Source organism: Python bivittatus, unplaced genomic scaffold (genome assembly GCF_059951505.1).
Source record: "Python bivittatus isolate LINGU-HERP-01145 unplaced genomic scaffold, Pbiv_v1 ctg000020_np1212, whole genome shotgun sequence".
NCBI lineage: Eukaryota > Metazoa > Chordata > Lepidosauria > Squamata > Pythonidae > Python > Python bivittatus.
In genome coordinates this window covers 3,211,134-3,494,143 of record NW_028277030.1, presented here as the reverse complement: position 1 = coordinate 3,494,143, position 283,010 = coordinate 3,211,134, and the positions used below count along the sequence as shown (strand labels likewise).

Sequence of the window (283,010 nt, the reverse complement as noted above, 5' to 3'; positions counted from 1 at the left end):
AGTGCCCAGCAGATAATGGCCATGAATGCCTATACCAGTATGCTATTGAAACATTCATTTGTTTTATCTTAGAACAACAATTTCCTAAGTAGAAATAGTAAGTATGTCTGTTTGACATATATTTATTTGAGGCTGTAACTGAGACAAAGAGGGTATCCTTTTCTAGCTTGGATTCCTTTGGAGAGTCTGGAAGAGAGCTGGAAACATTTCCATCTCCAAGACCTCCTTGAGCTGCTCTGGTGTCATGCAAGGGTGACTGCAAGCTGACTAAAAATCTGAATGGGATCTAGCACAACAATGTTCCTGCCTGCACTTCTTGAAGAAGAGCAAGCGAGCATGTAGCATTTGCACAGCCAGCCAGTCTGCAAAGAGCCTTTCTGCAGAAGAGTGATAAAACCAGTGGAAAGTAATCTTTTTTGCTGTTATCCATGCTCAACAAATCCATAATCCTTCATATAGTGATAAGATCCAAGTTTTGGTATATGATTCAGAAGTCATTCATATCTCTAAACCATATTGATCTTTGTACAGTAATACCACATCCAAACATGGATATTAAACCAAAATAAGGCAGTACTGTAGTACGAAAAGCCCATATCCTATGGATAAATGTCCCCATGCCCATTTTATACTTCCAGCATAATAAAGTAAATTGCCAATCCTTTTCACAGGATTCCCTTGGATGTCCAGTAAACATAATTAAAAAAATTTTGTTGAATAGTCTCATCTTAAAATTGTAAGAAATAGTCTTTCAGACCCTTAACTATTTATTTCTTAATACAGAATATCCCAGCTCTTTATTCCAGAATTCTTGGATATAACTAATATCCACCTTAACAATACTTGTTAAATAATTGTTTATTTAAAAATACTATAGACTTAGAATAATGTAAAACATATTCCAATAATGGTAATAATTTGGATTTTAGATGCTGCAAATGTTTCTGAACCAAGTAGTGATCTTAGCAATTAGGATAGGAATAGGAAGTCAAACTATGCACCAAATGCTCTGCAGAAAACTCCATCTTAAATAATTTTTGGAACATTAAAGACATGGGACAAGCCTTGGTTCTAAAGAAAGACTAATCCACAGAGCTGGGGAAGCACAGGACCTCCTGTCTCCCATTCTCCTCACTTCATGGAAGTGGAATAGAACCAAGAATGTCTCCCAGGAAGAACATACTGGATGGGCCAATTCAGGTAGTAAATCTAATGCAATTATGCTGGTTACTACATTATGCAAAAAAATGTCTGTTTATTAATTAAGCAATAGAACAGTCAACAGACAAGATCACTACTTTGCTTATGAGTGATCCAAAGTTGTGACTTCATCACTCTGCTATAGCAGTCAGAAGGGATCCATACTGAACAACATATAAACTCCTGACCAACCACATTTTAATTCAACCTGTGAGCTACAAGCCAAAGTGAAGCAGCCTAGGAGGAAAGCAATACAGAGAAGGCAAAACTAAATACCTGATCTGGATTCAGCAGCAACAATAACAACAATAAATTCCTGGACACAAATACTGATTCTAAAGTATTCTGTGTTGTGGGTTTTTAATTTTCTTTGCTACTTGTGGTTTATTGTAAATTCCTATAAATCAGCCTTGAATTGAAATACTGGTCTCAGAGGATATACAGATTTGCAAATAACAAGCTTATAATAAAGCGTTTCACTCCCACAATGCTTCTTTTGTCAGAATTCAAATTGTTATTAATAAGTCAATGTAGTTTAAACCGTTATCTTGCTTTTTTCCTTTGGAGAGTTGACGTTTTATCAAAACAGACTGATAAATACTGTTCATGCACGTTCAGATCATGTTAAACCTCTTCAGGGTTCCAGTGAGAAATTGCCTATCCTTCATGAAATTTTAATATCCACTTTTCTGGTAGAAAGTGGCTTTCCAGTTCTGATCCTCGAATCCCACTGCCATCCTCTGTGATTCCTACTTCTACAAGGAAACCGCCCAGGAGTTTAATAGCAGTATTAGATTACAGTTTCATTCAAGATGCAATTTTTTCAGAGTGTCAAGATTCAGGATGAATGAATCCATGCAGATTGAATATAAGCTGCCAGCCAGTGGAACAGGCTGCCACCTGAGGAAGTGCTGAGTGCTGCAGGTCTTCAGATAGAAGGCTTTGATCATCTACTAAAGAGATTCTGCTGGATCCTGCACTGAGCACAGAATGGAATTAGATGACCTCTAAGATGCCTTCCCACCAGGTCTTGGTGATTCCACCTCAGCTCCACTTCTTGAAACCTTGTTTCATTTGATCTCTCCCTTTAGAACTTCAGAGATAGAATACATGCTGAAGAAAGAGGGCGGGGATGAACATAAATCAATCAATAAAACAATCTTGTCTCTCAAATTTCAGGTCTGAATGGAACAATACAAGAATATTCCCTCTTTACCAGACAGAGAACCAGCAGCATTTGCAGGGAGTGGGAATGATGACAGTGGTAATTATGCAGTCCAAGTCCTGCCCCTTTGTACATACATGTGTGAATGATGCACGTACAAAAGGGGCAGAGGTTCAATCACACAATCACAACCACTATCAATACAGCTTCTGATTGGCTGCAGTAAAATTGTTAGCTACACTGATACAGGGAAATATATTTTCAAAGCACACATTCACATATAATGTATGATTTAAGATCAGTCATTTTTCTCATGTTAAGACACTTGGATGCCTAGTATAAGTGTCCTCTTCCAATGCTACTCCAGAATGCAGACTCTCCATCCTCATGTTAGTCAGAAGAAAGCTCTAGTTTACACTAAAGAGATATGAACCATGTTAGGCTTTTACAGAAATAGGAATCATTCCTCAAGGAATATGCCAATCTAATTTAGCAAGCTGGGTTATACTGTAGGTGACCTTGTACTTAGCACATAATATACTTCCTCTCCTGTCTATCATGGGATTTAGTAATTTCGTTTTTGAAAAGGTCAGCTTTGAACTTTAGCCTATTAATCAAAATGAAGGCAATTCATTGTTGGCTAAATGGTTGTTTCAGTTTAGTCTTAACTTGAGGGCACATAGTTCATCCCTTTAAGCTGGTTAAACATGTCAGTAATAGAAACAATACTAGGCTATTGCTGGCAGATTCACATGATCAGATGAAGAGAATGACAGATGTGTAAAAATCTGTGAAGAGATAAAGTAGAACCATTCCATTTACAGATCACTTCTAAACAAGTCCCTCCATTAGCTTGCTGGGCATTGATAAACCCAGTGATTTAAAGTCTTTGATACAGAACAGTATATTTTGTAGCAAAGAATTTAAAATGTACTGAAATAATAAAGAGTCCTGTATCACATTTAAGACTAACGCACTGATTATTACCTGTGCTGTCATGGAATAAAGACCATTCAATTTGAAGTATGGGATTTTGAGAGAGGAGGCTTATAAATGTACATCATTGATGTCACAGTGGGAGGAAGAGTATTGACAAGAGAGAAGAAAAACTCTAAGAATTGCTTAGTGATAGTGATAATGCCCATTATTATCACTTAGTGATGGAAAATATCCATCACTAAGCACAACCTAAGTTCTTACCTTTTGAAGTAAAAACAGCACAAGGCAACCAAAGCTCTATAAATCTAATGTTATACATGTGTGGCCCAGCGCTATTTCATTTTGTAGAGGGGGTGCTTTGAAATGGTAAAGGAAGGTGTTCCGTCTCAATACTGTCAGTCAAAGGTGTTGAGGCAAGCTCCAATACAAAAACCAGGAATGGGACACTGCTTTGTGGAGTCACATTAAATGACACCTTATCCAAGTCTCAATCAGTGGGGCATTCTGTTGAAGCTTTGCAACATGTGGGTACAAAATACTGTGAAGGAATGAGAACAAAGCTCTATTTCAGTTTCCAATCGGTTGGGAATTAGATGATAGCCTTTGTACGAAAACCCTGACAAATAACTGCTTTAAGCTAGTTTCCCTGAATGTCAAGAGTTTTGGCAGACAATATTTTGCAGCAGAAGCAAATAAGCCAAAGGAGTTGCAATTCTATTTAAATCTAATTTACATTTTAAAGTTTTAAAAATAATGAAGGATAGGCATGAAAGGTTTATTTTTGTGAAAGGGAAAACAGATACCAGCTGCTTCAATATATTCTCCAATTCAGGGTCAGGTAAAATTTCTTAGGGAGTTAAGCAAAAGTATTAATTATAGAAACACTTGCTGAAAAATTATGCAAGCTTAAAGTTTAAGTGATACATAGGAGATATGAATCCACACTCAAATGACTTTACATATCATTTCAATAAGTATTTGTCCTACTTGAAAATAGGCTGTATATAGATTTCTAAACCTCTACTAACTCAAATTTAGCAAGCAGCAAATACTCCTATATGTATAACAAACTACCTGCCAGTAATCTTTGAGCTAAAGTTAAATAAGTTGACTTTCTTTATCTAGTTTTGGTGATTTAATCCTACATTAATTTTCAAACAATCAGCAAAATAAAGTTTCTCTCAATCTTTACGTAATTTTTAAAAAGAAAATATCAGCAAGGGAAGCATCTTTAAGGACAAGGTCAGAGGTTTATGGAAGTAGTAATTAGAGGAGGATACATAAATCAGATGAGCATAATTAGGGATTCCTATTTCTTAAGGAAATAAGATCTAGAAATGAAAAAAAAGTGAAATATAGTGAAATAGGCTATCAAAATGTCAAAACAATAAGAAAAGAAGTGGACATTTTAGAGACTAATAAAATATCAGCTTAACTTTTATTTTGAAAGCAAAATATTATGGATTTGACAACAAGGAATCAAAATTGTTAGCAAATAGGCTGAAAAAAGCAAAAGAAACAAAAGATACATTAAATCCGTACAAAATTCTAAAGGCCAAATTATTACTAGTATAGCTAGTATTAATGCTGTATTTATGAAATTTGGGGGGCTGGGGAAGAGTTATATACCTCAAACAATTTGACATTAGAAGGGGTTAATAGTTACTCAGCTAAACTGAAATTGCCAAAACTGTTAACAGAATATTCCCAATTTTTAGATGTACGTTTCATCAAAACAGAAATAATTGAAGTTTTTATGAAAAATTATCCAGTACAAATGGGGTCTCTAGAGAATTCTATAAAGGATATAAAGACATTTTAATGCAGAATTCTTATCAGTGTGTAATCTGTTGCAACCGGGGGGAAGATCTTCTGACACAGAATCATAGAATCATAGGGTTGGAAGGGACCTTGGAGGTCTTCTAAGTCCAACCCCATCCTGGCAAAGTTCTAAGACTGCAGTTCTTCTCAAGCCAAAGAAGAATTCAGAAGAGGTTGCTTCTTATAGACTTATTTCAGTATTTAATGTAAATGCGAAATTATATAATAAGTTACTAGCTAGTCATGTCAAATTAATTATAGGTAAAAATATACATTTATATCAGTCTGGATTTATTTCAAAAGAAACATAGCTAGCTCTGTCAAAAAATTAAAATTAAAAATAATATATGTATTTAAAAATAGTTCAGTTTCCCCATCTATACATTCTCTTGATATATTGAAATAGTGTATGCAAGAACTATTTCTGGAAAAGATTTGCAAAAAAAATTTTGGAAAATGATAAATCAGAAATATAAACCCGCATGAGCACAAAAAATAATTATGATTTTTTGGGGCAATTTTTACTTTTAAGAGAAACTGATCAGGGATATCCCCTATCTCCCCTTCTGTTTAATTATAGTAATGTTAGAGTTACAGATGATTAGCCACATCCAAGGGAGAAGTGTTTATTACATTTATTTGCATTGACATACTGTAGTCCCTGCTTTTTCAAAACCAGTCCATTCAGCTAGGTATATTTTTAAAAGGGCTTGAAATGTTTGCTATAATATAAAGCCTATCAAATAATTAAAAGAAAAGCTCAATTAATTTGCATCTATACACCTCAAAATACAAAAAGTAATATCTAGCACTTTAAAAATACCTCTAATTCAGAAATCTTTAAATATCTAGGTGTAAATTTATAACAGAAACTTTAAAAGTTATTTAACAGAAGAGAAGATATGTAGCTCAGGTTGAACTGTGGAGTCCTTGGTGCTCTCTGACAATCAAGTTGAAAATAATGCCTTAATCAAGGAACTACCAAGGAGAAAACCACACCCCCATCAACACTGGCAGGGCAAGGTATTATATATAAACAGGGAGCAAACCCCACACTCACATCACTGATGATGTTACCTAGTTGGGTAATGAAATGTCTGCAAGCAAACAACCAAGAACTCCAAAGTTATTTAAGATTAACTATGGCACAGTACTAAAAAAAAACAAGGATATGATATGTTGCAATAAAAATTCCTTTAGAACAAATTGCATCATTTAAAATGATGGCTCTTCCTAATTTGACCTTTTTATTCCAGAAGCTCCCAGGAGATATGTTGGCAGGTAAAAATGGAAGCATTTTGTTTTACAGGTAGTGGTTGATTAATGACAGCAATTGGGACCAGAATTTCCATCACTAAGCAACATGGTCATAAAGCACAATGTCACATGACAATGCTGCTTGGCAATGGAAATTCTGGCACTTCTGGTTGCCGTTGCTAAGCAAATCACCACAGGTCATTAAGCAAGGACATCATACGGTCACCATTTGCAACCTCCTGTTGGCTTCCCCACTGACTTTGCTTGGAGGAAGCCAGCAAAGGAGGTCACAAATGGCGATCAGGTGACCAGAGGATGCTGCAACATTATAATTGGAACCAGGCACCAAGCACCCAGATCACAATCACGTGACTGCGGGGATGCTGTGACCAAAGTAAATACGAAAACTGGTCATAACTGCCAGTTGTTCAGCACCATTGTAAGTTTGAATGGTCATTGAACAAGTGGTTGTTAATCGAGGACCACCTGTAATTCATCAAAATAAAGAATTAATAGAAATATTTTATGTATACTTCAGAATATAGAAGGATGAGGGATAACATATTTGAAACTATATTATAATGTAGCATAACTATAGTATATTCCATTTATTCTAGAAGATTCGATGAAACAGTGGATGCAAATATTCATCTATACAGAATAAGGGACTTTTATAAACATTTGGTAGCTGTCCAATTTTAAGTAATTAATGATTAATTATTTTGCCCAAATCAAACATATAATTTCAAAAAATACTTGTTGGAAATAGATATAGGTAACCCTAAACTAGGTTTGAAATAGGTTTGGGAGTCAGATTAGGCAAGGAAGTAGATGATGCCTAAATCTGACAACCCTTCTGCAGGTCTGGGGAATTTGCTTCAAGTAGGAATTTTGTTCTAAGATCCTACATTGCTAGCATATAAACCCTACAAGTAGCTTACATGTAACATGTAGCTTCTTTATGAGGTACTGGAGGGTTTATAATCAAAAAGGGACTTTCTTCCATCTTTGGTGGGAATGCAGTATAAAATTTTGGAAGCTGGTATTTAATGAAATACTTTAACTGCAATAACCAAACACAAGATTGAATGCTTATCAGATTTAGACTTATTACAAACGTTTGATGAAGTTACAAAGCAAGGACACTATTGTTTACTTGTCTTTAACAATAAAGCCGATCGTTGCCTACAAATGGAAATATCTGGATAATGTTTCACTTGAAGTGAAGCAGGTATTTCACCTGATAAGATTTGCTTGATTGCCTTGCTTGAGATCTCCAATAAAATTCACCTTTAAAAAAAACAAAACAAAACAAAACAAAACAAAATGGGAAGTTGTCATTTTATCAGGATTGGCAAGATTTTATCAGTTTTATAAACGACAAAATGAATACCCATCAGGACTAAGGAAAATTTATCTGACCACATATAGAATTGTTTAATGTGGAAACTATTGTGTAGGATACGTTGCATTGTAAAGAAACATCATCATCATCATCGCCACCAATTTAAGAAACGCTGGTCTGGGAGTTGCTCTCTGTCTGAATCCTTGAAGCCACTTGCCATAGTGAGGGTGGATGATGGAGCTTTGAGAAGGTCAGGGTGGAGGGGATTGCTGTCCCAATCTCCTAAGCCCCATATCTATTGGGCTGCTATGTAAAATCTCCTCCACCACCCTCACATCACATTGTGCTCTTGCCCAAACCCTGCCTTTCCCCTCGCTGCTCAGCTCTGTTTCTCTGGTAGGAACTTTTGATGACAATTTCAAAATGGAAAAGTTTCCAGTTGCCAAAACAAATGTTGCAGTCTTGTTTCCAAGGTCAATCTGCATGTACTGTCCTGAAAAATTAACTGTGTCCTTTAGCACAGTGTTTCTTAAACATTTTAAGAATAAACATCAAATGATTTGTTTGTTTTCATGGAAGAACACTTAATGCCATTTCTTTTTATAAAAGGTGGGCAGATGGGGAAAACAAAGAGAGAAAGAGAGGGAATGTAAATCTGATTTAATAAGACTCTTTATTTTCCCTGCATTTAAAACATCAATTATAAAACTTAATGGAATGTAAGTACTTCCATACAAGGGCATATTTCATCTCTGTCTGAAATGAGATTTGTTAAAGAAAGCCTTAAATTGGCACAATATTCATCATCTTTCAATATATGATCTTGGTTATAATGAATGCTGAAAATCTATTTTTACAAGGATATCCTGAATGAAAAGATAGTAGGACCCACAAAAACCTTTTTTAATTTAAAACCTCTTATTCTCTGTGAACTCCAATAAAAAATCTGCTAGTGAGGTCTTGTCTTGTCTTTTCTTTTTCACATTGTTCTTGGGGGAATACTGGTTTCTTAAAATATGTTCTATGGTACACAAGTATTTTCAAAGTATGAAAGTGACTGGTAACATTATGAAGTGGTGCAGCCTTGTACTAAAAAAAAGTCCTCAAGGAAGAAAATTGTGATTTTAAAAAGCCTCAGGGAACAAAAATGTGATTAAAATGTTTTGAAATGGATTTTGAACCAGCAACCCTTTGCATACTAGGCAAAACATTTAGATTAGGGCAATTCATCTAAGTTGGGGGCAAGGGTGTTGTTTTTTCCTCTACAAAGTAGCCAGCATACTGCAGGAGTTAGCCTGTAAAGAAGGAAAGTGCTCCAGCCAAACAAACAAGGACACTCAAAGCAACATAAGAAGAAAAGAATACAGGTAGTCCTTGCTTACTGACTACTCATTTAGCGACTGTTCAAAGTTACGATGGCACTGAAAAAGGAGACTTATGACCGGTTCTTGAAGTTGCGTCCATCATAGTGTCCCCGTGGTTACATGATCGCGATTTGGGTGCTTGGTAACCGGCATGCATTTACAACCGTTGCAGCATCCTGAGGTCATGTGATTGCTGTTTGCGACCTTCACAGCTGGCTTCTGACAAGGAAAGTCAATGGGGAAGCTGGCAGGAAGCCTCAAGTTGTGGTCATATGACATCATGCTTAACAACCTGCGGTGATTCACCTAACCACCACAGTTTGAACTGACGTCGTAAGTCAGCACAGTCACGTGACATTTCCACACCACTTAGCAATGTTGTTGCCAGTCCCAGTTGTGGTTGGTAAGTGAGAACTACCTGTACTTTCAAACTGCAGCAGAAAAAACTGCCCAGAGATCAAATTTGTAATGGAAGGTAAGTGAGTGAAGGCCTACATCATCCATTTCTGCCTGCACAGAATGTTTGCCATTGCGTTCAGACAATGGAGCAAACAGGCAATGTGGATAAACCATACGACAGAAACAAGGGGCTGGACACCCCTGTCAGCAATGGACAGGCTCCTGGCAGCTGGGTGCAATGTGTTCCTGGGCTTGGTTTATATTAGAGGTTCAAAGACTCTCTGGTGCCTGTATGAAACCTCAAGGTGTGCATTTTCCTTTCCATCCCCCAGCAAGATGCAAGATATGACCTTCAGCGCTAGCCAGGAGATCTGTATTGTTTATAAAATGGATAGCAGAGAAGAGATGGATGAGGAACACTGACCTGTCAGACTCCTCAAACAATTCACAGAATAGGCCAGTTCAGGGAGAGAAAATGGTCATCTGGCAGAATATAACACTACCTCTCTGTACAATAATCTTCTACAGCTCTGCTACAGTCCCCAACCCAGTAAGGACAATATGGTAATTAGCTTAGGATTTCTCCTTATTTTCTCCTTATCTTCCTCCATGTTTGCTCTTTTTCAGTGGCAATTGCTCTTAGTATCATACTGACACACTAAACACATGAAATTAAAAGGCTCAGAATTTCTACAGTAAGTCAGGACAACTTCAAGTCCATATGACTTGTCCTGAAATTTGATTTTTTATTAAAATCAGAGATCAGCAGATGCAAAATGATGGCTCAGGGGACACGTTCAATTATCTACTCGTTCCCATGAGGTGGAATGATCTGCATATACAAGTACAGATGTACATCTGAATTACTACAGAGTAAGTCAGAGATTCTAACACTATAATTTAGACATAAAAATGTAACTATTAATAAATTGAAATGATCTGATCTACTGTAATTATCCAGAAATGTACTCCTTATCTCTGATCTATTCTAAATCACTCCTAGGTGTACCTGTTTTCCCAGTTCAGATACATTTTTTTTCAACTTATATATAACAATATGTGATTTAATTACATATGAGCTTATAATCTAAATCAGACAATGAAAAAGCAGCAACCAAAAAGGAGCAGAGATAAGGATATAGGCAGATAACGACAAGTGGCTGGTCTCAAAGTTCCAGGATTCCTCACTGTCAGAAGGAAGTGAAAGGTATCTCAGAAAACCTGACCAACAGATAGCTTGGTGTCCCTCAAAGTCATCACTGAAAATTCTGAATCTGTGCCACAACAGTAATAATTGACTTTATATGTAAAAAGCTCCACCAACTAGTCATGTCAGACTTCCAATTGGGATTGCTGTCCCATCAATGATGAGGGAGGAAAGGAACAATAGCAATCATTCTTTGTGTTGTGGGAAGCAATGGTAGTTTCTTTGGCTACTGATCATCATTTAACAAGATAGTCCAGAGAGTAGCATCAATGACTAGGATCCTCTAACTGCCCACAAAAATGCTAAGCAAGCATGGCTCCTAGCACTGCTGTCTTGCCTATTGCAGCAGTTGAATCCTTAGTGTGGCAGAAATTGGGCATATGAGTGGCTGGGCAGATGGAAGAAAGAAAAGGGCTTGAGCTTCTCCAAAGGAGGCCCAGATCATCTCAGAGGAATCCTAGGTAAAGGAGATGGATAATGACTGCTGCTTCGCGATCCAGAGACTCCTGCTGGTGTTGTTACAGGTGCTTCCAGGTTTGGCTTATGGTCACTCAGTCACACACTCACAGCCTGTTGAGGCATGCAGATCTTGTAAGCCCCCCTGGCTTTCTACCTGGGTTTTACAGATAGGTGTGGCCGGGAAGTAATTCGGGACACACACAAATCACTTCCAACTGAACACTGAGGCACAACAGGTTCTTTGGAATACAAGGAGACCCAGTGAATTTAAAGGAACAGCAACACTTTACTGGTTACAATGTACATTTGCTCTTTCTCTCTCTCTCACACACACTCAAACACACTTACCCATGTCCTTCTCAACTAGGCTGCAAGGCACTAGCTAGAGGGATGGAAGCTGCCAAGTCTGAATCCAAAGATGACTCACAGAGTGGACAGGCTTCAGGAACCCCTTTTATCCCTAAAAGTCCTTGCTTTGTTCACAAGACTGGCAGCTACTCTTGCCTTGTTAATTTACAAGTCTAGTAGCTGTTGATGGGATGGGGAAGGTCCATGTTCTCAGGCCCAACTTCCTTTGTCTAGTTCAGGTGACATTTTTTTCCCCTTTCTATCCTTAACCACTTGTTTCCTTCTTATCTATCTCCCTGGAAAAAAAATTAGACAAGATTCCTGGCTTTTTGTCCTCTTTATTTACATGCCTGCTTCATCTATGGTTATGGCAACTTCATCCTAGTCTCACAGAGTTCCCAAACCTGGACAGCTGCTCAACGGTTCTAACTTCAGCCACTGTCCTTACATGGGCCCTAGTTATTCAGCCTAAAAGACTTGTTAATCTACAAGTCTTTTAGGCTGTGATCTACAATGCTCTACAAGTACAATGTTCTACAAGACAAGTAATCTACAAGTCTTTTACAATGTGATCCATAACACTGTACAGGATCCTGAAAGGGATCTTCAGCTGGCTGGGGAATTCTGAGAGTTGAAGTCTACGCATCTTAAAGTCACCAAGGTTGAGAAACATTGACATAGAGCCTTTAGGAGATGCTCATGTCCCTGGTGTGAGATCATCCTGCACCCTCCAGAGCTTAACTCTTGTCTTTCCCATTCCCCATATGTCCCCCCATCATAGAACTCTAATTTTGTCATATAAAGTCTTACATGGCTTGGCAGCAGAGTAGGAGCGGGATTCCCTATCCCAATCAATGCCAATCCATCTGAGGAGATCATCCCAAAAGATGCTGTTTGTAGTGCCTCATTTTCATGAAGTGAGGGGGCTGAGGGTAGAAAACATTGTTTTTTTTAATGTATGGTGCCTATTCTTAGGAACAGCCTCCCTCTAGAAGTTAAACTGACCTCCTTAGTAATGGCCTTCCAGAAGCTGGCAAAGGCTGAACTATCCAGAGGGCATTTGGGATGTGATGCTTCACCATCATTTGTTCTTTATTCTTTTTTTTTTTTAAAGTTACTATTCATTTTGTGGTTTTGAGTTGTTCTAGACTGTGTTATATGGGCTGTTGAGTAAATGTTTAACTGTGTATTAATTTTTTGCCCTTTCTTATTATGGAGGTTTTATTATCATTGGTTTTGTTTTTCTTACAGTGGATGTTTTGTGCTGTATTATTTTGTTGTAATCCTCCAGGCGGACCCCCCTGAAAGCGATGAAGATGGAGGCAGTTCACTAGGGAGGCAGCGGTGTTTTTCACAGCACCCTTTTATTCTCCCTACCTCCACTCAGAAAGAAGTTATTCTTGGCTGTTAATTACCACGAATCTGGCAAAAGAGCCATTTCCTCTGGCAGCTGTTCTTGAGTGGCAAACCCAGATTATTATAAATCTTCAGATTTACACCCTTCTCCAAGCACGCTGCAGTCTGGCATGACCAAGGAAAGCCGCCTGCACTGAACTTTCAGGTTTTAATTCAACTTTCTTCCTCTTATTACATTTACTTATTTCTTCTTTATTTCAAACTGTTTCTCTTTGAATCTCTATTGGGACTTTTCTGACTGGGATTTATGACTCTATTTTTCTACTTTTGGAGGACAGCTTAATAAAGTAGCATTCCTAGGATCCTTGTGGTGTCTTTTTCCTGACCTGGCCTACCTCAAAGGGATGACCAAAATACAATTTGAAAAAAACAGTTATAAAAATTAAAAGTTCTCCCTTGTAGATTTCTCCTACTTGTTCTTCTGCAGAAGTTCAGTAACAATCAGAGTAAAATGCTTCAGCAAAGTTGTTAAGTAGGGCTATCTGATCTGCATTGCAAAACTCCAGATAATGACTAGAGGGCAGCAAAGGAATGCAGAATACTTGATACTGCCTCCAGCAGTCATCCACATTTTTGCTGTTCAAATTTGATAGTCTTAGACCGAAGCTATTACATAAAGAAACCTTGTGTGGAGCACTAACACTCTTGACATTTGATTGCATCCTTCTTCCTTTTTCCAAAGTGCCTCTGCTCCTTGAACCTGGACCTCAGCTTGACGTAAAGCAATTAAACAAATGAAGCTTTTCGTGCCATATTAACTCTCTTTCTTTTTTGGAAATACCCCCTCTATCAAGGAGACCCCCTTAGTATCCCAGAGGCACGGATCTCCTCTAAGGAGACACAGGTTGCCTCTGCATTCTTAGGTTAGCAGCTCCCTGTCCCAAACTTCCAGCAGCCCTACTGCACTCTGTGAGTGGGAGAAAAGCGTAGAGAGTTCTGACTTGGGGCTTGATTTAGAAATGGCAGCCTTGTCTCCTGTTCCAGTTTTGTCCCAGAGGGCCTTTCCCAGTGGCCAGAACCCCAGTGAGAAGAAAGGAAGCTTCAGGGCCAAACATACATACCCAGAGTTGTATTTTTTTAAATGAAAGAACCATAGATAGATAGATAGATAGATAGATAGATAGATAGATAGATAGAGAGAGAGATAGAGAGATAGAGAGATAGATAAATAGAGAGAGAGAGAGAGAGAGAGAGAGAGAGATGATGCATGGATGGATGGATGGATGGATGGATGGATGGATGGATGGATGGATGGATGATAGGTGTGATATATCATTAGATAAAAATACTTTGAAGTCTTTTAAAATCAACCTTTACATTTTTTTCCCAACCAATCTGCAGTAGATGAAACATGCCGCTGCCAAAGTAGTTTGGCAAGGAGAAGAAAACAGATCTAAAAAGGATCATTAAGATACAGGCGCTCAATGTACTCTTCTCAAACTGCATATTTCCTGTTTTAATAGGATGGATGATATTCATGCACAAAAAGCACTCAGCCAATTCCATTACTGCAACCTCTTGTCAAATCCTTCAGGAGAATCTGAAGGAACAGCTACTTATCCAGGACAATTTGAGAGAACAATCTGAGAGCTTTAAAAATAAAATTGACCTGGATACTAGAAGTATTTCCATTAATGCTGTTAATAAATAGCATATTCAGGTTGTTATATACATTTATACTTTCCTCCTCTTCCCAATTTTTATTTCTGAATTGCTTTTCTGTACATTTAGTACATGAACACGTGTTTCTAAGTTCAGTTTTCTGTGTTCATAGATATCAACATTCTAGATATATAAAATCAGTGGATCTAGACAATCTGGAAAACTCTGAGAAGCCTTCAACCTTTTCTTCTAATCCTCAGTCACATTTCTTTTTATCTTCTGCCCATCAGCACTCTTTGGCCATTGGCCTAAAACAAGGATACATAATTATATCATTTTAGCTATTGTAAATGATATACATCACTGACTGACCAAAATATTGATTGGACATGAATGAGTTCTATTAAATATTGTTCCAGATGCATTGGTGTATGATTATGACCGTTGTGATATCAGTGAAGGACATTGGTCAGAAAAACAGTACATTGCAACAGTTTGAGGAGAGCATGTTCAACTAGTCAGAAGATAATTGGTTTTGTTCCCTCCACATATGATGGAAACTGGAAAGTTGACCTTCAACTGACAAAGAAGGACAGGCTGCAAATTGAGGCCAAGCTGCAATCTTATAGCAGAACATCTGGCCCTCCACTTTGCCCATGACAGGGTGACATGATCTAAAAGAAGCTCCCACAGGGGAATTCCACTCTCAGCCTGTTCTAACGAATGGAAAGAAAAATGAGGACACCATCAACAATAAACTAAAACAATCCAAAATGAACTGCAAAAAGATCTAAATCACAAGTGGCTGTTGAACTATTCTTTCAAAAGAAATTGGAAATGAAGGAGAAGGAATTCATAACCATAACCATTCATAGTTTTGTCTTTGAAGAATGGTATTTCTGTATCTTGTAAGTTTGGGAGACCTACGGTCAGGCTTCTTTGACAACTGATTTTAGGTGCACTTTTTATGGGGTTTTGCTAATGGAATTATCCATGACTAAGAATACACTTCTGCCTAATTATAAAAACTCAGCTAAACTAGTTTAAATGCATTAGACACCTTTCAAACACACTTTTCAAAATGTATTTATTTGGATTTGTCTGATTTTTGTTTTTATACAAAACACATATTAAAAAAGTAGCTAACCTTTTTGTTTAAAAAGTAAGCACATCTGAAGTCCATAACACTATACTGAAAGATAAAAAAATATGAGTTGAACATGTCCCTGTGTAAAACAGAGGCAAAGAGCTGATATGAAAGACCTCCATCCACATAGAAAATAAATTATGAAGACAGATTATTTCAAAGAGGATGCATCAAATTACTCCAGTATGCTGTATAAACGAATAAATGAATTTGTGTTTGTAGATTTTATTTAAAAAAAGATTGGCTCTTAAATGGTTTCTATTCTTTTTTCAGGAATGTAATTTAGCTACAATTACCACCCCTCCCCCTCCAAAAATGCATGTGCAAGGAATACAGAAAAACACAACGTTCCAGACAGGAGTATTTATCAATAAAAAGAACTCCTAAAACTTCAGGAGGAACTTTTGGAAATAGAAACTCTTTTAATTAAGTCCTATAATTAATCTCTCTCTCTCTCTCTCTCTCTCTCTCTCTCTCTCTCTCTCTCTTTCTCCATGCACCTGTGATTCTGTCCTTCTGTTGAAACAGGCTGGTTTTGTATGCGGTTCTATTCCTCTGAACTGTTTGCATTCCCGAGAGAGATCTATCAGGCAAGCCCTCCCAGAACATGACAGATTGCTATTAGATGAAGAAGAAGGTTAATAAAATAGAAATCCAGGTTACGGGCAGTGTTTTAGCCTTAGGCATTTTACAGGTTTTGGGGATGGAAATACCAAAGGAGTCAGAAGCAGCTCACCATTTACAACCAGATGGCCACATTAAGGGATTTGTTCCCATCCTTCAGCCAGCAGAAAATATGCTAGCCTGAACTGTATTGCCCTCACTGCTGATCCCTATTTTGCTACAAGGATGAGGCCAGTGTGTGGTGCTTTCTTTATAGATTCAATGAGAGACGAGTTAAGGAAAACAGTTGGTGGATTCCCCTTTGTTCCTCCCATCATGCATTGCCTACAGGTGGGAAAAACAGCTACCAGTCACTCTCATTCGTGGGTGGGGTAAGCTAGACATTTTTTGGTTCAGATGCATATAGCGATACAAAGAATGTTAAAGATTAATATCCAACTGAAGCAGAACTCTTCTTGCTGGGACTAATGGACAAACAACTAGAAAATACTTATAGAAGACTGTTTTTGTATGTGGTACCTGCAGTAAGATTATTATATGCACAAAAGTGAAAGACTCTGAAATACTCACAATGGAGGAATGGTTGGTGAAGATGACAGAATTTGCAGAGATGGAAAAACTGACTTGTTTGATTAGAGAAAAGACAATAACTACATTTGGAAACCCTTTATGAACTTTTGGCTGAAAATGGAAAAAATGAACTTGTGATTTATGGGTTTGATGATTAGAAAGCGTAGAATATGGAAAGAAGGGAGCCACAATGTAACCTTAGAGAGAGAGGATAAAATATAAATGCATTTATAACTGCTGTAAAGAAGATCAGAAGCCACTTTGCAACTTTCTTTTTCTCTTTCTTTTCTGTCTCTCGTCTTTTATTACTTTCTTATTTACTTATTGCTTTTCGTTTACTTTTTTTCTTTTACTTTCCTTTTTCTTTAAATTTGTATTGTTTTTATTCTGTAAAAAATCTCTTCAATAAAAATTAATTTTAAAAAATTAATGGACAAATGTAGGTGGGTGCTTAGAATGGTGGATTTAACCATCCATTGCCTGACTAATGAATCATAGGTGTAGAGATGCTCTGCACCTGTGACTATCAGGCTATTTCTGAAAGGAAGTCTAGTACAGGTAGTCCTCGCTTAACAATCATTAGTTTAATGACAGTTCAAAGTTACTATTGCCTCAGAAAAAGTGCTTTACAACCTGTACTCGCACTTAGGATTGTCGCAAACCATTGGACCACCCCCTGTGGTCATGTGATCACAAATTGCAACTTTTTTTACAATGGTCATTAAGTGAATCACCACAGTCGTTAAGCAAATCACATGGTCATGAAGCGAATTCCAGCAAAAAATGTCCATTGGCGAAGCTGGATTCATTTAATAAACACATGATCCGCTTAACAACCATAATAATTTGCTTAATGACCATTGTAAAAATGGTCATAAACTTGGGTCCGGTCACATGGTGACTCACTTAACAATTACCTGGCTTAACAATCAATTTTCTGGTGCCTATTGTGGTTGTTAAGCAAGGACTACCAGTAAAATATCCAGGAGGCTAAGGAGGGAGGATTACCTCTATTCCCCAAACAGGTGCAGAGCAAATTCAAAGAGTTTGGTGTTCTTGCTTTTTCAAGTTTCTTGAGGGACACAACAACAAGCCATCAATCTCCAATTGTTCTCTATTTTTTAACATATGGAGGATGGCTGGTGGCAAGCCCAACTGGGTGGACTGGTATCCACTGGGTAAGATAATTTCATTGAACTTTGTACTTCTGCATTTGCTAACTTATGAAGAGGACTTGCCCTTTGACCACTTATCCAGTCAGTTGAGATCTAAATGGAGCAAGGGATTTTAACATTAATACCATTAGTATCTTGGGGCATTGCACTGAGTTTGGCAACCTATGTTGCCAGCTGAGGTCAGTAATTCCAGCAAGTGCTATCCCTCAACATCCTTGGGCACCAATTCTTATATGGGATCTGTGTGGGTCGGAGGCATTGCTGTTGGAAAGCCATCTCCCAACAGCACTTACAAGTAACTATGAAAATGAATATTTCAGTTTCTTTGGTTAGGCCTCTGCAAGGGGTCCAGCACAAGTACACAATGTGCTCTTTAGATTCTGTACAGGCAGTACAAAACTTCACTACTAATATCCAATTGCGCTATCCTTAGATGCCAGCTCATTGTTGTCCTCTATTTCAGGGTACCTTGAGATTATGCTGGCAATAATTGTAGGTGCTAAAGCCACCAGACTGCCCAGTTCTGAGGTGATCTTGCAGATCCAGGACTCCACTGGCATTCATCCTGCTCTCCAGTTAAACATTATAAAATAGGTCTTGGGCAGGGGCACACCAGGCTTTTGCTTTGCTATGGGGGGCTGTTCTTGCGTGGCAAAGAATGAATCTCAAAGTTGTGTGGAACTGCTGATCACACTCCTAACTTTTCTTCCCTTTCCAGCTTCCTAGATTTTTCTCTCATTACCATTCATTTAAGACATGACCTACTGAAGCATGCTGTTGAGATCGATGGGCATCTTCACCTCAAAAATTGGGCCTCTCTCATTTCGTAACAGCATGTGTGTGCTTAGGATAAGTTCCAGTGCCTCACTAATCACTCTCATGAACACAGAGGGCACCCACATCAAGGTAGCAGATGACCAAGAGTCCTTTTTTTTTTTTTAACTTAACCTGAAGCTTCTGAGGACCAGATGATTGAAGAAATCCTGCCCTAAGCAGGCCAGATGGAGGGAAAATGTGTTCAATGTTTGTTGCTCTGGTACCTGTTGGGTTGCATCAGTTCTGCCAGCCAAGTACATTGACCTAAAGCAGCATTGCATAGAAGGAGAGGCTACATCAAGGGTCCCCAAACTCTTCAGCTCATTAACCCTTTTATGAATTCTCAGATTGTTCATTGACCCCCAAACATTTATTATATGAAAATAATTTAATAAAAATAATTTAATAAATACTATTTTAATAGTACTACAAATAACAACAACCACCACAACAATAATGGATAGTCCCATTGACTCTTGGGGGTCAATATTGACCACTTTGGAGAACCCTGGGCTACATTTACCATGCTTCAAACACAGCTGTGGCATCCATATCTCCACAATCTGCACATACTCATAATTTGTGTCTTCATAGAGTGGCATGTTAAGGAAGGGAGTTAGTTTTTCCTCCCCTAATGTCTCTTCCCTGACCATCTTTTTGGAATCACAGACATCCATTAATTTCATGGATGGTAGATATCCACCTGCCTATCAACCAACACCCTTGAGAACCCCCTAGGAGCAATGTGGCAACAGCACACCACAAGTCATGGTAAAACAAGGTCTCAACATATCCACCAGCATTCTCCTGCTACTTACAGTATGTGCTAAATATTTTGGAGATGCATCCTCTACTCACTGCACCAGTATACATGCAAGAACGTCTTCCTTGGCTCAGTGTAGGGTGCCACGAGGAATGTACAGCCCACTGAGAATCATGAACTCATTTGTTTCAAGTAGAGGTCAAAGGCACACATAATCTGAGACAGCCTTTAAACTGTGCAACATGGAAATAATGGAAGAAGGCAGGGGGATTGGTAGGTTTGCCAACAGTGGGTCCATCAGTCCCAACCACCCCATGCAGCAATGCAGAACCACCCTGGAGGCCCTCTGGAAGAACTCAGAGTGTCTGTCCTCTGGAACACTAAGCCTAAACCTCTTTCATTTGTATTTGTTGCATTTGTAACTCCATTTAGTATGTACGAAAGGGGCAAAAAAAGTAGTAGGGGGGGATAGCCACTCAATTCTGGAGTTGCCCCTTCAGCCCTGTTACATAAAAATAGCCAGGAAGAACATTCCCAGGTTTTTCCAGGCAGAAGGAGAATGCATAACAGTTCCTCACAACAAACACAATAGAAAATGCAGAAGTAAAAAAGCAGGGAAGGAGAGGAACAAAAATTAAGCCCTCTGAGGATCTCTGGCTTGACAGGACATGACAGGAGTGGCAGAGATTAAAAAAAAAAAATAATAAGCAGGCCACCAGTTGAGGAAGCAGAAGGACTTGAGGTAAAGCTTTAGTCAAATATTGACATAACAGTAGAATCTTATATCTTTAATCTGGCAAGATAATATTTTGAGCATCCTTCTAAGTATGCCTGCTGCAAAACTTACAGAGATAATGATTAAGTTTTCAACCACATTGAGAGCTTTAAGAATTAAATTGTCATCCATCAAGACAGCTACTCTGAGCACACAAAGACTGCACAGGTGTGCTCTGGTCTCTGCTATCTGTAAGTGCTGGAATATGGGGTGGAAGGAACTAGACAGCAGGAACTAACAAATAATTCAATAATAGATATGGACTCCAAATGAAATCACTACAGGTAGTCTTGGGATGGAGCTTCACACTTTGCCTGCCTTGTGAGAGCAGTGCACTGTCACCTGGAGGTGCAGAACACAAGGCTGAGCTCCACGGAGAAATGGTGGGAAGAGACAGTGGTCCCAAGGAACAATTTCCTGTAGCCATGACTGGCCAGGTTCTTCCCATCCTCTCCTTCTCCACAGTTCCATGCTATTTGATGGCTTTATATCTATTTGAATAAGTGGGTTGCTGGATAGAGAAGTACATCTTACCTCATAAAGCAGCAGCACATCCATCCTCACCAGTCCATGTCCAAGCAGTAGGGCACATACAGACCATCCTGTCCATAGGTACAGCTGCCTTTGGCACTAAACAGTAACTGACTCCCCCTACCTCCAACTTAGTGCCAGATCATCCAATATGCTGTACAATCCCCACATGCTGAAGATGTTACCTGGCTGGGTAACGAAACGTTTGCAAGAAAACAGCCAAGCTCAGAGAACCCCAAGGACTCCACAGTCTTAGAAACCTTACACCAAGCAATCCACACTTTACTATAAGCCAGTACAGTGTGTCTCTGGTATATCTCTTGGACTTCTGAATCCTTGAATGACCTTTACAAAAGCAGCCTAAAATTCTGGGCTGTGATGAGCAAGATATGATGATGCAGTGACCTCAGAAAAACACACCTTTATATCCAAATCTCAAACCAGAGAGTCTGAAAGTGTCTAGATATTGTTTGCTCCTGTGCATGTCCTTGGATTGTCTCATGGAATCTCCTTAAGAACTTCATCTGCTTTAGTGGGCTCGGGGATTTGTTGCCATGTACGATGGCTCACTGGATTGCTCTGTCTATGCCATTCACATGAATTTCAGGTTCACTGCCCTCTTTCATACTCAGCATTCAACCTGTGAGATATAAAGGTAGAGCATCTGCTGTTACTAAATCTTTGCCAGGTATAAAACTGAGATCAAAGTCATGCTGTTGAAATGCCAGTATTTCTAATTTTTCAGATTTTTCCAGTCCCTGGATAGTTCTTTGCAGATTTGCTACAACTATTGTTTTGATATTATACAGAGTGACTCTTCATTTCAAAGTGAGCTCAGAGCCATCCAGTGTGCCTATTGGTTCTCAGTATATGACTTTGTATGTGATTACTGGATATAGGGCTGGGTTAGGTTTCAATCTATTGGGGTCACTTTTAGCTTTTAAACTGACTTGCACCCCCCTTTTTTTTTTGGTATAAGTTTGTTTCTTACAAGGAATGGGGATTCTATTACTGGGTATTGTCTCAACCCAACCTTGCTTCTGTTATTTCACCCTGTCTTGATGGTTAAGTCAATGAAGAAATAATCTTTAGATTCATAGTCCTTTGACACTTCTGTTTAAATGCCTTGAATTGTTTTTGTAGTTGTGCACATTTTAGCCATGTGGTTATACTTTCCATGTTTGTGACATTTCTATCCGTATGCTGGACATTGTTTATAGATATGTTGCATACCACATTCGTTGCATTGTTTGCATACAATTTTTCCTGTTTCCAAGTTTTGTTTTTTTCTTTCCTACTGCTTTTTTCTTTGTTGGAGCCAAATACATGTTTCTGGTTAACATAACTCTGTATCACAGATAATGGCCAATACTGGGCTGGGTCGCATATCTTTCAACTATGAGTGAATGACTTCTGTTGCTTTGCATTTATCAGTAGCATTTTCTGGGGACAAATTCACCTGTCTAAATAAATGTTCTTGCACTGTCTCATTTTTCAGTTCCACACAATTTGATCTTTGATCAAAGATTTGGTCAACATACCCTCTCACAAGACTTTCTCTTTAGTTTCATATTTGTTTCAAACACTTCAATTAATCTCCCTTTGTATGCATAATCTGAAGGCAATTCTTACCTATTATATATTCATGGCATACTGTTGTTCAGTTGTTAAGTTGTGTCCGACTCTTCGTGACCCCATGAACCATATCGCGCCAAGCCTTCCTGTCCTTCACTGCCTCCCTGAGTTTGTTCAGTTTCATGCTCATTGCTTCGATGATGCTATCTAACCATCTTATCCTCTGCCGTCCCCTTCTCCTTTTGCCTGCAATCTTTCCCAGCATCAGGGTCTTTTCCAAAGACTCCTCTCTTCGCATTAGGTGACCAAAGTATCTGAGGTTGAGCTTCATTACAGAAGGCCTTAAATTTCTTCAATAGGGCTTTAAAGGTATTTCTTTCACGGGTGACCATGAATTAAGTCATGTCTGTATTTTACACATTAAGAGCATCTGCTCCGGCCACTATTAGGAAGATTAGTATTTTCTATTTGTCCTCTTTTTTTATGGTAGCCATTTTTTCTCAAGTATAACAGAAGTCTTTCTTGAAAGCATCACCCTTGGCTTTCCACATTGCCAATCAACTTCATCTATGGTGGTAGCCTCAAAACATCCTTTTTTTCCTTAAAAAAATGAAGCTGTCAGTACTCAGCTAAAACCACGTTACTATTCTCTAATGGCTGCTCAGTAATGCTGCAATTGGCCTTCTAGTTTTGTCATGACTCTCTATGGCTCTATGGTGAGCAGTAGTAATACTTACATTTTTTCTTCTTAACAAGCTAGCAGAAGGTTGTGGGTGTTTTTTGCTCAGCCTGAGTCTTTAGAATGCCACAACTGCTAGGCAGGAATTCAGCTTCACTTCTGATACCATGTATTGTCCATTTTTCAGAAGGCACATGAACATGCATATACACATGAACACACATGTACACATATGTATACATGAATGAGCGTGCATGTTTGTGTGGGTCATTTAGGGTGCAACTTATATATATGTGGGTTCAAAGTGGTAGCAGAACTGTAGCAGCTGGACTTCAATCATAGAGAAAGCATTGTACGCTCAAAGAAAATTGTCCTGTCCACAGGAATGTCTTTGTGGCTGTGGGAAGATTAGCATGTACAATGCTGCTTCTATTAACAAATACCAGCATACCATAGACAACCTCAAGGAGCAACTGGAATAAACCATGACCCCAGAGCATACAAATATACTGACAATCACCATCAAGACCACATCCCTAAGACAAACTGAGAAAAGAAAAACAAAACTGCAAACCAAACCCCAGAAACAAAGAGATATCTGAACCAGAATGGGTAATCAACAAGTCCAGCTGACCACTATCCACTGCAGAACACAATATCCTCCAGAAAGGCCTTAACTATAACATGGGCAATGCCAATCAACTAGATTTCTACGCAGCCCTAGAAGCAGCATTCAGAACAACAGGACTTAATACAGAGACCCAAGAAAACATAAGGCAGACAATTATACCACAGATCAGAAGAACACGATATCAACACCAACTCAAAGCAGAGGACAGAGCAGCCCTCAAAAGCCTAAGGAAGGACCAAACCATCATCATCCTCTCAGCAGACAAAGACTGAACCACAGTTATTATGGATAAATCACAATACTTACAAAAAGCCAAAAAGTTATTAGAGGACAAAGAAAACTACATCCCAGTTAACACCAACCCAATACAGAAACTAGACAGCCTAATCAAGAGAACCCTTAACAAACTAACCAAGAAAGATAATATCACAAAAGAAGAACAGTGGCAGATGAAAAGCAGGGGACCCATCCTCCCACGTTTCTATGGACAACCAAAAATACACAAGCCTGACATACCTCTCCGACCAATTGTATCTTTACCAGGGACTCCAACATACAACACAGTGAAAGAACTGACAAAAAAGCTTGGACATCTCACAGAGAAGAGTGAATATTCTATCAACTCCTCACTACAGTGCCTCCAGAAAATCAAAGATGTACACATAGATGAAGATGAAATTATGGTCTCATTTGATGTCACAGCACTCTTTACGTCCATAAACCCAGAACTAGTGAAAGAATCCATATTAGCTGTACTACACAACACACCCAACCTAACCAAATACACCAAGATCGAAATACCCAGAATCATGGACCTCATCAACCTCTGCCTCACTACTTATTTTCAGTTTCATGGACAAATATACCAACAAATCAGAGGCACACCCATGGGATCACCACTCTCAGGACTCATAGTAGAGATTGTAATGCAACATCTAGAAACTATAGTACTTCCACTCATACAACCAAAAGTATGGATCCAGTGTGTAGATTACACCTTTATTATAATAAAAAAGGAACAACTAGAGAAGACACATGAAACTATCAGCAACATCTTCAAAGGAATGAAATTCACAAGGGAAGAAGAAAACAACACACTACCCTTCCTGGATATCCTCATCAGCAGAGGAAACAACAGCAAATTAGAAACCCAAGTCTATCGGAAGACAACCCACACCAACCAAGTACTCCATCGCCAGAGTAACAGCCCAACCTCCCACAAGAGGAGCTGTGTACAAACATTATTCAAATGAGCGCAAACGCACTGCAGCAACCCAGAACAGCAGGAAAAAGAAAGAGACCACCTATACAACATCTTCCAACAAAATGGATATCCACGCAACTTTATCAAAAAGTGCCTGACCACTCAACCTACTACAACACAACCAACACAAGCTATGAAAAGGATAACACTGCCATACGTCAGAAACGTCTCAGAAACTACCAACAGACTATTACAACCACATGGCATCTCTATAGCACACAAACTGACTAAAGCCCTCCAAAACATCTTAAGCAAACCAAAAGACCCAGTAGCCCAAGAAGAAAAAACAGGACTCATCTACAACATACAGTGTAAGGACTGCAACAACCACTGTGCAGGACAGACAGGCAGAAGGCTTGCAGAGTGCATCCATGAACACCAACTAGCAGTCAGAAGACACAATGAAAACTCCTTAATCTCACAACACATGGACAGACTTAACCATAGTTTCAACTGGGAAACTGTTAGCATCCTAGACCAAGCCAAATCCAAAAACACTAGGGAATTCCCAGAAGCTTGGTACTCAGGAAAGGTAGCCATCAACAGGCACATAGAGATAAACAACATCTACACACTATTCAAAAGAGACAATAAAAAGGAAACAAAAGACCAGAACATCTCCTCACCAGCAATCATCACCCAGATAAGCAGAGATTAACACCAAGATTATCACCAGACATACAATCAGCAGTAAACAATACCCTAATCAAGGAACCACCAGAGGGAAAAAATAAAACAAAACAAAACCCCACCCCCACCAACACTGGCAGGGCATGCCACTGTATATAAACAGAGAGTGAACCCCACTCCATTCTAGCACTGAAGATGTTACCTAGCTGGGTAACGAAACGTTTGCAAGAAAACAGCCAAGCTCAGAGAACCCCAAGGGCTCCACAGTTCAACCCTGAGCTACACATATTCGCTTCTATTGGTAGGTTTCTAAAATACATCATCATGCTTTACCAGAAGGACTTTTTAGACATGAGAATTTTCCTTTCATCCCATGAAAAGGATATAGTGTTGTTCACCCTACTTCAACAGTGTTGAACAAAAGACTCAAAAAAAGCACACCCACAATTCTTATCACAATGATAGGGCTATGCCTCTTTGTTCATTCTTATCAAAAGAAAGTACCAGAGTAAAGTGTTCAGAATACAGGGGACTTCAAGTCAAACTGATATTGCAAAGCTCACTTGAAGACACCTTCTTCCAGTTTCATCTGAAAGTGAAGACCCAAAACAGTTTAAAAGATTATCAGCAGAAAAATCAAAACAACCGTACCAACTGAGGGTGATGAAGGATATCCAAATGCTATTACACCAGTTCCATGGAACAAACATGTAACCAAGAAGCTGAACAAACTAATTAAACAGTACTGAACATTGCACGAATAAGATATTTTATTAGGAAAGGAAGGCTGTGTGGAAGTTGGTATTTTTTAACAGTTGAGCCTTCCTATGTTATGGGCAGTAATGGTAAGTTCCTTGCAATATAGGTAAGCTCTTTTTTGTTCCAAGTCAGAACTGAATCCAAGCTAATCTTTATAAACCACTTTATCCAGTTGCCATGACTCAACCTCCAGATAATTCCACCTGGATGACTGAGAATCTTCATCAACACTTTATTTCTTGTGTCATCACCTCCTCATATATGAACACCACAGGTCAGTACTGAAGCATACTCATGGCTGAATGGTCCTATGAGGGAGATTCCTTGCATAAAGTTAACTATTGAAATTGCATTTATTTTAAGCTCATTAAATATATTTATATTCTAGGGTTTTTTCCCCTGTCATGGAACTCACAGTGTCCAACCACCAGGTACTGACCAGTTCCAGTTCTGTTGAATTTAAGCAAGGTAGTAGTAACATCCACATTTTCACCACAACCTGGGCTTTTCAAAAGAAAATTAAAGAGAGGAGAAATTCACATCAGGAGCCTGGTGTGGTGAGAAGAGTGGCTTTATTTTATTATTGTTATTTTTTACCTTATTGCGGTCAAATCCATATCAAGTCCAATTATTGCTATTAGTGCTGAAGAATTAGAGTTTAATGTATTGTCGAAGGCTTTAAATTAGAGTTTAATTTGGTACTTTTTTTTCTTAAAGACACCTTTTTCACAAACACAATGGAAAAAGCTTGAGGGTTTGTTTTTCAAAAGTTGGTTGTGAGAAAAAAATATCAGTCTATTAACATTTCATGTAAGATTTCCATAAAGAAAGCAAATATGACACATGATGCTGCCAGTTGAAATGAGGTTGACTTTTTAATAAGTGCATTTTATGTGAAAAGACTCACTGACATAATCATTATGTATTTTTGTGCCTTGACTTTTCACACTTGGTAATTTTGAAAACTAAAATAACTGTACATAGGCATTTCTTGTTTTGCAATAGCTAATACTATGAACAGGAGGCTATTTTTTTAAGCAAAACATTTCTATTTTAGTATACAGATTAACAGGAAAAGGTTTCTCTGTCATCTTATATAGATAAAGTAGACATTCTAACATAAAATAGAGTTCATTTGAAGGGTAAGCCAATCAATGGTGGAGCTCCAGATCTTTTCATCATTACGGCAGATAGTGCAGAAGATAACAGCAACATTCTGGGCTCTAATTATCAAGTTTGTACATATGGCAGCCACAAGGTGAAGACACTCTTATGCATCCTTCCCTCCTCCCACCCCACAACCTTGTAGGCAACTATGCACTTGGAGTTTTATACCATCAGCAGCCACTCTTGCTTCTCACCTTCCCTGCAAATGAATTGAGCTAGTTATCTAGTCATTTGCATAAAAGGGAAGGAAATACCCTTCCATAACAAAGAAAAATGTTGAGGGTGGGGAGAAAATGCACTTTGCCAAAGACTTAGCTGCCTGAGGAGTCCTTTGCAAGAAAACTTTCCCCATCAGGTGTTTTAGGGCAGCCCAGCATTTTCTTTTTTCTTTTTTAATAATAATTTTATTACACATTACAATTACAACAATAAAAACTAATACAAATTAAAAGAAACATAAAAGAATAAAAAGTAAAAATAGAAAGTGCAGAAAAGGAAGAGAAAGAGAAAGAAAAAATAAGAATATAGTAAAGAAAAAGAAAAGAAATATATAAAGAAGTGACTTCTTTCTTCATCACAAGTTTAAGCAATTTTAGTAACTTATCACCTTCTCTTAAAATACAGCAAATGATCTCTTCTTCCCATATCCCATCTCTTATCTATAAACAAATCTATAAAGCTTCATCATGTCAGTCCTGATGTCAGCAAAAGTCCATTAAGGGTTACCAGAGATAACATATCTATTTTAACCTTGATCAAATAAGCCAACTTTATATTCCTTCTTTTTACTTCTAATAATCTTGATGTTTAGTCCCATCAATAATGACATAGAACTTGATTTCATTTTTTCTTTGTCCCTTCTCACAAAATTCTTCAAAACTTTAACAAGCCTCTTTTGTAACTCCAATATAGGAAAATTATCCAGGTCACTCTCTTGATTTGTTATTTGTATATCCCTTTTAATTATTAAGACTTTAGCTGGTTTCTTTTGTACGTCCAGTGTAACATCTTTTTCCATGTCATTCTTGTAGCCTGCCATTTTTTAGTCCACTTTCAAATCAGTTTTGATCTTGTCAGGTAAAACTTGTTTCTCTTCCATAACATCTTTTAAACACAGTCTATCTATAGAGGCAGAAACTATTAAAGTTAACTTCTAGGTCCATTGTTTAAAAATATCCTTCAATATGTCCAATGTTAAAATATTTTGCTTCATTCTGTAATTGTAAGTTAAGTGTGAGTGTTCTTCTTTAATTATAATCTTTAGTTCCCTCTAGTGTCCAATTTTTGAAGTCTTATCTTATTATTTTTAAAACAAAACAAAACAAAACAAAACAAAAACATTTTCCCATGGGAAGGATTCTTTATAATTAATTCCAAAATCTTATTTCAAATTTATCTGGACCCTTAGTCTGTTTGTAACTTTCCAAAATCCAAGTTTTAATCATCCTTTTGCTATTTATTCCAAAAAAAAAATTTTTTTTAAAGTTCTTAAACTTGTAGTTAAAACTTCTTTTGCTATGGATTGAAGGAAACTCACCCAGTGCTATAAAACCTGTCAATGCAAAGGTTCCTAATAGCTAAAAAGCAGTTAGTGAGCAATTTCTGAAAGTGATTAGAAAAGGTAGTATGTGAACTCAGTGTCTTTTTTGAAGGCACCGCCTGTGGTTTGAGCAAGATGGCTATTCCCTCATCTCTCAGATCCCTAAATCTGCCAGAGACCGCTGTCCTGTGGACTTTTCATGAGGAGCAACTGTCTGGAGCACTTGTGGGCAATCTCAAGTCCTCTCCTTGTCTGGAGAAGAGTTACCAGGAGCCAGTCTACTTGCCGGCTCTTCATTCCACAGCAGTTGTTGGCTCCACTTTTTGTGCAGTCATCTTCAGTCCCCCATTTCTTCCCTGGAAGTTGGCAGCCCAGCATTTTCTATCCTATGGACATGAATGAAGTCACTCTATTCACTTGCATGGAGGCTAATGATTGTATTTCTATGTTTCTCTCTCTCTGTGTTCTGTATAGGCACAGCCACCACCACCTCCGTTCCCTGACTCTCTAAGCAATCTGGAATCATATTCACTTCTCAAACACTTCCCAAACTGCTCATCCTGCTATAGCAAAATTCCCCTCATCCCTCCTCCCCCTTTCTTTTACTATAGGGAAGTATTAAGTTAATTGCTTGCACTCTTCCATCCACATCCTAACCTCATGTTTGTGCATATGTTTCAATGTATACAAACATATCCTAACTGTTCCTATGTGGGGAAACAGAAAAGTCACTATATCACCTTTCCCCATGAAAGATCTGAAGCCCTGGAGATTGAGTGACGCAGAAGCCTGCAAATGGAAACATGGATCACCATGAGCTCCACAGAGCTGTAGCATTTTTCAGGAAGCCTAGCTTTATTTTGCTCTCAAACACAGCCAATGTCACGGAACCACAGAGATGCCAAGTTGCTTTCCAACTGGCATAGTCTCCCTGTGTGGAAGTGCCATATGTGTGCTTTCTCCCTGGCTGTCTTCATTCGGTGTGTTTATTCCTTCTTGTCTCTTCTTCTCTGTGTATTCTCCAAATGAGTGTCTGGACACATAGCAATGGTGCTCTCAAATAGTGATGCTTCATTTAATCTAATGAGTTGTATTAGTAGACTTCTGCCACACTAGATAATTCAGTTGCTTTGGATAATTTCTTGCCAATGGGAACAGGATTCTTTTCAGAGAGGAAAGAGAAATCTCTCTATCCTCTGGATATGGATGATGCTCATCTGATTTATTTCAGGCAAGCCATTGCAGAGTAAGTGTAAGGACATAATGCTGCTATGTTTAATAAGGAACTTTCATCTGAAACTAAGTTGATATAAAGACATTCACTAAAGGAAAGCTTTCCACCCTCTTCCTGCCTCCATGAAGCAGGAGCCATGGAGCCACAGCCTTTCTCAAAAGTCTGTCTGGAGGAGTCTGGGAGTCTCTCTCCATGATATGAGATGGGGAAGAGGGATGTCAGGAAAGACGTGAATCATTCCATCTGGAGCTTGAATCCAAAAAGAAAATAATTTAAGAAAACTCATAGAAGGAACACCATCCCGTCTTCTGCCCTTCCCAAGAGCCCCCTGTGGTATGATATTCAGAAAGGCCTGAAAACGCATGAGTTTTCTTAAATTAACATCTGAGTCTATATGATGTTAATGAGAACAAGAAACACTACTCTTAATCTAAAACAAGATTTCAATTCTCAAATAACATTTAGGAACTAGAATACCAATTAATACTACTGGTTAGGTCAAAACTTTGTCAATTTAAAACCCATTCTAGAATGAATGAGACTTTTTGATGAGAGCAAACCATGCTGTAACTTTTAATCATAAACGCTTATTTATAAGTGACCAGCTGATGGCTCTGTGGGCCATGTGCAACTACTTGGGTTGTGGACCAGTCACTCCCCACCCACTACCACTTTAGCTTCTGGGCATACACCCTGTTCCTTCTTTTTAATGTTCTTCTGAGCTATAGAACCACCGCTTGTTGTGACACTCCTCGTAATGCCAGACTTCTACATCAGACCTCAGGATTTAAATAAAAGATTGCAGAAATTCAAACTGTTATATATTCAGTATAGCAGTGCTGATTTCATCAAGAATGAGCATACAACTCTTGCACCAGTTACTTTACTGAGGTGAAAAGAGAAAAGAATGTTTTTCTTATTTAGAGAGAGAGAGAGTAATTATGGCTGACTAGATGTTGCTGAACTACAACTCCCAGTAGTCTCAAAGAGTATGACCAATGATGAGGGATGCTGGGAGTTCATGCTGGGCAACATCTAGAGGGCCATAGTTTCCCCATCTGGAGAAAATCTAAGAAATTACTTTTATTTTTTAAATTCTCAGTTGACTATCATGAGCATAACTAGACATAGGAATTCTTCCTATAGCTCAGACTTTGGGCTGAGATGGCATGGACTGTGTTTGAGAATGACCTGTGGTATGATCGGGATGGGGATGGTGCATCCATGCGAGCCTTCCTTGTTTCTTGGCAGCCTTCGAGAACACTTATCATAATACCCTTCTTGACCAGCTCAGGGAGTGGGAGCAGGAAGCACCATGTTGCAATGGTTAGTCCTCCTTCCTGCAGAGCCAGTTCCAATCAATGTCGATGGGATGCCTCAGGACTTAATTTTCTCTTCGCTCCAGTTTATTATCTACATGAGACTACTGGATAAGGTCAGCACAGGATTAAGTGTCATCAGTCCTCGTTGCCCAAGCGATGCCATCGAAGTTTTGACCTGGTATCTGGAGGCTGTGGGGGGTCTTGAGGGTGAGCAACAAGCTCAGGCTCAACCCTAGCAAGACCAAGTAGCTGTGGATTTTGAGGCCTCCTAGGTCTGGAGATTTTCCATCTCTAGTTCTGGACAGGGTAGCTGTTGCTGGAACTCTGAATGATCTGATCTGAAAATGCAGACTCTTAAAACAGCTGCTTGTATTATTGAGGGTGTATTTTTTGTACTAGTTAGCAAATGTGAAGACCTCATTAATAAGGAGTTTTCTTTAGGGAATTGGCAGACTTCCAGGGTTGGCAGACTTTTGACTTTGAAGGCATCTGGGTTTACTAATTGCTGGTTGTTCCCTCCTGGCCTTTCTATGCTCACTGTTCTCAGCCACTTTTTCCAGCTTAGCCCTGCCAAACTTAAGGGATTCAGGAGCATTTCTGTAAGAGAGATCTCAGGGGCTGACTCTCGGGCTGGAAAAGACAAAGGAGTATCTCAAAACATTAGTCAAAATAAGCTGCTGGAAAGTTTAGTTTTCATTCTGATTGAGCAATTACAATCTTCCTTCTGCAAGACCTAACTTGGACAACCCCTACAAAGGTTGCCAGGTTTCTTGTAATAGCTATTAATTGAGACCCTCAGTGATACCCTCTTCTTGCTATTAATTGTTTCAGGGGTTTGTTTTGTTTTCGTCCTGTATTTTAAATTTTATATTTGTGTTTTATTGTTGTTCCTGTATTTTCAATTCTGTATTTGTGTTTTATTGGTCTGAGACTGCAAATAAATAAATTAAATTCAGACTAAGCTGGTAGATATTTCAAGGTCAGTCTTATCTGGAAAAAGAACGGTTAGCCCTTCAATCCTGGATTTTGGGATAAAGAGGTTCACATGGCTTTCAGAGACCCTGCCTTATGGGAGTTCCTAATAAATAAGGGCTAGAGTTTTGGCTATTCGATTTCCAGATTCTATATTTTACTCTCTTACCTCCTTGACAATAAATCCAACCAATGAGACTCATCATAGATCTTTCTTTCTGGATTTTACTCTGTTGTTGCGGGGGGGGGGGGGGAGGGTGACAGTCACTGTGAGTGATGCAGATCAACAACCAGCAGGCCAAGTGATCTGTTTTTCTTGAGCAAGGGCAGGCAAAGGTAACAAACTCTAAGAGAATATAGATCTTTTGACCTCACCTATTTTTCAGGAGAGTAAGTGGTGGATATTCCCATGAAATAGATGATAATACTGGCAGCTTGAACACCCAACCCTGCCCCAATGGGTAGAGTTCAGGGGAGTGATCGATGGGGCTGAGGAGAAACGATAGCAGGGACCAGCACATTGCTACTTGAAACTACCCTGTGGTATGTGGTGTAAAGAGTAGGGTGTAAGGACAGCACTTATTGCATCGATATCCTTTCCTCCTAGCTCAAGGATGAGATGAAAGCACTTCAACATGGCTGTGAGGAACAGTTTGTACTACTATGTGTATAACTATAGCTGAAAAATGTGGGGATATTTGTAGCACCAGTACAGAGACCTTCTTCAGGTTGCATTCCATGTGAATCACAGAGTTGGAAAGTGCCAGGCCATGAAGTCCAACTTCCTGCTCAGTACAGGAATTCAAAATAAAGTTTATTCAAATTTTCTGATGGTAATCAATCAACGCAAGGGCAACTCTTGTAATAATGATTGTCTAACTTAGTCATCAGTCTTACGATAAAGCAAAGCAGAAAGGCATCTTTTCTTTTCTTTTCTTTTGCGATTCTGCTCTATTTTTCTTCTTTTCATTCTGCTTAATCCTGGCCATGTAACATATCTACTTCAGGAACCAAACCACATTAAGCACAGACACAATTAAATAGTTATTTTCTGCAGCATGCAGTCCTTCAAAGCTAAACCTTTCTGTGAAGAAACATAAATAGAGCAGAGATGACCAAATTGTAAGTTCCCAGATGTTGATAAATAAGAAATATTGTACCTTGTATCTTGTGCTTAATTGTTTTAAGCTCTCAGAAACTGGCAAAACATCAGTTAGGCATTACAAGTTCTTCCTAGTGGTTTCTTGCTGGTATTTTTTTTTTTTTAAAGATAAGAAACTGCAGAAAAATGCACATCTGAAATACAGAATCTTTTATTTTAATTTCTTGCTACCACAATAGATTTTAGTAACAGATGAGTTGTATTACACTGAAGCCTCATTGTAATGGATTGCGGGGGGGATGCTATTCATAGATGTCTGTTGAATTGCAGGGATTTACATTATTTGTAAATGAAAATTGAGGTTCCATTGTAATTTGATCTGCAGAAAGTTCATAGCAGATTTATAGCCTTGACAGAGGTCTGCACATCAGGTGGTCCACAAGCTAAATGTAGCTCACCACCTTTGTACAGAATCTCAACATCAGGTAAAATTTTGTTTAATAAATAAATACAGTTAAGCAATTTCAAGTATTCCAGAAATTGTCTAACTTTGGAACATCCAGATTGGGCCCACTTCAGGGTCAAATTAATTCTGCAATCCCATACCAAGGTTGAATCATTCCAGAACAAAATGTTTTGCATACTTGTCCTTTTGAGGAGTTATAAAATGCTTTCTCTTGCCACTGAGAAACTTTAACCAGCCCACACACTTCTCTGATTTAAGACTGCCATTGCTGCATCCTAAGGAAACAAGTTCTGTTATTTTTTCCCACTTTTTAAAACTAAAAATATTTATAAATTAGTTTCTGCTAATTAGGGTGGGGAGATAGCAGGCTCAAAGCAATATACCTTACAAACAATCACGACAGTATAAAGGCAAAACCCCCCCTAACTGGAATATAGTGTGTTTAAATCAATGCCAGTGGCCTCCAAAATGGGTATTAGATAATAGTCTGGTCACCATATTTTCCCTACCTGAATTTTCATATAGTTTTGAACAACAGACCCACATCAAGAACATTACATAAATCCAGACTGTGAGTAATTAAAACATAGCTCACAATGGCCAGATGACTGTTTTCCAGGAACAGTCATTGCTGGAGCAACTTGGACTGGGGCTAAAGCACTTCTGGCTAAAAGAGCTTTCTAGCCATCCAGGACCAGTGCTTGGGCCAAGAATACTCACCAGCTGAACCAGCTGCTTTAGGCCGATGGCAAACTATCTGGAACCGGGTATCTGTATCTCCAATCTCACAAAAGGACAGATAAATCTATCAGTTGCATTTTGTTTCCCTTTCTGACCCTCTGATGAAGAAATGTGCAAATTCCTGTAAGTTCTTCTTGCTGCCTTTCTACAAACTGAAGCCAGAGTGTGGAGAGAGCTAAGATGGACTTTTGCTTCCCATGTTGCTATGAAGGATGAGGAGCCTTTCAAGAAAAAAAGAGGTGCCAGCCTTTACTGAGCACCACAAACATGGCTGCATGCACAGGGAACCAGAGTTGCCTTTAAGCACTAAGTATGCAAAGCTTTCTGCCTGTATGAATTAACCTGCCAGTTTCAATTTCTCCCACATTCATCACATGTTATTTCCATCCCATTTAGTGCCACATTTAAGAATTTTAGTAAACTCTTCTTTTAAAAATCCCATCAATCCCCATTGACAGCAGAGCATTCCCTGAACCTCCATTCGCTTGATATCTCAATACATCCACAGACTCCTTGGCATCTATTACAAAACATGCCCAGAAAAGATATGCTTGTTTTAAGGAACTGCAGCCAGGTTGCTACATTTGTTCCCCTCGAGCACTTCACAATGCCTTGCTTTCCTTCACAACCAAAATGCTACATAGCCTTACTGGTTCTCACCAGCAGAAAACAGAGATCCAACCTCTGAATGTAAGATGGTTTCCCCTGGCAGCTTTATGTAAACGTTAAAAGCACAGTGGACAATACAGAGCTCTGGGGGGTCCCTTAAGGCAAGCGGTAGTTCTTCCTCGCTAGTCTCGGTCAATACAGCTCAAGCCAAGAAGGCCTGGACCCGCTACAAGGTGGCATTCCCCAATCCACAGCAGCCAAATGCTATTGAAGGAGCCAGGCAGGCCCAGTGCAGCCAAGAAGGATACGTTCCCTCGGCCAGTTTCGGCTGGTGGTCATCCGTTAAGGTCGTTGCTGATCCAGCATCAAGGCTGAACCCTTACTGAAATGGTTGAATTTTTCCTCTCCCTCCAAGAAAATCTAGAACTGCACTGCTACTACATGCTCTGGGCAGTAATTCTGGAGTCATTGGGAGTTGGGTGGCATACAAATTTAATAATAAAAGGAATATATACATGTTAAGGGATTCACTGGACCCAGTGAAGGCTTCTTTAGCAAAGTCTTACCGTCTACCTTTTTAGGGAAGCTGGAACACAACTTTGCTCAAAAGAAAAAGCTGTAATCTTCACCACCTAACTGGCCAGGTCACTTCTGGCAGTTCTTATCAACCAAAATAGGCATGAGTTGTTACAGACAAGTGATCTTACTCCTCCATGTCCCCAAACAGAACAAGTAGAACTCAGCAGAACTGAACAATCGGTGGTTTATTACCCAAGCAATGTTTTCCTCAGTATGGAGTTCAAATTGTACAGGAACAAAGCAAAGTGTTTTTGCAAATTCATTCCAAACCATTTGGGCGGGCTTTGCCTTAGAATCTCGGATGCAGAACAAACCAACCAAAAGCGGAGTATATCACGCATGCATGGCTGATACTAACTTTACAGATATACCTGCCATGGCATATAACATGTGTTAAAATGAGGCTTAACCTAGCGTTGATCAAGGTCATTCAAATCTTTCTCCATCGTCACCGTAGCTACTATGTCTTTCACATCTTTTATACAATGGCATTACTACTGCCTGTTTACTACTGCCTATACAATCTTTAAACGTATAAAAAAAAATCCAACACCCCTAAAAATAATAAATAAAACAACCCATAAAACAAACCAAAGAAAGTATCAGAATTGTATCAAAAAAGATAATATACAAAAAATGCAATGTACAATGTCTGCCAAATTCAAATCTTCAGTCACAACATACCTGCATCTTGCACTTGATGGAACAAGGTTTTGGCTTCTCTTTGATTCCATCCAGTGGTCACCCAGATCTTTACAGCCCAGATATGTAGTCGTAAGATAGATGAAAGAGCACCAACAGGAGATAGATAAATAATAGACACTTTAAGCGTACTTTTTCTAAAAGTGTATTTTCAAAATGTAGAGTTTTGTCTTCAAACTTCAGATAAGCAAATCCAAAAGATTTGAACCCAGATAGCTACCAATTAATGCAGCAAACAAATTAATTTCAATTCAGAGGGAAAAATGGCCTGGCCTTTTTGAAATCAGTTCTTCTAATTTCTATAGGACTTACACATGCTTTCTTTCATCAGGCCTCTCTGTTATTAGTAGCAGGTTTTAATATATGTTTTTCTCTGCTTATTTGGTGCTAATAATAACAACAGCTTAAACACACAAAAGAAGCAGGAGTGATTTGACAAACTAAAAGAAGGTCATGATGAAGAAAATGCAGCTAGACAACTGGAGCTTGCTGAACGAAGCTGACAATCAGCATTACTGGTCAATTTACTGAAGCCTTGCTATCTGGATATTGTTAGTCACCATCAAACAAAGCCATGGCAAAAATGTTCTGTCAGCACGCAGCATGACTTCATCCCCAAATCCACATACTTGTCATTGTCACCGAATGCTATTTGCATGTTTAAGGCCAGAAAATGAGTTCAGAAAAGTTGGGGGAGGGGGAGACAGAGAGACTGTACTTCAGCGAAAGTCAGAACTGCATTAATGGTGATCTGAAAGTAATAAGCGCTACTCAGAATTTCACCAGTCAAGATGGATAATTTCAGGAACGCATTTGAATAATGTATAAGTAGTTTTAAGTCAGTGGTGTGTTGGAGCTGGCTCGTACTGGCTTGCAAGAGCCAATTGTTAAGTTTTCTGGAATTTTGAGAGCCACCTGAAAGCAGAGCGGAGCTACAAGGTCTAGTGTGCTGATCAGCTGACCGGCACCTAGAAGTGTGGCAACAGCAATGGAACCAGCAGAGCCAGTTGTTAAACATTTACCAATACACCACTGTTAGAACTGGAAGTTATCAATACAGGTAGTCCTTGCTTAACAACCACAATAGGTACCAGAAAACTTGTTGTTAAGTGGGGTGGTAACTGAGCAAAGCATCACATGACTGCACCCAATTTTATGGCATTTTTTGCAGCAGTCGTTAAGCAAATCACTGCGCTCATTAAGCAAATCACATGGTCATTAAGCAATTGATTTTGCTTGCTGGAAGCTGGCTGGGAAGGTCACAAATGGCAATCATGTGACTGCGGGACGCTGCAACCATTGTAAGTGTGAGCTGGTTGCCAAGCACCCAGATTGTGATCATGTGACCGTGGGGGTATTGGAACAGTCATAAGTGTGAGGACCAGTTGTAAGTAGCTTTTTACTACTGTCGTAACTTTGAATGGTCACTAAACAAATGTCATTAAGTGAGAACTATCTGTACTTGTAATCAGTGATATCATCAAAATAAACAATTAAAACCCATATGGTACAGATGCTACGAGGTCACCAACCCTACCAGATATGATGTGTTACCTAATCCCATCAGGAAAGGCTGCTTGCCAGCCTTAAAATTAATGTTTAACATAACCCTCCACTTAATTATATTGACCTCTGGTAACTCTAGGGCTTGGTTGTACTGAAAACTTATATTTTGAAACAAACCTGATTTTGGCCAGTTTTGAAATAAAGCATGCCCTAACAAAATTTAAATTTGTTGAGTTTTTAAAATCAGCACCTTGAATGCAGGAAGAATAGGAACTTTCTAAATTACTTTTTTGCCTTTTCTGAAAGTTGAAGGCATATATTTTTGCAAAGTGTAACTGGAAACACAGACACATGCACACCCCTCCAGCCAGCACTGAAAAAATGAACATAGCAAACAAACCTCACTCTGAATCTTTCTGAAAGAAAACAAAAGCTAGTTTAAAAAAAACCTTTACCATTACTTTTTTGCCTTTTCTGAAAGTTGAAGGCAGATATTTTTGTAAAGTGTAACTAGAAACACACATATACGCACACCCCTCCAGCCAGCACAAAAGGTAGCTTAAAAAAAAACCAAAACTTTAATCTTCAGTGGGCAAAAGATCCGCAGGCCTGTAACTGAGCAGGGACATACCTGCCCAATGAATGCAGACATGCAGAAAGCATGTCATGCAAAAAGAGGTTTGTTATATGTCTCGGTGTACTGAAATAATTACTCCAGGCAAGCCCACAGCATATTTTGCAAAGTTTTGACTTAGTAAAGGGGTGTTGGTGACATATGCTGGAATACCAGGGTAGAGGCTGCTTTTGACTTTGACCTGTATGTTTTGGAAAGATTAAGGTCTATAATTTTGAAGATGGTGACTTCAGTACCAAAGAGGAGTTTAAAGATTCTACCAACCATGTTACATCACTGGAGACACCCTCCAGCACCCACAGCAATTCAAGGTCATGTTTCTCAGGACTTGCCAAAATCTAAACTCCATGGAAAGAATGACCACTGCTTACAAACTGCAATGAAATGTGTTGTTGGAGTTTTGATGAAGAAGGTTATTTCTTCAAGCCAATCTGGTTAAGCTGATGAGGAACAAAGGAGCAGAGAGGCAGTAATATGTAATACTTGCTGGGCAGCCTGTGAAATGGTGAATAGTCTCCCTTTAGATCACTGCAAAAGACCCCTGGCAGATTAGTGGTTGTTTTTTACTACTCGTTCCATAAATACCAGTGAATGGACATCACTGTACTGTAAAGTGTTGGATATTTTGCAGTCTCCAAATTAACACTGCCTAGAAAGCAAACAGTCTGAAGGAGGCCATGTTCATATTACTGTGATGACTCCTGCAGTCACAAATCTTCTGAGGATTTTTCTGACCTGAAGTGTGTAATAATTCCATTCTATCAGAGAGGCCGTACTATTTCCACTGAGATCTGGAGTCCTATAATTTAAGGAAAGGGTGTCCTCCTTGTGACTGTCGCTGTGATTTATGGGATACAGACTGGCCAGAAAGGTATGCATATTGTAAAATGGTGTGTCATCATTTCAGAGATTTGAGTTCATTTAAAGTAGCTAGATGATCTCTGATTACTTCCACACCAGCCCTGAATTATAAGTCCCTCTTTACATCATTTTATGTATTTGTCTCTGACTAAAGGCAACTTGAGAGCCTGTTTGGTGTAGTGATTAGGGCACCAGGCTAGAAACCAGGAGATGATGTCTTAGGCCCAAAGCCAGCTGGGTGACCTTGAGCCAGTCCCTCTCTCTCAGCCATAGGAAGGAGGCAAGGGCAAGCCACTTCCGAAAAACCTTGCCAAGAAAACTGCAGGGACTAATCCAGACAGTCACCAGAAGTCAACACGGACTCAAAGGCGTCAGAAAAAGAGGCAACTCAGTTTATGGAAGAAGAAAACTTTGACAGAATAAGATGTGAATAGATCTACTCTCTGTCTCTCAAATAGACAGATAGAAGGGTTCCAGTTTCTCCTTTCTGTCATGTTAATGCTTCAACCAACTACCCCCTTTCTTAACCTCACAAGGAACCCCATTCTATGCCACCATCATTGCATTGCATTGGGGATCACTGGGGGAGAGGGGAAGCCTTTTCACCAGTACTTCTAATCAAGTTCTCTACTCTTACCCAGGTATTTTGAAAAGTCTTCTTTTGGATTCATAAATTCTCATGACATTTATGAATCTAAAAGAAGATTTATAAATGTCATGGAAATTTATGAATCTAAAAGTGGGGGAAGTCCATGCTTACAAAGCCATATGCAATCTGTGACGGAAAGGAAAAATTGGTAGGTGTACTTGGGGACACTTGGGGAGGCAGTGCTGCTTACCATTGTGTGACAATATCCATAGTGTCCCTTACAACTGCACAAAGTTCTTGGCAAGGATTCCCTTTCTTTAATCAGGGTGGCCTTTCCTGGTCCCAGGGATAAATGAAGAGCTTGAATCTTTGCCTATGCAGGTTTCTAAGAAACGTGCTAAGAACTGAGAATATGATGTGGATGATTTCCCACCATGCTGGAAAGCGTGCCCTGCTGAAAGATCGACAGTGTACACTTTTCATGCTCTTGAAGAGAATATCCTTGGTCACAAGGCAAAACTTTGCCATACTCGTCCCATGGCAATTCTTCCTAAGCCAAATGGAAGAGTGGCGTCCCTATATGATGCCTGTGTGGCAAGCCACCACCGTCACCGTGACTCTATCCCCCGCCAGGACCCCCTGGCTAGCATTTTGCTTTGTCTCTGAAGCGGCAACCAGAGCTGATTTACAGCCTCCAAGAGGTTACTTCATGGCCTCTTAAAGTTAGCTGCCCACTGCTTGTCATCCCAATATCAGCTCAGCCCAGCATCATGCACAGCCGGGATGAACCCACTACTGATATTGCCATGGGACTATCTTCCTCCCTTCCTTTTGGCTGTACTCTCAGGTGTCAGAATCCTCGCCAACTTTTATTAAGAAATATTATTCATGCCATAGCCTGCTTGCTCTTTATGTGCTTTGTACTTGCTGCGGTTCTGCCGTGGGGGAAGGGAAATGGGTGGAAGGCGGTTAGAGGCAGATGGGCTCTTATCACAAGGACTGGAATGCTCAAGGCCGTACCAGTGGGAGAATACGAGGAGGCTAAGAAGGCAGGGGGGTGAAGGAGGGAAAAAGGGTGAAAACAACTTTTGGCTCACACAGGCTCAGTCTTAGCAATGCTTTGGAACTGTACACTTGTTCTCAATAAATGAACTTTCTTTTGAATCATTACTGGTTGCAAGGAAAGTTACTGGAGTTGGGAGTAGTAAGTGGCAGATCATTACATCAGGTATGAAAAAAGAGGGCAAGGTGTTTTCTTCACATCCCCTGCTGGTCAGAAGAGATGCCAGAGATGTATTTGCAAGGTAGGAAAAGAGACTGGATCCCAGGGTTTCCTTTTCTTTCTTTCTGTTTTTCTTTGTTGCATTTTGTTTGCAAGTAGTTTTTGTGGCCGTTTTTCTTCTTTCATTTTTTTCAAGGCATTTCCATAATGATACACAAATTGATGCTGCTGTTCCAAATAGCCATTTGGAGATATCCAGAAGTTCTGACATTTTTATTGCAGACAGTCAGCAGATCATACATCTGAGAGTTGATAACTGTCTTTGAAGCAACTTGGTCGTTTTCTGCCCTAGAGCCTCTCGGGGGGTTTATAAATAAAGCATATTTTATTCCTGCACTAAGTTACATTCACACAATTACGCAATTTCTTTAGAAATCTTAGAAACAAGAAGAAAAAAAACCCCTGTAAATCTTTTATACACAGCAAACCCATGACCACCGAATCCAACATTTAAAAACTCGAAGAAAATACCGATCGCTTATCTCGCTACAAGAAGGAACATTGTCAGAACCTTGATATATGTATTCTAGAGCTGGGCTATTGATTATCTTTATTAATGTGTTGATCAGGAGTTGTGACACTTTAAAATCCATCATGGGACAATGGCTATTAGTGCCTCCTGATTCCAGGAGCACCAGAACAAGCATGGTGTGCTGCCAGCTGAAATAGCATCTACCTACATTTCTACCTACATTTCTAAATAGGATGCACACACAGAGCAACTGTTGGGCTTGACACCTAGGAACCCTTGCATGGAGATGAAGTACATCACTTCTCAACAGGCAGCCTTGTTTGTCGTAGGATGCTTCCACACTTTTATGCCTCTTCATAATATGCTCTGGCTGTGCCTACCTTTTTATCCAATTTATTTTCTTTAGCCTTGGCAAATTCAGATTGAACTTTATTCATGCAATTTAAAGGTTCTCTCTCTCTCCCCCTCTCCCTCTCTCCCTCATGCATTTTCGTCCAACTTTCAATTTCATCTTCTTACAGTTCCTGTTCTCACTGCAGCAATCATTACATTTATTTTATTATTTTTTCCTTCTTTCAAAATTCTTGTCTGTCTGTTGACAATCCAGAGGCAATTATCAATTTGATTGCATTGTGGAAGAGAGAAAGAAACATTTATTTCCCAAAACACACAATAAACTACAATAACTTCTACAAATGACCTTGAGGAAAGGGCAGGGAAATAAGTTAGGGTAGAGGGACTTTCACAGAAAAGTAAATAGAAAAATGTGTAGATTGTATTCTTGTGTTTCTTCTTCTCTTCTGATTATTTGACAGAGAAGGAGGATAAAATGCATTATGAAAGCAACCCTAAAAGGTCTCCCTTGCTAACAACAGAAGAAAGTCCAGAAATGTCATTACTATATGCTTGATGTTCCTCCCAATAAGTCATTGCTAGCTGAAAGGAAAGGGGAGGAGAGATGGTGCCATTTAATTGTATGCTGCCTTATAAGGAAAAATATTAAAGGTTTCACGTTACAATATAAACTCAATAGCAATATGCATTGGATGCAGCAGAATCCTGACTCGTTGTATCTACGTAGTACTCCACTCCCCTATTATGGAGCTATAGTTTCGTTCATTAATGGATGCTTAAAACTATTTACCTCATTGTTTCCAGCAGTTTGTATAAGCAACATGGCTAAGGGCAAGACTAAGAGGTTTACCAAGAGTTGCTATTCTGCAGGAGGAGAGGTCAGTTTTTTCAAGGCTAAGTGCAACACTTGGCTTTTGTGTGGTCTCCCGTGAGGGTTGCACTTCAAAAAGGAAGGGACAGAACTAAATTTGATTTCATTTAATTTCATTGACATTTCAATTTAATGAAAATTATATTCAGCTATTACAAAGATAAAACATCTGAAATAGCTTTCCCCTTTTGTCATGTTAAAAATTACAATTTCATAACAACTTCTAGAGTTCTCTGGGGGATTAATCTAAGCCTTTCTAAAAGTTGGATACAGCTCCGGGGCCTCCAAATGGACATGTCTTTTCTACACAATCTTTTATATGAACAATCAGATTAAATTCCACTCTGCTTCAGGGGAATTATATAACTTGGTGTTGATTTCTGCCTGGTAAGTGAAGGGATGGCTATGGGATGTCAAACAGCTTTGGAGATTAATTAACCTCTTTGTGGATACATCTGAAAAGCATATTTCTATCTTAATCCATTTTTTGGAGATGTTTTCAGCAGTTGGAAGTGATAGAAATATGACATTTTCATTATTTCAAGATGATGAACATCAGAGATTTACATATGTAGGTTAGTCCTGGATATCTAAATATGTAGTTTGGCACACATCAAGCCACATCAATTTTTTTATGTGATCATAAAATGAGATTGATGTCAGGTTAAGCCCAAGAAACTCCACAAGACAGTACTGGAACAGCTCAGGTACTTTATTAGCTCGCATCTGCTAGACAGCATCTCGCCAGACTAACTCTAAACTCCCCAAGCCAGCAACTAAACACTACAAATTCCTTAGGGTGGTGCCAGTCTCATCCTCTTCGCTTTCCCATGCTCAAGCTGTGGGCTGGGGAGATGCTTCTGTCCTTGAACCTTCTCATCCCAATCCATCACACATGATCATGTGACCGCAGGGGCGCTGCGACAGTTGTAAGTGTGAGGATCAGCTGTAAGTAACTTTTTTCAGCCCTGTCATAATTTTGGATGGTCACTAAATGAATGGTTGTTAAGTGAGGACTACCTGTATTTTGCAGATTATAGTAGTATGAATTGAATCTGTGCAGCTTATTCTCCATGTAAGAAAATGTATGCTAGTAAAACAGGTCTCAAGAAGCAACTGGATGAGCAATTAAATAATGTCAGGAGGGAAGGAACCTATTGATACATTTAAAAAATAAGTTCCAGATGTAATAGGTGGAAGGACCTTCAGATATTGTTGAACTATAACTTCCAGCAGCCCATCATGGTAAATTGTGAAGGTGTTAGAAATAATACACCAGTTGATATTAATCAAAATGGAATCCACACAAATTTGGTGTGTTGCAGGTGCCAGTCATTAATCACATTATTTTATGCAGGAGTTGAATCAAATGAATGTTGGAAACTAAAAGTTCTTCCCTGTCATTTACTACTGCTGTTGTATACTGATCAGAGTGAGAGTGCTCCCTCATGACTTTGAATCTGACAGGTAACCTAAGTCTGGATTGTGCTTTTTCTAGCACAACAATTGCAAAATGGATTCAATATGCCTTTTACTAGAAAAGACTTTGTATCCCCTCTTCAGAAAAATGGCTAACCAAATTGTGGGAATATGCTTTGATGTCTAACATAACTTCAGATTTTAAAATGTAAATCTGATGTAGAACTGAATTCTATTCGGAAACCATTTTTATTGTAATTTTAAATATGGAACTGTGCTACATCCAAAATCTGGGTTTTAGAATTTGTATCTCAGTTTGACATCAAATTTCCAGTATTGTCTAGTACTGTTTATCACCTAGTCTCTTTTTTTCTTTTATCTATTCTTTTTTATCCTTTTAAATTTGTACCTGCATTTGTATTATCTATTTCCTATATTCTTTTAAAATAACAACAACAGTAAATTGCTAAATGGTAGAAGTTGTAACAAGAGAAATGCCTGAAGTCTATCAAAGTCATTTGGCACTGTTCACACTTAAGCACTGTGGACTGTTGTCCTTCTAACTATAAGAGGACAGTGCTTACCTCTTTGCTATAAGCCTTGCAGCCAACAGTTTCTTTTTGTTTTGTATAAACATATTCTGAGATCACTTTTGACTTAGATGGTCAAAGACCAAAGACCACAATGGTCTTCTCAGGACAAATTAATTTACATTGACAAAATGTAAGCTGTGCCACACCAACATCATTTCCACCTGCAAATCAAACCTGCATTTCCCCCCACCCTGCCTTCACCTTCTGGAGACTGAGGATGTATTTAGCATGGCCTTCTCTAGATGCTTGTGTGTCTGAAACCGGAATCTGAAGAAAATCTCTTCAGCCAATTATTGCTCAGCCCAAGCTGAGAATGCAGGCAGTTGTTTGTTCTGTCTCTGAAACATTTGCTGATCTCAGAGTTCACTGGCCTCCCTCAGTTTCTTGTGTTTCATGAAATAACAAGAGCCGTCTCTCCCAACTAAACATGTAACACACTCTGGGTACTTGTCCCCATGTATTTGTGTGCATTTGTCTAGCTGTTTTCATAAGCATTCCTTCTAATAGGTTGCTAAAGGGCGGATGGTAGAAAATGTTTCTCTACCTGATTAGTTACTGTGGTTGAACTACACATTCAAAAGAGAAGCTTGACAAACAACTTAGCATGAGTGAAGCTTCTCAAAGCATTAAAACAGTCACATTTTTTGAGCAGGCTCAAGCAGCTGCTTCTAAGGTTGTCACTGGCTATCTGCACATGTGTCAATGAGCAGCAGCTTCACTGGTGGTTCCACCAGAAATGTTGTCTGCACACGCACATACCACTAGGGAGAGCTTCGAAGCTGCCACATAAACCTTCCAGGGGAAACGCCTGTTTTAATGTTTTGAGGAAGAGTGTTTTGTTCATGCAAGTGCTCTTTGCAAACCTCATCTTCCAAATGGTTTGCACAGCCCTACTAATTACCAAAAGAGCCTCAAAAGCATTCCTTTCACCATGGCGTCAAACCAGCAAGCCCTCTGAAATGTGTTAAAACAAAAGATGAGCTACAGCAGTGATCTTCCATGTGAACAAAGCTCCATTTTAGTAGGGCTACCAAACTCCAGACAATCATTAGATGACAGGAAAGAGATAAAACTCTGATTCTTTGCTGCCATGTAGTGGTTGTGTAGACTTTGCAGTCCAGATCAGGTAGCCTTAATAGTCTGGCTTCTCTCCAGGCTGAGTTGAGAGGAAATGCCCATAAACAAACATGCTTCAATGCACATGTGCTATGGATTTAGGGGTCTGCAGGCTGGCTGGCATCTCAAAGCTACTGCTTTCTTCCAGTGAGAATCAGAAAGTGGGATTTAGATTAAGAGGTTTTCTTCCTCCCCCTCTGTCTGACATGGCTGTAAATCCTGACTGCCTCAAAGGCTAAAGAGAGCTGGAAGCAGCAAGGTGAAGCTGACAAGAAAGTGTAAGATCCTTTGCTCACCTGTGTCATTTTACATTGGCTCACATTTCTGTGTCTCATGTTGGTTATTTGTTTTGCTGATTAATGATGGCTAACACTTATAATCTAGCCTCCTATAACTTTATTCAGCTGTCATATTTCTCAGGTATTCACTTTGTTGTGATTATCACAGTGAAAGTGCTTTATTCAATGTTACTTCAGTGTTAAGCTTGCACTAACACTACACACTCCAAAACTGCTTGGGTAAACCTTGTGAAAAGGGGAAAATGGAGCCATTTGTTTAAAAGGATAGTCCCAAGCAAGGGGGCATCTCCTGCCCTACCTTATCAAAACTCCAAATTGGGGGGGGTGATCTCTCAATTCCAGAATTGATGGCAGCCATATAACTACCTGCCCCAGGTGGAACATTTTTTCTAGGAGAAAGTTAGACTCAGAGAGAGACTGGAGCTCTTTATAACTCACCTAGAGGGGGTGAAAATGGAAGGGATTTGGTGTTACATCTTCATGACCAACACTCTACTGCAGGATTCTATTCAACTCTGAACTAAGGAATGCTGCAAAATAAATTTTCTAGGAGTGACCAAAAACCATGTCTTCGCTATATGCAATGTGTTACGGCTACTTTGCTGTCAGGAATGTGTACAGCTTCAGCCAGGGCCCAGTAAAATCATCATGTGTTAGGGCTCACTGCCTACCTACATCAGGCCCAAGGTTCATTTGGGTCAAGCATTCCTTTTGCAAACAGCAACCAGCCAAATGATTACAAAGTCCTTGCTTGTGCACCTCCTGAGATCCATGAGGCCTCAACTTAGTCATCAACCAGCGAGCAGCTGACTGGGGAGCTAATTGTAGGCATATGTAAGGGGAACCATAGGCCACAATAAAGAGCAAGTAATTGAAAGTCATAAATAGTAAAGGGAGAAATACAGCATAGCAATACAATAAAGGGCATTCTTAAGCATATATTTCTCTCTTCCACCAGAAAAATAAACTATGATAAGCAGTTCCAAGATTGAGTGCAAAACAGCATTTCTAAGTGTAATCTGACCTATACAACAAGATAGAAGTACTCTCCGGAGTTTAGAAGCACAGCCCTTACTAAGTAATCAGCTTTATCAACCAAGAAATAAAACGACTGTTGCTTTGTACGGTGCATATATATTTAGCTTTCACTGAGCTGCAAGATCTAGTTCCTCTTTCTTCCTGGGGCCTCCAGGCAGGCACCATCTCAAGACATTTCTACATAAGAATCCTGCATCAGTTTCAAAGCAACTCTCTGCCTTTGTAATCTCAGAAGGTCCGCTGACTGATGTTTGGTTCAACTGCAGTTTATTTGAAGTCACATTCAAAATTATTTCTTTGAAAGGTTCCAGCTCCATATTGCTGTGGATAGTCTTGTTTCCCCATCTGCAGGAACTTACCATAGGAATCACTCAGATTTTTTTTGCATATGCCCATATACAACATGTATTGAAGACACAGATGAGAAGAGGGCACACTATTTACTTTATTTTCCTTTTACTTAAGTATACCTACCTCAATTCCTGTTTCTCCTCAGTATCCTGAGGCAAGACAATAATTCTTTGTTCTCACTGTTGTGAGGTCAGTGGAAGAGAAGGCAATCACAGATTTTCTTCAAACTGGATTTGAAAGATTGGGGGACAGAAATCACGGTGAATAAGGCAGTGTATTCCTTTTCCCTCTTCTCTGTTCAATAGAGTTATTCAGACATTATTTTCGCTTTTTATGTTTGCAAGTAACTTCCATTTTGAAGTTGCCAAATCTCTTGGAAACAGAGCCAAAATAGCAGTTCTCTAAGCTGGGCAGATAAACTGCCCAGATTGTCCAACCCTCTGATCCCTTTTCCTCTCATATTCACTATATACTAAGGGCGCTTCTTGGAATCAAAATTGAATTAGGCTTCTACCATGATTCAGTAACCATGATCCAAAGGGGGAAAAATGTACAAAACCAGGCTTCCTTGTGGGGAGAAAAAAACTAACATTTTACTCCAAAGTCTGAACTGTGAAAGCTGTGAAAGACAAGTCCAAACTCACTGAAGCCTATAATGTATGATGCGTTTGCACATCTGATCTTACTTGACCTGTCTTAAAGAAATATTCAGCAGAACGGCTACAGCAGAAATTACAAAACAGAACTGGAACACTCTGTGTTTATGAGACTAGGACTCTATTTAGATCAAAGGCTCTTAGATAAAGCCTTGCATTTCAAACACCTTTTCACACACATACACATTTTGCATGTATACATATCTAGAAAAGAATTTTCATATGATTTGGGACCTCCTTTGGTGACACATTCCTAAGAGTACAGCAGGGATGTTGCTGGGCTCTGTGTAAGGGCATAGGCTGCCTGTCTGAAAGGGTCCCCCCAAAAGAGGGCAATGTAGTCCTGTATGGAGCCTAATGTACCTTCTCTGCTAGCAAGAAGCAACAGCTGCTATATTAAAAGTGTCAGAGAGCAACAACGTGCAGACCCCAAACTGATTCTTTTCTCTTACTACCATGAGTTGGAATTGGTTTGGCACCATTCAAATTCAAGAAATAAATAAATGCTAAGCCCTATTTCATTGCAGAATGTTTCATTTAGACTTGTTTCAAAAGTATATAACACAACTATTTCAAGCAGCTGTTAGTAAAATTGACATTTTTTATCCTGTTAGGGTGACCCCCCATCACAAATAGTTTTTTTCCCCACAGTTCCACAAGAAAAGCTCCTCCTCAACTAAGTCAGCCTTAAGTTTTGATTGCTAGTATACTAAAGGTTTTGCTGAACTCATCTTATTTTCATTCTATTTATACACACATTGATTTAAATTAGTTTTGCTAGTTATTCCAGTACAATTTATGCTTTCTTCACTCTGTAAGCAGAGGAAGGAGAACAAAATGAACCTAAAAGTCACTAGGTTCTTGACTGAGTAAGTTTGATAATATAAATTGCTTGCCATTCAGCAAAAGAACATTCTCAGTTTTTTAATCAAGTTTGCACCAAACACCAAGACTCCAATTATCCTGGCCCTTTTTCATTCCAGTTTTTCTTTCACAGAAGAAACAAGCTCCATGCTGAAATCTGTCTTCCAATTTCCTTTTCTTGCTTGCTAACAAGTCTTTCTTCCTTTCCTTTCCTTTCCTTTCCTTTCCTTTCTCTGTTTCCCCTTTCAGATGCTTAAGATTTATTGTAAAGAAGTTTTTCAGGTAATTTTATAGTTGTGAGATAGCCAGCAATATTGTACATGTCCTTGTCTCTTTCAGCGTCATCACTCTCCACTGCTCTGTGGTTTCCCCAGCTGCCCACGCTTCCGGATCTTAAAAAGCCCATTGGAGGAGTTGCCTCCTGATGTCATCCTCTGGGTTTTCATTAAGGAGCAGGAAACCAGAGAGGCTGCAGATCATCAAGGAAATGATTCTACTGGCTGCTCACTCACAACCCTCAGCCACTTTGTAATAAAGATGTTCCACATCCCATCTGCAAGAAGGTCATGATATTCTTGTTCTCCTTTGATTTTTCTTAATAATGATTCTCACATTCAATGAGAATGGCTGATAAAAATGAAGAAGGAACAACAATTAACGTGCCTCTTCAGTTAAACCTTACTGCACAGACTTTGTGTTTTGAAACAGTGCTATAAGCTGATTTAATTGCAGACCTAAAAATAGCTTGCCAGCTGTTGCTGCTGCCGCCAACCCTTGTTTTCAGCCCATTCCCTCATGAAGTAGCATGTGCTGAGAAAGGTACCAAGGCAAAAAGCAGAAGTATAGAAACATTCGTTTCACTTCTCATTTGTACCCTTAGAGTATGTTTCCTACAACCTGAGAAAACATTTCAGGTATGAGGTTGAACTATTTAGCATCTACATCGCTCACCCTCCTGATTGACCCTGGCTTTTACAATTCGAGGCTCTAAATAAATTAATCCTTACTGTGCACTTTCTTCTTAATGTTATTTGCTCTCACTGGTATTTCAGTGGACAGAACCTTCCATCATTTCCCCCCAGGTCTATCTGAGATGAATGAAAACAATCCTCTCTTGTAGAATAGACAGCTTGCCAGCTGGCCATCAGTTCACTGGGTTGTTATAGAAGTCCTCAGCTCTTTGACTCCAGATTGCAAGGAGCAATGGAGATTAAGATATGACTGCATGGGAAGGGTGTCTTTGTAGACACCCGGAATGTAGTTTTCTTTAGGAAGCACTCTCAGCCTTGCTCCCATCCATCCACCTGCAACAGGACAATAATCAATTGATAAAACTCAATATAGACATATATTGAGAAGGCACAGACAGGGCATACTTTAAGTGGAAGAAGAGATACTTAACTTGTGGGTATGTATCTTCCACATACATACCCACAGCTTCACTGCCCATGGAAAGTAGGTTTATGAAGGACACTCTGCAACCGTTGATCCAATTCAGTTGCCCTTGTTGAATTTACAACCAGAAGAACAGGCCATCAAAGCGTAAACCTCACGAAGCCCCTGGATATTCCCAATCTACCTGGCTCTTCAAAGGCAAGCAGCGGATGGGTCTCTTTAGAGCTGATGACTGCGGTTTCCTGTTTGAGGAGTGGCATCATAGAAGGATGACACTGACAAGCCCTGTAATAAATCTCATATTATGGCTATCCTTTCTAGGCACAGCACTTGTGACAATTTCAGAAAATTAGCTTCCTTCCACAGTTGCTGCATTTTACCTTTTCCATGAGACTGCTGGCTCATGTACAGGACTATCGGACCTACTACCCCAAGGCTTGCCATCCTGTTGAAATATTGTTACACAAATTTAACAGGGGTGACAAAAAAGTGACAAGGATCATTTATCTCTTGGTTCACCATGGTTGAAATAGCCTAGTTCCTCTCAATGATGTTGGTGAAGGGGAAAATAAGCTTCCGTTGGAAGGAAGAGAATCAGAGGCACATTTAAATGCAGAAAGCATTTTCCCACTTACACGGCTGTCAGAGATGGGGCAGCAGTCAGCCTTTCTGCAGGATTAACTGATGGTGGAGTCTTCAGCCTTGCTGTGCTAAAGGGAGAAAGAAGAAAAAGCAAACGAAGGGCTGGACGTTCCTGGCTTGCACTTTGTATTCCCCCGCCCCCAATTAATCAGGGTATGATAGATGGCTTATCATGATGACCAGTTTAACTGTTAGGTTAGATGGCTTTAAGATATCAGTAGCTGTATAAATATCACCTCGTTAGGACAGCCAGGCTATAATAGACAATTGAGGTGCTCCTGTGGTGCTTTTTTCCCCTTTAATCACATAGAAATACCAGAATTTGAGGAAGAACAATACCCAATTTATTCCTGATTATATAAGCAAAATCCATAGAGAACATGTGTTCATGTGCACCCACAAGGAGACTGCTGTAATGAATCTAGGGCAAGTCCACTTCAAGAGGCCCAGATATAGAATGGGTTCAAGAAAAGCGAGCTGACCTGTTGTTCCAGGTAATGAGCAGAAGTCTGGGAAAATCAAATGCCCTGGAGCTATTCAGATGGACAAGTCTGCCAGGTGAGCTTTTATAAGTGAGAAGGACGGCCTCCATTTTGCCTTTGTCTTTGGCATCTTATCCTCTAAGGCTGTGTGAAAACAGGGAAGGGAAACAGGGCTGAATTTAAGGAACAGGACCAATGAAGCTAACTGGAATACAGCGTGTTCTTATGGACTGAAATGTGGTCTCTGTGAATTTGGTTGAGGGTTAAGAGAGAGGAAGAGATCCTGAAGCTGACGGAATCCTTAATCCATCAATTGAAAGTGACTAAGCTCAGTCAGGAAACAAGTTTGCTTTCCCTTTTCTTTTCAGTTTTCTTTGAGTTCTCCAGGGGTGTTCTGCAGGGGGTGATCAAAAAGGACAAGATGGCAGCCATGATAGTGCCATCAAAGCTCTGACCATTTTTAAATATAATGTGCAATGCACATAGAATACAGGTAGAGCTTCAATCACTGTAGCCACCATTTTGACTTTTTTTAACCAAACCTGTTGGACATCCCTGGAGGTATCTAATTTTGTTATATATAATAATGATTTAGCATTCTTAACAAATCAGTGGTGCCCATTTTGGGAAAGGGATCCAGCATGTGGCATACACCTTCCTGCTGAGTGAGGCTAATGAAAGAATGGGGTTGCCACTTGCCACCTGTCTGGGAAATTAATGGCAGGGGATTCTCCGGAGTAAAGTGGCTAGTGACGGCCTGTCCCCAGCAGCTGCTAGGAGGGTACCACAAGGCTGAGGCAGGAGAGTTTGGAGACCCTTCATGGAAAGCAGTGGAGACTCAAGCCATCCCATCTCAAGTCTCATTGCTAAGAAGAATGCGTGAGAGGTGAACAGAAAATAGAAACAAGGTAGAAGGGCAGCCATAGTATCTTGGGATTCTGGTGTTTAACAAGGAATGAAAAAAGTTGACCTACTGGTATATATGCTCAGAACAACTCAGTTTTATGGGAAAAGAACTGGAAGGAAATCATACATGCTGATGTCAAAGGCAGCACTATAAATCATCTCTAAAAGAGGAGACCCATGGAGCATCTGTATTTATGCAGATACCCACATCTGAATCTTTTCTTATAACAGATCATGCTTGTTAAAAAAAAAAACAGACAAAAGAGAGAAAACAAAAAAAGTGACAGATTGATGTCTAAAAGATGATGTCATTTTAATGTTCCATGAAACTGTTGCAATGAGGTACACACATTGAATATTAAAAATTGTACCTTGGGAGTAAGCATGGAAAGGATTATACAGTTCTGAAATTTGTTGCCTTTTTTCTAACGTCAGTCAGGAGACCACATCTGGATTTCCAGGGAAAAGACAGGCAAATATCACAATTCTGTTTAATCTAACTAAGAGGGCAAATTTGTAGCAAGTAAATTACAGAAGGAATAGCTGAGTTGTAGAATTGAAATGACTTTGAATATTCTGGTACTTTTCCTAATACAAATTAAAGACTTTAGATTATTAGGACAAACAGTGTTGAAGAGCAGCAAGTTGAGTCTTCAGTTTCATTTACTGTAAGATTTTAGAGTGAAGGAAAGAAGATTTGCACATACTTAAGAGAGCTGCAGCGTGAATTAATTAACTGCACTCAGAGTGGCTTACAGATTGATACACAAACAAAGCATTCAAAAGATGCAATAATAAAACCACTAGGATTCTCCTGAGATGTTTGTCTTTTCAGGAGTGGGCCAGGCTTCCTCCTTGACTTTGCCTCAGGGCAAACAGAACTTTAAATAGTTCCTGTGGTGATGGGAAAGATTTATTGATACTAACATGGCATAGAGTTACTTTCCCCAACCTGGTGCCCATCAGATATAATTGGACTAAAATTTTCAGCATTCCCAAGTTACCAGTGACACTACAGCATGATATTTAAAACAGACTGAGAAAATGAGCAGCAGAGGTTATCTGTTTATTGGGCATTATGACAGGCCATCATCCTTGGGCCTGGTTTATTTAGTATCAGGGCTCAGACTAGGAGAATGGGAAGCATACCAAGAACCCGATCTAGAACTCTAGTAATTTTTGCAAAGCCAGCAATAGACCCCCTACTATCCTGCCCTTGACCCAACAGACCTTGACCTACATCAGACCCCTCCTCTACCTAGTCCTCAAGAATGCCATCATCTGAAGGTGGAAAGTCAGAAAACAGGGGTTTAGTTTCTAGGTTTTTTATAAGGGAAGGCAGCAATCAGGCAAGAGATAAGGCTTTTATGACTCCAAAGTAGTTTAACAATTATACACAAAATAGACAGGAAGATTACAGAGTAAAGACAGTGAATTCATATTCGTGTGCCTTTTAAACCTTGTTTCTCTCCATTCCCAAGGCTTTGTGCCTTTCCTATCTTATTCTAACTTTATTTCCTATAGTTAAACTTCAGTTTCTAACCTTGAAACTGTATCATTCTCTATACATGTCAGCATCTTTCTCTGCCTGAGTCTTCACTTCAGCTCTCCTGTTATCAGTCCTCCTTGACTATCTCTAGTTATTGCTTTCTTGATTCTTTTATTGTTAACACTTAAACTTTTATTATTTTTACTATCACCTCTCCCTTTCCTCCCTCTTTTCCCAGAATCACTTGCTTTGCTTTTTACATGCTTTTACATGTCTGGTTCTGAGGTCAGTTGCTCTCAATAGTTCAGCAGTTGCTCATCTCCTGTTGATGCCATGCCATTCCTCTCTCTCAGATGAACCTTTCTCCCATCAGCCTCTGTGGGACCCTCCTCTGGGGAATGGGGCAAATGTTTTGGCTGGTCCACTCTTCTTGTTCAAGCCCTTGTAGATTTTACTCTGCTGCTTTCTGTCTCCTCCTTTCTTTGATGCTGGCAGCCATCACCACTCTTAATGGGCTCTGCATAACAAAGGGTAGAGGACACACCACACTGCCTCACCCCTGCCCCCATCTTCTATCTCAGGTCAGCCTTGCATGGAATGTCTTAAGCTTTTGGTCTGCTGGATTGCTGACAGCTTCTCTACTCCTATCTTGTCTTCCCACAGCAATTTCCCTCCTCATCTCATCTCATCTCATCTCATCTCATCTCATCTCATCTCATCTCATCTCATCTCATCTCATCTCAATCTTCTTTCTCTTTGGAATATCTTCTGAGACTTGAGGAACTTATTTTCTATGGGCTTTGTGACTTCTTGTCATCTTCTCTTTTTCTTTTTCTCCTTTTCTCCTTTTCTTTTTCCTCTCCAGCCATCGCCATCAACCCATTCTAACAAAGAGCAACCCCTTCTCTAATTAAACCATTCTCCTCTACTAGCAGCTCTCAAATGTCCCTATTAAATACTTCTCACTCCATCCCCCCTCTTCCTAAAAGGCACTTGTCTATATGACATACAGGACATGCACCTCTGGTGGCAGATAGATAGGTGCTAATCACCTTGGTTACAGGCAGGCAGAGATTGTCTTTTCACAATGAAAAACAGGTGAATCAGATAGAGCAACTCAGGATAATCTGATTAGAGAAACCAGGTTTGATCAAGACCAGTTGTACTTGGGGCAGAATCAGAGACTTTGGGGATTTAAGGAGTATGTTGGGAATGGCAGAGCCGTTACTACAAAATGCATCTATGACTCAGAATGACAAAATCCTTACCAACAGGATATCCCTTTGACTTTGACTTTGACTTTGAACACTGTTTCCTGGGCATTTTGTTCTGAATTGGGACTGAATTTACAGCTAGGTAGCCACCATTCATGAGGCCAAAACATGAGGGCACTTCCACATCACCACCATCCCACTTCCCAGTCCCTCTGCGATAGGCAGAAAATGCCATTAGCCAATCAGTGCTTGCTCCGGGTGACCAGCCAGAACATACAAGGAAGGCCATTCCATCACCTCCAGCAACTGTCAGTTCTGAAGTAGCAAAATTACCCTCACTCCATGAGCAAGGGAAATAAAATAAACTGCCAGCACCCCCTTCCCACCCAGATTGTGTGCCTTTCTAGGCTCGTTTAAAACAAAAACAAAATCAGAACGGTTGCTCTGATTACCTGGATTCCTTTATCTATGTGGAGTCCTCTGGCAGCTGGCAATGCCATGCACACTCCCCATGCCATTTTGAAAGAGTTGTGTGAAAAGGCCACAACTGATGCAAGCATGGTAAGAAAGGTGAAAGGTCACCCTTGCCACTTTTCAAAATCAGCCATTTGAAGAACACATGAACTTGTACCTGTATTAATGGCTGTTTTTGAAGTTGACTGTTCTATCCATAGTGAAAAGTTTCATTTCAGTAAAGCTGAAATGAAAATGCAGCTTGTGTTGCCCCAACTGGAGTAAGCTCTCTTTAGCACCATAATCATGATGCTGCCAAAGAAGAACATCTTGAGTGATAAATTATTTAAAGTCAGTCTGGTGCCATTAGCAGAATTTGAGTCCAAGTATTGAATATTGCCTCATGGAAGGATTGTTTTTTTCAACTCTCATTATAAAACAGGGCTGAAAAATTAAAATGGGAAAGTGGCATAGTTCCCTATAAAGTAATAATCTGTGCCTCTGTAACTTCTATAACAATAAGTAAAAAGCACAGAAAATAAAATGTTGCCTGGAATTGCATCAACCTGCCACTGCATTTAATGAGTAAAGGCACATGAACCCTGCCAGGAAAAAAAAAAGATAAATGATCTTCTTATCTAACATATCTAAATGCGCACATAAGCTCCAGTTGGCATAGCTTAAAGCTGGTTTAAACTGCCAGTTTTTCTCTTTTGCCCAAACTCTAGAAAATCCCCAAAGCTAACCAGTATTATTTAGAATTCTAAAAGCCACTCATTGGTTTAAAAAGTACCTGGCCATCTGAATCTTTCTCCATTCCATTTTTCCTCATCTGCATTCACTGACAATTCTGTTCAGAAGATTATAATTGGCAGCTGCCACTATAATTATTATTAATGAGCTTGACAGAACAAAAACTAATGATCACCATACATTACAGGGTGTAAGAAGTAATATATGATAAACTCGTAGAAGTACAGGACTGTTTTTAAAAAGAAATGAGGAGGGGGGAAACCATGAAAAAGCAAAAGCAAAATAAAAATAGCAAGTTTCTGGTAGAATAACACATCAGAACCTTTAATAAGAAGCCAGTGCTGTCTAGGGCATGCTGCCAGTTTTTCAGCTGTAAATGGTGATTAAAATCCTGCATTGCATAGCTGGAATGACTGTCCATCATTTCTAAGCTCTTTCCTGTGCCCCTCCTGCTCTTCTGTCATAACCTAAGCTGAATCAAGTTTTTTTTTTTTTTAATGAATTGATCATAAAGGGGGTAGGTCACAAGCAGCTCATTTCCTTAGGATTTCTGTCCCTAATACCTGCCAACTTCCAGATTTTTCCATGCTCTGGTCAGGAGGCATTTTCCTCTGTTTTGCTCTTTCAGCTGGTAATACTATTTCAGTGTTATGAAATTCTTGCATTCAAGTTTTGGTTCTTCAAGTGATGCTTAACTACATATTAAGCCACAATTGATACATAATGGCTTTACGGATAACACCATGGTAATTTCACTGAATTTCCAGGAGGTATATTTAGGAACCCACAATGTGTGGCTCCTACGTTATCTTTTATTTATATTACTTTCTTAGGTTAAGGAGGTTCTAAGTTTATGGGGAAATGCCGTATGCTTCCATGCTAGGAACAGGGAATAATTTTGTTTGCTTGTAGTTCATTGTGAACCTATCCAATTCTCATTTCCCAAAGCCAGACAGAGTTAATGTTTCAACTTCTAATTGTGCGATGAGATACTGTTCTCAACTTGAAAGTGCATGTACAAACATGAATATGAAAGAGAATACATCCCAAAATAACTGTGTTAGTGAAAATAACGTAAAATAATTGAGGGGAACTGTATACAAATAGGCATATGAGTATAAATTGAGGGGAACATTATACAAATATGCATATATTAGGAAACATGTACATGAAAATGCATTCAGATTTTTTAAAAGACATTCAGGATGGACCAAACTGGAAAAATAAGAAACTGAGAAAAAAACACAACTGTGATTTTTTTTTATTTTTTATTTTGGTTAAATAAAAGACTGAGTATCAAACTCAGAATTCTACAAGATGAAAAAAAAAGATTGTACTGGGAGGACATGTTAGCTTATACTAGGCAACTAGTTGCTTTTATGCTGGTCTATGACCATAATGAAGATTTGATTTGACTAGCTGCTTGATCTGGATCTCAGATTGAATTATATCACCATATGGTTGAATTACTTCTATGGAAGGAGCAGAATTTCCAGAAAGTCTGCATAACTATCTCTGTTGTGATACAATAGAAGTGTTAAGTACACAAGATATCATCTGAACTTAAATAGTTTATTAAAAGTATGGAACAATGTAAAAGAAGAATAAGCCCAGGTTATCCTCTCTTGCTTCAATATTAAATATCTACTTTCATGAAGGTGAATATGCAAAAAAAATATCATCAGAGTTAATAATTTGAACAGATTACAAGGTATAACTTTTTCTTTAAAAAACGGATAAAAAACATTTTCCTTGAATGGTCAGAAATTTGTTTCAATATCTTCAAATAAGCAATATAGTTCAAAAGATACTACAAAAACAAGATGGAATATTTACAGATTTGAGTGAATTTGAAATGCATATAACACGAAAGTCAGAACATCTGTGAAGACTTATATATAAGTTGTTCACTGAAATAAGATTCAGAAACTGAACAAATCATAGACTACATTTTAAACAGATGCAAAATTTAAACAGGATAATTGATATGCAATGATGGGGTTATCAATGGAAGGTAAATATTAAGCTTACTGTGAACATAACACTTGGAGAAAACTGATAAAATATATTCAAACAACTGTTGAAAATGCTTTGTTTTGCATTTTATTTGAATTTACTCTCTATATTTTTATTCAAACCGTATGTTTTAGTGTGCTTTATCTTAAACTGTCCAGAGAACTTTGGCTATTGGGTGGTTTAAAATAATAAATAATACATAACAGTCTGGTTGGATTGTCCTTCCATATCTGATAGCAATGTCACATAGCTCAGCAATTTTGGAAGATGATTTGTCATAGGATAATACACATTTTAAATACTGACTTTCCTTTTCTGCCAGTTGTTTTTCTGCTAAGCATTGCTAAACCTTATATTCCTACAAAATATGCTGAGTGTATTCACTTTTCCCCTAAATCTTAAACCAGTTCATTTGGGCCAATCGGTAAATGACTGGCTGGGGTGTAATGTTTCTCTATTCCTTCTAACTTCCAAAAGGTAGAAACATATTTTATTGATGGTGAATCTTTTCCAGCCAGTCATGAGCAATCACAGACATGTTCATTCCACTTTCTGAAACAACCATCCAAAGAAATGACAAATGGATCCATCCAATCTCAACAAGAAACCCCTGGGTGGCTGGCTTAGCTGAGGTCCTCATCTCCATGTTGGGTGAAGCAGAAAGCTCAGCCAGACAAGACTACTAATCTCCTCTCCTCCATGTGTTTGTGACATGACTTTTTCTAAAGTGTAGATTGGCTCGAAACCCAGCTCTGTTCTTGACTAGACTATTTGGGTGGGTGGCTTGACCATTCCTTATCTTGTTTGACACACAAGCTTATCTCAACCAGACATTGTTCAACAGGAGGGAGCTGCAGGACTGGAGAGGAAGGGCAGCAAAGGACCCTGCAGACTCAGTGAAGCCAACAGGGAAAACAGAAGATGGAGTATAATCCCTTCTCTCCCATCCTAACCATATCCCCATCCTTAGACTACAGCTGCAATCTAACCTGGTTGGGAGAAGCCAGAGTTATTGCATTACTCGCCAGGAGTTGATACTCAGTGCCCTGGGGGTTCACCCGAGTCTCAAAAGGAAGCAGGCAGTCCTCAGAGTGTATCCTGTCAGCGAGGAACCTTTCACAAGTCAGTGAACAGGCAAATTGATCCTGCTGCCCTTGTCGAGCTGGAACTGCAGAAGAGAGCAGGATAAAAATCAGCCTGCCTATGCCTAATCTGAGCGTGTTGAGGGAAGCATCCAGCTCCCTTGTCATGTCTTTGATAATTCCAGAGGAACAAGGAAAAGGGGATCTGCTTAGCACGGCATCAGTAAATCAGGCAACTGTGTGGCAAGCTTCTAAATCCCCACATTTAGAACTTCAGGTGGCAAATGTGCTTGAAGCTGCAGAATACCCAGTTTCTTGCAGACTGCATCAGGTTTAGCCAAAATCTGGTCCAATCAGTCTGCTTCGGAGAGAGAGAAGCTGAAAACCGGATTATATCCAAAGCAAACACAACTGAATTAATCATTTCATGAAACTTCGTAAGTGACTAGGCACTTTGGAGAGCTGCCTAAAGGCAAACAAGGTTATCAGCAAAAAAAAGGTGAAACGTCTCTAGTTATTACATTAGATTTTAATCCTATTTTCTCCAGTTTTGTTACTAGTTGTGTAATGTACTAAAAGGAGATGCTTCACTAAGTGTGTTAATAGAAGTCCAGGTGTGTAAGTCTCCTAACTTCACATCATGCTAAGCCATAGTTTGTGCACCCGTGGTTTGCTGAATAAGCTACAATTGGCTGAGTACATACAACACATTAAGCCACCCATCCTCCTTCAAAAAAATACATTATACCTTAACGTGTTATATAAACCTAGCCCTAGTGTGTACAAGCAGTCCACTGCTAATAAAGTGTACATTTTGTATTTTTATTCATTTTATAGCTGAATCCTCCCTCCCCTAAAACTCAGATAACCCATGTTTGCTGGAAGCTGTTGATAACAGAATTCAGTCCGCAGCCACTGCAAAAAAAGGCTTGTTTTGTAGAAGAGAGACGAGGCAGAGACAGCACCAGTGAGGCAGGGAGGGAGAGAAAGAATGAAGCCTCCCTTAGATGCTGAGAGTCCAGACTCCTTGGAGGTGGAAGAGTTACTGGCCCAGGAAGCTGATGAATGAGTCCATTCCCAGATTGATTAAGGGTCTGCAGACTGTTGTATAAACAGTCAGTTTGGGTGTAACCTTCCCTGTTATCGATGAAGAGACCTGCCTCCTCACTTGATTATACTGTAGGAAGATTGTTAGGAAGGAAATCAGAAAATCCCTGACCCCAGGAACAGATTGGCTCGAAATGGAAAATGATTCAGTCGCTGGAGTTCTAGTAACCCAAACCCTTTCAACTCCATCAATCCTGCTAAAGAGAATTCTGTAAGAATCTTGCCTGGAAAAGAATCACTTTCACAACTAGGGAGTTGCCAGAGAGCCTCACACTTAATTTCTCTCGCAGCCCTAGTAGCTTTTCCAGAGAAGGTGCCACCCCTAATGTCCTCCATACCTCTGGTAATGGTAGTAAAGGTTAGCAAAGAAGAGATCACGCCTAGTGAGAGATCAGGTCATACAGATAGCAGGTCCCTTCTGCAAGCTGTGTTGTGAGTCAGGGGAAACAAGTAGAGCATGATGTCACCCTAGGTTTGCTTTTGCACTTGAGATGGCAGCACATGCCGATCCTAATAGGACTAATAGTGAGGACAGGCAGTAAGGGGTGAGGGCAAAATTGGCACAGCAGAGCAAACAGAGTGTGGAAAATCCTCCACCAAGAACTAGAAGCTTAGGCAAATTGCTCTGGAGGACACTCACTTTGTTTTTGTTTTTTTAATATAATTTTTATTGAAGAAATTTTTTACAAGATAAAAGCAATACAAGTATTAGAAAAGAAACAAAGAAAATAAAGAAGAATAGTGAATAAGTAAGAAAGAAAATAGAAAAAGAAAAAGAAGTGGATTCTGACCTTTTTGACAGTGGTTATAAATGCAGTTATATTTTACCCTCTCTCGCTAAGGTTACATCATAATTTCCCTCTTCCATAAGCAACCCTTTCTAATTGTCAAACCCGTAAATCACAAGTTCATCTTTTTCTTTTTTCAGCAAAAAGCCCATAAAGGGTTTCCAGTCACTATTAAATATAATAGTTGATCTTTTTCTAAGCAAACAAGTTAATTTTGCAATCTCTGCTAGTTCCATCATCTTCACCAACCCTTCCTTCATTGTTGGTATATCAGAGTCTTTCCATTTTTGTGCATATAATAGTCTCCTTAGCTGTCTGTCCAAGGAGGACACTCACTTTGTGAGTGGGTAGCTATATAAATGAATGAATGAAATAGGTGGTTTAAGTAAATGGTTCCAAGAAAATTCTCATTTCCCTACCATTTCAGTAAGATGTTGTTATTAAATGGGCAGCTTTTCAGCCTGGTTGGATCCATTGGGCCCAGAGGCAATTGATATTGCTTGTCTTCCCTTACAGGTAGTCCTCGACTTATGACCATGATTGGGACTGGAACTTCCATCACTAAGCAATGTGGTCATTAAGTGAGTTGCACCAGATTTTAAGACTTTTTTGCCACATTCACTAAGCAAATCACTATGGTTGTTAAGCAAATCATGCGATCATTAAGCAAATCTGGCTTCTCCCATGCACTTTGCTTGTCAGAAGCCTCTGGGAAGGTTGCAAATGGTGATCACATGACCCTGGGACGCTGCAACCATCATAAATACATGCCAGTTGCCAAGCACCTGAATTTTGATCACATGACTGCAGGGACACTACAACAGTCTGTGCTGGCTTGGCCAGGGATCAGATTACAGCAGCTGCAAGGCCAGAAGCTGCTGAGATTTGGCATCCAAAGAGCGTAGTCCAAATACAAGCCATGGGTCATGAATGCAGAGATCATAAAGTCGGAGTCCAGTCTAAGGGTCAAGAAGCCAAGGTGTCAGATTCACAGTGTCAGCAGTTCAGCTCAGGAATGTATGAGTTTGCATCCACAACCAGCTCTCTGTCTTCCTCGTGTTTATTTTCAGCTGGCAGACTGTCAGATGCATCCTGGAAAGACTCAGAGTCCTGTGTCAGATGTCTGCGTGCCATAAGCCTAGCACTATGTCGCCTTTTCTTTAACTCAGCCCTCAGCCGATGCCTGCATCTTCCCACAGGTGATTCTGGAGAGCTGAGGGCTTGAGTAGATTCAGCTGGATGCTGGCTGAGAGCTGGGGATGAGCTGCGGGGCTGAAGTGCTTTTGTTGCCACTTCTTCCTCAGCCTCCTGAGAGTCCAACAGGGACAGCTCATCTGCTGACTCCTCACTGGAGTCCTGAGGAAGGGACTGACTCAGGACATAGTCTTAAGTGTGAGGACCAGTCATAAGTCACTTTTTTAGCACCGTCATAACTTCAAACAGTCGTTAAACAAATGGTCTTAAGTCGAGGACTACCTATATTACACACTGCCAGTACAAACTACTGGCGGTAGGACAGTAGTATCCTTCTTGAACCAGGCAGCCAGGGAGAAAATACTGATATTGCCATAAAAGTAAGAGCCCCTGATATTATATCAGCATCAAGAATGGAGTGAACATTGACCTCTGCCTCACAGTTTGCTTATATCCAGGCTCAGAGATGGTGAGGATTTTTTGTTCATCATACACAAAAGACAAATGTTGTTAGATCAGACCTAAATTCAATTTAATCCAACACCCAACCAAATGCATTAAAGAAGTTGAGTCAGTTAGCCCTCTTCTTACAATTATGAACAATGTTTTCTCCCGGAGGATCATGGATAGGAGAAAGGCACAGCTCAGGTATGGGGAGCCTCTGGCTCTCCAGAGTTGAACTACAGTTCCCAGTGCCTCTAACCATTGGCCATTCTGGCTGGAGCTGCTGGGAACCATAGTACAGAAACCTGTGGAGGGCCACAGAATTGTGCAAGCAAATGGCTCAAGATGAGCTGCATCAGTTTGATCCTCTGCCTTGTGGGGACAGAGGTCTCATAAATGAATGTCTCTTCCGTTAACCCTTTTTGGTTTATATTTGCATTACAGCAAAATAACAATATTAAAGATTCAAAGCTGTGGTACTTCTTTATATACAGTATCTGTTCTTCAACAGGAGACATTTAATTCTTCTATTTCCAAACCCTGATCGCAGAGCTCTTGTGTTAAGGTCTTCTGTATCACAGATTGCTGAGAGTCACAGAGCTTCTCCAGCCAATGGGCAATATAGTTTTTATGCATATTCATTTGTTACACAATAAACATTTTGGCCAAGTATTTGGTCCATTACTCTAGCAATAAAGAATAAATACTTCCCAATATGCATGCAAACTTAGCAGCAAAAGCAAGTTATCACAAGATGAAGTCATTGAGATTTCATTTAGAAGTTTTATATATGAACCACATTATGAATAAAGGAATATGATTCAATAAATATCCAAGAAGAAAACGTAAAATCCCTTGTATGCCATGTACAATTTCTTGAAGTTTCTTGCAATGTATTGGTTTTGGTGAAACTTAGCAGATCTTTTTTTTTTTTACTTCTCACATGTATTACTTAATTAATGTTTTCATTAATCCAATTCTGTGGGATATTATTATGCATTTTGACATTTAATATACCATATGCTTTGAAGGGAGATGAGACATATTTTTGTGCCTAGCTAATGTTCTTTTACCGCCACTGCTAGTGATGCTTTTGCCATCACCAGCACATCCCTCCAATTAAAATTCTACAAGCATCTGTTGTTTACTCAGAACAAACAGATCTGGATTGTAGTCTTCTGGTTTTGACCTTCAGATGTCACTTTTTTCTATAACTTGCTTCATGTACTACCAACTCACTGAAGCAAACACTTCTGTAGAGCTATTTTGCTGCATGATATTTATTTATTTATTTATTTATTTATTTATTTATTTATTTATTTATTTATTTATTTATTTATTTAGCCTTTGAGTCAGTCTTGACTCCTGATCACAAGTCCCTGCAGTTTTCTTGGCAAGGTTTTTCAGAAGTGGTTTGCCATTGCCTGCTTCCTAGGGCTGAGGGAGAGTGACTGGCCCAAGGTCACCCAGCTGGTTTTGTGTCTAAGGCAGGACTAGAACTCATGGTCTCCCAGTTTGTAGCCTGATGCCTTAACCCATTATATCAGACTGGCTCTTACATTCATATTGCTTGGTATTAATACAGTACCAGTACAAATATAGGTATTCTGTATCACTTTCTGGATAGCTCTTTTGGTGTCTCTCAAGAATCATTCTAGCTATTAAGGTGGTGAAAAAAATCAGAGCTGGAATGAATGCAAAGGCCAGCACTTATTTGACTCTCCTGTCGGCATAACAGTAAAACAGTTCTTTACAAGTTCGCCCATGTTACATTTCTACAGTGGGCTGTTTTCTCCTGTAATTTCCTTAATATGTTACTGAAAATAACCTGCGCAATTGTATGCCTCTATGCAAAACACCTGCAAAATTTCAAAGGTATACCTGCAGGGGCTAGGAAAATAATGACGTAATTCAACTGAAAGGGTTGATACCACTGAAAATTCAACAAAGGGCTGATGACTGTGAACAAGCTAAAATTAAATTCCGGCAATACAGAGCTGTTTTGGCCAGCAGAATACCATATTCAGGGGATTGTGGGTCAGTCTGTTGCACTCCCCTGGAAAAGCAGGTAAGCATTCTGGGAGCCCTCCTTGATCTTCAGTTACCTCTGGATTCCTATGAGATGACTGGCAAAGAGCGTTTCTGCACAATTACATGCATTAGCTGTGACTGTTCTTCACTAATAAAATGCATCATAATTAGAATATGGCAATCTCCTCCAAGAGCTTATCCACTGCACTGGGTTGCCCCACCACCAAAGTGGGCCAGCAACCATTTCTGGAGAGCAAAAACAGACATTGCCCTATATTCACACACACACACACACACACAGACCTTTGATTGTAACCTTTGGGCATGTTTTCCTTTCAAAGTAATGTTTTCCTCCTTTGTCTGGTTTACCTGTTGTCCTTTACTTTCTTCCACTTTGATTGACTACTTCCCAAAGGCAGGAATACCCCTTGCCTCTTTCCCAGCTTTTCTGTTATATCAGGCCCTTCTCGCTGGCATAATGGCTCTAATATTTGGCTGACACGTAGAATGTCCATGGTTTGTAAGCTGATAAGGGCCTGCTTGTTTTTTAATTACTATTGTTCTTTCCCTGGTTACTTGCTTTTCTGTCAGGGAAATGGTGCACTGGGAAACTAAATAAACCACTTGTCTATTATGGACAGAATAAACGAATGAATGAATGAATGAATGAATGAATGAATGAATGAATGAAATGAAATGAATGAATGATCTTCATTGCAGTTACCAAGCAGTACAGTACAGTACAGTACGTGGAATTTGACATCCGGACAACATAAATGGATTCTCCGTGCCCTTACAGTCGCTGAAAGACTGATATTGCAGCATTGGAAAGGCCCCATTTAGTTAACAGACTGAAGACCTGATTGCACTTGCCTCTTATGAGCAGACTGCCTAAATTTTAAAACTTTGGTACATTAAAATATTTAAAGTTAAAGCCTATTGATTAATGAGACTTTTTATTGAATTCTTTCTTTAGATGACAAGATCTTAAGATCTTAGATCACTAAGAGGCTTCCATGAATACAGTATAACAAAGGTCCAAAATATTTATCTAACTATGCTGCTTAAGGGACCTGTAAACAGAAACTTGCAAGGTAATTTCTGCATCTTTATTTTTAAATAAATGTTTTATATAAATACCATCTAGTACATTCAGAATACTTTGCATCAAGGAGACTAGCAAAGTTCTATGAGCATCCCTATAGAGGTGACTGTATAAAAAACATGGGACAGTGTTTTTCTAATGCTCTTTCCTCACAGGACAAAGTATTTCATTATGCTGAATCTTTTTATATCTGCCCTCAAGAATTGCTGATGGGAGAATATCAAAGCAAGCCAGGGTGGAAACTCTGTGATACCTGGGAGAGTGAGTTGACTGAGATATGGGGTGGTTTGGAAAGTATACCCCAAATGACTAGCTACCACACTTGCAGAAATTCTGCTCTGACCTTCCTGCCTTCCTATATCTATTAGTCTCTATTTCAGAATATCTCTGACATTATTATATCCTATTCCCAAAATCATTTGGGTGGAGACCCTACCTTGTATCAATTTCTGCTCTACCCTAACTTTCCAAGACCAGTATCAACCAGGCCAAGCTTTGTAGTAGGAAATTTGTCCTTATATTTGTGTATATCTTCAGCAAAGCCCTAGTATCAATTCTGGGCAAGCTTGCCTCCAGGCAGAGTGCTGCATTGGGTATACAGGTAGTCCTTGCTTAGCGACTGCCTCGTTTAGTGATTGTTTGCAGTTATGACAGTGATGAAAAAGTAACTTTATGACCAATCCTCACAATTACAACCTTTGCATGTCTGTAAAGCAAAGGAAAGGTGAAGTAAGATGATAAGCCCAGTTGTAGTTTCACTTAGCAACCACCTCGCTTAACAAACAAGTTGCCAGTTCCAACTGTGGTTGTTAAACAAGGACTACCTGGATAGCATGCTACCTGGAAGACTTTGCTTTAAACATAACTTGAATATGTGGATTCAAGCAGATATTTCTGACTTCCTAGCTTTAACGCCACTCTGTGAAGAAGTTAGGTTAGACTTTTAGCCACAAAGAGCTTAATGGCAGCTGGAGTGTATTGTGCCTCTCCTCTGTATGGTGATAGAATGACAGAATAGCTGTACTGCTTCTTTGAGTGGTGTACAAGAAGTAAGTCTTCAGATTCCCATATGAAATAAAAATCACGCTGAGGCAGATTAAAGCAGGCTATCTGGTCAAATTTCTCGCCATTGGCAATCTAGTTCAGACATCTGCATCTTTTTGAGCACGCTATAATCTTTGTTTGTTGCATTTCAATTGTACATGGTGATCCATATAGAAGAGGGAAGGAATGAAAGTCCTCTTCAGTCCTGTCAGTGCAGGGATAAAATAACTGCATTAACTGCATACAGTAGCACTATGATCAGTCTACCTGCCATATTTGATGAATGATGTTCTGCTTTTGTCAGACAATCTGTGATAGAATTTATATAAAAGATGAATAATAAGGGGGCCTTGCTTGACACCTTTTCTGGTAGGACAGGCTCAGAGAATTGCTGGGCTGCCTTACATTTTAGCTGAAGCTTAGTGTTTTCATGCATATTATAAGCTTTGTAGAAAGAGAGCCCATTTAGTCTTATTAGCATTAAACTACAGCCCATACTGGACAATGACACCGTACTTTCTCAGGCAATGGGTGGCAGACCCATACTTGCATGTAGACAACCACCAAACCTGAAGCAGATTCTCACAAGCAACAAGAAACAACAGGACAATGATGCTAACATGGGTATCAGACCCTATAACAAACTTAGATATCTACTATCCCCCAACAACACCATCACCAATATACCAACAGCACCAATAAGTACACCAGATTAGAGACACCTTCACCCCCTCTTCCTCTAATGTGATATGTGCCATCATCTGTCAGCAACTGAGATGGCATTGATTGCACTCTTGGATGACCTCTGGCGGGAGTGGCATGGGGGCAGTGCTTCCATCCTTGCTCTTCTTGACCTCTCGGCGGCCTTCAATATCATTGCTCACAGTATCCTTCTGGACCAGCTTCGGGAGTTGGGGGTGGGCAGCACTGTGTTGTGCTGGTTCTCCTCCTTCCTCCGGGTTCAGTTCCAGTTGGTATTGGTAGTAGGGGAGAGGTCCAGTCCATGGTCCCTACTGTGTGGGGTGCCACAGGGCTCAGTTCTCTCACCCCCCTTATTTAACATCTACATGAGGCCGCTGGGTGAGGTGATCTGACAGTTCAGGGTGAGGTATCATCAGTATGCTGATGATACCCAGCTTTATATCTCCTCCCTGGGCTGAGTGATGCCGTGGATGTCCTATCTCAGTGCCTGGAGGCTGTAAGGGGCTGGATGGGGCACAATGGGCTCCGGCTCAACCCAAGCAAGACTGAGTGGCTTTGGGTGTTTGGGCCTCCCAGTACCAAGGTTTTTCCATCTTTGGTTCTGGATGGGGTGGCACTGCCCCAGATGGACTCAGTGCGCAGTCTAGGGGTCCTCTTGGACTCACAGCTCCTGCTGGAAGAACAGGTGGCAGTCGTGGCTAAGAGGGCCTTTGCACACCTTTGGGTTGTTTGCCAGTTGCACCCATTCCTGGACCGGGAGGCTCTACTCACTGTCACTCATGCCCTCTTGACCTCCTGTTTGGACTATTGCAATGCGCTCTACATGGGGCTGCCCTTGAAGAGTATTCAGAAGCTTCAGCTGGTACAGAATGCAGCTGCCTGGGTTGTAAATAGTGTTGGCTACTCAGCACATGTAACACCACTGCTTTGGGAGCTGCACTGGTTGCTGGTGTGTTTCTGGCTGCAATTCAAGGTGCTGCTTGTCACCTTTAAAGCCCATGGCTTGGGACTGGGCCACCCCAGGGACTGTCTTTTCCCAGTTGTTTCTACCCGTCCAATCTGGTCCGGTAGGATGAGCATGCTCTGGGTCCCGTCAGCCAAGGAATGTCGGGTGGCAGAGACCAGGAGACGTGCCTTTTCCACTGTGGCACCTGCCCTCTGGAACATCCTCCCTCCTGAGATTAAGATGGCCCCGACCCTTTTGGTTTTTCGAAAGGCCTTGAAGACCTGGCTTTGTGCCCGGGCCTGGGGCCCCAATTGTGTGAAGGGCCCCGTTTCATGGTTGTGCTGATTCCAATGGTTTTTTAAGATCTCTTGGCTATATTTATATTTATATTTAATTTTCTGTATTGTTTTAAGTGTTTGATTGTTTTTATTATTGTCAGCTGCCCAGAAGCACTGGTCTGAGATGGGCAGCTGTATAAATTGAATAAATGAATAAATGAATAAAAATGCCCCTCTGGTTTCTATCCTAACAAATGGGATAAACTTTGCACAAAAGAATTAATGGACACAAGCGTGACATCAGAACTCAAGGGTAAAGTAATATCAGAGCATTTTAACTTCCCAGGATGCTCTGTGGTAGACCTCAAAGTGAGTGTTTTGGACACACAGGGCTTTAACAGCACCACTGAGCAAGAAATGGCTGAACAAATACATCAAAAGGTTTCAGGCAATCTCATAAGGTCTCAACAAACACAATGGGTTTTTAACACTTTTTTTTTTTTTAATCTGCGCTCAGTCGTTACCGACTCTGCAGTGACTGCTTGGACGAGTCCTTGCAGTTTTCAAGGCAATTGTTTCAGAAGTGGTTTGCCAGAGCCTCCTTCCTAGGGCAGAGCCCAGCTGGCGAGCGCAGGAGGCGGGGTTTCCGTTGCTTCGCTCCCTTTTTGGGCAAGCACGGTTTTTTGTGCTTACCGGCAACTGCTCCCGACTCCTTTTTGCAAGGTGCCGCCAGCATTTTTCCTCCCACCGGAGTGAGAGTCCCCATTTATCTACTCACGTGAGTTTTCGAACTGTTGGGTTGGAACTGGGGGTTGGAACTGGGGAGGAAACAGGAGCTCACCCTGCTAACGCGAAGGCTGGACTCGAACCGCTGAAGCGTCGACCATTTCTGGCCGGCAACTTTCAGCGTCCTTAAGCCGCTGCACCACCGCATCCCCATTTTTAACACATTACAACTGTTAATTGATAAAGTACTTGTAATCTGCTTCACAGGTAACTTGCATTGGCATAACCATCTTGTCTTCCCCTCCCTTATCCCAACCCCAACTCATCTCAATTTAAATCCTATATCAGTCTAGCCACTCTGTGCACCTACTGAAGTGATCTGCAGGTCATGAAAGCTTAAGCCTGTAAATAAATTAGAAGTACCTAAGTTGGAAAAGGTGCTCTTACAATTTTGATTTTTCCCCCCCATGCATATTATAAGTGAGGGTAAGCAGTCATTTATCAATTTATGTTATCTTTGAGCTTTTCCCATAGTTTATTTCTGGAGAGACTATCAAAGGCCTGCTTAAATGTTAATAAATGTGGCATACAGGACAGATCTTGGTTTTGCTATGAATATATCCACTAAGAGATTCAATACTAGTCCCTGCTCTGTTGTACTTCTGCTTATCTGAAGCCTGCCTGTTCACCAAACATTTTCTCCATCCACCCAATCTGTGAGTCTCAAGTATAAATATTTTGCATGTAGCTTGCTTACAATACTTGCTAAACTAATTGGGCAATTTTTTTGAGCAAAATCTTTCCTTCCATTCTTAAACACTGGTGTTACTACGGCCAAAACATCAAACATTGGGGACTCTAGTTGTTTCATCGATGGAGATTAATAGTGAGGCCAGGATTGGCACCCTCATTCCAGATAGTTTTTATCAACTTTTTAATGTTACCTTTCCAATGTCAACTGATTGATTTAGCAACTCTGAGACCAAGACCTGTGGTCAGCACAGGAGAAGTCCCAAATCCTTCTCAGAGGTGGAAGTTTTATCAGTCTTCTCAGCATAGCTAAACATTCTCAGCTCATGGAAAAAGTCCTCCCACCTTTTTATAGGAATATGAGAATCCAAGTGTGCGAGATCTGAGTGTCAAAAAGTGGTTACCAGTCACTGCTGGTACCTCTTAGTTATTATAGCATCCTACTTTTTGATGCAATTAGCCACTTACAAGAGCATTTGTACTATAATACAAGTTGAATGGGCACTTGCAAGAGGTTCACCTAGTAAGAATGGTAAGTACCTACAGATCTATTTTAGCCTCGACACAGTCCTGATCAAACCAGGGATTTTTGTTAGGGAAAAACTGCTTATTTCTTCCTTTTCTCAAATTACCAAACAAGCTTTGAAGAGCCTCATAATATGTCATTGTGTTTGCCCTGATTGTTTATCTATGATAAGTGATGAGTTCTTCTGAAGTCAAACTTTCCCTCACAGAGGTGTTATTTTTCATGATCCTCATGCTTGGACATAAAGGCAGAATATAAATCAAATAAATAAAAAAATCTTCATTGTCATCCTCTTCAGAATACATACATACATACATACATACATACATACATACATACATACATAAATAGCTTTTGTTTTCTGCTCAATTGACACCAGAGCCACAAAAAGTGCTACAAAAGGGCAGGAAAGTTTATTGGCAGAGCAGAAGGACCTGAATATTCAGCATTTTCCAAATAAGCAACCAATACATTTTGCCCAAAGTCCAGCAAAGCTCCACAACCCCTTTTTATTTTCTTGCTTCTTAGCACTGAATATTCCTTCCCCAGCAAACTGTACTTTGAAGGTTTTGTGATTAGAAGTGCCTTCCTCTAAAGTAGCCATAGGATTGCACAATTAATGGCATAACTGCAGCATCATTTACTCAGATGTGTATCTCCCTGTGCTCAGTGGGACTAATTCCCAAAGTTGTACCTGCTTGAAGACTGGCACAAAGCTCTGGAAAAGTTATTGACAGTTACTATGGCAACAACATTTGTATAATCAACAAATAAATGCATTCTCTGTAATGAAATCAGATATCATTTTCTGGCAGCAAAAGCTAACCCGAAAAGGATTCAAAAGAAAGTAGTCATTTTCTTTCACATAAATGCAACAGCTGTATTTTAATTGTGCTTTAATTGCTTTTCAGTAATTCAAATAGATGCATCATTAGCTGTATGACAGATGGAATGTGAATTTTAAACTATCTCAAAATCAAATTATCTAGATATGTGAAGATAAATTGCTTGTAAGGACAAGGAAGTTATATTTCACATGGTCACCCATAAATAAGACAGAAGTTGCTATGACCTTTGGTCAGTCTTGAGGCCTGCAAAGTGCCAGTCTTTCCTCCCACTCCAAAAAATCATGACTCCATAGCCTCTGAATCTATTCATCTGAAATGTTGCATGTTTCTTGCCTAGGGATATGACTATGATGTATGCCATTTCCACATAAATTTACCTCCCCAAAACAGAGGAAGGGAAGGGAAAATTAATTATACCCCTCACACACACACATCCAAAACCACTACTGCATGTTAGTCAAACTCAACAACTTTAAGATGCGTGGACTTCAACTCCCAGAATTCCTCAGCTGGCTGGGGAATTCTGGGAGTTAAGGTCCACACATCTTGAAGCTGCTGAGTTTGATAAATGCTGCAGTAGTGCTATGTTTCTGAAAATGTGTGGTCTTGTTAGCTATGGCCATCTGTCTGCTAATCAAACCAATGGGAATTGCAATAGTTTAGAATGTTGGCTGTAGCCTCCTGAGAAATGTCAGCCTCACCTACAGCTTTTCATCTCCTTGTCCTAGGTTTATAAAGGAAGGAGGAGGAAGGGCCCTCTCCACCTTCTCCTGATCCCATATCTCTCAGGCATTGTAGCTCCCATTGCCAACCTTCCCTCCACAGTCATTCAGTGGTGCTGGATGCTCTGAGCAGCCTGGGAAAGGCCAGCTTCTTCTATTGCAGCTGGGCTGAAAAGCAGGAGATAGATCAGGATTTAGTCCCGACGGGGACCCATGAGAACACATATTGGCCAGCCAATGAAAATATAAACTATCATAGCATTTAATCTCTTGCATTCTGGGCAGTAATCTCAAGGTCATTTGGCTACATACACTGAGGGACTGCAGAAATTAATCCTGCATCAACATCTATTTTGCAATGGATGACAGAAATCAATTGAGGGTTAATTCACTGCATATGAGTGATGAAGTGCATTTGAGAAAAAACCAGGAGCAGCAACAATGCCTACAGAAAGGCAATTGTTATAATTCATCTTCCCTCCAATGAAGCAAATTATATTAGAGGTGTTTTCCAGTAGTGGCCAAAGCAGGAGTGACTGCACCAAAATGTTACGCTAAACTGACAAGTGTCACCTTTATCATTCTTTCCTATCCAGCAAAGATGCCTCATTAGCCATCCAAGGACAGAAGGGAGCAGAGAAGGCAGGTGTGCTCCTTCCTTGGACCTGTCTGCCACATACAGAAAGCCAAGCAGGGCTGAGGCTAGGCTTAGGAGTTCCCATACACATGTGTGTCTGTGTGACTGTTCTGAGAACAGCCTTGCTGCGTGCCCACCTCCTGTTCACACATAAAAGTGGACGTGCAGCCCTGGAGAACACCGACCACAAGCCAAAAGGGGATTTGGCACAGAATTAAATTGTAGTTATAATACTATAGATACGTCCATAAAGAAACTTTGCTTGCCAGATGTGAAATAAGATGCATCTGAGGAGCAAATTACATTGCAGTTCTCTATAATGAGTGCTCAATGACATTAAACCATCCAAGTCCATAAATGGGATCCCTTCCTCCCATTTTGAGGAAATAAAATCAGTTTATTTCAAAAACAGAAAATCTGACTTTTTAAAATTATATTATATACTTGATAATCCCAAATATAACATCTGAAAATGTGAATGAGAGTTTGTTATTCATAGCACACAGGATAGGTTTGAGGGAAAATATGAACATCACGTAAAAGAGAAGGGTATCATCAATACAAAATATTAGGGTGTGTTTTTTTTTTTAAAAGCATATTCCAGGTGCAGATATGTGTTTATTACAAATTGCAAGTGAACACTGGTGATGACCAGGAGACAGAACATAATTCCTGTTTTAAACATTAAGCCACCATGCCTATACATCTGGCAGCCAAACAAAATGAAATCTTGAACTACCATTAGGTGCATAGTGTTGGCAAAAATGTTCAGACATACGAAAGATAGATAGATAGATAGATAGATAGATAGATAGATAGATAGATAGATAGATAGATAGATAATCATGATTTGGAATCACCTACAGATTTTGACTAATGACTTAACTTTCTTTTGTCCTGGAATGAATTCATTTTATAAGGATCTGAAAAGAGCAATAGGAACCAGAATAATAAGTCACCCTAAGATAATTAAAGGAAGAAGTTGCCTGCATATCTTTATTAATTAAATTTCTGTAAATTCCTCAGGAATTGAAGCAAGTTTTTGCATATCCAATTAAGAGCTGTAGCCCGTCCAGTAAATACATCCAAGGATGAATTTTTAGATCCCTAGGTAAGGAAAATACATACTTAACAAGTGTCAGGTTCGGTCAGCACGAGGTTTCAGGGAAGCACGGGGCTGCAGGGAAGCTCGCAACCAGACCACGCGGAATCCACCGGCGGTAGCTAGCGGGGAAAAGAGGAACCGAAAGCGCCGCTAATTAACGAGCCACCTGCGGCCAGCTAAACAGGAAAACCGCAGCGGAAGCTTTTAATTACGAACTGATAACGGCGCGAGCAAGCAAGGAACGGGGCCGCAGGGCAGCGAAACAAGATCGCAACGCAGCACAGAACCCGCGGGTCTGCACGTAGCAGGGAGGGGCCAACCCAGCCGGAGGGGGACTGGCAATCAAGGACAATGGACTCTGACCGACCCTGCCATCATGAACGATCAGGGGGGACATTGGGGGGCCTAATTGCCCACAGCCGCAACGCGATCACGAGGCGGGAAAAAGCGCGGGAAGGGGGGAATATAACAAGTGATGCAATTGTACCAAGCCAGTCCTGGCTTTGCTTGTGACTACTACGTTATGCATGAGTAAACCTTCTTTGTGAACCACACGTGTCACGAGAGTTTCTCTGTCGAACGGGGCAAATCTCACATAAAGCCAGGACTCACCGTCAGCGCTACCCGGTACCACCGAGGAGCGTTTTCTTTCTCAATACAGGCATGACCAGCGACGAGGAATCCGTGGGTCAGCTGGAGCGCGAGGGATCCAGGCTCGCGGAAGGGCGGTCGGAGCCGCCCGGGAGCGACGGGGCAGCGGCCAGGGCCGGGCGCACTCCATCCGAGCGGTGGTCGATGGGCGTGAATCAAGGACCAGACGATTCGGGCGTTACGATGACCCGGGGTTCGGGGTTCCGGGACCGTGAGTGGAGCGAGAAATTCGCCCGACTAGAGGAGAGAGTCGAGCGACGCCTAGACGCCGTGGAGGCGATGCTCCAGACCCTACTGCAGAGAGTGAGGCCACCGAGCGGCGCAGTGCCCGACGGAGCGGGAAGGCGCCCCACCACGGCCCGAAGTCAAAACCCCGCGTGCGAACGGGAAAAGGACCGGTGACCGACCGCGGAAGGGGGCAGTGGCGGCGGTGACCGAGAAAGGACGCGGGGGGTGGTCGACCCCGGAGACAGCATCCTCCGGAGAGGACTCGGAGCCGGCGGGAAACGAGGCGCGCTCGCACTGAACGGCGTCCCAGTGCGAGCAGGGGAGTCGAGGCGCGCGGACCCAATAGGAGACGAGGACTGCCCACCGTTCCGGGTGAGGATACACGTCCGGGGGGTGAGATCCGGAGGGGAGGCGCAGCTACGGGCGCTACTGGACTCGGGCTGCACCCACTGCTTGATGCACCCAGCGGTGGTCTCGGGGCTCGGGCTACAGCTGAGGCGCCTCCGGGAGCCCATTTCATTCAGCCAGTTAGATGGCACGCTGGCAGGGGGGGGACCAGCTCAGTATTACACCGAGCCGGTCCAGATGACGATCGGGAGTCACCGGGAAGAACTGAGGTTCGTGGTGGTCCCGGTGGCCGACTACGCGGTGGTACTCGGCTTGGCGTGGCTGCGGCGGCGGAACCCACGAGTCGACTGGACGGCGGAGGCAGTGCGGTTCGGGGTCGACAGACCGGCGAGGGGCGAGAGCAGAGGGGACCGAGCCGTGGAGACGGAGGCAGCCGCAACCACCGGCGGACAAGCGGAGGGTCCGGGACACCGGGAGACGGGGCGAGAGCAGATGGGGCCCGAGACCCGGGCGGCGACAGCAACAGCAGCAGCAGCAGCAGCAGCGCCGGGACCCCGGAGACCCGCCACGATCCCGAGGCGAGGGGAGGCAGCGGCGACTGGCGAGGCAACCGCAAAGCGAGGGGCCGGACCCGGGGAACCCCCGACGGGCGGCGGAATCCCGAGGCAGTATCGAGACCTGGCGGCAGCGTTCGGGGAGAAGGAGTCTGACCAGCTCCCACCACACCGGCCCAGTGATTGCGCCATCGAGCTAGAGCCAGGAGCGACCCTGCCTAAGCCAAAAATGTACTCCCTGTCGAGGAGGGAGATGGGAGCCCTGCGCGAGTTCATAGACAAGAACCTAGCACGGGGATTCATCCAACCCGCGAAGTCACCATTAGCGGCCCCGGTGTTATTCCGGGAGAAGAAGGACGGCTCGCTCCGTATGTGCGTAGACTACCGGGGGCTGAACGCAATCAGCACGGAGTACAAATACCCCCTCCCCTGATGAAGGACTTGATGTCGCATCTGTCGAAGGGGAGGGTGTTCACAAAACTGGACTTGCGCGAAGCCTACTTCAGAGTTAGGATCCGCGCAAAAGATGAGTGGAAGACGGCGTTCAACACCCCGCTCGGAAGCTACCAGTTTTCCGTGATGCCGTTCGGATTAAAAGGGGCCCCGGGGGTATTTATGCAGCTAATTAATGAGGTGCTGCACGACCTACTCTACCGGGGCGTCCTGGTCTACCTGGACGACATCCTCATCTACACCGAGACCCTGGCGGAGCACGTGAGCCTGGTGCGCACGGTGCTCCAGAGACTGCTGAAGGCACAGCTGTACGCAAAGCTCTCGAAATGCGAGTTCCATCGAGAGCAACTAGACTACCTCGGCTACCGAATATCCAGCCGGGGAATTGAGATGGACCCGGCGAAAGTAAGGGATGTCCTGGGCTGGGAAGCGCCGCGAACCCGGAGGCAACTCCAAAGCTTCCTAGGGTTTGCGAACTTCTATCGTCAGTTCATCCCGAACTTCGCCCAAATCGCCCTTCCCCTAACCGACCTGCTAAAAACCAAGGGCACTGGGAAAACCCCCAAGCCCAGCATGGCACTCGCGTGGACTGCAGAATGCCAGGGGGCGTTTGAGGAACTAAAACAGCGGTTCACCGCGGAGCCGATCCTGCGCCATCCCGACCCAGACCGGCGGTTTATAATCCAAGTGGATGCATCAGACGTGGCAACGGGAGCAGTCCTGCTCCAACCCAGCCCGGAGGGGCCATCCACCCGTGCGCCTACGCCTCCCGCAAATTCACCGAGACGGAGAGGAGGTGGATGGTGTGGGAGAAAGAGGCGTACGCGGTCAAGTGGGCGCTGGCCACGTGGAGGCATCTACTGGAGGGGGCAACTGAACCGTTCGAGGTGTGGACGGACCATAAGAACCTCGAGGCCCTGAAGACCCCGCGTAAGCTATCCCCCAAACAGGCACGGTGGTCCCAATACTTCGGGAGGTTCAGGTTCACACTGAAACACATCCCCGGGAAGCGCAACTTCTTAGCGGATGGACTGTCTCGCATGCCCCAACACGCCAGCCTACGGGAGGAGATCGTGGACTCCGTCATCCCCGCCAGCAGGCTGGCTGCAAAGGCGGTGACCCGAAGCCAGACCAAGGGGGAGCGACGGGACGCGGCGTCTGAAGTAAGGCAAGGGTTCGCGGAGGCAGCGGAGCGGGACGGTTGGCTCAAGCAGAACCGAGAGGCGCTAACCGGCCAAGAGGGGTTGTGGTGGCACGAAGGAAAGCTGTACGTGCCCGAGGGTTGCCGACGGGAGGTCATGGAGAGAGCCCACGACAGCCGGAGCGCGGGGCATTACGGCTTCGTAAAGACACTCCACTTAATCCGGCGGCAGTTTTGGTGGCCCACGCTCCGGAAGGACGTGGAGGCGTACTCGGGGGTTGCCCGGTGTGCGCAACGGCGAAAGGAGCCAAAGGCAAACCTAGAGGCCTACTCCAGCCGGTAGCGGAACCCGACGGCCCTTGGCAAGAGGTCGCCATGGACTTCATAGTGGAGCTCCCGGAGAGTAAGGGGAAGACCGCCATTTGGGTGGTCACGGACTTATTCTCCAAACAAGCGCACTTTGTAGCGTGCCGGCGAGTCCCCACGGCCGAGGGGCTGGCGAAACTGTTCGTGCAACATGTCTACCGACTCCACGGCGCACCTCGACGTATCGTCAGCGATCGGGGCGGCAACTTCATCGCGCGGTTCTGGCGGGAGTTCCTGAAGCGGGTGGGGACGAAACAAGCCCTATCCTCCGCGGCGCACCCGCAGACGGACGGAGCCACGGAACGCCTGAACGGGGGCTCGAACAGTACCTGCGCTGCTACGTGGGGCACCAACAGGACGATTGGGCGGAGCTACTACCATTCGCGGAGGTGGCATACAACAACGCCGTCCACAAGAGCACCGGGTTCTCTCCGTTCAAAGTAGCCACCGGGAGAGAATTCGTCCCCATGCCGGAGCTGCCTCAGCCGGAATCCCAGATCAACTCCCTGGACGCCTGGTTCGCCCAAATCGACGAGACCCGGCGAGCGGCGCACGCGGCATTGCAAAGAGCCAAAGCCGACTACAAGAAGCACGCGGACCGCAAGAGGCTCCCCGAGGAAAAGTGGAAAGTGGGGGACCAGGTGTATCTGTCAACCAAAAACCTAAAGACGCACCAGGCATCGAAAAAACTCAGCCCGAGGTTTGTGGGGCCGTTCCCCATTTCGGAGATCATCAATCCGGTGACCGTCAGGCTGACGCTCCCGAAAAGCCTCGGGAAGATCCACCCGGTGTTCCATTGCAGCCTGCTAAAGTTGCACCAGCCGGGGAACGCCTGGCACAAGGCGGAGGGAGTACCACCACCCATCATGGTCGGGGGGGAGCAGCATTTCGAAATCAACCGGATACTGGACGCCCGGAGGCACAAGGGGCAGACCCAGCTCCTAGTGCAATGGAAACATTTCCCCAAGTCCCACAGCGAATGGGTGAGTAAAGCCCACATAAGGGCGCCGGACCTAGTGCGGGACTTTTACAGTAAATACCCCGGGAAGCCGAAATAGGACCGAGGGGGGGAGTTGTCGTCAGGGGGGCGGCATGTCAGGTTCGGTCAGCACGAGGTTTCAGGGAAGCACGGGGCTGCAGGGAAGCTCGCAACCAGACCACGCGGAATCCACCGGCGGTAGCTAGCGGGGAAAAGAGGAACCGAAAGCGCCGCTAATTAACGAGCCACCTGCGGCCAGCTAAACAGGAAAACCGCAGCGGAAGCTTTTAATTACGAACTGATAACGGCGCGAGCAAGCAAGGAACGGGGCCGCAGGGCAGCGAAACAAGATCGCAACGCAGCACAGAACCCGCGGGTCTGCACGTAGCAGGGAGGGGCCAACCCAGCCGGAGGGGGACTGGCAATCAAGGACAATGGACTCTGACCGACCCTGCCATCATGAACGATCAGGGGGGACATTGGGGGGCCTAATTGCCCACAGCCGCAACGCGATCACGAGGCGGGAAAAAGCGCGGGAAGGGGGGAATATAACAAGTGATGCAATTGTACCAAGCCAGTCCTGGCTTTGCTTGTGACTACTACGTTACGCATGAGTAAACCTTCTTTGTGAACCACACGTGTCACGAGAGTTTCTCTGTCGAACGGGGCAAATCTCACAACAAGAACTTCCATAGCTGCCCAGGTTTCCAAAGTTCATAACTAAGGATGAGTCACTGAAGTAATCTCAAAAAGTCATTTTTGCCTGAAGCTTCTCTTCTTATATTAGAAAAACTGTTACAGCAATCAAGATTCCCAAGTGTTCCTATGCAGGACATACCTATAGTCTTTTTTGTCCCAAACCATCCTAGATTTACCTTGGGTTAAGCTAAAGTATTGAAGTTAGAATTGTCTAGAAGAATATTCTTCTTGAATCTAGGCATTCAATGTCTTCATGTTAACCAGTTTTTAAATCCTTGTCCAGATTTTCTAGGGAAACTTCCAACTGATGTTTGTGATATCAGCTGCATCCATGTGTATGTAGGAAAAGAGGCAAAATGGCAGATACAGTGTTATGACACAACCCTACCCCTCTTGTACATGCACTGATGTTGAACACACACACAAAGGATGGGGCTTGTATCACAATGCCGCATCTGCCATTTTGCCTTTTTTAACCCACCACTACCACTGAATTTATTACCTTGATTTTCCACCAGTTCATCTTTTCACTACTTCATTGCTTCACTGCTAAGCAGAAAATCCCCATGGGTTCTAGTACAAAGGGGTAGGGATCGTTGCATTACAAATTTTGACATTTGCTCTGTTTCTGCTCCCCACTCCATTTGAAGGCCCCCAAGGCTCTCTAATTCCAGGCATTTGATTCCCCTGACCAGATTTACATGAAGATGGGGGAAAGGCAGAGCTTGAAATAAATGGCATTCTTGGCAGTACTGTAAACTTATAGAAATTCAGTTTTGTTTCTTAGGAGCAGAAAACTTTGTATTATTACTATTATTATTATTATTATTATTATTATTATTATTATTATTATGAGTAATAATAGTATATGCAAACAATATATTTATTCTGAGTGATTTCCATTTGAATAAGTCAGCTCATCTTAAAATTTTGATTTACTTCCATTGAACCATAAAGGTGAGTCATCTCTCTCATACATGGTCACCTTACCGACAATTACTGTGAACAGGTTTATCAGATAATATCAAAGTAGACTAGCAATTTTCCACATGTTCATATATGAAAACTTCTAATAAAGGCACTTGACCTTGAAAACAAGGTCACATCAAAATTTATAGAACCAGGACGGATGAAAACTCTTACTGACAGCAAGTCTGCCTCAATATACACTTGATATGTCACGTGAGTTAAGAAGAAAAATAATTAATAGTAAGTGTAGGAAATAAGTAAATACTAAAGACCATGGTAAAAGTTCCGTAATTTTTTTAATGAAATCAACTAGTATAAGACCTGTTACTAACAGCATGACAAACTTCCCCATGTTCCTTGGCATCATCCTTTTACCATGAGCTCCCAGTATGACACCCAGGGGGCACTTTTATTTCCTCCATGCTTAGTTCCCCCTTGCTCAATTCCTTCCCAGTCTACACTGTTTGCACATATACTGTCTCTCTATTATCCAGCCATAGATATACTGGGCTCACTAAGGTATAACAATGGAGCAGTGGGGGTGGCAGCCCGTTTGAGCCCCTCACTGGTGGTATTGGGACACGGGCAGGGGAACCAAAGGAAGGCAGCCAGGCTAGAGAAACTAAGAAAAACTAAGGAGAAGAATGTAGACCAGAAGGTCACAAAGAAGGGTAATGCAAGCACACAAGCAGGAAACATTTCATATACCTAAAGAGAGAAGAGAAAACAGAAAGGATCAAGGCAAAAAATAATAATAATAATAAGTAAACACAAAGGCGAGTTATGCCCCCATAATTGGCTAGGAAAGCAACACTTTCTTGAATTCTGCCAGTTAAAAGAAATGATAAACAAACCCAGTAAAAACCAGCCATGAATGTGCTGGAGCTATTCAGTGCACTGCACTGAGCATCACATAACCAGCTGTCTGCCTAGACAGATGTTACAGGATACAGCAAACCCTTGACCATCAGGGAATGAAGTGGTGCACTTGAAGCCAAAACTCTTGACTCGAACCACTGAAAGAGGTCGAGAAATTGTTAGAGGAATCATTCAGCAATGTAATAATGACAGACAACTTCTTTGAACTAGGGACATTCCAGGCCAGGCAGAATTGCACCTGGAATGAAGTGAATATCTCTTTAGTGTTGTTAACTTCAAAAGGGATTCAGCAACTATTTAAGCCATTTTTATGACATCTGATGAAGCCCCTGGGGTTTACTTATGATGCTAGTTCCTCTATTTCTTTGAGCAATATCATCATAAGAATATGTCATTCTTCCTAATATTCCTCATCAGAGTCTAAGAATGAGATTCATTTATTTATTTTATAAAATATCTGTCCTGAATTTCCTTGATAAACTGCTGCAAAGTGGTAATACGTAGTTTTTTGGAAAGTGTCTTCTAACCTTTCTTATAGGAACTGTATTATATCCTTTTCCTTTGTCAATGCTTTTAATTAACAGTGTCAAAAAACAGCCAATTTGTTATTTCTGTATTATCATGCCAGGAGAGTAGCTTACAGCAGAGAAACTTTCACTATGCAACCCTCTAAAATGATAAAGTAATTTGTGCAATCCCCCCTCACTTGCTATGAATAAAATTAATACTTACATTGGAGTTAGGATTGGGCAAAAAATAAATACGCTATTTTCAATAGTTAAATTTTAATCTATATATAAACAATACTGGAATGTAGCCTATTATTATCACTGTTATTATGAAATGCAAATCAAGGTTGGGAGAAGCATGAAAAGTTTGAGTTTATTTTATTTTATTTTGTCTGTAATTACAATTTGAGTAGGAGGATTTGAGGAGATGGTGAAGTTTGGGTAGTCCCAATTCATCATCCAAACTGAAGATTATAAACTTTGGTAGCATTTCTAATGCTCTCCCTCAACCCCAAAGAACAGATCAGTAATCACTGTTTTAACCTATGTTTCTTATTGGGACAGGGGTAAAATATTTAAACATATAAAGCTCTAGTGAGGTAAAATAATCCAGGAATGGTGGGTATGACAGAGTGAAATGGTACCATATAGTTTGGCCCTCCACTCCAAAAGTTAGAATTTTTATTTATTTTTATTTATTAAATTTTTCAACTGCCCATCTCCCCCCAATGGGGGAACTCTGGGCAATTTCCTGTGAAGTTGGTGCCAATGTTGAAATATTCGGAGAAATCTGAGGCATCCACTTAATTCATATTTCCAGTGACAAACATACCATAGTCCATAAAGCAGAGACAAAGAAAAACAAGCAAATGTGATATTTTGAATTTAGTTTAAATTATTGATAGAATTGTAGAGTTTGGAAGGGACCATTTAGGCCACTGAATCCAACCCCATGCTCAGTGCAGGAATTCAAAGTAAAGCTGTCCAGTCTCTGCTTGAACACATCCAATGAACCCACTATCTTTCTTGGGGATTCTACTGTCAAAGTGCTCTTATAGTTAGGAAGTTTTCCTAACATCCCTTCAGAGTCTGCTTTCCTGTAACTGAAATCCATGTTTCTGTGTCCTGTACTCTGGAACAAGAGAGAACAGATTTGGATCTTCTATGCAATATCCTTTTGGGTATTTAAAGAGTACTATCATACCCTGTCTTGGTCATCTTTTTTTCAAGGTTAAACATATCAAGCTCATTTTTGGGTCCTGTCTCTGAACCTGTTCTAATTTCTCTCAATTCTTATTTAAACATGGTGCCCAATGCTGGACACATATAGTCTGATCAGTGCAGAACAGAGTGGAGCACTTCCTATGGTTTAGAAACTATACTTCTGTTGATGCATCCTCAAATTGGACTTGCCTCCTTTATAGCTGCTGACTCCTATTTCACAAGTACTAGCAAGTCAGATATCTCTGTCCCATATCTTGATTTTATTTCAAGGACATAAGGGCTTTGGATAGATCTGAATAGTAGGACCTCACAAGAGAGTGCTCAATTACTTCTAAAGGGGCCCCATCCTTCTCCCCATAACCTGAAAGCGTGGGTTGGACTCATCACTGGCCAGAACTGGGATAATGGGATACACTGCCCCAGTAAGAACACAAGAGGAGAGGATTTTGCTGTTCTCTGTTGTCCTCGGCAGAGGTGCCTTCCTGAAATTTGGGTGGTGCTCTGGCCCTACTCCTGAAGGCCAGCCTATGTCTTGTATTTGGAAGCTTGCACATTTAGCAGGCAACTGTTGCTTATATGTAGCATTGAGCTTGGCTAGGCCATGGTTAACCTTGCCCCAGTAACCTGTGGCATCTCTAGCCTGCCAGTCCTCATCCTTGGACAGTCAAATCTGACCATTTAGGTCATAGAATGCCTTGAGAAGGAGCTCCCAATAGCAAACAATAAATTAGGCCATTATATCTGGGGTCTGTAATAAGTCTCTGACCAGATCATGTGGGGGCAAAGCAGGATTTGCTTCTATTAAATGCAAATTTTCCAACTTAAACATACACATATAATCTGCGATTCCCACAGTGCCCTAATTTTTTTAAAGCTCACGATCCATTTGTCATTAACTAAATATTTTTATCATTCAAGAAAGGCAAAAAACGTCAAGGCAATAAAATAAACTAAATCAGGCACCCATCTGGCGCTTTGAAACTCAACTTCTTTCATATATCCACTCACCTACAGTATATAATAGAGATGAGGCAGCAATACATCAAGTTCATTATAAACTCAGTGGGAACCTCACTTTGACCTCTCCAATGAAGAATTTGTTATAAAAAACGTGTATTAGAATGTTATTCCCTAGCACTGCTGACATTTCCCGCTGCAACTTGCAGTTTCCAACAATCCTTACAGGTCATTAAGAGTTTTGCACATTTAACTTTGGGAGTAAAGGAGCTTCAGCAGCATTTTGTTGCTGCGGCTCATTCCTTTGAAGAAGTGCTGCTGTTTGGTTTCCTGAGTGGGAATTCAAACCAGAACAAAGGGTAAAAGGTTACATGGGTATATGAACACAAAGGCATACCTATTTTCTCATACACCAGTGGAGCCCATTCAGAAGTATTGGTTTTGAGAAATGATGCTTCTTGGTGTAACTTTAACCACAAGAACAAAGTCCCAAACACTAGAGGCAAAACTTGCAGCAAAGGAAAGAAATATGGCAGACGAGCAGAGCTTTCAGCAATGTGGGTGTGTGGAAGGACTATGAAAGCTGAGATAGGACAGCATTTCTTGGAATATTGTGATAGAATTGCACATCCTCACTGTCACATCTTTACTGTCATCTGTAAAAACTTGGAAGATATCATTTAATAATGCTGCAGCACAAACATTGTTAGTTTTGAATGTCAACTACAGGACTTTGCAGCAATACGTAATCAAAATACTTGTTCACTCACTGTTTTAAAATTTTTTTATCAGACTGAAAAAGATAAGATGGCTTGAGAGGGTGCCAGATGTCTTGCCTTCCCAGAGTTGGCAGGCTTATCAACCCCAGACCATTGCCTCCTGGGATGCTGGTGACTTGAATAATCTAGCACTGGTATTTTGAAGCAACATAATCATACTGCCTTGCCTTCTAAATAGCCAAGAATATGAATGATCAAGCAGTTTGGGAAAGGGACGATGGAGAATGTATCTTATCTGCTGCAGAAGTGATTCATATATGCCAGATGGCGAAGCTCCTTATAAGGAGAATTGATGTTTGGAGGAGAATGCACAAGCAAATAGGCCAACTAAATTAATCTCAACTAAGCTGCAAGTAAGCTAGCAGTTGTACTTTCTTCCAAGTGTTTCATCTGTACTTGGTGTTGTATTAGCCAATTAAAGCCATTTAAATGCTTTGTAAGCGTTCCTTCTCATATTCATTCTGTTCTTCGTGTCTTCTGGGAAGATGTGAGATATTCATCCACACATCCTCTCACTGTTGCTTAAAGGTATCGCACTAACTTTCTTTAAGGTCATGCCTTCTTCCCAACCCAGCCCATAGCTGAGGCCAGCTAACTTCATATTGAACTAATCAAATGCTTAAGTGCTGTTTTCCATCTTCTCCTGATCCAAGCCTTGCAATATGTAGGATTTGGGGCCCTTTAGTGGCAACATGGTGATGATGTGGCAGGGCTGGTACCTACTCAGTTCTGATTGGCGATTTTTGGCTTCCTCAGGCACCTCAAGTTACTAGAGTCACTTTTGACTTGGTCAGCAGGAGTGACCAGGCATTGGTCACCTCTTCATGTAATGCCTAATTAGTGCTTATGCCAGTTTTGTAGTTCTATAGATCTAGCATCTTGTGCAAGACTGATAAACATGGGGAAAAATGCCACGCGTGAGACAATTGGCACAGAAACATGATGCTGGCTGAAAAAGGGAATCCACCCAACAGCACCTGTCAACAGGTCTTCCTGCTCAGCTTTTTTCAGACAGAAAGAGGCAGCAAGAGAGAAAGTGAGAGACGTATGAGTGAGAGAAAGACAAGTGAGAAAGACAGTAAGTGTGTCTGGGGAGGGGGGCAGACAGCAAAACCAAACAGGGGGACTTTTGCAGTTTTCTAACCAAAGTGAAGTTGGGGTGTGTGTGTGTGCAGGGACAGGCTGCTCATTTGCAAAAATGAAAAAAAAATGCTTCATTTTTCTGGATTTGAAGTTTTGGGGACTGAGAGAGGGAATGCCAAATCCCATACGAAGAAAAATGAAGAGCCCAGAGAGCGACAGAGTCATTTTTGCTCCTGCTTAATCCTTTCTACTTTCGGCCCTCATCCAAACCAAGATACCATTTCCTTCCAGTCATTCCTTTCCAGGCCTTTTCCTTAGAAAGAAAGGTTTCCTTCCGGTCAGTTTTCTTGGCAACAGTGCAAAAGGGTTTTGCCCTTTCCTTAATTGCTCCTTAATGTTTTTCCTTCCAGTCCATATATTCACAGCAAGGTCTGTCTGAACTTTCCTCTCAAAATCAAGTTTCATTTATTAGTGCAATTGCTTGTTACCCTAATCTCTATTATGTTGGAGTGCCTGACTAGAACAAATACGCATAATATTCTCTGCAAGTTTTAAGCCCAGTTCTGCGGGCTATATTTTATTGTGAATCAAGTTCTGTGCCAACTGTTCTTTTATTATTAATGTATGTGTGGCAGAGGTTTCATATTATTATAAACTTCACTGCTTTGTCTGATTGCGTTCTTTGTGGTGGGTGACCAAGTCAAAACTACAGGGGATCCTGATAACCCCAAAGATTGGCTCTTTAAGGCTTTGCTGAACACACACAATGAAGATGTTACAACAGTAAGAACCCTGAGAAAAGGTGTTTAACTTTTCTTCTGAAAACTATCAATAAACTCTTCCGTCATCTAAATCTTAACCACATGTTGAAATAAATGAACTAAACTTCCTTTTATTTCTTCATTTATTCATTCATTCATTTAGTGCACAGAAACAACCACATAAAACAGCTACATAGTACATAGAAACAACTACATGTCTGTAATTATTCAAAAGGTGGTTATGACTATTGGGCAAGAATTTCTAGCAGGTATATTCACAGATACATCTTACGACTTACGACACACAAAATCAGGGGTTTTGGACAAATCTTGCCTTCCATCCTCCAGTTAAGAAATAGTCAGTTTTCTGACCTGTCCACCTGCAAGTAAAGATTGCATCAAACTTGGGCTAGGCTTCCAGGTCTCCAGGTTCTTCACTTCCATCTTTTCTCTCTCTAATTCTTGCTGTTTCTCTTTTATGTGGAAAGGCACGCTGGAGGGAGAGATGGGAAAGGAAAATCAAGCAGAGTAGTTGCAGCCCAATAATCACAAGCTTAGCAGAATATGTAGATTCAGAACTGAAGCAAACTAGATGTCTCTACATCAGCTTCAGTTAAATACATGAGTTAAATATATTTGTTCAGGGCAACATATGTGAATGACAAAGATGTGAAAAAAATCATGCACTCACCATACCTTAAAGAGAATGCATAAACACTGTGCCCATAAAGATTGATATGTGCCCATTACATTACATAGGTCCACAGTAAGCACATGAGGTTGGAGTGTCTAAAAGAGCCTATGCGCTAGTTTTATTGAAAATTTTATATTGTATTTATACAGATGGTTGCTTTCTGTTCTTTTTGTTTCTATCTCAACTGCCAATTGTCTACTTATTTTGCTTTTTTTCTGTTTTTTTAATTGCTGTTAGTTTCCTAGACTCACTTGTTTGCGATGGGCAGCCATATGGATGGAATAAATTTTAAAAAATAAATAAATCTCCCAGTCAGTTCAGCTAATCTCCCAAAGCCACATTTCAGCTTGACTTTGTATTGGCTCAAGGCAGGCTTTCTAAGAGATGCAGCTAGTGGGCAACTGTACAGCTGTTGTCTAACTTTTTGCAACACCCCTGTCCCTGAATCACAGAGCAGGGAGGCTGTGTCTGCAGTTCTCTTCCAATCCATTGGGGGGCTAAAAGAAGAGAGGGGAAGGGTCATGTCTTGAGGAAGATCCCCTTTGCATTGCTATTAAACTACAGTAAAAGGGCAAGGGGGTGGAAGAAGGCCACATTTGCTAGCACAAGAACAATCACCTACAGGTTGTCCTAGCTTAATGACTATTCATTTAGTGACCGTTTGAAGTTTCAACGAACGAAGGGACTTGCGACCAGTCCTTGAACTTATGACTGTTGCAGCGCTCCCACAGTCACGTGATCAAAATTTGGGTGCTTGGCAACCGGCATGTATTTACGACAATTGCAGTATCTTGGGGTCACATGATCACTATTTATGACCTTCCCAGGCAGTTTCCGACAAGCAAAGTCAATGGGGGAAGCTGGATTCACTTAACGATTGTGTGGTTTGCTTAACGACCATGGTGATTTGCTTAACAACTGCTGCAAAAAAGTCATAAAATCAGGCACAACTCACTTAATGACCACCCTGCTTAACGACAAATGTTCCCATCCCTATTGTGGTTGTTAAGCAAGGACTACCTGTATTACTCTCTCTAATGTGTGGGGAGGAGGGCTAACTTTAGGTAGATACTTAGAATGGCAGGTGACAGGCACTAAGGAGGGATGAGGGGTGATGACCCTACTTGACATAACCCCTCTTCTATGCTTGTTACCTATCAGGCTATTTCTGAAAGCTCTGTAAACTTGTGTTTACTATAAACAGGTTATTGGACTCTTGGTAGCAAGTGCAGAGGAGATGAAGAAGGAGTGACTGATAACAAGCAAACTCCATGCATGACTGCTACAGTACTGCAAGGGAATGGCAATGCATGGAGTGAGTAACACCCAGTCTGATTCTGACCTTGTGATTGGCAGCAACCAGAAAACACACACTACAGCGGTCTTCCAGAACTGCAAAATAGTGATCAGCCCGCTTATAAAAATCATCATCATCGCTGCAGCTAGAATGGATTGGGCAAAAATACCCCTGGCCCAGGGGTATTTTCAGAGTATGGTCAAAAAAGTCATGATGGACAGTTTGGTCTAGTGGTGAAGGCACCAGGCTAGAAACCAGGAGGCTGTGAATTCTAGTCCTACCTCAGGCATGAAAGCCAGCTGGGTGACTTTGGGCCAGTCACTCTCTCTCAACACAACCTACCTCATAGTAAGATAGGAGGAGGGAGTATGAGGCATGTTCGCTGCCTTGAGTTATATATTTAAAAAGGTGGGATAAAAATCTAATAGTAATAATAATGGCAGTCACATCAGTGCAGTTGAAGCTCCGCCTGTCTTTTATGCATATTGCAGGAAATGTGTAATGCACCCAGTGGTTACAATACTAACAACACACAGCTGCAGAGCCAGGCTCTCTTTCTTGAGTGAGCTCAACCTTCTGTGTAACTGTCAGCCTTCCCAGGTAGACCAGACAGGAAACACGACCAGAGGAGTTAATTCTACTTTGTTGTAAGACTACATTAACAGAATCTTGCAAGTCTAAAAGTACAAATCTTCTGCCATCTTCTTTACAGCCTGAGGAATTAGGAAGAGTCCCTTCTCCACCCATTATGCAGTTGCAGGCTATGCCCTCTCTTATCTGACCGTTCCCTAGGCAGCATCTCTTTGCCCCGTTTCTCAAGGTCTTTCTCACATACCATTACAGCAACACAGGGCTACAAGGTATAAGAAGCCCTCATAAGTGTAGAAGGCATAGGGAATGAAGGACAGGAGGAAGAGCCACTACCAAGGAATGGTCAGGTGAGAGGAGCCCTGGTCAAGAAACTATTCTGAGAAACATCTCAGACAAGCCCCTCCCTCATTGACATGAAGATGAAGTGAGGGAGGGGGAAGCACATTCAGACTTGCAAGATTCTGTTACTATAGCTTTACAATAAAAGTAGTCCTGACCTATATGGCTTCAGTTTTGTAGTCTGGTCTAATTTATAGGGATAACAATGAGACCTAACAAGAACTGTGGAAAATGCTGTTCTGCAGGAGCCAAGTGTCCAGTCTGCCCTGCAGCTGAGATGGCCATAGAGGGCAGTGCTCCATGGCTAGAGAGGCAAGGGCTCTGCCCACAGCAGCCTGAAGGAGCCAATAGGGATTAGCAATCCAGCTGTCAGAGAGTATGTCAAACCGGATGCACAAAAACTGTTGGGAGAAGAGAGAAAGCACTATTTAAAACGGGAACAACTTTAAGCTGCCTCAGGGAGGTGCTGGCGATGCCATGAAGGCAATATCATCAGGACATGGCAGGAAAAAGCTGTTACCAGGCATGTTGATGTTGTGGTTAGGGGCAAACAATGAAGAGCTTTAAAACTGCCCCCTTCCCAAATATATACAAACTATTTTTCCCAACTAATCAGCAGCAGGAGAGGCTGCTACCATTAGGACCCCAAATCAATGGAAGCTGGGTAACTGCATTGTTATTTAGAGTCTAGCGGGGGATAGCCAACCCCAGTTGCCCTCTAATGGCATAATGAAGAATAATGGGGCTGAACTTAGAATAAATCATTTTCCAAAAAAAAAAAAAATCCCTCCAGCCCAGTTCTAAACCTGATTAGGCTAGTTCTTTCCATCACTAAATCCTAAATGTACCTAACTACTTTATAGTAAAATGCTTATGCCAGTTTTAATATTCTTGAAGAACGTGGCTTTACAAAAAAAAAAATAATGGCATTATATTCGGAGTATCTGGCCATAATGATAAAATGAATTTTAGTTCTTTATTTTATATACATATAAATGCCTGTTTGTTTGTTTGTTTGTTTTTATTTATTTATTTGCCGCTCATCTCCCCCAGCTTAGTAGACAAACTACAGAAACTGATCTAAGAAATCAAGGGAGTCTGATGATTTAATCAGAATGCAGCCAAGGGTCACAGCCTCAGTTCTTCTGTGCACTGTGGCAGATTGTCAAAAAATGTAGTTAGCTCTGATAACTAGCAGGTTTAAATAATCTGGATGACCATGGACTAATCTGCTCACATATTTTCATGTTATATGATTTGCCAATTCAGATACAAATTCTGTTACATAGTCAAACTGATCAAAAGGGTTTAAGAAATGTCCAAATATAGTTGCTATCTTGAAACTTGTCCTATCAGCCGAAATTCTTTGTAGGTATTTCCTATCTTCTGGATTCATTTTCCTGATCTGGGACAGGCTTTAGCCACGAGAAGGGAAAAAACAAAATTCAATGGAAACTAAAAGCAGGAGAGTAGAACAAAGGAACTTTTAGAACTATGTTCTAAATGTATAAGGAATCACCTTCCAAGATTCCTTTTTCTATCACTGAGCTTCCTGAGCTATTTTTTTTTTTTTCTAAGCCACCTATTTTGTCCTGTTGAAGCTGGTCCATATTTAAAGAAGAGAACTCCACCAAGGCCGGTCACCCAGTCTAGTCACTGTTCATTTTCCATATGTTAAAAACCTCCCATCATAACATGAGGCAGCTGCAATCTGGCATGAAGAAGAACACCCATCAGATTCCTCAATTTCCATAGGGATCTGACCCCACTTTTGGTATTGTTCTTACTGTCCTTTTATGTGAAACAAAGTTGCTTACATAGAAGGCAGTCCTGTGTAACAAATTAATCATCCATATATGATTAATACTCCATATTATACAGTGTATACTGTACAATTCTATGCTGGCATTTACTGCATGAGGATATTTGTTCAGAGTTGGGAGAATGCAACAAGTATGTGAACTTGGACCCATACATATCCCCATGGTAGACAGTCTTTCTGATATTTGTGCATTTAAATCTGGGTAGCTTTTAAAACATCTCTGAAAGATGGACTGGGATTAATCTTACTATTTGCAGTTACAGCATAAATGTATCTATATATACAATCCAGAAAATGCTGTTGGCATTCTCTAGCTCACAGTAAGTGTTTTTTTCACTTGAAATTGATTTAAACTTTCACCTTTACTGCATATATATTAGCATATGCAAATTTTATGTATATTAATTTCATTTGGGCACTAGCTTTTGCCTTTTTAATTATCTGCCAAGAAACATTTTGCTCTCTAGATTATTTTGACATTTTTCTGTTTCTGTCCCAAAATACTGGAAACATTGCTGTGTCAAAATAGGTTTTTTCCCACCAGCACATAAGGTTCTCTAAAGAAGCAGTCCTAAGATAATTTGCTTCATTGTTTGAATAACCACAGATTTTTATCTCAGGTTTGCTGCAAAGGCATGAGCAAAACACAAGTGTGTTTGGCATCATGTTAACATTATGGAAAAATTACATAGAGAATATCATACTCTCAGTATACTAACACTAAAAATATTTCCAATTGCCCAGTGGATTATTTTTTCTTCTGACCCTGTCAAGGTTATAACTACAAACTTTATTCAGACAAAGGTTCCATAACATTTTAATGACAGACTACAGTATTGCTGAGAATCTAGTCCAATGGCACTCAATAGAATGTACTTCTGAGCAGAAGCTGAATAGGGCTATGAGATATAATATAGCTTTGCTAGGCAGAAATCAATTGTTGCTTTCAGTTTCATAGACTGAAGCTCTTGCGGAAATAAATTAGATAATCTTAAAGTAGAACTGCTAGATCTGGACTGCTCAAATATGGATTACCACTGGATGGCAGCAAATGGTCAAAGCTTTTGGTCTGTTTTTGCTGCCATCTAGTGGTCATCTGCATTTTTTTTTTAAGCCTTGATATGATAGTACTACTTTAAAGTGCTACCAAGCTATATTTTTACTCCAATGCAAATATAGTTCAGGTCTGATTAAAACAATCTAATCTTCAATAACATTAGATATTTTTTCAATAAAGTCAAAATAATAATTTTACAAACAAGAAATGAAAATAAGAAATTGATCATTAGTTATGGGCAAGCTTTTTGCACAGAGGAAGAACATTTTTTTAAAATGTTACTGTTACTATTATTAGTAGCCAAGGCTACTGATTATAGCACTACAGAGGGCAGAGTTAGAATTTTTGTTTATTTGTACAAACTGAAGTATGGATGTTTAGTCTTACAGATGTGCACTGTTGTAGGCTTAATACATATACAACCAGCAGCATGATTTTGTACCAGAGATTTTCAGTGGGATGACCTTGAGAGAAAGGCTGGGACCCATATGGTTCCTGTATGTCATGGGTTACTCATCCTTGTTTTAAATGAAACTTTCTACATGAAGATAAATCAGCTTTTGTATTAGGATTAAGGTGCCCACTTGTCTATTTTTATCATGGAGTGATACTGTTAACATATATGGAGTGAACCAGTATGGAGTGAACCAGACCATACTAAGAGCTCTGTGCGATTAGGACAACCTCAACAATTGGGAATGGTAGGGCATGAAAAATCACAGCTATCAAATCAGTAGGTGATGTGTCTAGTGATTTCTATCAGTCTGAATAACTCCCATATTATAAATGTCTCTAGTTTACAATGTTCAGATTTTACAAAGAACCACAAATGGTCATTAAAAAACAACAGTACTTTGGAGTTACATATGCCTACAGGTAGTCCTCATTTAATTATGCTAAGTGGGACCAGAAACCCCATCATTAAGCAATGAAGTTGTAAGTCGAAAAACCACATGACTGCGCTGCTTAGGAATAACAGTTCCAGCAGTCCCAATTGCTGTTGTTCAATGAGGACAGTGTGAGTAGGACCTCACATGACTGCAACTTCCGACTTCCTGCTGGCTTCCCCATTGACTTTGCTTGTGGAAGCCAGCAGGGAAGGCCACAAATCGCAATCACGTGACCGCAGGATGCTGCAATGGCCATAAGTACAAGGTCCAGTTGTAACTACCACTCATTCAGCGCTGTTGTAAGTTTGAACGACCACCTGTATTAAAAATGATATATACTCAGCCAGTTTTAAATCTGGTAAATATTACAAGATAGTCCCACATTGACTTTCTTCCTTTTGTAATTCTATACTGTGACCCTAGTCTTCTTTCAAAGAAGGTACTCAAACCAAGGTACAAAATGATAGGGGATATTACTGAAGTTACATTGCTGTATATTACATTTCAATATATTGTAGAAAATGTCAAAATCCACTGTAGCTAATAATGCAGTGGGTAACTTCTAGAAATGAATAATACAAGTATATACAATGAAAGCTGCAGAAAAAAATAAATGTTACTTAAAATATGTGATACATACCAAGAAGTTCTTGACAAACGCTGGAGAGGAATAAAGGTATCTGACCTTTTTTTATACCTAAAACTATTAAAAGGAAACAAAAGACATTGAGCTGAGGGGTCTTTGGGTCCGGTTATGCCTCTTCCTGCTTTGATTACCGTATATCGCTGCATTAGGAATGTTTGCAATTTCCTAAGCAGTTTACCATGAAACATTGATATGCAAAAACAAAATCCACATTTCTTACTGCATGTTAATTGAAGGAAAGGAAGAGCTACTTTTTGTGTGCATTGGCAGTAAGATGGAGTTTCTACTTGGCTTCTCATGTTTAGGAAGCCTAGCATTTTCTATTTATAGTTACAGTTATACTTACATTTTCTTGCTTAGTTCCAGTTCAAACCACATGCAGGTGATCTCAAAATATATGCTGCTACATGATGTTTAATATTTACATCCTTTACAGTATTATTTTTACATATATATGGGGGAGAAATGTGTGATACAAAAGAACCCAATTATTTCATTTTGTTGCATATTATTTTCATTAAATGAAAATAATACCATTGTTGTTAAAGTCTGGCCAAAGTGCTTGGGGAACAGAACATGCAAAAATTTGACTCGTTAGACATCTTACTAAAGCCTATCTGAAACTGTAATTCTTTTCAACAATATACATGTAATCTGAAAGATAACCTGTGTTTGTATACAGTGCCTTTACCTATCATTGTTCAAAGAGAAATCTTTGCAGATCTGGTCTTTCGTTCAGAATTAAGGACAGTTGCATCTTTCAAAAGTGTTCCTTCATTCGTCCTTTTCAACTTTTAATATCACTGACCTATATATCTTTTGGAAGTGTAGGTAGGGAGCAGTGCAGTGAATGAAGGATTTACTCCAGGTCCCCTCTTTGTCTCCTCACTCTGCCTGCCCTTTCTCTAAGAGATTGCTAACCGCAGGTCACTTCCTTCTGCCTTGGTGCCCAGGCACACTCAGGCAGAGTCCTTGCTCTCTGACTCTCCTCCTGGGAGGATGTAGTTAGCTAGGTGCTAGGCTTTGCTGATCTCTATAATGTACTTCCTATACATAATCTCCTTTCTGTTATAATTATAAAACCTGCTTGACAAGTCCTTGCTCAGGTCCGATTCTGGCTCTCAGGAATGTTCCATGCACACCCAAAACCTCCAACAATATCAGGGGTATGCTCTACCTCAGTAGTGGTTCACACTTCAAGGACAGTAATGTCAGCTGTGAATATATTTCAAAGAAAAGTAACCGAACTACAAATAGTCACAACCAGTGCTTCATTGGATTAATTGGAAGAGTCCTAAGTTTTTTATGGGCCTGCCTGTTTACCTCCCCTTTCGCTTTGCAAAGACCCGCTCTCCACTGCTTCCCTTCCTTTTCCCCTGCTTTCTGCTCCAGCAACAGCAACAGCAGCAGCAACAGCAACAGCAGCAGCAACAGCAGCAGGACGGGGTGGGGTGGGGAAATCAGAAAGGTAGGTAGCTCCTTCCCACAATTTTCCATCTTTCCATGTAATCCACCAAATCTTGCCTCAATGATTTTGTATAAGCAAAGGAGGTATAGTGACTTAATTTTAAAAAAGAAGCTATCAGGTAAGAACTTGCCTTCCAAAATTCACTGGAGATATTGTTGATCCCTTTTTGTGGAAGTCTGTACTTTGCTCAGGAGAAGAAAATGGATGGTCACCGAGCATCCTCATTGGAATGCCGTTTCGGGAGGAAGTTTCATCCACTGGTATTAAAAACAAAAGTAGAAGTGAAGAAGGCATCTTGACCACAAGCATATTTTCTGACATTTGAGCAATTTGGATATATTTATATTTAGCAAGCTGTTCTTCTATAAGTGTATGTGTGTATATCGGAACACATGAATTTAATTGAAAGTATATTTCTTCTTTTGGCTAAAGATCTATTTGAAACACAATATGTCATCAATAATTCAGAATGAGGCTCATTAGCCTCATAGTTTTTTTTAATAACAATTTGCTGCTTATTTGCAAAAAGAACTCAGACTTATTAGTCCAAAGGTTTGCATACATCAGTGGTTCTCAGTATTTCAGATCTTGTATCCTACCAATCACTTTTCACCATGGAAAATTTGTATATGGATATTTGAAAGCTTAATTCCAATGCTTGGAATAACAACCATGCTTTAAGCTGTTAGGATTAAGTAACAAAAATAGAAGGCTTTTGAGGCTATACCATATTTCTTCTTCCCTATGGACATTTCCAGAGTCCTTTCAGAAAATGTAGACTTATTTCGGAGGTGGATACCATGAAACAAACATCTTTTTCCTGTATGGTAAGTATGATTACCAGAACTTGGGTAAAATGTCCATTCTACAGCTGAGTTTTCATTATCTCCTGAAAAAGAAGAACAGTAAAAGTGTAAGAAAGCTGAAGTTATTGTTATGAAGTTATGAAGTCCATTTTCATGCTATCAAGTAATATAGTCAATATTTTTGAAACACTCATCTTTTAAACCACACAGAAAGAACGCACAGAGAAATCCCAAACCTTAACTCCAGGATTTTGGGTCACAGTTTTGTTTTCAGCACACTAGATGGACACATGGATATTAAGGCTGTGCAATGCTTTAAAAATTATTTTTTTTAAAAAAGGTGCTTTGGACCAGATGTTCATTCCAGGGGAATGAACATAATCTCAGTCTGCAACTGTTTAAAACAGCTGCATCTTTTCCTGAAATTGCACAGTTATCTGTCGGGTGATCCTGGGAAATAATGCAGCTGTTTTCAGTGGCTGCAGCCAGGGGCCACATTTGTGTCTCTTCATACTGAATGGCCCTGCAGTGTTTTTTCAAGTGTGGTCTGAGGACCCCTGGGGCTCCCCCAAGACCCTCTCAGGGGTCTGCAAGTTCAAAACTATTTGCCAGATATTGAAGATATTTGCAAAAATTCAAAACAAGGTCACTCTTCTCATTGTTATTTCTTATTAGTTAAAAGTTTTTTTCCATGAAAAAATATTTTATTTATGTTCATATTTAATGGGCTTAATATTGCTATTTTTACATGATTCAATAAATATATATTCTATGAATGATTTTTTAATGCAGTAAATATTGATAAATATAAACCATACAAACAAAAGCTCTTTTGGGGTTCTCCATAATTTTTAAAAGTGGGAAGGGGTCCTGAGAGCAAAACGTTTAAGAAACACTGCCCTAACAGAAAGCTGACATGGCAAAGACGGAGCACAACTAATTAGCACGTACTTTGCCTAAAGAAAGTCACTTGTATCTTTTGCTCCAGTGCCTTGGAGAGGATCTCCCACCTGAGACCCCACTAAATCAAATGTTGACCCAAACAGTCCAGTAGTTTGACAGAATACGGCAGTTTTATCTGTTCATGTTCTTTTCAGCTGTGTAGCTATAGTTTTTTATTTCCTTGACTCTGAAGAACTCAAGTGTTAACTTGACAATGAATCTGAGAAGTATTGCATTAACTTCAATGTATCCTATTTTGATCCTCCTACCAGCAGGGCAGCAACAATGAAGCTTTCTATGCTTCAACGTGCACAGTCGGGAGGCACATTGGGAGGGGACGTACCATCCTGCGGGTGGGCCTTCCCCTCTGCTGGCAGAGGGACACTTTTGTATTATCCTCTGGCCCTTAACCCCCTTCCCATGGAGCCTAAGATCACTACCTCAGGGAATATTCCTACAGTTCTTGAGACAGAGGGCTGGGTACCAGGCAAAATGTCACTTTCCTCTTATTCTGAGGGTGCTATTTTTGAAAGCCATAAGCTGAGACCCCTTCTGCCTCCCAACCAGCTTCCATGCCTAGCTCTCCATGAGGTCAGAAAATCCTCCCAAAAGGAAATAAGCTGAGGTTAGTGTGGGACGGCAGGGGTTGAGAACATCCAAGGGGAAAAAAATCTAAGTATATAAAATATTCTTATTGGAGAAGGGCTGTTTTTTAACCAACAAACCAATTCCACTTCAGTTGTAATAGTCCTGTCCTGTTGTCTGGAGAGCAGGTTTGCTTTGTGAGAACTAAATGTTGCCAATAAGGCACCAAATAATAAATATAGCCTGTTTTTTATATACACAGAGAAGGTTGTGAAAATTTTAAGATCCAAACAGGAGTGACTGAAAGAAAAGTTGGAGCTATCTGTAAACCTGTAGCTATTTATTTCTACAGTCATATATCCAAATAGTTCAAGTTTGGGCAGTTTCCCCCTTAATCCTTCCCTTCCGTAAACCTCCCATAAATTTCTGCTAAGCAAGTTGTTATCTCCATCCTATTTCTCAGTAGCATTATTTTGGCTACAAAATAACAAATTCAGCATTTGCATCTGCATCTGCTATTAGTAAACACAACTGGAAAAAAAATCAAACACAAAGTATGTGTAATAAAGTGACATCCTATGCTACAAACAATCAGACAATATTTCTTTCAAAACATTCCTGCAGTTTTACTTACTTGGTGAGGAATTCTGCTGACTGAACTTATCTAACTGGCCTGTTTCATCTACCAAACATTGCTTTTGTGGAGGACTACTAGAAGGGTGAGGAAAGGCTGATAAAGCAGAGTTTGATTTCAAAGGAGAGCCATGCCTGACAAAAACAAAATTGGTCTTATTAATTACAGGAACAAATTAATGCTAAATAAATATTTGTCCATTTGGCACATACCCTGAAAGGTGGAGTTCTCCGGAGGGCTGATTCAGTGTCTCTAGATATGCTTCATTGTTATTTTGTGGGAAGGATGCTAACGTTGAGTCCACTGTGGATTCTGTTAAGTGTTTGCTTGGCTCTGAAAGGTAATGAACAAAACAGGGTGATTAACTCTATCTGAAGTACACTGAGGATACCTCGAGATATGGCCAATTAATTAAAAAAAAAACCCTCTGTCATGGAATATGAATTACCACTTACTGCACCCCTTTAGAGAAACATCCATGGCCATGCTTCTTTTAACCAGGTGTGATTCTCCTATTACCAAAACTGACTGTGGATTTAAAAGTTCACACTTTTTTTAATGTACCACCCTATAAGTCTCTTTTTCTAAATTCTTGGTTGCATATTAGATTATTTGTGATGGAAGATGAAGCAACCCAGGATCTCTCAGGGACTCTGGATTTCATTAACTGTGGGATTTTTCTGAGTCACCTTATGAGGATAGGCAACCCCATTTTATAACTGTTCCTGTCCTAACTGAAGTGTAGTCTCAGAAAGTGGTGTTGTGTCTCCCATATTGTTTAGCTTCTATATGAGAAGAGAGCCTCTGAACATGTGAACTGTGATTTCCTCACTATGCAACTGACATCCAGTTCAATATGCCTAATTTCCATTATCTGATTCTAGAAAAGCTATAAACCAAGAAGAAGGGCTGTTTGAGATCAGATGAAGGTGAATAAAATGAAGCTTAAATGCTGAATTATTGCTGCTTGGAGTGCTTTATTTTCTAGGAGTAGGCCTACAGCCTATTTAAGATGGGATGGTAGTCAGCCTAAAACAGGCCCACAGAGCTTGAAGACACTCCTAGATCCAGCCTCTTTTTCGGTGCTTAAGTGGTAATGGTGGTTATGATTAAGTCTGCCCTGCCTTGTATAAAATCACTTCTGATATTTTTTCCTGCTCTTTCAGCAGGGGTCCTGAGGGCATAGGAAGGGCAAGAGGAGATAACCCATCCTTTTCAGACAGTCAGCCCAAAAGTGGAAGCTGCTGCAGAAGAAGCTTGTTTGCCAATGAGATTGGTTTGCTTGATCTTTCAGAGAACTGCATCTTCACAGAAGACTGGAACTTAGAGGCTAGATATGAGGGGGAAATTCCTAATAGTAAGATCTGTGCAATAATGAAACAGGCTAGCTCCAGAGGTTATGGGTTGTCCTGGAGGTTTTGCAGAAGAGACTGGAGAACCACCTCTCATGAATTACTCTTCTTTTCAATGTCCTTCATTGCTGGACATTTCTGTTGTAAAGGGTCCTTGTCACTTTATGTATTTATTTATTCAATTTATATGACTGCTTATCTCGCCACAACAACTCTGGGTGGCTAACATCACATAAAAAACACAATAGAAAAATAAACATCAACACACATTAGGATAAAAGCTATATAGCAACTGAGGGCAAACACAATCAACAATAAAATAACAGCATCTCACAGGCTCCAACTCATCTGCTGATCCCCATGCCCAGGAACACATTCAAATCTTTAAAAGAGATATGAGTCCAGGAGGCCCTCCTAAATTGTGCACCAGTTCTGCCTGAGGTGGTGTCACGCCATCCAGAACTAAAGATGGTAGATCATTGGATCTAGAACACCCTAAGACCCAAAGCCACTCAGTCTTGCTTGGACTGAGCTGCAGTCTATTCAGTCAACACTTTGTTCTGTTATTATTGCTTAATATAAGGGTTTGAAAACCACCTTGATTGTATTTATCTAGAAAGGCAGGATACAAATGAGGACAAGAAAAATCCTTTCTGGAATTCTTTCTGGAATTCATGTTCCCATGACTTGAATCATTGGAATGGGTCTAAACCCAACTCCTCCAACAGATTGATTGAGCATACTGCTCAGGCTTGCAGGGTACATCCCTCTGTAGCTCCTGCTGAGCATGCTTACAGCATCCAAAATCCCTGAAAGACTGAGCCACAGGGTGTCTAGCCATTTTCTATCTGGTTAGTAGCACATCCACATCTATTCCAGCAAAACAAACTGTGCTGAATACAAACAGATACAAACATAGACTTAAGTAATTGATGGTCTTAATCAACTGGGATTCCATTCCTGGTCCCCAGGCAGCACACCTATCTCTCCTTTTCTTGTAATTCCTTGAGAGCATTTCCCTAGATATCTTACCAGTCATAATCTCCTGAGAAAAAGACTCAGGGTTTCCTTTCTTTTCATCATGCCTAAGTAGCACTCAAAAATTCTTGGCTAGCTGAAAAAAGCGTATGTCCAAACCTTGAACAGTAAATAGATAATGGTGGTGCAGATCTACCACCTCCAGATCAAGAGTTCTGTAGTCTGTTGGATACCAAGGAAACAGAAGACAACAAATACAGGGAAAAGAGAATTCTGATGAGGCTGTTGGGGCCACTTGCAATTCTTTAGGAAAGTCTGTTCCTCACTGAATCAATGGGCTTATTTCTTTGTTCCAATAAATATGCAAAACGCACATCCCATACCTCTATATAAAATATCCCTTCCCCTTCTCCTCAAAAAAAAAAAGTGTAGCCTAGTGATCCCTATTCTTTCCAGCTCATACCTGATCCCTTCTGTAGCTTTTCTGCCAGCTTCAGCCCTTTCCTCTGGCTGGCTGCCACTAAGACCATCACAATTTCCTTCCTTGTTGGTATGCTGCCACCACCACCTCTGGCTTTATTCTGGGATTATTTTCCTTGTCTGCTTCTGGTCCAGGCAAAATGGAAAATCCTTCTTCCTACTTGCCTTCATCTGCAGGTACAAGGAACCCAACATTTTGTCCTAAATCCAAGAGCTGAATAAGGCAGGTCAATGTAGATATAGAATAATAGCTTTATTATTCTAAAAAATGATATTCACCTCAAATAGTTATCGGAAACTAGCAGTATTAACTAGAAATGTTTAACAGAGAAAACTACAGTTAAAGTAGTGATTAAGCATATATGACAAAAATATGTTTAACACATCTCCTGTACTTGAGTCACTTGCCAAAAATATCTCCTTTTGTAGGCATTTCCCTTAACTGGGGGAAACTGGGGGGAAATGTCCCTACAAAGCTGCTACTGATTCTCCAAGTTCTTATTTAATTCCCCAATTTCATTTACATTTTTTATTTTGGCCATCCAGTGCCCCTCCTAAAAGTTATGGTTTTTTTCCTTGCAAATAGCCAGACAAATATAGTTGAACACATGGCCATGGGGGGAAGGGAGGGTTGAAGATGCTTGTAAGTTATTTTCTTCTATTTTTATGGAAGGGGGGTTTTAGAAATTTTTGTTAATGTATGACCTGGGAATGTTCAAATGTCCTGAGAGCAGGACCTGAGTCAGTACAAAAGATGTTCAGTTCCTGACCAGCTGGAGGCAGCAAGAGATCTTCCAACCTAGACTTGCAAAACTAACTACTACTATAGCCCTATGAATATCAGCACAAATCAGAAGAATATAAAATCATCTTGAAAATATTGCACTTTAATTTAAACATACACTGGAAAGGCTTGAGCTGCTGGTCGGGAAAGTCTCTCAGCGCAAGTGTACTTTCTCTGGGGGGGAGGAGGCCCCTTTCTGGTCCTAAACATCAGATTAGATTACTTGTCTTTCTTCAACCCCCACCTCCAAAATATTTGGGGAAGAAGCCCTCAAACATCATGAGCTTCGAAGTCTTTAACAGTTAAAAGGATGAGTATCTTTTTTTAGGCTGAGGACCACTTTCTGTGATGTGTAGCCTACCAAGGAACAGAAATGGGAAAAGGAAAGAAGTGGGTGGCACAGAACAAATAACCTCTTGATACAAATTTATTCAGCCTCTGCCCATCCTGTTTTTGATGACACGCAGCAAAAAGGGGACCACCATCCATCTAATGGATTCCACTGCTGAACCTCTCACGCTTAAAGTGTTTTCCTAAATCAATCAATCAATCAATCAACCAACCAACCAACCAACCAAATATGATTGATCTGCCTTCCTTTGTTCCATACCCTGCAGTTTAAGAAAACAGATTATATACAGCAGGCTGTGACCTTCTTCTGTGTACCACCTTTTGCAGAGTTACATAAACAGCTTCTTTCAGAAAACTGAATTACCCTGAACTTCTGCTCAGTCATATGCATCCTTTCACTCAGCAATTCTGGTCAAGGTCTGATACTGGTAAAATGCAGAATTGCCTGGCAGTTTACCTTAGATTTTGCATTGCTGGGATTTTCCTTCAGTGGTGCATTTTATTTTGATAAAAGCATGTCAGTAGGACATTGGATTCCTGGCTCTGCTGTTCAGTGCTTCAGCACATTTTTAGATTAGTGCTTGAGGACAAAGACAAGCTATTGAGAAACTATCTACTCTTCAGATGATTGGGGAATGGAATTCAACCTTTGTCTGACTCTTCACCTTGCTTTCCATCATTTAACTGAGGAGTTAAGGATCCCAGTAACTGATGAAAATGAAAGGGCTAGAGGCTGAGCAGTTCTTCCTGGGAGTTGAATGGGGCACCATTCAAGAGGCTGCCTCTGCTATAGCATAAGCTTTTCATCTAATGAACCAACACAACCCAGGGAAAGGGAGGCTAATGGAAACAAGGCCAACTGGCTGTAACACCCTTATCCATTAATGATCTTCTGAGTCACATATTCAGGTGGGCTTTTTTATAACATGCTTGAAAGAAAGAAATAGGTTGAACATTTTTCTTATATCAGGCCATTAGCTTTTATGTCCATCTGCATGAGCAAGTTATTGCTTTGAAGTTTGGCGGGGGGGGGAGGGGGAGATCTTCATACTGTTTGATCTTTAAAACAGGTACAAAGTCATCCATTCAGAAATCCCCAACACAGCTTTCTCCCCCTGAGGGATCTGTTTGCCTTTCAACCTGATTTCTCCAGCAGCTTTGCTGCAAGAAGATACAGTTTCAAGTTTCTTTCTTCTAAAAAGCATTGGAGAGTCTCTAGAAAGGAAGGTTTCCTAGAGAATATATCTCCAGTATGCTCCATATACAAGCAAGGCTCCTGACAATCATAAGAAAAATATTGAGTGCATCATTTTTCATAAGGGGACAGAAATGTTCATATCACTATACTAGAATATTACTATAAACAATTCAGCAATTTCTAAAACAAAAAAATGAGCTTGCTTGGAAAGACATGAAAGTAGTTTCCTGTTAGTCCTCCTAAAACTGTCCCCATCCATCCCTGATATATTTTAAAACTCTTTCCCCCTCCATGGTTGCAGATTCAACCCTGTCTAATCACCACTAGTGGGCAAGTCCACTCAATCCAGCAGACAGCATCAGGATGGATTATGGATTATATGGATTATGGCTACTTTAGCTGAATACTTGGCCTTAATTAAAACCATTGGCCTCAGGATGTGACAATGTAAAACTCTATGGGAATGAGCCAAAATGACCTCTAGAAAGAATTCTCTCATCATTTACTTCTGGCTTTAATGAACTGGAGAAAAGTATAAGCAAATGTCAGGTGAAATCTTAAAATCTTTCCATCCCTTCCAAGCTTGGTGAATATACATTTGGTCAGATATTTCAGATGGTATATTCTCAGAGAATCAAATGAGCTTCAGAACACATAGCACTGAGAGTGTGAGAGATTGTGGGGAGGGTGGGAAAGGAATGGAAGAGTAAACATAAACAGTCAAGAGACAGAAGGTTAAGTTAGTTGACAGCTTATCTCATAAATGGCAATTTATGGCAATTTGCCAATGTAAGTGGCAAGAAACCTGGGAAGAAGCATTTCAAATAATTCAGAGATTCCACCTTAATTAACTCAGTCTAAATGAGGGTGGGAAATTGCTCTTATAATTTCCAAGATTCTGAAGTTATCCCAGGCTGGCAAAGATACTATACTGAAATCTAGGTAGTTCTTGCTTTCTTGATCTTGCTCAGATGAGTGGGGTTTGACAGAGAGGCAAGAAAAATAGCTGTCCATAGCACGATGAAAGAAACACACAAATGTAATTTAATGCTTAGTTGCACAGCTGGGCCCTTAGAGTAAAGGCTGAGATCTCAAACATCCTCTCCCCAAAACACTCTGGGTCTACAACCCCTGCCTCACCTTCTTGCCTTGGTATAACTGGTTGGCAGTTACTACAGCCACCACTATCTTCTGGGGGCATCTCACCTGAAAGCCTCTCCTTAACCCCAATGTGTGAGAGAAATAAGGCTCTTACCACTTGTGTTGCCTTAGCAGCAGGAAAAAGTAAAAAAACAGAATATTGAAATAATTTTTGTAATGTAACCTCCTGGCCCTGTAGCATGAAGGCCTGTGATTAAAGGCTTCAGCTTTTTCTCCCTGTCCTCCTTTTTTGAGATAAATCAACTTTACAACAGATAAACAAAATCAAACTTTGTTAAAAAAAAAAGAAGAAGAAGAAGAAGAAGAAGAAGAAGAAGAAGAAGAAGAAGAAGAAGAAGAAGAAGAAGAAGAAGAAGAAGAAGAAGAAGAAGAAGAAGAAGAAGAAGAAGAAGAAAGAAATTCAAAGATGTGAAATCCCACTTACAAAAAATGCAGGCCGTGTGGTCAATAGACCACAAGATGGTAATAAAATTAGTGATCTTAGGTAGGATCTTTGCTTCCAAATTGTATTTCAGCACACAAAAAATTAATAAAGAGAAAATACATCTTCTAGATAGCAGTCTGAAATTACATTGCTGTGGTTGTCAGCTCTGCTTTCACAGAGTGGTCTTCAGTTTGCCATACCTCCCCCAGAAGCCTTGGAATATTGAAACTTATACAGTAAGATTTTGGAATTAATTATAAAGTACAAACAGCTTCTCATGGGAAATAGATCCTGTTTGGTTTTTACAGGACACAACATAGATAAATAATTTCATGTTTTCAAAAACTGGGCACTAGAGGGGACTAAAGATTTTAGGTAGAGGGAAGATATACAGGCCTGCAAGATGGTTATGACAATAAAAATACTGAAGGAGACTTTTGAAGAATGGAATCAGAAAATAGTAGCCACAATATCAACAATGTCAGTAACGATGTCTGCTTCTATGGATAGATTAGGTCCAAAAAATGTTATTGAAGAAATGTCAGATGAAAAACATATTTTAACGGACAAGATAGAGATGGTATCAAAAGTGGATTTACAGCTGATAGGCCAAGAGAATGATTTAGAAAAGGATGTTTCACTGGATCTACAAAAGAAACTGGCTGAGATTTTAAACTTTAAAATAAAAAGGAAATACAAATGATAAACCTGGATAATTTTTTCCTACTGGATTTAAAAAAAGAGGCTTATTAAAGCCTTGAAGAATTCTGTGCAATGGGACAAAGAAGAAATGAAGAGAAATCAAATCCTACTACAATATTTGAATGAACTAAAGATTAAGACTGTTAGAAGTAAAAGGAAGGAATTTAAAGTTGGTTTATCTGATCAAGGTTAAAATAAGATATGTTGTTACCTTTGGCAACCCTTTACAGACTTTCTGCTGATACTAGGACTGCAAAGATTATGGTTTATGGATTTGTTTATAGATAAGAGATGGGATATGGGATGAAGAGATAAATATTTGTAACTTTAGAGGGTGAAGAGTTACTATATACTTGTAATGAAGGTTGGAAGTCACTTCTTTATATATTTCTTTCCTCTTTATTATATTCTTATTTTCTCTTTCTTCTCTTTTTCTTTTTCCTTTCTTTTTCTTGCACTTTTTACTCCTTCTATTTTCTTTTCTTTAAGTTTAGTTTGTATTAGATTTTACTATTATAATAAAAAATCTTAATAAAAATTATATATAACAAAGTAAGTTATCTTCCATTTGTAATCTTCTGTGTGTCCCCATAATTTCTTCTCTTTTTTCTTTCAAAAAAAAAATGAATTAAGAAGAACAACACCCCTTCCCTAGCCAGGAGCAGTGTTGAGCTCTGTTCAACATAGTTTGCATTCCCTATGGGACTTGGGAAGAGAAGCCAATTTTATTTGAGACTGCCTAGACCAGACATTACTCAGGTCAAAATCTTGGATGTTTCTTCCAGAGAAAGTGGCTCTCCTGGGCTTTGGAAGTATATATTGAGCATTATAGATAAGATTTATAATGGTAGGCAGGTGGATGAGGAATGGGAGAATTGCTGGAAAACTTCTAGTTTATACCTGGGTATTTCTTTAACATAATTGTACATTGCTTTTCTGCTAAAATAACTCCCATGAATTGGGATTCTATCCTGCTCAGAAAGATTGGGTATGTATCCAGCTAATAAAAAGTGCAATCAAGCAAAACAGGTAGAAAAGAAAAAAATAATATGCAAAAAACATCACTTTTGTGATGCACAGGAAAAAATTAAGAAATAAAGAAAATCTGGAGCAAATGGGCAGAAGAAGAAGAAAGAGAGAGAAAGTAACCATGATTTTCCCATGAATATTTATTCCAAAATAACTCCCATGAATTACTCCCAAGTAAGCATGTATGAAATTGCAGCCTCAGAGAATTATGTAGAAGAAATTTGAGATAAATTGCAAATTGCTTTCTCCCTCTTTTTTTTTTCTCTTTGCCTCTCTAGCAGATACTTAACTCATATATAATGTATGATACCCTGCCCCCCTATCCACATAGAATATATATTACATATTTGGTAATGTCTGCTTCTTCTATGGTGTTTGGTCATGGGAAATGGGAATTTAAATCAAGGCATCTCCAATCCTAGTTTAAAATTAATGGTGAAGATGACATAAAACTGGACCCTTATTCGGGAGCTTCACTAAGTAGGTGTAGCAGAACTCTCAGGTGTAGCAGAACTTCAGGTGTAGCAGAACTCTCAATTTAAGGGTTGCTACTCACTCCCCTCAGTGGAAATCTTTATAGGTTTTCTCTCCAAAGACTACGTAGCTAACCATTTTTTAAATGTTTGGTTGCCAATTCATTATTGCCATCTTTTCTGTGTTTTCAGTAAACAATGTTTTAGATTGTCAGATTTTGAGTTGTTCTTGCTCTGCATTTGCACAATTATCACAATAGGAAGAATTTGGCAGAAGTACTAACCCTTGTACAGATGCATTAGGCATAATTTCATCAGTGACCTCTCTGTCAAGCAATTGAAGAACCTTTACTTCTTGAATCATCTACTTGAACACATTCCTCTCCAGCAAGGATGACTTGAAAGACCAATGTAAATTGTGGTGTTATTACCTCACTTATACGTTCATCCTAGCTACGAGATTGAGCAAAACTGTGGCATCCCCCCAAACCACATTGGCATCAAAATGATGACATACATGCCATGATGTCATGGCACAAATACCTCCATTACATAATTATGTCCTGATAGATGTTACAGTGTTTGCATGATGTGGTCATGCACATTTTGTCACTTGGCTTCTTTACCCATAGAAGAAAGTCTTTACAGATTATGTTATGTGAAATCTCTTGATCTCATATTCTAATTTCCTATGTTTTTGAAGCATCAGTGGAAATTGAAGTGATCTTATACTCTCATTTTAAACTTATTATTGAATATTTTTACTCTAGAACAAAGGAAGCTCTTTCTCAGAGTTCTGTTCTCAGATTTAGGCATTTGTTTATGGACCAAGCCCGGGGATTGCATGAGGCACAGCTTATAAATAATGGTGGTTAAGCTAGTTTGCTTTTAGAGCAGAAGATAGAACTTGTCATCGACAAATACCCACAGAAAAAGCTTTGACTGGGACTAGGGCAGGCCTAAGCTCTTTTAAGTTCCCCTGGGCTCTGAATGGAAGGTGAACAAAAGAAGAATTTTTTCCTTATGCTGGGATACAGTAGCAGAAATAGGAAAATTCTTCCCCCAAACACACCGAGTTTTAATCTTAAAGTAAAGCTATTAATCCAGGTTATCTAAACCACGTCATGTATGCTATTAAGATAACATCTGGTTAATCATAGAAAGCTGGAATTCACTGTGAATTTATATTGTTGGTGTCCTTTGCAAGAAATCCAGATATCTTCTTCTCTAATGTGTATATGGAAAAATTAGAATGAACCAGAAAAGGGTGAAAAGTAGCAGCTAGGCTCAATAAGTGATTTATATTACTGCTATTGATAAATGCAGGTTAATAATGCCTGCATTATCTAGCTGCAATATAATATATAATGTACCAATTTTGATGGGCATGAAACTATGGGACACTTTACAGCATGTCCTTATCCCTGTCTACTTTTTGTTCTAACAAATCAGATACAGAAGTGCAGACTTTGTTAAATAGTATTTTAACAGGAAGGAAATTGGTTCATATTGTTATTATTTAACAAAGCTTTTTCCCTACCTACCAGAATAAGAAAATAGAGGGCATTTTTGTGTACTATGGAGCTCTCCATAAGAATAAAACATCCTGTAAACATTATATTGTTTCCATAGTTTCCTTGTTGGGATAGGGAGATAAGGATTGCTGGCCCTTATTCCTTAGTCCAACCATTGGCTGAACAAAATATGTTTGCATAGTTTCTGACTGATATCAAGAGTTTGGTAACTCAAGTTACCAAATTCTTGTTGAAATAGAAACTACAGTAAGAATGTTGGAATAATAAAAGACTAATTTCTAGAAATAGCTGAGCACTTCTCCAACAGACTGCAGAAAAATCCAACCCTATGAAATGCAAAGAGCCCATAAAGTGTTTTTTCTCATGTGTGTGCATATTACTGTAGATTCAGGAAGGGGAAATCATGCCTCATTAGTTCACTGGAATTCTCATCAGAGTATTAATACCAGGGCTGACAGAAGAAAAGCAATAAACACTATCATTGGGATCCATCAGGGAATTAAGCAAAAATACCACATGTGGGATGGGTGTGTGAAATGCAGCTGAACGCTTCCAATGGTTTGAGTTATATATGACATGTATACACTTAAAGCACAGGACAGTCTGCTCCAAATTTTCAGAAATTTAGGAGGACATTGTCTTTGAACTGCTATTACAGGACTATCTTGCTGTTTCTACAGTTGTAGCAGCTTAAAATATGGGGAAGGTGTGCTGCACTTCAGTGTAATAAAGCATCTACCCAAAACTGAAGATCTGAATTTAAAATATATGTATATGAAGCAAGCAGAATTTTATCTGCATAGGGCAGAATCTTAACTGTTCTTGGTTCCATTTTCTACTTGTAAAGTACAGCCTTTTTTTTTCTTTTTAATTTCTTATGTGAGGGGCTAAACTATATAAAATACTATTTCACAGTTTATAAGAAAACAATTTTAATCAGTACTTTCAAATGGCATATATACACACATATAAGAAGGCACAAAATCCTGGCAATCATTTTGAGGTTGTTAACAAAGTATTCAAAACTGGCACAACTCCTATAATAATATAAAATTCTTGATTGGAAAAATACTGAATAGAAAACAAGGACAAGGAGGGGAATGTGGGAACTTGAGTTGAGGGAAGAATTCTATCCCTGAGCTGTCAGGAAAAAAATGCTGCCACCGAAGCAAGATTTAAAACACAGTCTTAAATAACACAATGTATTATTGAATGTGCAACTAGCAAGCTGATTTCATAATGTGGAAATGCCCAGTTTTGAAGCATCTGTGGGAAAGAAAGAGAAATTAGGTCAATACCATGATTTTTCGAAGTCACGAGATAGCTGTTTACCAGAACGCCTTTCTGCTTCTGTCCCTCCTTCGTCAGCAGCGTCTTCTAGTAAGGCACACTTGGATGTTTTGTTAACTACAGCTTATGGGCAAGTGTGAATGCCTACAAGCATTACCCCAAACTTTCTTTCTCCTGAACCGTGGAAAAATGCTGCCAGGGGTTGCTTCAGCTTTTCATGTTCTTTGCCCATAACTTCTCACAGATCTCAGATAGTACATGTTTTATTTTAGATTTGTTTTTCTGGTTGGTGAGGACAGTCATAATATCTAGCAAGTTCCTTATTATTAAAACATTAAGCAAGTTAAAATTCATATTTTTAGACCTGTATTTGGAAAAAGATTCCACACCATAAAGCTCACATTTTCCAAAATATAAAGCGAGCCTTTCATCATGTATAGTATGTCCCCTTTTATTTCCAATAACATCTCAAGAAAAGTTGTTAGTGAAGATGGTGGTCAACCATGGGAGGACAGTGATTGTCAGAATTAAGGAGATGGATAGCTTAACCTCAGCATATCTGCAGGGTATGCAGAGAGGAAGATTTATAGAGCACAGCTGAAGGGGACATACCCCACCCCTTCATTTGATCAGAGCCCTGCCCACTTTCCCCAGAAGGCATCAGCTGCACAGTGAGGAACAGATCTCTGAATCCTACTACAAATAGCAGCAGGAAAAGAGTGATCTGGTGGAGTAGGGGTCCTCAACCTTTTTGCCCCAATGGGGCACATTTGGAATTTAGAAAGCAAGGGATGGACACTCTCAGAAACTGGTTGTCTGCCATAGTGAACGTGGCTAATCACAAAGCACCCGTCTATCATACAACAAACAAAGCACCAACTTGCAACCACCCACCATTTTATCTTCCAAGAATGCCTCTGATTTCTACAGGAGGACCACAGACCTTATTGGAAATAAGTTACCTGTGAGGCCACTGTTTTGCTTTGCAGCATGCTAGTTTCCCATTCATTTTTTAAATTAAAGTTTAAACAGTAACATTAAGTAGAGTAGGGAGTTTGGTAGTGTTATTTCCTGAGGACATGCTGGGGACCCAGTTCGAAAGTGGTGTCTAAAGAAGGAGAAGTTAAAAACGCATCTCTTTCTGATTTATCTACAGTATGTCTAGATGGGAGGGGAAAGGGAGGAAATATTTGTGTGCATTTATGTGTAACCCCATCCTCACTCATCAGCCCTTCCAATCTGCAGCAACCAAAGCACTGGGAAGAAACAAACTTGCCCCCCTCCCCCAACCTTGCAACCTGTGCAAAATGTTGAAAAAGGGTGTCCTTAGACAGAAAGGGTGAAGTAAAAGGTAGAGTAAAAATATTGCCTTTCTACAGTAGGACTTCAGTCCTCTTCCCAGCAGGCTGTCCTCAGAGAACCATTTTCTTTAAAATGTGTCCCCCAAAGATGAAAAAGGACTGCCATGAGTTTGTTCCTATTTGCTGCCGTCAATAGTAGCGATTCAAGCTCCTGGTCCCTGGCATGTCTGGCTGGCCATTCATCCATATCTCTCGGATGATGCGCTCCCTTTCCTCCAGTCGTTGTGCTCTCTCAAGCTCCTCAGCCGAGGTGAAGACATTCATGTTCAAAGTCCTTTCGAACTGGCGTTGCCGTCGCACAGACAGGTCCGAGGTGGTATCTGAGTCACTGTCGCTCCAGCTACTGTCACTGTTGCATGATGGCCTTTGGGTTGACGACTGTTTGCAATCAGTTTGACAGGAGATTTGGACAACGAAAGCCAACAAGGTCAAGAGAAGTCCAATACAAATCCCAGACACAAAACAGAGAGCAGCACGTTCAGGGTTTTCTGAAAGATGGAAGAGATTTGTTTTAAGAGGGCAGGAAATATATTCACAAATAGAAACCTTGCTATTGATAATAAGTAGGCAACTGCCTTTTTTACAAATCAAAGTGACTGACACAAGTTAGTCTGGAAGTGGAAAGACCAACGCACAATATTAACAGAATACAGATGAGACACAGATGTGGATGTTTGGAGACTGTGAACAAGCCAGGACTGGGGGCCCTTTTTCATCTTTGGGGGACACATTTTAAAGAAAATGGTTCTCTGAGGACAGCAGGGGATACAGTATGTCCAAGGATGCAGCGAGGACACTGAATGAAGAGGGCCAACATGTTTGGATTGGTTTGGGTTCTTCGGGGAGGGTTGAAGAGTCAAAGTTGATATATAAAGCCTCCCAGAAATTTTATGTTCCATTTGTATTTTGGTTTTACTGAAAATTGCTTACTATCACGTTTGCTGAATATTGACCATTATGCCACTGAATTTCAAAGGCACAATCTAGGAGTTCTCTGGAAATGAGGGTACAGGCAGCCCAGAAAACATGGGAGAAAACTAAAGGAACAAATTATTAGGGGTGATTGTGATAACACAATTGGCTATTGTCACATCAAGGATCGCAGGTGAGAAAGCAGAGGATGAACTAGATGAAAGAATCTAAATAGTGCACGAAAATAATATAAATGGAATAATTACCAGCCATTAAGATCAAGCTAAATTATGTAACAGTACCCCAAAAGATTTGTCAGGAGAAAAATGGGGGCGGGGAGTACTTTGGAGTAAACAGGGCAGGTAATTCTCTTCCTAGTCCCAGTTCTCTAACAAAATATTTTTGTTATGTCTTCTATTTTCAGGCATCTCTGAATAATGGGCTATTATCATATGCAGCTTCAGACTCTGAAATAAAAAATAGACATGTGTGCTCATTCATTGGCTGATGGCTTATTTAGTTCTCAGTGGAGAATGCTTTTCAGAAATCTGAATGCATTCTGAAATGCAATTTGATAATGTATGGATAAATTTATATAGTTAATAAGATGGCTGCTTTACTGATTCACCAATACCCACAATATGAGTTTCCAACTTGTACAAATGCTGTATTATTCTTCAGGTAGCTAAAATGGAAAAGAAAATGGCAGCAAATATTGAAAATAGAATACGGGAAAGTTCAACTGCCAAATTAATAACAGAAAAAATGTATATGCTATTTGGGAAGTGTATCCAATTTGGAGTTGACTTTGAAAATGAATCCCAAAATGAGATAAAATAAAAGAGAAACAAGACAAGGGGAGAGGTAACTTTCCTTCTCTTTATCCCTTTTTTAAATAAAATAACTTTTACTATTAGGGCTTATGGGTATGGAAAAGCTCAAAACATCCATTCTGAGCTTGAAACCACCATTTCAAGTTCAAGACAAGCTATTCCAACTTTGTGAGGCTATTTCAAGCTCAAAACACTTCCAGTAAGTTTAAAATAGCTTTGAAACACTGATAGTGAAGTCAAAACACACTGTTTTGAACTCAGAACAGAATGTTTTGAACTTATAATGCCACATTTTGAATTCAAAATATTTTGCATGCCTCTAGCAGAACTGACTGCCAGCAGCATTCTTCTTTCCAAGATGACGTTAAATTAGTGGGGAGTGATCACCCAGCCCTGATAAGAAAATTGCTCAGTGAAAGGGCTGCACCAGGTGCCATTATCTTAATTTCCTCAGAATGCCTGTACAAGATTACCAGATGTCCTGCAAAAGGAGGACATGTCCTCCATTTTATCCTCATGCCCTCCATCCAGCAAGCATAGCTTTAAAATCAAATAATGTCCAGCTTTTCGAGTACCTTGTTCTTTAAAAAAAAAATTGGACTGTTTTGACAACAATAGTCATTCAGACTTTCATGTCTGTGAAAGACCTTGTAAATTCCCTGCTTCTTTGTTTCCATCGTCCATCAACAGACTCAACATCCTAGATTTATGTTATTTATTTCCTGATTCCAGCAACTGGCTTCAATCCAGCCCTTCAAATCTATGATCACTGAAGTCACATAACTCATTGTACATTTCTATGGTGAAATTTGAAAAGCACATCGTCAGTTTCTATATTATTGCTAACATATATTCTTGAAAATAAAGATTTGTTGGGAAAATATTGTGACTGAAAAACTAGTCTTTTTGATGCTGGAAAAAGTAATTTCATATACATGTAGGCCTAAGTACATTTTTTTCCAGTTTTCACTGTAATTTTTGTCAGGATGCAAAGGAAGTTAAACAGTTAGTGTGTCCTTCTTTCCAATTCTCCATGTCCTCCTCTGCCTATTGAGATATCTGATAATCCTATGCCTGTAAGCCCTATACTGGCTCCCCAAAGCAATTGTTGTAGCCCCTTTACCAAGCTATTGTCTAGAACTTAAAATGTACCAAAAATAAGGAGAAAGAAGTTTTGTATTTAAAAAACAAAACCAAGGAATTGAGTCTAGTCTTGCAAATGTAATAGCAGAACATAATGTAGATTTTATAGAATAAATGTATAAATGAATAGCAGTACAAAACTTAAAAAGTCAACAGTAGGTACACCAGAAAAAAATAAAATAAAATAAAACACATACACACACACATTATACATTACAGTGTCCACCCATTCATAAATGCCTGGTGGAATAGATAGATCTTAGTGAATAACTGAAATATCAGTTACTGGGTGCTTAGTGTACATCCTGGGGTTGAGCACTTGACATTCAGAAGCCACCGTGGAAAAGGTCCCATCTTGTGTCAACCTGCACTGTATGTCAGCTATTGGTGATATGAGACAGGCCTCTCCAGCCTCCAGATATAAACATATGGGCAAGATAATACAAGGAGAGACCTTATTTCATGTATACAGGCCCCAAATTGTGTATCCAATTATTTCAAGGAGGAGACAACTATTTCAAAATGAGGATTATATGTGTGGTAAATATGCAGCATATATTAGTTAATGGTGGAATTGTCATGTGCAGGAAAAGGAGACAGGAGAATTTGTGCTAGGCTGCGGTTTTTGTACTTAAGCCACCCTGTTTTCCCCTCTCCATAACTTCTGTTGAGGAACCTAATTAGTCTGTTGTAAACTACTTAGTTTAAATCTTCGCTCATATTCCTGTTCACTTTATTGTCACAAATAATTTTAATACAAAAAAATTGACATAGCTTATAAGTTGCCGGCCAGAAATGGTCAACACTTCAGCAGTTCGAGCCCAGCTCCGCGCAGCAGAGTGAGCTCCTGCTTCCTCCCCAGCTCCTGCCAACCTAGCAGCTCGAAAACGTACGTGAGTAGATAAATGGGGACTCTCACCCCAGTGGGAGGAAAATACTGGCGGCGCTTGCATGGGAGACGGGAGCAGTTGCCAGTAATGCGGAAGCTGCGCACGCCCGAAAAAGACGCGAAGCAACGGAAACCCTGCCTCCTGCGCTCGCCAGCTGGGCTCTGCTCTAGGAAGGAGGCAATGGCAAACCACTTCCAAAACACCTTGCCTTGAAAACTGCAGGGACTTGTCTAGGCAGTCGCTGCAGAATCGGTAACGATTGAGTGCAGATAAAATATATACAATCCTGGCAACTATTTGCAGAAGCATCTGGGCAGACCCCCTATATATCAACTGATGTTTCCCAATCTTCAAGAGAAATCTCATTTAAAGAACATTACAATACTGAAATACAGTGATTCCCATGAATACAGGGCCCACATCTCCTATAAATACGAACCACTGTGCTGGAGGCAATGGCAAACCACTTCCAGAAATATTGCCACAAAAACTTCAGGGACTTGTCTAGGCACTCACCAGGAGTTAATACTGACTCGAAGGCACCAAAAAAAGAAGAAAAAACCCCTATAAATGGCAACTTTTACCAAAATATTACTGAAATATCTTAATATAAATTTAAGTTTCTTTTGCAGCTGAAGAACCAGCTTATTTTGAATTATTTTTTTCACTCAAATATTTTTAATAAGGATAATTTTAAAAAGGGTTTTAAAATTATTATTATTATTATTATTATTATTATCATCATCATCATCATCATCATCACCACCAACACCAACACCACCAACACCAACACCAACACCAACACCAACACCAACACCAACACCACTAACCTCTATCTTAAGGGCAAAAATTTGAGTTTATTTTCTCCTTGGGGTAGAATCAAAGGATCAGCAGGAACACAGAAAATAATATTTAATTTTTACACTGGGGGAGGCTTTCAAAATAAAGACATAGAGAAGAGAATGGAAAGGTTTCTTGTAAACTTTGTTATAACAAAGATACAAAAAATAAACTCTGTGAGCTATGGTATTATTTATTTAAAAAAAGAGCATCCACTGAACTAAAACCAAATTAACTAGCAGAGCAAATACATGTAGCCATTAATTCCTCAGACTACACAACAGAAAGTTTATGTTCTCTATATAAACTTTTGAAAAGAATAATACATTTGTGAGAAGCTAAATCTCTAGTGATAAAAGCAAATCAAATGGGAATATAACAAAGCTTTAAATAAAGTCGCACTGTTCCTAAAAACTAGTAGTACAGTAGATAACTAGGATAGCAAAGGATTTATTGGGAAGTCTAATTTAAATTTCACCTTAGCCTGAATTTTAGATTGCCAAAAACAAGATATCACCTTTTAGCTTCAGCCTGCTACCTGAAATATGGGGTATTTTGAGGGTATCTTGAGATGTATTTGGGAAAGTCTTGAAAATGTTTTACAAATACCAAATTTTATTATAGCATTTTCTCACCATATGCTGATTTTGATCAGGCATTGAAAATAAAATTGCCTAACCATGCCACACTGCTTTCCTCTTTTTGATGTCGTTCTTGTGTTCCACTTGGATCAGGATTCCCATCACTACTTATCCAAAAAGCAGACTATTAGAAATTCCATACAGTAATAAATATGTATGGGCATCTTTCCTCTCCTTTGTTTCCCTCCAGAAATACAACTTGGAGTTATGAGATGAAAAATGGAGAAGAATATTACAAAGAGATACACCTCAGGAAAACATTCAACAGAAATAAGCGGTGAGAAGAGTACCTGTGATAAAGGAATATGCTGATAGGATATTGCTGAACAAGGAAATCCCTGTGCTGGTACCTGCAGGCTTCATACTTCTTTGATGTTCTCCTCGGTGCTTCATTCACTGCAGGAGCAAGGTCTGCGGAAAAGGTAGGCTTCTGTTTCTTCTTCTCTGCTTTGGAATACAAGCAAGTTGGGGATGAAGTACATTTGATCTTAGGGTCCATCATTCAAGCCACAGAACTTTTCTCCTGCCTTTGAAAATTGTAGCAAAGAACTCCATTTCTATGAAGTGCACTGGTATGACAGTTTGACTTTGGCTGACCTCTCAGAATGTATTCCAGAAATTGGGTCTATCCTCCCCTGATTTCCTCCACTTTCCAGTCACTAGTCAGACTCATCCAGATGACTGAAAGAAGTATATAATCAGAGGCCTTTTTTTTCTTTCCTTCCCATTTTGAAGTCAAAAGTGCCTTTTTTGGAGCTCTAGAAAAATCAGAGTCAACAGGCAGCCCTCTGCTTGGGTCTGGCTGTAATTCTATAGCTTGTGACAAACCCCTGGCAAACAGTACGCCTTGCCCTCCAGCTTTATTAAACTGGGGGAGGATTTAACTCCCTTTATGACTTCCTAGAGGAGGTTGCATTCTTCATGCTCCCCCTTTAACAAAGAAAAGGCTGCAATGGACATGAGTTAATGATTGGATTTTATTTGCTGAAGTTTTGTAGCTCAACAGGAGGTTCATTTTTTCAGCTTGAAGGAGACCTTTTCAGACCTTACTGAATCATTATTGAGAACTCACTGAACCTTGATCCATTTGCTAACTCTTTTGCCAGCAGTGAAAACATCAATAGTTTTAAAACAATAAACAATCTGAATGATCAGTTCCCTAACATAAGGAATCTGTACCTCAAAACAAGGTCTTCCACTTATGTCAACTAGTTTGGGCTTCAAGGAAGAGAAAGGGCCTGCTGTATAAAATTCTGTTTACCCAATGAGTAGGAAAAATATATTTTTATGCATGTTTGTACTATTTATTTATTTGATCATAACCCCCAAAAAGAAAGATATGTCAAGAGTAGTGTAGAACAGCAAGATAAAATTTAAAGCACAGATCATGTAATACAGTAACAATTATAGTTTAATTTAATGCTCAGACAGTTAACATTAAGCATTTAAAGGCTGCACACACATATAGATGCAAACACATGTAACACTGAAATGGGGAAGGTCCAGATGAAGAGATACATCAGGGATATCTGAAAGACAGCACAGTTAGCATCTCTCAGATGTATTAGGGGTAGAATATTCCAAAGGTTGGTGGCCTACTTGACTATTACCACAATCTGTAGGTTGTAGGGTAATTTAGCCTGGTCTCCTTTGATCATTTTAGCAAATGTCTATGACTATACACTGGAGAAGGCAACCCACCATTTTATACCTTTTTTGTGTGTGTGCTTCTAATTTCAGAACTTATGCTCCAACTGAATGGGTTTTAGTTACCATGTATTGCAATACATCTCTTTTTACCCATACAAATGTGTTTGAAATCCTGCAGGAGAAAAACAATTTCGGGAGGCAGAGCAAGAGATCCCAAACCCCATCTGCTTTATCATTACTAATTGTCTCCATGCACCCAAATTCTGAAGCTTTGGGGAGGTGGGAATTGCTTGTTAGAAAAGATCGACATATGTATTATTTGGATAAGAGATAATTTGCAGTAAGAACACAGGATTCTGCTTCTAAGCAACATTATTATAGTGCAGTTACCCTCCACTGTGACCATAGGCATAAATTCTTAACCATGATGATGCCAAAATGACCAAACATGCATCATGACATCACAACACAAGCTCTGTCTTTTCATAGTTACATTAAATTGTCATATGCAATTTTGTAAAAGGCAACTTGCGCTGCAACATCACAATACACATTTCATCCCTTGCCCCCTCCTGCAGCAGCTTCGAAATATTAGAAGTCAAGGCTGGAACAATGGCCTACTCAAAATCACTGTAATCTAATTATTTATTCCAACCTAAGCCTTTCTTATCTACCAATGGTGGGGATAAAGAGGAGGGAGCCATACCGCAAGTTGAATGTATCAGTGCTGTACAGATGAAACAGTGAAATGCATACTCCAAAAATGAGCTGGATTCCCTTAAATGGGTGGCCAGTTATAAGCCTACCTGCAGCTAACAGTAGAAGAGTGATGACTTCCAGTTCCTAGGAAGCACCATTTGGCACTATTTATTATCAAACTATTTCTACCCTGGCTTCTTGTCGATTTAGGATCCTCAAGTCGGCTCCACTACCTCATATATTGCAAACAAAATGGCACAATAAATAACTATTAATAAGAACTCGTTTTTAGAAAAGACCAATTAAAACAAATTGATGGCCTAATCCATGAAAACAGAAGCATTAAAGAATAAATGTGAACAGCAACAAGACCAAAATTGTTTAGGTTACTTGGTTGCTATTCAAGTCAAATGATCATTTGAATGGAAGTATCTTGTATTAGCATTTAAAATCCAACAACAAATGTTTAAGATGCATTTCCTGGGGTAATAAATTCTAAACTTAAGTACTAGTACCAAAAATGGCCTCTCCAGTATGGCCCCCCAGATGGTGGTAGGACACAATGTGGAAGCACATTTGAATACAGGTACTCCTCGGTTAACGACCACTCATTCAGCAACCATTCAAAATTACAGCAGTGCTGAATGAATGGTAGTTATGCCTGGTCCCCGAAGTTACGGCTGCTTCAGTGCCCCTGTGCATAGTGCATAGCGTAGGACTATGCAGAGCATATTTGGGGAAGCGCAGGGGAGTGTAGAAGGCCAGGAGGAGAGTAGATGGTGAAAACAGAACTCTGCACAGCATGGGATATCGCCCAGTGATGCTTATTCAAATGATCTTTAATGGCTTTGCAAGCAACCCAGGAGAGGCCCCTCATATGTGCTCAAATAACCTGGCAGAAATGGTAGAAATACCAGACTGCAACAATTACTAACAGAACACAAGCACAATAAGGTAGTTAAGCTGAATCAAAGGGGATTTTGAATTAAAAAACACACACACACACGCGTGCACAAAACAACTGGGTGCACTTTTTAAAAATAATTTTTAGAAAAGCTTCTGATATGTTTTTCCCTCTATGTATTTTTACTTATATACTTATGAAGAAAACAATGTTAGTCTATGACGGTATAGAATATAGTTAGTCTATAAGCTATGGGGAAAACATGAAGCATATTTGGTCATTCACAGTGCATGTTTTATGTACATATGCATGTGTGTGTAGCTGTGAAGGAAAATGAAATGGAATTCTCATATATTCCTATTCTTGGTTAAAATGCCCCAAGTGAGTTTTCAGGCAATATGGGCAATCTGCATGTATCTCCCCAGCCCCCTTTTTATGCCTTTGGACTTTTAAAAATGGATCAAGGTTCATTACAACACTGTCTTCTATTTTTTTCTTACTTAAACCACAACAAGTTATGGTCGAATACTTTTGTTTTAGGGTTCTGGACTTTAGGGGAAAAAAGGACTGAAATTCTAACCTCTCTTCATCACCATTTTCTTCTGCATATTTCTTAGTGCCCAAGGAGAAAAAAGCTTTATTTAAAAAGGAAAGACAGCGTAGCCCCTGGCTGCAAAAAAGGTTAAGCATTCTTGCTTTAAAGCTTCACACATGCAAATATGAATGTTACAAATTCCTAACAAATGCATTCAGTAATTGCAAGTTGGAAGAACTAGAGTGTTTTTCAGGTTATTAGAGGAGGAGCAGCAGCCGTATACCTAAAGACACAAAAGACACAATAATATATTGGATTCAGCATCAACAATGATACTGCTTCCTACACTAGGTACCAGCATGGTACAGTATATGTACAATTATACAATTATCAATCGTAGTATTAAAATATGTTTAAGCTATCCTTCCTCCAAATATAGCGGAACAATGTACTAATTTATACTAATTTATTAAATTTATATGCTGCCTGACCCCCAGGAACATACAGGTAGTCCTCACTTAATGACCACAATTGGGACCAGCAACTTCATCACTAAGCAATGCGGCCAATAAGCAAAACAATACATGACCATGCCAGACTTACATCGTCAGTTCTGCTGCAGTTGTTAAATGAATCACCCACGGTCATTAAGTGACAAATCACATGACTGCAACTTGTGATTTTACCACTAGCTTCTTTTTTGCTTGTCAGAAGCTGGCTGTGAAGCTTGCAAATGGTAATCATGTGACTGCGGGATGCTGCAGTGGTTGTAAATGTGTGCTGGTTAGGAAGCACCCAAATTTTGATCGTATGACCATGGGGACTCTGCAACAGCTCCAACTTGAAGGTCTGGTTGTAAAGCTACTTTTTCAGTGCCTCCATAACTTCAAACTGTCACTGAACAGGGCAGTTGTTAACCAAGGACTACCTGTAGATACAAAACTATATTCTACATAATATAAGCAGCTATAAAGATTAACTGCTTCTTTTGTGACATAATTAACGCAATGTGGTATAGCGGGTAACCTTTAGCCAGAGAAGCTTACTGGGTAACTTTGGATCAGTCATTCTTTCTCAGCTCAGCCTCTCAATGTTGGCGGGGGGGGGGGATCTATGCCATCTTGCGCTCCTAAAGCAAACATGTAATATAAATCTAACATTTATATTCTATGTAAAAATAAACTTATACAGCAGAAACACTTCATAAATTATTGCACCAAGAGATACATGGGAGAAGTTTTAGGATGCTATATATCTTAACTATATTAAAGTATGGAAAGTAAATTCCAATGTTTTATGCTCTATATAGAGTATTTTATATTAAGTAGGACACTGTGTAAATAATCAATGTATTGGAGCATATTAAAAAAAATGAGAAAAATAAACCCTTTCAAATAGATTTGAAAACATTTGTTAATAATCTTTGCCATTCTTGATTACTGCACCTATGTGAGATGGGCCCAAAAGTTATACTTGAAAGCTGTAGGCATCAGAACTGATGAAAGATGAAGCTGCAATTGCTACAGATAGCCAAAGTTCACCAAATGTGCTAGGCTTGAAGAAATAGTCATCCTCACCTAATCTGACTTCAATCTAGCATTACAAGAAGTGGCCTAGAAAATGACCTGTGTATTCATGCAGGTAATAGCTGGTAATAAAAGAGATTGCTCAGCTAACATTTTGGGCACAATTTCAGACATGAGAGTATAACTATTTGTAGAACAAACTCAAATGCCTCTTGATAATCAATATGGATCTGTATGGATCTGGGTAACAATAAATAATATCAAAAACTCCCTGGAGATTGGTTGAACTGCACAAAAACATCAAAGGAATGTATGTCATTGGCTCCTTCCTTGATGAAAGCAAGATTCCTGAGATGTGCAAACTTGGGTATTACATTTCAAATTCATCTGGGTAATAGGAACATTCCAAAGTTGATTCCAAACTAATGCTTATGGGAGGTTTATAAGGCAGACATGAATCTAATAATCCTCTCCCTCTGTAGCTCCCGAGTGACTGGTATTAGAAGCATGTTGTCTCTAGTACAGAAAGTAACATATGTAGAGTCATCATGACTAATAGCCACTGATGGCCTTATCCCCTAAGAATTAATCTAATCCCATTTAAATCATCTAAATTGGTGGCCACCACCACTTCTTGTCTTGGTGTATTGTATAATTAAATATACATAGAGGTACTTCCTACTGAGTGAATGAATAGCTGGATCCCGGCATCGGTCCAGACTGAAGGTGGAGGATCAAGGAGGTATAAGTAGGGAGAGGCAATTGAAAAGTCTTTGAGAGCAGTGTGAAGAGTTATAATTAGAGGGGAGATTAACTCTGTCCTCCAAAAGTGATAGATAGGACATATCAAAAGTAGGTGTGCTACTGCCTCAATCTCAATGTCTGAGCAAATACATGAATTCTCTTGGTAAGGAATTCCATGATATCTACCCAATAATACCATTAAGGGCAGAGCATCCAGACGTGCCAAAGGAAAAGCCCTCCCATGAGATGGAATTAATAAATGATACGGATATTGGGGAACTGTAAAAGGAAGGCTCATGAGCTCACAGAGATGAGAAGTGTTGGTTCTGTCACTTTTGTAAATCAAGATCTAAAATTCTCTGCTTCGGGCCTCTCCAGGCTACATCCAAGCCTAGCATGGATACAGACTGGCGGGTAAGCCTACAGTGAGCCAGGTCATCCATTATTTCTTTCTTCCAAGAAAGCTGGTGTCTGTCTGTCAAAATTAGCTGGGCTAGAGATTCACCTTCCCCAAATATATTTAAGCCAGAACAACAATCAGCAGAGTCATAATCAAAGCCTTGACTGAAATACAGATGAATTTTAGCTGGACAAGTGCATTAGCAAGAGAGCAAGGAACTGGAAATAAGGATTTTGGAAATTTACATTGTACGGCTTCTAATGCACGGATATCATTGTCAGTGCAGTGTTGCACACCATACAGCAAAACACTTAGCACCTTGGCTTTTAAAAGTTTAATTACTGTAGGCATGTAATTGTTACTCCTATGGGTTGAATGATTGTATTAGAGGCTGTTGGGCTTACAAAGAAAGATTTGAAGAGTGAAGCTTCCAAGAAAAGATTACTGGAAATAGATGCCAAGGTATCTGAAAACCTTCACCTGCTCAATTTAGTAGCTGCTGATCTCCCAAAAGTTGGGGTGGGTAGCATGCCACTTAGTGAATACAACCACCCTGGTTTTCACATGGTTGATTTCCTAGCATTTCAGATTGGCAGTAGGATGCTAGTGCATTAAGGCTGCATCATAGCCCTATCTGGGATACAGACAAGATTACAACATTATCAGCATACAGTAGAAGCAAGATTGGTTTACTGGCCACATAAGGGGGAATGAAATTCAGCTTGGTAAAAGCCTGAACTTTATTGTTAACATAAAAATTGGATAATAAGAGGGCACAGGATACATCTGTTTGATTTCCTTGGAAGTTCAAATAAGGTCAGTCAATTCTCCACTGTTTGAGCATTGGACCTGCATTGTACAGCCTTTGTGCAACATCATAATTAGTTGCAGAAGCCAGCGATCGATGGAAAAAGCTGCTCATTTTTGCCACAACCTCTTGTGAGGGAGGAAGTCAATGGCTATGAGGAAGGAGCTTCTGAATGCAAATGAAAGAACAGGCAGAGGAAGAAACAAGAGAGGTACAGGATGGAAGAAAACAAAAACTCTTATTAATTAAAAAATACTTCCTATAAGATTTATTCCTATGTGAATAAATACTGTATGAGACAGAATTTTACAGAGATGTTGTATTACATTTTATATCAAAATCAGGTCACAAGAAATCTCTGTGAAGCCCACTTATGTCCACAAATACTGGCACATAAATTAGTGTTGAGAATGAATTGATCTGAAAATAAAGTATTTATTAATAGATATATTACCTATATGTACTAGCTAAATGTTAGTACATCTAAATGTTTTACTTTTTTCTGTTGTTTGTTTTATGTCTGCCCCTAGTTTTATGATTGCTTTGATTGGAATAGAGGACCAAACAAAAAAGTGCAAACTAAGGGTTAATTTGTCTGTAGAACTTTACATTTGTAGTGACAGGTTAATCAGTGTGCAGATCTAATAAAGAGCCCTGCTTCCACATAACCGAGCAACAGGGTAAAACAATGATGTGTAGTAAAGAAAAGGCTAGCTTTTGAGTCACAGTGTGTGGTCTCCCAGAAATTGTTGGGCTGCATCGATGATCATCTCATCTGTTAGACCTGATAGGAGCTGGAACTGAACACCACCAGGAAGTAGGCTTGTTGCTCATTCCTGGCCAAGCATCTTCTCTTCCAGAACATAGTATATGCTTGATAATATTCTACTTCCTTTGTGCTTCAAGTCTGTCCTGATCTGCTTTAAACTACTGAGCTTGTTTCACTTCCTGCCCAAATAAAGTTTGCCAAGTTCTTAATTCATTTGATTCAGCCAACTTAGTCACAGACATTCTACTACCAGTATTTCACACCTGAAAGTAGGGAGATTGCTTTGTGTGAGTAGATGAGCGAGGGTGGTGTCTAACCACCCAAAAGCTCATCTGATGGATAAGCCACACAAAAATGTGTGTACCACAAATAGAAAATGAGAAGAAAAACATATTTATCTCCAGATTGCTCCAAATAAAAGCAATGAGGCAATCCGTGCATAAGACGAGGCAAATATAACCACCACATGTGTGCTGCAAAATGCGCTCCACTAAAAAGGAATTCACATGAAGAACATCTAGCAACAAATCACTAGTGGTTCCAAAGAATAAGCAATGCAAAGCAAAGAATTCTGAAGCAGAAATAAGAGTTCAGTGCTTTTTCCACATCACTAACAACAATCCTTGACAAAAACAGTTTGTTTAAAAAACAATACTCCCCTTCTTCTTATACATTTTTCTTCTCAAAGGCCACCTTCTCATTATTTGGCCTCCACAGTGGAATCTGTTTGTGCTCAGAGTCAGTCCAGATCTCTTTTTAACTCCAGTTCTGAGTTCTTGCATCAGGGACCCGAGTTTCTTCTGAGCACACGCGGAGTGGCGCACAGCTGCCCTCTCCTGTCTCCAGGCGCTGGCTGTAGCCAAGGGAGAATTTAGTCCCCTCTGTTAAAACCAGGTCAGCTGCTGCTCCTGTCTCCCCATCCCCAGCTTCCATCATTGCTGCAACTCCCTCCTCTCCGCAGACAATAAGGCAGCTTTTCATTTGTGAGATTCACCCTTTCACTCATATCCCTTTTCAGTGTTAAGGGCAACGGGGCAGCCGAGCCAATTGCTCCTGCTGCCTGACCTGCCCTTGCCTTCGCTAGGGTTTCCCACAAAATCGGATCACAGCTTTGTCTGGCTGCTTTCTCTCCTGCCTTTTGGCTCCCTCCCCACTCCTCCAGGCAGGTTTTGTTTCTTCTTGCCTCCGGTTGAGCAGGGTGGGAGGAGCTACAGAGCATAAGCAACATCAGCATCTAGCGTGGAGCTTTTGCAGAGAAACGCACACGATCACAAGTCTCAAATCTCTGCATTGCAACAAACGTGCCCGAGGCCAGTGTCTTACCCAGGGCTCTTTCACACGTCAGAGACTGCAGTTCTTGTGCTCATAATACTAATAGTGTAATATGACCTCATAGCATATACAGCACAATGACTAAATCTGGGCTGCAAATCCCCCAGATGATACAGAAAGCTTCGACGCTTCGCTGCCATCTTGTGGTTGTCTGGATTTTTGTAATCCAAGTAGGATGATGCTAGTAGAGATGGCACTAAAAATTATAAGGAAATGAAACTTTTTAAAAAACCACAAATTGGTCTTCTAACAATAGTCTATCTAGACTGCTGAAGTGCACCTGTCTGAGTAACTATACAGGCCTTTCCAGAAATGTAGTTTTGGAATAAATTAAAAGAAGTCTCATAAATTAAGAATCAATGCCTCTTATTATTTGTGTTCAATTACGCAGATTTATGTATGAATTTATTTAGCATTTTAGCTCTTCTTCCAAGTTACTCAAAGTAGAGCCCCTTGGACACAGATTATACTATATTCTCATTACTACATTAGGAGACAGATTGTGTTGAAAAATGGTAACTGAAATTTAGTATCAACTTCATGGCTAACAAGGTCTGAACCAAGGTTCCCCTAGTGCAGAGGGCCACAGCCAACTATAGCCCCAGGCTTCTTCTGTTCCCTGCCTATGTGAAATAGACCGTTTCTGTTACCCTGAGGATGAAAATTCATGTGGTAGGTTACAGTTTCAGCAATTTATGCATTTTTTCCTTCTGTGAAAACCGTACCAACTAATGGGTTCTGAAGCTGTGTGAAATGCCCAAGTGGGGCTGTTGGAGAATGTCTATGGTGGCAGCTTTCGAAGTGCAGTAGTAGAAGCTGCATGCACCATTTACACAGAAAAATTAAATCAACCACAGAAAAAAACAAAGGGAAAAGAAAGCTCAGTGTAATTTGGCATGATAACAAGTCAGAAAGAAGGCAGTTGCTCGTATCATTATTGTTAGGGGTGTGGTGAAAAATCAATTAAGACTATTTTTATAAGCAAACCCTTCTGTTAGATTTCTGGCAACAGATCTGAATTGGCTAGCGCAGCCCATCTCCTGCAAATGCCTTTCCTGAATCCGCTTCCAGGATTGCCACCAATGTCACCTCACGCTGGGCCTGTTAACCTGCAAGCAATTCATCTGCAAAACAACAACAGAAACAACAACAACAACGTCTGGAGGGGATAGGGAGCCAACTTGCTAGAAATGCCAGCGCCAGGCAAGTTCATGCTGGCAAACAGGGTGGGGATCTGTTTGCTGTGCTGGAGTGTGAACGTAACACACTGCTAGAGAGAAGAGGCAGGGGTGTTGCTGGCTGAGCAAGAAGAGAATTGCCCACTTCGTGTAATTAAACTTCAAGGGGTTTTTTCCCATTTTGTTGTTGTTTGCTCAGAGATGGTTATCTGAAGGCCCTTTATTTTTCTCCAACTCAAACAGCCTCATCCTCTGTCATCTATATTTACTGCCAAGCGAATAGTTTAATTCTATCAAAAGTCTAGAAAAGTTCATCTAAGAGCGATGCTGGATACAAACCACATTGCTTACCTCCACCTAACAGGTTTATATAGTTAAACTGTTATAGAAAGTGTAATGCTCTACTTGGATCTGTCAGGAAGTGTTTACGTCATTGTGCTCTGGAATTGTTTGCAGTGCCAACTGCAGTTATGTATGCTTGAACTGCACTACTAAAAATGGTGGAAGAAATGCATCAAGCACACCAGAGAATCAGCTTGTCAGTAACTGCGCAGAATTGCTCCTTTGGCCAGGAACATTTCTAGGCAAGAGAATTTGCAGAGAAGGAACGCTCTTTACTTCCAATTCTCATATAATTCTATTTTTAATCCAGATTTTGGTATTTCTCTTCCTGGGAGAAAACAGCCTACTAATTATTGAATAATGAATATTCTCAGCTACTAGACCAAACAAGAGATGTAGAGAACTGCAATGATGGCTCTGGGCCAGATGAAAGACGGTGGTGTTTGGATAGCAGCTGGTAGGACTGCAATAATTGCTATCCCAGGAGTGCAGCATCAGGACTTCCCAGGTGGGGGGAAGCAAGAGTAGGGTAATGGCTTGAGGAAATGGCTTCTGCTCCTTCCCCCTCTTAACGCTAACAGGCCCTTGAAGTTGGGCGGTTTATACGTTCAAATCAATAAATAAACAGATGATGGGCTCCATACTAGGCTTCCTATAGCGCATGTTACTTACCAGTATCACATCTGACATAATACAAATTCTTGGGGCAGCTCTACTAAAATATAGTATGAACAATGCAAATTAATAATACAGCTAGACAGAAAGGCATTTTCTTATTAACAGCAAGAAAGCTTTACAGCCACCAAACCTAGTTTCCAACCAAGTTATATTACGAGGAAACTGAGACAATGCAGTTGGAAGAATCAAAGTGTTTGATGCATTGCTCTTTAACAAATTATTTATATTTTAAAAGCTGGTGGGAGTGGGGGTGAGTTTTTTATCTGAATGACTCTGGATTGGAAAAGGCATGTGAAAGCCAACATTCTCATGGATTATTCAGCTCTGAAGACCTGTTCACTGGTCCTACTTTGTCACTGGAAGGAACAGTAATTAGGGAGAGACTCTGAGGACCCCTAGTTCCTCACAGAAGTTTGATGGGTGACTTTGGGCCAGTAACTACCTCTCAGGCAATTTATCTCACAGAGTTGGAAAAATTGCCACTGTGTGTGCCAACTTTATGATAATGTGAAGTGGCAATTTGGCTTTATCCTCTCTGATTTTTTGCCAATGGGACATAAATGTAATGATGTCAAGAAATGCAAATACTGTACTGTTTTTGATTAATTTCTTTCATATCAATGTAAAACATTGCTGATCGTGCTGGGTTCTTATGAGTTTCATGCAGTAGTCATATCCATGTAGCAAGACAGCACAATTTTTTCAAAATGCGGTGAAACCTCATTTTATTGGACTGCAATACAATAGACATTGCATTCCCTGGGCCAATCCTCTGCAGTATTTTCTGTTTTTTTGCATAATAATATCATTACACAAACAAGGCAAATGATTCAATTGAAAAAAATAATGTAATATATGTCATTTGCATGAAGACATCCTCACACAAATGACATAAATCCCCCAATGTCTTATTTATTTATATTTTATTTATCAAATTTATATATTCTTATTCTTCAATTCAGGTGAATTTCCTGAATAACCAAGCTAGGCTGTTAAAGTAAGGTTTCACTGTATTCCAAATATAACAGTGCCTAACACAAACCCTCAGAACCTTCATGTCTCCAGTTTGATAGATTTCTTCCCCTTAAGACCATCTCTGCCAAAAATCACCTAATTTTATTAGACGACTCTAAATGTTACAAGAACAGTGTTAATTTTGCTTTGAAATCAGTGCCAACCAAAAGCCTTGCTTATTAAATAAAACAACACACAACCACACCACAGCCCATAGCCAAATGCATTTAATGGCCAGGCTCAGAAGCAAGAGGGCAGAAAGAATATATAGCTGGGCGGTCCTCTTATCTCTTTCTCTGCTGGATGATTGTAGGAAAGAGAGTACAGTACGCCAGCTCCTTCCTTCCTTCCTTCCTTCCTTCCTTCCTTCCTTCCTTCCTTCCTTCCTTCCTTCCTTCCTTCCTTCCTTCCTTCCTTCCTTCCTGATTCAATTAGCATTTAGTTCTATAGAACCATGTGAGACCAACAAAAGTTGGTCCCACAGACCTTTGAGCAAAAGTTATTTATGCTCTCCTGCTGAAGACATTGCTGTTTTTATACATAGTTATGTGCAGAAGGTAGAATAAGTACAAGAAAAAACATTCTGGAATAACTAATAGAGATATATTTTAACCTTGGGTTAAAGTATCTGCCAGGCTGACACAGAAAGCATCTAAGAGGCATAGAAAATGAAGGAAGATGCTCTGGTTGCCACCTTTACTGATAGTACAGTTGGAGCTGCTGGCAGAAATTAAACATTAAACTCATAAACGTTTTAAGTTTAGTAATTTATAAACAGGCATCCAAGAACTATTTCATCTCAGCTCTTGGGGGGAGGAGAAGAGATAAGCAGAGTATTTCAGCAGGGCATGAGTGAGGCCAAAGAAAATTTAATTACCCAAAAAGCATACCTGAAGAAGCTCCAGGGACACATTCAGCAGGTCTAAAAAACTGCCTCAATGCTTTCCTTTTTAAACCTCGTTCTCCCTTAACTGTGTTCGTCATTATACTCCATGAACATGTTGAGTCCTGCTCTGAATCTGCACATGGTGCCAGGATCTACCATGCAAACCTATTAAGAGAATGGGGCACCTTTGCTTCTTTGCCCTTCCCACCCCACAAAGTACAAGAGCACCCAAGAGGCAGGTACACAAGGGCCCTCTCCAACTTGCCCTTGCACATTCTTTCTTCCTTTTTAATGGCCTTTAAAACATTATTATGACAAGAAGCAGTAAAGCTGCTACATGGGCCTGTTGTCATTTTGACCAACACTAATTCCAACTACCGTCTCAACAATCTGCCTCACAAAAGGAAGTTTGGAGGCTGCATGGAAATGGTCTAATAGGGCAGGATTCAGAGAACACCCATCACTACCCCTTTCAAAGATGGTGGCATCTCGCCCTCCTTTAAAGAGGCATTGATCACCTCCCATATCCAATAACCATGCCTCCCTGGCCACCTAAAAGAGCAAAAATGGGCACAGATCCAGTCCACAGGGATCAGAACTCATATTATTGTTCTATTTCTTCTTTCTAAACCTATTACTCCCTCTCCTCTTGGTCTCCCTTTTTCACTTTGATCCACAAACCCACCCAATCCCTGTTATTTTGTGTGTGTGTGTGTGTGTGTGTGTGTGAGAGAGAGAGAGAGAGAGAAAGAGAGAGAGAGAGAGAGACCTTCCTACCATAGCATAACTGTTCTTCCTACATCTGTTTTCACTGTCTTAGGTTAGAGGTCATATTTCACTTTATGAGCCAGAGGTGGGATTGCTAACCACATCGCTCTCCTCTCTGTAAAATAATTGTTGCTCCATTGCTGCTGCCTGCAAGCATGTTCATTAAACTAATTATATTCTCCAGTATGTTTAGAAGCAAATTCCCAGTGTGAACACTTGAACAGTTTAATTCTCATGTGTGTGTTAAATAATTTGCATGGATGGATCACTGAGTATATTTGCCAAGACATGCTATTGCTAGTTTTAGATTGTCACATACACCAGAAGGTGGGAATTCGTGGCTCTCCAGAAGTTGCTCAGCTATAACTCTGAGCATCTTTCATCGCCAGTTTTGTGGGGCATGGCTTCTGACTACTGCAGTTCAGCAAGATCTGTCACTGCCTTGCGTGCATGTCCCAGACTGTGTGCTAGCTTAGGCATCTGCCAAGAGAGTTTGCAAAAGTCTAATAGCAGTAGTTTAATAAGCTCCAAATAATGTTATGTAGCATATATTTTGTAACAATAAAACAACCTGTCAGGTGTTTGTCAGTCATCCAAACACTTTTGCATTGTATTTGCATTGGCTGGAAAAATGAAAAAACAGAAGGACGTTTACTACTTACTGAGTAAGTAATTTGGCAAAATATTCCACATATATTCTTCATATGTCTATAATAAAAATGGATATAAATGAATGAATGAATGAATGAATGAATGAATGAATGAATGAATGAATGAATGAATGAATGAAAAATAGTATGAAAGCTGAAGAACTGAGAAAGGATGAAACCTCCTGGGATGAGATCAGGTTCTTGTAGACTTCATGATCATTTTTGTATTTGCAATCACAACTGTGGAATAAACTTTCAATTTTATTTCATACAAAAGCATAATGAGATGTATTTTCTTTTCTACTATAGCTGTAAATATAACAGAGTGTTCAGAGGAATGCAAGAGCTATGTATCAGACATTATATACAAATCAATGAACAAAAGTTCACACAACATGCTTTAACCCTAAATTTAGGATGACAAAATACTAAGTTTACATAATATGCTAACCCAGACAAACATCATCAGGATGTAACATGATAATCCTGTTCACACAACAAGCTGAGTCTAAGAGAATAGCTGATTTCCCACAACACACCGAATCATACCAGCCTAACTCCATTTTAATAGCTCCATTTTAACTCCATTTTTTATTTTAATCTAATGTACCAATTGTGCAAACCCTGCCAATGAATAAATAACGTGGATCTTCACAACATGCTAGACTAGTTTAAAATGGGGTTCGGTAGTTGTTATATCTTAAAGGATATAAGTACATTTCTAAATAGCCTGTGTTGTATGTGCATGTGTGTATTTGAGACTGTTAGATGTTCTTTAGTGGGAAGTTGGTGTATGATGCTGATGCTGGAGACATAAACAACTCTCTTTTTGACTGGTGTATCTATTAATACAGAAAGCAGTTCAGTTGTTTGTAAAATCATACAAACTATGCTAACAATGTAAAAGTCAATAACCATTCTTTAGCTATTACATGCCACTAATTAGCAAAAATTAACCTGAGATGAAACAAAAGGGTGTTGTAAGGTGTTTCCTTGAAGGAGAGACAGAAGACAGTGGAACAGTGTTTCTCAACCTTGGGAACTTTAAGGTGTGTGGACTTCAACTCCCAGAATTCCCCAGCCATCTGGGGGAATTCTAACCCTAACCCTAACCCTAACCCCAGCCATCTGGGGAATTCTGGGAGTTGAAGTCCACACACCTTAAAGTTCCCAAGGTTGAGAAACACTGGAGTGGTGAATCATTTTAGGGAACAGTCTGCCTAACTAGGAAACCCTTATGCTAATAAGCTCTCTCTCCATAAAGCAATCGAACAAGCACAAGAGGCTCTGATGGGCATGACTGAATCTGCCAGATGGGTTCAGCAGCCTCTAATCTACTATAACGTCAAACATAAATCTATCTCTCCAGAAGGCTCCAAGCTTCTGAGCTCTGTTTTGCTTTCTTTTGCCTTTTGCTTTAGTTTGAATCTTTTACACACAGTAATTGAAGAAGCTGTAGGAATGCTTCTTTCTAAATATATGCTATTCATAGGGAACAGAACAAATCAAAACAGATTTTAATATAATTACACATATCTGGACAGAGAAAAGCAAACACAGAAGCATATAATGTAGTTGCTCTAGAAATCTTATATATAGGATATAACAGGCTAAACCGTGCTGCCACACTCATCCAGATGGAGTTATCATACCTGGGCTGCACAAATCAGACAAATGCTACATAGCAAAAAAGAGATACAAAATGCTCTAGCTCTCTGTAGCCATCCAATGAACATCCTGCTTTTGCGACCCAGATAGGGTGGTAACCAGAGACTGCATATGGCAGGTTACGTTGGTATATTGCAGAGTTCATCAGGAGAAAACAGATTTCTCTGTAAAACAGCATTCCAAAGTTTTGACCAAATCCAAAGTAGGAAAAAGCATGGACCTTCAACAAACCTAGCTGTGCCTGAAAATTGAAATCTGGGATATGAAATGGCTTTATGAAATCTTCAGTCACTTCTAGATCAGTTGTGGTCTTAGGGAACGGGGATATTTTGGGAGGAAGAAAAATATTTCTTGCATGCATCCATTGTTACAAACACAATATTCTGTCAGAGGCAGAAATAATGGGAAATTACATTCACTCACCCTTTTCTTTCACAATATACTGTCCAAGCCCATAACAAAGTATTGCAACTTAAAAACTACCACTCTTGACAGAAAACAGAACACTTAAATAAATCTTAAATCCAGCAGCCTAATAGTGCATTCTCCACTTGATGGAAATGCAAAGAAAGATGAGGCTTCCTAGCATTTTTCCTTGAGCCAAGGATAAAAATAATAGAATTCTGAACTTAGTTCATCCTAAGCTAAAGCTCTCAACAGGTTGCCTTTGTTCGGGGTTAGTTCACCAAACTCTCAAAGGATTAAACAAAAAAACAAAAATGGCCATGAAGAATTGTTCTGTGATGACTCAGAATAAATCTGAGGAAGACCAAAGCTAGTGTATTTTCCCATCACAAGCTATTTATTTGATCTTATAGCTCGGTGCTAATAATATGGAATTATTTACCTACCATGCAGTAGCTCAGAGCAACCCAAGACAAGCTGTGCTACCTTACTATCTCAAATTGGGGAGATTCATCTGGATCAGATGCCCAGCCCAGGTGTCAATACTGCAATGACAAAATAATTTATTTTGCAATCTGGTACTGGTAACCTACCCAGTTCAAACTATGCTATATATCATAATATTATTAGAAACATGCACTGGACTGGGATGAATCCCAAACTGGGCTATTTGGTTCAATGCAAGATGCCTCTGAAGAAGTCCAAATCTGAAATTTTCAGCAGCTTTCTTACTGATCTAAGATTGAAAAGTGTGCAGGGATAAAAACAATGCAGGGATACACTTCTTCTTTGTGCCTCCATAGAAAACAAAACAAAAAAACCTCCCAGGTGGGAAAAGAAGGAAGGGAAAGATGGGGTGCAGTTCTATAACTGGCAGGTCTTGCTTCCAATCCCAGGAAATGTGTCACCAAAGCTTTACAACTGCAGGGCTTCTAGAGAAGGATATTCAGACTGTTCAATTAATGTATCGCAGGTCTGTTCCAGTCAGTGCTGCCTGCTAATAAATGATCTTAGGCACAAGAAAATTAAAGGAAATGTGATGGAACCGGAGGGGAGGGGGTAATGGTGGTCAAAAAAGTCAAGATAGCACCCAATCAAAGCCCTGAGTCCCCTTGTAGATGCCCCACCCTAGAAAGGTGTATATTAGGTGTTCAGATATCTACCATCTCTGTTTCTGCCTTATTGCCCTTTCTGCAAGGTTAGTGATAACTGAACAGAGCGTAACCCCCTCTTAAATCATTTGTTATACTTCACAATACTCTAGTCCCTACAGCTATCCTTTTGGAATTTTGCAGACTTCTTGCCAGGAACTTCTAAAATGCAATCCTGTTAATGCAAATTACCATCCCATGAGTGGTAGAAACACAAGTGAACTAGGTTCATCGCCATAAATCTGAAGATCTTACCCCCCGCCCCCTAATCATGTTACTTATCCTTAAAGCTTTAGCTAGACAACTTTGTGCTATACAGTATATCCTTTTTATGCGATCACTCTCAGTGAACAAACATGTACAGGGATGAGGTGAGGGAAGAGGTAACTGAGCAGAGAAGGGAGAAAAATGAGAAGTCCTATTCAGGTATCACAGAAAGGGTTCGATTCACTGAACAAACGGCTCCTCCTCAGCAACTGCCTGCAGACATTTGCTCCTCTTCACCACCCCTTTCTTTTCCACCCCTCATTCTGCTGTAATCAGCAAAGGTAAGACCTGTTCCTCCAGGGGAAAAGAACTCGTCTGCCTATTGGCTTACAAAGTACAGCAGAGTTCCAGACCAAGGCTCCTCCAGATATGAAGGAACTCTGTGAAAAGATACTAGCTTCCCACGCTGGCTGAAGAGGTGGTTGACGAAGAAATGTTTCCACTCTGGAACTGGGGGTTAGGCCATAGCCATGGGACACGGGGGCAGGGCTCTGTGACTTCCTCATGTATTAAGAGCAAGAGATTGCCTGTGAATCTCCTCCTACAGCAGTGTTTCTCAACCGTGGGAACTTTAAGATGTGTGGACTTCAACTCCCAGAATTCCCCAACCAGCATGGCTGGCTGGGGAATTCTGGGAGTTGGAGTCCACACATCTTAAAGTTCCCAAGGCTGAGAAACACTGTCCTACAGAGTGAATCATTCCTGCTTTTGCTCACTTTAAGAGACAAATTCATCTTGAAAAAGATCCTGTTTATTTCAAAGAAGTTCTTAGCTCAGACCCTTGGAGAAATGACTGATGAAACAGGCAAAGCTCTGCTAAAGGAAGGAATGATAAAAGCTGCTAACAGATTCAGTTAGTTGGGTCAAAAAACAGGACTCCATCAAATTAATTTAGTCTGACAATCTGGATTTCAGCAAGGTTTAACCTACAAGCTGTCATGTGGGGAAAAAACTATTGGTTTCAGGGAGATTTTTTTTTTAAATGCTCTGTTACTCCAGGAGAGAAAATCGTAATCAAAAGTGTAGTGACTTGTAAACCTGCTGCCGAGAACAGAGTCAGAATGCAATAATCCAAAGGGGCCGTTTTACACTAAGGCAAACGAAGATGGGCTTCAAGAAAGTCCACAAAGACGACAAAGAAACCAAATCCATAAACCTCTGGCTTTCCTTTAAGGATCCCTTTTCTTTCTGCATTTGGCACACCTAAAGGAATATCTTCACCTCCCTTTGCCTGCAAACCTCGCTCACTTCCCTTTGCGATCTCATTCCACTCCTCACAGTACCTTCAAGGAGGCTTTTAAAAACAAACGAAAGGAAATTCTTACCAAACCCAGGATCAGAGGGAAACACCCCATAATGCCCATAGCTGAAGGTCCAGATCTTACCTTCCAATCCTCAAGACGGACGAGAGCTTACCAAAAACATAGTTTGGGCCAGCCAGTGATTCATACAGGTTGGTTCCATACAACGTAAGCAATTCCGCCTGCCTCTTCTGTGTTGGTCAGAGCGAGAGCCGCACAGCCCATTAGCTGGTTTTGCAAAGTGGGAAACAAAGGGCTGAAGCCACTAACAAATGCTCCACAAATGCTACACCTGTTTTCTCAACTGGAGATCACAAGGAGACAATGGCGCTCAATGTTCTCTGAGCAGCAGACTTCCCAGGTGAAGTACTTTTTTTCAAAAATCATACAGCCTAGAGCAAATAGATACCGGCTGAATTAATGTTAATTGATTCACTGGCCTCTCTGTGCAGAGAGAGAGGCAGAAGGAGAGAGACATAGGTTTGCTAAAACATGAAAATATTTGAGAAGCTGGAGCGAAAAAGGCCTTCTCTCATTTCCTTCAACTCTCTCCCCCTGCCTTCCACTGCTTCTCCCCCCAACAAAATATACACGAGATGGTGCTGACACAGAAAGAATGTTGGTGTGTTAGCACTCACCAATGGACTTGAAAAGAAAAACACTCTTTACAGTCAGCATGAAACTGATTGCACAAAGGGTTTTATTGTACAATTCTCCTGCATCATTCACAGAATTTTCCTGGGGGGTGGGGTGGGGGGTGAGGAACCAGAAAAGATATTTTTCACTTGTAATCCTCCTGTGCATTTTTCCACTACTTCTTCCATATTATTTTCTTCAAACACAAATACACACAATGTCAAGACGGAACGGTTGCAATATCTGCCCAGCATTGGCAGTCTGGGGGTCATCTGTTCTGAAGCATCCTAGCATTCTACAGACGGCCCACCTGCTCTCTTCCAAGTGATTTTCAACATCTTTGAAGTGCCACATGCAACAGTGGAACTACTTAGGGCTACCAGCCTCCAAGTGGCAGCAAAGACAGAGAGAAAAACATTAACGGCAGGGCAGCAGGTATCCCATCAGTAAAGAAGACAGGAGATCCTGTCTTCTAAACATGGGTCTTAATTCTGCAAATTCTGCATGTTGGATTCTCTTCTTTCCCCCAATATTGAACACTACAAGAGCTAGGGCTATCCCAGTTTAATATGCAGAAATCCCAACAACTACAAGCAGCAAAGAGAGTTATCTGTGGCTCTTTGCTTCCGTCTGGTGGCCATACAGAGTTTTGCAGCTCAGATCAGGTGGTCCTAGGACAGGTATATTAACCTTCACAGCAAGGACCTTCAAAACCTTGTGATGGCCAGGATACGGGTCCTAGGGCCTTAAGTTTCACAGCCACTACAGGAGCTACTGTACTGTCAATTTCCCTTTTAGCTTTCCTCTTTGCCCTGGATTCTCATCTGCCTGCCCCGCCTAAGGGATCTTAGCATAACTCAGCTCTTACAAGAGCAGACCTTGACTTGTCTAGTATACAAATATGGGTACAGGGTTGGCCAGCACATCAAAACCACAAACTCCATTTCCCAGCATGAGAACATTTTGATCAAATTAATTCAGTTAACTGTAACTGCTGACTGTTTGTTTTCAGCTATGAATACACACTACCTCTGCTGCAATAAAACTGGGAAAACTACAGTCAACCAAGACATCCTGCTCGAATTGATTACAGAAATATGGTGATTTATTTCTTTTGCTCTCCTTATTGGTATTTTTGAGTTCTGTCTGGTCTCAGGCTTACTTACAATTTCCTTTCATAGCCCAGAAGCAAAGAATTCAATGCACGTGGCAGTATTTTTCAAAGCTGCAACATTTTCCCTAAAAAGCTACATATTTCTAATAAGAAAAATTAGGTCCAGTCTCTTCTAATTCTGATAAGGCTGCTAAAAGTAGTTCAGGACAGGATTGAAACACCACTCACTTTCATAAGCAGGATCAGAAAATGCACCCTTCTTGTTTCATTGCTGCCTTAACTCTAACTTTGCCATCTATTCCTTGACAACCTGACCAATTAACTGTTGTTCTGTTTCTTTAAAAGCAGCAAGCTAAGAAGGGTCAAATTGCCAAGTATTTCTTTTTTATTCTCAGTCTGAAAGACACACATACATAGCCCATCAAGATTAGAGAAAAATCTCTGATTCCTTTTAAATGAAGCTTTCCCCCAACTCCCCCTTTTACCTTCCAGGAATTTTTTCTCAGAAGCTGAAAGAAAAAAAGGAACTGTCATGGGGCCGTGCAAGCTGGAATGCAGCGGGACAACATGAAGCAAGGATGGTGCTGAGGGTGGGCTTAATACCCGCCCTCCCCTCAAAACCTGCCCCAGACTATGAGTCAGTGGGTGTCAGTCAGAGATGGAAAGAAAAGGGACCATGGAGAGTGCATAAAAGATGAGTCGGTATTAGGAAAGTAGCAACAGGAAATGACACATATTTTTTTTAAAAAAGAAGTTTGGGTTTTAATCTGTACTTTATCCCTGATGTATCATGGAGAATAGCTTGTTTTCTCTTCGCTCATTAAGTAGGCTAAACAAAAAAAAAAAATCTACTGGCTGGAAATAAGTTTTAAAAAGGAACACACTAATTGTTTTTGCTAAAGGGGGAGTGAAGTAGGGGAGAGAGAAAGGAACAGGAAAAGAGGAGACTCTCGGAGTTATCTCTGCGTGCAAGAACAAAAAGGGTGAAGGAAATGTTGGGCATTCCCTATTTATTTCCCAGGATCTCTTCATACAAATATTAAGTTAAATCCAAACTGCTGCCCCTTTGTCACGTGAAGCAACCGAAAGTATCATGGGTGGTCTCTCCGTCATTCATACTTCATGAGGAGGCCATGTGACTCTCTCAGGATCACCTGCAGTCACTTAGAAAGATACAGCATCAGGTCCAGCTCAGGAGGCATTTTGCAAACTGGGAAGTGTGCAGCAAAGCAGTGCTGGGTCTCTTCTGCTAAAAGAGCTGTTCTATCACTAAGCTGGCTGCAGCACGCTGTAATAAGATTCCAACATTTTTGGAATCAGGAATGAAACAAAAGGAACAAGATGGCCAGATGAACTTTATTCATTTACAATTTGCATTACTGTATTATGCTAAAACAATCAACCAAAGAAAAATGCAAATACAAACCACTCAGCCTCCAAACTGACCAACACAGTGATTTTAAAAAGGACCTACAAGTTATGCTATAAACAGCACAACTCCAAAACAGGTGTCCAGGAGATCCAGATTGTCCAGAGATCCTAAGAGACGTGCTCCATTTGCCTTGCTGTCCACTCTAATCTCCTTTGTGCCTTCACAACAGAAGCACCATGTCCAGCCCTAGTATTTTCTCACTTATTTTGACGCCATGCACAATCTCCAAGTATTGCTGAGCTTTTGTTGCTTATTTACCAGTTTCCCTGTCCTTATTATTTTAATTTAGGAGATGCCCAGATGTGGTGTTGGAAGAGGCACAAACGAACCAGCTTAGAGAAATTCAGCGAGAGTCCTTGTAGTACCCTGACTCAGGTTTGGCTTCCCTACTGACTGGTGATGTGCTGAAAGGAGGCAGTAACAAACTCAGAAATGCCAAACTGTGACCAGAATAGCACGGTCTGGAGCGGGAACAGAATATTCTGGAGAATTAGGTTTACAGATCCTTATGTTCTACTACCTTGAGAAAGGGTGGATAGCATCACAGCTCAGCAGGCCCTAGAAGCTGAACCTGGAACCTCCTGCCTGAAAGCCTGGAAGGCTCCACAAGACTAAGACTCCTCTGATCCAGGCTTGCATGATCTGTCTAGGCTAGACATATCCTGGGGCTTCCAAAGCATGGGTCCAAGAAAGAAATCTTGGCTGAGGGAGTTCCTTTGCTGCTCGCTGACTCTCTTAACACAACCGCTGGAAGCGCAGGAAATTGGGGTCCCATTGGCCATCATTGCCTTGCTGGCCTAGCAGCCACATCAGAGGAGGGGTTTGGAGAGTGGTGATAGAGTGAAACCCTCTGGGGTGGGGAAAAGGGAGAAAGAATGGAGCTCAGATATAGATGCATTGAGAAGCTTCATAGGCCCCTAGGGTGAGACACCTCACTTATCTAGAGGGAAGCAGCACGTGCACCAGACTATGACCAGAATAGCATATTCTAGAGGAGGCTCAGCATGGTCTGGAGCAGGAACAGCATATTCTGGAGAATTCCAGAACATTCATTCCTGAATCAATTCGTTTTGCATATCCTTATGTTCTACCACCTTATGTTCTACCATCTCCCACTGCTGTCCCCTCCTTTGCTAGTCTGTCCAGCTAAGACACCAGCTGCTCTGCTGCTGCTACTGGTACACTGGACCAGCGGTTTTCAATTTTTTTCAGGTCACAGAACCTCCTATTAAAAAACCCAACCAACCACAAAACCCTTGATTAAGAGGCAAAGCTCTAGTGACAGAAAACTGGCTGCATCAGACTGAACTTGCTTTCCCCTTAGTCTTTCATGCAACCCCATGAAGTTCCAGTGGAATCCTGGGATTTCACGGAAGATTCTTCTGCATTAGCTTGCACAATAATCTGATTAGTTATTAGGGGTGGAGGAGTGATTGATTGCTGCATGGCAGAAGAGGTGGTTTCATCCTTCCTTCTCCCTGAGCCACAACCTGGACAGCAGTCTTAGGGCCCTGCATGGCTCGGCTGAGCACCTCGAGTTAGGGCTTCCCCCTGGAGCGCAATGGAAGACTGTGGGAAGAAAAGAGGAGACATACTGTTTGCCTTCCCGGGAGCTTCTGAGGTGCCTTCAGTTCATGCACAAAGTAGCAGCAAGGTAGACAGAGCAGCTCTGAGGCTGCTTTGCTGGCTGCCTCTGAGTTAATGGAAACAAGGAAGATGGAGCAGGAAGCTGCATCTGCAGGCAGGGGAATGCATTTTCTACGCTACCTTAAACTCTGTTTGCAATTATTTTTCAGAAACAGCATACTTCCTTGAATAAATATACCATACAGAGAAAATGGATTTCTCCTGAATGCTTGTTCCCCCATCTATGTCTTTATGGAATTAGAGATCACTTATATATATACTTCCGGAAAAAAACCCTACTCTTTTATTTATTTATTTATTTATTTATTTATTTATTTATTTATTAAACAAATTTATATGGCCACCCAACTCACACACGGTGATTCTGAGCAGCTTACAGAATTAAAACCCATAATACAAGAACCAATAACCCCACCGCACCCCTCTGGCAGCAACAAATTCACAGACTAACCATCGGATCAGCTCCATATCAGCCTGGGGTCCCCAGGCCTGCTGACAAAACCACATATTCAGGGCCTTCCGGAAAAGTAGGGGCCAGTCTTATCTCCAGGGAATGATATTCCATAGGGAGGAAGCCACCACAGAGAAGGCCCCTTTTCTTGGTCCCACTAGATGTACCTCCCTCACTGAAGGGACCCATAACATACCCTGCCTTCCCACTCTGGTGGGCCGGGTAGATGTAACTGGGGAAAGGCAGTCCTGCAAATAAATTATGCTTTCAGTTCTGGAATATTTTGGTTAAAGAAAAATCAGCGATTAACCAATATGAAAGCAGTTGTGAAATGGGTGGGTGTGGGGGCCAAATCACAACATTATCTTAATTGGACTGAATGTATTTTTAAAATTCTGCTTTTAAAATGGTTTCATCAAAATTTAATTTATATCGCAGGAAGTGATAAATGGAGCACTACAGTTCTAGGAGCTATGAGATTCCAGAAATGTGTTGCAATCTTTCAGTCAGTAAATATCTTTGGAAACCTTCTAAAGTCAGCTGATAGTAAGAAATAGATTTGCCTTTTCATGGACTGTAATATGTCACACGTCTCACAAATTTGATGTAAGTTACTCACAAATATTTTGAGGAACTATTAATGTAACAATACTTTTAAAGCATCTGAACGAATGTAACATTGAAGAGATGTTTTTAATCTAGTGCTTGTTTCACTACAAACTGACAGTCTGGAATATGAACAGGAAAGTGTGTGTATCATCATCTATCAGAGAAAGGTAATAAAAAGCTGATAAATTACTTTTTTATAAACCGCCAGATGCCATTTAAGAGTTAATTTTTAGATGAATCTACAAAGTGATTGTGTCTGCAAATTACAACAATCCTACTTGGATGCAGTCCAAATGTATTTCAGAATGTCTGATTCCTTTGATCAGCCAAAAAGCAAGGCAAAGCAATAGATGGATGCATTTTTTGAACCAAAAGTCAAAATATTTCAATCAGGAAATCAAAAACCTTTGTTCTAGATACCAGGCCATTAAAGCATTTACACTGGTCTAGAATAAGGCCTATGGTAATATATCTGCCTGGTTAGTTTGCAGTAAAGTAGCCAACAGAGCAGATGTGCAACTCTCCCAGTTAATGTGGTCCTTGTAATACCTTTTCACTGTAATGATAAGTTAGCATCTGGAAAAGTTGCATTATTTCTCTGCTAACATTCTTAGGAACTTTTATGTACCCCTTATGTAATTCTCTGAAAAAGAATTCATCCCGTTTTGGATTTTCTGAATTTTTGCATCCTTTTGTTATCAGAGCTTCATGAGAGTCCTACTGATATATAAAAGGATATAAATGAGTGAACAAATGTCACCCACATTGGTGCTTATTTCATTTATTTTGTAAAAGAAGTCTTCCAACATAAAGTATGCTAGCAAGAAGGATTTATTTAGAAAAATATGGCTGAGCCTAGGCAGAGATTTGAAGCTGAAGACAGCAGGAGAGTTTCTGCTTTTCATTCATTCCTTTCTAAGTTCTCACTCTCTGAATTTTGAGTCAGCCTCCCTCCTTCTACTCCCACCCACACCTCCACGTGACCCAAGCCATTTCTCCTGGGTTTCTAATTTTCCACTCACTGTAACCTAAATTCTACTTCCAGTCTTTGGCTAGTGGGGTGTAATACCCTTTAGATATTTGTTTTCTTTTAAATGCCTCTGCTCTTTTAGCCTCTGCTTTTAACATTCACTACCAGCATGAACTATCTCTCTAGCTGTGACTAACTGCCCTTCTCTGCTGACAACTAACTACAGAACAAACATGTCCTGGCATAATGTTTATTCTACCATGTTCCCATGGTTTAGATGGGCTTCAGTCGTCTTTAGCTGTTCTGGTTTAGATGGCGTTTTCCCATGAGTCCACAGCAATCATAGCAGTTTTGAGATGTTTAAAGTTTGTTGTGCTTCACCAGCTGTCCTCTCAGCCAGGCGGTCAGGTGACCTGTAGGGGGTGGGACCAGACTAGTAGTCTATTGGCCTCTTCCAACTGGGCCAAGCACACCTTTGCCCTTGGATCCGCTCTCTGCTGCCAACCCTTTTTATCTTCTACATAGAAAGATCTGGGCACGGTTACTGGACGCTGCTGGACGCAGCAGTGCCTTGCAGCCAGCCAAACAGCTATAAGGCAGGCCAGGGAGCTGCACCTTAAAACAAGAGAGCTGGCAGGTGCTGAATTTCTCCCACTTTACCATACAGCACTCCCCCCCATCCACCATGGAGTTTCCTTTTCTTTATTATTATAACTTTTCAGTACAATAAAAGTATTAAAAAATTAAAAGATTAAGAAAAAAGGAATATAGAAAATAGAAAAAGAATTGAAATGAAATGAAATGAAATGAAATGAAATGAAAAAAGAAAGAAAGAAAGAAAGAAAACATAGAATTATGACTTCCGCCCTTCTTTCTATTGAGTAATTGCCATCTTATTCCTTTCCCTTTGACCCTTTTTAATCCTCAAATCCATAAATCATCAATTTATGTGATGTGTGGGTGATCTGGCTGCGACATCTGTCACCCCGTTGATCGCCAGGGTTGATTCGGCTGATCTGGTTGGCTAGGCATGAGTCCCCTTCCACCCTCACCCCTCCATGTGTATCCCTCCAGAAGCTGCATGCTCAGTGGAAGAGGATGACCATCGCAGAGAGGAGTGTACCGATCTTCGGTCAAGGGTATACGATTGATGGCCTCCCCTTCCAAAACCTCCAAACAAGCTTAAGCACCATGGAGTTTTCAAGGAGTGCTAAAATCCCCCTCAAAACAAGCTCACAAAATTCTTGTTCGTTGGGCTTGTTCAAAGGCAATAAATCTGCACTCAGAACAAGCCTACTGAGCAGCTGATTGGTGAGTTGGGAGCTGCAGGGGAAAGTGGGGGAAACAGCTCTCTCAGGATATGAGAGCTCTTCAGCAGGACACAGTTTTGAGAAAGCTGGCTTTCCCAATTTATCACACAGCTCCCCCAGTTTTGACAACTCCAACTTTGACAGCTGTGGTGAAGGAGAAGAGGTGCTCTGTCAGCCACCACTCAAGCTTCTCTATCCCCAGAGACCCATCCATGCATCACTGTCCTGACTGGCAAATGGTGTTCCACTGGCTGGTGTTGTTCAGAAAGTGGGAAGGTAAGCAAACCCAAAAGGTTATCTTTGCTTAACTTAATCTCTTTCCTTAACATGCCCCCACATGCGAAATCAAGCCAAAACAGAAGCAGTAGATGAAATATGGGGATTGGCAATGGAAACAGCAAATTGTATGCTGGAATTGCTTTCTGCCAACTCAAGAAGTGGCTAGCTCGGCAGTGGGGAAAGATAGTAAGCCTTCCTATAAAGTTCTCACTGTGTAACCCACCTAGCTCTCTCTCCTACTTTGTTATAGGAAATTATCCTCAGTCCTAATCTGCCCCATCACATTTTCTCATCTCCTACTTCCTCTCAGTCACCCTTTACGCATGCACGTGCACACACACATACACACAAACAGAGTTATAAAGAAAGTTTCCAATTTTTTTTTCAAAACAGTACCTGCATATTTGTAATGAGGAAAGCTTTTAGCAGCCTCACCAATAAATCTTTAGAATAACATATTCCAAGTACATTGCTTCTTCTCAAAAAACAAGGAAAAGGTGGTGGAGGGTCTTGTGAGCTTCAGCACCAGGGTTCTCAGTACTGTTGGAGAGACAAGGAATTAATGTTAAAAGACAGTGATGCTTATTCTTGAACTGGACACATATGCTGTGTTTTTGTCCACAGAAGATGTGCAGAGAATGTCCAGCAGATTAAACAATGCATGTTGAAAAGCTACTGTACACACAGAGTACTGCTGTGTGTCAATGTGACACACAGAGTACTGCTTGCCTCCTCTTAGGGCCTTGAAGAAAGATGATTTGAGGGCAGTTAACTAACCACTAGGCTAGTGTTTCTCAACCTTGGCCGCTTTAAGCTGTGTGGACTTCAGCTCCCAGAATTCCCCATGCTGGCTGGGGAATTCTGGGAGTTGAAGTCCACACAGCTTAAAGCAGCCAAGGCTGAGAAACACTGCACTAGACAGTGCCAGGGAAAGAGGACTCTAAAATGTTAATTACAGTTTAAAAATGAAAATCCAGTGGAATTGCCCAAGCTTCCTAAAAAAACATCTTTTTCTTTTCACAGCGTGCCCACATCAAGACTGCACTTTCTAGCAGGGATTCCCTCCAGACTCCTCCCAAGAGGGAGAAAGAAACCGGAGTGCAAGGAGTTCTGAGGAATCTCTCGAGCTCCCCCTGCAGGACATACAGAAAGACAGGGGGCAGAACAAAGCTGCAGTTTTCCAGCCTGTTCATAAAACTGAGCAGAAAATTGAAAGCGGTTAGGAAAACCAGGCAGACAAGTTTCCTAAAACTCTGACATCAGCATTTAAAATCACATTATAAAACCTGAAAACAATGTTGCCATTCCTGTGCTGCAGGAATTATTAAAAAAGCAAACCTAAGCACACACAGAGAGACAATTCAGGGTGATAAAATAGCTCTGAGAAACACTTTCAAAACATTGGGTGAAGACAGGTGGTGACCAGGAGTTGAAAGAAGGGAAAGGGAAAATATTGCTTGCTTGGCTGCCTCATACCCATTCATTCATTCATTCATTCATTCATTCATTCATTCATTCATTCATTCATTCTCCGCCCATCTCCCCCTAATGGGGGACTCTGGGAGGCTCACATAATCCATTAAAACAAATGGTTTTTGGGTGGGTTATAAAACCATTTTAGTTTTTATAACCCACCCAACTCAAAAGACTCAGACAGGTTACAACAACTTAAAATTATAAACGCAATAGAATAAATCAAAATTATAAAAGACAACAGTAATAACAAATTAGCCCTCCCCCACAATGGTCACCAATAAAACTTAGCTAGGTTTGAAGGCTGCATAGCCAGTTTGGTGTAGTTACCAGGCTAGAAACCAGGAGGCTGCGAGTTCTAGTCCTACCTTAAGCGTGAAAGCCGACTGGGTGATTTTGGGCTAGTCCCTCTCTCTCAGCCCAACTCACCTCACAGGAGTGTTGTTGTGGGGAAAATAGGATGAGGAAGGAGTATTAGGTATGTTCACCACCCTGAGTTATTTATAAAAAAGGTAGGATAATTAATATTTACCCACCTTTTTTTATATATAACTTTTTAATATAATTTTCCCCACCTTTTCATATATAAGGCAGTCACTGGTATTTCTACTTTCAGCTTACAGTAGAAGAAGAATGATTGGTAACACAAGAAACCATCAGTCTGGAAGCGATCTCAATGCTGTTATACCAGGTTCATCCTGATAAACTATTTTTAAACATTCCCTGGATCAAAGTAGAAGCGTCCAGTAATGGAGAAATTCCAATATTAACATAGCTATAACTGGGCATCAGTATTCATCCCCAAATAAATGGCAGCAAATAGCTAATGGACAACTAATTTTATATCTTTTTTTTAAACATCATTTTAAAAAAATAGCTTAGCTTAGCACTGCAATGTAATCCATGCTTAATACTGCTAGACTAGATTGCAAGTTAAAATTCTCCCATACAAAATGCAGTAATAGGAAAAGTCAGATTACATACAGAACAACATCACCAAAATGCAAAGCAAATAATCAATTCAGCAGACAATTTGCATATTTTACTTTATACGTAGATACAGTGCCTCTTCCCATAGTGGAAAAGACCATCAACATGTGATCTTTGAACCTGTTTAGTCTGCTCTTGAAGTGTTAGTTGCCTGTACTGTAAAGGGCAGTTAAGATTTGTAACTGAGAATTGAATGGTGCTATATTACAGAACAGTAATTCTCAGGGTGCTTTAATGGTTTGAGTGTTGATTTTAGAAACCCCTTGAGTCATAAATATGCCTATATCAAAATCACAATGTTGTTGTGAATATGGAATAAACATAAACTCGGAGAAAGGGTAGGGTACTCATCGATGAAATGAGTAGCATTTACTATTTATTTTATTTTGCAGTTACTTCTAGCAGCTACAACCAAGTATTATAGCAATGTTGGATTTTGCTTAAATGTTTATCCATACTTAGCTAGGAATAAATAAAATGCTCAGAAATCCAAAATATATGCAACACTAATCCCTATATGCCGCAGTTACCAGTTGTTCAAAAGTTTGCATATTATTTTATTAATAAATGGTCCCCAGTAAGTTTGTACAGGAACTACAGGCCATTCACTCTGTCTCAGATTAACCTATTTTTAAATAAATTTATATGCTACCTTTCCATTGAACAAAAATCCAGATGATCACAGGTTGTTGTTGTTGTTCAGTTGTTGTGTCCGACTCTTTGTGACCCCATGAACCATATCGCGCCAGGCCTTCCTGTCCTTCACTGCCTCCCTGAGTTTGCTCAGTTTCATGCTCATTGCTTTGGTGATGCTATCTAACCATCTCACCCTCTGCCGTCCCCTTCTTCTTTTGCCTTCAATCTTTCCCAGCATCAGGGTCTTTTCCAAAGAGTCCTCTCTTCGTATTAGGTGGCCAAAGTATCTGAGCTTGAGCTTCATTATCGATCCTTCCAATGAGCAGTCAGGGTTGATTTCCTTTAAGATTGACTGGTTTGACCTCCTAGCAGTCCAGGGGACTCTTAAGAGTCTTCTCCAGCACCACAGTTCAAAGGCATCAATTCTTCGGCACTCAGCCTTCTTTATGGTCCAGCTCTCACAGCCATACATTACTACTGGAAAAACCATAGCTTTGATTATGCGGATCTTTGTCGGCAAGGTGATGTCTCTGCTTTTTAATATGCTATCTAGCTTTGCCATAGCTTTCCTCCCAAGGAGCAAGCATCTTTTAATTTCATGGCTGCATTCTCCATCTGCAGTGACCTTGGAGCCCAAATAAATAAAGTCTGTTACTGCTTCCATTCCTTCTATTTGCCAGGAATTGATGGGTCCAGATGCCATGATCTTAGTTTTTTTATGTTGAGTTTCAAGCCAGCTTTTGTACTCTCCTCTTTCACCCTCATCAAGAGGCTCTTTAGTTCTTCTTCACTTTCTGCCATTAGGGTGGTATCATCTGCATATCTGAGGTTATTGATGTGTCTCCCTGCAATCTTAATTCCAGCTTGTGATTCTCCCAGCCTGGCATTTCTCATGATGTTCTCTGCATATAAGTTAAATAAGCAGGGTGACAGTATACAGCCTTGTCGTACTCTTTTCCCTATTTTGAACCAATCGGTTGTTCCATGACCGGTTCTAACTGTTGCTTCTTGGCCCGCATACAGATTTCTCAGGAGACAGGTAAGGTGGTCTGGTATCCCCATCTCTTTAAGAATTTGCCACAGTTTGTTGTGATCCACACAATCAAAGGCTTTTGCATAGTCAATGAAGCAGAAGTAGATGTTTTTCTGGAACTCTCATGCTTTCTCCATGATCCAGCGAATGCTGGCGATTTGATCTCTAGTTCCTCTGCCTCTTCAAAACCCAGCTTGTACATCTGGTAGTTCTTGGTTCACATACTGCTGAAGCCTAGCTTGTAGGATTTTGAGCATAACCTTGCTAGCATGTGAAATGAGCGCAATTGTGCGATAGTTTGAGCATTCTTTGGCATTGCCCTTCTTTGGAATTGGAATGTAAACTGACCTTTTCCAATCCCGTGGCCAGTGTTGAGTTTTCTAAATTTGTTGACATATTGAGTGCAGCACTTTAATAGCATCATCTTTTAGTATTTTAAATATCTCAGCTGGAATACTGTCATCTCTGGTAGCTTTGTTGTTAGTAATGTTTCCTAAGGCCCACTTGACTTCGCTCTCTAGGATGTCTGGCTCAAGGCATGGACATCAGGGACATTAAGATCTTTCTTGTAGAGTTCTTCTGGGCATTCTTGCCACCTCTTCTTAATCTCTTCTGCTTGTTTGGTCCCTGCCTTTTTTGTCCTTTATCATGCCCATCTTTACACTAAACGTTCCTTTGATATCTCCAATTTTCTTGAAGAGATCTCTAGTCTTCCCCATTCTATTGTTTTCCTCGATTTCTTTGCATTGTTCATTTAAGAAGGCCTTTTTATCTCTCCTTGCTATTCCCTGGAAATCTGCATTCAGTTGCTTATATCTTTCCCTTTCACCCTTGCTTTTCGCATTCCTTCTTTCCACAGCTGTTTGTAAAGCCTCATCAGACAGCCATTTTGCTTTCTTGCATTTCTTTCTTTGGGATGGTTTTAGTTGCTGCCTCCTGTACAATGTTACGGACCTCCGTCCATAGTTCTTCAGGCACTCTGTCTACCAAATCTAATCCCCTAAATCTATTCATCACCTTCACTGTGTACTCACAAGGAATAAGATCTAAGTCATACCTGAGTGGTCTAGTGGTTTTCCCTACGTTCTTCAATTTAAGCCTAAATTTTGCAGTAAGAAGCTCATGATCTGAGCCACAGTCAGCTCCTGGTCTTGTTTTTGCTGTCTGTATAGAGCTTCTCCATCTTTGGCTGCAAAGTATATAATCAATCTGGTTTCGGTAGTGACAATCTGGCGATGTCCATGTGTAGAGTCGTCTCTTATGTTGTTGGAAAAGAGTGTTTGCTATGACTAGCTTGTTCTCTTGACAGACCTCTATTAGCCTTTGCCCTGCTTCATTTTGTACTCCAAGGCCAAACTTGCCTGTTATTCCGATTATTCCTTGACTTCTTACTTTAGCATTCCAATCCCCTATGATGAAAAGGACATCTGTTTTTGGTGGTAGTTCTAGAAGGTGTTGTAGGTCTTCATAGAACTGGTCAACTTCAGCTTCTTCGGCATCAGTGGTTGGGGCATAGACTTGGATGACTGTGATGTTGAATGGTTTGCCTTGGATACGCACTGAGATCACAGGTTGGCCACCAAGATTTAGAATATTCATATTTCTTTGCTGCCATCTAGTGGACATTCCTCTTTTTACAGCCCAGATCTGATAGCTTTGCCAGTCTAACAATTAAAAAGTAAACACAGAATTAATTAAAAGCACCATTAACAATAGAATCAAGATAAAACTATAAATAAAATGTAACTGGAGCAATAATGTAATAAAACTATCATCACTAAACAATTAAAAATGCTAAAATGTGAAAGAGAATTGTCACCTGATATAGAAATTTCAGAACAGGCATCATCTGATCATGTTGGATGCTACATTTTGCACCAACTAACTCTTGCAGAAGCTTTTCAAGGGTAGTCATAGTGTTTCCAGTTCATCTGTACAGCATTTTGGGAATAATTAGGAAAAGGAGTATTTCCTAATTATGCCTATAGTCATGCTTCAGAGTATTTAGGAGCATGAATATAGGCCCAATCAGTAATTCTTTAAAGAAGCAGCAACTTTTCCCAAGATCTTGCAAATGCTTGCCGTGTTATTCCAAGCAAAGATTATGCTGCTTTAAAGAGCTGCAGAGATGTACTAAGTATGTGCCACTGAAATCTCCCAACACCATTTCTGGAACCGAGTACAAAGTTAATGCTTATTAATTTACACTAAATTAATTTAGTATGTTAGATGTATTTCAAGGCACTGATAACTCGTTAACATTAGACAACAGAACTTAGATTACCTTTCTCACCAGTTTAATGTATATATTATACATCTGCTGGCCTTTAGCTGTAGTGAAGTTTTTTATTTGATTTCATATATTAAACAAGGTATGGGACAAGGTAAACTTGGGCAACACAGGCCAAAAAGAATGGGAATTTGGCAATAAGGCTCAGATTTGCCAGATGGTGGAAACAGATTTTTCAAGCGATTTCCTTGCCAGTGATTGCTGTGTGTATATAATAGTAATGAAGACAAGGCTTCACAGTATCAAGAAAACTGGACGACAATTTAAATATCTTAAAGATTATTATTTATTAGACTTACAATGACACAAAATGAGAGAAATTCAAGATATAAATAAAATGGAGGGGAGTGGAAATGTTTAATGCCTTGTTTGCAAAGAAAATAGATAAATATAAGAAATGTTAAATACATTATAATAAATATGTTAAACCTGTGTTTCTCAACCTTGGCAGCTTTCAGAGGTGTGGACTTCAACTCCCAGAATTCCCCAGCCCGCTTGAAGTCCGCACCTCTGAAAGCTGCCAAGGTTGAGAAACGCTGTGTTAAACGATTGCTGCAGCTTTAATTCTGAATTATGTTTTAAACTCTTTATGATGGGGATATTGATTGGTGATTCCAACCCCCATTTTCAAGGACTTTGTCTTTCAAAATGAAACAAAAACTTATGCTCTGATGTGACCAGTAGGTAATATATCGTGGAGTTTGCAACACAACCCTTTGCACGTGTATTTACCTGCCATGCCCACTAGGTGCAGTCACTTCATTCTCTGTTTAATGTATTTAGGAGGTGAATGCACACTTATCGGGGACGTAAGGGGAGAGAGGCAGTTTGATGCAGAAAAATGTCCCTAACGTCGGCAATTCTCACTTACATCCAGAGGATGAAAAGTTCTATTGAAATCCAGAAATCCCTGTTAAATAGGGAAGCAGGTTTTCCAAGCTAACGGCGGACTTCTATCCCGCTCGGTTCTCATTTTCATTGCGAGAATTGTAGTCCCATTAATTTTGTCTCGCTGAAGCTGCCGTAGCGTTCGTTGCGTCCCAAGCGCATGCGCTCTCTTCACTTTGGACGGAATTGTCCTAAACGGTCATGGCGGCTCTTTCGAGGAAGCTTTGGGTGCTGCGTTGTGGGCGCTGCAGTAAGTGCTCGGCAGAGCGTTTCCTTGTAATTTCTGAATGTGTTTTACCTTCCGAGGAGAAATATTCCTAAAAAGAAAGCCCTCTGTTGAGTGCGAAAGTGTTGACTTTTCTCCTTGTGCATTTTTTTTTTTTGCTCTCCGCGTGGCAAGCTATGGAAATAGTGGGATTGTAATTTCAGTTGATTCTGTTTTTATATATCCTGGAGTGCAAGTATCCATAATGGGAGATTGTGAGACTCTGAGGCTCCCCCAGCTCTTTCCTTAGCGCTGAACTCTGATCTTACATTTGTACGGTATGTAATAGTTTGTGCTTTTTGCACCTTGTGTGTGCATCAAGCCTCTCTATCTGCGTTTTTTAAAAAATCTTGCATTTGTCAACTGCGGGTAGCACGCTATGACTTCGATGAAATGAATCTTAGTCCGCAAAAACTTATGCCGTGATAAAGCTATTACATATTAAATATCAGAAGACTTTGTTTTTCTATTGTACGAATTGCATTTTCAAAAATCCAACTGCATTCTTTACATGCATAGTTATTAACATCTAATGTGGATCACAATTAGAACCCAATATGCACTTGATATATTTCTTTATTATCTTTTTAGTTATTTTATACAGAATTGGAATACAAGATGTTTGGTTGTACAGTACATAAGACTAGCAAAGATACGTAGACGTGTTGTTAAAATGTAGCAGATAATTAATATAAAGTTTAATCTCCCAAAGGGTGCCTTTCGTTATCAGTTGGACAGCTCAGCAGTAAAGATGGAAAATCAGAGCAATTTAAACCACCTCCAAAGCCAATCATTATTGATGAATTGAAACAACAAGCAACAGAGAAACGGTAAAACAATAATACTTACCCAGTTACATTTGATCTTTAAATGATCAAATTGATCTGACAAGTCAGATTTTCTTTTATGTTGAAGTTATTTATGTGTCTTATAGGTTCTTGAGTCCTGAATTCATCCCTCCACGGCAGAGAGCAAATCCTTTTAAATTCTTCCTTGAAAGAAAACATATGATACAGAGAAGAAAAATAATCAATATTCCAGAATTTTATGTCGGTCAGTAGTATATTTGGAATGTAAACTTTATACAGTGGTACCTCGGGTTACGAATTTAATCTGTTCCATGACTCTGGTCGCAACCCGATTTGTTCGCAACCCGAAGCAAATTTTCCCATAAGGTTCAATGTAATTACCATTAATCCATTCCAGCGTCCGCGGACTGCGCAGCAGGGCAGGAAAATGGCCGCGGACCACGTGGCACGGGTGGAAAATAGCCGCGAACCACGTGGCACAGGCGGAAAATGGCCACAGACCAGGTGTCACGGCGGAAAATGGCCGCGGATCTGGTTCGTACCCCGAGGCAGAGTTCACAAACCGAGGTAAATTTTTGCGGCCAGAGCTGGTCGTAACCCGAAAAGTTCGTAAGCAGAGGCGTTCGTAACCTGAGGTACCACTGTAAAGTAGCATTGCTTACACCACAAAAAAATTGTAATGTAAAAGAAAAAATGTTTTATATATAGTGTTCCATTTAGTAGACTCTATATGTTTTGAAAGTGATTCAGAACTGCTTTGAACATCATATGAATACTGGATGCTTTTTTAGTATTGTTTTAATGCTGGATGTATTTGTGTTTCAGATATATTTATAGTTTTTAATGTTTTTTGTAAGTCGCCCAGAGTCCCCTATTGTGGGGGAGATGGGCGGGGGAGAAATCCAACAAATAAATAAATATGAATGTAGCATTGCTCTATTATTTGTTCAAGTTGCCTGACATTTTTGAAATTCTACATAAGCTGCCTGCCTTAAGGTTTGGGTCAATACATGTATTCCTTAAAGCTGTGGCATCTTTTTTCCAAGTTCATTTGGAAGCCTGAAAAAAGTTGAGCTTTATTAATGAATAACAGAGATGTTTGTGAGGTCCAAATCATCTTTTTTTAAATCTGTTATACTGAATATTTATTCAGTATAAACAGAATAATTCACCATTTTGCCTACAAATTAATGTAACTGTTGCCCATACTTAAGTAAGTTACTGAATATAGTAGTCAGTTAAGACAAAATGTTACAGAGTTAAATAATATTATTAAGGGAAGTTAACAAAATATGTAATTAAATTTTAAAAGTTTATTTCACAAATGAACACACAAGCGATAGAGATGCACCTGGTGAGTGGGAGCCATATAAATTGAATAAACAAATATCAATTAGAAGGCTTGGTTAATTTTTAAATATGAAAAATATAATTTGAACTTAATTGCAGGGTTACTAAAAGCATGTTATTTTTAGAATTTGTTACCTGATTTCTGTGGTAGTCTTGGAATACATTTTGTTATTGATAATTAACATACTAGTGGAAATACCTGCTCAGCAATATTAATAGCCATGATCATCTATTGTGGGATATAAATATATGTTTTTTTAAAAAAAAAATAGGTAAGGAGAAATGTTTATACCTGAAGGCTTAGTTGTGATGCACATCTCTTATAACCACAATGGCAAATCCCAAAAGCTGGAAGTGACTTGGGCCCCTCCACCTGAGACATCTTAAGCACTTTAGATTAGGCATGAGAGCTGATATGCACACGTTTGGTAGGCTGCTTGGCTGGTGAGCCTGGCTTCTCATTTATTCTGAAAGACTCATACTTTCTCATTAGTTCACATGTAAAACCCTAGTCACATGTGCACTACTTGCACATGCTGTCCACATGATTTGTAAAACTGTTGGTGATCTTTAATAAAAAAAAAAGTTATAAAACTGCTTAATTGCAACTTTTTAGAATTGTAGGACTGTTGAACTGTTGAAACAGTGTGAACATTGCCTTTTCATCTACTGATTATTTATTAATAATATTTTTGGTCTGCCCTAAAATATAAAAATGCTGATTCAGAATGTTGAAAATATGCAACATGCAACAAAACTATATTACAAAATTGTTTACCTTTATTTTAATGAGTGTTTTATATTTACTTTATGTTAATCCGTGAGCCTGACCTTACTGAGTTTCTCTGAATGTTAAATAATTATTTTTTTTCTGCCAGGAAGTATACTTGCTGTTTCTGCAACAGATCCCTATTACAATGGAAAGTGTAACACTTTTGTAGGACTTTGCATTCAGCGATCAGGAAAGGGACTTGGTGCAACCTTCATACTTCGAAATGTAATAAATGGACAAGGTGAGTACACACAGTTGACTATGCCTTTTAAGGATGTAGTCAGAAGGAAGTTCACAAAACGGAGCAGTATCAGCTTCAACTAGGTTAAAATTTACAAAGAACTGACCATGTTACACAAGGAAGTCTCAGCATTCATATTTTTTAAAAGCTGCAGCATTATGGGTCCATTCTAAGGAAACCCTAATCTGTTATCTAAATGTGGTAAGCATTTGCTATATCAATTATTACAAAAATAATGTTCATTTTAAGGTGTTGAAATCTGCTATGAATTATACAATCCCTTAATCCATGAGATCAAGGTTTTGAAGTTGGAGAAGAGACTAGATGATAACTTGATGTATTTACGAGATGCCCTGCCAGAGTTCAGCACTGTTGATGTAAACATGAAGCCACTGTCTTATGTACTTTACAATGAAGTTCCTGTCAACAAGGTAATGACCAAGGGATAACTACTGCATGCAGCTAGCAATTCTTTGTGCTTGAAAATAATTTTGTATTGTGAAGCTTTTGCACAGTATACTGCTTGCTTGGAGACTGTTCTCCCAGTAGAGGTCTCCAGTCAGGTTATAGGATAACTACCTGCCTTTTTGTTATTGTCAGCATTCTCCCCTATATAAATAATTGCTTTTGAGTTTATTCTTAACAAAAGAAAAGAATTTCTTGTTGCTAGCATTAAAAGCTTTCTACAAACTTTGCACAGTGTACCAAGGATTTCCAAATGACTTTAGGTTCCAGCACAGTATTTTATTTGACCAATAAGGTTCCTATATGAATTGCTGCCCACCTATTATTGTTGTTTTTTCTTCTAATCCCTGACAGTTTAAGGCAGCAGATAGCGATTGGCACAAAGTCACCCATTCTAGGAATAATTGGGAAACATCTGAGCCCTCAGCATTGCTAATGGTCACTATGTGTGAATGAGGGACTTCTATGAGTACAAAACATGATTTTTGAAAGTATTTTGCTGAAATATAACATTCACGAACTAACACATTTTACTTTGATTTATACTAGATGAAGGTCAAAATGAAGCCTAAACCCTGGTCAAAACGCTGGGAACATCCAAAATACAATATCCAGGGCATCAACTTTGATGAATATCTTACAGAAAAAGACAAAGAAAGAATTAAAAAATGGGAAATGCCTTGGAGAGAATTTGATATGATGCTAGAATATGATACATCGAAGATTGAAAAAGAAATCCAGAAAGAAGTGAATGAAGAGCTGAATAAAAGATAGGAGTCTGTTACCTGGAAAGACCACCATTCTGAATTTTAGGTTATATCTTTAACAGTGGACTCCTGAATAAGCATGCACGTGAAAGATACTCAGACTTAGTTTTTCCAGTGTTAGCAAACTCTACATACACAAAACATTTATATTATTCTAAACAAGAGCAGGCAATCTTTTGATAGTTGGGGGGAATGTGAGGGCCACAAGAAACATGCTGGTGACATCTTTAGAAGAGGTTGGTTCCAAATGTTCAACCCTTTTGCAATGAGAGGCAGCTAAAGAGTTTTTTTCATGTATAAATCAGCATGTTTGAAAAATCATCCCATAATTTGTTGCCAAAGGGCTACAAAAATAAGGCTGGTGGCCAAGGGTTGCTCATGTCCATTCCAGAAGTTGTTTTGTATTTGATGGGGTAAGTACAAAAGATAAATAGGAAACCAAAGTAGTATAAGATTAAGTATGCAATAAAAGCATTGATTATATTACTGTATCCAATTCATTTTCTACTGTGCATATGTTTAATCCCTTACATTGGCAAGATTGACAGTTGGTTTAGAGGAAGTAAAAGTAATAATGTTACATGTATTGCCCTACCCATTGATAACGGAAGGGTTCTCTACTAAAGATCCCAAGAAGAATAGTTAACTATTGTAATACCTGGCATCTCTGTACCAGTAATTAGCTATTTAAAACAAAAATGTTTTCATATCTCCCAACTTACGTTATTCAACAGTGTAATATACTTTTAGGATATGAAACATCACATGCATTGTAATAAAATTTCAACTGGAGCACAGTATTGTCAGAAACCACACTGAGAAATCTAATTTTATTAATGTGTGTCTATTGTATAAAAAAGACATTGTAATGATATTAAATTAATAGGATATAAACAAATACTTACAGACCAAGATGTATAATATAGTGTACACTGTCAAATTTCTATTCAGAAATAAACTAAGCTTTGATTCACGTCATAAATAACAAATCCTAATAATTTGAAGGATGGTATCAAATCAAATAATGCTGCCATATTAATTTCAGTAAATGTTAATTGCCTATAATGAAGTGAAATTGGCTTTTGATTTCAGTTCTTTTCGGTAAAGAAATATTTTGAAAAGCAGTATGGTAGTACTGGGATGAGAGACAGAATCCCAGGGCTATTGGCTACATTGAGAAGTTTAAAAAAAAAAAAAATCTCAGAAGCCACAGTTCTTCCATATTGCCTTGAATAGGGCTTTGAAATCACTGGGAGTTAAGCTTGATTCAAAGAACCCTAACCGTTATGTGATTATATCTCAGTCATTACATAGTGAATGCTCATGTTGACATGGCATGCTGTTAAGGATAGTTTATTCAGCTAACCAGTTTTCTGGGTGTGCAGAATCTGAAACATTAACTATATAGGCTGCATTAACACAATGCAGTAGGTTGACATGGGTTAACTAGTTAGTGAGTTCTGCAAACAATTTGTATGTTGTATGATGATAATCTTATCAGACTTGGTACCTTTGGAGCCACCCCCCCTTTCTCCTTTTTCAGTTTCCTGTTAAACATTCCTTTTTAGTTTGTCTGTAATGCTGAATCTGTTGTATTTGAAATCACTCTTATCAGATGCAGATACAGTACTGCATTCTTGCTTAGGTTTTGCTTGTCCTAGCTAATAGCTGAAGGTGGGTGCAGTCATTAGGTCTAGATGGGGTCATTCCAGTACTGTGAAGGAAGTAGTTATGAGATTATTCCTGAAAAATGCTCTTCATTTCACCTTTTTTTTTTCTTTCACTCTTTCTTTTGCTACTGTTTGACATATGCTTGTATGAGTGAGAGGCTTGATGACTAATGGCAGTGCTAGGGGTTGTGTGGCACATAATTGGTCAAATACTAACAGTGTATTTATTTGATCATGGTAAATCAGAAAAATCAAGGATGCAGCTGTGTTAAAGATGGCCCAACGTTTTGCATGCTCAGCAGTGTATGCGCCACCCCCATCTTCTGCAACCTGGACCATTGCAAAAAATCAGGAGGAATCTGGTAACACCTTTTCTAACAAATTTTATTAAAAGGCACAAAGTAAGCCATAGACTAACATGGTTCTCCCCCTACAACGTCTTGATCATTGCAGCAATTCTATCTTTTAAACTTCTTGCTTTTTAGACTCAGTGAAGAGCTAGCCATATCTTCCCCTCTCTTCTCCCCATTCCTGAAATTTAATCGTGGAAATCCAAAGGAATTTCAATTAGAGGGAAAGAAAACCTATACTGGAAGCATTTTCCCTGCTAAACTTAAATGTCATGTTGGGAATGACATTCAGGGAGAGTATAGTGCAAACAGGGAGACTCTTTCTTTCTAGCTATGGTTCTTCCGTGGCAATTAAGCTTACGGGGGGAAAAATCCATGGGCACCAAGGAAAACTCGGTGTTGGGGAACCGTAGGGAAGCGGGCAAAAAACCACCATCGCCTCTTCGCAGAGATCCTTCATCTCTTTCTGGCCAGTGCGGTAGGATGATTTAAAACTGTTACACTCCCTACTCCTGTGCTTCCAGCTGAACGGGGCGAGGTGAGAGTTTCGCTATGAAACGGCGATTGGCCAGAAGAGGGGCTAAACCTCCGCTCGTGCCACCCACAGGAAGGGGGAGAACAGCGGTAACTCACACACTGCTCCTCTAGGTTGGCCGTAGTGGCCTAACACTTGGTGCAGTCAGAGAACATGCGCCATCGGCCATGTTTGCCCACTTGTGGCAAGCAAAACCGGTAACAAAAAGAGCCGACTGGCTGCAAGGCAAATTGTCCTTTCGGCAATTGATTCAAGAATCCCGGCGTCCGGCAGGAGGCATTCCACCGGCGATCCGCGGGGTCCGCGAAATAGCGCGGGGCTGCCCGGACCCGAGCGTGCCGGGAAGCCCCGCTCCCGCTTGTTCCCCTTTATATATACGGCAGCTGTCCCCGACGCCATGTTCCGGTTTTGACGCAACCGTGATAGCAGCAACAGCGGCAGCCCCAGGAGGAGGAGGAGGAGGAGGAAGTGCAAAGAGAGGAAGGAGGCAGTCCACCAGCTCTCTCGGAGGAGAAGGGTGCTGACAAGCGGAGCAACAGGTAGGCGCAGGTGCCCCTGCTCCAGGCCTCTCGCCAAAGCCTGCCAGAGGCGTGATGGCTGCGCCAGGGCGACCCGCAGGGAGGTCGGGAGTCATTGGATGGTGCCTTGAATCCCTTGACGTGGGGGGTGGGCGGGCTGCTCCCTTGAAACCAGGGGGCGGGCGCTCTCCCCGTTGTGTTTATGGAAAGCGCGGTGGAAGGATCGGGGCGAAGGTGGGTTGGGCGCCGAAGCGCTGCGGCGGGGAGGCTGGTTGCGGGGTCAGGAGAAACGCACCGGAGAGGAGGGGGCGGCCGGTGGGCGAGAGCGGATTTGGGGAACGGCTTGGTCGGGCTGCTTTCGGAGCCGCGAGCAAGGGCGGAGAGTCTTGCAAACCGCGGCGGTGCTTTGAGAGCCAGCGGCGAAGGGCCCGGGGCGGGACTTGTGCCCAGGGACTCGGGAGGGTGAGAGCGCCAGGCCATTGGGAGTCGCCATTAAGCGCAGCCCGTCGGTTCTCCTTCCGTTGCATCTGTCAAGCTTGGAGCCAAATGCATCCCCGCTGCTCCGGCTGCTTTTGGTCCAAAGTGCTTCCACTTGCACGTGCACAGCTTTTGCTAATGACTTCGCTTTTGTGTTTGTCCTCTAGTTGGGTAGTTTGCAGGAGGCGAAAGGCAAAATAATACAGCACAGCTATATGTGTTGACTTGCCAACCGAAATGTCTTGGGGATACAGATAGCTAAAGTGGCCAGATCTTTAAAACAAAAACAGAACTAGAACTGTACCTAGCTTATTTTTTAACAATTCATTGTTAAATAGCAAGGTTTCTTATGTTTGCATGTTTTGAAGATTCTGGATATCTGTCACCCTTAATGTGTTTTTTGCAGCCTCCAGGAATTTGTATTTATTTGCATTTACTCTTAAAATCTGTAAAAGTGACTGATTTCTTTATGAAATTACACATGTATAAATTATATACACATACAAATGCATGTGTTGAGGGATGGAGAGGAAAAATAACTATACAGTATGTCCTAAAAACTTCTCTGTGTTTCTATAGGAACCGTGCTTTTCTTAGTAGTATCATAACTTGGATTATGATATTAAATAGGTGAATGTATTCATACGGCTAACTGAAGAACGCCCACATATATTCATACGGATTACTGAGGAAAAAGAGTTAATATGCCTGTCTATAAATATATGTTTGTGTGTACTGTAGATAGATAGCTAGACAACAAGCACAATAACTTTTTTCATTGCAAATAAGGTGTTTTATATTCAAGATAGCATAAATATTTCTAGTTACTGCCAATCTGGCCTATATTCTGTTATTAAAAGTAAGGAAGTTTTTCCTCTGGAGTAACTGATATTAAACATGACTATTCTTTTGGCAAAAATTGAGAGTGTGGTGAAAAAGAATAAGATGAGTGAAATCCATTTTTCCCTATCTTGTTTAAAATAATACAGAGCATACATTTTCCCCCTATCCTATCAATATTCAAAATGAAAGCTTACTTAAAAATAATGAGAATGACTTGAAACAAACATTTTAAACATAATGGTGAAGTGAAAATACCTTTCAAGCTCATTATTTTTATTTTAACGTTATATTTTTTCAGTGTCTTATTGTTCCCTGACACTAAGAAGTGCAGTTGGATTAAAAAGTGTTTCTGAAAGGGAAAACTATTTAAAGGACATGTCTTAGGAAACATACATGACACTGAAACAAACTCTTTACATTCTAATCATGTAAATGTTTGCTCAGAAACCAGTTCTTCTGTGTTCCAAAGGCATACTTACAAGGCTTAATCTCATTATTAAATTATTAGCAGTATTGTGAACCTCACTGTGTGCTGTTTATGTATTTTTATATAGAATAATTAAAATTATGTTCTTTGTATAAAATAGTTTTGCGTGAGGTCTTTCTGAAGAATTAAAGAAAATATGTTTGAAGTAGTAACTACGTTTTTACCACTAAAGTTAACTTCTTGAGATTAGTGTTCTGGTCTGTAGAATATTAGTATCTTTCAAAAAATAAGTATCTAGAATGTCCTTGGAAGATTCATCTGTGAACTCACAGTCTATCACTGCCAAGCTACTAGTAAACTCATTGTTAAAGATACATTAGAAAGTAGAGCTATACCAGCAAATGTGCCTATGTTATTTCCAAGATATCCACGCACAGTAGTGGCTGAAGAATAGCATGGGAATCCAGCTCTCTACGTATTAAAGCATTCCACGCACGTTGTGCAACGAGGCAGCCATAAAGCCATATAGAGTCTTCCTATTTGCAGATGCTGTGGTGCAATCAGGATTGTGACACAGATAGGATGTTCCAGTTTGTTACTTGTTCCCAATTTTCTATTTGTGCAAAGAATTGAAGTGGAGCTCAGTCAAGCTTAATTATGCCTTTAAGTGTGTATATTACTCACCCCAAAAGTAGTTTTGAATTACCCCATATCAGGTATGCAAGATAAGAAAGCGTTTTCATTGACTAAATGAAGTGTCAAGCCAAACATAATTAAGTCCCTACTTATGGAGCAGATATTTCTAGAAGTGTGGGTGGATGTGACCCATAGTTTATTGTGAGTTGGGTCCTTAATTCATTTTTTCAATATAGTCAGGATAAGACTCTTTCCTCTACATGTGGATGTCTGATGAAAGGTAGCATTGTCCCTTTATTCTAAGGACAGCCTCAAGATGTGTAAAATCTGTTAAAGCTTTGCCACCTATTATGTTGGAGGGAAGCCAGGTGACTGGCAGTGACTAAGGATAGAGACAATAATGGCAAAGTAGAGATCAACAATGAGGATAGCAATGTTCATGCTGGTGTAGTTTTCTGATTATTTGAGAATTGGTGAGAGCACTCCAACTAGGTAGTAGGGAAAGGCCATAGCACCTCTGGCCAGATGCTTAGAAGATGCAGAGGTGTATGCACGTGAGGGAGAAAGCAAAGGGGCACTGACACACAGATGGTAGAGATTGGCACTTTTTTGGGGGGGGGTCTTTGAAGATATATGTGTTGAAAGTATATTGAGAGCTTTAGGGAACAGATCAAGCAGGAAGGGTGGCAATGGGCATCTGCACTGCCAACCCTGCCAGGTAGAACAGGTTGAACTAGTTGCAGTGCACTCATTGTACCTTTCAGAGCTACTTGTGGGACTGGGAAGATTTCTTTCCTGGATATACAGGAATTCAAAGCTTATAGATTATGTGTATGGAAAATAGTAGGCTCTTTTTGCAACTCAACTCCTTTGTCATGATGTCTTTAATCATTTTAAACTTCAGGTAAGTGTGAATGTCCATGAAATAAGCATAGCTGTCTTTAGACTGACAAAGCCACAAACAGAGAGAAGCTCAGAAGTGGTCAGTAGCTTTCAAAGTAAAGTAGAATTCTATGCTTTTTCAGGATCATTAATCCTTAAGAATACTTTTCCAGATCAGCTCACAGAAAAACTCAGATTCCTCAGCATGGCAAAGTCTTAACTCATTGCTGGCCTCCTTAAGGACAAAGAATGATTTCATCAAAACGATATTTTTGTGGGAGTTGGGTAACTTCCATAGAAGGTAATTTAGACTGAACATAGAAGGTAATTTAGACTGAGTACCAAATACCTAAGTGATTCTTGTGTCACTTCTAAGTGATTCCTCCCTTTTTATTAATTACAAAAGCTGAATTATAGGAAGGAGACTCCCTTGCATGTATGTAGGATATATGTTTTAGATAAGCTAGGGAGGAAAGATTGGGCTGGTCACAGGAAATCAGACATGTAGTGTATTGTCTCACAAACAAAAACAGAGCAGGAAACTTCTGACTCCACCCAGCTAAGATTGACACCTAATGAGTAAATCGGCATTGTTCAAGCATCACTTCCTTCTTTCTTTAAAGAAACATTATTTAAATGAAGCACTCTTTGAACTTCTTTGTAAGTGAGCTAATCTATTTATGTCTAAATCTAGAAGACTTTGAATGAGTCTAACAGAGTAAGTGATAAATATTTGAGACACAAGTCTTTTTGCTCACCCACTCACACACACTCAGGGTATTCTTCTCACACTTCTGACTTCTGCAGGTTTTTTCAATCCAATAGTGGCCACTACTTTCAGGAAGAACTTTACCCAGGAAATGCTGGTATTCCAATAAACGTGCTGAAAAAATTATAATATTATTTTTGTACATTTCTGCATAAAACAAGGACAATCAAAATAATAACCAGCCAAGATGGTATGGGAGTCCGTTTTACATGTAGTCCTCAGTTGAAAACCACAATAGGGACTGGAAAATTGGTTGTTAAGTGGGGCAGTCATTAAACGAGTCACCACATGACCAGACCCAATTTTACAACCATTTTTATAGTGATTAAGCGAATCACTGTGGTCATTAAACAAAACATGTGGTTGTTAAGTGAATCACAAGAATCCAGCTTCTCCAATGGATGTTTTTTGCCAGAATTTGATTAACCACCACATGATTCACTTAATGAACATAGTGATTTGCTTAACGACTGGCATGAAAAAGTTCACAAATTGCAATCACATGACTGTGGGGGTGGTGCAATGGTTTGCAACAGTCATAAGTGCGAATTCAGATTGTAAAGAACTTTTTCAGAGGCCGTTGTAACTTTGAACCATTGTTAAACGAACAGTTGTTGAGTGAGGATTACCTGTAATGTGAAGGATGTGAGTTACTTGTTGATTTTTATATTTTTATATTTTTGACCATTTTATTTTATTTTATTTTATTCATTTATTTAAAATATTTGTATAGCTACTCATCTTAAAACCAAACGCTGGGTGGCTTACAACCCAGCAATAAAAACAATATATACAACTATAAAAACAAAAAAACCCAGAAAAATCCAATGCCGCAACCCACCACATTCTCATCCTTCTCTGATTTCATCCTGTCCCAGCCCCTGGGGAAACAGCCAGATCTTGAATACTCTCCAGAAGGTTAAAACGATGGGGACCTGTTGGATCTCAAGGGGGAGGGTGTTCCATAGGGCAGGAGCTGCAATAGAAAAGCCACACTTTGAGGACCAACAAGGTGGCAACATTTAAAGGAAGGGACTTGGAATGTGCCTGCCCTATCCGCTTGGGTGGGACAGGCAGATACCCTCAGGGAGTGTAATGGGCTGTGAGAATAACATTGAGGAATAGGAGGAAGAGCTGCAACCAAGAAACAGTCAGATAAGAGGAATGAGTCCAAAGCAGAAATGTAATTTGAGAAAACTTCTCAGACTTGACCTTCCCTAATTTTCTTGTAAATAAAGGTGTGAGGGGGGGAGGCACTTTCAGATTTCCAAGATTCTGTTACTGTAGCCCTCTAATAAAAGTAGTTTTAATAATCATAGCTTTGGTTTCCAAGTCTGGTTTATCTTGAAGGGCTGACATCAATCTTGCAAGTCTGACAGTTGTCTTGGTTGCAGCTTTTCCTCCTGTTCCTCAAGGTTATTTTCACAACCTATTACAGGGAGAGGCAGTCCTGCAGATAACTGATCCCATGCCATGTAGGGCTTTAAAGGTGATAATCAGCACCTTGATTGCACGTGGGAGGAAATTGGGAGCCAGTGCAGCTTGTACAATAGGGACGTAATGTGGGCCAACCTAGGGGTGCCCAATGCTGCCATGTGCCACTGCATTCCTGACCAGTTATAACTTCCAGGTGGTCTTCAAGGGCAGCCCTATGTAGAGCACGTTGCAGTATTCCAAATGGGAAGTGACCAATGCAGGAGTGACTTTGGTACAGTGGAACCTCAGGTTACGAACGCTTCTGTTAACAAACTTTTCGGGTTACGACCAGCTCCGGCCGCAAAATTTTGCTTCGGTTTGCAAACTCCGCCTCGGGGTACGAACAGGATACGCGGCCATTTTCCCTCCTGCGACACGGTCCACAGCCATTTTTCCGCCCCTGACATGTGGTCGTAGGGAGGGGGACTCTCCCTCCAAGCAATAGCCGCCTCCCTGTCCTCCACACCAGAATGGATTAACGGTAATTACATTGAACCTTATGGGGAAATTTGCTTCGGGTTGCGACCAATTCGGGCTGCGACCAGAGTCACGGAACAAATTAAGTTCGTAACCCGAGGTACCACTGTACTTTGGTACAGTCCAGGAAAGGGTGCAATTGGTGCACAAAATGAATCTGTGTGAAGGTCCTCCTAGCCATGGCTACAACTGCTCATAGACCAGTAACTGTGAGTCTAGAAAGACCCCCAAATTGCGCGCCAGCTCTGTCTGGAAGAGTGCCTCCCCATCCAGAGTCAGAGATGGCATATCACCAGACCCCAAGGGGCCAAAAATCCATACCACTCTGTCTTGCCAGGGTTGAGTCGAAGTCAGTTCCTCACCATCCAGACCCTCACAGCCTCCAGGCACTTGGCCAGCATAGCAGTAGCATCACTTGCCTGGTCAGGGGTGGAGATGTGTAACTGGTATCATCAGCGTACTGATGATACTGCACCCCATACCATCAAATTACCTCACCCAGTGGTTTCATGTAAATGTTAAAGAGAGAAGAGATCCAAGCTCTGTGGGATCCCACATTGCAGAGACCTAGGGCCCAACTTCTCCCTCCCCCAGCACAGACTGAAACCAGCCATGGAGAAAGGAGGAGAACTACAGCCAAACAGTGCCAATACAAACTAAAATGATAAATGTACAAGGAAGTAAGGCGGTTCCTATGGCAATAACTAATATATCCAAGTACTTTCATTTAATACAAAGTCAAACAGTTTAAACGTTACCAATTTTCACCACTTGTGAAAGAATTCTCATTGCAATGGAAGCTTTAAAATATTTTGCTTCAGTGGAATCTTCCATTCCTTTTTTTCCAACAGGGATTAAACAATCATGTGGATTGTTTTCAGTTCTATCTTTCCCTTCTATTTGTCTCAACATTTTTCCCCCCTCTACCATTAACCCTAACCCTAACCATTCATTCTTATTGCACTTTTTCAGATGTATCTCAGTATATGAATATTTAACTCCATGTTGATAAGCCTCTGTTGTTCTGTTATGCTGTCAGATAAATCCTACAGTCCCTGGGGGAATGAAGTGTGTGTGTATAAAAACAATTATATCTTAACGTTTGATATGCTAGATGGGTAATTTTATAGTATAAGTGCTTTTCTTACTTTTCAGACATAGATCCACAGACATAGATCCACAGAGTTGTAAAGTTAGAAGTGAATTGCGAGTCCTCTAATCCAGGAGGTCTCAAACTTTGCAGTGTCATAGCCCTTCCCCATTCGGTCTGAGTTAGGCGGCCATATAAATGCTTCAGTTATTCAGTCAATCAATCAATAAAACTAATCATTTCATTAGGGTTAGGCTGAACAAGAAATAAAAACACCACTTACCTGGCAGCTTTATAAAATAAAATATTCTCACATTCAAAATTAAAATTTATTTTAATTTTTTTAATGAGAAAGGCGAACTTGCTTAGCTTTGCATAATTCTTGAAATCTGGGTTTTAGACTCAGATATTCTCATGTTTTGTTCCATATGTATTTTAGGGTGATATTTGTTCTTTGGGGCAGCCACTGTAGAAAATTCTAACTTCGTTGGCTTATCCAAGCGGAACAGAAGTGAATTCTGACAGCCAGCTTTAGGCTCCTCTAACCCTAACCCTACCAGATCATGCTCCAGGGTTTTTTCTCTGCTTAATTGGACAAACACACATCTAACTTGTCCAGGCACTCTGTACTGCTAGAGCATGTCCAGAGCAAAGCTTGTGCTCGGAGAAAGTAGTTTAAAATAGTACTTTAAAACTGGATCAACTAAATAGCTAAGTGCAGCTGGTGATGACACAAAGGCAACATCGTGAGGGCATGGCATAAAAAGAAACTTACAGGGAAGTTCATGCCACCATTTGAGACACAAGAGGATAAAACCACTGTCTGGAAAAAGCAGGAACATTTCTCTTTGGTCTGTGGAAATGTTGGCTTCCTCAAACCACCAAAGTTTCCACAAACAATTCTGATTTCTCTAGGCTTATGTTTTCTCTGGGATTTTCTGGAAATATTTGAGGTGGGGGGGAAGAGAGATTTTAGACTTTGGGATAATAATTTTTGCTTGGTTAAGAAGATGGGCATGTCCAGACAAAGTAGACCACTGAATGATAAATTACTGGTCTTTGGAAATTGTTCCAGGGTGCCTCTTTGTTTTGATGGGCTCAGCCCAATGATGTCAGTGTGTAAAAAGTAGAAAAAGAAAAATCATTATTCAGAATGTAAATGATCTTAGCTTGATTGACTTATTTTCTGAGAAATCAGCTTTTGACCAAATTAGCACATGCCTGATCTACTAGGTATCTCTCCACAAGCAAGTTTATCATATCTGGCTATCAGCAGCATAGGCAGATTCAATAGTTTTGTTCTTTCCACTAGCAGACAAATATTTTAACAACTTTAGGATTGCGAGAGATGTATTAAAGTAAATGCCTTTCACCTTTTGATTGTTGTTCTCCTGAATGTAAAAGAAAAACTTACATTTAACTTGAAGTCTCACACTTAACTCCAATATTTTGCACATATAAAGAATAATTTTTTGAAAAAAAAAGGAGGGGTACCCTCTCATAATACCCTCTTGAGATATACCAGTAGCTTCATAAGCACGCTGCCAAACTCTTTAACTTTGCTGATAGAACTACAGTGGTACCTCGGTTCATGAACTTAATTCGTTCCGTGACTCTGGTTGCAAACCGAATTGGTCGCGACCCGAATCAAATTTTCCCACAAGGTTCAATGTAAATACGGTTAATCTGTTCTGACCCCTCCAAATTTGGTCGCCAACCAATTTTTGATCGCGTCCCGAATCAAATTTCCCCATAAGATTCAATGTAATTACGGTTAATCCGTTCTGAACCATATGTGTGTTTTTTTTTAAACCGCAAAAATATGACACAAAGTACAGCATGAAGAGAGAGAAAGCTAACCTTGCTCGACGCGACTTCTGGCATGGAGGACAGGAAGGCGGGTGGGGAGGCGGATATTGCTTGGAGGGAGAGTCCCCCTCCGTACAGGAAGCCGCGACCACGTGTCATGGGAGGGAAAATGGCTGCAGATCCTGTTTGTAACCCGATCCGGCGTTCGCGAATGGAGGCAAAATTTTGCGAATGGAGCTGTTCATGAACTGAATTGTTCGTGAACAGAAGCATTCGTGAACCGAGGTACCACTCTATGTTGTTCCATCTATGTGAGTCACTTTCTGTGAATTGGGCAGCCATATAAATTTGCTAAATAAATAAAATAAATAAAAATCTATTGGGAAGGCTGTTCCAGCATTAGTAGAACCCTAGCACAAGATGGAATTACTGACGAGTTGGAGCAATGCAGGGGAAAACACACTCTTTACTACTACAATTTGTGGCCTCCCCTATCCACATAGCAACTTTACACATATCTTAAATCTGATGCAAAATCTTTCTGGGAATTACAATCCAAGATAACTAAAGTTATTTGGTTACTATTGTTTCTCTTCCTTTTCTGTATTTAATTTCTTTTTTCCATATCCTTTTCATAGCCTTTTCATGCCTTTGAGATCCTTTAACTGAGACTTTACAGTTTTTAGTATGGAGATGTATTGATTCTCTTTTCTTCGCCCAAGCCACAGCAGGTGGCAGAATCTAACAACCTTGACTTATCTCAAAAAATTAAGCAAAGTTAATACTTGGATGAGAGGCCACCAGGTAATACCAGATCTATAAATGCTAGACTGGAAACTTTTTAAAAAATGCTGGAAAAAAGTAATGGCAAGTTACTTCAGTATTGTCAACCAGAAAGTGGCATGGACATATGTCAGGTCAGCTTGAGGGAGTCTTTATCTTGGTCCTGATTGTTCTGTTCATTTTTATTAGTCAATTTGATCTTGCTCCACAGTTGGCATCACTTTTAATTTAAAAAGTATTGTTTCCCAGCTGCATCTTATATTTTGCAAGTGTTCTCCTAACCCTTGTTTGGGTACGCTCAATATAGGTCAGACGCTCTGATGGAGATAGGCTTTTCTTGCCCTTTGCAGAAAGATGAGCTGCCTTTGGCTCTTCCTCTGTTATTAATAATACTTTATTCGTGATGTTTTGTTGCAGATGGCTAAGAACTAACACATTATGTTCAAGACTGTGATGGCTCAGCTTCCTACAGCCATAAATGGTAAATAGTTTCTTTAAGTTATTTATTTTTCCAATACTGAATAAGGCTCTTCCACTGTGCTAGGTAATACTTTTTAAGAATCTATTATGAACTGATAAGCTGGCTGGTCATATTGGTCTTTTCATTTAAAAGCATTATTCATTCGGTAATTTTGATATGTACACACCATTATATTATCACTTTGCTCTTGGTTTTTATTTTTAAAAGAAAAGTTAATCACTCATAATAGTAGCCTTGCATGCATACATATATATATACTGATAATCCAGTAAGTATGAAGGATCAAATATGCAGTTATGCTCATGAAAAATATACAGGCAGTGCAAAATACATGTTTTTATTTTTTTATGGTTGGTCGCACAGTCAACCAGATGTTTAGACTGGATTTGGCATTTTTATCCACCTATCGAGTCCTTCCCAAGGACATGAGATAGGCAGATGTTGTTTGATGGTGTTAAAGGTATCATCACAGGATATAAGTTGTTCCAAGTAAAGCTGCCTTTTGCAACTGACTGATGGTGATTTTGTCAATGCCGATGGTCTTCAAGTGGTGCTCCAGATGTTTTGGGATTGCACCTAAGGCATCTATAATTATTGGTACTCTCTTTGTTTTCATCATCATTATTATTATTATTACTATTATTATTATTATTTCTAGAAAAAAGAATAAAGTGGATACAAATATACATTTATAGGAATGCAGCAAATATGATAAGAAAAACAATAGAAGCAATAGAATACAAGTGGATAGCCAACCAGTTGCAATTAACCAGCAGATTGACGATATCGCATGGCTAATATATTCTATTATACCATTAACAACTTAGAGTACTATAAGACACCTCATACCCAATATCTGGGCAAGAAAAGTCTGTATTAAACTTTAAAAATATCTGGTTACACAATTTAAATAAGAGAAAAGAAAAGCTCTAAATAGTAATACGTTAAGAGAATAATGTAAATAATGTGTAGACCATATGTCCTATTAAAGTATAAACTCTAGAAATCTGAATTTGGGGTGCAGGACAATTCCATGTAAAGAATTGTAGTCCAGAAATAATTTCTAAATAAAATAAAATTAAAATATTTTTAAAAGGTAAAAAAAATACTTTTTAGATATGAAGTTATACCAGACATTGAAGTATAGTATATTCCCACAGTTTAATTAACCATTCTTCCATAGAGGGGATCAGAGATGTTTTCCAATAAAGACCATATAAAATCCTTGCAGCTGTTATCACATATAATGCCAGTTCAGTATATTTTGAAGGAATATGTGGTTTGGTGAAATTTAATAAAAATATCTGAGATTGAAATGGGGTTATGACTTTCGAGATTTGTTCCATTCAACGATGAATTAATTTCTAATATGGTTGAGCTTTGCAACATTGCCTCACATATGGAAGAAAGATCCAATCTGTTCATTGCATTTCCAGCATTTTGGGAAATATTGATGCAGATGTTTAGGATTTAAATGAACATGGATTTAAGGTTAACTATAAAAAAAGTTGTTAAATAAGTTTGCCATTCTGTATATGAGTAATGCAGAATATTCTGTCCATAAGGAAATGTTTTCTGCACAAGGAAAGTAGACAAATGGCTAACTGCAAGACAAGCTAGATAGTAGAATATATAGTAGTTTCCTCTGTAAGGGGAACAGTACATTATTTCCAGATAAACCCCCAAAAACACATATTTATTGCATTTTATTTATTTAACTTGATAGTCCATCAACTGACAAAATTGCTCAGTGGTTTACAAAACCTTTTTAAAATTGAGACATTAAAAATAATTGCAATAGCAATTACAATAAACAAGGAAGTGAGTAGAATTAATAATTAAGATGAACAATTAAAACCAGTAGTTCAAAGCTGCACTAATATGTCTTTAAAGGATCTTTTAAAAAGCTAATAAAGATGTTAACGTGTGCACACACATCAACACATCATCTCTGCAGGGCGTGCATTCCAGAGGTGAGATGGCAACAAGAAAACAAGAAGCTTGATTCTGAGTTGCCACCAAAAGAGCTCGTGGCAACTATTCCTTGAAGTTCCTCAGATCTCAATGAGTTGGGGATACATAGAGATATTGGTGTTCTCTCAAATAGCCTGAACCTGTACTGTACAGGACTTTAACCAATACTTTGTCCAGAAATAAACTGACAGTCAGTGCAGTGTTTTAAGCATTGATATAATACTCTCTTTTTGTGTTCTTCCCAAGACCAATCTGGGTGCTGAGTCCTGTATCTTCTGTAATTTTGAACTAAATACAAAGATAGCTCCACGTAGAACACTTTTCTGTAATCAAGCCTGAGCCTGTGTGCTAGTTTGAAAGTCACTGGGTAGTTGGATGGATGGCGGTGGCGGCAGCAGTGAGAGTTGGACTGGACATGGAAGGAAAGGACTTTGTTGGAAGTGGATGAAGGTTAGGGAAAGATTGAAAGGAGCTGGATGAAGAAAGTCAAAAGTAAAAGTGGTAGAGAATACAGGTAAAGATGAACTATTCATGAATGGGCTCCTGACTTTTGGAATATCAGAACAGTTTGGGAAATCAGCATGTGGCATCAGTGGTGAAGTGGCTAAAGATGGGGTTTAATGAGGTTGCTCTATTATTACTGCCTCTCAGTCAAGGAACAGATTTGTTGCAGTTGGGGTTAGCCATGCTACTTGTTGATGAGCATGGAGGTAGGAACAGAAGTGGATAGGTTCTTGTCTGCCACAAGTACCGATGGAGCCACAGGGTAACACAAGGAACTCCAGCTGCAACAGAACAAGAGCCTTCAACATGAACAAGAGCCTTCTCCCAGCAGGAGTTCATTTGGGAAGGGTTCTATGGGAATAGGCAGCTTTGGTTACTGTTAGGAACACTTCCTGGATGAGAGCCAGGAGGTGCTGGGAAGAGGCCCCTGGAGTGAGAGGATAGGGGAAGTGACCCTCAACTGAGGAAGCCAACTGAGAGTGGGGTTCAAAGGAGGGGCAACTGGAATTTGGTTAAAGGGTAGAGAGATGGGGAGATCTGTGATGGGTAAATGAAGGATGATTGGTTTTAAAGAATGAGGAAATGAGAATAGAGGCTGGTGAGAGTGGTTTATCAAATACCAATCTTTTATCTGAGTTGATTGATTGGGGAATGGAGGAGTTGAGGTAAACGATAGCTTGGATGTGAAGAGTGTGGATTGGTTCTTGATTCTTACGATGTGGGGAGGGATTGCAGATAATTGTATGGAGGTAGAAAGCAGTGAACTCTTTTTGGTAGTGACATGTCCTGAGACATATGGCGGGGGGGAGGGGCGTTGCTGGGGAAGGTAGGCCAACAGTTTGATGTTGGTCTCCACTTCTGACCTGAATGCCCTGTCTTGGTCCAGGTAGTTGGATTGTTGGTGATCTTGGCATTGAGCTGATGATGGTGAATGCTAGGTCTGTTTGCAATAAGTCTGCATTTATCCATGATTTGATCATGGATGGCATGAATTTCTGAGACCTGGTTGAGGAAGAGAAGCAATGTAACCCTTTCTGAGATTTGTCCCACCAGGTTTCAGGTTCTTCAGCAGCTTCAGGGACAGAGAAGGGGATAGCAATGGTCATGAGAGAGACCTTACCTGTGACCAGGATCTCCATTCTAGAAATGACTGTGTGAATGACAGTGTGTTAAGTTGATCAGTAGGGACAAGTTATGAGTCCTGCTCATGTATTGGTCATCTAGCACCCTGGCAAGATCCTTTTCTGTGATCCTGAAATTTGCAGTGGAGTTTCCCAGGGTGAGAGGGCTTTAACTGATATATCTTATGGGCAGGTTTAGGGAGGGCTTAGGAATCCATGACAACAATAAACCTGTCCCAAACAATATCTGGTCTGACACATTCAGGTGGGCATATATTAGACCTCATTTTTTACTTTGAAGTTGGTGATGTGTGAGCTGGACATGGAAGACACTATACTTAGTCCTTTGTCATGCTTACTTGCTAGTCCAGATGCAAGTTGTTACTACCCAGGACCTCCTTGAGGTAGCTATGCCTATTAAGATGATCTGTGCTGGTGGATCCACATGGGTTCCAAATGGTGATTTCCAAAAATCTGGCAGGCAGTTTCATTGGGAAGTCTGGTCAGTGCCTGGAACAGGGGTGTGGTCAAGGCTTTTGATGTGATTGCTCCTAAGTGGCCCTTCACTGTTAGCCTATCCTAGGGAGCTCTTTGATTAACTGAGAACCTCAGAGAAATGAAATGACAGAAGAGACTCCTGGAGTCCCAGTGAAAGAAGTCAAAGGAGTAAGTTTGACTGAACACTCATATGAGTTGTGTTCAAGCTTACACCATGGCAAAAAGAACAATGACTGGCCTTATTGTGGCAGCAGCTTGCCATCCGTCACCCTTGTTTAAGGTTGTCTGTTTCCTGTTAGGGAACATTGAGCAGGAAGAACTATTGCCAAGCTGCTTTGATGAGTTATGACAAAGTTCTGCTGATCAAGTTGCTAGATAATCTAGTTCTTCTAGGACTGCCAGCAGCCAAGAAGTCATTATTCTCTCACTTACCTTGTTCACCTCATTATAGGTTAGAGGTTGACCTGTAATTGCCCATGTCTGAGGTATCCGGAGTAGGCTTCTTGAGAAGAGGTCTAATAATTGTCCCTTAAAATAGGAGGCATCCTGTCCTCCCTCAGTGAGGCATTTAGAAGGTTAACTAATAACTTCCCAGCTAGAAGTTGCAAGCCAAACTAGCAAGGATCCACAGGACAAAGGCAGAACCTGCCACTTCTGTCTGTCCACATTCTTGGGAATCATAAATTGAAATTAATCCTGTTGAACTATACAAGATATGTTATGAGACACTTCTGCACCAACAGTGGTATGCATGTTAGCCAAAATACAGGATATTTTGTCCACAAAAAGCTCGTGGTAAACTTCTGAAATTTCTGTAATAGTTTCTGCCTTCTCTAGCTTGGTCTCTCATACACAAGGCAAGTCGACTTTCTCACCCACAGCCCACCTCTGAATGGTCTATTCTGGTTCGAGCTAATCTGGCATTACAGAGAAGCAAGGCCAGATGATTTTAGTGGGTGGCAGCACTCTCCAAGGCCTAAGAATTGACAAAGCTGCCAGAAGGGAGAATAGCCTTAAATATCTAATTTTCTTTCCCCTCTATTAGGGTGGTGGCTTGCCAAACCCAATCTTCTATTCCCGACCATCATTGTGATTGCTGCCCCAGGCTCCCTGCTTTCACCCACAGACATTAATGGATCATTTAAATACTTAAAGGGAATCCCCTGTGCATATATATGCAAAAAAGTCTCTCAGCCCAGCAACAAAACAGGGAAAACTGTCAGGAACCTTACCTTACCTCCCACCAGGCAGACTGGGAACATCCTCTGAAGGGACAGCCAAGCTCTCACTTCAGGTGTCATTCCCCTGCAGGAAGCCAAGTGGGACTTAACCCTCTTTCCTAGCTGCTCCTGGCTGCATTGAGGAACAGCCCCAGATACTACATGTACACTGACAAACATTCACCACTTGTGGGTGTGGTCTTCTTGTCATCCTCAACATGGCTTCCCCAGAGGCCAGTGTGCATTAAATGGACTCCCACCCCCCCAAAGAGGCAGCCAACAAGGGAAGGGCCTTTGGCTGGTTCTGAGCTGGCAAGCAATGAGGTCTCCACATCAATGCTAAGCAGGCTGCAGTCCAGGGAGAAGAGGAACAAAGGCCCAGAGGTCTTGCTCTCACCACCTTCTTTGGTATTTTTTGTTATAGCCCCTCCTTTCTTCTGCTTGAATCAGGAGACCCATGTCAGCCAGCTTTAAATGCAGCCTCCTTTAATAAATGTTAATCATAAAAAGTTGCATTCTTACAACTTGCAAAATAGGGCTATATTTTATGTCAATGAATTAAAATATTTCAAATAATGTTTTAGGAAGTTGTATGCTCCAGTCCAAAATGTTGTAAATTTTTTAGAAAAAATCTGGACGTCTAAAGAAACGTTAGCTTTACCCCTATTTCTCCTGTCCTTCCATTTCCAAAATCTATAATAGTCTTGTAGTTCTGAATCTGAATATAACAAAGAAGCTGGTGTTTTAACATTGCATTACAAATTAGAATCTATGCAAATTAGGTTGTTCACAGCTTCTTGCTATTTGGCAGCTCAGAACCCCAGTGGTGATTTGTAGAGCGTAAGGGATGAAGGGCATGGGAGGGGCCAAAATTTCTGCTTTCTAAAAATCTGGAATTTGGACAGTGTTGTTTTCCTAAGAGGGAGTTTGTAAAAAATGTGTGAAATAACAGTCTGAAATACTAAAAACTGGTAAGAACATAATAAAGTGAAAAACTTGAAGGAAGAATAGTTGATTGCCAAGGAAGAACAGCATTCCTGCCAAATTGGTGAGAGCAAGGTGTGTCATAAAAGCTTCAAGTCTAATATTATCACTTAAGCAAAGAAAGTTATTTTTCCCCAATTGAACTTAATTTTTAAAAAGAATTGTCTTTTGCTTTTCAGGAGGCCCAAACATGTGGGCCATCACTTCTGAAGAAAGAAAGAAGTATGATAAACAGTTTGACAGCCTTAAGCCAGTTGGGGGATATATTACAGGTTAGTGTGGTATTCTATATGATTGGGAGATTTAGTTCATTGAATTGCTATTTGGTTAAAAATATTTATTGAAAAAGAAATTATTGCACCTGTCAATACCAAAAAATTGTTATTGGCTGTAAGTCTCATATAGAATTGTAGCTGGCTTAACTTTTTAGAAGGTAAGGTACATTTGTCTGTGTTTATTTAATGATTGTACCACAGTTTATAAGATAATAATATACAACATAAATAATGCTTTTGAAATCATGTGGTACCATGAGCTGACCTAATTTTATATAAAAAGAAATTAGCATTAGTGGATCTCCTTCCAGGTGGCACCACCTAGCCAGCCTTGCTTGATCTCAGAAAAGCTAAAGATGTTTATTATTTGGATGGGAAGCCACCAAGGAATCCCAGGGCTGTAGCTGGGCTAGGAAATTAAGGGAGAACAATTCTCAGAAGAAGGCAGTGGAAAACCACTTCCATAGTGTTTCCAAGAAAACTACATGGATATACTGTGGGGCAAAAAAGTATTTAGTCAGCCACCAATTGTGTGTCAGGTTCGGTCAGCACGAGGCTTCAGGGAAGCACGGGGTTGCAGGGAAGCTCGCAACCAGACCACGCGGAATCCACCGGCGGTAGCTAGCGGGGAAAAGAGGAACCGAAAGCGCCGCTAATTAACGAGCCACCTGCGGCCAGCTAAACAGGAAAACCGCAGCGGAAGTTTTTAACTATGAACTGATAACCGCGCGAGCAAGCAAGGAACGGGGCCGCAGGGCAGCGAAACAAGATCGCAACGCAGCACAGAACCCGCGGGTCTGCACGTAGCAGGGAGGGACCAACCCAGCCGGAGGGGGACTGGCAATCAAGGACAATGGACTCTGACCGACCCTGCCATCATGAACGATCAGGGGGGACATTGGGGGGCCTAATAGCCCACAGCCGCAACGCGATCACGAGGCGGGAAAAAGCGCGGGAAGGGGGGAATATAACAAGTGATGCAATTGTACCAAGCCAGTCCTGGCTTTGCTTGTGACTACTACGTTACGCATGAGTAAACCTTCTTTGTGAACCACACGTGTCACGAGAGTTTCTCTGTCGAAGCAGGGGAGTCGAGGCGCGCGGACCCAATAGGAGACGAGGACTGCCCACCGTTCCGGGTGAGGATACACGTCCGGGGGGTGAGATCCGGAGGGGAGGCGCAGCTACGGGCGCTACTGGACTCGGGCTGCACCCACTGCTTGATGCACCCAGCGGTGGTCTCGGGGCTCGGGCTACAGCTGAGGCGCCTCCGGGAGCCCATTTCATTCAGCCAGTTAGATGGCACGCTGGCAGGGGGGGGCCCAGCTCAGTATTACACCGAGCCGGTCCAGATGACGATCGGGAGTCACCGGGAATAACTGAGGTTCGTGGTGGTCCCGGTGGCCGACTACGCGGTGGTACTCGGCTTGGCGTGGCTGCGGCGGCGGAACCCACGAGTCGACTGGACGGCGGAGGCAGTGCGGTTCGGGGTCGACAGACCGGCGACGGGCAAGAGCAGAGGGGACCGAGCCGTGGAGACGGAGGCAGCCGCAACCACCGGCGGACAAGCGGAGGGTCCGGGACACCGGGAGACGGGGCGAGAGCAGATGGGGCCCGAGACCCGGGCGGCAACAGCAGCAGCAGCGCCGGGACCCCGGAGACCCGCCACGATCCCGAGGCGAGGGGAGGCAGCGGCGACTGGCGAGGCGACCGCAAAGCGAGGGGCCGGACCCGGGGAACCCCCGACGGGCGGCGGAATCCCGAGGCAGTATCGAGACCTGGCGGCAGCGTTCGGGGAGAAGGAGTCCGACCAGCTCCCACCACACCGGCCCAGTGATTGCGCCATCGAGCTAGAGCCAGGAGCGACCCTGCCTAAGCCGAAAATGTACTCCCTGTCGAGGAGGGAGATGGGGGCCCTGCGCGAGTTCATAGACAAGAACCTAGCGCGGGGATTCATCCAACCCGCGAAGTCACCATTAGCGGCCCCGGTGTTATTCCGGGAGAAGAAGGACGGCTCGCTCCGTATGTGCGTAGACTACCGGGGGCTGAACGCAATCAGCACGGAGTACAAATACCCCCTCCCCCTGATGAAGGACTTGATGTCGCATCTGTTGAAGGGGCGGGTGTTCACAAAACTGGACTTGCGCGAAGCCTACTTCAGAGTTAGGATCCGCGCAAAAGATGAGTGGAAGACGGCGTTCAACACCCCGCTCGGAAGCTGCCAGTTTTCCGTGATGCCGTTCGGATTAAAAGGGGCCCCGGGGGTATTTATGCAGCTAATAAATGAGGTGCTGCACGACCTACTCTACCGGGGCGTCCTGGTCTACCTGGACGACATCCTCATCTACACCGAGACCCTGGCGGAGCACGTGAGCCTGGTGCGCACAGTGCTCCAGAGACTGCTGAAGGCACAGCTGTACGCAAAGCTCTCGAAATGCGAGTTCCATCGAGAGCAACTAGACTACCTCGGCTACCGAATATCCAGCCGGGGAATTGAGATGGACCCGGCGAAAGTAAGGGATGTCCTGGGCTGGGAAGCGCCGCGAACCCGGAGGCAACTCCAAAGCTTCCTAGGGTTTGCGAACTTCTATCGTCAGTTCATCCCGAACTTCGCCCAAATCGCCCTTCCCCTAACCGACCTGCTAAAAACCAAGGGCACTGGGAAACCCCCAAGCCCAGCATGGCACTCGCGTGGACTGCAGAATGCCAGGGGGCGTTTGAGGAACTAAAACAGCGGTTCACCGCGGAGCCGATCCTGCGCCATCCCGACCCAGACCGGCGGTTTATAATCCAAGTGGATGCATCAGACGTGGCAACGGGAGCAGTCCTGCTCCAACCCAGCACGGAGCGGGCCATCCACCCGTGCGCCTACGCCTCCCGCAAATTCACCGAGACGGAGAGGAGGTGGATGGTGTGGGAGAAAGAGGCGTACGCGGTCAAGTGGGCGCTGGCCACGTGGAGGCATCTACTGGAGGGGGCAACTGAACCGTTCGAGGTGTGGACGGACCATAAGAACCTCGAGGCCCTGAAGACCCCGCGTAAGCTATCCCCCAAACAGGCACGGTGGTCCCAATACTTCGGGAGGTTCAGGTTCACACTGAAACACATCCCCGGGAAGCGCAACTTCTTAGCGGATGGACTGTCTCGCATGCCCCAACACGCCAGCCTACGGGAGGAGATCGTGGACTCCGTCATCCCCGCCAGCAGGCTGGCTGCAAAGGCGGTGACCCGAAGCCAGACCAAGGGGGAGCGACGGGACGCGGCGTCTGAAGTAAGGCAAGGGTTCGCGGAGGCGGCGGAGCGGGACGATTGGCTCAAGCAGAACCGAGAGACGCTAACCGGCCAAGAGGGGTTGTGGTGGCACGAAGGAAAGCTGTACGTGCCCGAGGGTTGCCGACGGGAGGTCATGGAGAGAGCCCACGACAGCCGGAGCGCGGGGCATTACGGCTTCGTAAAGACACTCCACTTAATCCGGCGGCAGTTTTGGTGGCCCACGCTCCGGAAGGACGTGGAGGCGTACTCGGGGGTTGCCCGGTGTGCGCAACAGCGAAAGGAGCCAAAGGCAAACCTAGAGGCCTACTCCAGCCGGTAGCGGAACCCGACGGCCCTTGGCAAGAGGTCGCCATGGACTTCATAGTGGAGCTCCCGGAGAGTAAGGGGAAGACCGCCATTTGGGTGGTCACGGACTTATTCTCCAAACAAGCGCACTTTGTAGCGTGCCGGCGAGTCCCCACGGCCGAGGGGCTGGCGAGACTGTTCGTGCAACATGTCTACCGACTCCACGGCGCACCTCGACGTATCGTCAGCGATCGGGGCGGCAACTTCATCGCGCGGTTCTGGCGGGAGTTCCTGAAGCGGGTGGGGACGAAACAAGCCCTATCCTCCGCGGCGCACCCGCAGACGGACGGAGCCACGGAACGCCTGAACGGGGGCTCGAACAGTACCTGCGCTGCTACGTGGGGCACCAACAGGACGATTGGGCGGAGCTACTACCATTCGCGGAGGTGGCATACAACAACGCCGTCCACAAGAGCACCGGGTTCTCTCCGTTCAAAGTAGCCACCGGGAGAGATTTCGTCCCCATGCCGGAGCTGCCTCAGCCGGAATCCCAGATCAACTCCCTGGACGCCTGGTTCGCCCAAATCGACGAGACCCGGCGAGCGGCGCACGCGGCATTGCAAAGAGCCAAAGCCGACTACAAGAAGCACGCGGACCGCAAGAGGCTCCCCGAGGAAAAGCGGAAAGTGGGGGACCAGGTGTATCTGTCAACCAAAAACCTAAAGACGCACCAGGCATCGAAAAAACTCAGCCCGAGGTTTGTGGGGCCGTTCCCCATTTCGGAGGTCATCAATCCGGTGACCGTCAGGCTGACGCTCCCGAAAAGCCTCGGGAAGATCCACCCGGTGTTCCATTGCAGCCTGCTAAAGTTGCACCAGCCGGGGAACGCCTGGCACAAGGCGGAGGGAGTACCACCACCCATCATGGTCGGGGGGGAGCAGCATTTCGAAATCAACCGGATACTGGACGCCCGGAGGCACAAGGGGCAGACCCAGCTCCTAGTGCAATGGAAACATTTCCCCAAGTCCCACAGCGAATGGGTGAGTAAAACCCACATAAGGGCGCCGGACCTAGTGCGGGACTTTTACAGTAAATACCCCGGGAAGCCGAAATAGGACCGAGGGGGGGGAGTTGTCGTCAGGGGGGCGGCATGTCAGGTTCGGTCAGCACGAGGCTTCAGGGAAGCACGGGGTTGCAGGGAAGCTCGCAACCAGACCACGCGGAATCCACCGGCGGTAGCGGGGAAAAGAGGAACCGAAAGCGCCACTAATTAACGAGCCACCTGCAGCCAGCTAAACAGGAAAACCGCAGCGGAAGTTTTTAACTATGAACTGATAACCGCGCGAGCAAGCAAGGAACGGGGCCGCAGGGCAGCGAAACAAGATCGCAACGCAGCACAGAACCCGCGGGTCTGCACGTAGCAGGGAGGGACCAACCCAGCCGGAGGGGGACTGGCAATCAAGGACAATGGACTCTGACCGACCCTGCCATCATGAACGATCAGGGGGGACATTGGGGGGCCTAATAGCCCACAGCCGCAACGCGATCACGAGGCGGGAAAAAGCGCGGGAAGGGGGGAATATAACAAGTGATGCAATTGTACCAAGCCAGTCCTGGCTTTGCTTGTGACTACTACGTTACGCATGAGTAAACCTTCTTTGTGAACCACACGTGTCACGAGAGTTTCTCTGTCGAACGGGGCAAATCTCACATTGTGCAAGTTCTCCCACTTAAAAAGATGAGAGAGGCCTGTAATTTTCATCATAGGTATACCTCAACTATGAGAGACAAAATGGGGAAAAAAATCCAGAAAATCACACTGTCTGATTTTTAAAGAATTTATTTGCAAATCATGGTGGAAAATAAGTATTTGGTCATATCAAAAGTTCATCTCAATACTTTGTTATATATCCTTTGTTGGCAATGACAGAGGTCAAATGTTTTCTGTAAGGTTCACAAGGTTTTCACACACTGTTGCTGGTGTTTTGGCCCATTCCTCCATGCAGATCTCCTCTAGAGCAGTGATGTTTTGGGGCTCTGTCGCTGGGCAACACGGACTTTCAACTCCCTCCAAAGGTTTTCCATGGGGTTGAGATCTGGAGACTGGCTAGGCCACTCCAGGACCTTGAAATGCTTCTTACGAAGCCACTCCTTCGTTGCCCAGGCGGTGTGTTTGGGATCATTGTCATGCTGAAAGAGCCAGCCACGTTTCATCTTCAATGCCCTTGCTGATGGAAGGAGGTGCTCACTCAAAATCTCACGATACATGGCCCCATTCATTCTTTCCTTTACACGGATCAGTCGTCCTGGTCCCTTTGCAGAAAAACAGCCCCAAAGCATGATGTTTCCACCCCCATGCTTCACAGTAGGTATGGTGTTCTTTGGATGCAACTCAGCATTCTCTCTCCTCCAAACACAACGAGTTGAGTTTAGACCAAAACGTTCTACTTTGGTTTCATCTAACCATATGACATTCTCCCAATCCTCTTCTGGATCATCCAAATGCTCTCTAGCAAACTTCAGACAGGCCCAGACATGTACTGGCTTAAGCAGGGGGACACATCTGGCACTGCAGGATTTGAGTCCCTGGCAGCATAGTGTGTTACTGATGGTAGCCTTTGTTACTTTGGTCCCAGCTCTCTGCAGGTCATTCACTAGGTCCCCCTGTGTGGTTCTGGGATTTTTGCTCACCGTTCTTGTGATCATTTTGACCCCACAGGGTGAGATCTTGCATGGAGCCCCAGATCAAGGGAGATTATCAGTGGTCTTGTATGTCTTCCATTTTCTAATTATTGCTCCCACAGTTGATTTCTTCACACCAAGCTGCTTGCCTATTGCAGATTCAGTCTTCCCAGCCTGGTGCAGGTCTACAATTTTGTTTCTGGTGTCCTTCAACAGCTCTCTGGTCTTAGCCATAGTGGAGTTTGGAGTGTGACTGTTTGAGGTTGTGGACAGGTGTCTTTTATACTGATAACAAGGTCAAACAGGTGCCATTACTACAGGTAACGAGTGGAGGACAGAGGAGCCTCTTAAAGAAGTAGTTACAGGTCTGTGAGAGCCAGACATCTTGCTTGTTTGTAGGTGACCAAATACTTATTTTCCACCATGATTTGCAAATAAATTCTTTAAAAATCAGACAGTGTGATTTTCTGGATTTTTTCCCCCATTTTGTCTCTCATAGTTGAGGTATACCTATGATGAAAATTACAGGCCTCTCTCATCTTTTTAAGTGGGAGAACTTGCACAATTGGTGGCTGACTAAATACTTTTTTGCCCCACTGTATCTGTGATGACACCAATAGGCAAATGTGACTCAAGGAAGTCTTTACCTTAAGCTGCTTCTAGTTTATGGGAAGTTTGCCCCCATATAGCTTTGGTGTTTCCAGTTTTCATTTTCTGCAGTTAGTTCAGTGCTTCCATCATTATTCAAAGAGAGAGGAAAAGAAAGTTAGGAAGTGGAACCAAGTATCGGAGCATCCACACGCTCTCCTCTTCTACTTTATGCTGATTCTATCTCTAAGTGAGGTAGCAAGCAGGAAGCATTTATTTTTTCTGGATAGGGGAACACATACCTACAAATGGTAAAGAGAAATGTCCATTGAATAGCAGTCATCTCATCCTCTTGATCCCTTACCTCCGTGCTCTCTCTCTGGTGGGCTGTAATTTTCCAGACTGATCTTCTGGGATCCTTTCTGGGAGGCTCAAGGTCATTTTGTTCAAATGCTTTGGAGCTCCTACAGAGAGAAGCCCCACCCAGTCCAGTATGCTTCCCATTCTAGCCCTTTGCCTCTTATCTCTCTCTCTCTCACACACACTGTGTGTCTGATAAGGAGGAGAAAATTAAGGTTATGCATTGCCTTTTCAGTAGTAACACTGTAAAAATCAGTCCAGACAGGTTTGTATGTCCTAGCTAAGTGCATTAGGATCTGAATAGAATTGTTCAAAAAAAATGTGTGTCTTTTAGAACAAAACTAGACAACCCATGACCCGTTGAGTCATTGTTTCAGAGATATTTCCTTACCTTAACAGAGAAACAGAATGACCATGGGCGGTCAGAAATGCAGTGGGAGCAGGAGCGACTTCTGACTTCCTGCCGGCTTCTCCTTTTCCTTGTGGGAAGCTGGCAGGGAGTGTTAGAAATCTTGAGGTAACTTGGTTCAAAAATTGTTGCCCTATGATGCACCATTTTGCCCAATTGACGGTTACAAACAGACACAAGAGTTTTAGTAGTTTACAGATTGCCAACTGAGAGTGTGGAAATGCATTATTATTCTATCCCCTTTCTTTTCTTCATACAGGTGATCAAGCACGAATGTTTTTTTTACAGTCAGGTTTGCCAAGTCCTGTTTTGGCTGAAATATGGTGAGTATCTTTCTCTGTGTGAATTAATTATATTGAGAGACTCCAGGGCTACCATACAAAGAAGTTATTCCAGTGTTGGCATGAGATGAGCCTCCTGCTCATTGAACAATGTTATGAACAGGAGCTTGCAATTGTATGAAATTTCTATAGATCCCTGTTGTATATGGGGAATTTCCATTTCAAAATAGTTGCTGCTATCCCCAAAACTGACCCTCACCCCTCAGAAAAACTAAACAGCCTGTGACTTTGCTAATAGCTTACCTGTTGCTGAATAATTCTGGTCAGTTTCATACTTCCTTGCTTTATTTAGGCTATTACAGGTAGTCCTCGAGTTATGAGAATAATTGGGAACAGAATTTCCATAGCTAAGCAATGCGGTTGTAAAGTGCAACATCATGTGATCGCATTGCTTAGTGATAGCAGTCCCGGCACTCCCCATTGCCATCGTTAACCAAATCCCACCGGTTGTTAGGCAAGGATCTACTCTGATCCAAGCCACTCCTGGTTTGGTCCTTCTCAGCCCCAAGCCTCAGTAACGTAAGGGACTGCCCCCACCTGTCAATCTGCCCCCCATCTCTGCCCTTTTGGCTGCCAAGCGCCCAAATTTTAATCACATGACCACAGGGGTGCTGCAACAGCCATAACTTTGGGGACTGGATGTAAGTACCATTCATTCAGTGTTGCCATAACTTCGAACAGTCATTGAATGAATGGTTGTAAGTCGAGGATTACCTGTGTATGAATGGGAAGAGTTGGCAGGAAGGGAAGACAAGGAGTAAATTCACAGCAATCAAGACAGGTGGGATCAGTCTCTGGTGCATTTTATACTGGAATTGGAAGGATTAGAAGATGAAAGACTGGTTATTGGGAAGTGTCCTTACCATGCAATCATACTAATATAGATTCTGTGTTCAGTGGACTTTATTTTCACACAATTGTATTTAGGAATATATTCTGAATTCATTCGTTCTTTGAATATTATTCTCAATTATTCTTACTTTTCTCAAATACTTGTATTGATTGGCATTGTTGTAAAAATGGCACATTTATATCTAAATTTAAGTTTCTATCTTAAAGCAATAATATTAAGGCAGAACTCTTAAAATAGACTATCATTAGTGCCATTTCTGAAAATAATTTGAGAATCTGATTGGAGAACCCATCCTTTAAGGTTTTTCTTTTAAAAACTTTATTAACAGAGAGCACATTTGTATGGGGGCTAATGGACTTTGGTTGGTATTTTTACAAAGCATTTATAAGATTGGTAAGTTTTCCACCACACACACCTTTGTAAAGAAAGAGTTTTGATGTCTGGAATGTGGATGTAATTTTGTATCCTTTTTGAAAAACAGTTATAAATAGCACTCAGTGACCTATGGGCAAATATAGCCCTTGGATTCATGAACCAGGGTCTTTCAGTCCGCTGTATTCTCCCCCTCACCCATTGGCTGCTTTATATACAGGGGTTACTAAAGAACTTGCTTGTTTGGAGAAAAGGGATCAGCAACAGAAGTTGCTAGAAATAGTGGGAAAAACATCGTGCTTTGTCAGGTATGAGTAATTAACATAAAAATGTCTGCTATCACTAACAGTTGAACATATATACACATACATACGCTCTGTTTGTATGCATTTTGTTTGTTTTAAAGGGCTCTTTCTGACCTGAATAAAGACGGGAAAATGGATCAGCTGGAGTTCTCCATAGCTATGAAACTAATCAAACTAAAACTGCAAGGCCAATCCTTGCCTGTGGTGCTTCCTCCGGTCATGAAACAGACTCCAGTGTTTTCTCCTTTGATTTCCGCTCGTTTTGGTAATCATGCAAATATCTGGAGATTGGTCCCTTCTTTGTTACTGGTGATAATAATGGAGAATTCTCTGCAAATTTATATAAGCGTTACATTTGTTGAAACCTTGTGAAGAAAACATAGCTAAAGATTATTGTGATAGCTATTGATTACAGTAAAAAAAAAGTTCTTAGTTATATTATTTTCATTCTGCTGCTTTCCAGTATTTGGGCTGTGTTAATTTTCCAAACCAGCATGGGAAAACTGGCCATTTGGTGGTACAAATGAAATAATGCTTTGTGTGGGTATAAGCTGCCTAACTACGACTAGTTTTTACAACATCTGTCCTGATGTTAGGCACAAATGTCCACATTTGTAAAATACAAATTTATAAAAGGACAATAATTGATTAAAATATAATTTCATATTAAAAGTATATTCATAAAAAAAGCACATTAAAGTAAGAAATGTTTAGTGTACCACTTTGAATTCTCTGTCAGCAGCCAATATCATAAAAATCATTTTTAAAAACAGAAGCATATGTAAATGGAGCCATCTTGGGGAGAGAGATGGATTCCCATAGACTTGGGCTGGTATGTTTACATTGACTCTTTCATTCTTCCAGGTATGGGCAGTATGCCAAATCTGTCTACACCTACAATGACACCTTTGGTTCCCATGTCCAATTTGACATCTGTACCTTCCATTTCTCCCATGGTGATTTCAGCCCCACTGATGCCTTCTGCCAGCACTTCATCATTGCCAAATGGAACCTCCAGCCTTCTGCAGCCTTTAGCTATAGCCTACTCTTCCAGTGAGTGCAACCATGCCAGAATTCCAATTTTAACAGCCTGTCTCAGGCATTTTTGCATAAAAACAATCAAGACTGAAAATCCTGTCTAATCTCCCCACCTAGCAAAGATTTTTTCCTACTTTGTGTCATATTTCTTCCATTCTCCTCTGTTTCCCCAGGAATGCTGTGATATCCCCAGTCACTGAGAGAATATTATTCTTCTCCCTCCCCAATATTTTCCTTTGTATTGGAGAGCAAGAAGAGGGGTGAAGGAGCTTCACATTATTCCCCCCCCAAAAAAAATTATTTACCATTATTTACACAAACTGCTTTCCCCAAACGTCAGTGGAGAGGGAGATACTGACTCCATTTTTCCCCTCTACAAGTGGGATTTTTTTTCCCTCTACAAGTTTTGCACTGATAGATAATGGCAGGAAGAGAAATGGTTAAGCATTCCTTTCATTTCCTTTGTCACTTCTTTTACCTCTGAGGTCCTTCATTTAAGAAAAAAGAGCCATGCCCCCCAGATGGGGGAAAAGTTATATCAGTGGCATAGGTCCCCAATTTGTGGTTGGGTTCTGGGCAATGGCTTTTCTAGCCAGCTACAAAATAATGCAGCAATATTCCATGGACTTTGCAATCAGTCAAAAGGAGGTTAAAGCTGATTTTTAAAACAAAACAAAATTTCATAAATATAACTTTATATATAGCTTACATTTTCCAAAACAATGGCTATGTACCTAATGTTAAAAAGGGAATAAGATGGAGGGAGGAAATGTGAAGATGGGGATAGTGGAGAAAATGAAAAATTAAATAAAAATAGGAAAGAAGAGTTGAGTGTTAACTCAATTAACAGAGGGGTGGCAGGCAGTTCCTCACAACCCCTTTGCTGCCCTGAGGGAACCAGTAGAGAGCCTGAGAGAGCCAGCTGAGAATCAGTAGAGATAGTGAGACCAACATTTTAGAGTGCTTTGCTAGGGGAGGGGGCTTGATTGGCCTTGCAGAGCTTAAGATACTTATAGTATTTTATTCTTCAATCTAACTCCTATTCCCCCCAAAAGACTGACAATTTTGCCTAGGAACCAAAAAAAAAAAAGTATGGCCTCTGGCTTCAGGAGAGTTGTTCCCTCAGCTTTAGGTCAGGAGGCATTGGAGTCAAAGTGGTTCTCAACGCCAGTCCAAAGGTTTTCATAGAATCAAATCTGTGCCTGAAAGACAATGCACTTAAGCGTACATTCAAATGTTTTCTATATGAACTCCTTTGGTTTTCTCAATACTGCCAGGTGAGGGATCAGCAACAAGGATAGGTCTTGTTTTCCAACAGAGATGATGAAGTTTCTTTCCAGTACTGGGCTAATTATTAATCCATTTCAACATTTCTTTTGTTTCAGCTTTGCCTCATTCTAGTTCAGTCGCTCCCATGGTAGGAGGATTTGGTGGTTCCAACATCCAGAAAACTCAGTCCTTGATAGATTTAGGATCTAGTAGGTATGGATCTTCAGATTTGAAATATTAAGTGTCAGTCATAGACTTATTTCTTTTTCCCAGCAAGACCATTTCTTTTGATTATCTTTGCAACTGAAGTAACTTTTGTCAAAAGTGTGGTCTCAGTATTTGGGAAGACTATTTGGGAAGAAATAATAATCTGCAGAAAAACATAAGAAGAATGCTAATTTTGAATATCACCGTTTTTTGTTGTTGTTGTTTTGTTAAATCAACTTTGCTTTATATTACAGTTCAAATTCTTCTTCTACTACCTCACTAACTGGCAATTCACCGAAGACAGGATCTTCAGATTGGGCAGTTCCTCAGGCTTCCAGATTAAAATACAGGCAGAAATTTAATAGCCTTGATAAAGGGATGAGTGGATATCTTTCAGGTTAGTGCTGGATTTAAAGATGGATTTTAAAAATATACAAGATTTATTTTAAAATGAATACTCTTTTTCAGTCATTATATTTCTGGTTCTGAAAGAGAACTTGCACATCACATCATATCGACCTAGTTTTAATTAACAAAAAGTTTTCTTTCTGTATTTTTGCAATACATATTAAAATGGATAGCATTTCAAAGGGGAACTTCTGTGAAAAGCCTTATTGTGAAATAAATAAGGTAAAGATAGAGTCTCCTTCAAGCCAAGGACAACTTCTGGGGACCTCATGGATGTATCTGTGTAGTTTTCTTGGTCACAGTATGCATGTAGTTTGAAATGCCTTTGGAGTGTTTTTTTGATTCCCAACCGAGCCTACAGCCCTGGGATTTCCTGGGAGCCTCCCAGTATTCCTCTGATCCTATCCTGCTCAGTCCTGGGCTATGGATTAAAGGGCTGCCCACAAATGAAATCTTAGTTCTCAGGCCTAGCTGGGGACGTGATACTCCGTTATCGAGGGCATGAAAGCATGTTGTAATTTTTCATGATTGTATAAATCAGGAATTACAATATTTTCAAGCCAGTTACCACAAGTGACTGTTCAATGGTTGCCAGAGGTTATACCCTAGAACGTGAGTTGGGTCAGGACAGAAACTAAATTTAATATGATTTAATTTTGACAAATTATTACGATAATACCAGCTGTGTTTATTATTTTTTTGCTTTCTGCACATTAACATTTACAGTTAGGGAGGGCAATGAATCCATCTCCCAAGGCTTGTGGGGCACATGTTCTCCTGGGGTCTCAAGTAATGCTCCACTGGTTACTGTTTAGTTGAAAATCCTGTGCTCGCCTACTTGGAAATACACCTTGTTTATTAAAGGGGAGTCACTGTATTGGGTTGTGAGATATATACTCCAATAAGCACATATTGATTGTGCTTGGAATGTCTTTTTGTAAGACCAGCCTTTTGGGATGAGATTTAAAATGAAATTAGTTACTTTTTACAATATGGATAATTAAAGTTCATAGATCTAACTAGTTTTACATGTTAACACATGTAGTAAATTTTTACATTTGATCTATTAAGGATTTCAGGCAAGAAATGCCCTTCTACAATCAAACTTATCTCAGACACAGTTAGCTACTATCTGGTAAGTTTATTCACGAATACATGTTTGTAAATTTTTTTAATAGATTGAAAATTTAACTTCAAATTCTTGAAAAGTACTACGACTACCTATTTTCACAACGATGACAAATAATGCTAAATTGAGCATTGTTTTAACTAAAGTTTATTGAATAGCTCAGGCTTAGTTTTCCAGAGAGAATAATCATGGATTGTTTCAGCAACTCCTGATTTGCTTTCCCTGTATTTCTTGTTAGTAACTGGTATCTAAATAACCTTGTGGCAATGAAGAATGTAATTGCTATGTATCTGTACAACATACACATTATATTCTGTGCTCTTTGCCTTTGGGCTTATGAGTGTTTGTGGAAATGGCCTTTTGTAGATGGAGGTTTGCTTATGGGTGTGGTTGCTGAGCTGTTTACTTTTTTGTTGCTGCATGTCAGTTTTTTGGTTTCTTTATATGGCACGTGTGGTAGCTTGTACTTGCTAAGTTATGTGCAAACTAGGTCATTATGCATTTAATATTGTGCTATTATTTCTGTATAATAAATAAATAAATAAATATTCCTAGATTGCAAAAGGAGATTGTTATACTATTTGATTTTTTTCCTGGTTCATTCATTTACAGGTAGTCCCCAGGTTAAGAACGCCCGGGTTACAGATGATCCATAGTTAAGAACGGACCCTATTGTAGCAAAATTTGAGTTCAATACACAGTGATTCGAGTTAAATACACAATGGTTTGAGTTCATTACACAATACTACTTACTGTATACTGTTCCGGCTTACAAACAAATTCAACTTAAGGACTGACTTTGGGAACAGAAGTTGTTCTTAAACTGGGGACTAGTTCATTTAGCTTGTATGTTGCTTAATCTAAAACCATTCACGCTGCATGGTAGTGGAAATAAGCTATATAATATAATATCTGCAGTTATAAAAACTGATACATAATCACAGCAAAAGCATTTTAAAGTTAACATAAATGAGACAATTATTTGTGCTTATCCAATCTAGTCAAGGCAAAACCAATCTTCAGAAGCCTTATGGAAGCATTTCACTTCAGCAGCTTTACCAAATCATGCCACAGAGGATACAAATTGACCCCCGGAGGGATCTCCAGACCCCCATTCTTCTCATCTCCCATATTTGGGGAATGTGTTGGGACAAGCATGGAGAACAAGCCATGTCTCTCTAGAGGAGGTGCTCCTGAAGATACCTGTGAACTCAGGCTTGTAGGGCTTTATAGGTAGACGTCTCAAAACAGGTTGAAGACAATGAATGAGTGGTTATCATACCAATAAGAGAGTTAAGTAGATGTTGACTTCTCCACGTAAAATCAGTGGCACACAACTACATAACATAGCTGAAATATATCTGGAGTCCTCCAAATTGGTATGTGCCAATACATGAATGAGGGTAGGGAGCCTATAGCCTTGTGGATGATAATGTCAACTCTCAAAGCCCCAGCTTGCCTGGATTTCAGCAACATTTTTATTGCTGCAGATTTCCTACCTCTTCCTATCGTACCATTAACGTATTGTTTCTAAATTTGATTTTTCAAAGCTGGTCCCTGCTTGATAATGTATATCCATGGAGACATTGTATGGAAAGAACAAAGTAGTTCTCCCCAGTTCCCTCAATTCTATTAATACAGATTTGTCTTTCCTAGGTCTTTGTCTGACATTGACGGTGATGGACAGCTGAAAGCAGAGGAGTTCATATTAGCTATGCATTTAACCGATATGGCCAAAGCCGGACACCCTCTCCCATTAACGCTGCCTCCTGAGTTTGTGCCCCCTTCTTTGAGGTGCATAACACAAGGTGACGTGTAATTAAAATTATAGATAAACACTAAATGATCTGAAATTTTAAAAAACAACTATGCTCTCTCTTTCTTCTAGAAGTGGAAAGTATTTGGAAAATACTAACTGTGCTCTGCCAACATACCAGCAAGAAGAGGAACCTCCACAGAAACTTCCAGGTAACTGGGCTCCTTTGTTTCTGGATTACAGTAGGGGGAAATATTTTTGAAAAAAAATGCTAGTAGTTTAGTTATATCTCTTATTTGATATGTATCAAGTTGACCTTATTTTAGCTTAATAGCTTGCCGAATTACAGCCCTAAGCATTTATTTATTTATTTGTTTGTTTGTTTGTCAGTCAGTCACATTTATATAGCCGCCCATCCCACATAAAGCGACTCTGGGCGGTGTACAACAGTTAAATGAAACAGCAAATAGATAAAAAAACAATCATTATAAAAAGATTAAAAAGTAACTAAATGAAAATATGATCAAAAATTGTATTACATTGTGTGGCCCAGGTACATTCTGATTAGAGCCATACATTTTCAGCAATAAAAATGGATGAAACAGCAATAAAGAGAGATGGGGCCGGGCAGAATGCTTACAACAGCAGCAGGGTACATAGAGCCCTTGAGATTTGAAAAGCCTCCTGAGTAAGGTTAAATGCATCTCCATTTGTCTTCCTTTGGTTGTTGAATGGTTCCTATCATAATCCACCTCTTTAACATAACTGAGAAGAATATGGCCTGATCGGTGTTTGTAGCACAGTGCCATTTGCTGTTCTTTCATCTAGTGACCTTTGAGGATAAGAGGAAGGCAAACTATGAAAGAGGCAATCTGGAGCTGGAGAAACGACGCCAAGTGCTCTTCGAGCAGCAGCAGAGAGAGGTGGAACGGAAAGCGCAGAAGGAAAGAGAAGAAAAGGAGCGAAGAGAGAGGGAGCGGAAGGAACTGGAGCGGAAGAGACAACTTGAGCTAGAAAGGCGCTTGGAAAAACAACAAGAGATGGAGAAACAAAGAGAGGAAGAACGGAAAAAGGAGATTGAAAGACGGGAGGTGGTTCTTCTGATTGTTTTGGGATTTAGACGTTTGACAAATCTGCATTCCCTTGAGAGTTTGGGGCCCTTTATGTACACTCCTTTAGAAAATATTTCCTTACTGGCCTGAGCACAATACTAAGAAACTGGGATTATTTTGTATTTTAGCTTTTATTCTGAATTCTAATTTAAGCAAGCAGTTTTAAAGTAAATGATAGTCTAACTTTCTTGGTGAACCTGAGCATTGACTAGAATAAGTATAAAAGCTGTGCCCCAGACACAGACACGTTTATTACAGCCCTAAGGCCAGATACAGTCAAAATATACAATAACAACCATCTTACATTTATATATATCTATAAAACAAAACAATATTATTTAATCTAGTAATTAAAATAACAGTGCTAAAATATATCAAGGTAAGCTACTATGTTGTGGAATTTTAACTCTAAATAATGGTGGAGCGTATTGTACAGATGGTAGCACAGAACCGGGCAACTTGGGAGGATATTTCCAGGTCTTTGTCTGAAAGGAGTAGCATTAGATAGAAGTCACACTCCCTGCCAGGAAATCTCTTCAATATCGGATATATATATATATCTGTCTAGAATCCTCATATAGGGAGCAATATGGGTTAGTTTTTCTACTGAGCCATCTCCACATGGACATAATCGAAGGTGCATAGGAATGCCCTTAAAATGTCCAAAAAGGACTGCTGAGGGCAATGCGTCCATTCTAGCTAGGGTGAAAGCTTTGCGAAATTTCAGAATCGTAATAGATGTTAAATAAGAAGCTGAAATGAACCCTTGTGGTAGAAACTGACAAATATTGGGGTGCAGTACCTTACTTAAATTTGCTTGTAAATCTATATCCCAGATACGTTGTTTAAAGGCAGTTCTAGCATTATCAAATCCTAATAAGCACAGAGTTTGTATAGAGAAGTGCAGCAATTGAATTCTATCTAAGGCTTGTTTTGCCACAATGATTTGAAATGATCCCTAAATATTAACGGGGCTAAACCTATAGGAGACAGTAATAACTTTAGCCAGAAGATAAGAAGAAGAAACCATGCTCTGGCATCCAATGAAACTATACCTAATTCTACCCTTAAGAAGGCATTTTTAACACTTTTTGGTACCATCAAAATGGCTCTCATAAACTTATTTTGAATAGTTTCAATTTTATTGAACTTTGCAAAGGAGCAAATCTGAGAGCCACAGAGGAGCTGAGGTATTACTTTAGCTTGAAATACCTTGCATGCTGCAGGGATATAATGGGCTCCTTTTGAGTGGTAGAATCTTATGATTGCTGATGAAGTGCACTGTGCCACACTTGCTCGGTAAAGGAAATGTGCATTGTGCCCCATGAATAACAAGTATGCTCATTTTTAAATTTTTAAAAAATAGTGTTCTATTATCATGCCTCCATTATTCTTCATCAACAACAAAGATTGTTGTTCGTCAGCAAAGATTGATTTTGCTGCAAGAGAGAAATATGAAAGCTCTTCTGAGAATTATTTATAGAATGTAAAAGAATGTTCACATGTTCAATTCTAGTTTTTTTATATACATTATTTTTACCTACACTTTCCCCCCCAAGGTTCTGAGTTGCTGTTTTTAATGAAAACAATAAATGAATACAGTATTATTAATTGTTCTATTATTGCATAAGCATTGAAACTGATCGTTTAGGTGTTTTATTTTCAGGCAGCTAAACAAGAACTTGAGCGTCAACGACGGCTTGAATGGGAGAGGATTCGTCGTCAAGACCTTCTTAATCAGCGTAATAGAGAACAGGAGGAAATTGTCAAGTTGTCCTCTAAAAAGAAGAGCCTTAATCTTGAACTAGATGCACTGGTGAGCCATACACTACACAAAAAGGATAGCATTACAACTAAACATTCTGTTTTAACTCAGTTGTTTTCCCATGGCTGCTTCATATTTTTCATCTAATTGCTTTAACCGTAAATAAAGTGTGGATTTTGTTTGATCTATAGTATCATTTCCTCACTTCTCATATTCAAATTATGAGTATGCCATTTATAGAGCCAAAGCACTCATTCAGCATCAGAAGGTTTGAAGAACCCTTTAGGTTTATGGAATCTGTGTAGTTGAGGGGGGGGGACCCTCTAAATGGCTATGGTGGGTATCTTCCCCCCTCAACTATGTTTTATTTATTCATTTCAATAACATTTGTCTTTGAAGCACAGTGATATTATTTCTTGTATTACTTCAGTGTATATTCTCCCTTTTCATCTCTAGAGCTTTAAGGTGATTAATAGATAGGAAAAGAAATACAAAATATAAAAATATAAAACAGTTTTTAAAACCCACATAAAAACACCTGAAATTATCTGTCCACCTTAAAAACCATGGCTGAAGAGGAGAGTGAAGGCTTAGAGGAGTTCCAAAAAGGAGTATATTTTATAGCACGGGATTAGCCCAGAAGAAAATCACCTACATTCTTTTAATCTTTCATAGATCGGCCAGGTTTTGCTACAAGGAGTGGTAGAAAAATCTCACAAACTAAACGGTTTTGATCCATCAGGTGCTTAGAATAGACCGTTTTAACTAGTCCGGTCCCCTGCAGTCCAAATACTAATTGGGATAATTGTGTGGCTGCCCCAGTGGACATAAAATCATGAGCCAGTCCCAATCGAGCATCCTCCATGTGGATCTTGAAATTACTCAGTAAAGACAATCCACTATTGTCCCTGAGATTACCCTGCTAGGAAGGGCAACTTTGTTAGAAAAGGGAATGGCTAGTATACCAACAGCATCCCTGCATTGTCCCACTTGTGGTAACCTCCATTAAGACTTTATGGATTGCTAACTGGAGCATCTGGTCAGTGCATTGAAATTCATATATTCCATATCCACACTGCCTGCCCAGCTTCTAGTCTTGACCTGCTACTCAGTGGAGGAACCTGGCAGACAAAGCTCTGAGAGAACTCTCCTCAACTTTCCCTTAGCCAGGTCTCAATCATACATGCCAGAGCTTGGATTAAACCTGGAGGAGTGATGAGTAATTGTATATCAGGACGTGTGTGTGTTATTGATTTAATGTTTCAAATGTGTATTATTACAGAATGACAAACACCAACAGATCTCTGGAAGACTGGAAGATGTTCGTAACAGAAAACAAAAGCATAAAAATGAGTTTGTCAATCTAGAAAAGAAATGTGATATGGGAATTATTGAAATCAAGCAGTTGGAGCAACAGCTTCACGTATGTGATGTTCTGTTAAGTCTGGAATTCTTGTCAGTTCCACAGAATGATGGTCAACGCAGAAGGGGAAAAAAATAATTGAAATTACTTGTCTATTAAGGCTACAATCTTCTGAGCATCCCAAGATTCTTTGTTGTTGTTTTTCTCGAGAAGGTTGCCTGTTCTCTGCCATTCATTCTCTCTAGGCTCTTCATTCTCATCTGCACAGTTTGCTTCTCTGGGGGGAACAGATTACTGTAGCCCAATATCAGAACTGAGAGCTTACAGGGATTCTTTGAATTGAGGTTCCGGGCAACAGGTTGTCCATTCCTACTCTCAGTACTAATACAGAATGTTCAAGAAGCCTGACAGATTAAGTTCTTATCATTCCTGATCTCTGACTGCTACTTTAAGCATACAGAGATAGATGTTCTATAGAACAGTAATAATATGAATCTTTTGCAAATCAGCCCTAAGTCCAGAAGGTACCAGAGGCTCCTGAGGATCCTCCTTAAGCAGGAATGTTTCTCCAGTTTTCTAAAAAATGAAGTTGAGTTTATGACAATTTTCTGTTAGATCTCTACATTTTAAGATTTTCAGGAGATACATTCCTTGTCCTTTCATATCAGCTGCAGATGGTAACCACGTAAACTCTGCAAGCAAATAATGAAAGCAAGAATTTAGCACAACCACTACATTTAAAAGAAATACACTATAAGGTTGTGAGAGCCACTTTGGTGTAATGGTTAAGGCAGCAGGCTAGAAAATGGGAGATTGTGAATTTAGTCTGGCCCTAACCCCTTGGGCATGAAAGCAGCTGGGTGACTTTGGGCTAGTCACTCTCTCTCAGCCCTAGGAAGAAGGCAGTGGCAAACCACTTCTGAAAAACTTCATGAAGAAAACCACAGAGACTAGTCTAGGCAGTCATCAGGAATCAAAACTGACTGGAAGGCACAAAGAAAAATTGTTTTAGTCGGGATATTTTAAAAAATATATATATACACACACAGTACTGTGCAAAAGTTTTAGGCAGGTGTGAAAAAAAGCTGTAAAGTAAGAATGCTTTCAAAAATATATATTGTAATTGTTTATGTTTATCAATTTACAAAATGCAAAGTGAGCAAACAGAAGAAAAACCCAAATCAAATCAATATTTGGTGTGACCACCCTTTGCCTTCAAAACAGCATCAATTCTTACACTTGCACACTTGGTACACTTGCACAAAGTCAGGGATCTTGTAGGATTAGAGTCAGGTGTATGATTAACCAATTAAACCAAGCAGGTGCTAATGATGATCAATTTCATATGTAGGTTGAAACACAGTCATTAACTGAAACAGAAACAGCTGTGTAGGAGGCTTAAAACTGGGTGAGGAACAGCCAAACTCTGCTACTAAGGTGAGGTTGTGGAAGACAGTTTCATGTCACAGATTATACACCATGGCAAGACTGAGCACAGCAACAAGACACAAGGTAGTTATACTGCATCAGCAAGGTCTCTCCCAGGCAAAAATTTCAAAGCAGACTGGGGTTCCAAGATGTGCTGTTCAAGCTCTTTTGAAGAAGCACAAAGAAATGGGCAATGTTGAGGACTGTAGATGCAGTGGTTGGCCAAGGAAACTTAATGCAGCAGATGGAAGACACATACTGCTTACTTCCCTTCAACATTGGAAGATGTCCAGCAGTGCCATCAGCACAGAACTGGTGGAAACCAGTGGGACCCAGGTATACCCATCTACTGTCTGGAAAAATCTGGTCAGAAGTGGTCTTCATGGAAGAACTGTGGCCCAAAAGCCATACCTCTGATGTGGAAACAAGGCTAAGTGACTCAACTATGCACAAAAACATAGGAACTGGGGTGCAGAAAAATGGCAGCAGGTGCTCTGGACTGATGAGTCAAAATTTGAAAGATTTGGCTGTAGCAGGAGGCAGTTTGTTTGCTGAAGGGCTGTAGAGTGGTACAATAATGAGTGTCTGCAGGTAACAGTGAAGCATGGTGGGGGTTGCTTGCAAACCTGGGGCTGCATTTCTGCAAATGGAGTTGGAGATTTGGTCAGGATCAGTGGTGTCCTCAGTGCTGAGAAATATAGGCAGATACATATCCATCATGCCATACCATCAGGGAGGTGTGTGATTGGCCCCAAATTTATTCTGCAGCAGGACAATGACCCCCAGTCATACAGCCAATGTCATGAAGAACTCTCTTCAGCATAAAGGAGAACAAGGAGTCCTGGAAGTGATGGTTTGGCCCCCACAGAGCCCTGATCTCAACATTGTTGAGTCTGTCTGGGATTACATGAAGAGACAGAAGGATGTGAGATAGCCTACATCCACAGGAGATCTGTGGTTAGTTTTCCAAGATGTTTGGAACAACCTACCTGCCGAGTTCCTTCAGAAACTCTGTGCAAGTGTACCTAGAAGAATTGATGCTGTTTTGAAGGCAAAGGGTAGTCACACCAAATATTGATTTGATTTGGGTTTTTCTTCTGTTTGCTCACTTTGCATTTTGTAAATTGATAAACATAAACAATTACAATATATATTTTTGAAAGCATTCTTATTTTACAGCTTTTTTCCACACTTGCCTAAAACTTTTGCACAGTACTCTGTGTGTGTATAATTCCTGTGGTGAAGGGCAGGGAGCTGTTGTAGCAAATGAGAGGCATGCATGCACAAGTGGGTGTGTGTACCCATACCCATCCATCATGCTGTTCTCTTTTGGGATAAGCAATATTAAGCAAACTTCAAAAAAAGGAGTAAGAAATAGTACACCAAAGAAATTAAAGGCAGGATGTAAGAGAAAAGAAAAATAAACCATCTGTCTTCACAAACCATCTTTGCTTCTACCACATCCATCCAGGGAGTCATACATTACACTTTATTCTTTAAATTCCGCATCTCTCTTTTTTTGAAAATCTCATCATCTCCTTCCAACCACTACTTCCTTGGTTTTAGCCTTTGTCTCACCCCATTAGCTCTTCCTTCATATATTCCTTTTGCAGTTTGATTGTCATTCATTTTTTCTTTATGATCAGATCAGCACAGCATGCTTTTTTTTTTCATAATGGTCACCAATTTTTTATCCAGTCCTCATTCATTCATGACTCCATCTTGTTTTACCACACAAACTTTGTAGGTAATCAATTCCCACTCCATTCAACTTACCGTTACATTTTTCCTGATACCTAACTTTCATATAACAAAATGTCACAACATATTTATATCTCTCAACAAACATTTGTTCCTCACAACTACTGACTACCACCTTTCTACTACAAATTTGCATGTCTTACAATTTCTTGATCCATTTTCCCATTTTTAGTTAACATTCTACCAAGGTACACAAGTTCATTCTTTTGATCTAAGTTTTCATCATTTGTATATAACTTACACTTGTTCATGTGATTTCTCTATCAAATACAACTCCGTAGTCTTTAAGTATTGTTGCATCTTGCAATTTATGTCATATTTGCTGAAAATCATTGAGATTCTCAGCCAACAACATGGCATCATTTGCATACAAAAGTACCCATACATTCATGACCCCAACCAACACAATTCAAGCATACCTTGTACCTTTATCCATAATTACAACTAAGTGAACATTTTATTTTGTTAACAAATGTGAGAGATTGTGATGAGGCTGGGAAAAGAGTTGGAGCAAGGGTAGACATAAACAATCAAGAGACAGAAGACAGTTATTTGGAGGCTTTATCTTATAAATTGCAATTCAACCCTGGGGGCAAGAAACCTGGAAAGAAGCTTTTCAAACACTTTGCCTTAATGAACTCACTATGAATGAGGGTTAGAAGTTCCTCTTAGAGCTTCCAAGGCTTGGTATTTACCCAGACTAACATTAAAGATAATTTACTGAAATTTGTGTAGTTCCTACTTCCTTGATCTTGCCCAGATGCATGGGGCTTGACATCAAACAGAACATTTTAATAGATGTCAAAGAAAATTATTTTAAATTATGGAACTCATTATTTTTTAATTTACGCTTGTGTTGGCATGTGGCAGGGCATTGGTGCTTGCTTTTGGCATAGTATTTTCTAAGCAGGATTACCTGCTTTGTTCAGTCTTCTGCGGTGTTAAAAGAAAATATTTTAAAAATTAACTGGTTGAAATCTTGTGAGATACCCCAATCTTCCAGAATTTCTCTGTTCATACATGCTTAACTCATGAAATGTTAGTAAGTAAATTTATTGCTGTAACCACAGGTCATAACATAAAGCGTGCCATAAAAAATAATAAAACAGTACTGAAAAATAGTAAGTTTGTAAAACAAAGTAATAAAGAGTATATTGGATGTAAAAAGGTTGCAGCAAGATAGATCCAAAGCTACAACTAAAAACTTAAGTTTTTCTTTGTTTAAATGATAGCAGAATAAAAGTAGCAACTTGGTTGCTGACAGTTGAGAACACATCTGCAAGAAGGTAGTTCAGTTTTTCAAGGTCTGAGTTCACCTACCATCAATAATTTGGCCCTAATTTCATTGTAAATGGGGCAGTGGAGGACATTATGGATAATGTCCTCCACTTGACCAACAGCACAAGGACAGAGACAGTGTTTGACAGGGTATCATGAAATGTTGGTAATTTCATTTATCCATTCATGGTACAAAATTTTATAAATGATGCATACCATATATAAGGATTACTGATCTCTGCCCTGCATTATTACCTCTATTCCCAGTTTCGTTGTTGGTCATATGTTCTCCATACAGAAATATATCAGCCTACATTAGTGATAGGTTTTGTTTTGTTCCATCCAGAGGCCGCATATTTTGGGAAATGTTTTGGCTTCAGGGGGTCCTGGGGATGACTGAAATGATATCACCATAGTGGGTATATGAGGGCTTTAACAATTCACCTTTGGGGATTGGCCCGTTTTTCGGATTGGGGATTTTAAGGTGCAAAATTATACTTAAAGTACCCCTTTTACCCTTTTAATTTCTCAAGAAACTTGTTGAAAATTGGGTAATAGTCGCTTGGAGGATGCTCTGGAAGCCACTAAATGGGTACAGGAGTGTTGCTTCTTATCTATATGCTTTCATTTGTGTTATCAGATACCTCTGATTATGTCAAACACATACTATGCTGGTGATGCTTTTCTAAAATATACCCTTCTCAACTCTACAGGACTATCAGAATAAATTGATTGTTCTTATTCCTGAGAAACAGCAGTTGAGTGAGAAAATAAATCATAAGCAGATGAACAACTCTTTTTGTAAGTATCATCTGTCTTTCTCCTATGTATGTCTTTGTAAGAATACATTCATTCTTTTTTGCTCCCTCAGATGAAGTATGAGAAGGAGACCCTGAGATCCCTTTCTCAAACACACAGAAAATCTCCCTGTTTGTGGTGTGACATCAACCATTCTACATTAGCAATCTGACTGCTTAAGGCGGCTCTCTCCTATAGTTCAGTTTGTCAAGGACTAAAGCATTAGTAAATTAAATAGTAAAATATATGGATATATAAATGACAAAAAATTGAAAAATTTGTAAGTACACATTAAATATTTGGTCTTTCATTTGCAGATACACATCTTAATTCACTGCAGAAGAAATCATCAGAGAAAGAAGAATTATGCCAAAAACTTCAAGAACAACTAGATACACTAGAAAAAGAAACCACTTCCAAGCTCTCAGAAATGGATATTTTTAATAAGCAACTCAAGGTACAATTTTGTTGTAGCCTTTAAGTCGTGCAACTAGGGTTGTTGTTCATTCAGCAGATGTTTATTTCTAACTTCAACTAATCAAGCCCTGTGTGGTATCTTCTGTTCATGACATCCCATAAAAATGATTACTTGCATACCATTTCTGTTCATGATATTTAGATGCTTGCCCATTAATCTTCAATTTGATGTTAAAAATAAAGTGAGTAATTAGTATCAACATTTTGCAATTTGGCGCCCACTTACACCAAGATTCACATGAGTGTTATTTTGCATATTGTAGATTAAATTAATATTAGTCAAAGTAATATCAAATAAAAATATTGAAAGTAAACCTTGACATAGGGAAATGGAAGATAATAAAGTTTGCAAATAGTTTTTTCTTAATTAAGAAAGGCTTATGTATAATATAATAAAAACAAAAGGAAGGCCAGCTATTTCATTCAACATGTTCATCATTTAAGACAAACAGAGCAGTTCTTTGGTGCAAGTGAAGTGCATGTCATATCATGTATTTTCTTTTCATCCATCTACAGGGTAGATATCACAACAGTGAGATTTGGGAATATACAGATAAGGGGGAAATAAAAAGCTTGAAAAGGATTAGAAAGTTAAAAAAAAATGTGTACAAACTGCAGATGCTGAGCCTACTTCTGGACGATGAAAGAATCTATTCCACGTTCTTTGTGTTGGCAGCTAGGTTCTTCACCAAACCTCTTTCCAGAAATAAAAGAGTGTTTTCAGAAAGGAGCAGCAAAGACTTAGCTACACGTGAAATCTTCTTTGCCTGGCTTACTTAGTAGTAATGTCTCCTTTTCCTTCCTGTCCTCTGTCCTCTCCACCCAAAAGCCATGATTGCAGTGTGACAGAAAACATCTTACCTGAAGGGCTTTTATGGTTCAAGTCCCTTTCAGAGCCAAGGATCATGAATAGAGGACTTGAAATTGCCCTTCAGCTGTCAACTCCTAGACAGCAAATGAGATATACGAGTCACTTAGTGACAGTCTTCCCTGCTACACTACAATGTATTTGTATTTAAAATATAGAAATTATTTCTAGATATATATTGATGCATATTATTTGGAATGGGGGGCTGGCAAAAGCTATCATTTCTTTGTCCTGCTCTTAGGGGAGTTGTGATTATGAATTTCCTGCTTGACAGCATGTGTCTGAAACCTCCTTTCCATATAGCCAGTAGATAACAGAGAACGTCTATAAACGTAACAGAGTGAAAAAAAATGCTGCCATCACTTTCCATTCTTTGCTTTCTTATTTTCTTCCTTTCTCTAGGTGGACAGCATAGACAGGTGGTGTGGAAGGAGCAGCTTCCACTTCTCACTTGCCCAACTGAGCTCTGTCATGACTGATTAATGTTTAGCCCAGCCAACTACAGGTAGTCCCTCGCTTAATGACCACAATTAGGACTGACAACTCTGTCCCTAAGTGACACGGTCATTAAGCAAGACATCACATGACCACGACGGACTTACAACCTCACTCCCACCGTAGTCGTTAAGCAAGACGTCTCATGACTGTGACTTGCAATTTTACTGCCAGCTTCTCCATTGACTTTGTTGGAAGCCGGCTGTGAAACATGCAGATGGCAATCATGTGCTGCAATGGTCGTAAACACCCACCAGTTGCAAAGTGCCCGAATGTCGATCATGTGACCGCAGGGATGCTGTGATGGTCATAAATGCAAAGACTGTAAAGTTATTTTTTCAGCACCATTGTAACTTTGAACGGTCACTAAACAGGGCAGTCGTTAAGCAAGATCTACCTGTAAGTTATATTTGCTGTAGAGCTGGGCAAGTGAAAGGAGACTGTGAAGGAACAGCTGTTTGATCTCATTCATGAAATTCTGTAGTCAAGAGGATTGGACCATAGTTCATGACCTGGCTGTTCTGTCTGTGTCAAGGAGCAGAGCAGCAAGTATAAGAGACTATCCTGCTTTTTTTCTGTAGACTGCTCCCATGAGGCCAAATCCATCGCAGTGCCTATTTTCACTGCAGAAGCTCATGTATAGATACTGTAGGAAGATGCCTACCCCAAGCACCAACCCTTATATTACAAAATAACACCATCTTCATCTCAAGCAGGAGGCATCAACAGGCTTAAGGCAATAAAAAGTTGAAGGAATGCCCACCGCCAAAACCCTGCCCAGTTAACACTATGCATTCTCAGTGGTTATAGCATTCTTGACTTATTATAGGAAATGAGAATAGGAATGAAATGGCATATCCAGTGGCAATATTTGCAGAAGGCAATAATTTGTTGCAGATCCTACTTGTGAGCCGTTAATATTACTAATTTTGGCTAGAGGCGATTCAACTCTTCCACTTTCACTCATACACGCGCGCACACACACACACACACATAATATATAGGTAGATATGATGAGTTGAATCAGAAATTTGATTGCTAGACTCATTATTCCAACTCCTTGTCATAACCCTGTAAGTTCTCCACCTTCACAACAAACCCAGTGCAAAATTTAACCGCTTTTTATCTGCCTTATCTTACAGTGTGAGACTATGGATGCTTCTATTCTTCAGTGCCTTTTGTATCTGCTAAGCTGTCTCAACAACCTCTTCCTCTTACTTAAGGTTATTTTCTAATCTTTGGCCTTTTTTTGCTTCTAATAATTTCATGTTTTCTCTGTGAGTGTGTGTGTGTGTTTTAAAAAATACATTAAATACTTAAAATATTTGCCTCCAGGTAGTCCTCGACTTATGGCCACAATTGGGACTTGAATTTCCATTGCTAAGTGATGCGGTCATAAAGCTTAGCGACCGCAGTCCCGGTTGCCGTTGTTAACTGAGAATTGCAGGTCATTAAGCAAGTACCCACCCATTCCAAGCTATTCTGGGCTTGGTCCCTCCCAGCCCTGAGCATCAGTAAAGTAAGGGACTGCCTCCAACTCCCCCCACCCACCTACATCTTCCCCCCCAATCTCTGCCCTTCTGGCTGCCCTGCACCCTGCCTTGTGAGGTTGCAAGCAGCCCCAGAACTGCACGGTTCTGGGGCTGCTTGCCATGCCCCAGGAAGCCGCAGCTGCCCCAGCCCAGCTGCAGTCACCCTTGTCATCCTGCACTCTGCGTCCCCTGCCGCCCTGTGCTCCACCACTGCAGCTGGCCTTCGCCGTCTTCTTGCTCCTGCTGCTGAAGAGGCATGCCTGGCCTGGCTGCTGGGCTGGGCAAGGCCGGGCTTCGGCTGCGGAAAAAAAAGAAGCCAAAAGCAGCTCTAGAGCCACAGCACACCAAAACAACCCTTTGCGCCATGCTCCTGGGCGGGACGGGGCTGGGCTTTTGCTTTGTGCTGTGGGGGAAAAAAAAAGCCAAAAGCAGCCCCTGAGCAGCAGCACACCAAAACGCCCCTTTGGGTCAGGCTGGACCTTTGATGCTCCGCAGCTCTGGGACTGCTTTTGGGTTTTTTTCGCAGCTGAAGCTTGGCCCGGCATGCCTCGTCACCAGCAGGAGCAAGAAGATGGGGGAGGTTAGCTGGGGTGGTGGAGTGCAGGAGGACAAAAGGGCAATGGGGGGAGTTGAAGTGCTCCTGCAGTCATAAGTGCGGGTGGGCTGCCAAGCGCCCAAATTTTGATAACATGACCGCAGGGGCACTGCAACAGTCATAATTTCAGATACTAGTTGTAAGTCACCTTTTTCAACACATTCATAATTTTTGTCACTGAATGAATGGTTGTAAGTCAAGGACTACCTGTATGCAATCATTTGGTGCTGTATTGCAGGAACAGATTTTATTTGCCTTCTACTTGCTTTTAAACTGTACGCTCACCAAATGCTTCCAATTATGGAAAAGGGTGGGAACAATCCTCATGTCACCGCTTTTTAAGCAGGATCCTTAAAACTCACACAGTGTGTTGTAGATAGATTACCACTCATTCTGTAATTCAGACCAGTTTGCCGGAAATAAAGTCGGATCTGTTATCAAGATCATTATTATTTTGTCTCTTTTGACCATAGAAAAATGGTTGTCTGTTATATGCATAACAAAGGAAAAACTTAAGGCCAGAGTTTCCCAGAATAAGTAAAAAAAAAAAACCACATTGTGAAAAACAATCTCTGCTTCTCTTTAGACCAAGAAAAATGTCACAGATAAATATATATGCTTGATTCTGCCTCAAAAACCTTGACAGCAAAGAGTAATAAACTAGCTAAAGTTATGAGTTATACTTAAGGAAAGTGGCCTGCTACTTTCTTTTTAGACAATTATAAAATCAGAGGAAGTTGGATTCAGATCATAGGACCTCAATTCCTGGGAGAAAACCCCTTGTGAAATTACAAAACCTGTTACAGATTGAATTGTCTCCCATACACTTGGCTTTTCATAGAAGACTAACTGCCAAGAAGACCAACTTTGCTCAAATAGACTATCACTAAGGCAGACTTTATATTTTGCAGAGCAAAAATTTCAAGATCTTTGCTCCCTCGTGGATTACATTTTTTGACCATTTTCAGAGACCTGTTTGATTACCTTTTTGGAGCCAAGTTCCATCCCATCATTATAACTGTTGCTGAATATGCTATATATAGAATCCTCTCTCTTTTTTGGCTTTTCCTCTATCACAGTGTGGTAGTTACTCTGATAACTTGCAATACAGGCTGTTATATTGCCATATTTTTTTTCCAGTCTCCACTTCAGATCAAAGAGAGGAAGGCATTTCCAGAGCTGCTGATGTGGAAATGTGACAATGTTAGTCTTTTGCAGCAAAAGAAATAGTGTGATGACTGTTCTATGTCTTAACAAAAGTATTAGGCACAAGGTTTTATAAGTAAGTGGCTGTTTCAACATATGCACTGAATATTATTCTAGGACAAAGGAATTACAAAGGGAATTATAAAATAGAGAAGTCAAGGAGACATGAAAGGCAGGAAATACAAAGAAAGATGAATACCCGTTGATAATAGTCAATAGTTGTTGGGACTTTTCTGCATTAATAAATGTAATTTAGTAAGAAACTGTGGTCTCTACTTAAAATAATAGATTATACAGCTGAACATCCTTGTCAATTCTGGCTTATGTCTTTCACCATAAAACTGATCTTTGTGTAATTTTTTTGTTCGTGAATGATTACTTTGAGAACAGTCACAGAATATCCTGAATACAAATATTCATAATTTATATCTATTCGCATAGTAACAGGTCAAGTTATCTTATTTAGAGTATGGTATAGCATTTCTGATGAATAGATTGTATATATTAGAAGATGAGCAAATATATGAACTCCTCATATTGTCAAAATACTTGTGTGAATAGAGTTGGCAGCTGCGTCTATCACAGAATTTATTTCCTGTTGCTTCAATTCCAGTTTGCTTTAAAGTTCTGCAACTGTTTTTAAAAAGTGCAGGTTTATCATCCGAGATTTGTGAAAAGAAAGGGTCATTGCCCAGGATGGGATGGATGGCATTGATAATGAAATTTTGTTTTTGTTTTGTTTTGTTTTCTTTTTCAAGAGTATCTTTAGTAGTTTATAAGAGAATCTAGCCTTGCAAATATGTTTCTGTTTTATTTTTTTTCTGATAGAAAAAGTCTAATCAATAGGCATTGTAGTATGATTGATGCCTGATTTAGATTAGGTAATTGTGTATCAAACAGATATGATTGTATCGTAACGTTTGATAGTAAGCAACGGATTTGTCATGTTTTCTGGCTGAAAGCTGAAAGAGTGTAAGTATGTTGGCCCATTAATTCTCTGGAATCAAGAATTGAGTTTGACTCGAAGGTGACTTTACTTTTATGTGTATGTCAATTGATTTCCATGTAAAGTGGTACTTATATATCTATTATATATTGCTTCTTGGCCTTTTGTCTAAGATCAATTGTATTGTGTATTTCTTGCTTATCGCTGTAGTATGTAACTAGTGGACCTGTTGCATGCATTGGTCTAGGTTCAGAATGAACGTTACTGGCGTTCTGACAGTTTCCAAAGTCTTAGTGAAAGTAAACCTTTGTAAACTTGATCTTCAGTTTAAACTGTTCTCTAAATAGTTTGCTGCCAGTTGCAGAAAGAGTATGATCTAGAATGAAGGGACAGTAAACAGGACCTTTTACAAAATTTGGGGGAGAGTTTGGAAAGTATTACTATTGACAGTGTGGCTTGTGAGAAATGTTTGTGGTGTCCTGCAAGGTCTGTGCTAGTTTGATTTTTTCCCTTGAGTCTGGATACGGTTACACATTCAGGTACAAAAAGCTGGCAGCTCTGCTGGAAAGGAGCAACGAGGGGTTTACTTAGCTAGGAAGCTGAAAGTTTTGAGAAAATAGTAGAAGCACTTTTGTAACAAGGAAGGAGCAGTTTCTGAAAGGAAAAAAATAGGAAAAAGCGAAAAAAGGAACATAGGAAAAATAGACAAAGGGAACAAACTTGAAAAAATGTAACACACGCACACAAGATCATTAAGAAGCACCGCCTGTCTTTGGAAGTGTGAAAGAACATTCTGTCTGTCTGTCTACCTGAGTATCAAGGCATACCCAGTAAACTCTGAGGGTGGTAACTCCATAGTGCTGGCCTACGGCATTGTGGAAAAGTAAACCCCTCGTTGCTCCAAATAAATTCCCCTTATTTGGAATGGGATGGAATTTTGCCAAGCCATATTAAGCCACGCGACTCCAATTTTTCTTGTGCCGCTGGTACCATGAAAAGAGACCTATTGAGCTGCTTTCCTTGAAAAAAGGGGAATATTACAGCCTCCCCTGTTTCTGCAGCAAAGCAATTTCAGAAGGAAGGTGGGAAGCAACCTATCTTTTCCTACATGCATGATGGAGAAAAACAGGTACGTACATATATGTTGGGAATGTACCTTTGTGTATGTGCAAACACAATTTCTGAAGATCTGGCCTGGCACTTGATTTGGACCTAAATCCTCCCATTTGAAGCCTCCTCCCATTTGAAAGTATTAAGCAGTGGGATGGATATAAGAGCAAGGGATAAATACAAGTTCACTTTTATTTTGTACAATTCAAGGCGACATCCATAATACTTCTTCCTCCTATTTTCCCCACAACAACCCAGTGAGGTGGGTTGGGCTGAGAGAGAAGATACTGGCTCAAAGTCACCCAGCCAGCTTCTGTGGGAGGACTAAAACTCACAGTGTCCTAGTTTCCAGTCCAGCATCTTAGCCACTATACCAAACTGACTCTCAGTTAGACTTTGCAATTAATCTTGATCACTTAAAGGTTGGTTTAGTGTTAGCTGACAATGGCTTAATAGTATAATACAGTTACTTCATGATCGCACAGGTGTACTAGAGCAATCTAATGTTCTGTACCCAATTTAACAATTTAACAGTGGCATTGCTATGTCACCATAAAGAGCAATTGCAGAAAAGTGACTTAGCCAGAACTGCCAGAAACATTCCACACAACTCAAGCAATTGGCAGGCAACCTTCTAACACTGAATTAAATAAAATAGTCTACAAAGAGTCTCTCATTATTCTGACAAGACATAAGCTACTGAAAGGTCTTAGGAAGCTTAGAGAAGCCTTCTACACATTGGTGTTCAGCTCACTTCAGAGTTTTATGATTCCTTCCAATAATTCCATCTCCAACTATATATAGTGCTATAGTGTACAATTTATGAAAATTATCAAGAATATGCAGATACAGTTGTTATTAAAGTATTTTTTCACATTCTTGTTGATAGGAAAGTTTTGTTTAGAAAATTTTCCATCACTGTATGGGAAAGTACTTAGATAGAAATAGAATTTAACAGTGCTCTTATTTAGTCAGAAAAACATAGAATTATAATAATACATTCTGTTAATGCATGTAGGGAGTAAAGAAAATGACCTTGACAGAGATATTTTGCAAGATCCATTACTAGGGCAATTAGGGGTGATTTCTTGGTCTGGCCTACCTAGTGGGGCTGAGAGTGGAACTAAAGCAAGCCTGATTTGAGGACTAGCAGATTTCAGCAAAGCATGCAACCCAAGTATGAAAACATTTATTTTTTCTTCAACAATTACTAGAGAAAAGTGGGAGACTGAAAGAACCATTTGAAGAGTTCATTGAAGAATGTCCTGATCTGATTTACTGATTTCTGAGTTACTGATTTCTGTTCAGAGATTTTGTGTGTTATGTTTGTCGGTACTTGGAAATGATTAAAAAACTCAAAGTAGAATATCAATAACTCTGCCATACATTCGTCCTTAGCCACTTCATTTTATGAGATTGAAAATGAAAGATGAATGCTATGTCTGCTGATACAAAGGTGTACAATCCAATGTTCTCAAAAAGATAGGAAAGGCCTTTTGGACAAACAAGAATTATTATTTGGAATGACTCCTTGAGGTTTTGGCAATCTGTGGGATCTTTAGAGAGTTTACATGTACAAATGTCACTAATTACACCTAAACAGCAGTGTAAAAAGTGATCCCACAACATCCTTAGTTGGTTCAGTAGTATAGTAATCACAACAATCTGTATGTTATCTACCAGATATGCATGTTGTCTTATAACTACAGTCAAGTTATTAGTCTTTGCAGAAAATAATTGAGTAAAAATAATAATTCTCCAATTCCTGTACAAGTAAACAAGTAGTAAAATAATAAACATGCACCAATTTATATATAGTCCTATTAGCATATTTAGCTATATTAGTAAATAGCAGATAAAAATGTGTATAATAGAATGGCCATTCCTCCCCAAATTAAGTACATCCATACGTGGTCCTGAAGCTCATACAAGGTTCTGTGTTCATCTCCATTGGGAGGATAGGGAGGTGTTCATAGTAAATTTTGGATTACAGTGGTACCTCGGTTCACGAACTTAATTCGTTCCGTGACTCTAGTCGTGAACCGAATTGGTCATGAACCGAATCAAATTTTCCCATAAGGTTCAATGTAAATACGGTTAATCCATTCTGACCCCTCCGAATTTGGTCGCCAACCGATTTTTGATCGCACCCTGAATCAAATTTCCCCATAACGTTCAATGTAATTACGGTTAATCCGTTCTGAACCATATGTTGTTGTTTTTTTAAACCGCAAAAATATGACACAAAGTACAGCACGAAGAGAGAGAGAGCTAACCTTGCTCGATGCGACTTCTGGTGTGGAGGACAGGAAGGCAGGTGGGGAGGCGGATATTGCTTGGAGGGAGAGTCCCCCTCCGTACAGGAAGCCGCGACCACGTGTCATGGGAGGGAAAATGGCCGCGGATTCTGTTCATAACCCAATCCGGTGTTCGCAAACGGAGGCAAAATTTTGCGAACGGAGCTGTTCGTGAACCAAATTGTTCGTGAACAGAAGCATTCGTGAACCGAGGTACCACTGTACAGTGGTACCTCTACTTACGAACGCCCCTACTTACGAATTTTTGGAGATACAACCAGCTCCAGCCCCAAAAATTTACCTCTACTTACGAACTCGCCTTGACTTACGAACCAGATCCGCGGCTATTTTCCGCCCATTCCACGTGGTCCGCGGCCATTTTACGCCCGTTCCACGTGGTCCGCTGCCATTTTTCCGCCCGTGCCACGTGGTCCGCGGCCATTTTTCCGCCCTGCCGCGTGGTCTGCAGCCATTTTCAGCCCATTCCACGTGGTCCGTGGCCATTTTTCCGCCCCTGACACGTGGTCCGTGGCCATTTTTCCGCCCCTGACAAGTCCGCGGCCATTTTTCCGCCCTGCCGCGTGGTCCACGGCCGTTTTTCCACCCCTGATGCGTGGTCCACGGACGCCGGAACGGATTAACGGTAATTACATTGAACCTTATGGGAAAATTTACCTCGACTTGCGACCAACTCGACTTGCGATCAGAGTCATGGAACGGATTAAGTTCGTAAGTAGAGGTACCACTGTATATTGTTTTTCTCCTCTTAATGTTGCTGTTTGATATTTTAACATTTTTGAAGAATTCCTTTTGGTGACCATTTTCAAACTACAAAGAAGTTTTGAAGTAATTCAATAGGGAAATAAAAATATAATCATGCCTCAGCCATGGAAATCATCCCACTGATTCCAGATTGCAATAGAATCATATGGTCTTCACAGTGTTGGCAGGTATCTGTGGTATCATCTCATACAGACTGAGAAGGCCTCTTTGCACTAGATATTACTACAAGGTTGTAGCAGTGGTGAAGAAATTTAACTTTTTGCAATCCTCATTACAGAATAGATGTTGAGATTGGATCTAACTTGTAAAGTAGGGTTGCATAACGTAACTACTTGGAAAAACCGTTCACCTGCCCATTTGCAAAACCATAAAGACTCTAAATATTTTTTAAAGGACAGTTTAAATGGTATGGGGGGCCTCAAAAGCAAAAATAAACTAAAACGAGAGTGCTGATCATTTTGTCTTGGTCTACATGTTTGTTGGGGAAATTGCAGGAACATATGGATCGCAGAATATTAAATGGAATCACTTCTCTAAAAACTGCTTGCTTTTTTGCTCACTTAATTTTATGTTTTCTTAATAGGAACTAAGAGAAACCTACTGCACACAGCAGAAAGCACTGGAGCAGCTCCACAAGATTAAACATGAAAAAATTCAAGAACTGGGAAGAGAAAAAGCCGAGCTTGCTTTGAAAAAAAGAATAGAAGATGAGGCTACACGGTAATGTTTTTAAAGTATTCAGCATTTTTTCCTCTAGCCTCTTCATTTATTCTCTCTGTTTCAGACTAATAGGCAGCAATAATTTTCACAAAAACTGCAGTTTTGAGGGTCCTTATGGATGCCAGCATTTACCACTCTTTACTTATTATGTTGCTATGACAGAATTAAAATCAGAGTTAACTTTATTCTTAACATCCTGCATCAGAATACATGCATTTCAGTGAATAGTACACACTAACGTTGCTATAACCAAGACTTTGCATCATACAGATGGACCTAAAACCTTCAGAAGCACAGGAAGGGAATCAGAGGGCAGCTGGTATAAGGTTCCATGCCAAGGGTTTGCTACTCAATCTTGCTTTTCAATATTAGTATCAGAATAATTACATTTGGTTCTTTTCCATCTTTCAAAAGAAAAGCAAAACAAGAAAAGGAGAACTTGTGGCAAGAAACTATCAGGAAGGAAGAAGAAGAAAGAAAAAAGCGTCTGAAAGAAGACCGAATGCAGGAAAAAATCCATGAGGAAAAGCAAAAAGCTGAGGAGGCCATTGCACGAGAGAGGGAGATGCAGAAACAAAAACTTGCAGAGGAGAAATTTGAAGAGGAAAGACAAAACAAACAAGCAGAAATTCTGAGAGAGACTGAGCAGCAAAGACAGAAACAAAAGGTAGAAGACAAAAAAAGACAGGAGAAGATTGCAAAAGAAGCTGAGGAGAAGCTTAAACGGTTGGAAGAAGGGAAGAAAAGAAAAGATATTCTTAGTTTGCAAGATTCAGAGAAATCTGTTTCTCACTTAAATGAAAAAAATGTAAATGTACTTAAACAAACAAAGGGAAATCTTAAGTCTGTGCTGAAAAATGAAGGTAACTACTCTTTTTTTAGATATGGGTGGTTGGGTTAGGTTTATTTTATAGTTTGAAACAACAGTTAAGATCTTGAGATGGTTTCCACTCTTGAGATGGGAATGTCCCCAGAGGAGTTCCCCTCATGGATGCTCCAACCAGATAGTAGAAGGCGGCTTTTGTTGATTTCCCTTCTCCTGTGCTCTGCTTTGAAAACCTACTGAGGACAGGGGACTCTTATGGAACATGGGTAGTTGCTACAGAAGAAGGTTCCTGTGCATTAATGGAAAGGCTTTTGTTATGCACAGACATCTAGATAGGATCTAACCCATTGCTAGCTGTCTACACTGTCTTTTGCTGCTTCTGATTGGTGAGGAGACATGAGCTTAAAGGGATGAGAGCTTTTCAATAGTAATGATTCATGTAGATTTGGCTTTTCCCGTGGCTTAAGCAAGAGGACAGTGTTGTGCACTTGCAGAAATCCTGACTTACACAGAAGTGGACTTTTGAAAAAGCATAATTGTCAGGACTAGCAAACAATTAATGGTTTCTCCTTGACTCTTCAGGCCATGCGGTTAGTGCTGCTGATTCTAAGACATCGGTAGGCTTTGTGAATTATAGAGCTTTATACCCATTTGAAGCCAGGAATCAAGATGAGATAAGTTTCCATTCTGGAGATATTATTGAGGTAAATGATCATTTTTGAATACTAAATAAATACTCAGTATACTTAATCCCAAATAATTTTGTTTCTTCTTTACAATATGCACCAACTGACGTGTAGCAAAATTAAAACATATTTGTAAATGAGTAAAAAATGGATAACATATTTGATTAGCCAACCTAGTATTTCATGTGTGTTTATATTTTCTATCCCTCCCCTTTCCAGGTTGTTGAGAAAACTGAAGGGGAACCCGGCTGGTTATATGGGAGTTTTCAAGGACATTTTGGCTGGTTTCCATGCAATTATGTAGAAAAAATACCTGAAAATGAGAAAACTGTTTCACCTCCCAAGAAAGCCTTACTTCCTCCTACAGTCTCTTTACCAACTGCTTCAGTTCCTCTAGAGTAAGTATAAATTTATTTATTCAAAGAAGTAATTTCTCTCTGCCTGCATGCTAAGGATTCTTTAGCAGCTGCAGAAGCCAGTGAATTATAAAGGATATTTATAATTTATAATATAATTTATAATGCCTCCTTTCCTGAGGCATCACTTCTGGAAGGCCTTGAAGGCTTTTTGGCAGCTTTGTTACTGATGGTTTCACTTACCGTGTTTTATTAAAAGTGATTCCTTTAAGTTTATATCTTGATCTTACAGAGCACATTCACCCAGTAAACCAGCAGATGAAGCAGATTATCAAAATGTATCTTTCGCAAATTTAAACGCTAGCACGTGGCAGAAAAAGTCTGCGTTTACTCGTACTGTTTCCCCAGGATCTGTTTCTCCCATCCATGGACAGGTATGTTCTTAGTACAGAAAAGAGCTGAGGGAGGTTGGGATCATCAAAATGCTAAGGATACTGAACCGCATGACTTTTGTACTTTGGGGGTTTTATATTTTGGATTTGTTATTAAATGTATATTTGGGGTTCTTTTGTCTTTGTGGATGTCATTTTATTTTATGATAAGATTGTTAGCTGCCCAGAGCCTTTGGGAATGAACAACCTACAAATGAAATATATAAATAAATAAAACAATATATTGCTGTAATCTTCTAATTTGTATCATTCATTTAGGAAAAAAGTATTCTATGAAAAGTATATTCTGTATTCTGTTTCATGCAAGATAATATTACCTTATATTCAAGTAATATAAGGCTTGTAACCTACACATTTTTTTATGAAAGGTTACCCTGTCTACCACACAAATTTTCAAGGTAGTTTACCAGACCTTGTCCGGCTTTCATTATATTTTATGGAAAATTTTCCATAATTCAGTTGGAATTTCTGTTCAAGGCAATAGATAAAAACCTTACTTATGGCCAGTTAAAAAAAACTATGTTGTCCTTAAAAGACAACTAACCTACTTTAATAGATTCTTTAAAAGATAGTGGTGGATATAAGTGTTCTTCCTTACATGGTGGAGTGATTCATTTTCTCTAGACTATCCCAAATCAATTATATTCCAAGGATGTTCAGCCTCTTCCAAAGTAGAAGTGCTAATTTGTTTTAAATTATCATTTTCATGTTTTTGTAGTGAAAAAGGTTTTTTTAGTATATAATTTGTATCTTGATAAATAAGAAAATGAGAGCCAATTTGGTGTAGTGGATAAAGCACTAGGCTAGAAACCGGGAGACCATGAGTTCTAGTCCCACCTAAGCACAAAGCCAGCTGGGTGACCTTGGGCCAGTCACTTTCAGCCCCAGGAAAGAGACAAGGGCAAACCACTTCTGAAAAATCTTGCCAAGAAAATTGCAGGGACTTTCCCAGGCAGTCTCCGAGAATTGGAAACAATTGAATAGACAGAAAAAAAAATAAAAAATAAAACTTGCAATGGCTGGCAATTAACATATTACCTTTGACAGGGGCAAGCTGTAGAAAACCTAAAAGCACAAGCACTTTGCTCTTGGACTGCAAAAAAGGATAATCACTTAAACTTTTCAAAAAATGACATAATTACTGTGCTGGAGCAGCAAGAAAATTGGTGGTATGGAGAAGCTGGTAGAGGAAGAGGATGGTTTCCCAAATCCTATGTGAAGATTTTGCCTGGAAATGAATGCCAAAGAGAGGAGTAAGTAAGGCTGTCAGAATGTTTAACCTGTGTGGTAATGTGTAGAAGATGAATTGAAGACTTTGGTTGGGATTTGGAGGGATTCATATGTACATCTCTGTTTCCCCAGAGACTATTTTTTCAGAGTATGTCTCTTTAAACTTTGCTGGCTTTGAATATTAGTTTTAGAATTAAGAATAGTTGCACAAATAAATAGTTATTCCCCTTTAAACTGTTCATACATTAGATTCCCAAACTGTTGGATAAATTCAGAATTTTTAAAATGAAGTTGGAAATTGGGAAACATATTTGGAAGAAAACCTTTACCAGATGTAGTGGTTTTATCTTAACAAATATCATCTTCATGCAGAACTTAGAATTCTCACCTCCCTTCCTTTCTTACTTCTGTGTTCTTATTAGTGCCTCCAGCTGTAGGGTTTGTAGGAAACCACCCAACTTTAAACCATAAGTTCCAATGGTGGATTATTTTAAATCAGAATTAATATTAACCATAGTACCCCAAAGTATGGCTAGTGTGAGACAGAAGCTTCACTTTGAATCCACACCAAGTATAGGTTAGGGAGGGATATATGAGAACAGAAAGAAATGAGGCTCCATCCCATCATATTCAGCATGACTTGATGAATCGATATTTTCCCTTATTTCCTAGCTTCTCTAGGTTTGAATCGCTGAATACTGAAAAATAACCATAACTCGGGTTTTTTTCTGCAGACCAGAAGCTGTTTATGCAGTTGTAAATAAGAATCCTTCCACATCAACTTGTGTGTCAGGTGAGAGTAAAAATTGCATTTAAGCAGTCTGATTCTTAAGTCTTTGAATGGGAAAAGGAATCTTACCAGACACAGAGTGATAATGAACATAGTACTGCACAGTGTTTCAGATATCCATACTAGAACACTAACATATGTTTATCTGTCAGATGCTACAGTTGCTCTGAGGTAAATATTTGTAATAACATGGATAGAAAAGCTTTTTATTCTGGTCCCTATATATTTTACCTGAATGTACTTTTTCCCTAAGACTTTAATAAAATAATATAATTAAGAATGTAGGTCATTGCAGGTTAAATTGTGAAACATGATAAGGAAACAGCTTGCTGGATTCAGAAAAGATGACCTGGGCACAGCACTCAAACTCTCTCTTATCTGCTAACCAGCATTTAACTTGAGTGAAGAATAAACTTGCTTTGCAAAAGCAGTGCCAACCTGGCAAATATCTAAATGTGCAGTGCATATGTGTGTGATGAGGGTATGTGTATATCTTTCCCTCCCTTAGTAAAGCTATGCTACAAATCACAGTAGATAGCATCATGTTTGTAATATCTAAGTTACTGTTTCTCATATGTATAACCTAGGTTCAGTCTACTTTTTCTTACTTTAAATCATATGAAAAGCTCCTCTAAGTGCTAGATATGGATATAAAATTGTACATGAGTGGACAGTATACATTGTAAAAGAGTGGTGTAAGATGTTCTAAACGTGAGAGGAACATGTTCATATGTGATTAAGCTATTGGACTATTACATTTTGACTTCGAATGTTACTGTCATGTATCTATAATTGTTTCCTTTTGTTGTCTGACATTACATGAGCATTAGTCAAAGGTTTTTAAGTAGAAAGGATTGCATGAATCAGTATTTTACAATCCTTAGTCATGTGCAGATTTACTACATGATTGAGTTTTTCTCTACCTTTTCAGAATATATAGCACTGTATCCTTATTCAAGTTCTGAACCTGGTGATTTAACTTTCACTGAAGGTGAAGAAATAGTAGTGAGTCAAAAAGATGGGGAATGGTGGACTGGAAGAATTGGTGATAGAAGTGGAATCTTTCCTTCAAACTATGTCAAACCAAAGGATCATGATGTAAGACTTCCTTGAATGTTCTGGTTTGGGGATTTATTTATTTTTTTTAAGTTTGGAGATGCAGGATTTCAAGATGAAAACTGAGAATCTGTTCCAGTGATACTTGTTTCCAAGTCCCAGCAAGTGTAGTAGGAAGGAATTCAGCTTTGCCTCAGAGAGTAAATATTGCCCATTCTGATAGCATTACTGACCAGGGATAGGAGGCAGGGATGATGGGGAGAGGCAGAATCTGCTGCAGACAGCATTGATTTCAGATTTTCTGAGACTGTGCTGTGCTTCAAAAATGGACGCTTGCACTAAAAAAAACAGAGCTGAAATTAAACTTGGGTTCCAAATTGTTGTTTGTTCTCTGTTTCTTGTAGACTTCTGCTACAGCTAGCAAAACAGGAATGTTAAATAAAAAACCTGGTGAGTATTATTGGTTTTTTCATGGTCTTGTGTAGTATAATCATTCACTTTACACTGATACATATTTCTCTTTAGAAATTGCTCAGGTTACGACAGCCTACAGTGCATCAGGAACGGAACAACTGAGTCTCGCTCCTGGACAGCTGATTGTAATTTTGAAGAAAAATTCTAGTGGGTGGTGGCAGGGAGAACTACAGGTAATAGAGCAAGAAGTTCCTCTAACTGGATATCATATTTAATATCTAGATGAGCAAATTATGTCTGTAAAGCTATTTGCTGCTAAAAAAGGAAAAAATATTTTGAGCAAAAATGCATTTATTTTAAGAAGAAAAAAAAACTTCTAGGAAAAAAGATCTCATTGATTGATTGACTGATTGCGACCAAACGCAATATACAAGAGTTTCAGATAAATGAAAGCAAGAAGGAATAAGCAAATGGAAATGTCAAACACTTATCTGTCAAAAACTAGATTCATATCCCTTTTACATCACTGTTGAGAAGAATTTAGCACCCCTCCTCCTTATTGCTGTAAATGAATCCACTAGTAGAAAAAACACATTTTCTTTGTCCAGCTGCCCCAAATGCATAAATAATAAAGGCATTATTAAGTTTGAGACCATGGTTGGTACATAAGACAGGGCAACAAACCATGAGATAGTGATTCAAGCCACCAATCTGAGCAGGGGCAAAAGTGGGCATGTAAAAGGATATTAATATACCTTTTGGATTGCCAATTGTCTTTTTCAGGCAAGAGGGAAAAAAAGACAGAAAGGATGGTTCCCTGCTACTCATGTGAAACTGTTGGGTCCCAGCAATGAAAAGACTGTGCCAGCTGTTCATCCAGGTGAGCAATTAAAGCTTGTTTCTGATTGGTGGTTCACCCGTTGTGGTAAAGCCAAAATGTTTCTTTTTGGCTTAGCATACTGTATGATTTCATCCACTGTAATTTGTAACCTATGGTTTGTGACTTAGATTCATGTGTGAACCCATGCAGTTGTAATTTATTCAACAAACCACAGGTAGCAAAGCATAATTCAGCACAGTGTACAAACCAGATTCTTGTAGATTTAGGCGCAAGCTATATATCTTGGGTTTTCTTTTCAGTTTTCTTTTTTTGTTTATAAGTATATTTTGTTCTTGATAACCATTGCATTGTAGTTATTTATTGTGTTCTTTTGTTTTCTTCTTAATTTGTTGCATTTCTTTGACTGCCCTTCTCAATATGTAAATATATTGAATATATATATATTCTGGTTCCTCTTCAGGTTATATATAAAAGCATTGATGTAGAGTTCTGATTAATCATCAAGGAATGGGAAAATAAAATACATTAAAGCAAAACTGTTTGAATTTTATAAAGTTTTGGACTTTTCTTCTTCGTAAAGTATAAAGGACAAATCTTTGTTCTGAGAGGCAGTCTAGAAAATGGGCACAAGAGAATGAAAGAAAAGCAAAATGGAGGCAGGATTAGACTAAGAAATAAGTGTGATGTTTATACATGTTTGAATTTAGTTGCAGCAGAGTATGGGAGATCATATATTTATTGAATTTATTGTATATAATGTAGAATTTTTGGAGGAGAGAGTATATAAATAAGTATAAATAAGTAATTTTAGGGATTTTGAATTTAAGGTTTGAATATATATATATATGTATATAACCAAAGTTTATTTTCTTTAAGGATTAATTGAAAAAAAAATCTGACATGTATTTTTTCCACATTAAAATGTCCTAATTAGCATTGTACTGCTTATTAAGATGAGTAATAAATATATCGGCAAGAGAAAACTATGTTTGCAAATTTTGGCAAAGCTTATCTAATATTCACAAATTATGGCTGCAAGTTGCTGTTTGAAAATCCAAAGTGTTTCAGTAAATGTTTTTCACCAACACTCTACCTTAAAAAAAAAAGCAAAGAGGACACTCTATACCTTATTCCAATTGGGTTTTTTACAGTCCTATCCTTTCATGGTAGCTTGTTTTAGCAAGTGAGTGCAGAATGGTCTCATTCCTGTTTGCCGAGATAATCCAGAAATCAAACACTTTTCAACTTTGAAGCAGAATCAGGCCACTGAGAATAAGACTGCTATTTCTATATTATGGGAGAACTTTGTGGCTATGTATGATTGTAAATTAAAAGAAAAGGCAAGTATTTAACATGCACACACCTAAATAATTAGTTTTGTAAATTTCCAGGCAGGGATGGGGATTTTTGTCAAATACTGAAATAGTTTTTGTTGTTGTTGCTCCTACTGAAGAACATACCCTTTGTTGTGTGTATTTCTTGTTTCTATTAGTGTGTCAAGTGATAGCGATGTATGACTACTTGGCAAACAATGAAGATGAACTCACTTTTTCTAAGGGACAGCTCATAAATGTACTGAACAAAGAAGATGCAGATTGGTGGCAAGGGGAAATCAATGGCATTTATGGCCTCTTTCCTTCAAATTATGTGAAGATGACTGTAGACTCTGATCCAAGTCAACAGTGTAAGTAAAACTTGCTTAAGTAGATGATTGAATTTCTCAGAATTCATGCTTTGGTATGGAATAAATTAAAATACCTCACTCAATATGCGCATGCACTTGTATGATCACATCCATCTCTTCAACAGGAAAATAGTGAGTTGTTATTAAAGCTGTAGGGCTAAAAATAATGTCTAAAATAGTTTAAACTAGTCACAGAATTCTGTTCATGAGAGCGCAACTGATTTTATTTTTAAAGTTAAACACACTTGAACTCTCTAGAAATAGAGATGCATTACTATGAACCCAGTACCTTTTTAAACATGGGAGTAATTTTTAAGGAAATTGTTTGGAAAGTTCAATTAAGTATCCATTTCAGTTTTTACTGCTGAGTTTCATTTAGGATTATGCTGTGCTCTTCCTTTGGGTAATGAGATATTTATTTGAGTGAGTGAGTGATAGACTGATTTAATTTATGTCTGGTGCAATCAAGGACTTCTCAGTGGTTCATAGTTCTACAAACAATGTAATAAAATGTCCTCAGTATAATAAGTACAATTAAAGTGACAACATAAGTAACACAATAAAACAGCCATAATGCACAGATAAAACAAGTGGTTTGCCCTTGCCTGCTTCCTAGGACTGAGAGAGAGTGACTGGCCCAAGGTCACCCAGCTAGCTTCATGCCTAAAGCAGGACTAGAACTCACGATCTCCTGGTTTCTAGCCTGCTACCTTAACCACTATACCAAACTGGTGTAACAGAATAACAAAATAACAGAATCTTGAAAGCCTGTCAAAGTTTTTCTCTGCCCACCTAATACCAAACAGAATCAAGGCAGGGTTATTTTGAGTTTCTCTCTCACGCTTTCCACTTTCTTAGGAGTAAGCTGCCATTCATCCTCATTCATTCCTTCACCAAGGTGATTTCTACATTCTTTTACATGATCAGATGCTCTTCACCATTTTATTAAATTAAAAGCAATTTGCTACTCAAATGCTAAGATGCTTTGAAATATTGGGAATTAACAGACCTACTCATAGGTAAGTGTGATAAAAAAGCTGTGGAGATATGCATTTAGCCTTGCCCCCTATGTTTAGCATATGGCAAAGCATGCAGCCCCACGGTCTCTTTCACCATGCATAGCCTAATTCATGTAAGTGGTGCAGGGATAGAAGTAGCAATTCCTGTATGGGAATGATGATTTGGACAGAATGGACCATGTAAACAAATAAAATCTCCAAAACCACAGCCATAAAATTAATGCTTATTCCCTTACGGCAACATACGTCTCAAGAAAAATCTAAATTTCATTTAACAGCAAAGCAAAAGTGTGAGTTCAGGTATTGAAAGTTGAGTTACATTTCAGGTTCACAAACCTTCAGTTAATCTGATAAAGTAATTTTTCAGTTTATATTCTGGCACGTTACTACTGCTTTTCCAGTTCAGCCAGTCCTTTTTTCATCTGAACTAATTTTAGTAGTGATTTTAACTATATTGTATTAGTTCTGAGGTGTTTATATTTTATTTTTTTATTCTTTGCCATCTTGTGCCTGATGAGTTGAAAGATGATGTATAAATAAATAACCCCATTTTAACTCATTTGCAGTCTGAATTATGAGTGCACATTTGGAAAAAAATGAAAATATTCTTAACTTCCAAGGCCAAGTGAGCCAGTGATTAGAGTAAGGCAAAAACAGACTCAAAACGTAAGGAATTAAAATTGTTTCTTCTGTAATGGTGGGTGTCCTTAAATGTTTAATACTTCTCATTTATTCCAGCAAGCAAATTAGGTTCATTCACTTCATCTTCCAGGATAAAATCCCTCTCAGTTCTTGTCTCAGCTTGGCCTGAGCGCAGAGTTTTGACCAACCTCCATCATTTGTCTGGAGTTCGGATTTTCTTCAGGATGAATCAGAATGGAAAAGAAGTTAGGGAAAATCAGGGGAAAAGTACCAGTGACACAAATGCTTAAGATCCCAAGCAGTTTGAAGCCACAGTATTTTCTTGAGGGAAATTTTAACTTTAGCAAAAGAAGACTCGTTATTTGGGGAAGATTATTTTTTTTCATCCTGGTCCTAGTAGAGTCTTCTCCAGCCAGAGCCAAAAAAAGGAATAAAATCTGCCTGACCCAGAGGGACTGTCTTCCAAATGGTCATTGAAGAGGCTGAAAGACTTGATGGCTCCTTAGATAGTTCCTTATGGGTAGTATTTGACATGCTTGGCTCAGTTTCTTCAGTGATATGGTCAAATAAGTGGTTAAGTATCTTGCGTTAGTTTTTTAATTGGCCCCCATCTGAAAGTGAGGCACCAGTTTCTATTATTTCTTTTCCCTATGTTGAGACAAATACTATGGCCATTTGATTAAGTGGTTATAATATAGTATTTATGAAGTCCAATAAAACATATACTGATGTTTTATATTTCACTTCACCCCAACTCAGAGAAAGTTTTTAAGACTTGCTGGCAATGAAAATTACTATTGTATAAGGTCCTTCAAGTTGTCTACTACCCCATGTATTTATCATGCTGATGGCAACATTTATAGTACATCTGAGACTCCAGGAGATTTACTTTTTTTTTTTTCAGAGAGCTTTATCAAATCCTTCAAGTAATGTCCATTTTCTTTCTCAAGGGGTGGTCACCAAGGAAATTATCTTAGTGTCCTGTTTATAAAATTGGCTCAGCTGCCGTGATGAAGAATAACAATATCTGAGTCAGGCATCATTCTCATCCTCCTCCTGCCCTCACAGTTCAAGATAGCAGTTCAACAGAATTTGCAAGTAAAGGTTCCAGCAAGAAGTTTCTCAGATGATGGCTTTCAGATGTCTTTTCTACAGTGCCAATATTAGAACCTCAAGAAGCTGAAGTGGAAGTAGTCACAACTCTGAAGGGGTATAAAACAAGGTTTTAGTGGCACATAATAGATGAACACAGAAACACCAGTGGCCACTCCTTGTCCATAAGATTGGGACAGCAGATTTTAGTTCATAAGGAGAACTGAAGTTCTCTGTTAGAAGAGCATCTAGAATCCATGTCCTCAGTACCAGTATGAAAAGTCTTAGACTAAGTATAGATCAAGGTGATTTAAGAACTGACTTAAGAATCTGTAGTCCCTCATCATCTGTCTTGGGACTCCAATTCAGGGTACTAGAATTCAGCATTCAGCATGGGACAGTTCATAAGTGACTCTGCTTTATCTGCCAAGACAAAATTATCCTTAGAAGAAATCCAGTTTTTCTGCTTAGAATCAATATCCATTAGGCACCAGAGGTATCCTTCCTTCATTATGTGAAATATCCAGGAAAAGAAGTAAAACTTGCCAAACGCTCATCCTTCTATTTTAAGAAGGAAAAGTCCAAAGTTGCCACTTATCTAAATTCTTGCTTGTTTAAGTCTGTCACAGAAAAAATCATACAGATTAGCTGCTCAACAATGGAATTGTTGGAAGAAGATTTTGTATTGAAGCTAAAGCTCTGACTTCATTATTCAGAGTATACATCTCCTTCAACTACACAGTATTGACATCAGTTTTGTTATTACAAAGATTACCAACTTTTCACTGTTCTGGTTTCCAATTATTAAGAAATCTGTGTTTTGCCAAGGGATGGAGATAGTTCTGAAGCGGGATTTTATCTTCTTTAAAAATGGGAGGTCAAGAATTGTTCTAGGTATAATTAATATCACATTGCCTGGTAGAATCTAATTTTTACCTTATGTCTCATCTTATGAATAATTGGAGATAGTGTTGGCTTCAGCATTAAGTGTTTTATATTTTCTTCCCTCGAATGTTTGCTTTGTATACCATCTTATCAGGAGAACTTGAAAGCTTGCTTTCTGTTTTGTTATTGTGATTTGGCCTAGTAGAAGTATTTCCTTGATATGGAATTTGGATTATTTGCTGAATGATCAGATTGATTCTTCTGGCTTTTAACACAAAACAATATAGTTCATACTCTCAGACTTACCATATTTAACAAATAGGGCTGCACCATAGTAATTTGATAGAACCAATGTTTGTATGTTGGGATGATAGCATAATGAAATTATGGGACTATTTTCTGGCATTTTTAACTTCCACTAGCAGACCAGTTTCATATTTGTTGGTGGACAAGATTGTCATCTTTTAGAGCTGTTGCAAACATGTCATTTGTCTACATAGGGACAACTTCTACATAAGAAAAGTCATACCCATTGTCATTATCTTGGGCTTTTGGTTGGTTGGGTGTGCATATGCCAAAAAGGAAGTTGCTGGTAAACAAAAAGTCTCTGGTTTGTATATATTATACAAAGTTAGTAATTACTTACATTCTAACCAATAATAGTTAGTTTATATGAATTTCAGTATTGGCGCCACAGTTGCTTGAAAATGAAAACCTTTTTCTTAGAAACAGGTGGTTGCTGTAGCAAAGATTTCAGTGCCCCCCACTCCAGGTGCACTGCAGCTCTATCCCCAGACTGTTTGTAATTTCCCCCTTTCTCCATGTTCTTGTATGAGTATGGAAACAGTTGGTAGCATATTTAATGCGAGAAAGAGCTGAGTTCTAACATGAATTGGATGCCCTAATATACATATACATCTTGAATAAACATGGTTTTTCTTCCATTCTGTACATAATATTACCTTTCATTTTATCTCGTAATGATCATTAAATAAAACTTGAACATAGCTCCATATGGAAACAATATGCTGCTATTTTTAGGTCCCTTAATTCTACTTGTGGAAGGTTGTGTCAGTGGAAGAGCCATAATGAGGTGCCAAAACATCTTACTGGAATCTGTCCTATCCCCAAATGTTGATGGATGCCCTAATATGATATTAGCACCTAACTTAATTCTATATTTGTCAACAAGTGGTACCACCTAGCTGACCTTGGCTGATCTTGGAGATAGCTAAAACAGGGGTCAGACCTGATTTAGTACCCACAAGATGATGGGGAAATTGAAGAAACATTCTTAAAGAAATGGCAGTATGGCCAACCACTTCCGTACTGCTACTCTGGAAATTACTCATGATGTGTAGTCATGAGGAGTTAAGCTCAATTTTTACTTTTACCAGTGTTCAGTAAAGGTCATGTTGATGCCCATTTTATCTTTTAAAATCAGTGTTGAACTAATGGGCCACAGAAGTAGATGAATATGGTAATGTCTGTTGGTAATTGTTTAATTTGGTTTCATGCTCTTGATTGCACATAAGTGGTTCTAAGTAATCCATACATATATTATATAACACAAATATTGAATTTAAATATCAATAGTATCCACAGCAACAAACCTTTATTATGGCCTTTAGGCCAGAAATCACTACATAGAAACACGTGTACCTAAAATTATAGATATGAGTAAAAAGTAGGCATAAAGTACAATAAAATAACATAATAGTACTAATATTAATATAATACTAATAATAGTGATGATCACCAAAATTAGCACTAATCTTCAGTTGTAGGTGGGACAAATAGAACAAATAGAGGCACAGAATTGGGCAGTCTGTGAAGATATGTCAGAGTCCTGGTGGGATAGAAGAAACAACAAATAAGCATTGCTTCTGAGCTTTTTGGTTCAGATCACATGTAAATATCTAAATTTACATATCAAAAATTCAGTGAATAATACAAGAAATTACTTTGCTTCTTAATTTTATTTTCCCTTTACTTTAGTTTAATTTTTAAAATGAACTTTTACAGCATCTGACAGTTTTTAAACATAGAATGTCCTTTGTCCAAATAGTTTTAAATTATGAAAAAATGTTTTAAAAACCACATTAATTCTATCTTTACAATATTGGTTAATAAGACATTATTTCTTATACATTTCACCATGTTCTGCTATAGTCATTTATCCCTAATTTTCTCCTCTTGTTTCTTTTTTCAAGGACCCAGTGTTGTCTTCCAGCATGAAAGCACCTCAGAGACCCACTATACAAGTTTGACTATAGCATGGCGGCAGGGTGGACAGCCTGCTCAGATCTCTGAAACGATTCATTTGCTTCGCTTCAGTATTAAATCCACTCAAGACTTCACATTTTGTTCTATGCTGTACAGTTACAATTCATTTATGCAAACTGATTAGTGGGTCTTTGTGTGGCTTTCTGCACTCTCCAATTTGGTTTTCTCTACTCTCTTTTATTTAGGAACAATAATGAATTATTAGAATGCTAGTCCAAGCTATCTCTTGGCACAATGCAACTTTAGGCACACAAAGACCTACTATTTGTACTGTCACATGGGAAATTGTGTTCTCATGATTAGCACCATATATTTCCTATGTTGATCTCTCACTATGCACTTCATGTATGATCCTGTACACAGTGAAAATGCTATTGCGGAAAAAAAAAGCAGGGGTAGAATAAAATCTGGTGTGTTGTTTTAAAGGCACTTTATACCACTGCTACATCTATATATTTTATATACTAGAACTCTTTAGTTTGACCTAAAACAAACTTATCTATAAGGTGGCTTTTGCTACAGAAGTTGAAAAGATTCTGCCCTAAATAATATACACTTATTGGCATGTTAAAAGAGAGAGCAATGATTTTAAAAAAGCTGGACAAGGTCTGTTTTTGAGGGAAACCTTTTTTGGAGCCTTGCTGGAAGTCTGAGAGGCCTCTATTTCTTGGGTTGCCCATAACAGTCTTGAGGGTGCTTCTCCCTTCTGCCCGCCCTCCCTTTCCTCCCATTGGTCCTGATTCTGCGGGTGGCTGTGGGATTGGTGGAGCAGGAAGGAGGGCCTTTTCCACTCTGGGAGACGCAAGGGAAGCATTTCAGTGCTCCTGGCATTGTGAGCATTCAGATCCCTGCTGGGAGGGGAAGGAGCTTGATTTGATACAGGAGCAGGACATGGCATGGTGGGCCTTTCAAAATTAAAAGAAGCCATTTGGGTGCCAGATATGTTTAGACCTTTAGAAATAGCATGTTATCTACTTCTAGTTGCTTGTGCTGGGGCTGCACTTTTTTAAAAAAATCCTCAGAGAAACACAGGGATCATGGCCATCATATTACTCTAATGTAGTGGGCAAGGCTGACATTTTTGGCTCCCCCCCCCCGCCATCGTTCGGGGTTGTAAGGATTTTAGATGCAAACTAGATGTATATTTTAGCTTTATTTTCAAGGGGGAAAAAACCACCACTGAAAATTAGCTATTTGCTACCAACATGATATTGAGGAGACCAAGAAGCTAAATAGAGTCTTCAGTTCCCCCCTCCCCATTTCAGATATAGATACATTTAAAAAAAACACCTTTTAAATAAAGCATTTTTTAAAAATTCCCAACAATTCTATTAAATATTTCTTACTGCTGCATTGCCTTCTGGGAATTTCCTAGTTAACAAACAAACAATTTTTTACTTTTAATTTTCGGTTAATTTTTCCCCATTCTGTAGCGATTTAACATTTGCTGATATTCACCATTACCACCTCACTTCATGGTGCCTTTTTGGCCAGACAATCAAGCTTTTCTCTTCCCCCATATCCATTTGTTAGGGTGGCCTTATCCTGCCTGCTAAACTGCTCTGTACCTCTTGGATAGTTGTGCTGTGTTGCAGTCAGAGTTAGTTGCCCTGTTTTCAGGGGGTGTATTTGCATGTGAGCATATGTTAGATAGGATTTAGGTCTGTGTGGAGTGACCCTTCACATTTTAGTACCTACCCCACATCATGCAGACCCCAACATGAAAACCAATTCAGACCTTAGACTGAAAAAAGTTCCCCATCCCTTCTGTACAAGCTTAGATATTTAATTCTGAATATATATCCATTTTTTTTATTTCAATATCCTAAATATCATTTCAATATCCTTCAATATCATTCCTAAACATCCTTTAATGAAGTCCATTCAGAGTGATTTATTCTCTACAAAGTATCTTTAGCACCACTTCTTCACAGTGCACTCTGTGCATGTTTAGTCCGAAGTAAACTGCTGTGTTCAGTGGCATTTACTCTCTGATAAATGTGTTCAGAATTGCCATCTAAATGAATGTTACATAAGAGACTTAACAAATCACTGATGCTTGTATTAGTTGTACGGAGTAATGGATTGTAGGAGGAGGATCTTTCATGCCATACAGAACAAGTAGGTGCCTCCATCAAGTTATTAATGAATATTTATCTTATCTGTGTATTATCATCATCATCATCATCATCAATAACAAATCTGCAAATGGCTCAATATTAAGTTGATGATTCCCTTATTTTGCTCATACTAGTATTTACCGTATGACTAAATATGTTAATCATGCAACATTATGACCTTTTCTCACAAGCAACAATTGTAGTTTAACAGCTACCAACTAGAAGATCTCTGACATTACAGGTGATGTAATGGCTTAATCTCAAATGAAAACAGAATATTAGATTCTGTTAGTTAATTCTTGCCAAGCTACAGTTCACCAGCCATTCATAGTGGCCTGATAGGTGCTTATCCACTTTTCTGTGTTTACCAAAATAGCAGCAAAAAGAAGTAAATCAGTCTCCCGGTAGACCTCAGGTTTATGCTGGAGTCAGTGTAAGAATTTCCTAAGATCAAGACCACAACATGCTCCAGGAGGGCTGCAGATAAACACAGGAAAGGAGAGGTTTTGGTGGTTTTGGTTGGTTATCGGGGCTTGTAAGGGTGAGAAGATGAACAGAAAACCTCTGAGAGGCAAACTGTTCCCACTTCCATCTTTGAAAAATCTCCAAGCTAAAGCTAAACTTTTTGGTACAATTTCAGGCTGCTTCTGAGGCCTGAGGAATTTTAATGGCAGAAATGGAAGCAGTTTGCCTTTCTGTGCTTAGGTTGGTGGTAGGGGAAGTGGAAATTCTGCTGAATAGCAACCATTTTGCCATTAAATTTCAGTGGCACAATCTCAGAGTACTGGGGACTGCAGGTTGCTCACCCCTGGGTTATTGGTTGCAGAAATGAATTTAATCACATTTGAGAGTTCAAGTAATATCTGGTTGATTTCCTAGTAAAAGTAAAGGATGTTGGTTTTGATTTTGATTTGTTGGGCTTGATTTAGCACTAATTATTACTGGTAGGATGAACAAATGGTTACCAGTAGGATGAGTAAAAAAACAGATGTTTATACCAGTCTGTAAATTAAGACTCCTCACAGATTAAACATGGTTTGATTTAAGTTGGTACAACATAACTCAAAAAAGGTACAAATGAATAAGAACAAGTGTTTGATTTTTTTAGGCCTTCGCTACTAAATACTGTAGTCTTACTATTATTTATTATTAGGATTCAGTTTTGCAGAGAAATCATTCCTGTATTTATAGTTTTTATTTCTAGTATATTAATATGTTAAGAAAGCTAGGCCTAAGCAGATCATGGCATAACTAAATAATAATTCAGGAACATACATAAAATTTGTGTATGTTTACAGTGAGTTTACCTGCTGAAATTTCAGAAAAGAGTAGTTTAAAAAAAGTCTTGTGCAACAAACTATTTGAGAAGATGTCCAAATTATGATCCTGAGAAACCTATGCAAAACAATATTCACATAAAATAGGGTCAACTTTCTTCTCTAGATTTCAACATCCCAATTTACAAAAGTTGCAAAATAGTTTTCTTTGTTACATTGGATTTTCAAAACAAAAAAGACTGTTTTGATAGATGAGTCCAAGGTTCTACATGTTCAGAGATGGCTGTATAAATTAAGTTCTTTAGCTTTAAAGATGAATAGCTTTATTTTTGTTTTATTTGGATGGCTAAGGTTTTTTATATGGTCAAAAATAGATAACAGTATTATATCATATAATGAGGCAACATGTTACTTGTCCCCATTCCAGAAATAGAACTAAAGCAGTTCTCCAAATAGGAATGAGGGATTTCCTAAGCTTAGAAATTAATATTCAGCTTTCTTAAAAGTTCTGGAGAATTCAAAAGCTTATGACTTCTTGACATTTTGAATGGGCTATGAAATAGCTGTGACAGTGCTATTTTTTTCTGTTTACAAAAAGAATGTAAAGGTTATAGAATTCTTGATTTTTATTTTTAAAAATGAATTGTATTACCCAAGTATGATTTGCCAGACACGCACAAACCAGTATTTGCTAAACTATGTCCTATGACTTGTATTACTTTTCCATTCAAGTCAATCAGGCTGCTACTGCAAAATGCTGCTTTCATATCATTAATTATGTTTGTTTCTTAAATATCACTATGCTGTATGCTGTTTTGATATTTGTATTTTGAGGCTTTCTAGTATTAAAGCAGTGGAATAATGATCAGTGTTTTGCCATACAAACACAGCCTGTGCTGTGCATGAGAATTGTGTTTTGAACACTGGAAATAACTATGCAAAAATATTTTATTAAAGAGACACACAGAGAATCTACTTATTTATGTTTGGTTTCTTTTCAACACAGTCAACCATGCTCAGGTTTGAGTCAGATAATACATTTTCGTAAATTATTCACTTATGTTGTTCCTTACATTTTGAAACCAACCAATCGCTAAAAGTCTTCTGGAAGGTGACCACATAGGTGCAGAGTACTTTAATGGATTGTTGGTGTATGATAGATGAGAACTTGTCAGCATTTCTAACATCAGTTTAAACCTGTTCATTCAGCTCAGGATTTCAATTCTCACCAAAAGAAAATTCCCAGAATGTAAAAGGGAAGTTACTACTATTAAACTGGGATCAAACCAGTTTCACTTGTAGAACTGAACTTTAAACAAAATCAAGACTACCTTTAAATTTATAACTTAAATATGTATGTCTGCAAAGCCTAGTCTTTTAAGCTGGTATTCATTACTGATTTTTGCTTTCCTAGGAGGTGCTATAGATTGCCAGTTTCCTTCTTAAATTGTTCCATTTCTCACATCCCATGCTATACATTTTTTTCCTTCTCAACCAGTCATGTCATCAGACAGGCCAGTGGCATAAGTTAAAAAGGCCTACCTACATTATTTTGCCCATTTGATAATTCACGAAGAGATTTCTCTAGTCACTTGGAATGATGGTGGGATTCCAGAATTCTCAACCAAAGAGTCTCTAATGTTGTGGCTAATAATGCTGACCATTGCAGAATTCTGTGGTTAGAGAGATACCAATTTTATAGATCCTTATGCTTGTTTTGAAAGAACTGAGGAAATCATCTCACCCTTTATATTGCCCAGAGAGATTAGTATTACATAGTTTCCTAGATTTAGACTGGGTAGGTTGGATTTGAATCCAAGCTCTACCACAAAGCTCACTATGACCCTAACTCAGTTGAATCTCTCATAGGTTTGTTGTGAATCTAAAGGTGGGGGAGAACCATATAAGCTGGTGTTTTTAAATCACTGAGCAAAAAAAAGAAACATATCCTTTATCCAGTACAGACCAGCATTGTTTTTTTCTGACCTTGTACAGAAGCTACAGCCACTGCGTTGAGAAATGTGCAGTTGAAGACGTGCACATCGTAGCATTCATCTTCTCAGCTTGTAATGTTAGACTTTAAAGTAAAAATTTGATTTTTTGAAATATGTTCTTGTGTTTGATGAACTCCTCATAAAGCTGCCATTTGTCACTTCTAAGAATCTTTAATTGTAATTTTTCTGATGCCCCTGGAATTTTATACATATTTTTTAAAAAATAAGTGTGCTGGATTTTTCAAGTGTTACATATTTTACATTTTTTCAAATACATTATTTAAATATACTCCCCCACATATAGTTTACATTCTTCCAAGTGTTAGGGCTGCAATAATTCATATCAGTAAAATTACGGAAATAACAGCAGCTCTTTTAGGACCAAAATGATTAAAGGCCAATTTAGTCGCATTTGAGTAGCATGTTAAAGTCTATTCCTAAACTGCCAGTCAAAATGTTTATGGAAACATCAAAGATTCTAAGTCATGAGAAGCTTGGGGACTTATTTAGAATTTGGCTCTATTTTCTTTGTGGATTAAATTATTCTCTTGAGAGAAGAACAAATAAACTATTGATGAGGGTTTATATGCGTTCTCAGAAAATGTCTCTACTGATAGCTGGACATTATGATTTCTGGTAAAGTTCAACTGGTTTGTAAATGAAAATGGTTTGTAAAAAACAGGACTGAGAGCAACTTCATGTAAAAAGTACACAAGTCCATATTTGGTTATATTTCAGTATAATCTTGTTGATTTAAATAAAGTATTTCTAATGCTGCAAGATTTTTTGTTCAAGGATGGTTTGAATATTTTCTACATAACATGATGACATGCTAACCAGTCATTTCTGTCCTCTTGCCAACTTTATTATACTTCTCAATTCAGGGCATGTATGAGAATGGTCACATTTTTATCACTAGCTGGCAAGACAATAAGGACAGTTGGCTTATATATCCATATTAGTAAATGGTTTTCTTAGTAAACAGTTATCTGTATTATTCATAGATAATATCATTTACTTTTAATGTAGTAGTAAAAGAGGATAGGCAACCTTTTGGGGCTTGTTTGCACATTTGAAATTTTGAGAATATGTTGGGATTACTTTTACAAAAAGATTGCTAAGGAAGACCTTAACTCTTACCCAAATACCTGTCATGTTGGGCATGGCCAGCTACAGAATGCTCACATTCCAGAATGTAAATCAATACAATTGGTCCCGACCCCCACCCCCTCTTATCCCTAGAATATTCTCTATCCCACGTTTTACATCTTTCTTGCTTTGGGGTAGATGGACATTTCCAAATCTCTGGGTTGAAGCTATCCACCATCTTTATTTTTTAAGCAGTGCAACTGTGGTCCAAAGGCATTCCTGTAAATATTATGCTAGTTCTTTGTTATGTTATATGTCAGTTGCTCTTTTCTTTAATTGAAATAAACTTTTAAAAAGCCAGGGGGAGAAACCTGATGCAGGCCAAGGGAGGCAACAGTCAGCAACTGGTGCCCAATTTATAAATCAGTGATGTTTGATTTTCAATAGAGTGGAATGTACTAAAAACATAAAATCCTGATGTAACATGAACAGCTCTGAAGCATATAATAAAATAAATCTAGCAAAACTCAAAACAGCACCAAAAAAATTAAACTTTTTTAAATTTAAAATCATCAGGATATCAAATGTTTTTTTCCTAGTACTATAAAGATCTTAAAGCAGAGGCCAGGAAACCTTTCTAGAGAACATAAAATATCATTGACATAGGAAGTCTTGTCCCATAGACACCTGTTCTTCCTGTGTGAAATTCTTTGCTATAAAAGGAAATTTAAATTATTCTCCTATTAGAAAAATATGGTTTTGTGGAGCAAAGTGTTAGACTGTTATTCCATGTTAAAAATATTCTAATGCCAACATCACAATTTTAACATTAAAGAATTGCTTGTACCAATAGAGGTGAATATGTATAGCTAGGACTCCACAGAATTGCTTGTATATAATGCCTTCGGTCTGAGAATACAGATTTTCCACACCAGTCCTAATTATGACAACTAGAAATTATATACTTGATGAGAACCATGGAGAAATCAGTAACAGATTGTTGGGCTTACTGTACACACATTTCAGAGTCAGTTTTGTTTTCTTTATTCATCAAAAGAGTCATGCTGAGAATTTTCATTGCCTATTTGGTATTAAACAATTAAGCTCAAAATTACCAGGAATGCTTAATTTTACAGGGTGTGCTGATCTCCAGAGCCTTGACACGATGCAGCCCATGGAAAGGAAGAAGCAGGGTTACATACATGAGTTGATCCAGACAGAAGAAAAATACATGGATGATCTTCAACTTGTTTTAGAGGTAAGATCTGCTTGGAAAGAAAAGGTGGTTATAAAAATATTTTCAATGCCTCCTCAAATTTTAATCAAATTGGAAGGTCTGGCGAGAACTGGCCACACAGTATAAATAAAACAACATGCATGCTTCATCATATTGTAAGATTCAGCAGCCCTGAGGATTTCGATATTTTCTATAGTAAAAATACACATAAATCTTTTGGATACACAGTGTATCTTTTGTATCACTAATTTTATTATTTTTAATGCAACTTTGTAGGAACTTTAACAAATCTGTTGTCTTAAGAGATCCATAGGTTCTTCTTTAGTGACTTGAATCTTCCCACAAGTCTCCTGGAATGACCGATGTTTTCCTAGCCCTGTGTGCCTGTTCCTGAAGTATAGCTTTAGCTTTTACAGAAGCTAAAGGGCATCTGAAGCCTTGAGGTCAAAACCTCTGAGTTGTGCAGTTTCTCTTTTGAAACCCTATTCAGCTCCTTCCTTGAGCAAAAGATTGCAGCTACTGCTCAGTCTCAGTTTTGGGATGAAGCAAAATAAAAATACTTACTGGGGATTACTGTTAGCAGTCGCCTGAGTTTTTAAATATTCTGTAATTTCTAGGAGGAATCATCCACAATTTGACATTCAGTTAAAATGCATATGGCTTCTTTTTAATCCTTTATTTTCATCCAAAGCAATTAAGTTAAAGACACGGAGAGCCATACTTTCTCCTTCTATCATAACTGGGAGTGAAATTGAGAACAATGCAACAATTACTCTTAACACAACTCGGGGAATGACATTCAGCTGTCATGCTAAGGCATCAATTCTGTTTTTGTTTATGTGAACCCAGATTTTGTGATTAACAAATCATGATTTGTGGCATAGCATGATGTGAATCTAACCAATGTTAGACTCACATCATGCTGTTCATCAACCCATCGCTTATGCATTGTGTAAACTCAACCAATGAGAGGGTTACCTCTTGTTCAACAGTGTGATTATCTTAGTTACCATGTGATGTCTGCCTTGAAATCATTGAAATTATTTAAATAAATATTGAAAACAAGGCATTAAATGACTGGCATAAAGAAGTATCAAATTATATATGGTTTTAATAACAAGTCAAGGATTAAATTCAAGATTCTACAGGAATTGAAAGAACAACTCAAACTTTAATTTTATTATCAAGATAGCTGTCTAACATAGATTACAGACTGGATTGCATCTCGTTATGGCCTGGACATCTCCATGAAGGAAGCTTGACTTCCAGATGGTATGCATAAATATCTCTGGATTGATTGAAATAGAAACAAGCGGTTTACAAGAGATAATAAAATAAAGAACAGCATACTGAGTATTTGGGATAAATACCAGAAAAGAATCAGTCCAGATTTATCACCTCTTGCTTTGTTTGTTTATTTTTATGAAAAGGAAAGCACAAAGAAAGTGCAGTAGAGATTAATTATTCATATGGATTACAAGATTTGATTATTAATAAGACAATCTCTTCAGACTTTTATTTTTGTAAGGGCCTCATCTGCCTCATTGGTTTTAATATCTTCAGATGAATAGTATTATATTAAAAGAACTGCAGAAACAAAGGAATACTTAGAGATTTGACTGATTTTGAAAACCTTATAATATGAAATTTGGAACATTGTTGGGCCTTATCTACAAATTGCTGAAACATGACTCAGAAACTGAATAAGTTAAGATTGTATGATTAAATGGATGCAAAATTGTGATATAGATATGCAACAATGGGAATTTCAGTGAAAGAAGAGGATCAAATTTACACTGAATATCATACTTGGAGAAAACTGATTTAACATGTTTTATTGCTTGTACATTACTCCAGTTCTGATTGTTAAAATATATAGTTCATTTTCTAAATATTGTTGGAAATGTAATGATCTGGTCAGATCAGGAAAGGATGCTTGATCCTCTTGGGGGAAGAATGGCTAAATTGTGGGAATATGCATTGAAGTCCAAAATAATTTCATATCTTAAAAATAAATCTAACAAAGATTTAATTTAGTTTGTAAACCATTTCAACAATCTCATATATGGATTTGTACCAGATCCAAAATTTGGATTTCTTTTTACATAAAGTCTTAATATTTCAGTTTTATAAGTTTATATGATTTCTTAAATTTCTATGATTTATATAGGGCTGTTTACCATTCCTGATATCCTGTTTAGAGCTTAGTACTGATTTTCAGTTTTTTAGGGTGATATAATATGCTAAGTTATTTTCAGTTAATCAATGAAATACTGAAAAAAATTAATTTCTATGACACTTGTAAATTCCATTTATTTACCTACTTTTTATCTCTTTCTCTCTATTTTTTTTTACTTTTTCTTCCTTTTTTGTTTACTTATCTTTCCTTAAAAATAATAAACAAAATACTATTTTAAAATGAAAGATGATTCCCATGAACAGTCATCACTATGTCAATTCTGCTTGGGGTAGAATCATGGATCTGGAAGTGATTTTAAAGGTCTAGTTCAACCCTTTGACAATGCAGGAAATTAACTAATGTAGCAGACCTGAAAAGGGTCACAGAGTCTCTGTTTAAGCTTTTTTAAACCATCAGGGGAAATAAATGATTCCATGCTCCAACAGTCTGCACCATCCAGATCTTCTTCCTAATATTTGCAGTCCATTTAGACATGGTGCAAGTGCATACAGATCATAATGAATATGAAATTCAGATTGCTTAACTTAGACTTAAGTGGTCATCTATGCCAGCATGCATTCTGCCTTCCTTCCATAATGGCCATGCCTTCTCTGACCACAAACTGTTGTGGTAGGAACCATCTGAGTAGGAGAATGCTGATCTTATGTCCTAAATGTAAATATTTTTCCTGGCTACAAATCTAGAAATCTCTAAAGTTGGTTCACCTCTCACAGGAAACAATATGCAAATTTTGAAGAACCAGTTTTTTTCATCAGGTGAAATAGAAGATAGAGTTCCAGAATCTCCAGAAAGGAATTTAGTATCTCCTGTCAGTGTTGCAGGAGTGAGAGAAGCTGCAGTTGTTGCCTTTCCCAAAACTGACAAACTGAAGAGTGAGAAGCTAGTTCTCTTTGCATCTGGTTATTCTAATTCAGCAAGGTCAAATATTTTGAAATACATTATTTAGCATCATACAAACAGCTTGAGTGCAGTAGAAAAAAACAAAATCTTTCATGAGTTATTAGTTATTGAGTCATCTGTGATTGGAGATGGGAGTATCACTAATACTGTTCTTCCTAATCCCTGTAGGTTTTCCAGAAACAAATGACTGAAGCAGGCTGCCTCTCGGAAGCTGAAATGGGATTAATCTTTGTCAACTGGAAAGAGCTCATAATGTGTAATACAAAGTTATTGAAGTAAGTGCTGCCACTGTTTTGTTAATTTTTCTGCTGTTAAATGCCTCAATCCAAAAGGGTAATCATACCATTAAAATACACTCCCACCCACCCCCACAAACACACTGTTGAGATGGAGACATCAGTTACCTATTAGTACCTCTTACCTCAGTGTTTGTTTTCTCCAAAATATGAAAAGCATGTGTCTCTGCTTTTTTCCCTAAGGTCAAGTGTTTCTGCTGTTTTTTTCTGCCATTTATTGCCTGATTTGATGGATTTTGAGGAGAGAACACTCCTAGTTTGGCATTCACACTCTCATTTGATTGCAGTTCCAGGGCTCCATTGCTGGACCCGCCTTTTGATTGCTTCTGCTCACTCCTCTCCATTGTTTGAGAGGTCCTAAAGTAGGAAGAGCTTTTCAAATGTAGGGTAAGCTTCAGCCTGTGTACCTAGTGAGGCACCCAGGAGTTCCAGGGTGCTCATAGATACCTCCTTTGGCACCTTCTGGACTCCATGCCATAATTTTATCTTACTGATTTAGATTCTTTGAATTAAATAAATATTGAAGCAGTGTCAGCCTCAAGCATAATTTTGTAAGAATGTTTCTGGGGCTCAAACAGATTCCAGAAGCATTTTTAGAAGATAAAACTGATAGAAACCTGTCCAATGTTTTGTTTGGACACTGAGATTAGCTGAGATGGTTAGGGTGTCCTAGAAAGCTACAGGAGGTTCTGGAAAGCAACCTTGTCAACTTCCCTTCTGGTAAATAGAAGCTTTGTGTGTTGTCATGCCCACCAAGGCAGCCATTTTGCAAAGTTTTCAAATTCCAATTTGGCAAGTTCTGAGTGACAGCATTTTACCCATTGGTATGCATGCCAGATCCACATCTCTCCTTTTTCCCACAGAGTTCTGTGAAACAGAAAGCCTTGTTTGCAAGTCCTTCTCTAACTTGATATTTCTAGAATTTCTGGAGTCAATCTGTTTTCTCATGGATATTTATTTTATTTTTCCCCAGAGCCCTTCGGGTACGTAAGAAGACTGGGGGTGAAAAGATGCCAGTACAGATGATTGGTGACATCTTGGCTGCTCAGTTGTCCCATATGCAAGCCTATATTCGATTCTGCAGCTGCCAGCTTAATGGAGCTGCCTTGTTACAGCAAAAAACAGATGAAGAGCCAGAGTTCAAAGAATTTTTGAAAGTAGGCTATTATTCAGTAACTCTTTCTTTGCCAGCTCTCCTTTCCCTTCGTGTTGCGTGTACAAATATAACACTAACTCTTTCTACTGGAAATGTCTTGAATACTTTAGAAGGAACCCTTGGGAGCCAATGCTCTCTCTCCAAAAAACAGAGATGCCTCTACTGAAGTTCACAATAGCATGTATAGGAGGCTGTAGCAGTATATTTCAGATTATTCTAATGTCCATTATTTTGGAACTTAAGCCATTTTTCTCTTTCACTGTCAAAACGTGGAGCTGTTAGCAGTTACCAGGATGGTGCACAGTGACTAGGGGAAGGGCAAAATTTGCAAGTACATGCTGATGCATATACAAAAGGGGAAGGACATTGATTGCGATGCTGCACCTGTTATATTGCAATTTTGACAAATCCACATAACCTGCAGATGCTGCTGGGATGGTGCCAAGATTCAGATCAGTTAATAGTAGTCTCCTCCTTCCTTCTTTCTAGATTTTCTTTATAAAAATACTTAGCCTATTGCAGGAAATGTTAAAGGGACTTGATTTTTTTATTAAAGCCAAAAACACTATTTTGAGTCATATTAGCTAATTGCTATCTGTGCCTCGGCCAGGGAGAAAGCTCATAGCATCAGTTCTGGGAACAAAGAAACCAAATAGCACTGGGTTCAGTTTAGCTCCACGCATAGAGGCAGACTATATTGTTTTAGCTTTCCCTCTGAGCTTCAGCCAGGTGGAACTCTGCACAGGGAGACAGGACAATGTAAGATACCTTCCCTCCTACAGAAAGAAGAAAGAATGTCTGTGCAAATAGGAGGCTTGCAAAAGGCATGCATGCACCATCTAAAAACCAAGTATATCTTTGAGTTCTTCACTGAGTACCATCTTGTCTCATATACAGATTTGACTGATCAGTTCATGGATTAAAATGTTTGCAGCCAATTAACTGAAATTCCTTCAACTAGGTTATAAATCTCATTATGTAGTTTTATTCTGTGCATCTTCAGCTTTTGTCATTCTAGTAACCAGCTGACATGACTCCGAGTCCCATGCTATTATTTATCTGTGTGTATGAATATGTGCGCTGGGGAATCATGTAGTTTCTGGGTTATAAAAAGCTGCCCAGTGTGCCCTTCACTCAATTTAAAATGAAAAATCTCAATATTCCACTTTTAAAGGGTTGCCCAAGAAGTTTGGATTGCCTATTGGTGACCCTGGCTGGGGGAGCTCTTGGTGGATACATCCTCCTGGGTGCATCTCAGTTGTAAATATAAAAGATTGGTATTTTGTCCAATTCTCAGATCTCCTGAAATGCAGCTTTATTGTAGTTTTCAGAAGCTAAGACATCCTCTCCCAGCCTTTCTGTGAGTCAGAGGCTGTGAAACATAGCAAATCAACTGTTATGAATTTTTCATAAGCTAGAAATGCTCTATATCTCTATAATGTAGTGTTTCTATTTAAAATTTCATTAAACTTGTAGAAATTGGCCTCAGACCCTCGTTGTAAAGGTATGCCCCTCTCCAGCTTCCTCTTGAAACCGATGCAGAGAATTACTCGCTACCCTCTGCTCATCAAGAGTGTGAGTATCCAGTTGCTCTTTCTCTGAAGCCCCCAGGTGGGTGATTACAGCATTGCAAATACATTTATGAAAATATAAGAAAGGGGTTTTTCTTAATATTGCCTTTTTCTTAAGCTATGAGTTAATTTGTTTTGTCTTTTTCTGCAACCAGATTCTGGAGAATACCCCTGAAACTCACCCTGATCACAATAATCTGAAGCAGGCCCTTGAGCGTGCTGAAGAATTGTGTTCCCAGGTGAATGAGGGGGTGCGTGAAAAGGAGAATTCAGACAGGCTTGAATGGATACAGTCCCATGTCCTGTGCGAAGGACTCGTTGAGGTAACTGGGGCTTGGGCTCAGTAGTCAAGGGATACAACTGAAATGTGCTATTTCACAGTTCCTATGTTGGGGAAGAAATGCTAAATGACACCTTGTGAATCCTTAGATAATATCTGAATTACATACACAGTACATACATGCATGCATTATATAGACAGTGCATATATATAGGGTTTGCCAGCTGTACTAGGAGAATTAAAAAAAGGAAAGGATGTTGATTTAATAAACTTTTGGAGCAACAACATAACAATGGCAATGAAAGAGATACCGGGGCTATGCACTGTCCTGGGATATGCAAAGATCCATAATAATGCTTTCTGCAAATAATTATGCATTCTGAGATGTTGATTTGTTTCTAGATGAATCAGGAACTTACCTTTTAAGAAAATAGAAGATTTTAAAAGAAATAAAATCTCTTGCTACAAAACTCCAGGGCTAAAGAAAGATGTTTTACATCTTCTGAAATAATATTAGTTCAAGTTTCAGAAATGTTCAGAGGAATTTTGTATCATTATACGTTATATAAGCCAGTCAGAACACCAGAGCAAAATTCAAAGACTGTTAAAAGCATTTCATAGGCAGTGGACATGAAAAAATGAGAAATTCCCCAATTTCAAATTAGGGAAACTGAATCATTTGCTAGAATTAATTATGTTAAGGTATGATATCAGCAAAATGGGTTTTGAGTGGAATAATTTAATATGGTGAGGAACGTCATTGTGCTTTGCATCATTTTTCTTTCCCTCCTAGCAACTGGTTTTCAACTCCCTGACGAACTGTTTGGGACCACGGAAACTTCTGCACAGTGGCAAGCTTTATAAGACAAAGAGCAACAAAGAACTCTATGGTTTTCTCTTCAACGACTTCCTGCTTCTCACCTACATGGTCAAGCAGTTTGTCTCTACAGGCTCAGAAAAACTGTTCAGCTCCAAATCAAATTCTCAATTTAAAATGTACAAAGTGGTGAGTGAATTCAAGAATCTCAGTTAGAGTACTTTCAACTGAGAGGAAATGGATATCTACGAATAGAAATATGTAGCTGTTTAATCTGTAACATATTCTTCTTCCAATAGGCAGCTGGTGTTAATTGTATTATGTCAGCTTCTGATTAGTGGTAATAATTTTGAATTTACTGATCATAACTCAGATTGTAGACAGACTCATTATCTATGTCAGTGGGATTTTTTTTTCTAAACTGCCTAAGCATTGGTTAGACGCTCAACATACCCTATTTGTGGGCATATTTCATTTTTTTACGAAAGATGTTGTTCCATTCAAAATCACTATTTGGCCTGATTTCAGCAGCATATACTTGGGGTATGCTGGAGTTCACTTATGTGGCAAGCCTAGGTTAGATAAACACTTGTTTTTCCTCCTTAGATAAGAGAAGTAGCCATACTGCTTATGGAAGTCATACCGAGTTTTATTTTTATACTGTTAAATTTACTTTGGTGCATTCAAATTTCTGTGGGTTTCTGGAGGCATGTTTTTTCTTGGCTATGAGCTCTTTGATGATGTCTGCTGCGACTATTCAATTGTGTGGAGCTCTCTGGAGAATCCTGCCTATAACTCTATTCCTTTGGCTCATCTAAATAGGAAAGTCATCATTCCTTGCAACAGATGAAACAACAAACATGCACCTGGGGAGCAGTTCCAAGATAATCCTTGATGTGGAGATTAAATTTATTTTCCTTGCTTAAGATGTATAGAGCTATATTTAGCACTTTAATTTTTTAACACAATAAAATATAATTTTGGGCACAGTGTCATCTTCTGAAAGAATGAAGGCTGCCAGATTTAAAAAGAAAATAGTAGGTGCAGAGATTATGGCATCAGATTCCTTTAACTTATTTTTTTAAAGAAAAGAACAACGCACAGAATTAAATACCATTTGCATGAATAGTTGACTCTTCTTTCAAAATCATTCCTAATTTCAGATGCAAGATTTTATTCAAGACATGCCTTTATAGAGAAGCAAGTTTTTCACTTCCTCTTTGCTAATTAGCCTGTGTCAATTTTTGCTGAAACGTTTGAAATAATTGAATCTAAATCTGTTTCTTCCAGCCTATTTTTCTTAATGAAGTCCTAGTGAAGTTGCCAACTGATCCTTCTAGCGATGAGCCAGTTTTCCACATCTCCCACATTGACCGAGTCTACACACTGAAAACAGACAATATCAATGAGAGGTGAGTCCCCCAAATGCTTATCTAAAAAGACACAGGAAGAAACAATTTTCTGAATTGTTTGTTTCCCATGAAATGTCAAAATATATGCTGTTTTCTTTCTTTGTTATTTCGTTTGTTCTTGGGTCGTTTGACTGTAATAAATATTTCATTCATATCCAAAAAGCTACTTTTGGAATGTGAGAAAATCTCCTAAAGGAAAAAAGAGTTCAAACATAAGGTTGTATCACAAATTGGGGGTAATAGTGGCTGTACACCTCCACTGTGTATCTTAATCCCTTAAAGAATAGATTGGTAACTTAATGGATTGCAGAAATTGTAGGATTCATCATCTCAGTGGGGAGTAGGAAATCACAACCAGATATCATGAAAGCGGAGAGAATACTAATTACCCTCAGGGAGACCAGCATACAAAATCCCTTAAACAGTCTGTTGCAGCTATTAATGTTCTATAATTAATGGTACAGAGAATAAAGAAATTGGTTCTGCTTTGTTATATAGGGACAAACATATTATACTGAGTAGTGTGTCTATATATGTAAATCTCATGTTTAAAGATTTCCTGATTATCAAGAACATGATGGATGTTCTGTATGTTTTCAGTAGGCAATAATTAGGAATGAAACTAGAGTGTGACATTCAGAGATTTGTATTCAGATAAAGCCAAATCTCTTCATTAACTGTTTTTGTTATTTTTGTCCTTTAACAAAATTATTCATTCTTGTAGAACTGCCTGGGTCCAGAAAATTAAAGGAGCCTCAGAACAGTATATTGAAACTGAAAAAAAGAAACATGAAAAGGCTTACCAAGGTGCTGAACACCGATTGACTGCGACTCTTAGTAACAGCTATTGTTTTTTTGTGTGATTGGAAGGCTTTTCTATTTGTGTCTTAGGTGATATATTTTGCCTGCCAGGTGACATTTTCAAACATTCTAAGACAGCCATATTCATAAAAGATACTTTTGGCTTTAAAATAACATGTTTGGTACCAACTCTAAAGATGTGCTAGATTCCTTTTTATTAGGTGCAGATGTGTTAATGGAAAAACGCTGATTATACGTCAGTTCCACCCAGTTTCATAGATCTGTATAAACAGCAGCTGACAACCTGGTTACTGAGGGATAGTTCCTAGTATTCACGAAGCAATTTCAGAACAAATCGATCAACTTGGAAAATGCAGAAATAACTTTTGTGCAAATATGCCAGTAGATAGCATGATGTTCTGCAATCTTTTCACATCTAATTTTCACTTTTTTTTTTCAGCTCGATCACAAAAGAGCTCAGGAATAGGGCGTTTGATGGTGCATGTGATTGAAGCCACAGAATTAAAAGCCTGTAAACCTAATGGTAATAATTCAGGGATGGATGATCAACTATCCGGCCAAGTAGTTTAAACTAGCTGAGGGGGGAGTTGTGGTTAGAAGTCGTGGTTGCCAAGCACGCATTTCTGAAGGCAAAGTATAATATGCAGCCTTGCAGGGGAGATCTTTTTTCCTGCATAGTATGGTAAATATGCTGAAGGTAATAGCAGCATATTTATAATAGCATATATAACCAAATATTAAAACCATAAAGTTATTCTTTGGAGAAACTGTCATGGATGCACTTCTGTTTTGTATTAAGGAAAAAGCAACCCATATTGTGAAATCAGCATGGGATCTCAAAGCTACACCACCAGGACACTGCCAGATACCTTGAACCCCAAATGGAACTTTAACTGTCAATTCTTCATCAAGGATCTTTATCAAGATGTGTTGTGTATCACCATGTTTGACAGGGATCAGTTTTCACCTGATGGTATGTGTGGAATTCTGTGTTTGATTATATTTATAATCTCCTTCCCATTTTAGTGAATAGAAAACAGAAGAATATGCTCAGAAAGACCCCAGACACCTACTGATTTTGACTGTCCAGAATATGCAGTGATAATGCTTAATTTCTTTTATTTCTTTAGAATCTTCCTTCATTGTCTGTTCATGCATGTGCTTCACATTTGGTGATCTGACTTAGAAATTTTGTTACACAGATTTCTTGGGTCGCACTGAAGTTCCAGTAGCCAAAATCAGGACAGAGCAAGAAAACAAGGGACCTACAACTAAACGTTTACTCCTGCACGAAGTACCAACAGGGGAAGTTTGGGTACGCTTTGATCTACAGATGTTTGACCAGAAAACACTTGTTTAAAGAAAGAAAATCTATTTTATAACAGCAACGACCAGCAAAGATCACTGAACTGCTCTTACTGGCATGTTTTACAAGTGGTATCTTAATATAATCCTGCTGCAAAATCACTTTGCCTGGTCAGATGTATATTATTTCTCCTGGTATATATTATATATTATTTAGCTACATGCTTTGCACTCCTGTGTTGATGGCAATCTATGCAATATATTGTATATAAGGTATTATAAGACAGTGCCTTTCTTTATTGAAAGTAAATATTTTTGAAGCAAATGCCAGTGTTTATTTCAGATCTCTTTAAAGTGTTAACAAGAAATCTGGCAATTTAAAATGTTTGAAATGTCTCCACTTAGATTTCAACGAACCATAGAGGGACATTTTAGTTATGGGCTAAAATCATTCCTCAGGTTCAAGAAATGGAGTCTGCTTGACCCTTATCTCAGGTATCTTAGGATATAAATTGTAGGAGAAGTTTCAGCACTTCAGGATCCTTTCAGGACTATATATTGACAAAAGGTTCAGTCTTTTAAACAACTTAGTTCTGTTTCAAAGAGGAAATAAGTTAAAATCTCTCTCTCCCTCTCTCTCCAGTTCTTTTAATAATTTTGCAACAGTTTTTGGTTGTAAGTAGGAAAAATTCTTTTGTATAATGTGGGACGTAATGATTTGGGGTGTGTGACTCGTCTGCAGAGGTGCTTTGTAAACAACCAAAGCCCCACTCCGAAGCCACTGCTTAAGGCATCAAGAGATCACGTTCTCTTCAAGGTGGCCCATCAGCAGTGATCCCAGGAAAGGTATTTGCATGCTCAGAGAACCACCCCTCCAAATGGTTCATGCAGCCCTAATAACCATGTTTTGAAAAGCGGAGTTTCTTGAAGATCTCAATAAAACGTGCAGCTAAAACATGTCCAAGACAGACTCCAAGGAGGAGGAGGTTAATATCACCTTGGGCTCTATAATAAATAAAATAAGCTGATGAATATAATTTCTCTACATATTAATATGTGGCATATTGCCTTTCTAAAGCCAATTTTATTGTATTCTGGAATGTATAAGAGTAAGAAACAATCTAGGAATAAAACCATGCAAAATTATCAGCATTTTAAAATCAGTTGCATTTACTACTGGAATTACTATATAGGATTTTATGGAATTCAATGTTTAAGTCAAGAGCGTCCATCCAAACTCCTCCATTTGTATGGCTTTATTAATAGAGCTTTAGCACAGCTACTGTTCATTTATTTGCAACTTATAAAAAAGTGCTGCAGCTGAACCCTGCTCTTTATTGGGAAGCGTTCCTCTTTACAGGATGTAAGGGTTGGACAAAGAGCTCTGTATTTTGAATGTGCGTCTCTGATACTTGTATTATTTTTAATTTAAAACAATGAGTGAAGTTGTATGCCTTAAGTGCTTTCTTTCCTTATAAGTGCTAAGTGAATTGCAACCTGGAAAAGCAGTTTTCTGAAATTCATTTTTATTAATATGAAATAAAAAACCTATGTTCCCAAAGTATATACTCAATTAATTAGAATTAAACACATTCTATAAACTTCTATATGATAGTATCTTCGGAGCAAAAGGAAAAGAAACAAGCACTATTCCAAGTTTACTGAAGCCAGACTGCAGCACGAAAACTCCAATACGTTAAAGAGAACAAAACTTCCAAATTTCTGCCCATAAGAAAACAATTACATTTAAAACAATTTAAAACATTTGAAAACAAATATTTCTGGTGGTTTTGTTAGGAGATACAATTTATCTTGCAACTCATATATTCATACAGACAAGCATGTTTCTTGGGTACAGAGAAAGCGAAACATAGCTCTATGGATTGCAGCAAAGAGGATTTTCTCACAATTTTAGAGCATTTTGAGTCTTTGGTTACTTTCTTTATTTGCACCTAGCGTGCTTCAGGCCACCAGAAAGAGGAAATTTCAGTACTAAGATCTAAGTATACAATGAAACAGGAAACCTCGTTCAACTGTCTATAATAGCCATTCCTTTCCAGAACATGTCAGAAGAAAAGGCTATTCTGTTATCTGTCTGCTAACAGTACACAACCACTTTTATTCATCAATACATTTTTGGTCTTTTTCTACTTTTCTTACATGTGTGTTGTACATGTATGTGTATCCTGAACATCAAGGGTGCACACTACTTTATTTGCCATGATCATCAGTTAGGCCTCAACACCTGCTGCTGTGCAATGACACTTTTCTCTTTACCTCAAGAGATTACTTCTAACAGAAGACTAAAGGCCAAATACTTTTTATAGCGTCAAAGATTCAGTCAGGTATATGTTAATGGTTAACAATAAAGCAATGTAGGACTAGGCAACTGGCTTGAAATTGCTTCCATTTCAGTCTCTGAAATTGAAACTTGGAAAAATAATGCTTTTATTTGAAAAAAAAAAAGTATTTTCCTGTAACCAGTAACATTAATTATATTTTTGTTCCTGCAAAGTTCACATTATTTAGGTTTTACAACTTGTAATACCTGTCCAAAAAGACACTACCATAAAATTGAATCAAATGAAGCTAAAGACAGTAAGTTAAATGGATAAACAAAGATTCACTTCTGTTGGTAGAGGAGAATTTTATGAAAGGAAACCTCAGCCCTAAGCTTTAGAAGATTTTGAGCTGCATCCAAGTAGATTCCTTATTTTAAACATGTAAAAAGTCTGTACTACAGCACAGGCAGAATCAGTAACTCCTCAACGAACCTTTAGAAATGAAGTAACTGCCTATTTTTTAGCTGTTTTGTGGATAGGCTGTTAAAACTTATTTTGTATCTGAATAAGAAAACTACTTATAAATATGGAAGCAGCAAAGGCCACATTCATGTTAAATTTATGAAAGGCTGTTGTACAGCCTTTTAGAACAATCCAGCTGGGGTCAGCAGAGCCTTGGATTTAAAGACCAAAAGATGCTTGACCAAAAGGCAAGGCACTCACATAAGCATTTGTTTGCAACTTCTTTAATGCAACTTCTCCCAGCAGCTACAGCAGGCACACACACGCTTGCAGGAAAAGACACAGCTGCTTTAATGAGTGTGTCCCTGTGTGCCCTGAAACATCTTTTTGTCTCTGCATCTGAAGCACTGCCCAACCCTAATTTCCACTTGTGCTTCTGAAATATACAGCAAGCAACATAGCAAGTACTGTGATTTCACTCTGTAAGAAAATATGAAGAGGCTGCTTAGTGATACTTTTGAAAGCTGCAATACACAATCACAATTTTATATAGCATTTAAGCATAAAATCTCTGTAGTCTGTATTTTACTGTTCTCAGTAGTCTCTGATGCAGAAATGAGGTCTAATTGTTACTCCTTCCCAAGTAACTGGAACACACTTTAATGCACAACGTTTTGGCACTATCCCTTTATGAAGAATCAATTTCAAAGATAGTTCAATAGGAAGCCGATTTTATTGTTGGTTTCCAAACTGATGAGCCAGTAAATATTTGTTTTGACAAAACACTGGGCATTTGGGTGAACTCTGATCTCCTGACAGAGGGGCATCTCTTCTTCAGTGGAGGCCAGGCCGAGTCACCCCAGCTCTTGAAATCCATAGAACTCACGTTTCTAGTTGTGCTCATTTTTCTCCTTTTAACAGAATGAAATTAGGATGGTTAATGCTGCCCATTATCGCCAAGCACCAATGCTTACCGCTGTTGAACCGGCTGTACACTGTGCTATACTGATGCTGCTTTACATTCAAAAAGGTGGCCAATTTCCTAACATTACCTTTTGATTTCAGTGATACATAAAACCAGACCTTGTTACTGTTGATAGTGGTGGAGCTGTGGACAATATAAAATGGATAGTGAATGAGCAACACAGAATTATTCTGTCAGGGAGAGGACAAATCATCTTCAGTGGGAAGCCTCCTCCCCTTGGCTTTAGAAGGCAGACTGCTACAGTGCTGGCAGAAGGCCTGGGGCTAGGCCCAGACCGTTTCCTGTTTTGGACTGGAGAGCAGGTTTCTGGCTTTCCTGGTGGTTGAGCCCCTAGTGAGTAAGTTTATTTCCTTCCTTCTTGCTTTCTCTTGCTCTTTACCTTTACTAGCAATCATATGTGCCTTCCTACAAAAAAGAAGAAGAATAAGAACAGGAACCACACACCTTCCCTAGAGGTAAATTATAAGGATCTGCTTCTCCAATTCCTCTTGTTTTCTGGGATTGAAACTTCAAGTACTGTACTAGATCTAATTGCTGTAAATTTGCGTTCCTAATTCCTTCGTTCCTCCAAAATATGGGACAGACTGGGAATGCTTACTTTATAGCCAAAGCCACTGTGTTAAGTGGATCAGATGTGTGGGTTTGGTTTTCTTTTTCTTTTATACTAGAAGTGGCCTTTAATAGGAAGGAAGGGGGAAAGTAATGAGGAAAACCAGTGGAAAAAAAATTAGTTATTTTGCTGATTCAATACATTTGGAAAAGAGATGGGTAGTGATATACAACTGCATTCATCATAATTCCATTCATAATTCTTATGAAGCCAGGCCATATTGAAGGATTCCTAGAAGTGCTTATTCTCAAGTCTACTTCACAAAAGAGATTATTTTTCTACAAGACCCTAACTATTCCATACAGCCTAGTCCTGAACCACTGAAAGTGAACATTAAAGAAGAGTATGACTCATTCCCTCTTGAACTGGAGATCAGAATCTCAGCCTGATACATCATGAATAGACCTGACACCTTTCTTTGTGTATACTTCAACACAGAATAGGATAGCCTCAAGTGAGAGTATAGGAATCTCCTCTATTAGAGAAGAGGGACCGCCTCTCCCAGGTTACATCTACCCATCCCATCAGGTCTGGCAGAAAGGGAGTGTTATGGGTCTCGTCCATGAAGGAGTGTCATTGATGGGACCCAGGAGGAAACCCTTTTCTGCCCCAGCACCCACCCTTTGGAACATCATCCTGCTGGAGGCAAGATTGGCCCTGACTTTGCTTGCCTTTCGAAAGGCTCTGAAGATAGGCTGGTATCAGCGGCCCTGGGGATATGGTTAGGGTTTGGAGCCTGCTAGATGGTTATACTCATTGATCCAAGACTTGCACTTGCCTCTTTTTTTATGAATTTTGGTTTCAATTAGGTTTTTATTTGGTTTTAAGGGTTATTGTGTTTTTACTATTTTCCTGTGTTTTGTTTATTGGTGGTGTTATTTGGTTGCTTTTAACTATGCGAACTGCCCAAAGTCACAAATATGGGGTGGGCAGATATACAAAATGAATAAATAAATAAGATAAAGAGGTACATTTTATACTGAACTGCCTCCAACAACCTTCAAAGTACTAAAAGACAGCTATTTGCCTATAGTGGATATCCATCACAATCTATAATCTTTGCCTCAAAATGCAGCAGTGCAGAATTTCTCAAAGAATATATTCTGATCCCTTCTGAAACACTCCACCAGGAGCTCTCCATGCCAAACAATATACTGCCTAAATGCGGAAAAAGCAACTACAGGTATCTTTGCTCCACAGACTTTTTCCAAGATGAAACAAATTTGTTGGACAAAAGGATTAATCTGTGACTAAGGAAAAGAAAGCATTTGTTTGGTTCAAGAACTTCATACATGTGGAAGAGATGAGGTTCTTCAGAGACCTTGAGATACTGTTTAGTATTGATACCTGATGCTTTTAGATTATTAAATACTTAGAAAAACCATCCTGGAATTTTTAAACAACTCATTTCTTTATTACTAATGTACCAATGTCATATCTGGCATATGGTCCTGCAGAGTATTCAGTTTTATTGCCCTATGCAACACTAAAGAGACCTTCTATATTTCCACTGATGGCTCATTACATTCCTCCTCTAAGAAACCATTTTATCTCGGCTTGGATAAATTTTTCCCTCCCTCTACAATTTCGTATAATTGTTTTTCTGGCAAATCTGAATTTAATTTCTCCTCAGCTACCTTATTTGGAAACAATTCGGCAACTGTTCCTCAAAAGCCACAGTATTTTTTTAAAAAATAAATAAAAACTAGACCTGTATCTAAGGTAGGGGGAGGCGATTTCCCACTCCAGATTGATTTTTTAATTTTCCTATTTTTTTAAATGAACTTCTAACAAAAGGATTTTTTTCTTTCAAACTACTAAAGGCAAGAGTTCCTATTCTAGGACAAGACAAAAACACAACTTACCTTAGAGTGGCATAATCCAAGCTGAGCAGAGCTCCAACTTTATATATACATATGCAACAAAGTTGAATATGTAGCAGACAAACGAAAATGGCAATCAAGTGTGAGATCAGTATTTTTCAATCTTAGCAACTTTAAGATATGAGGACTTCAACTCCCAGTTGGGAGTTGGATCCATATGTCTTAAAGTTGCCAAGGTTGAGAAACCTGTGTTACTGTAGATAAAAAGAAGAGGCCTCAGTTGTGAGGCTGGTTGGTGTATAGATAACAGTACAGTAATAGCAATTTCAGTTTACCTTGTATCAAACACACAGACATCACCAAATTCACCAAAGGCCAATTCCAACAAGAAGAGTTTTATACGATCTTCAGCTATCATAAAAGCCACCATAATATGTATTTTCAAATGACTACTAGTTTCCAAACATGTGATAGCATCTACACTAAAGGGACTGATTAAAGGGACATTCTTTTATTAATGTTTTTATTTTAAATGATACATGTGTTTACTATCATTTTTACTAATTTTCCGTATTAGTAAAATAATAATATTTTACTTTAAATATTTTAAAAAAAAACCCTTAGGGGGGTTGAAACCATCTTTTCCAAATGTTGATAAACTGTAACTCCCAGCAATCCCACCTAGCACAAGGAATGGGATAGGAGGATGGGATTTGCAATTCAGCAACGTTTAAAGGGCGGGACGTAACTTATCTCTGTTCAGCAGTATTCTTAGATCAAGGGCTAGACAACCTATAGTATTGCAGAGGCTGCTAAACTGACCATGTTTTCTACAGATACTGTACTGGGAATAGTAATTCTGGAATGCTATGCTGATTGGAACCAATACTTTTTGTGCGTGTTTCAAAGGATTTCAAAGCTTTGCTGCTCATTGTAGCCAGATTAAAAACAAGATCAGAAACTCTTATGCCCCAGTCTAGTCAACTGAATGGCTGCATGCAATCGTGTTTCTGAGGAAGGCAAAGATATACACAACAACCAGATTCTTTAGCTGTATTTCTGTCATTTCTGGATCAAGCTGTCTCTACAGTATTCTGCTGCCATTGACTATTACCACCAATTTAGGAACTGACTCTTTTCCATATTGCACTCAAAAGTGTCACATCCTACAAAGAAATCTTTTAAATTTTATCCGTTCTGTTTAGAGGAAAGATACTCCTTTTTCAGGCATATCTAGATTTGTGACACAGAGAGTTACTTGCATTTTCATTTTAAAAACACTATCAGAGAGCTTCCTCTGGAAATTTCAAAGACAATTGGATGGTCTAAAAGCAAATTCTAAAATATTTGTAATAAGACAGAATGAAAAGCGCCTTAGTTAATTTCTTTAACCCCACTAAAGTTTCCTAGAAGGAACCAAGCCGGCGTGACTTCCAAGGCTCCTCCCCTCGATACATACTCAGGCATCCACTGCGGGGGGGTGGGGAGGGCGGGGGGAGACAAGAAGCACAATATGCATCTCAACAATCACCAAACTCAGTCCCTTATGTACTTGCAGGCAAAACTGTGGCACAAGTACAAAAGAGCAAATGTCATCTTGCCAGCATTGCAGCTAGCTGCAGACACCTGTGGATCTACAGGTTATCACAAAGCGCTGTGTTCTGTTCTGGCAAAGTGAACCTGGAAGCAACATGAGGAAGAACAGGAACTGAGTCTCATCACTAGAAGAGATTCCATTACCTTATTTCTTCTCAACTATATTTCCACACACAAAAAAGAGTAAATTCCCCTTCAGTGAGCCAAAAAATGACAGCTATAGAGAGTATTTAGATTAAGACAGTAACAGTTTTAACGAGGAACAGTGGCTATGGAACAATGGCTATGGAAAATAAGAAAGCTTTACTGAAGTAAAGTAATGGGGTAAGGGAAATTCTGTATACTGTAATAGTATGGCTACTGTAGTATCGAACTGGGACTAGGAAAGGTTCAAGTCCCCATTCAACTACAGACCTCACTGGGTGATTTTGGGCCAGTCATGCACACTTATTCCAACCTTGTTGAAGGTTCTTGTTGTAGGAATAAATGCAAACTCAATAGATAAAATGAGGGATAAGGAAAAGACTGGGGTGAATCAAAATTGTGTAGTGGGAATTATAAATAGGGATTTCAATTAAAAAAAAAAAGAATAACAGAGAAAATACGAAACTGGAAAAGAAAAAGAGTAAATTTGACAAAACAATGTGCCAAATGAATTATTACAGTAGTTATGAATCAACCATAACTTCAAGAAAGGGTAGAATGGTTTCAATGGTTTTGCAGTCTGATTTCTATTAATATCCTCTATGAGAGAACAGACTATATTTTGTTAATTACAAATCCTGGCTAGTGCTAGTTTTAGATAATTTAGAATGGATTTATATAATCATCCATCTAACATAATGGTAACATATGTGTCTCAAAGGGTTCAGAGAATGTCACCATTAAACCCTTCTTAGTCATCTTTTATATATGATCGCTAGCCATGACATTCAACAGGGCCACAGAAAATGTATTTTAAAATGTAAAGGCTTATCAAACTTTACCGGCTTCTTTGACGAACATCACTTTCCATATACTGGAATGGGATTTTCAGCCACTCTATGGGGTTCACAAGCTGCCGACTCAAAGGAAGCCGTGGTAGCTCAGTCTTATGCAGTTCATTCATCTCTTTAGAGGAGTATAATTTTCCTGTGGAAAGTTGAAGGCATATAGAAAAAAAGTTTTTTTCCCCTCATTAGGCAGATTGCCTGTTCTGATGAAAAAAACTAACAATATCAGGCCAAATCCAATCTCCCCCTGCCCCTCCCCTCCCAAGATACAGCCATACTACTTGCTGTATGTATCACCTTTTGGAAAAGGTCTCCAGTGTTTTCAAATTTGGTCAGACTACTTTAAGCTTAATGGAAGCAGGGGAAAGAGAATAATTCGACAACCTGGTCTAGGGTCTCCAAACTCTCAGCCATTAAATCTGAGATAAAGATTATCAGAAGCAAAAAAATACATTACAGAACCTGTGTCACATTGCTGGATAATGCCGGCTTCAATGTATCTTCCTTGTACTTCCTTTAACAAGGGGTCATGCAAAGGAGGAACTGATGCCTAGAAAAACACAGCTAAATTCATGTTTCAATACTTCAAAAATCCATGACATTAAATTAGTCAGACCTATGGTTAATTTGCTGTAGGCATCAAGGAGAGTAAAGAAGCCTGAGCACTTTGAACATTGAAAGGAAAGTGCAGCCATCTCCCTCTGCATGAAGAAACCAAAGATACTTCATTCACAACTAGTGTTAAAGCATAGATACTGAGCTGCTGTCCTCCTCTTCTTGAACCTCACCATCCATCCATCAGCTTTGGATCCCTTTCAGCTAGACCCAACTGCCAACCAAGGATTAGAGTTGAAGGTAGCGTTAGTCTTTTCTTTTTCTTGAGCACTGCCAAATAAGAGGCTTCCTGAAAAAGATCTGGTTTCTGGCTGATGAAGCTAAGTCAGTTACTGGATAAGCCAATATTGACCTGAGAATATATAAGCCAGTATAAGCCATCCTGGTTGACCTGAGGATGGATTGCCTGTTCCATCCTCAGGTCAACCAGAAACCTATTTGGTAGCTTTAGGCAAACCAACGTTTCCTAATTTCACTCCCTAATCTGTAATACAGGGGTGATTACACGAAGATGTCTTTTATGAATGATGTAAGTATTAACATAATCATTATATGAAGAACAAGTATTCCTACTCTAGGAAGCTTGAGTATTTTATCACTTTCTTTTCACCACTGTTTAAAAGACTTACATGAAGAGTGGCAACCAAGATGAAACTATTTATGTAATGTGTTATTCTCTAATTACTCTGTAAGAACATGTACATTATATTCCAGCAGTTACTAGCAATACCAGTTTTAACTGTGTAAAATACCCTCTCTGTCTCCATGCTTCTTCCCTCCTACCTTGACCTGCTTTGTCTTCTCAGAAATTCCAAGTCCATTTCTAGTTAAGCAGTCAGAAACTGGGAACAGCTCCAGTCCTGTTGGAAGTTCACCTAACTGTGAGAACGGCACATTCTCTATGTGCGCGAAAGGGAAGACCAGCTCTGCACTGATGTGTCCTTATATCAGTGTCAGTAGCCAGGAGGCCAACCCCACCCCCGCCCATTCACCTGTACTGTGTTTCCTCCCTCTTCTTTTAAAACCTCTAACCCAAGCCCATCCCTCACAAGTCCTGTCCACAATGTTAAGAAAAAGAAGTCAAAGTTGCTCATCTGGAAAACTGGAGTGCACAGCCTCTCTCACCTTCCAAAAGTCTGAACAAGTCTTCAGGAAGAAAGGATCGTAAGACGATGGACTATAACTTTCTAAAAATGCACCACCCTATGTGAGGAGAAAGAGCACTCAGTGAACCCATGGCTATAACAGAACCAGACAGAAAATATCTCAGTGAAGAGCACTCTTGTAGCCCCAATTTTTATATTTACTTACAGTAAAATGAATGCATTTTTATCACCCATATGAATCAACAACACTGAATCAGGATACTTTTATCCACTTTACAGGAAAGTGAATTTGTCATTTAAACGCATACAAAATCCAAGTTATTTCAGCTACTACACAAACTGTGTTAAACGAAGCCACACCACCTTTTCAGCATTACCGAGGTTAGCATTTTGAGAGGGCAACAGCCCTTTACTTATAAATTATGAGACTCTTTTAGAAAAAAATTTAGTTATTCAAGACAGTAAGGACTGAATTACACTGTCCATGCAGCATATTTTTAAAGGTTTTTTTTTTTTTTTAATCACTAGAGACCTTTCCCCTCCCAAAAAAGGAGCTTCATGGGATTTCAACGTCTATTAGGACCAACAGGGAGAGGGTTAACCATTTCCGCCCCATCCTTTCTTCCTGTCATTTACCACCCCACACTTTGCAGAAAATGGTGATTTCAAAGAAAAATTAGAATGTTTGTCTGTGTTTGGGGGAGGGGGCATTTTCAACAGATGAACAGAACATGAAGGAAACGTTTAATCATTCCCTTCCTATATGCCATAGTCCTGATACTGATCAAGGCAAAACTTAATTTCTTTTTCTGAAAAAGAAGAAATTTACCATGACTAAGCATGCTTTTTAAGAGTATTTAATGTAACACATAAGTTGGGGAATGATTGTTTGATTTTAGAGTGAGATGTAGGCCACATATAAACAACACATTTTTATTTGTTCTAAGCTCATGTATAAGCCATATTTCCAAGTCCGAACTAAGGAGCCTTGCAAACTGCACTTCTATGGATAGGCTAGCACTCTCCATTACAAAGACTACGCAGCCTCACAATTTTTTTTTTTTTTTTGCCTACCGTATGACATTTACATTAGAAATGACCTTGAAACCAAATCCATTTGCAGTGGTGATCTTTCCCACACAGCTGGATACCTTCAGTAAATAATCCCAGTTAAGATTTTTATCTGTTATGTTATATATACATTTACAAGAACTATAGCTCGCTAAACAAAAAATATAGGATATATTGCTGCTCCAAAGAGCTCAGTCTTGTGTAGTACACATCTATTACAAACATTAAGGGAAATAACAATATCATGCTGGACAGACAATACATAAAGTCCATCATTACACAATCCCTTAGTTCTTTCTTTCACTCCATGGTGCCTAAACTGCAGTTGCCTAGCACTGAATCCTGAAGATCTTTTTCCTAAGTCATCAATCATTTTCATGGTACATTTGGGAAGCATTACAACCATAAACCTTTGAACCTGGTCTACCGTAGAAGAACTGGCCCTTTATTTATGAGCCAGAGCACTGAAGGAAATCAAAGCATCTTCTGTCTTCAGGGATATTTAACACTGTCACTATTCTTCTGCCGAGCTTGATACCTCCTCTGAGACTGGATAGGTGGAAGTACAGGGAGGAAGAAAGGGTTATGGGAATGGTAAGCACTGAAGTCACGAGCGTATTTCTGTTCAGAATCTGGAGGATTTTGTGAGGCCAAAGAGGTATCTGTAGCTGAAGAAACGGAAGATTGAGGGGCAGAAGATGAAGTAGGAGGAACCACAGATTTGGGGAGATTTGGCAGAACATTTGGAGAACTGACCAGTTCTGTGGGAGATAGCTGTAGGAAGGGTGAAGGGAAAAAAATGGAAGGTGAGTGGAGGTAAGGGGGAAATGGAGGAAGCAAATGAAAGAAATGGGATGGAACAGACGGAGGAAGTAAGACTGAGGGGAGAATGATAATTGGGGGAGAGGCAGATGGGGAGATTGAAAGGAGAGAAAAGGGAAATGGAGGAAGAAAAGAAGGGAAATAGGAACTATAGGAGGGACTGTGGGACTCAAAAAGTGGATGAAATGGAGGAAGAAGCACACATAATGAGACGGAGGATCCTGGAGCAGAGGAAGCCTAATAGAAGGAAAAAATACAAGGAAAGCAGAAAACAAATATATGAGCAGAAAAGCACAGAATGTTAAAATATGCCAGATAATACTAGAAAGTGACATCAAGGACAAGTTTCATTCTTCCTTACTACAAAAGGCAGTTAAGTAAGACTGAAACGACATATAAACTCCATCTTTAAAATGACAGAATACAGTTCTACATACAAACCCAATCACATCAATTATTTATGATGCACATATGTGGAAATGGTACACACTTTCCAATCATTTACCATAAATAATTCTTATTGGCTAATCTCATATTTGCAAATCTCTATTTTTACCTTTTGAGGATTTTTCTGTTTTGTTTTTTTTAAATGAAGGTATAAATACTGTTGAAGAACATATTTACTCATTGATACTGCCTTTGAGGCTATATGTCATAGCCAAAAATAGAAATCTATCCAAACATTTCTGGATAATACAGCAAATCAGGAGCTCAAATGAGACAGAAGTCTTATATGTGATCTGCATTTATATATTGGCAACTGCATACATAAATGGAGATTAGCCAATTATACACACACACTTACACATGTATGTATGTAATTTCTTCAGAAACTATTGCATCTGGAATGGAAGAGGATTTTGCTGAGTGAAGCAAAATAAATCAAGAACAGAAATAACTACAGTTACTTATGTCAGTTGTAGGGAAGGGGTTTCTCCTCCCTCAGATCAGATCCTGAGAATTTTACTATAATGCTCAAAACTGATTGATGTCAGCCCTCCAATTGAGAAATCTTAAGTCCTAATTTTGAGGGGAGGGAATCATGTTGGGAAAGAAGATAGAAGCTAGCAGATGGCTCCAAGGAAGGTGGAAAGGGCTGATAGTTGTCTTTCCCACCAAGGAATTGACACCGATAGTATATTTTGTTAGCAGGGATCATGAAGTTGAACTACAAAATTCATAACCTTTAACAGAGACAGTATTGCCTATGTTACCCAACTGAAATAGCCAAAGCATTCCAGATCAGACATCTTTCATGTAATGCTCCACCATCTATTTCATTCCCTTTCTCTAAAATGGAGACTTATATAATCTAACAGCCAGGAAAGACTTTGGGAGGTGGGAGGAGAACTCAAGGCCTGCTTGACACAGGGTGTCTATACTAATTCTCCTTGCAGGAATTCAAGCAGAGATGGTTTAATACTGTACCTAAGCCCTCTTTGAATTCTTGACTCATTCTTAAAATAAGCACTCCTTTTATAATATTTATTTATTATAAATATTATAAAATAATAATCATTTATTTATTAACTTAATAATCATTTATTTATTAACTTAACAGCCCCTTTTTACCCTCACCACAAGCCTGAGATGGGCCTGTGTAACATATGGGGAAGAGAACATGAAGAGTAGCAGTGCTGTATGTTGAAGGCTGTGCAATGAGTCCATGAGGGCAACTTAAATACAACTTTCTATGTCTGCTGGTTCAAGTCTGTATAACTTTTTTCCATTCTTCAGGTATGAGTTCCATGCACTTCACTGAAGTTGTAGATTAGAGTTTATCATCTCACTTGGTCTGCTCTGCATGTTAGGCTCCCTTGTCTTCTTTCCACAGATAACTGGCTGCCTTTACACTAATCTTGCGACTACATTTTCACAGCTGTGTATAAAGTCTTTGGCACAGAGGTCCAAATATTTCAAGAAATAAAATTCAATCATCCATCTTGATGAACCAAAAAGGAAGTTAGTAATTTGGTTAATACACAATGAAATATATATTAGAGGAAGTGATTATTTTTCTCTAGAAAAGACCTTATAGAGTAAACAATATCATATCTCCCCCTTCCCCATTTTCCTTTCAACCCATCTACAGAAAGAGCAATCATGGTAGAGAGTTCCAGTCTCACCCTGAAGTGCAGCACCTGGCAAGAAATAAGCAACTATTAAAGGCCATGATCTTTATTGTTCCCAAAAGAAGTGAGAGATAAAGTCAGGTTGCCAAACCGCATTGTCTGCATTGTTATGTTCCTGCACAGGCACCTTGCTTGTCTCTAAGTGACAAAATGAAACCAAATCATTTTCTGTTCAGAAGAAAACATGCTTCTGATTAGCTAAAGTCCTAAATGTGTCTATTCAACCCAGGTAATGCTGAAGGTTTTTTTAAATGATGGCATCACCAGACCTCAGTGAATTCTCAGAATATATTATATACAACAGCCCTCTCTGAGCAGGCTGTTCTAAAGAAAAAACATTACCTCTGTTTCCAATGATCTAGGCCTCATTTTAAACATGCAGCATGTCACTCTATTGAAATTTTAAAAAAAATAAAACAAATGAAATTCTAATAATGTTATTCTAAGCTGGCATGACGAAGAATACATTTTCCATTACACACTACTATTAAAATAATTATACCTTCTATAAAGCACTAGTATTAGTTTCAGTTTTCATCAAAAATCACAAATCCACAAACAGCCTCCCAATGTCATGTAGTAGTAAAAGCTTTTCTTTTCCAATACCTTCTCATTACAATAGTTTAGATAAAGAGAGAGCTGTTTTCGCTTCCTTTCTTCTATTTCTTTGCTTGACTGGTTGTCAACTTTGTCCTGAATTTTCTGAAGCAGAGGTCTTGAAACACTTTCAAACCATTTCTTGTACAGCATTTCCCTTCTCCTTAGAGCTAAGAAATCATTGTGCTTCAAATACCTGTCTACTTCCTAATTAACAGAGAAACTATTATTAACAAAGCTAGGTAGTTTTTGAATAAATTAAACAAATCATGAACTTTAAAACAAATCAGACAGTATAAATAATGAAGGACGAGTAATTAATAAGTAAACACTTCACACTTTATAACATTCCTCAGAAGACAACAGCTGCATATATACAATATGTACCACCAGTGCCTACAAGCCATTGCAATTTCATGTGATTGCTACAGGAAACCAATTATGTGATACTTGAATATGTTGATTATATACTATTTGCTACAAATATATAGTTTATCTATAGGACTTTTTAATTATATAAAGCAGCCAAGTACAGGCCTGAGTCCTCTTAACTAAAACCACGTTCATATTTACCTTGACACACAAGACTAGAATATTAACCTATTTAAGGGATGCAAAACATACAGGCCATCAGCCAAAGCTCTACTATATTTAGTATTAAGGCCTGTTGATATGAGAATTTAACTTTTCTGTTCTTTTTTTAGATAAGGTTTCCAGATGTCATAGTTGAAAAAAAAAGTCGTCATAAAAGATCAAACAGAAATGAGATGATTCTAAAGGCCAGTTGAGATAGGTCATCTGTGGTACTCCAGGTGTTGCTGGCATGTTAGCTAGAGCTCCTGGGAATTGTGTTTCACCAGTACCTTCAGGGTTACAGATTTCCCACTCCTATGCTAAATACTTCTCAAAATTTTGCATTGTATTTCCTGGCTACAACCTAGAACCACCACCCATTTCATATTCTTTCAACTGTTTGAATATGAAATCGAACTTGAGATGTGTGGTATCTAACAAAGTGTAATAAAGCTAAGACCTTCTGAACAACATTCTGTAAAAACCAGATACATCTTATATGTTGGTCTTTTTCCAAGGATAGCATATTGGAAGATAAAGGGTTTGATCTCAGTTGTGTCTGCGTGTATGCCTTTGACTCCTGACAGCTACCTGGACTAGTCCTTGCAGCTTTCTTGGCAAGGTTTTTTGGAAGCAGTTTGCCTTTCCTTCCTTCCTAGGGTTGAGAGAGAGGGACTGGCCCAAGGTCACCCAGCTGGCTTTGCGCCAAAGACAGGACTAGAACTCAAGAGTCTTCTGGTTTCTAACCCGGTGCCTTTAATCACTACACCAAACTAGCTCTCATGATCTCAAATAGTAAAGACTTATTTGACCACTATTAGCTAAGTCAAGGCAAATTTAGTCCAACCACACTTGACACTAAAATACCTGTTTTTCATTGTTCAGAAAACTATAGATATTGGTATTTTAAATATTATCCATCATCCAAAATATGCTTTGGCCAATAGCCATTCAATATACAGAAGCTACTGGGATTTGCTGGTGCGTATGTAATAGTTTATATATATGAACTGGAAACCTTCAGCACCCCATTTTTTCTACTAATACTTACTGAAGAGACAGTGAGACACAGGAGCCCAGAGATGCAGGCAGGGGTTCAGTGTGCACTACATGGTATAGGCCAACAGAGAGCCTACAGGATGTTTGAAAGAAGCCCGAGAAGGAGCAATTACAGAAACTAACAAAATGGCTAGATAGGAAAAGCTAAGGCAAATCTATCCCAAAGGGAATCAATACAGAGATAATACAGACAGATAGTTTTCCTAGATAGAAGTAGGATAAAAATAGATCTATTTAATGGTATATCTTAAACGCGAGATTGGGCTTTTCCCCTCACTGCTAATGATGTGCTTTCCTTCATGGATCAGTGTTTGGAGAAGTGACAACAGCACTGTTGCAGGTTGATGACATAGGAAGGATGCAAATGTGGGGCCCAGAATTAGGGGAGAATGCTTTGTGCATAAATAGGAATATCAGGCTCATGGAACATCATCTGTGAAGTTGACATTTCCTGGACAAGACAAAGCAGCCACTTTGGTTGTCAGGCAAAGTTCTGTTTTCCCTGATATCCAATACACCAAGCAGAGGGGCATAGAGCCCCATGGCTGGCTGGGAGGGGGCAATCCTGCTGAAGCCTTGCAGATCACCGACCTCCTTCAGGCTCCTCCTCCACAAGAATCCAGATGTTTGGATAGGAGGCTGTATAGTTTTCCAATGGAAAACCCCACTTTCCTGCTGGATCACCTTGATTGACTTTCAGCCTGACTCAGAAGCAGGCTGGCAGTGATATGGAGGATCTGTTGTGAGAACATGTCCTTGACTAACAATAAAGAGGGTATCTTGGCATTGGGGCAAGGAGGGGCATGTTGATAACTCCAGTACCCATCCAATTTTTTTTTTTAAAAAGCAAGGCACTCTACAACCTTTCTCCCCTCCCCACTGGCGTGGTTCTGATGAAATCAAGCTCCCAAGCTGCAATTAACCTAAAGTAACTCATGACTGTAATTTAAAGAACAGAAATCATGCCCATTAAAAGTTTACATTACCAATTTGTACAATGGTAGAGTCAGCTGCTAGTGAATAACCTAACAGTTATAAAGTCTACATCCTGCCCCAATTTAAAAGCCCTCCAGATGTGTTACCCTACAATTCTCAGAACTGCAAGCCAGAATGACCAACAACAGGCCAATACCTCTTGGAAAAGCTACCTTACAGATGAAGAGTAAAGGATCAGATGCAAAAGACACTTCAGCACCGAGAGTTTCAGCTCAGAACTTTTTTTTTTTTTTTTAATGGCCAGGGCACGGGCTAGGAGAGGAACAAGACCTTTTCAGATTTTTCTTTTTTCATTTGTGTGATTTTGCCAAGAAAGTACAGTAGGCATGATATTTTTGGAGGAGAGGCTTAACACCGCTATTTTTATTTCTTACTTTTGTAGAAAATTGTTATTTAACCATAAGATTTCCAAGAGTAAAAAAACAGGGTCTTCCTGCATGAAGGTCACAGGTATGGACTCCTGGTCCAGGCATTTTCAAATTTTATGTCGTTCTCAATAGGCAGAAAGTCACATTGCAAACAATGTTTGTTTCTTACCCTTATAAAGTAGTTTTCTCTTTCCAGCAGGAACTGAATGGGACCAATAACATCCTGGCTTTCATTAACTAAAGCCTAATAAAATATCAGTAAAATCTGTGAAACAGAACTACCACATTAAACAAACTCATTAGAAATAATCTTATAAACAATTCAGCTCTATATGATACAGTGAATTCCATATCACTGAGAAGAAACACAAAATAAAATCACATTAAAAGCCTTATTTGAAGTTTTAGTTGGTGCATCATTGATGCTATATCATAAGGATGGCAAATTGTGTTTCTTCAGATGTTGATGAACTACAAGTCCCAAGAATCAACTCACTGACCAGGCTAGTTTTTCAGAGAGCCAGCATGGTCTAGTGGTTAAGGTATTAGACTTGGACCAAGGAGACCCAGATTCAAATCCACCCTCAACCACAAAAGTTCACTAGTACTCTCTCTCAGCCCAACCTACCTTACTTACATGGTTATTGCTGCAGGAAAAAATGGGAGGACAGAGGGCTATATACACTGCCCTGAACCCCTGAAGGAAAAGTGGGATAGAAATCTAATAAAAAAATAAACATCTGAAGAAGCACAGTTGTCTATCCCTATAATATTGGATTTGATCCCTAAGTGGATTGAGAATTTCAGGACAATAAAAGTAATGACAGAAGCTATTACTATTACTATCTGAACTGTATCAAAGCTTAAAGAATATTTGATTCTGATGATTAGAGATGTCAATATAAATGCTTTAAGATCCCGAAATAATTTGGAATTGATAGAATATTCATAAGTTTCACAATAAAGTTTCTAATTATCTATAGCTCTAAATTTAGCAAATTCAGTATAATTCTCCAGATAACAATTAAATACTTTATTATGCTTTACATATGTAACAAATAAGAGGGTAACAATTAGAAAATCTGCCTCAATATAACTATTTTCCTTTTTTTTAATCCTACCATTATTATTTTTTTATAAATAACTCAAGGCAGAGAACATACCTAATACTCCTTCCTCCTCCCATTTTCCCCACAAGAAGAAGTCTGTGAGGTGAGTTGGGCTGAGAGAGAGGGACTGGCCCAAAGTCTCCCAGCCGGCTTTCATGCCTAAGGCGGGACCAGAACTCCCCGTCTCCTGGTTTCTAGCCTGGTGCCTTCACCACTAGACCAAACTGGCTCTTTTCCTTACTATTTCTTTATTAATAATATACAACTTTCTATAAATATCACCAACATATTTTAATCTGATAAATTAATAATAAAACCACTTTAAAACAATATTTAATATTAAAACAATATTAAAACCACTACTAACAACTTTAAAGATCAAATTGAGAAAACCCATCCTCACTCCTTTTCAAAAAGCCAAGTGAACCAATCTTAGCTTTGACAGTGAGTAGCTGATGCACTGAGGGCAGTACTGGAGAAACTAGAAAGGGTGAATAGGAATTTGATAGCTATTGCTAATCATATTCAGAGCAAATAACTATATGAAGCAAATTAACTGAGAGACTATGACAGGCTATGGGTGGGAGGAACCCATTACTGGATCTCTTATTGTTGTCTGTGACAAAGAGGGAGAACATCAATAGAGGTGAATATGTGTAGCTCAGGATTGAACTGTGAACATACTGTGTATTGAACATACGTTTACTGCTTGATTCTGTGCCTAGTGGTAACCTTTGCTTATCTGGGTGATGATTGCCGGTGAGGCGATCTTCTGGTCTTTTGTCTCTTTTGCATAGTATGTAGATGCTGTTTATCTCTCTGTGTCTGTTAATTGCTGCCTTGTCTGAATACCAGGCTTCCAAGAATTCTCTTGCATATTTGGATTTAGCTTAGTCTAAAATGCTGACAGTTTCCCAGTTAAAACTATGGTTGAGTCTGTCCATGTGTTGTGAGATTAAGGAGTTTTCATCATGTCTTCTGACTGCTAGTTGGTGTTCGTGGATGCACTTTGCTAGTCTTCTGCACACAATCCAGCAGCAAACATATGCTAATCAAGGAACTACCAGAGGAGCAAAACAAAAACCCCATCCCCACCAGCACTGTCAAGGCAGGTCACAGCACATAAATAGAGAGCAAACCCCATCCCATTTTAGCACTGAAGATGTTACCTAGATGGGTAATGAAACGTTTGCAAGAAAAGAACCAAGCTCAGAGAACCCCAAGGACTCCACAGGGAGAACATCTTCAGCAGGTTCATTTGGGGACCTGTTCCGGGGGGGAACCCATATTGGGAAGAGATGATGGAGCATTCCACAGGCATCACTGGGGTTTCTGTGGAAGATATATATCCCACCGCAAGCAAAGCTCCTCTGTGTAGGGACCTAGGCATGTCCATCCTCTTACCATCAGTGGATCTGCATGCTAGACTTGCTCTGTTAAACTTACTTTCAGTCTTATATTTATTCAAATCAATTATACATTTAAAAAGTGTTGTAAAATAATTAAAATGCAACCACAGTATGAGGAAGATCCCCATGGAGAGCAGGTAGGAATACAATTTCTTCTAATCCCCAAGCAAACACCTTCAATAAACTGCATGGAACTCAACAAATGGATCACTTGAGACCTGTGAAGTGGTTCTGAGGCCTTTTGAAATGTGTACTTTGTTATAAGGTAGCAAAACATTGCCAGTTATTGATTTCTATCTCCATTTGGAGCCCCCCAATATATTGGTACCTGTGCAATGGACAAATGCTTCTGTGTTAGCCAACTCTCTGATGTTTTTGTTTTTTCAAACTGACTACTTCCGCAAACCTTGCTTTGTGATCTACTCAGGAATCTAGGAACTCCTGGAAAAGACTTATATGAAGAAAAGAATCCAAGTGAATGTTTCATCTTTTATCTACCAAAAATCAAATTTACCTATACAAAGGGTACCACAATATGTACATATTTACTTTACCTTCAAACATTAGTACAAATTATGAAACTATATGATGTTTTGAGTTCTATTTAATTTCTCTTATAGGTCTTTAAAAAAACTCTTAAAATGGAAAGCAGCATATGTGGTAGTCAAAGAATACCTGCCCATAATGGAAGGAAAGCATGTGTGAAAATAAATGAAATATTCAGCAAATGGTGCAATACTGAGCCAGGAGTAAGACATGGATGGGTGACATCCTCTTAGTTCTATAATATATTTATAGACAAATGTATAAGGAATGTTTGTGGTGGTGTTAAAGATATTTTGGCTGGGGGATGTGAACATGCACATACTTTTGTATGCAGAGAATGCCATTTTATTGGTTAAGAACCATATGATTTGCAGTGGATGTTAGATAAACAGCAAGACACAATGAAAAATATGGATCTGAAAATATATCAAAGCCCAATGGAGTTAACAACTGCAAGTTATACATAAAAGGTGAAAAATTAGAACAAGTAAATGAATTTGTATACCTTAATAGAATGTTTACTGAAAATGAGAAATGGATGTTGAAATACAAATAAAATGGTTGTAGTGGATAGTACATGGTTTGCAGTAAGGAATTAATGTTTGTCAAAGAAGATTTTGCCCACTTGTTTTCAGGAAGTGAGAATCAGTATGTCAAGGAAAGATAAAAGTAAGTAGAATACAGCAGGAATAACCTGAGAAATCCACGTGGAAAGAAAAGACAAGGTAAGATTAACAATGAAAGGATGCTGAATGAATGCTGACTGAATACAAAAGCGAATGACAGGCATGAAAGAAGTACGTTGACACAGTTTGGTCATATAGAGAGAATGAATAAGGATATGAAGAGTGAGTGGATTAGGAAGGGGAAGACTGTCAGGTTGCACTGAGTTGATGAGATCTTCAAAAAGAGACAGGAGAGAACTCTAAAGAATGTAGAGAAAGGAAAGGTAGTTTACAAAGGTAAAAAAGTATGAAGTAGTAAATGAAGTTAGCGTAAAAATTCAGTTAGATTTTATTTTCTCCCATCTTCTTGTTATTTTTCTGTGTGTTGCATAATATTGATTACCTCAAAAGGGAATATATCATAGTTATGTATGTATATTGTATTGGAACATGGCCACCACATTGTAGGCTTCAATCTGCATCTAAATTGTAACAGTACATAGGAAAGACTTTGGGAGACTGGGCAAAGAGACACTGCCAAGGGAACAGTCAGATAAGAGACTATGCAGCTGGACAGTGGGCAGGGCAAGAGGCTCAGAAGAGACCCTCCCTAGTTTCTCGGGCTGTAAAAGAGACAGGGTCGGGGGAGAATTGTACTTTCAGACATGCAAGATTCTGTCAATGTACTTTTACAATAAAGTAGAATTAGCTCATCTGGTTGTGACTCCTATCTGGTTTACCCCACAAGGCTGGCAAAATAGCAACCTACTTGATTTTTCTTTCACAAAAACGAAGACAAAAGAAGATCAAACTGTGGGACTGCAAGATAACTATACATAGCAATGCAGATAAAGAAAATACAGGGTATTTATTTAGAAATGCTTACTTTTGTTCTGAGCATGATGTGCTATTGTTACCCACATAACAAAATTCAATAAATTTAGCACTAGATGGAGCTGTTTCCTCATGAACAGAAAAATATAAATCTTAACAAGAATGCTTAACATGAGCATTTGAAGATTCCAAAACTTCACATACCGTAATGTAAAGGTAGGACGGTATGGTGATCCTTATGTTGCAGACTGAGATCTGAGACTGACAGATAATGGCATTTCTAAGGCCATCTAATATGTTCACAGCAGAGTCAGATTCAAACCAGGGACACGGTGAAGGGTCAGTTACCTAGACATCTATTTAAATGTAACATCACTGGGTCTTAATCCAAGATAAGTTTGTATCCTTAGCCATACTTCTCCTGATTTATAGCATTTAAAAAGTGAGAATTAGTCTTCTAAAAAACTAACATCTGAGAAGACCTAAGAAAACTTTCATAACTTTCACAATACATAGAAAAGTATGTATAAGAAACATAACTTCATGTGCTAGATTAAAACATTTGTGTTTATCAACTAGATTTAAAAAAAACTCTGCTTTTACTGTTGTAAACTTCTACCATTAAAATATATATCTGATGATGTTGCACTGGAAAATATTGATATAGTCACATCCAAACTTACTTGCTTCAGATCTGGCATCAACTGTTCCATCTGAGCTCTTGGGCAACGAAGTCTTATCAGCCACTGCAAGTCTGTACTGTCCTGCCTTGGCACTTTTGAATAGTCCTAATATTAGAATGTTAAAATATGTTGTTGTATTTGTTTTTAAATGGCCTACTGAATGAAGGTGATTAGTGTTCTCAGAAAATAAACTGCAGAAGATTTAAGAAATGCATTGGCTCTCTATACTTTCACACAAAACTTATCAAACTTTATATCAGCTTTCTAGTAACTCACTGTTAAAATGAAGCTATAAAACAAAAAAATGGAGTGGGCCACCAGAATGTTGATGAGCAACAGAACAGAACTTTTCCAGTGTTATGTCATAACTAGTATTGTGATATCAGATTCAATTCCAACTTGTTCAATATTGCCAGCTTGTTTGTTTTTGGTTTTCTTTATTCCCCAAATCACTGTAAGATAATGTGGTCTACTCAGAAAACAAAACAGTAAAAATATGTTGAAAGCTAATACAATAGCTATAACATCAAGCTAAGAAATCAGAAAAAGATAACTACAATACATAAATGGCATTTATTCAACAAGAAGAGGCATTTTTCTCTAAAATAATTATTTTTGAAGTGCATTTGAGGGTGGCCATCTTTTTTCACAGAGACAGATATATTTAAAGAGGATGACATTATTAAAAGAGAGGATATTATTGAAAGAGAGAAACTATTTTTGTCTCATTGCAACTGAGGGTTCTAAAAAATGATTGGCTATATGTTAGATGCAGTTACATGTGAGACAGATTATAAGAACCTCATCAGTTAACTACAGGTAGGCCTTCGCTTATGACAGCAATTGGGACCAGAACTGCTGTCGCTAAGCAATGCAGTCATAAAGCGTGACATCACATGATCACATCGCTTAGTGATGGCAATTCTGGCAGTCCCAGTTGCTGTCATTAAGCAAGGACCATGTGGCCACAACGTCTGACTTCCTGCCGGCTTCCCCACTGACTTTGCTTGTGGGAAGCCGGCAGTAGAAATCACATAACCACAGCTCGCTGCAACATCATAATTGTGAGCTTGGCGCCAAGCGCCTGGATCACAATCACATGACCACTGGAATGCCACAACAGCCGGAACTACGAGGACCCATAGTAAATACCATTTGTTCACTGTCGTCATAACTTTCAATGGTTGCTGAATGAATGGTAGTAGCCCAAGGACTACCTGTATTGTAATGTGTTAAAAATCCATTGAGATAGCCTGAAACCTTTTGATTTATGTGAGTTCAGCAATTTCTCAATCAATTGTGCTGGCAAAGTTTCTTTTTCCCAAGATGGTTACTTTGAGATCTGAAATAGAATGTTTAATCCATATACCTGACAAGGTACAATAGGCATCCATTCTGTTTTCTCTGTGAAGTCATCATCTGTATCTGGAATGCTTGAGATTCCAGTCCTTGTGGACCGTGATGATACGCTCTGATTAAATTGGAGAAAAGCATGTAAGGATTTAATTCTACAAATGCTTACTTGGAAATATGTCTCATTAGCATCAGTCTGACCAAAAGAATACAACACAGGTTTAGAAATATTTAGCTCTAGTGATTTTAAATTCTAATGTATTCTCCCTGTTTTCTTAATTAAAGGATCCTTGTAAAAGGAGTAACTACACTTTAAGAATTTTTCTAGTAAGATAACTTAATTTTTTACACTTGCTTTTTTTACACCCTTCTTTATCATAACTATATAATTATTAGCAGTTGGGGTTTTGATTAAAGAGAATAAAATATTATTGTAATAGATTTTTATAGCAGAATTTTATATGCTGGCAGAACTACAGTTGTACTAACAAATGTATTCCAAACATAGTTGATAAAAAGATATAATATTGGCAACTTCCTAATTTCTCTTAATTACATATTGTTATTTTAGAAATTAACAGATGGACAATAGAATGTGTATTGCATGTTTTCATGGTTGCAAGGGAATTCATACTACAAGGTTAGAAAAATACTCATTCTCTGCCAGTAATGCAATGGTCTGAAGATCTCAGCTTGCTTTCTATATTTGTACAATCATTTTTATTTGGAGGATTATTTAAAAATGCAGACTGCATATCTACTTTACATCCTTGATTTATTTTTTTTCATATTAAATGTTAAATAACAACTTTGTACAAATATGTTATTTATAAATAATTTATTTTCACAAGAGAACATGAATATAAACTTTCCTTTTTACAAATTAAATCTGTATGCACTTGGATATTTGGATATGTTTGCATGTCTATCTCCAAAAGAACACCAACAAGAGCCAAAAAAAACACCAACAAGAGCCAACAAAATTTTATTTGACTCCTATTTTTGAAAACAAGAGAAAAATGCAAGAATAAATGAAGTACAGCTGTATTAGTTCAAAATGTTTTATTAGGTATATTATAGCATTGCTTCATTATTATTTATTATTTTTTTATATCTGCCCACTCCAAAAGACTCATAACACTGACAATTTAACGTGAATGGAGTGGTAGAATGGATGAAGTCTGTGGGGACAAAGAGCACATTGGAACATTTGGTCAGGATATACATCCCCAAAGAAGTCTGGACTCCAACTTTTCTACTCTTTGAATCTGAGATGCATAAAGGTTAGTTTGGGGCTGCAAAACAAGCAAGCAAATAAACCCTGCCATTGTTTTCCTGTTCATGCTTTCTCACTCTTATTTAACTAATTACAGATTCATAAGAAGATCTGCTGTTTTAGCTCAATGGTGTTAGGATGATGCTCCTGAAAAAATAAGGACTCCCTCATACTCTAAAAGGGAAATGACACATCCCTTTCTCTCCCCAGTCCATACTCTTCCTTCATCCGAACACAGGCAAAAGAAAAACAACAAACCTGAGATGTTCCAATATTGCCAAGATATCAAAAACCACATTGCCCCTGAAGGATCCGCAAGGGCAGCTGAAGCCCAGGCGCTGAGAACCAGCATAAAGCAAAAGCTCCTGCAAATGGAGAAACAGACCACTCCCAACTCCTCGGGGCTGGGGCATTCAAAGAAAAGACTAGTTGACTGTGACTTCAAAGAGACAGTCGTTCAACCAGAAACAGATCTGCTCAGTTCTCACATTTTGCAGATATCTTGGGATTCCAGTGTTTGGAACTGCTGCACCGTGGTTATGTGAAAGTACCCTAACTTTGCTCTGGAGTGATGGAGTTTATCGAAGGTCTTTTGAAACTCCAAGTCGATCACCCCTACTGACATGCTTATTAATGGTCTCAAGAACTTGAAAAGATTAGTGAGACAACTAGTTACTTTTTGCATAAACAATGTTGATTCTTCTTCAGCAAATTGTGTCCTTTTATAATGCTGGATAATTTTCTATTTACTCTCACTTTTCGTCAATTTACTCTGATACATGCATGTTATATCATGACAATCCCTCCTCCAAATGCCATTTTAAAAATTGCAGTTATGTTGGCCATTCTACAAGTCTTTGTACAGAGCGCAATCTTACAAATATACTTTTTTTTTAGAAGAAAAACAGCAAGTTTACATTTGAATTTTTAAGAACTTTTTAAAGATTGCTGCCAATAAAAGAACTTCATTTATTTTCATCAGTATTTCTCTTAGTACTTCAGACTTCTTTTTCTGACAGTATCAGTTCAGGGACGTTGTTTGGAAGATTAAACGGTTTGTAAAGACAAATAATGTGGTACCTGTGGTTTTAATAGTCCTCAGATTCTAGCATTTGGTCATCAGGCCATGTTATCTAATATAAATATAACAGATTGTAATAATCAGTTTGTACCCCATTTAAACAGTACCCAGTACTCAGTATTAACTCATGTGGGTCCTGTCAAACAATATAATACATGATTTGATCGCAGACTGCAAACAATCAAGGAAAATCTAGCACCCAAATTCTATAATCGATGAAGCATATACAGACAGTTCCCTACTTACGAAGGGGTTACATTCCAAGAGGCTGTTCATAAGTCCGTTTTGTTCGTAAGTCCAACCAAGTAAAAAGTAAAAAGTAAAAAAAAGAGGAAGCAGGAGGCAGGGCAGCGGTGTGGGCAGAGGACCCGTCTTCTGCTGCCAATGCGTTGCTGGGTGAGGCAGGAGAGGGGGTGATAGTGCAGGAGAGGGGACAGAGGCGTGCCACAAACTAACCCTTTCCTGCCTTCTCCCACCTTCCAGGAGGTTGGAGGTTTGCACTGGAGTTGGAGTTCCCAGAAAGGGTTAGTTTACATGGTGTGCTCTTTTGCCGGGTGAGGCAGGAGAGGTGGCAGTGGCTCCTTGGGAAAGGACGAGCTGGTGGGGTGCGGCATGCTCTGTCACTGAGTGAGGCAGGAGACGGCTCCCTGGACAAAGGGACAAGCCAGTGGGGCGCAGCCCGCTCCATCCCTGGGTGAGGCAGGATACCTCCACCCCCATCCCCTGCCCTCTGCCACCGCCCCCTCTCCTGCCTCACCCGATGACAGAGCACACCGCATAAACTAACCCCTTCTGGGAACTCCAACTCCAATGCAAACCTCCAAAGCAAACAGAAGGTGGGAGAAGGCGGGAAAGGGTTAGTTTGTGGCATGCTGCAAACTAACTCTTTCCTGCCTTCTCCCAACTTCCAGTTCTGACTTCTGGGTCCATCTTGTTCATATCGGTGAAAGTTTGCAACACGAAAGTTCACAAGTAGGGGACTGTCTGTACTAACTTCTTTTTGGTATTATTTGGCTTTCTCAAAGCATGCATCAGCAATAATGTCATGTGTTCCTCAGCCTTTTCCAAAGCCAAATTTAATATCTGGCATCTCTTTTTCCCTGTATGGCTCTAATTTCCATAGGATGATCCTAAGCATTATTTTGCTAGCATGTGAAATTAAGGATATTGTACAATACTTTGCACACTCTGTTAAGTCTCCTTTTTTTGGTATTGGAATGTAGATTGACCTCTGCCAATCAGTTGGCCACTGTGTTGTTCTCCAGATTATCTGGCATAGCTTGGTTAGACTGATTCTTCTTCTGTTGCTTGCCATATTTCCGTCAGTATTGCATCAGTTCCTGTAACCTTCTCACTTGGTAATGATCGGAGTGCTGATCTAACTTCATGTTCTAGTACGAGAAGTTCTTATAAATAGGGAGTATTTTCTAAGGTATCTTGGATGTTGACATCTCTATGGTGTTTCAGTATACTCCTTCCATCTTCCTTTGAATTGGTTACTGTCTGTCCACTGGCATCCTTTAGCATACCAATTCAAAGTTGAAACCTTCTTCTGAGTTCAGAGATCTTTTGAAAGACTTTCCTTGTTTTTCCATGTCTGCTGCCATCCTCAATGTCTTTGCTGTAATACTGCTTCTTGTCTCTTCTAACAGCTGTCTGAAATTCTTTGTAAAATTTCTGAGATTTTTGGCTTTGGCTTCTCTCTTCTTCTTGGCAATTTCCACAGTTTGTTTTGACATCCAGTTTGCTTTCTTCTCTTTCTTCATTTTTGGCAGTCTTTTTTCACATTTCTCCTTAATGACCTCTTTAAATTCATTCCGTAATTCCTCTGGTTCTCTATCAATGAGGTTCAGGATTTCAAAGTGATTCCTGATGTTCTCCTGGAAAATGGTAGGTATATGTTCAAGATTATATTGTAGAAACTGACTGGCTTTCTTCTTCTTCTTCTTCTTCTCTAGCTTAACTTGAAGCTTGCACATGAACAGTTCATGATCTGTTCCATAGTCAGCCCCTGGCCATGTCTTTGATCCTATAATTGAGCTCCTCCACTTCTCTTTAAAAATAATATAGTCAATTTGATTTCTATATACAGGTACTCCATCTGTTGATGTCTATATATAGAGGCATTGTTTTGTTTGTTTGAAGACAGTGTTAGCTATGAAGAAATCATTGGAGCGGCAGAAATTGGTAAGTCAGTCTCCTGCTTCATTTCGGTTTCCTAAGCCATGCAATCCAACTACATTTTCCTCTTTCATGTTTCCAACTTTGGCATTCCAGTCTCCAATCACAAGCAGCACCTTTTGCTTGCATGTTCTGTCAATTTCAAATTGAACTTGATCATAGAAGTCATCAACTTCCTCTTCTTCTGCATCAGTGGTTGGAGCATAAAATTGAACAATCATCATATTAAAGAGTTGTCCACTACGTCTAAGCAATATTATGCTTAGTAATATTATTATCTTGCTATACCCTTCCTAACTATAAAAGCAACACTGTCTTTCATGTCCTGAGTAATAAACAGTGTGATCTTCTGACAGAAAGTGTCCAATCCCAGTCCATCTCAATTCGCTGATGCCTAAAATGTCAATTCGTAGAAGTTTCATTTCATCCTTCACTGTGTTGAGGTTTCCTGTGTTCATGCTTCTTACGTTCCATGTTCCTATTGTAATTCTGTATTTGCAGCTTCAGATTTTCTTTTCCGGTATGGCAACATCAGCAACTAAACATCCCAAAGGCTTTAATCTAGCCACATTTTATGAACACCATTAATACTCCGAAAGATCCTCAGCTCTTCCTCAGTAGCGTGTTGAGTACCAACCAATCTAAGGGGCCCATTATCTGGCACTATATCCTCAATCATTTTATATTTTCTGTCCATGTGGTTTTCTTGGTAAGAATACAGGAGTGGTTTACCATTGCCTTCTCCTGTGCAGTATGAACTGATGCCTTTGCCATTGTTGCTGAAGTGATCATCTGCCTCTGGCATCTTCCTATATCGCTGCTGCCCAATATAGGTGCCTGCTTGCTTTAGCTGGGCAGCTGGGATGACCTTCACACCTTGGGTGACCCTGCTGGGAATATATATACTCCGGGCATACACTCCCAACGTTCTTCGCTCATCCCTCTCAGGAACACTTCCCCCCTCCCCACCACGATGAGGCAGCATAGCAGGACTTGGGGGACCTCAAATATTACAAGACTTAATTAAAAGTCAGTTTGATCATAAATAATTGCTTAAAGAAGAGAAAATTTGCTGAATTACAATGGAGCGCATTTTATTATGCTATAAAGGAGAAGAAGGATATCTGTTTCTAGGAAATGGTTGCACATGGAATAGATAACTACAGACCCTTTTGACTGAAGCAAAGATTCAACCTTTGAAAAGTGATGTTGATCTGAAAAGTGACATAAAACGAATGCTAATTTAATATATGGAAGATATGATTCAAATAATAGTATAATCCAGACAAAGCTGTCAAGGGGTTTTAAAATTGAAGATTTCAGTGCATGATCTATGCCCCCATATAAAACCAAATGGGCCTAACATGCCCAATTTTACCTGCATTATGCCTGTATCTTATTTATCGTATAAGTCAGGGGTAACTGTGAACTCTACCAGGATGAGTATGAAAACAAAGTCCCTTAAGCATCTTAAATTCATTTCTATACTGCCTCTGAACATGAGGTCAAATTTCTGTTGACTTACCTAGTGCCTGCCTGGTTGCTGGGATTCTTCTTCTGATCTAGTTTTTAATGTTCCTACGTGTGTATAATACTCAGATAATTTAATGTGAATTAGAAATGTCTTTATTTAAGAAATCCTGAGTATGCACTCATGTTTTGGTCCAGTAATTTAAATTGGGAAAGTGCTTTTCACTGTTCTGATTTTTGTCAAGCAAAATGAGGATGGGTCTCTAAAAGTTTTTAGATGCTATGTAATAATTTTTGTATTTGCATAAATATGTATCACTGCATATTACATTCATCTTCCATCCTGAACTGGTGTCACAAGAAAAATACAGCAGGAAATAATTCTGCAACTTCTCTGCAAGTTGAGAATTCATGCCATATAACTAATTTACTTAAGGTGGGAAGTGAAAAACAGAAATAGAATCAGAACTTCCACAAAATTCTTTTCTGGATCAACTGAACAGCTGAGTTTCACATTAGAGCTATTGTGCTACAGAGCATTCAAAAGGGTCACTATTCTGTTAACAAGCTTTAACCATGTTTAATTCAATATACTGTAATGATAACCTTTTTTGCACGAGCTCGTTTACTGTATCGATGCCTTGCTCCTGGACAACAAACTTTTATGAGCCAGTCTTCTCCTGAACTTTCACTACTTTCAGATGACAATGAATCAGACTGAAAAACAAAACATTGAAAAAACAAAACATTAAAAAAAAACAGTGCATAGTAGAACAGGCTTTTTCCAAACCAACCTACAGCAACTACTTCTATGCTGCAATTACTTCTACCCACCTCTCTCTTCCTCAAACTTCTTCAAAGTAAATTTCAAAAATACTTTAATATAAATGAAGGTTCAGCAACTTCCTAAATTATGGAGAGTGAAGCATGCAAGGCATATATACAAAAACTAAACACAAAAGACTTTATTAGAAGAAAACAAAAAGGCACTTAATATTATATTTTCTCAATTCCTGCACATGTAAAGATCTAAGCAGAAATTAAATAAACTGATCTTTACTAAGGCTGGAAAGGAGCCAAGTAATTTTTTGCATCTCAGCTTCAACTGTTTGAAGCCAATCTGAAATCACTTTAATTTCTGCCAAACTTGAAATGCTGAGAACATGCAATGATGACCATAAGCCATTCAGTACTCCCTCCAGATGACAAAAGGAGAGTGCAAAAAAGAGTATTCAGTCAATGTTCCACTCCTCCAGCCACTGTAATACAAACCCCCTCCCCGCCCTCACCCTAAACTCAAGTACTACTACTAGTAAAGTCTTCCTTGAGTTGAAGTTAATGTCTGCTGTCTACATTGATTATATCCATTGTTGTGTACTTGGCAACAATATGAATGTGGTTTGAACAGCTTCTTTTCAGATATAACCTTGACTTCCCTGTCTAGTCTCCAACCTGATAACCTGATCCTTCAGATCTTCCAATGATGCAGCTATTGCCACTATAACTAAATCCATCCACCTTGCTGTTGATTGTACTTTTTTACCTCTTTCTTTCCTCCTTTCTCAGTATTATAGACTTCTCCAACAAACTAGATCTTGACATGTGACAAAATTATGATAAGTTGAGACGTTTATGCCTCAACTGAGAACTCTGGCCTGATTTGTTTGATGATCCATTTGTTTGTTTACTTGGCTATCCATAGTATTCTCAGGAGTCTTCTCCAACAAGTTCAAAATGATCAATACTCTTTTCTTTTTTACTTATTGCTGGTTCTTTTACTGTTGATAGTAGATTCTAAAAGGAAGAAGCTATCCACCACTTAATATCTTCATTGTCAATTCTAAGGCTAATTGCCGTACCTGTTTTCATTTGTCTGGTCTTCTTTATATTTAATCTAAATTCCTTTTTTTCACTGTGTTCCTTAACTTTCATTACTAGAGCTTTGTGGGAAGAATCACACATTTTCATTGATCATTTTAGGGGTTCATGGTACCATCAAGTTTGAGAACCTCTGCACTAGGCTAAAATGTGGCTGGCTATCAGCTGTCCTTAATCGTGCATACAGAATGGTTGGTAAAACAGTAGATTTTGCTTACCTCTTAATGCAAATTTATTGGTGAAGCACAGGCCATTTTTAAAAATAATTTTGTTGAATTTATAAAAGAATATGAATATTAAACTTACAAATTTCATTTAAACTATTAAAGGATGTGTGTGTGTATGTGTGTGTATGTGTGTATATATGTATGTATACACACACACACACATTCAAGTGTATACATATACTTGAAGAAACTAAATACAATCTAGACAGAAAAACAGAAAAAACAGAAAAACTAAACAACATTAAAATAATAAAAAAGAAAAATAATATATAATTAAATTATAGAGATCCTGAATAAGAAGGGTATTAGAGTATTTACTTAAAACTCAGCTTATATGATTGTACGCTATACTTGAATATGCTTGTATGCATACATAGGTGGTATTTACATGCTGATCCCTACATCTTATTAAGATACTATATCTGTATTCACATAAGTTAAGTCAACATAAAACAAAACATCAGTTTAATATAGTATCATTCTCAGACTTATGTTGTGTTGACAACACAATGAACAACAACTTGCCAATCAATATCCTGAGTATATCATGCCTGCTCAGTCTGTGTGGCTAGTTTATGTTTCAATGTCTCATAAGAATCCAGAAAATCTAAGTGCCATAAACCAGTCAAGTTAGCTACAGGTAAGCATGTCATATGAAGGAAGCTGTAATGTGTTTTGTCTGGGTTTGGACTAGTCGTAGTTTGTAACTTCTTTTTGGCATATGCAACCAATGAAGAAGCTTAGGGACAATGAAGTGTCTTAGTGGGTGGCTTTGGGGGGGGGGGTTTATTACTGTTTTTGGAGTACCTGTGACCTTAAGGCAAATACAGAGCTATTTGAAAGTCATCTCACATTCTACCTCTGTGAAAAAAAAAAGCACCTCTCTCCACTAATTTTCCTAGCAAAAGTTAGCAGCATTACACATAATATGAAATTATGGTTTAGTTAATTATCTTTTACTGAATAAATCATTACTGGCCAAAATAATCCATAAACTGCAAAAACAAAATTCATACACAATAAACTGCTTGTTTAGTTTTGGATAGCATGCTGTGTAGAGTCCAACTTGAATACAAATTTCTCAGGAATACACTGTTGATTTCACTAAAAATGCAATGGCTCCGAGAGTTCTTGAATTCATTGAGGTTCGTGGTTTTAGGTTTGTCCAATTCTATATGGAATCACACTCTGGGATGGTCAGATGTTTAATCTCAAATCCCACTGGCAGTCTTCATATAATGGATTAACTACTTAATTAAGCAGGCATCTCCGCAGGCTGGCACCATATCCTAAACTAAATAAAAAACAACTGGATAGTTTGTGGCTGGCAACAGTCTTGTGGGAACTAGACCCAGGGGAGATTAGTTTGGGGTTCAGTGTGTTATTACGATAAAACACTAACTTCTCCCTCAGGTCAACGTGGACTCTCACTGAGTTTGTGGCAGCACCCATACAGTTTTCTCGGGTACCACACTTTGCCACTGCCTGTAAAGCGATGGGACAAGCCCTAGAGGTCTCTAACCAAGCCCGACGCTACTTAACTTTTGGAGATCGCTCCAACCCTATTCCGCCTTTCTGGAGGGGTGTTCTGGAACCCGGGCAACGAGGTTCATTCCGAAGATCGCTGTTCAACTACTGAAACATCAGCGCGCTGGGCGACCCCCTTCGCCCTCCAGTTTCCAACTACTCCGCGTACGATACAACTCCACTCACCCGTGTGGGGAGGCTCGGGGTAGATGACTCTATGGGCGTAGATGTCAACGGCCCCAGATGGAAAGGGCCCACGCCTTCCCCCGCCACCTCCATGCCCCCTACCCATCCCCGTCCGGGGGCAGAGTCTGCTCGGTTGCCCGGCCACGGCCCAAATCCACCGGCAGTGGTACTCCAAACCCGCGATCAGCTCCCTCCGCCAGGAAAAAAAATAGTTCCCTCCAGCTTTCTTCTCCGAAGGCGCCGACAAGCGCCGTAGTGATCAGGGACGACAAAAGAAGACGCCTCTGCCAAATTACAAACATAATGAAAATGGGGGGCCTTTGTTGCTATGCTTTTTTCCTGCCAAACGGGTTGCACTGTATCCGTCCGCTTCAGCGGCGGCGTTTCCCTGCTGCCCGTACCCATGGCAATCCAGCGACGCAATTGCTCCGCTGTGATGGGCTGGGAAAGAGTTAGTCTGGCTGAAGAAAACTGTCGGCAGGTGTGTAGATGCGAAAAAGAAGCCCTGCATATATCTAGAAATCAAACTGATCGCGAATGGCTTTGGGAGATGGGAGAGCCCGTTCTAAAATCTTCCTGTGTCCCATTTTATAAAGGAGAATTGCTTAGCGAGGGACCACGGGCAAGCACGCCTAGAGCGCTCTTCTGGGATTAAATTGCAGCGGTGTCCCCAAATGCTCAGAACATAACTACTAGTTATAGTCAAATATTAACACAAGGCTACAATGGGAATTAGGGAAGCCTTCCTAAGTCATAAATTATGGAATGTTTGCTGTCACCTGAACTTTTAAACATGTTACCAAATGTTATTTAGATTCATAATTACACAATCTTATTAACTCTAATTTGTATTATTTTCAAATGTTTATTAATTTTAAAGAAAATTCATGTGAATATTGTGTATATGGAACAGCACAAAATTTAAAGTCATGGGGCTTTCTTTGTCCTTAGATTTGAAGTACTGTACAAAAACTGAAAATTTAAATGGCAGCCAAATGGTTTTGCTTCAGCATTCAAATTGTGCTAAAAGCTATTAAGGCTAAAAGGCAGAAATGACACAGAAATGTGTCATGAGGCAACAAATTCTTCCTGAAACAGTCATTCATTTTATGTCACAATATCATTTTAAAAAAGAATGTAAACTTTTTACTTTTTAATTCGATCTATTTTATTACCACTATGTGTTCATATGCTGGAACAGTAGATCAGGTTATCATACCTGATACTGAGAAATGCTCTGAAGGATACCCCAGTATTATTTGTGCTTTTCTGATCCATTCTTGAAAGTTCACAAAAGACCATGATGAGATTTGCTTATTACACCAGAAAACTGGATGTGCTGCTAACTGCTAACAAATAGTGAAAGGTGGCTGGGAGAGGAGGGGTGAGTGAGGAATGTTTTTCATCACAGATTGGGAGGATAATATTAAATTTCACATGGTATAGACAACCCAATTCTGTAATACCATGCTTTAACCATTTTTAACTTAATGGTTATGCCACCTTTCACACACAGACCATATCTAAATCAGTTCAACTAATTTTTTAAAAGGAATTTGAGGAATTCCTCCTGGATGAGGTTTTGTTCAGTTTTGTACCTTCTATAAAACTTGTTCTTCCTTATCATATTTTCCAACAAATAAATAAAATGAAAAAGTAAAAGGGACATAAAAGCATCTCACTAGACTGCAACTCTCTATTGAAGAATTGTCAATGAATTATACACCTATAACACATCATACTTTTTCTTTACAATTCTCTTCCTCGGGAATAAATAAATATTAAGGCTGTCATCTAACTGTCCAGGGTACTTTTTAAATCATATATCTGCTCTCTTAGCTTGCCTAATTCCTTTATCACCACATCTGGCATTTTTCCATTTGTGTTTAGGTTTCCCATTCTACAGTACATGTCAGATCCTTAGTTTATTTCACATTCTCTTACTTAGCAACCTTGGTCATTCTCTAGCTAAGATAGCTTATGAACTCATATGGTTTGTAAAAAGAAAACTATGTTTTGAGTCAAGTCATTGTGTTTAATAGTTCATTTGTACAGTGTAAGTTCAATTTCCTATGGTGCATCTTGTTTTTAGAACTAAGGCTAATTTTATATATGTTGGCCAGTTGTATGGGTTAGTA

At 39.6% G+C, this 283,010-nt stretch overlaps 5 protein-coding genes across 10 annotated transcripts; 2 read left to right on the top strand and 3 right to left on the bottom strand.

Moving 5' to 3' along the window:
- Positions 1–88,113: 88,113 nt before the first annotated feature.
- On the bottom strand, positions 88,114–99,873 carry SPATS1 (spermatogenesis associated serine rich 1; the record flags this gene model as incomplete). The annotated part of the gene is made up of 6 exons (XM_088149926.1): positions 88,114–88,258; positions 95,096–95,158; positions 96,700–96,826; positions 97,411–97,458; positions 99,537–99,670; positions 99,749–99,873. Coding segments are annotated over 6 exons (642 nt in total), but the record flags the coding sequence as incomplete, so codon positions are not given.
- Positions 99,874–110,951: 11,078 nt separating this feature from the next.
- Positions 110,952–139,959, bottom strand: EVA1A (eva-1 homolog A, regulator of programmed cell death). 4 transcript variants are annotated; one of them, XR_015794706.1, is made up of 3 exons: positions 118,204–120,799; positions 112,663–113,142; positions 110,952–111,269 (listed from the first exon to the last, which is right to left on the bottom strand). XR_015794706.1 is itself a non-coding variant. In XM_025172863.2 (3 exons), the coding sequence occupies exons 2-3, from the start codon at positions 118,304–118,306 to the stop codon at positions 112,784–112,786; spliced, it is 462 nt and encodes a 153-aa protein (XP_025028631.1). In that variant the 5' UTR covers positions 118,307–118,360; positions 139,824–139,959; the 3' UTR covers positions 110,952–112,783. The 4 variants fall into 4 exon arrangements, 3 of the variants coding, with proteins under 3 accessions (XP_025028631.1, XP_087989656.1, XP_007437758.1); XM_025172863.2 differs by adding an exon at positions 139,824–139,959 and having other exon boundaries at positions 110,952–113,142; positions 118,204–118,360; XM_088133530.1 differs by adding an exon at positions 137,673–138,082 and having other exon boundaries at positions 110,952–113,142; positions 118,204–118,360.
- Positions 139,960–153,503: 13,544 nt separating this feature from the next.
- On the top strand, positions 153,504–159,061 carry MRPL19 (mitochondrial ribosomal protein L19). Its single transcript, XM_007444054.4, has 6 exons — positions 153,504–153,596; positions 154,324–154,441; positions 154,546–154,664; positions 156,649–156,783; positions 157,033–157,214; positions 157,798–159,061. The coding sequence occupies exons 1-6, from the start codon at positions 153,548–153,550 to the stop codon at positions 158,020–158,022; spliced, it is 828 nt and encodes a 275-aa protein (XP_007444116.1). The 5' UTR covers positions 153,504–153,547; the 3' UTR covers positions 158,023–159,061.
- Positions 159,062–160,481: 1,420 nt separating this feature from the next.
- On the top strand, positions 160,482–247,919 carry ITSN2 (intersectin 2). 3 transcript variants are annotated; one of them, XM_088133504.1, is made up of 40 exons: positions 160,482–161,109; positions 171,175–171,238; positions 177,719–177,811; positions 185,671–185,734; positions 187,384–187,547; positions 188,147–188,335; positions 189,706–189,802; positions 190,051–190,193; positions 191,276–191,339; positions 192,990–193,127; positions 193,222–193,301; positions 193,918–194,180; positions 195,868–196,017; positions 197,249–197,389; positions 202,510–202,597; positions 202,912–203,051; positions 205,577–205,657; positions 213,487–213,623; positions 214,038–214,486; positions 215,032–215,153; positions 215,355–215,533; positions 215,784–215,925; positions 216,991–217,196; positions 217,908–217,966; positions 218,895–219,061; positions 219,424–219,469; positions 219,545–219,666; positions 220,217–220,313; positions 221,767–221,958; positions 235,499–235,620; positions 238,868–238,974; positions 239,969–240,152; positions 241,628–241,726; positions 241,878–242,045; positions 242,796–243,008; positions 244,110–244,231; positions 244,956–245,038; positions 245,493–245,576; positions 245,853–246,026; positions 246,256–247,919. In XM_088133504.1, the coding sequence occupies exons 2-40, from the start codon at positions 171,196–171,198 to the stop codon at positions 246,411–246,413; spliced, it is 5,370 nt and encodes a 1,789-aa protein (XP_087989630.1). In that variant the 5' UTR covers positions 160,482–161,109; positions 171,175–171,195; the 3' UTR covers positions 246,414–247,919. The 3 variants fall into 3 exon arrangements, with proteins under 3 accessions (XP_087989630.1, XP_087989634.1, XP_087989637.1); XM_088133508.1 differs by lacking the exon at positions 171,175–171,238; XM_088133511.1 differs by lacking the exons at positions 160,482–161,109; positions 205,577–205,657.
- Positions 247,920–250,350: 2,431 nt separating this feature from the next.
- LOC103065984 (uncharacterized) lies at positions 250,351–280,965 on the bottom strand. Its single transcript, XM_088149923.1, has 11 exons — positions 280,873–280,965; positions 277,661–277,771; positions 271,063–271,164; positions 269,694–269,798; positions 267,294–267,416; positions 264,617–264,691; positions 261,461–261,658; positions 256,849–256,926; positions 255,571–255,658; positions 255,103–255,247; positions 250,351–250,492 (listed from the first exon to the last, which is right to left on the bottom strand). Exons 1-11 carry the CDS (start codon positions 280,963–280,965, stop codon positions 250,351–250,353), a joined length of 1,260 nt encoding a protein of 419 aa, XP_088006049.1.
- Between the last annotated feature and the right edge of the window lie 2,045 nt (positions 280,966–283,010).

Coding starts and splice junctions, on each gene's coding strand:
- EVA1A (XM_025172863.2), bottom strand. CDS start 118,306: ATGAAGCACCGAGGAGAACATCAAAGAAGTATGAAGCCTGCAGGTACC. Junction 113,143..118,203: donor AGCATATTCCTTTATCACAG/GTACTCTTCTCA, acceptor TCCATCTTTCAG/AAAACCCTGAACGTGCTGCT.
- MRPL19 (XM_007444054.4), top strand. CDS start 153,548: ATGGCGGCTCTTTCGAGGAAGCTTTGGGTGCTGCGTTGTGGGCGCTGC. Junction 153,597..154,323: donor GCTGCGTTGTGGGCGCTGCA/GTAAGTGCTCGG, acceptor AATCTCCCAAAG/GGTGCCTTTCGTTATCAGTT. Junction 157,215..157,797: donor ATGAAGTTCCTGTCAACAAG/GTAATGACCAAG, acceptor GATTTATACTAG/ATGAAGGTCAAAATGAAGCC.
- ITSN2 (XM_088133504.1), top strand. CDS start 171,196: ATGTTCAAGACTGTGATGGCTCAGCTTCCTACAGCCATAAATG. Junction 221,959..235,498: donor CTCTGATCCAAGTCAACAGT/GTAAGTAAAACT, acceptor TTAATTTTACAG/GGTGTGCTGATCTCCAGAGC. Junction 244,232..244,955: donor ACAGACAATATCAATGAGAG/GTGAGTCCCCCA, acceptor TCATTCTTGTAG/AACTGCCTGGGTCCAGAAAA.
- LOC103065984 (XM_088149923.1), bottom strand. CDS start 280,965: ATGGAGGTGGCGGGGGAAGGCGTGGGCCCTTTCCATCTGGGGCCGTTG. Junction 277,772..280,872: donor CCCCGAGCCTCCCCACACGG/GTGAGTGGAGTT, acceptor TTTGTTTTTCAG/TCTGATTCATTGTCATCTGA. Junction 255,248..255,570: donor TATCCAGCAATGTGACACAG/GTTCTGTAATGT, acceptor AACTTTCCACAG/GAAAATTATACTCCTCTAAA.